This window comes from Mastacembelus armatus, chromosome 3 (genome assembly GCF_900324485.2).
Source record: "Mastacembelus armatus chromosome 3, fMasArm1.2, whole genome shotgun sequence".
NCBI classification, from domain to species: Eukaryota; Metazoa; Chordata; class Actinopteri; order Synbranchiformes; family Mastacembelidae; genus Mastacembelus; species Mastacembelus armatus.
Genome location: NC_046635.1, coordinates 15,876,885 through 16,096,547, shown reverse-complemented (window position 1 = coordinate 16,096,547; position 219,663 = coordinate 15,876,885). Strand labels below are relative to the sequence as shown.

Genomic DNA, 219,663 nt, shown 5'->3' with positions numbered 1-219,663 from the left:
TGCTTACCATTGAGGGTAGGGATAAGTCAAGTTGGCTACATTTGAATTTAGCTCCAATAATAGCATAAAGGTTCCTAATTAGATATTATCTTCAAGAAAGATACTAGAAAGAAATTTAACATTTTCTTATTTAGCAGTATGTTTGCATGGAATTCTAACATTTTAAGGAATTCCCAACAGTGTTTGTGTTAATGCTTTCGAAGCAACTACGTTGTTTGATAATAGAGTTGATAAAAGGTAGGTCATACATTAGATGTAGATTTCTTTGCAGGACAACGTTTGCCCTGAGTCGTCAAGCAGCTGATTCGTGGTTTGTTTTTCCGTAAGAATTTAGATATGATTTGGTCCAGTGACTTGAACTAAAGAGGTGAGGATTTAATAGGAATCATTCAGAACAGATAAGTGTTTCATCGCACGAAGTCATCCTCTATTGATTTAAACATCCACCCATGCATCCATTATCTATACCCGCTTTTTCCTAACCAGGGTCACGGGGATTTGCTGGAGCCTATCCCAGCTATCTTTGGGTGAAAGGCAGGCGTACACCCTGGAAAGGTCACCAGTCCATCACAGGGCTTGATTTAAACAGAGGTGTGTAATTTAGCTGTATCAAGTTTGACAACCTATTGACACCCAGATATCTAATGTTGCCTGAGAGAAGAGGAGATGTAGATAAAGATTGGAAATTGCAGTTCATTGGTAATACTGCGGATTTAGTCCAATGAATATAGTAGTCTAAGATGAGAATTTGTCTATAACTGATTGTTTTCAGAGAGTGAGCTTTGCGAGTTTGAGAGGAAAAGTAATACATCATCAGCAAAAAGGCTTATTTTATGATGTGCATGTTGAGGAGCAAGGTAAGATGTTAGTAAATTAACCAGACCAGCTGCTTACTCCAGGAAAAAGGGTTGTGAGAGGCCAACACACAAAGTCCGATTTCCAACTCCTGGTTAGTCCATTCTGTTTGGCCATTAGTCTGAGGGTGGTAGCCTGATAACAAGCTGACCTCGGCCCCCAGCAGTTTGCAGAACTCCTGCCAGAAATGGGAGACAAACTGGGGCCCATGGTCAGATACCAGATTGCGGGGGAAACCATGTAGTTTAAATACATGCTCAATCAAAAGTTCAGCAGTCTGTTTAGCTGAGGATAACTTGGACAGAGGAATGAAATGGAAAACCAGTCAATAACAATAAGTATGGTGGTGTTACCGTGGGAGTTGGGCAGTCCAGTGATGAAGTCCAGCGCTATATGTATATAAAGTATATAAAGTAGATGTGTGAGCCCAATGGATTACCACACTTCTGAGTTCAGGTGGAACATAGAGACAGTTGGACAGGAGACAGGAATCATCTTGCCACTGAGGGCTTGCTTGACTCTGGACTCTTACCGCCCAGGTGACAGCCCCGACTAGGCAGGTTGCCTGTAGGATCGGTTCAGGGTCAAATAACCAAGAAAGTGCGTCCGGTTTGGTGTTTTTGGACCCTGGTCGATAGGACAGGTGAAATTTAAACCTGGAGAAAAAGAGTGTCCATCTGGCCTGGCGGGAGTTAAGTCTCTTGACTGACTTCATGTATTCTAGATTTTTGTGATCGGTCAATATTAGGAGAGGTTGTTCTGTACCCCCCAGCCAGTGGCGCCATTCCTCCAAGGCAACCTTTAATGCTAGGAGCTCCCAATTCCCAATGTCCTAGTTATGTTTGGCAGGCATCAGCTTATGGGACAGGTAGACACAGGGATGTACAGTATCTCACAGAAGTGAGTACATCCCTCACATTTTTGTAACTAGTTTATCATATCTTTTCATGGGACAACACTGAAGATATGACACTTTGCTACAATGTAAAGTAGTGAGTGTACAGCTTGTATAACAGTGTAAATTTGCTGTCCCCTCAAAATAACACACAGCCATTAATGTCTAAGCCGCTGGCAACAACATAGAGGTGGTTCCATAGCAGAGGAGAGCAGAGAACTATCTGGATGTGCTGTCCATGGGAGGAAAGATCTGGTGAAAACACTAGAATGTCATCTATGTAAACAAAACAGCAAACATTTATTAAATCCCTTAGCACATCATTGATGAAGGCTTGGAACACTGCAGGAGCATTGGTGAGTCCAAAAGGCATAACCAAGATTTCATAGTGTCCTGTGAGTGTATTGAATGCGGTTTTCCATTCATCACTCTGTGTGATCCTAACAAGATGGTAAGCATTCCTCAGGTCTAATTTGGAGAAAATTTCAGCTACCTTGAGTAGCTCAAAAGCAGATTGTAGTAATGGCAGTGGATATGGGTTTTTCAATTATGTTATTCAGTTATTCAGTCCCCGGTAGTAAATGCATAGTTTGAAGGCTCTTATGTTTTTTCTCCACAAAGAAAAAGCCATCCCCGGGTGGAGGTGAAGAGGGATGGATGAGTCCCGCCAATAGGCAGGATTCGATATAGTCTTTCATGGCTTTAGTCTCTTTGTGTGAAAGGGAGATCTTCTACTGTGGATAAAGTAGGAGATCTATGCCGCAGTCATACTGTCTGTGTAGAGGTAAAGTGGTGGCCCTAGCCTTACTGAAAACCCAGACAACAGAAGCCCATTTAAGGCTGGTCTATATCCAGTGCACCTGATTCAAAATGAAGAGGATAAGCTGGAAGTTGAAGGTAGGAATGGAAACCAACTGAAAACAATCTGGTCCGTCTCGGAGGAAAAAAAGCTGTAAGCTGCACACATTGGTAACAGACAAACTGGCAACTAGACAAAAGAACACGAGGATTTGTACAGACAGGTGGTGTTAACAAGACACATGTGGAAACAATTAGGGAAGACACATGAAACATGTTAGGCCCCGAGATCTCGGTTTCCTGTCTGTCCCTTATTTTTGGTCAGTTTCCTGTGTTCCCGTTCTGTTTGTGTTAGTTCCAGGTAGCTTTGTGTTTTGTTGCTCATTAGCTAGATTACGTTCACCTGTGTCCTGAGTTCTGTATATATGTCCCTGGCTGTTCCTTTGTTCCCTGCCGGAGCATTATAGTGTGTAGCTGTTCTGTTTCCCTGTCTGCCTGCCTGCCTGCCGAATGGCAGCGAACTTTTGTGTTGTTTTGCCTGAGCCCTGGACGATCCAGGGGAATAAACCTGCCTGTTCTGTCCCGCATTTGGGTCCTCACTCTTTTCCTTCACCGACACCACACCAATAGCATAACAAAACAAGGACACAGGAAACCAGGAAACAGAAAACCAATTACAAAGTAAAACAGGAACTGACTAACACAGAACACTGATACAATAAAATACTCAGTACATGACATGAAGCCAATTCAGTCGTTATTCTCAGCCGTTGTTTTCGTCGCCATGCTTTTTTTGGAGCCAGAAGTACCATATTTGGACAAAAATGCAGTGTCAGAGAATGTTCTCATGGCGACCACTCAACCAATCATCAGCGAGCTTGTTGAACGTACACGCCACCTGGAGAGAATGGCTAAAGCTATTACCACTACAGTCTGATCTGGCCTTAGCCATAATTTAGCCTATTGATAAATATCAATATCTGTTATTAATTCACAATTAATTCTACATATAAAATGGTGGGCGTTGGAAATTTCTCTATTGGTAAAGCAACTGGTTGATCAAACTTGTCAATCCACAGAGAAGTGGAAAGAGGTGATTAAAGGAGGCACCTGATTGGTCAGATATTTATCTTAATAGCTTGTGTTACAGAGCAAATATTGAAAAAAAAAAAAAATTAGGTATATTAAGAGCATGTTAAAACAAAGATGACAAAGCCACAATGATTACTGTGGCAACAATAGTACTTAGTAATTGACTTCAAACCCAGAAGCAGGGTTGCTATGTTCACCCTTTCTGCAGTCAGTGATCAATGAGAAATGATCGTATCCAGTGTGGTGTGTGATGGCAGCTGCGTGCTGAGAGTGCGCGTGAGCTAGAATGTGCTTGTAAAAGCAAGGAAAGCACACTGTGAAGTAATAATAATAAATATAGCCGCAAGCGGCGATGAACGGCCCTCGCCGTTCGCAACCCGCCGTGACCCGCCGCATTCCCCTGTATCCACCTGTGACTGCCCATTACAGCCCAGCCCGTGACCAGCCCCTGGTGCCGAAGTCAAACTGTGTAGCCAGTGATTTCAGTGGGATCCATTTTTACAGCCTGAAAACATGACAGCCATTTTGTGTCCCATTAGACAGAATTCTCATTGAAAATATATGGTGGGTTTCGTCATTTCCAAGGCAACACTACTGAAAATAGGGCATGGGTGTCATTGACTTTTTTTGATCAGGATGCCCTAAAGGATTTTTGTGCCAAATATCATTCATATGTGACAAAGTAAATTTTTTGATCCAATACAATTTTTCCATAAGTGAGGCACAAAGCGGAGGCCAAATCCCTTGTTGTGGTAGAGGAAAAAACTTACAAGTTATCAAAATAATTTGGATAAGTCTTAATGCTACACAGAGGAGTTTGTTAAAGTACGATGTGCAAATACAGATACAGTACAGTTTTGTGCAAAATTATAATCAAGAGTGACAGTAAAGTAAATTTTTTCTCAATACAAATTGCCCAAACGCGAGGGAGAAAGCAGAAGACAACTCCCTGGCTGCGGTACTGGAAAACCATAACAGTTATCAAAATAATTTGGATCTCTTGATCAGACCCATCAATCAGACCCATACCCCACAAAATGGGGTACATTTTGGAAAAACTAAATTTTTGGCTCTCCATACAAATATTTGATTCAATCTGTAGGGGGCGCTATTGCACCAATCGTGATTTTGTTCAATCACATGGGTTCAGGCCCATGGGGACTACAATTCATCACTTGATCCCATTCAAATCCGACGATGCGTGTGGAAGTTATAACAATTTGAAAGTTTGAGGGCGGGGCAAAAATCGTAGGTCACATGGTCGGCGGTGTCAAGGGAAAACTGTGAAAGTTAGCCAAAAAATTTGGATAACTTTTGACCCCCCTCATCTTTTGATGATTTTGACCAAACCACAGCTCAATCGGTGAAAAGCCCTAGGACGAGTTCGAAAGAATGCAAGGTGAGCAAAAAACGGCGAACTCAATGACCTTTAGATAAACTCCAGGCTGGTGGACTTCCTGTTGGTTGTGCGGCATCGACGTCATAAGGTTTTTTGCTTGCCCTGACACGAAGAATATGCGTACCGAATTAGGTGGCTGTGCGATGAAAAAGTTCTGACAAAGTAAGTGCAAGTACATAGGGGGCGCTATTGCATCTATAGTGATTTTCTTAAGTCACATGGGTTCAGGCCAGTGGGCTGTACAATTCATCAATTGGTCCGATTGAAATCCGACCATGCGTTTGTGAGTTATCACAATATGAAGATGGCAAAACATAGGTCAACTTCTGGGGTCCGGCAAAGGAAAACCGTAAAAGTTAGCAAAAAAATTTGGATAACTTTAGCTGCCCCACATGTCTAGATGATGCTGACCAAGAATCAGCTCATTCGGTCAAAAGCCCTAGGACGAGTTCGCTCAAGTACGAGGTGTGTGAAAACTGGACATTTTGCAAAATTCTCATTGGAAATGAATGGCGAGATTTGGTCATCACCATGGCAACAGCATTGAATATAGGGCATGGGTCCGATTGGCTTTTATGATCAGGATGCCCTAAAGGATGTGTGTGCCAAATTTGGTACAATTCTGACAAAGTAAATGTTTTGGTTTGAATGGCAATTTTCAAATCGTTATACAGGGGGCGCTATTGGGCCTATTTTGATTTAGTTTAATGAAATGGGTTCAGGGTGGCAGGGACTACAATTCATCAAAAAACTTACAAGTTTTGGTGGGGTCAAAATTGAGTTTAAAGCGCAGAAAAAGTATAATAAATATAGCCGCAAGCGGCGATGATCGGCCCTCGCCTCGAGTGGACCGCCTCCCCCGGCGCTTGCGGCTATATTTATTATACCTTTGGTCCTTGCTCGGGCCTAATAAGAATATTCCTAACGATTTCCAGGCCCACGGCCACCTGTCAATCATAATATGTATATTTTCGGAAAGGTCTCGCGCAGTCCCACGTCATGGTGGGGTGTGGATAAGTCGTCCATGCTACCTGGGGGGACCCCTTGCAGTTTTGTACTCCTGGCTCACTGAGCGATTACAATAGGCCCTTGCCTGCACTTTCAGTGGGCTCGGGCCAAATAAGAATACTCCTAACGATAACAATATAGCCGTTTTCCCAGCCCCCCCAATATATATATTTTCTGAAAGGTCTCGCGCATTCCTACGTCATGGTGGGGTCCGGGTCACTGTTTAGTGGTCCGTTAGTGACTCTGACACGGTTAGTGGGTTTCTGCATATTGAGCAGTTATAATAGTCCCTTGCCTTCACCTTCGGTGTGGGCTCGGGCCTAATTAGGGGTATAAATAAGTAAAACAATTCTTTATCCTAAATCCGATATAGAAAACATTCATAAAATCCGTACGATTAGGTAGTCAAAAGAAGAGAAGGAAATGCATAACAAAGTTGAAGGTGCAAGGGAAAAGAGATCAGAGCAAGATAAAAGTAGAAAATGTGATTAAAAAAATACATACAGAGGAGAGGATCTGCAAGGAAGAATGGCAGAGGATCCCCAAATCCAGGTGTGAAAAACTTGTTGCATCATTCCCAAGAAGACTCGTGGCTGTACTAGCTCAAAAGGGTGCTTCTACTCAATACTGAGCACAGGGTCTGAATACTTATGACCATGTGATATTTCAGTTTTTCTTTTTTAATAAATTTGCAAAAATTTCTACATTTCTGTTTGTTTCTGTCAAGATGGGGTGCTGAGTGTACATTAATGAGAAATAAAATGAACTTTTTTGATTTTGGCAAATGGCTGCAATGACACAAATTTAAAGGGGTCTGAATACTTTCCGTACCCACTGTAAACTAAAACTCTAGAAAGGCTGCATGGTAGAAACCGCAACCAGCTACCTATACAATTAAAAAGCCAACCTGTGGACCAGAACACAGCAGCTGGACTGGCCCGTGGGGGTTGTGAGGCCCTAGGCGAGACCATGAAATTGGGCCTCACTGGTGAAACATGACAATGAAAAACACAAAAATGACAATTTACACATTTAAGTGTAGAAATGTTTATTAAGTGCAACATAACTGTTGCACTATACTATACATACTATAGTATTTACTAGTAAACTAGTAAATTGTAGTATGCTACAGGATATTAATATAGAATAAGTACTATAGGGTACTACAGTATTCTGTATTATTAACAATATTAAATGTTTATGTTTGGGGGGCCTCATGTTTAAGTGGGGGCGGGCAGCAGTTAGATATGTGGGGCCAGGTTATGGATAGATTTAAATGTGAGGATCAGGATCTTGAACTGTATACAAAAATGAACTGGGAGACAATTGCAGTAGTCGAGTCGTGAGGTAAGATAGAGAGGCTGTTAGGTTTGTTTAGTGTAGATTTTTTAGAATTAGTAGGATTTCAGTCTTATTGCTGCTTAGTTTTAAGATGTTAGTAGAGAACCAAGATTTAATTTCTTGAATACAGAGGATAGGGGAGGAGCGTTGAATGATGCCAGTTGGTTTGGAGTTGATATAGGAAAATGGACAATTGGAAATGTTCATATTGTTTGTTTTTAGTGAGGTGAGTATGGAGTTGGGAAGCGACAATGTTCTTGAGGATTTTGGAAATAAATGAAAGATTGGATATAAGGCAGGGGTGTCCAATCCTGGACCTCGAGGGCCACTGTCCTGCTGTCCAGTCCATTAGGATCTGGAACATACCATCTCAGATGAGGGTGGAAGTGAGGGAAGACACAGTGAAATGGTATCCCCCAGCTTCTGATTGGCTGAACACACCTGATCCAGGTAATCAGCAGTGGATAGGGCAGGGATAGTTGGAATACAAGCAGGACAGTGGCCCTCGAGGACCAGGATTGGACACCCCTGATATAGGGCATAGGTTGAAATTGTTGGGTAGGATGGTGATAGCTGCTAAGAGAATATCCGGGTCGATATCCTTGATGTCACTGAAGGATAGTGCAAGGTTGGTTGTTTTTGGATAAGGCAAACTTAAAGGATAGTAGTATGTGGTCAGTGATGGGAAGGAGAGCAGAGCAAGTCCAAAATATGTCCTTTTGAATGAGTGAGGAAATTGTTATGTTGTTGTAGACCAAAACTGCCCAAGCAAGATAAAAAATCTTTGGTTGTAGCACTGTTAAAATTGTCCATTTGTATATTAAAATCATCGATTACTAAGATGTTTGGAGAGAGGGATGAGAGATGTGTAAGGAAGGCAGTGAAGTCAGTTAAAAAGACCTTAGGTGGACGGTAAATAACTGTAATAATAGTTGGTATAGGACCAGATATTTGCACCACAGTAGTTTCAAATGTTGATACACACAGAGACCAGACTTTCCAGCTGTCACAGAAAAGTATCACAGTGCCTCCTCCGCGGCCTGATACTCTCGGCTGACAGATGTAAACAAAGCCGGGTGGACAGGATGCATTCAGCTGTGAGATGTCATTGGGCTGTTGCCATTTTTCTGTCAAACAGAAGAAATCCAATTTACGGTCATGAATGAGGTCTTGGACAAGAGGCCCCTTACTCGTAAGCGAGCGGATGTTGAGAAGACCAAGGCTGACACTGGAGCATTCCTGTCTGACAGTGGAGTTGGTATTAGCCGGGTCAGGTAACACATTTTGGTTCACACCACGGCTGGTGTTGTGTGGAGGATGTCGAGCTGCAGACCTGATGGAGTTAATCTGAGTTCATTTTCCAATATGCATGCTCTGACCGGACCTCAATGCATGTATCACTGGCAGAGATAGTAGAGGATGTCTGAATGCAGATGCTGCAAGCACTGCAGGCTCAACAGGTGGAAGTGAAGCTGCAGAAGCTCAACAGTGGAATACTGCAGAAGTCCTGTCACTGGTCGATGTGCAGGACCGTCCAAATGAACACGGCCCAGGTGTATAGTTTGATGATCCACATATTGTCTCGAGACTGGGGAGCAAGAGAATTTGTAGCTGGAGCAAGGAGCAAATGGCAAGCTGACAGCATTAGGTAGGCTAAGGTTAGCCCAAATACACTTGCCAGTTTCACTGTTTGTAAGTCCAGAATCAAGTCTGACCGTACACCTTTAGAGCAGGGGAAAATGCAAAAATTCTTAAAAGTTACAAACTTAGCAGGGGATTAGGTGAGCAGCAGCAGTGTTTACTCAGCCAATCCGCATTTCAACCCGCATTGGATGGGCCGGGCATGGTTCATGGAATTCCAAGTCAACACCAAGCTATGGGAGAACATAATTTGGACACAGGTTACTGTTAGGTAAATTCTTTTAACAAATAGACTCAAAGGACGAACTTCGGTAAGATTATATAGAAGTTTTACTTGCAAGGAGTAACAGTCACACAGCACCTTGGTACAGCATGAGGATCACTGGCTCTTAGCTGGGCAGCACATCATTTTAATACTATGATACAAACAGTCATGTGATGAAAGAAGAAAGAGGAGGCAGTTTCCCATGAAACTGCAAAACATCTGGGTTTTGATACTAAGTGTCTTATCAGAAAGTGAAGGTCAGAACAGACTGACCTTAGGAAGAGACAAGAGGTAACAGGCCCTACTCAACAGTGTTTTTGACTTACATTAAAGTAAAGCAGATTAACAAACTTGAGGGTAACATTTTAATTTCTCTAGCACATCCCTCCTGTTTATGCTTAGCATAACTACTATGTGAAAATGTTTAGCAGATCATTAATGATTATTATTCTGGTAAAACACACAAAGATCAGAATTGTTACTATTATAGGAAAAACAGTAAAACAGCCTTTCCTAATCAAGTTCAATCAGTTTAATTAAACACAGCTGGACTCCAATGAAGGACCAGAACCATCTCAAGGAGGATCAGAAGAAATGGACAGCATGTGAGTTAAATATGAGTGTCACTGCAAAGGGTCTGAATACTTATGACCATGTGATATTTCAGTTTTTCTTTTGTAACAAATTTGCAAAAATTTCTACATTTCTGGTTTTTTCTGTCAAGATGGGGTGCTGAGTGTATATTAATGAGAAATAAAATGAACTTTTTTGATTTTGGCTAATGGCTGCAATGACACAAAGAGTGAAAAATTTAAAGGGGTCTGAATACTTTCCGTACCCACTGTATTTTAGTGACATACTTGTCTGTTATACTTGTCTGCCCATGTTAGCTGTTCCTGTCACACATTATCACAATTAACCATTTTACAAAAATCAAACTGAGCAGTTTGAGTCTCATTGGCCCAAAGATAAACATGGGCACATCATTAGGTCTCTTTGTCCTAGGTTTGGTTTTGGTGTTGTTCATGGCATTACCTGGCTGTAGCAATTCCTTCTCAAGGAAGGAAAAGATACCAGGTCTTATCTCAGTGGAGTTAGTAGCGCTCTCCGGCTGTTGCAAACCCTTCTCAAAGAGAAACAAAATCAACATAACTGTGGTCAGCGATATGACAGTCAATATGCTTATTGTCAGTGTCACCCCACAAAATAGTCTAAAGGGGTGCCAGAGTCAATATATTGGACCCTCCAGGGCAAAATGTACTTCTGAGCAGTCTTCTCCCCAGGTCACTCTACTCCTTACTCACCTAATTCCCCTGGGTGTGGTTGATTTCTTCACTGGTTTGAGACGAGTGGTCCCTATTGGTCCCACCCCCCTTTGTAGCCAGACTTCACCACAGGTTAGTTGGAGTTTAGAGTGAGTCTCTGCTGGTTTGACAGAATTACTCAGACAGTACTTTTACCTCTTTACAGTGTGTTAAATGAATCCAGGAAGATCAACAATTCTCACAACCATGAGTATAGACTGCAGTACTTGGTAAGATCCTCCCTGCACAGAGAAAACCAATACTTCCTCTTGATCATTTTTACAAAGACCCAGTCTCCTGGTTTCACTCTAGAGTCAGGTTCAGGCTCAGGACCCTCCTGTTGTGCATTAATCACAGATACAACATTTTTATTATTCAACATTTTTGCCATATAATGGAGCTCTATACCACTCCTTAATGAATGGTTTTAACTCAGGAAGATGATAACACTGCAGTAAGATGTTTAGTTACCTGGTTTACAAAATGTTTACCATTATTACAATAGATTTTCTCTGGAATTCCAAATCTGGGAATAATAGTAGTTGTCAGTGTTTTAGCTACTGTTAGTGCATCAGGATGCTTTGCTGGAAACACTTCAGTCTATTTAGTTAATGATTCAATGATCACTAAACAGTATTTCTTTCCCTCACAGTTATTTAATTCCATCCATGCAAATGTGTTGAATGGATATTCAGCTAGTGGAAACTTTCCACTATTTCTTGTCACAATCTGTCCCTGTGGGTTATTTTTGCACATATTTCACATTGTTAAATTTTTTTTTAAGAGTAGTTTGTAAACCATATGTTGTAAACACTATGTTTACTAATCTACCATCCCTCCTGCTGATGTATGCACATTAGCATGCGTCAGTACAGCTGCGTATCTAAATAAACTTTTAGGCAACACTACTTTTCATCTTTACATCTTCAAACGTTCTTGTCATTTAATTTACACTCTTTTCTCTTTGTTTTTGTTGTTACCCATGAGTCTTTTCATTTCTAAGGTACACTCTTCTGCATGTCTTTAAATATCTGCTCATCAGGATGTTCAACTGTAACTGTAGCTTGTAAAGCCAGTGGTTTCTGTGCTACTGATTTAGCAACTTTGTCAGCTTTACAATTACCAAGAGAAATCATATCTAGTCCTCACATTTGTGTCGAACTTACAATTAGCAACCTCTTTAGGCAGCTACACAGCTAACAGCTGTAAAATAAGATCTTTGTATGTGATGGTCTTACCAGATGATGTGATCATTCCTCTGTTCTTCCACTGCTGAGCAAACACATGTACAGTTGAAAATCCATAATTGCTGTTAGTGTAGATATTAACTACTTTTACTTCTCATAATTTACAAGCTTCTGTTATGGTAATAAGTCCCTCAGCCTGCAATGATAAATGAGATAGTGATTCAGCTTTAAAACATCTTTAAGGGTTACAACAATATATCCTGTAGAATTAGATCAGTCTGATTTCTTTTCTTTTTTTTTACAAGATCCATCTACAAACATTGTCATTTCAGCATCTTTATAAGGTGTGCAGAAGCTCAACCCTGGTCAACACTCTATTCTCAGTTTCAGCAATACAATCGTGGCTCACCATCCTCAGCTATAGGCATTAATGTAGCAGGATTAAAGGTTGTACATCGCTCACTAGTGAGGTGTGGCTGTGAAAGCAATGTAGTCATGGAGGATAAATGTCCAGCTGGTGACATGTATGCTATCTTGTTTTGCAACAACAGAACAGAGACTGCATGTGGTACGTTTAGTGTCAGAGGATGGAACAACATGATGTTTGCTGAAGCTTGGACTGTCATGGAGGCTGCAATAACAGCTTGAATACACACAGGCATTGCTATTGGATCCAGTTGGGCAGAATAATAAGCAATAGGCCTGTTTTGTCAGCACTGAAGTCATGTGACCTTACAATCAGCAGTTTGCATAAAACAGTTTTCATAGTTAGGCAGTCCTAAAATAGAGGTGCTGGTCAGGGTCTTTTTAAGACCATCAAAGGCGTTTTTCTGCAATTTTATTTTATCATAAGCTGCCATAGGTGTGTCATAAATCAGTTTCAACAATGGACTAGACAACTCTGAATAGTTTGGTATCCATGCTCTGCAGAAGTTTGTCATACTTAAGAAAAACATCATCTGTCTTTTAGTTTGTAGTTTTGGTGCTTTAAGTATAGCTTCTTTTCTGTCTGAGTCTAGAGCTCTAGGTGTCACTGCTCTATTTACAGCTTGTAAGTCCTGCACCATCCTCCAGTCGGTGGATGGGGCAGCCTTTTTAACAGGAAACAATGGTGTGTTGCAGGGTGAATCTGGACACTCTCTGATAATGCCTGATTTTAGTAATGAGTCAAATACTGGTTTAATTCCTTCAACAGCCTAGTGGATATTGTCTTTAAAAGGGCCTGAAGGTACCTTTTGGTGTTATTTTAACTGGTTCTACTCCTTTGATCTTCCCTACATCCGCTCAAAATGTTAGCTTCAGTCAGATGTATGTCTCATTTCTCTTTATTCTGTTCAGTGTGTGTATTTGCATCTGACCTTTTTTTTTTTGCTATCTAGTCATGCAGAGTAGCCTGCTCCTCCCTCCTGGTGTTCAGGGCATGTCTTTCTCTGTGGGCAGCTCTTAGCCCAGTGTCCTGCTTTTCCACAGACGTAGCAGTAGTCATGATTAATTATCTGCCGTCTGCCAGGGCTCCGGCCACGACCTCGTCCCCGCCCCTTGCCCCGGCCCTCAATGCATAGCTTGTCCCCCTGAAAATAACACTCAGAAACCATTTCGTTATCATAGTCAGTGAAAAACACTTCAGCTGTTTTTCTAACTTTCTTTTGTGCTTTTGCTCTTTGTTGGAGAACAGTGGTCACATGCACAGCATAATTCTTCGTCTCTGTTAGGACACAAGTTCACCAGCCGATTTGATGCTTTCGAATAAATCCTGAAATTTCAGGTTTGAAGCCATTAAAGAAGGCATTCTTTAACTGCTGTGCATAAGGCCCATCCCCATTCTGTGCAGCACCTTCAGGTACTGATATTCCACTGTGAGTGTTAAACACCTCTTTCAGTCTGTTAAAATAAGCCAGCACTCCCTCACTATCTTCAGCATAAGGACGTTGAGGCCGAGGCACAGGATCAGAAGGAGCTGTGGGAGGAAATATTGCTCCACCAACAGCACCCTCTTCTCCCTGGGCGTACGGAGGAAGCTGAGCCGGTGGTGGATTATTAGGTTGAGGAGGTTTGTCTACAGCATGACATAGTTTGTTCATCTGTAAATTTAACAGTTTGCCCTAAATACAATGTTGGTGAAGAGGCTTTTAACTGTTTTTCTATTTGCGTCTGTCTCTTTTCTCCTTCCTTTCTCTCTCTCCCTCTCTGTCTCTGCCTCCTTTAACCATTCTCTGATCCTTCTGATTTCCCTTAGTCTTACTCTTTATGTCCTTTACTAAGTTTCTACAGTCCTCACAGTTTAACTTCCCCAAAAGACCATATTTATTTTTCCATTTTTCTAATTTTTCTATATTTCTTAGGATCCTTTTGATGCATCAATTTTTTTTGTCACCAGTGACTAGTAATTTAGTGTTCTTATTACCCATTTTATTTTCATTATTATTATTATTATTTTTATATTCAGTTACTATTTGTTTTTACTCACTACTACTCATTTATTTATTTATTAGTATTATAATTATTGTAGGCCTACACTTATTATTTTAACAGGCTCCTTATCCCCCCTTTTTTGTTTTTTTTTGTTTTAAATTATTTTAATTACTGTTATTGTTTAGTTACTGATCTGATTGGAGGAGATGGAGCAGCTGATTAACTCACTTTATGTCACATTAATTATTTCTATGCTTTTATATTCTTTCTATGGTACCAATATTCTGTTTTGGCCTTATGCTCAAAAGCACTATCGACGCTGCACCAGGGCTCCTTTTTGTTCCGGGTCCCCCATAGACCGCGGGGTTAGTTTACTTTGGGTCTCCCACAGACCACGGGTTCATCCCGAGTTTCTGATTTCCTGAAAGCCCGGCTCGGTTTTACCCGAATACGTTTGATCCAGTGTCCCGTAGGCCACACAAATTTCGGTTTTGTTTGAATTTCAGAACTCAAGTCAAGTCAATGATATTTTTAGTCAGTGATCCGTTTTGTAATCACCAACCCCTCAGCTTGATATGAGACCGCAATTCACTCAAGACTCTACTCAGCTTGCGTGACCCGAAGGACCCAGGACCACCCGGGGCTCCCAGAGAGCCAGAAACTCCCAGGACTCCCTTCACACGGTTTTGTTTGGGCCTTAATTCCCTGAGACTCTACTCAGGTGACGGTTTTGTTTGAATCCCACAGACTCCCTGAAACTCTACTCAGTTTTACCAAATTAAAATTCTCTTACCTTACAGGAGTCTGTCTCTGGTCTCTCTTTTCAAAATTCAATCGCGTCACTCCTCTCCCCTCACAGCAGATCGTAGCCTCTCAATGATCCAAACCGTTCCCTTATGGGACCGGGGCGGAGGGCTTTCAGTCAGGAGTCTTAAGACTCCCCCGTGCAAGGTTTTTAGGTCCAAACCTGGAAGGAAGAGGAGATATTGTGATCCTGGATGAGCCCCCAAGTTGTTAGGTATAACATTTTAATTTCTCTAACAGTTACCAAATACAGAAGACTGGAATGTGGATTAAATATTTATGGTATAATCAACAGAGGTTTATAAATTATACTTTGCAGGCGCGAGAGGGAAGTAGAGAACAGCTGCATGCTACATCAGTTATGACCCTACAAAATCGATTTGCATTAGACACCATATTGGCTAAAGAACAGGGAGTATGTCAGTTAAAAGGAATCAAATGTTGTACGGTTATTGCACTAAACAGACAAAAGAAAGCATGCCATTGGCTATAGAAGGTTTAAAGAAGCTAAGAAACAATTCGAAAGAAGGCAGTGAATCGTTTAGTTGGTGGGATTGATTATTCTTGAGCGCAAACATGACCAAAATAGGAATGGTTTTAGGTGTAGTTCTGCTGATCTTGATTATACTGTCTTGTGTAATTCATAGATTGGCCCAGTGTTGCCAACTTAGCAACTTTGTCACTATATTATAAAAAGCGACTAGTGACAAATCTGGCGACTTTTTCTGGTGTTACTGGAGACTTTTGGAGACACTGGTGTGCCTGTACTGCACCATTCTTACACTAGCCGCCTCAGCTGCAGCCACCGGCCCCTCCCCCATCACAAAGCACTCACATGGAAGCCCAGTCCTCTCGCAGCAGTTCCTCTCAACTGCAATCACAGCAAGAGATGTTCACGCCTCCGCGTCCCGACTGCAAACGAGTCGTGCGTGTGCGAAGCCACCGCTGGCTGATCCTGCCCTGGCTTGTAGGTGGGATGTAAATGTAAAATGGTCTGTACTGATGCATAATAAAAACATAAAATTAAATTAAAAAAAAAGTAAAATGTTCTTTGTCTAAAATAAATCACTGCACAAAAATAAATCACTGCAGTTGACTCAAACGGCCTCAGTCATTTACAGCAAGACAAATGTAATTACTTCTGATAACTTATTAACTGCAGGTCGTCATCCTACATTATATGGCACAATACAAATATTTTGAGTTTCCCTTATTCTGTCCCTTATTTCTTATAAAGAATCACAATTTCCATTTCTGAAGTTGTCAAAAGTGTCCATCACATGTAAATGCATATGCAAATTACGCAATGACATCATTTGGCAACTTCTAGCGACTTTTAGGATAGCCAACAGCTTACTGATGAGTTGGCAACACTGGATGGGTCAGTAGTGTTAAATACACCCGTGACTTACCCAGGTCCGTTGATGAGGAAGTACACAGAGGCGGCTGGAGTGGTTCAGCTGATTACAGGTTTTATTTAAACAATACAGAGCGCTCTGGAGATCAACCCTCATGGAACACACGGAGAGATCTGAACTATAAGTGGAAACTATACAATGTATATATTGGCCACCGCCCTACCATGCCAGTACTTTTCCACCAAAAGGAATTTAGTCTGTTACCATATATGGAGTTGTTATTCCCTTATGTCTCCCCTATAGTAAAGAGCGGTGACCCTGTCACGTGTCTAAACATATAGGATTACACTTTGCTGCAGTACTAGTCACACAAAGTACGGGATGCTGAACTTCCGGTTCGCCCCCTGTTGGTGTTGCTCTCTGGGTAAGCAAATCACTTTTGTCTTGCAAGCGTATCATGTTGTGTGTGTTGCATAGTTCGTCTAAAGACTAGCAACAGACTAGCTATAGTTTAACACACCTAAAAACTAACTAAACTCTAAACAATTCATTAACTGCTACATTCCGGTACTAGTCAAGTACCTTTCTATTTTGACCGGTATTTATTGCTATTTCCTGACTTAGCGTTCGTTAGCCTACCGGTTAGCTTAGCTAGCTAGTTAGCTTAGCTAACATGGCCTCTCCCTCTCTCTCTCTTTCTTGCTCGGTGTGCCACATGTTTAGTTATTCCTCTGCCTCCTTTAGCGATAATGATACCTGTAATAAGTGTAAGGTTCTGTTAGCCTTGGAGGCGAGGATCACTGATTTGGAAGTGCGGCTCCGCACCTTCGAACAAAAGCCAGCTAGCCTAGCCCCGTTAGCTGGTGTGGAGCCACCGAGCTCAGGGTCTGTTAGCGGTCCAAGGACAGCTCCGGAGCAGCCCGGAGAATTAGCCTGGGCGACGGTCTGACGGAAACGTACTCCTAAGCAGAAGCCCACGGCTCATCACCTGCCTGTTCACGTTTCTAATAGATTTTCCCCGCTCAGCGACACATCCGCTGAGAAACCGACTCTGATAATTGGCGATTCCATAGTCAGGAACGTGAAAATGGAGACACCAGTGACCATAGTCAAATGTATTCCTGGGGCCAGAGCGGGCGACATCGAGTCAAATCTGAAGCTGCTGGCTAAGGCTAATCGTAAATATGGGAAAATTATTATTCACGTCGGCAGCAATGACACCCGATTATGCCAATCGGAGGTCACTAAAATTAATGTTGAGTCGGTGTGTAACTTTGCTAAATTAATGTCGGACTCCGTAGTTTTCTCTGGACCCCTCCCCAATCTGACCAGCGATGACATGTTTAGCCGCATGTCGTTGTTCCGTCGCTGGCTGTCTAGGTGGTGTCCAGCAAACGATGTGGGCTTCATAGACAATTGGGCCACTTTCTGGGGAAAACCCGGTCTGGTAGCGAGAGACGGCATCCATCCCACTTTGAATGGTGCAGCTCTCATCTCTAGAAATTTGGCTGAGTTTATTAGCCGACCTAAAGCCTGACAATCCAGAGTGGGGACCGGGATGCAGAGACTCAGTTTAAAATGCCTCTCTGCAGTTTCCTTAGAGCCGCCACCCGCTTCAAACCACATAGAGACTGTGTCTGCCCCTCGAACATATAAATCAAATAAATCAGAAGTTAACAGAAGAGGAGTTATTCATAAAAACTTAATAAAAATTAAGACCACTCCTCTTATTGAACAGAAAAACAGAACTGTCAAATGTGGACGATTAAATATTAGGTCCCTTTCATCTAAATCTTTGTTAGTAAATGATTTGATAACTGATCACCAAATTGACCTACTTTATCTTACTGAAACGTGGTTACAGCAGGATGAATATGTCAGTCTGAATGAATCAACCCCCCTCAGTCATAAAAATTATCATGTTCCTCGAAGCACAGGTCGAGGTGGAAGAGTAGCTACAATCTTCCACTCAAACTTATTATTAAACTTTCATCCTAAGAACAATTTTAACTCATTTGAGAGCCTCACTCTTAGTCTCTCACATCCAAACTGGAAAACACAAAAACCAGTTCTACTTGTCAGTGTGTACCGTCCACCTGTCCCTTACTCAGAGTTTTTAACTGAATTCCCTGACTTCCTGTCTGATTTAGTGCTTAGATCAGATAAAGTTATTGTAGTGGGAGATTTTAACATTCATGTCGATGTTGAAGCTAACAGCCTCAGTATTGCATTTAATTCTTTATTAGATTCAATTGGTTTCATTCAAAATGTTAATAAACCCACCCACTGTTTCAATCACACCCTTGATCTTATTCTGACCTATGGCATCGAAATCGAACATCTAATAGTTTTTCCCCCACATCCTGTTTTGTCAGATCATTCTTTAATAACTTTTGAATTTAAAATGATGGATTATGCAGTGTTTGGAAGAAAATTCCACTACAGCAGATGTTTATCCGACAACGCTGTTAATAAATTTAAGAAAATGATTCCATCTTTATTTACGTCTATGCCAAGTATAAACATAGTGGAGGGCAGCTGCTTCAATCCCACTCCCTACCAAATTGATCATGTTGTTGACAGCGCTGTAACCTCACTGCGTGAAATGCTTGATTCTGTAGCCCCTCTGAAAAAGAAGTTAGTGAATCAGAGAAGACTAGCCCCCATGGTATAATTACATATTCGTACCTTAAAGCAGGCATCACGAAGGCTGGAAAGGAAGTGGCGTTCCACAAACTTAGAGGAAATTTTTCTAGCCTGGAAAAACAGTCTACTAACATAAAAAAGCTCTCCGTAAAGCCAGAACTGCATACTATTCATCACTAATAGAGGAAAATAAGAACAATCCCAGGTTTCTTTTCAGCACTGTAGCCAGGCTGACAAAAAGTCACAGCTCTGTTGAGCCTAGTGTTCCCTTAGCTCTCAGCAGTGATGAATTTATGAGTTTCTTTACAAATAAAATCACAATTATTAGAGATAAAATTCAGCAGATGCTTCCTATACCTCCAATAAATGAATCTTCTACTACAGTAGCTCTTGAATCATCTGTAGGACCTCAGTTATGTTTAGACTGCTTCTCTCCCATAGATCTCTCTGAATTTACATCAGTAGTTGCTTCATCGAAATCATCAACGTGTCTCTTAGACCCCATCCCGACTAGACTGCTTAAAGGCACCCTGCCATTAATGAACTCATCTTTATTGGACTTGGTAAATTTATCTCTAGTATCAGGCTACGTACCACAGGCCTTTAAGACTGCAGTAATCAAACCTTTACTCAAAAAGCCTAGTCTTGATCCAGGAGTCTTAGCTAAATATAGACCAATATCCAACCTGCCATTTATTTCTAAAATCCTAGAAAAAGCTGTTGCTAAGCAGCTATCAGACCACTTACACAGGAATGAACTATTTGAAGATTTTCAATCAGGATTTAGAGCACATCATAGTACAGAAACAGCACTGTTGAAAGTTACCAACGATCTTCTCTTAGCCTCAGATAATGGACTTGTTTCAATACTTGTCCTCCTAGACCTTAGTGCAGCATTCGACACCATTGACCACAACATCTTATTACAGAGACTGGAGCATGTGATTGGTATCAGAGGAACAGCGTTAAAGTGGTTCCAATCCTATTTATCAGACAGATTCCAGTTTGTTCATATCCATGATGAACCTTCCACACGAACAAAAGTTAGTTATGGAGTTCCACAAGGCTCCGTGCTAGGACCGATTCTGTTCACCCTGTACATGCTACCTCTAGGCTATGTCATTAGGAAGCACTCTATTAATTACCACTGCTATGCAGGTGACACTCAGTTATATCTATCTATTAAACCTGTTAACACAAACCAGTTAACCAGACTTCAAGCCTGTCTAACTGACATCAAGGCCTGGATGACCAGTAACTTTTTACTTTTAAACTCGGAGAAAACAGAAGTCATTATATTTGGGCCTAAAAATCTCAGAAATAACTTTTCTAAAATTATAGCTACTCTAGATGGCCTCTAGCACTACTGTAAAAAACCTTGGAGTTATTTTTGACCAGGACATGTCCTTTAACTCACACATAAAACAAATCTCTAGAACTGCATTCTTTCACCTGCACAACATTTCCAAAATTAGGAACATCCTGTCTCAAAATGATGCAGAAAAACTAGTCCATGCATTTGGTACCTCAAGGCTAGATTACTGTAACTCATTACTATCTGGATGTCCCAATATCTCCATAAAAAGCCTCCAATTAATCCAGAATGCCACAGCCAGAGTCCTGACAGGAACTAGCGAGAGAGATCATATTTCTCCTATATTGGCTTCTCTTCATTGGCTCCCTGTAAAATATAGAATAGAATTTAAAATCCTTCTTCTCACATACAAATCCCTTCATAATCAAGCTCCTTCATACCTTAAAGACCTCATAGTACCATATTATCCCAATAGACCACTTCACTCTCAGAGTGCAGGTCTACTTGTGGTTCCCAGAGTTTCCAAAAGCAGACTGGGAGGCAAAGCCTTTAGTTATCAAGCTCCTCTCCTGTGGAACCAGCTCCCAGCCTGGGTTCAGGAGGCAGACACTCTCTGTACTTTTAAGGCTAGACTTAAAACCTTCCTCTTTGACAAAGCATATAGTTAGGGCTGGCTTCAGGCAACCCTGAACCATCCCTTAGTTATGCTGCTATAGGCCTAGATTGCCCGAGGACCATCGGTGCACTGAGCTTCCCTACCCTAAACCCCCCCCCCTTCCCTCCCCCTCCCCTCTCTTCTCTCCTCCCACCTCATGTATATTCCACCATTGAATGTTACTAACCTTGTGCTCTCTCTCTCCCCTAGTTTGTGCTCTCTCTATTCTCTCTGTTCTCTCTGTACCTTCTGCAGGTGTCCCTGGTCCTGGAGCCATATATCGCTGATGTGCAGTTACTGGTCCCACCAACCTGCAGTGTCTATTTGTTGTTTATTGTTGCTGTTCTTTTCTCTCAAAGTGTGTCTGCATTCCCACAATTCTCCCTTTTGGGCACTCCTAAGAGCCCACCCCTAATATGTAAGTATCAAAATTTGATATCCCCCTTTTGATCTCCCCTAGGAGATCACATATCACACTTCTTCTCACATACAAATCCCTTCATAATCAAGCTCCTTCATACCTTAAAGACCTCATAGTACCATATTATCCCAATAGACCACTTCGCTCTCAGAGTGCAGGCCTACTTGTGGTTCCCAGAGTTCTCAAAAGCAGAATGGGAGGCAGAGCCTTTAGCTATCAAGCTCCTCTCCTGTGGAACCAGCTCTCAGCCTGGGTTCAGGAGGCAGACACTCTCTGTACTTTTAAGGCTAGACTTAAAACCTTCCTCTTTGACAAAGCATATAGTTAGGGCTGGCTTCAGGCAACCCTGAACCATCCCTTAGTTAGTTATGCTGCTATAGGCCTAGACTGCCCAAGGACCATTGGTGCACTGAGCTCCCCTACCCTACCCGCCCCCCCCTCCCCCTTCTCTCCGACCTCATGTATATTCCACCATTGAATGTTACTAACCTTGTGCTCTCTCTCTCCCCTAGTTTGTGCTCTCTCCCTCCCTCTCTCTCTCTCTCTCTCTCTCTCTCTGTACCTTCTGCAGGTGTCCCTGGTCCTGGAGCTGTTTATCGCTGATGTGCAGTTACTGGCCCCACCAACTTGCAGTGTCTATTTGTTGTTTATTGTTGCTGTTCTTTTCTCTCTGCTCTATCCACTCACCCCAACCGGTCGAGGCAGATGGCCGCCCAAACTGAGCCCGGTTCTGCTGGAGGTTTTTTTTTCTTCCGTTAAAGGGAGTTTTTTCCTCTCCACTGTCGTCAAGTGCTTGCTCATAAGGGAATTGTTGGGTTTTTAGTTTTAGTTTTTGTAAAGTGCCTTGAGATGATTTGTATTGTGATTTGGCGCTATACAAATAAATTGAATTTCCCACCAGCACCAATGGCGCATGAAGTCGCACCATAGCACATGTCCCTACACCGGCAGGGGGAAGACGAACGAGAAGACGTCGGCCGCCACAATAGTAGTATACACTGGGTATGGAAAGCATTCAGACCCCTTTAAATTTTTCACTCTTTGTGTCATTGCAGCCATTTGCCAAAATCAAAAAAGTTCATTTTATTTCTCATTAATGTACACTCAGCACCCCATCTTGACAGAAAAAAAACAGAAACCAGAAATGTAGAAATTTTTTTTCAAATTTATTACAAAAGAAATGGGGTGCTGAGTGTACATTAATGAGAAATAAAATGAACTTTTTTGATTTTGGCAAATGGCTGCAATGACACAAAGAGTGAAAAATTTAAAGGGGTCTGAATACTTTCCATACCCACTGTAAACCTGCTCCTGCCCATGACCCGAGGACAGATCCACTCAGGGTATGGTTACACCAATCCCATGGGATCTGTCCCAGAGCAACGGAGGGACTCGGGTGCGTGATGGTAAAACATATATAAGAGCCGTTCCCCTTGTCTGTTGTAAAGGGGCCAGTTTTAGTCTTATTGTCAATCGGCGGAAAAATACTAGCCAAGGTGGTACAGTTGGCGGGGGTAGCAGCTCGAGTTAACCCTATCATACACCCATAACCCCATTTGTCCTCTGGGAAAAGAGGAGCTGTTTCAGTTCTTAAGTGGGGGCGTACAAGTGGGGGAGGCACAGGCCGCACAGTCCCCTAAGTGTTGTTCTTTGGCATTTTGTGCTATCCAAGACAACCACAGGTTCTCCTCTGAATATCCAGTAGCCAATTCCATAATGTCTAGGGGTTTGAGAGTGGAATAATCAACTGCTATCACTTTATCTGTAATAGTCGAACTAGGCTCACTGGACGGGGCAAGCACAGGGAGGGATAAAAGACTGGTAATCTCATTGGGAGGAGGATCTAGGAAGTTCACCCTAATTAACTCTAGGGGGTCCCTTCCAGTGATGTCTACTCCCAAGAAGAAATATGCAACAGACCAATTGTATGACGAGTTGCTCAATTGGCCAAAAGAAAGGGACAGAGGGTTACTACTCGGACTAAAATCTCTTTGGAAGTTGACTTTGGACCACCACTGCCTGCGGGTCGAATCCAAATAGGAGAATGCCACCGTAGTGGGGTCCCATAGGCCTGTGTACTTAGTCATCTGTCCCCAATCACAGGGTCCCCCTGTGTATCGCATGCCTCTCTCTTCGCAATCTGGCACTAAGGCAGGAGGGGCACATAAGTATACATCATATTCACGCCAACTAGTCGGATATCCGCCACAATTTATGACAGCGCACAGGTCGAATTTAAATAGCGTCTCAGACCGTCGCGTGTAGTTGAGGGTCAACTTAGGTTCGCAGTGATACCCTGTCACAACCCCACGGCGATCCCTGTGAATGATAGTTGGGTCAGTGGAAAAAGAACATATAACCAAACACAAAACAACAATCATTACAGTCAGGGTCGTAAGGACCCCCAATACCTTCCCAAATCCAAACATCTCCGTTTTAACTCCCCAGTTGTTATCTAAACTATCTAACAATGGCTAAGCATACACAATAAACTAAATAAATCAACGGCTAAAACTACCACTCAAAATCACAACCAACAATCCCTCGACGTTGCCTCCGTCTGCGCTCTGATTCGTCGGCTGGAGGCTTGGCACACCTCTTGTTGGAGAGGGGCGCTGCTTTCACCCCCTCCCTTCAGGCCCGTGTTGGCCGCTGTTCCTCTTATCTTGGGGACTGAGGGTAGACTACCTCAGTACCTAGACCCAAACCTCGGGGATTATTCTGCCCCTTCGTGAGGAGGGTCCTTCTCTGTCTCAACTGAGTCAGAGGTATGTTCTTGCAGGTCCTTCTGTACCTGGGTCAGTGATCTGGATGGTGGGTCCCCTGGAGCACACTGTGACCAGTGATACCAGGTATCGCCTTTTCCCTGCAGCCTCACTGCGTGTGATGTTCTCTCTGTGACCTTATAGGGTCCTGTCCAACGTGGTTCGGACCACTTCCTTTTGATGACCTTCAGAAGCACCCAGTTGGCTTCTGGGACCGTCTGTTGTCCGAAAATCCCCTTGTCCGCCACCTGTTGAGAAAAAGCTGAAACGAGACCTTGCAAAAAGTTAAAATAGGCTTTAGCTGACAGACTTTCTCAGCTATCACCTTCCACTGGGCTAGTAGTGTGTGGCCCAGGGAAAGCTCTACCTGTCTGAAGTTCAAAGGGAGTAAAGCCTGTAGATTGATTAACTGAACAGCTAACTGACATTAAGGCAAGTGGTAATGCATCCACCCAATTCATTTTTGTCTGTGCACAGATTTTAGCCAATTTGGTTTTAACTGTCCTATTCACTCTTTCTACCTTTCCCTGTGACTGAGGATGGTAGACTGTACCAAACCCATGCTTCAATCCCAGCATTGCTTCTACCTTCTGTAGGTCCTGATTTCTGAAGTGAGTCCCATTATCTGATCTGATTTTCTCAGGAAACCCATGTGCAGGAATGTATTGATTAATTAGACACTTAATCACAGTATTACTATCCTCCTTTTTAGCTGGCCAGGCTTCTGGCCACCCTGTGAAATCATCCACACACATCAACACATACCTATATCCACGTACCGTGGTCCCCATATCCGTGAAATCAATCACAATCTCTTTCCCTGGTTTAATGACCTTACCCATTTCTGGTCGCGTTGTGCGTCTTGGGTTGAACTGTGAACAAATGTCACAACCCCTAACCAGTTCCTTTGCCATATCTTGTAAGTAGGGATGCCACCATTGTCCTAAATTTCTCATAATCTGACTTGCTCCCACATGTCCCAGTCCATGTGCTTCCTGGAGAGCTGTTCTCCTAATTCCTGGAGGGACAATTGGGCGACCATCCGGTCCCCTCCATAGGCCATCTACTTCTGTAGTGCCTCTCTCTCCAGAGGGTCCTCTCCTGTGGGGATGCCCCCTTTTGGAGTTTCTTAAGCTCTTCCAGGTTGAGTCGCTGTCTAACTTCTTGTTCCACGTCCAATAACAGAAGTTTGGTCTGATACCCTGCCACTGCCTTAGCTGCTTGGTCTGCGGCCTGGTTTTCCTTTGCCATGGTGCTGTTGGACGAATCATGTCCTTTACACTTAATCACTGCCACGGCCAGTGGTTCGAGCAGCGCTTCAGCCAACTCCTTCATTTCCGCCTCATGTTTGATGGGCTGATTAGAGGCAGTGACAAATCCAGCTCGAAACCATTGTCCTAATTCCACATGCACTGCCCCCGCTGCATAGGCTGAATCAGTGTAGATGTTGACTCTTTGTCCCTTCCCTAGTTTCAGGGCTGCTATTACTGCCATCACCTCGGCTCTCTGGGCCGACTGTTGTCCCTCCAGTCTCTCGGCCACTCTTATTTCCAAGCCGTCCCCTGTGTCCTCCACCACCGAGTATACTGCATTCAGTCCTTCCTTCTCGTCTCTATAACAGCAGCCATCCATATAGAGATCTCGGGCCTCCGACAGAGGGGTCGCTTGTAGGTCTGGTCGCACCCTCTCCTCCTTCAGGACCTTTTCCATACACAGATATGGTTGCCCTGTTCCAATTCTGTCTGCCATATTGATCCCCTCATGGGTGTAGGAAATGTGTGGTTCCTCCAAAACTTTGCTCAGCCTTTGTTGCCTAAGTGGCGACAGGGTAAATGTTTGAGAGTTCACATTGGCCACTACACTGTGTGTCGTGAGGACTCGAAGTGCGTGTCCCATCACGATATGAGCGGTTTTTTGGATAATCTTTGCCACAGCTGCTGCGTGTTGTGTACAGGCATGGTGTCTCTTTTCCATTGTATCCAGCATTACACTGGTATACATCAGAATTCTCCTCTCTCCCCCTTTTTTCTGGAACAGGACACCATTGGCCACGGCGTCCGTGACAGAAACATCCAAAAAGAATGGGAGTGAATAGTCCGGAATGGCCAAATCAGCTGCTGTAGCCAGTTCTTGTTTAAGGCGGATGAAGTTTTGCTCTGCCTCAGTCATCCAAACAAGGTGGGCGGAGAGGTTCCTCAGTCCTTGGTCTTTCACCATCCGTCGGAGGGGGCTCGTGAGGTTGGTGTAATCTGGGACGTAGGAGCGGCTGTACCCTGTAAGGCCAAGGAAGGAGAGCATGTCCTTTACCAGCAGGGGCTTGGGGTGGTGCAGTATGGTGGATCTGTGGGCAGGGGACAACCCTGCCCCCTTTTGGGAGATCAAACGCCCCAGGAAGGAGACTTGTCTTCTGCAAGTGTGGAGTTTCTGTTTACTAACCTTAAAACCCCTCTCTGCCAGAAGCATCAAGACTGTCTTAGTGGCCTGGATGCAGGCAGTTGCATTCAGTAGTTCAGGCAGTTCAGTACCTAATTAAATATGCCGGGTGACAGAGCGAAGCCCTGAGGTAATCTAGTATACCAAAACTGGGCTCCCTGATATGTGAAGGAAAAGATCTCTACAACTCTCTGCCAATGGCAGACAAAAGAATGCATTGGCCAGGTCAATACAGGTGAACCAATTCTGTGCTGGGTCGAGATTGGTCAGAGCAATGTAAGGGTTGGGCACAGGCACCGTAGGTGTAAGCAGAATATCATTTATTGCTCTCAAGTCGTGGGCCATGCGATATTTACCGGTACCTTTCTTCTCAACCGGGAGAATGGGAGTGTTCCAATTGGAATAGGAGGGTTCCAAGACACCTGCCTGTAAGAGGCCTTCAATGGTGTCCCGGATCCCCTCTGCTGCCTGCTTTTTATGGGGGTACTGGCGGACCCACAAAGGGGCCCCGTCCCTTATCTGAAAAGTGACTGGCACACAATCCGTCAACCCCACATCCGTGGGCGACTGCGCCCAGAGTGAGTCCGGCAGAGTGGCAAGCCAAATGGTGGTCTGTTTTTTCCCTCGGGTTTGAGGAGCGAAATCCAGGGGCACCACCTTTGATATGCTGACCAGATGCCTCCCTGGTCTGGTGGTTCAGGGAAAAGTTTAGCCCAGTAAATGTCTGCTCCCTGTTCCTCAGAAGGTCTAAGTAGGAACTGCGCACATTCCCCGGTAGAATACTGGGTGCAAGGCAAGCACGTGCCATCTGGATACTTACCCATGTCCACACTCAGTCCTTCAAGGGAGCAGAGAATAGTAGCCCCAAGTTTGATCAGTAAATCCCTGCCCAGGAGGTTGACAGGAGTGCCTGGAGAGTAGATGTAGGAGTGGCGGACGCACTGGTGGCCCACTTGTGTGAGTAGTGGCAGTGTCACCGGCAGAGTCTGTTTCTCCCCCGAGAAGCCCATAACTGTGGTAGTCTGCGTCGATAGCGTAGATTTTGAGGTGGTGTTCAACGTGGAGCACGTTGCCCCAGTGTCGACCAAAAACGACAACTTCATGTAATTGACCGTCATGGGCAGCAGTGGATCTGCCGTAGTTTTACTGCTGTCCGGGTCTCTCGGTGGGGTGTATCATTCTTGGTAGGGATCCTCCCAGGTCACAGAGGATCCGCAGTCCATCATTGGCATGTTGTAGGATGGATGGCCACCTCGTCCACAATACGGACCGGCACCCTGTCCCCCCCCGGGCTCTTCCTCGGGCGAAGTAACCTCTGTGAGGACAGTCTTTTACCCAATGTTCTGTGTCCCCACATTCAATTCAATTCAATTCAATTCAATTTTATTTGTATAGCGCCAAATCACAATACAAATCATCTCAAGGCACTTTACAAAAACTAAAACTAAAAACCCAACAATTCCCTTATGAGCAAGCACTTGGCGACAGTGGAGAGGAAAAAACTCCCTTTAACGGAAGAAAAAAAAATCTCCAGCAGAACCGGGCTCAGTTTGGGCGGCCATCTGCCTCGACCGGTTGGGGTGGAGGTTTTTTTTTCTTCCGTTAAAGGGAGTTTTTTGGTGGGGAGATAAGAACAGCAACAATAAACAACAAATAGACACTGCAGGTTGGTGGGACCAGTAACTGCACATCAGCGATATACAGCTCCAGGACCAGGGACACCTGCAGAAGGTACAGAGAGAACAGAGAGAGAGGGAGAGAGCACAAACTAGGGGAGAGAGAGAGCACAAGGTTAGTAACATTCAATGGTGGAATATACATGAGGTGGGAGGAGAGAAGAGAGAGGAGGGGAAGGGAGGGGGGGGGGGTTAGGGTAGGGGAGCTCAGTGCACCGATGGTCCTCGGGCAGTCTAGGCCTATAGCAGCATAACTAACTAAGGGATGGTTCAGGGTTGCCTGAAGCCAGCCCTAACTATATGCTTTGTCAAAGAGGAAGGTTTTAAGTCTAGCCTTAAAAGTACAGAGAGTGTCTGCCTCCTGAACCCAGGCTGAGAGCTGGTTCCACAGGAGAGGAGCTTGATAGCTAAAGGCTCTGCCTCCCATTCTGCTTTTGAGAACTCTGGGAACCACAAGTAGGCCTGCACTCTGAGAGCGAAGTGGTCTATTGGGATAATATGGTACTATGAGGTCTTTAAGGTATGAAGGAGCTTGATTATGAAGGGATTTGTATGTGAGAAGAAGGATTTTAAATTCTATTCTATATTTTACAGGGAGCCAATGAAGAGAAGCCAATATAGGAGAAATATGATCTCTCTTGCTAGTTCCTGTCAGGACTCTGGCTGCGGCATTCTGGATTAATTGGAGGCTTTTTATTAAGATATTAGGACATCCAGATAGTAATGAGTTACAGTAATCTAGCCTTGAGGAAACAAATGCATGGACTAGTTTTTCTGCATCATTTTGAGACAGGATGTTCCTAATTTTGGAAATGTTGCGCAGGTGAAAGAATGCAGTTCTAGAAATTTTTTTAATGTGTGAGTTAAAGGACATGTCCTGGTCAAAAATAACTCCAAGGTTTTTTACAGTAGTGCTGGAGGCCAGGGCTATGCCATCTAGAGTAGCTAAAATTTTAGAAAAGTTATTTCTGAGATTTTTAGGCCCAAATATAATGACTTCTGTTTTCTCCGAGTTTAAAAGTAAAAAGTTACTGGTCATCCAGGCCTTGATGTCAGTTAGACAGGCTTGAAGTCTGGTTAACTGGTTTGTGTTAACAGGTTTAATAGATAGATATAACTGAGTGTCACCTGCATAGCAGTGGTAATTAATAGAGTGCTTCCTAATGACATAGCCTAGAGGTAGCATGTACAGGGTGAACAGAATCGGTCCTAGCACGGAGCCTTGTGGAACTCCATAACTAACTTTTGTTCGTGTGGAAGGTTCATCATGGATATGAACAAACTGGAATCTGTCTGATAAATAGGATTGGAACCACTTTAACGCTGTTCCTCTGATACAAATCACATGCTCCAGTCTCTGTAATAAGATGTTGTGGTCAATGGTGTCGAATGCTGCACTAAGGTCTAGGAGGACAAGTATTGAAACAAGTCCATTATCTGAGGCTAAGAGAAGATCGTTGGTAACTTTCAACAGTGCTGTTTCTGTACTATGATGTGCTCTAAATCCTGATTGAAAATCTTCAAATAGTTCATTCCTGTGTAAGTGGTCTGATAGCTGCTTAGCAACAGCTTTTTCTAGGATTTTAGAAATAAATGGCAGGTTTGATATTGGTCTATAATTAGCCAAGACACCTGGATCAAGACTAGGCTTTTTGAGTAAACGTTTGATTACTGCAGTCTTAAAGGCCTGTGGTACGTAGCCTGATACTAGAGATAAATTTACCAAGTCCAATAAAGATGAGTTCATTAATGGCAGGGTGCCTTTAAGCAGTCTAGTCGGGATGGGGTCCAAGAGACATGTTGATGATTTCGATGGACACATAGGAAGCATACATTTGAAGTGCCTCCGGGTGGGCCCCCACGCACCCCGCGTCCTCTCCATCCATTTCCCCCCCTCGGAGCTCCCATGTACCCCCCTCTGTTCACCGATAGACGGCGATTCGGCTCCCAGGGCGGTATGGGAAACAGGTCCGGGGATTCCGGAGCATCCATTCCCCATTGCCACATCAATTTCTTTGGTTCCTCGTTTTTCTCCTTCTTTTTGTCTGAGTTAACCCTTTGCTGGGCCTCTTTAAGAGCTGATTTTAGAGGCCCTGATTTTGCTCTTCTTCCTTTTGCAATTGCTGCTGGACACGAGTCAGATGGTGCACCAGATGTCTCTCCCACACCACAGAGTCGGCACCCTGTAAATCAGGATTGTCACACATAGCAGTTTTTACCTTCTCCGGTACTCCCTCCAACACCGCCTGTCTATACCACTCCCTCTGGGGCCCTAGTTTGCCAGGATGACACCCAGTATGACGCACCCACAGTTCCTTAGTCTGATCTAAGAAGGTCCTTGGATTTTCTTTCGAGTTCCATGCCAGTTTGGGCACGGCGGACGAAGTGGGTAATGGATATTTTTCTCTAATCACCCTACTCAGGTCACCAGCCCATTGCACAAACGGCTCCTCATCATGCCGGCGCAAGGTCCCTGCTGCCCTCTCAAGGTCTCGTGCGTCTATACTGGTCAGGCACCTCTGAATAACTGCCCTAAAGTCTCCCATTGCCAATCTCTCCCCTCCCCATCCTCCATTCGGTCCTTTTCGTCCTCGCTGCTCTCAATGGATTGGGTAAACTGATTGGGGGGAGGTGGGGGACCCTTGGGGGGTCCCCATGAGCTGAGCTTTTGGCAGTAGTTCTCACTAAGACCTGGATCCTCTAGTTTACTAGTCACCTTTCCACCTAAGCCGTTCGTTTCTTCTTCATCAGCCTCCTTTATCTCTGGACACCATGCTCCTTCCGCCCAGAGGACTATCTGTCCTACCTTTGCTTGTCTTTGTAGGGTGAACTTCAGCAACACTTCCCGGCCTAATGTCTGTGGGTCCGTCCACCTGTCTGTACTAACCTTTGCCTCAGGAGGTGTTTGAATATGAACATTCCTGGGGCCCCCCTCTCTATGTGCTCGGTCTGCAAAAGGAACAGGTTCCAGCACGTGATCCGGGGAACTTCGTCCACTTCCAGAGGGAGTTAACTTCAAGGTTGAGGCAGGACCAGGCTGAGGCAGATCAGGCACTTGCAGTTCTCCTTTTTTAATCTCTATTACCGGATATAGGGTTGGAACTGAGGATGCCGATGGACTACTTCTGAAATAAGGTGGCGGCAATTTCTCGTCAGTTCCCCTTTTGGCCTTCCATGTCTTATCCTTGTGTAGATGCTGGGTACTCTGCCACAGCAGGGCTATATTAGTCCAGGTACTGGCCTCTGCCTCCTCTTCCTGTTTTTTCTGTCTGAACTTACCTTTACGAAACATGGAAGCTTTTTCTCCTTCCATTCCTGCTTCCTTGGCCCGTTTCTCGTGTCCATGTGCCTTCTCCCATATGCATGGGATCAGGGCAACTTGATCCAGTGGGTCTCTTCCTTTTTCCTTAATCAAATCCAATAGCTTCTTCCTATATTGTTCTTCCATTCCTTTTTTGTAGTCTTCTGCCCCTGCTTCAGCCGACCTGCCGCCAGGGTTGATGCCACCTGAATTTCCAGTTTCACCCATTTTTCAGGTGGGCCCCATTCCTCTTCACTTACCTGTTGGTCAAGGTGTCCTTCCATTGTCATATTCGGGTCTGCCTTCCAGATTAATGCGTGGTCTATTTTTATTTTGTATATTTTTACTATTATTACTATTATTATTATTTATTATTCTTCTTATTATTTATTTATTGTAATTTATTCTTGTATTATATATTATTTTAGTTTATTTTATTTATTGTTTATTATTCTTCTTATTATTATTATTTATTTTATTTTATCTTATTTTATTATTATTATTATTAATTTATATATATCTGAAGTTATCCCCTCCCCACCAGAGGGAGCTCTATCTATAGTTGTTATTGCAATCCCTGATTATTTCAGCAGAGGGAGCCAAATAAATTGTAATACAATTCCCTCTTCCTCCAGTAGAGGAAACCAAATAATACGCGGAGCCTTACTTACCTTACCTCCTCTCACTTCCGCCTTTCTCTCTCAGTCTTCACAAACCCTGCGCCCCAACACTTCCTGTCTCTCTCTATCTCTGGCACTTTCCACACACACACTTACTCCCCTCACACTTTGATTCACACTAGCATACTTTCACTCAAACTTCCTTCACATCTACAGAAATACACAATATTTTTAAACCTAAAAATTTTGCGCGGCCGATCCAACACTGCAGTTTTTTACTGTCGATCCAACACGACACTATAATTATTTTGCCGATCCAACACGACAATCTTTTGTTTATTTGTCAATCCAACATGACATAGTATTTCGGGGGTTCCCAAGTTCCCCGGGTCTTGCAACCAAGTTCTGCCAGTCCCCCGTCGAGGACTGGTGGGGTCCACCACGACGACCGAGAAAAAAACTTAAAGTCCACCGATCCAACGCGGTTTTTCTGTTTATCTGTCGATCCAACTCGACATTTATTTATTATTACCGATCCAACAAGGTTTTGTTTTATTTTTCGTCAAACGATCCAACACGAAATGACGACCTACCACCCCAAACCGTCCAAATTTATAACTATCCCGATTCACACATTGACAATTGTAATTTTAAAATATACCAATTATGCAGAATTCATAAAAAGGTTCCTGCTCACCTTTCTGTGGCGCCAAGTATATTGTCAATGCATTCTTCAGGCAGTCAATCCAATTTTCCTCATCCCCGTACGGGCCACCAAATTGTTAAATACACCCGTGACTTACCCAGGTCCGTTGATGAGGAAGTACACAGAGGCGGCTGGAGTGGTTCAGCTCATTACAGGTTTTATTTAAACAATACAGAGCGCTCTGGAGATCAACCCTCATGGAACACACAGAGAGACCCCAGGTCATTATGTGTGTGGTTGGTGTGTTGTTGGCTCTCCCCTCCCCATTTCGTGTGTGTGTATGTGTGTGTGTGTGACGGATGCTGGAGTGGGCATGGACCCAAGGACCGTGGATTGGACTTCCGGGATTGGTCCAACAGTTCCCGGAAGGACTATAAGAAGACCACGGACTGTTGTTCAGGAGAGCTATTCTCCCACCTTTGCCATTCCCAGCTATTTTGATAAAGACTTCGTTTTCGTAAATTAGTTAGTTACAGTGGGTACGGAAAGTATTCAGACCCCTTTAAATTTTTCACTCTTTTTGTCATTGCAGCCATTTGCCAAAATCAAAAAAGTTCATTTTATTTCTCATGAATGTACACTCAGCACCCCATCTTGACAGAAACAAACAGAAATGTAGAAATTTCTGCAAATTTATTAAAAAAGAAAAACTGAAATATCACATGATCATAAGTATTCAGACCCTGTGCTCAGTATTGAGTAGAAGCACCCTTTTGAGCTAGTACAGCCATGAGTCTTCTTGGGAATGATGCAACAAGTTTTTCACACCTGGATTTGGGGATCCTCTGCCATTCTTCCTTGCAGATCCTCTCCAGTTCTGTCAGGTTGGATGGTGAACGTTGGTGGACAGCCATTTTCAGGTCTCTCCAGAGATGCTCAATTGGGTTTAGGTCAGGACTCTGGCTGGGCCAGTCAAGAACGGTCACAGAGTTGTTCCAAAGCCACTCCTTTGCTATTTTAGCTGTGTGCTTAGGGTCATTGTCCTGTTGAAAGGTGAACCTTCGGCCCAGTCTGAGGTCCTGAGCACTCTGGAAGAGGTTTTCTTCCAGGATATCTCTGTACTTGGCCGCATTCATCTTTCCTTCAATTGTAACCAGTCGTCCTGTCCCTGCAGCTGAAAAACACCCCCACAACATGATGCTCCCACCACAATGTTTCACTTAGATCTTCTAAAAACCACTCGTTTTTTAGGGATTGTATTGGGCAGGTGATGAGCAGTGCCTGGTTTTCTCCACACATACCGCTTACAATTAACGCCAAAAGTTCAATCTTGGTCTCATCAGACCAGAGAATCTTATTTCTCATAGTCTGGGAGTCCTTCATGTGTTTTTTGGCAAACTCTATGCAGGCTTTCATGTGTCTTGCACTGAGGAGAGGCTTCCGTCGGGCCACTCTGCCATAAAGCCCCGACTGGTGGAGGGCTGCAGTGATAGTTGACTTTGTGGAACTTTCTCCCATCTCCCTACTGCATCTCTGGAGCTCAGCCACAGTGATCTTTGGGTTCTTCTTTACCTCTCACACCAAGGCTCTTCTCCCACGATTGCTCAGTTTGGCTGGACGGCCAGGTCTAGGAAGAGTTCTGGTCGTCCCAAACTTTTTCCATTTGAGGATTATGGAGGCCACTGTGCTCTTAGGAACCTTGAGTGCTGCAGAAATTCTTTTGTAACCTTGGCCAGATCTGTGCCTTGCCACAATTCTGTCTCTGAGCTCCTTGGGCGGTTCCTTCGACCTCATGATTCTCATTTGCTCTGACATGCACTGTGAGCTGTAAGGTCTTATATAGACAGGTGTGTGCCTTTCCTAATCAAGTCCAATCAGTTTAATTAAACACAGCTGGACTCCAATGAAGGAGCAGAACCATCTCAAGGAGGATCAGAAGAAATGGACAGCATGTGAGTTAAATATGAGTGTCACTGCAAAGGGTCTGAATACTTATGATCATGTGATATTTCAGTTTTTCTTTTTTAATAAATTTGCAGAAATTTCTACATTTCTGTTTGTTTCTGTCAAGATGGGGTGCTGAGTGAACATTAATGAGAAATAAAATGAACTTTTTTGATTTTGGCAAATGGCTGCAATGACACAAAGAGTGAAAAATTTAAAGGGGTCTGAATACTTTCCGTACCCACTGTAGAGATTAGATTTTTGTTTCGATTGTGCAGGTTTTGTATTGATAGTATTTTCATTGTTTAGATTAGAGATACTTAAATATTTAGGCCACGTTTGTGTTTTGTTTTCTCCTGTTTGTTTTAGGAGTTTCCAGGCTAGCGACCTGTGATTTGGTGTTGTTTCTTTTGATTGATATCGTAGGGCTATATTTAGCATTGTTGTTATTTTGATCTTTTGTTGGTGTAAAATCCTAGGACTCACGGAGCGTTTTTGTTTGAGTAGGGCTATCTTTAGCGTTTGTTTTCCATCGTTCGTATAGAATCGTAGGGCTCACGGAGCGTTTTGTTTATTTTGAATATTCTGTATTGTATTGTGTATTTTAACAGAATAAATATTTCGTTAAATATAATTAGTATTTTTCCGTGTTTGTTGAGAGTGGAATAGGTTTGGAGGAAAAACTCCAACATCGTGTTACACTCCGGTAACCCCTAGGCTGGGGCGTAACAAATGTATATACTATTGGCCACCGCCCTACCATGCCAGTACTTTTCCACCAAAAGGAATTTAATCTATTACCATATATGGAGTTGTTATTCCCTTATGTCTCCCCTATAGTAAAGAGCGGTGACCCTGTCACGTGTCTAAACATATAGGATTACACGTTGCTGCAGTACTAGTCACACAAAGTGTGTCTGCATTCCCACAGTAGTCAGTAGTACCATGGGTCAGTAGTCAGTAAGCTAATATAGCATTAGCCACATTTAAGATGGAGGACAACATGGAGGATTTAACCCTCTGGGGTCTGAGGGTGTTTTGGGACCCTGGACAAGTTTTGACATGCCCTGACATTTGTGCTTTTTTCAATTGCTTTTAATAATGAAGTCTGATAACACTGTAATCAGCACAAACTGGGCTACAATAATATGTGAGCAGCATGTTTATACATGATTGTGTGGGCTACAATTATATATGTGAGCAGTATGTTTATACATGATTGTGTTTTTGAGAAAACAGCATTTATGCGTGGTTAGTGAAAAACTACAATTTTTAAGTCACTCAAATAAGGTCATAAAACACAAACAGAAAATTGGTTCACAAGACTTTTAAGGAATGCATCTTGCAGGCTAAAGTGTTTGCTTCAAAATGATGTGAAAGTAATTTTGTTCCCTCATTCACAGAAAACAATACACTGATTTAAATTTTCTAAGACACTTTTTGTTTAGAACAGACATATGAAGGAAGGTGTGCCTGACCATGAATAGTCATGTGATTTACCTGAGAAGACAAAGACCCGCACAAAGACCCACATAATGAGCCTTTCAGTCAGGAATGTGGCTGAGAGGGAATTAGTGCAATACAATGCAGATACAAACGTTCGTCATATGAGTCCTGTTTTTACTCTGAGGACAGTAAACTATTCGTATTTAACTCACACATAAAACAAATCTCTAGAACTGCATTCTTTCACCTGCACAACATTTCCAAAATTAGGAACATCCTGTCTCAAAATGATGCAGAAAAACTAGTCCATGCATTTGTTACCTCAAGGCTAGATTACTGTAACTCATTACTATCTGGATGTCCCAATATCTCCATAAAAAGCCTCCAATTAATCCAGAATGCCGCAACCAGAGTCCTGACAGGAACTAGCAAGAGAGATCATATTTCTCCTATATTGGCTTCTCTTCATTGGCTCCCTGTAAAATACAGAATAGAATTTAAAAACCTTTTTCTCACATACAAATCCCTTCATAATCAAGCTCCTTCATACCTTAAAGACCTCATAGTACCATATTATCCCAATAGACCACTTCGCTCTCAGAGTGCAGGTCTACTTGTGGTTCCCAGAGTTTCCAAAAGAAGACTGGGAGGCAGAGCCTTTAGTTATCAAGCTCCTCTCCTGTGGAACCAGCTCCCAGCCTGGGTTCAGGAGGCAGACACTCTCTGTACTTTTAAGGCTAGACTTAAAACCTTCCTCTTTGACAAAGCATATAGTTAGGGCTGGCTTCAGGCAACCCTGAACCATCCCTTAGTTATGCTGCTATAGGCCTAGACTGCCCGAGGACCATCGGTGCACTGAGCTCCCCTACCTACCCCCCCCGCGCTTCCCTTCCCCTCCCCTCCCCTCTCTTCCTCTCCTCCCACATCACATGTATATTCCACCATTGAATGTCAGTAACCTTGTGCTCTCTCTCTCCCCTAGTTTGTGCTCTCTCCCTCTCTCTCTGTACCTTCTGCAGGTGTCCCTGGTCCTGGAGCTGTATATCGCTGATGTGCAGTTACTGGTCCCACCAACCTGCAGTGTCTATTTGTTGTTTATTGTTGCTGTTCTTTTCTCTCTGCTCTATCCACTCACCCCAACCAGTCGAGGCAGATGGCCGCCCAAACTGAGCCCGGTTCTGCTGGAGGTTTTTTCTTTTGTTAAAGGGAGTTTTTCCTCTCCACTGTCGCCAAGTGCTTGCTCATAAGGGAATTGCTGGGTTTTTAGTTTTAGTTTTTGTAAAGTGCCTTGAGATGATTTGTATTATGATTTGGCGCTATACAAATAAAATTGAACTGAATTGAATTGAATTGAAAAGAAGACATTTTTAGACAACTTTTTAGCCATACGTTTCTTATTTTTACGAGGCAAGTATTTGCTGAGATTCTGGTTGTTTTACTTATGTCTCTATGAAGAGAGATGACAGAGACAGAGAAGACAGAGAACACACCCTGGAGCTTTCTTTATTTTACAAAAGCACAGCGTTTTGTTGTTATGAGTGTATACAAACCAAACTAGACCCTTTACAGATCCGAATGATATATTGGTCTTATCTGTACGATCAAAACCAACGAAGCAATTTAAGTTTGTTTTGGAGTTATCAGGAGAAGATGCCACAAAACTCACTGGCGCATTTGTCGACCCCTGATGGTTAAGACCACATTAAAAGGACAGCATTTAACATCTGAAGATCTGGCTTAAGTAGAGCAGTCTATTATTCAGTTTGTACAACATGAGAAGTTTGCAAATGAATCTGTTTAGTCAGGGACACTAAGAACTAGGTCTGCAACGATTACTCGTGTAAATTGAGGAACTCGATTACAAAAAATCCTTGAACCCAATTCTTTGCTTCGAGTATTTGTTCAATTAGTATGACTTGCGTTATCGGACCGGCTCCGCCTAGGGATCATTGTTTCTCATGGACCATAATCAGTGTCGCACAGCGCTTTTCTCAAATCAAAAGTTGGCGCTATGGCAGAGAGCGAAACTGTCTGTAAAAGGCAGAAAATGTCCAAAGTTTGGGATCATTTCAAACTTCAAAAAGATGACAACACGTGCAATGTGTGCATTGTAAAGTGGAGCTGGCGAACCACAACTGCACTTCATCAATATTTCAACATCTGAACAGGAAGCAGCCAGTTGTGAACCAGACCGGCTCACCCAGCGGAGCCTACACAAGGTAACATCATTTCAAGGTAACCTGTCATTTCTGTCATGCATTACACAGTAGTACTATTGTTCAAAAATGCAAAAGTCTATTTTATCGGATTACTTGAGTAATCACTGAAATATTCAGTAGAATACTCGACTCCAAAAATAACCAACAGCTGCAGCCCTACTAAGAGCATCCCCAAAGAGAGTCTCAGAGTTCTCAGAGTGGGCAGTCTGAAAAAAGCAGCATTACCAAATGAAAGCAAGCATTCATCTATTAAACCTGTTAACACAAACCAGTTAACCAGACTTCAAGCCTGTCTAACTGACATAAAGGCTTGGATGACCAGTAACTTTTTACTTTTAAACTCGGAGAAAACAGAAGTCATTATATTTGGGCCTAAAAATCTCAGAAATAACTTTTCTAAAATTATAGCTACTCTAGATGGCATAGCCCTGGCCTCCAGCACTACTGTAAAAAACCTTGGAGTTATTTTTGACCAGGACATGTCCTTTAACTCACACATAAAACAAATTTCTAGAACTGCATTCTTTCACCTGCGCAACATTTCCAAAATTAGGAACATCCTGTCTCAAAATGATGCAGAAAAACTAGTCCATGCGTTTGTTTCCTCAAGGCTAGATTACTGTAACTCATTACTATCTGGATGTCCTAATATCTTAATAAAAAGCCTCCAATTAATCCAGAATGCCGCAGCCAGAGTCCTGATAGGAACTAGCAAGAGAGATCATATTTCTCCTATATTGGCTTCTCTTCATTGGCTCCCTGTAAAATATAGAATAGAATTTAAAATCCTTCTTCTCACATACAAATCCCTTCATAATCAAGCTCCTTCATACCTTAAAGACCTCATAGTACCATATTATCCCAATAGACCACTTCGCTCTCAGAGTGCAGGCCTACTTGTGGTTCCCAGAGTTCTCAAAAGCAGAATGGGAGGCAGAGCCTTTAGCTATCAAGCTCCTCTCCTGTGGAACCAGCTCTCAGCCTGGGTTCAGGAGGCAGACACTCTCTGTACTTTTAAGGCTAGACTTAAAACCTTCCTCTTTGACAAAGCATATAGTTAGGGCTGGCTTCAGGCAACCCTGAACCATCCCTTAGTTAGTTATGCTGCTATAGGCCTAGACTGCCCGAGGACCATTGGTGCACTGAGCTCCCCTACCCTACCCGCCCCCCCCCTCCCCCTTCTCTCCGACCTCATGTATATTCCACCATTGAATGTTACTAACCTTGTGCTCTCTCTCTCCCCTAGTTTGTGCTCTCTCCCTCCCTCTCTCTCTCTCTCTCTCTCTCTGTACCTTCTGCAGGTGTCCCTGGTCCTGGAGCTGTTTATCGCTGATGTGCAGTTACTGGCCCCACCAACTTGCAGTGTCTATTTGTTGTTTATTGTTGCTGTTCTTTTCTCTCTGCTCTATCCACTCACCCCAACCGGTCGAGGCAGATGGCCGCCCAAACTGAGCCCGGTTCTGCTGGAGGTTTTTTTTCTTCCGTTAAAGGGAGTTTTTTTCCTCTCCACTGTCGCCAAGTGCTTGCTCATAAGGGAATTGTTGGGTTTTTAGTTTTAGTTTTTGTAAAGTGCCTTGAGATGATTTGTATTGTGATTTGGCGCTATACAAATAAAATTGAATTGAATTGAATTGAATCCAGTTATCTTACAGACATAAGGACATGCATGTGGCAACGTTAATTCTGAACAATATTCATCACCAACTAGGGCATGCAGCAAGGAATCATATGTTGTCCAAGCTAAATGTGCTGTTTACAGAAGAAACAGCAGAAACTTGTGGAACAGAAATTGGCTGATTTCAGGAATGAGTTATGCCAGATAAAGCTCCATTCACAAATGTTGGTGAATATGATGATTCACAGTGATTATTTTCACTTGCCTGACCTGCTGTGCAGTTCATGTTGAAGAGACTTACACGTTGGATGCAGATTCTTGTATCAATGTAGTCCGAAGATTTACGTGCAGGCCTAATCCCCTATGAGCAAGCACTTGGCAACAGTGGAGAGAAAAAACTCCCTTTAACGGAAGAAAAAACCTCCAGCAGATCCGGGCTCAGTTTGGGCTGCCACCTGCCTCGGCCGGTTGGGGTGAGTGGATAGAGGAGAGAGAAAAGAACAGCAATAATAAACAACAAATAGACACTGCAGGTTGATGGGGCCAGTAACTGCACATCAGCGATATACAGCTCCAGGACCAGGGACACCTGCAGAAGGTACAGAGAGAACAGAGAGAGAGGGAGAGAGCACAAACTAGGGGAGAGAGAGAGCACAAGGTTAGTGACATTCAATGGTGGAATATACATGTGAGGTGGGAGGAGAGGAGGAGAGGGGAGGGGAAGGGAGTGTTAGGGTTAGGGTAGGGGAGCTCAGTGCACCAATGGTCCCCAGGCAGTCTAGGCCTATAGCAGCATAACTAAGGGATGGTTCAGGGTTGCCTGAGGCCAGCCCTAACTATATGCTTTGTCAAAGAGGAAGGTTTTAAGTCTAGCCTTAAAAGTACAGAGAGTGTCTGCCTCCTGAACCCAGACTCAGAGCTGGTTCCACAGGAAAGGAGCTTGATAGCTAAAGGCTCTGCCTTCCATTCTACTTTTGGAAACTCTGGGAACCACAAGTAGACCTGCACTCTGAGAGCGAAGTGGTCTATTGCAGGGGTGGGCAAAGTTTTTGGCTCAGGGGCCATATTGACTTTTAAAATTTGACAGGTGGGCCAGCTCAGCACAAGATGCATACATATCAACACAGAAAAAAAAAGCATTACAGTTTTAATTTACTTACCTTGGAACAGTGTTGTTGATCATCCATTTTTGCCCGTGCATCGATGTCTGGTGTTAGTTTTGTGGCAATTCTCAGAACGGATATGAGGTGTTCATCACTCAATTGGGACCTGTGGGGTGCTTTGTTGGTTGGCGAGAGTACTCCAAAGTAGCTTGTGCCTCTCGATGACCGCCGACACTCTGTCATACATGTCCTCTCCCTGTGTTTTTCCTTTTAGGGATTCCATGGCCAAAAACTCCTCCATCTCAAAATTGTCATTAATCCCTCTGATAAAAATTAAAAGCTGAGTGGTGTCTTTTATGTCATTACTTTCGTCCAGTGCCAAGGCCTATAACGTAAATGACTCCGCTTTTTTGTTTAGCTTGCTAGCTAAGTCTTCGTCAATTAGTTCAACACAGCAGGTCATTGTTCTGCGTGATGAGCTAATTTTTTCAAATTTGTTTTTGCTCTCAAGACATAAGATACCTGCTGTCTCTACCATGCACTCTTTAAGAAACTCCCCTTTGGAGAAAGGCTTGCTGGCTTTGGCTAATTTGAATGCCAGCAAATAACTTGCCTTTGTGCTTGATTCTTGGATGGCAGTTTTCCAGATAAAAGTGTTTTGCGGAGCCTGCAAGCTAGCTGCTAACCTCTGAGCAGTAGACATCCGTTCTTGCATTGACTGGTTGTTAGCGTAATTAGCATGCTTGGTGGAAAAGTGACGGCTGATGTTGTATTCCTTAAAGACCGCAATGGTTTCTTTCAAATAAGACATACAGCCTTTGACCGGACTTCAGTAAAAAAGTATTTAGTTGTCCATTTCTTTTTAAACACTCTGCACTCACAGTCGACTTTTCTTTTCTTTGGTCCAATCATTGTTGCAGATGGGTTCAGAGTAGTAGCAGAGTAATAACAAAGAGTGGCTTGGGCTTTGCAAAATCAAGGCATGACGCCTAATGCGCCACCTGGTGAAATGCCAGGCATTACAGGTCAAGGTCAAGTGAATGGAGTCATAATTTGAAATTCTGTACCAATCTTTGGCGGGCTGGATTAAAGAGAACAACGGGCCGGATGTGGCCTGTGGACCGTAGTTTGCCCACCCCTGGTCTACTGGGATAATATGGTGCTATGAGGTCTTTAAGGTTTGAAGGAGCTTGATCATAAAGGGATTTGTATGTGAGAAGAAGGATTTTAAATTCTACTCTGTATTTTACAGGGAGGTGACCTGTCCAGGGTGTACCCCTGCCTTTCACCCGAGAGAGAGCTGGGATAGGTTCCAGCAGATCCCCGTGACCCTGGCTTTCAGGAAAAAGCGGGTATAGAAGACGGATGGATTTTACAGGGAGCCAATGAAGAGAAGCCAATATAGTAGAAATATGATCTCTCTTGCTAGTTCCTGTCAGGACTCTGGCTGCAGCATTCTGGATTAACTGGAGGCTTTTTATGAAGATACTGGGATGTCCAGATAGTAATGAGTTACAGTAATCTAGCCTTGAGGTAACAAACGCATGGACCAGTTCTCCTGCATCATTTTGAGACAGGATGTTCCTAATTTTAGCAATGTTGTGCAAGTGAAAGAAGGCATTTCTAGAGATTTGTTCTATGTGTGAGTTAACCCTCAGGGGTCGACGACGAGTTTTGAGGCCTCTCCTCCTGATAAGGCCGAAACAAACTTAAATTACTCTGTCAATTTTGATTATACAGAGAAAAGCAATATATCATTCGAATCTGTAAAGGGTCTAGTTTTAGTTGTATACACTCGTAATAACAACAAACCGCTGTGCTTTTGTAAAATAAAGAAAGCAGACAGGGTGCGCTCTATGTCTTCTCTGTCGCTGTCATCTCTATTCACAGAGACGTAAATAAAACAACCAGAATCTCAGCAAATACTTGCCTCAAAAAATAAGAAATATATGGCTAGAAAGCTTGCAATGTCTTCTGTTAAATGAAACAATTCAAATCAGCACTTTTTATTTAATCCATATGAACGTAAGGAGAAGTACGTTTTCTCTTGTCTCACCTCATTACAGCTAATTTGATCCCGCCTCGCACTGACCGCACTGTTCACATGTAAATAATCTGAGGTGAACCAGGTAATTCTGTACACGACCCCGAGATATGACATAAAACGTCAAACTTCATCATAGAATTTACTCACTTTTTCTGTGCATTTGGATGATAGCACGTTACGCGGGTGAAAAAGCGCTTTGTATGTTCCAGGCAGAGACGAATAGTTTACTTTCTCCTCAGAGTAAAAAAACGACTCAAATGATGAACATTTGGATCCACATTGTAATGTATTGTGTTGCAGTAATCTCCTCTCCTCTGGGTTTAACCTTCTCAAAACAAATTTAAGTTTTTATCGCTGTAAGTGAATAAATTCTCATTAGTTTTGTGCAGTAGATTTGCACCACTTCAGCTGTGAGCTGATGTAACCAGATTTTAACCAGGGTTTGACAATATGACATACGGATCTGTTCAAGCTGCCAACCCATTCTGCTCATATCAATTGCTGAGACACAACTGTTTCTCCCTCCTATAACCACCCAACCTCTTTCTGTTCTTTTTTTAAATTCATTATTTGTTATGTGTTGGGGAACTGAGTGGCCCAAACGCAGATCAGAAGCTGAGAGTTTCTTTATTGGTACAAGAAAACAGTTAGTAAGGTGCAGGGAGGTGCCTTGCTGCTGGACCCGTCCTTGGGGTTCCGCGGAAACCAGCCGTCGACGGAGCAGAATCCGTGTGGCGACTCGGGAGTCCTTCCAGAAATGCGGGACCAAGACTGAGTCGAGAATCGCAGGTGCAGTAGGAGCGGTGTGGAAAGGTGACTGGGCATGCACCACCTGCGAAGAGACGCTGTTTTGTTATTCAGTTACTTTTAGTTGAGAGAGCTTAGGAAATAGACACTACCAGGTGAGTCGAATAGACGATCTAGCAACTGGCTGAGGAAAGCCAGCAGCCTTATAGGGTCGTTGATCCCTAGAACCCCCCTTACTCCTGCTGCACCTGTGAACACTTAACAGACAGACAGACACGGAAGGAGAGGGAATGAGAACACACGAGGAGGAGGAATGAGACTGGGGAAAAGGCGCAGCGCCTCTCCCGACAGGCGGTTGGTACCGCCGCCTCATGACATTATTACTGATGATGGAAACTGTACTGCATGCTACAATAATAGTGTAACCATTTATACATACTGATTTACCTTATGGCAAGAGCAATTCTGACTATGTTCTCAGTTCTAATTAGTTAAATGAATACATTCTTAGCTACACTAGATAAACATGTTCATAGCTGACTAGGAAAATCCTGGTTACAAAGAGGAGGATTAAAGGCAGGCATTGACCACATTTCTCTACATTAAACTCAATTCAATTCAATTTTATTTGTATAGCGCCCAAACTGAGCCCTGTTCTGCAGCAGGTTTAAGGAGTTAAAGGTTAAAGGGAGATTTTACTCTCCACTGCCGCCAAGTGCTTGCTCATAAGGGATTTGTTGGGTTTTTAGTTTTAGTTTTTGTAAAGTGCCTTGAGATGATTTGTATTGTGATTTGGCGCTACACAAATTAAACTGAATTGAATTGAATTGAAGAAAGTTATCACTGCTGAGAGCTAAGGGAACACTGGGCTCAACAGAGCTGTAACTTTTTGTCAGCCTGGCTACAGTGCTGAAAAGAAACCTGGGATTGTTCTTATTTCCCTCTATTAATGATGAATAGTTTTACGAGAGCTTTTTTATATGTTAATAAACTGTTTTTCCAGGCTAGAAAAAATTCCTCTAAATTTGTGGAACTTTCCAGCCTTCGTGATGCCTGCTGGAAATTCAGTTAAAAACTCTGAGTAAGGGACAGGTGGACGGTACACAATGACAAGTAGAACTGGTTTTTGTGTTTACCAGTTTGGATGTGAGAGACTAAGAGTGAGGCTCTCAAATGAGTTATAACTGTTTTGAGGATGAAAGCTTAATAATAAGTTTGAGTGGAAGATTGCAGCTACTCCTCCACCTCGACCTGTGATTCAAATCAATTCAATTCAATTTTATTTGTATAGCGCCAAATCATAATACAAATCATCTCAAGGCACTTTACAAAAACTAAAACTAAAAACCCAACAATTCCCTTATGAGCAAGCACTTGGCGACAGTGGAGAGGAAAAACTCCCTTTAAGAAAAAACCTCCAGCAGAACCGGGCTCAGTTTGGGCGGCCATCTGCCTCGACCGGTTGGGGTGAGTGGATAGAGCAGAGAGAAAAGAACAGCAACAATAAACAACAAATAGACACTGCAGGTTGGTGGGACCAGTAACTGCACATCAGCGATATACAGCTCCAGGACCAGGGACACCTGCAGAAGGTACAGAGAGAACAGAGAGAGAGGGAGAGAGCACAAACTAGGGGAGAGAGAGAGCACAAGGTTAGTGACATTCAATGGTGGAATATACATGTGAGGTGGGAGGAGAGGAGGAGAGGGGAGGGGAAGGGAGTGTTAGGGTTAGGGTAGGGGAGCTCAGTGCACCAATGGTCCCCAGGCAGTCTAGGCCTATAGCAGCATAACTAAGGGGTGGTTCAGGGTTGCCTGAAACCAGCCCTAACTATATGCTTTGTCAAAGAGGAAGGTTTTAAGTCTAGCCTTAAAAGTACAGAGAGTGTCTGCCTCCTGAACCCAGGCTGGGAGCTGGTTCCACAGGAGAGGAGCTTGATAACTAAAGGCTTTGCCTCCCAGTCTGCTTTTGGAAACTCTGGGAACCACAAGTAGACCTGCACTCTGAGAGCGAAGTGGTCTATTGGGATAATATGGTACTATGAGGTCTTTAAGGTATGAAGGAGCTTGATTATGAAGGGATTTGTATGTGAGAAGAAGGATTTTAAATTCTATTCTATATTTTACAGGGAGCCAATGAAGAGAAGCCAATATAGGAAAAATATGATCTCTCTTGCTAGTTCCTGTCAGGACTCTGGTTGCGGCATTCTGGATTAATTGGAGGCTTTTTATGGAGATATTGGGACATCCAGATAGTAATGAGTTATAGTAATCTAGCCTTGAGGTAACAAATGCATGGACTAGTTTTTCTGCATCATTTTGAGACAGGATGTTCCTAATTTTGGAAATGTTGTGCAGGTGAAAGAATGCAGTTCTAGAGATTTGTTTTATGTGTGAATTAAAGGACATGTCCTGGTCAAAAATAACTCCAAGGTTTTTTACAGTAGTGCTGGGGGCCAGGGCTATGCCATCTAGAGTAGCTATAATTTGAGAAAAGTTATTTCTTGGCCCAAATATAATGACTTCTGTTTTCTCTGAGTTTAAAAGTGGTCATCCAGGCCTTGATGTCAGTTAGACAGGCTTGAAGTCTGGTTAACTGGTTTGTGTTAACAGGTTTAGTAGATAGATATAACTGAGTGTCATCTGCATAGCAGTGGTAATTAATAGAGTGCTTCCTAATGATATATCCTAAAGGAAGCATGTACAGGGTGAACAGAATCGGTCCTAGCACGGAGCCTTGTGGAACTCCATAACTAACTTTTGTTCGTGTGGAAGGTTCATCATGGACATGAACAAACTGGAATATGTCTGATAAATAGGATTGGAACCACTTTAACGCTGTTCCTCTGATACCAATCACATGCTCCAGTCTCTGTAATAAGATGTTGTGGTCAATGGTGTCGAATGCAGCACTAAGGTCTAGGAGGTCAAGTATAGAAACAAGTCCATTATCTGAGGCTAAGAGAAGATCATTGGTAACTTTCAACCGTGCTGTTTCTGTACTATGATGTGCTCTAAATCCTGATTGAAAATCTTCAAATAGTTCATTCCTGTGTAAGTGGTCTGATAGCTGCTTAGCAACAGCTTTTTCTAGGATTTTAGAAATAAATGGCAGGTTGGATATTGGTCTATAATTAGCCAAGACTCCTGGATCAAGACTAGGCTTTTTGAGTAAAGGTTTGATTACTGCAGTCTTAAAGGCCTGTGATACGTAGCCTGATACTAGAGATAAATTTACCAAGTCTAATAAAGGTGAGTGGGTCTAAGAGACACGTTGATGATTTTGATGAAGCAACTACTGATGTAAATTCAGAGAGATCTATGGGAGAGAAGCAGTCTAAACATAACTGAGGTCCTACAGATGATTCAAGAGCTACTGTAGTAGAAGATTAATTTATTGCAGGTATAGGAAGCATCTGCTGAATTTTATCTCTAATAGTTGTAATTTTATTTGTAAAGAAACTCATAAATTCATCACTGCTGAGAGCTAAGGGAACACTGGGCTCAACAGAGCTGTGACTTTTTGTCAGCCTGGCTACAGTGCTGAAAAGAAACCTGGGATTGTTCTTATTTTCCTCTATTAGTGATGAATAGTATGCAGTTCTGGCTTTACCGAGAGCTTTTTTATATGTTAGTAGACTGTTTTTCCAGGCTAGAAAAATTTCCTCTAAATTTGTGGAACGCCACTTCCTTTCCAGCCTTCGTGATGCCTGCTTTAAGGTTCGAATATGTAAATTATACCATGGGGCTAGTCTTCTCTGATTCACTAACTTCTTTTTCAGAGGGGCTACAGAATCAAGCTTTTCACGCAGTAAGGTTACAGCGCTGTCAACAACATGATCAATTTGGTAGGGAGTTGGATTGAATCAGCTGCCCTCCACTATGTTTATACTTGGCATAGATGTAAATAAAGATGGAATCATTTTCCATTTTCCAAATTTATTAACAGCGTTGTCGGATTAAACATCTGCTGTAGTGGAATTTTCTTCCAAACGCTGCATGGTCCATCATTTTAAATTCAAAAGTTATCAAAGAATGATCTGACAAAACAGGATTTGGGGGAAAAACTATTAGATGTTCAATTTCGATGCCATAGGTCAGAACAAGATCAAGGGTGTGATTGAAACAGTGGGTGGGTTTATTAACATTTTGAATGAAACCAATTGAATCTAATATAGAATTAAATGCAATGCTGAGGCTGTTATCTTCAACATCTACATGAATGTTAAAATTTCCCACTATAATAACTTTATCTGATCTGTAAGGTACAGGTGGACGGTACACAATGACAAGTAGAACTGTTTTTTGTGTTTTCCAGTTTGGATGCGAGAGACTAAGAGTGAGGCTCTCAAATGAGTTATAACTGTTCTGAGGATGAAAGTTTAATAATAAGTTTGAGTGGAAGATTGCAGCGACTCCTCCACCTCGACCTGTGCTTCGAGGAACATGATAATTTTTATGACTGAGGGGGGTTGATTCATTCAGACTGACATATTCATCCTGCTGTAGCCAGGTTACAGGAAGATAAAGTAGGTCAATTTGGTGATCAGTTATCAAATCATTTACTAACAGAGATTTAGATGAAAGAGACCTGATATTTATTAATCCACATTTGACAGTTCTGTTTTTCTGTTCAATAAGAGGAGTGGTCTTAACTTTTATTAAGTTTTTATGAATAACTCCTCTTCTGTTAACTTCTGATTTATTTGATTTATATGTTCGAGGGGCAGACACAGTCTCTATGTGGTTTGAGAGGGGCGGCGGCTCTAAGGAAACTGCAGAGAGGCATTTTAGACTGAGTCTCTGCGTCCCAGTCCCCACTCTGGATTGTCAGGCTTTAGGTCGGCTAAGAAACTCCACCAAATTTCTAGAGATGAGAGCTGCACCATTCAAAGTGGGATGGATGCCATCTCTCGCTACCAGACCAGGTTTTCCCCAAAAAGTGGCCCAATTGTCTATGAAGCCCACATTGTTTGCTGGACACCACCTAGACAGCCAGCGACGGAACGACGACATGCGGCTAAACATGTCATCGCTGGTCAGATTGGGGAGTGGTCCAGAGTCCGACATTAATTTAGCAAAATTACACACCGACTCAACATTAATTTTAGTGACCTCCGATTGGCGTAATCGGGTGTCATTGCTGCCGACGTGAATAACAATTTTTCCATATTTATGATTAGCCTTAGCCAGCACCTTCAGATTTGACTCAATGTCGCCCACTCTGGCCCCAGGAATACATTTGACTATGGTCGCTGGTGTCTCTAGCTTCACGTTTCTGACTATGGAATCGCCAATTATCACTCGGTTTCTCAGCAAGTGTGTCGCTCCAAAGCTAGCAGAACCTTACATTTATTAAAGGTATCATTATTGCTAAAGGAGGCAGAGGAATAACTAAACATATGGCACACCGAGCAGGAAAGAGAGAGAGAGGGAGAAGCCATGTTACTAGCTAGCTAAGCTAACTGGTAGGCTAACGAACACTAAGTCTGGAAATAGCAATAAATACTGGTCAAAATAGAAAGATACTTGACTAGTACCGGAATGTAGCAGTTAATTAATTGTTTAGAGAGTTTAGTTGTTTTTTAGGTGTGTTAGACTATAGCTAGTCTGTTGCTAACCTGTAGACTAACTATACAACACACACAACACGACACGCTTGCAATAGAAAGTGATTCACTTACCCGGAAACAGTTACAGTAAGGATATACAACGTATTATGACTCAGCACTCAGCAGCTAGAAACCATTCCTAAGCACTTTATTATAGCACAGCATCACCTGATTTCAAACAGCTTAGATACATATCTCTGATGTGGGCTTTATATCTCACATAAAAGCAGAAAATAGTGTGCATTCCAACTACTATTCATCTTCATCTTTCACAAGACCTTCAACTTTCTTGGTTTAAGAGTACATTTTTTTGATCAAAAATGTAAAAAAATTTTTCATTAATGTTGATCCCTGTCCAGGTGAATTAAGACCCGCATTTTGTCCCCACCTTTTTTAGGCTCTCCTTTTTCCTTATCCCTCTCCTTTCTGTTTGCATTTCTCCACTCAATACCCCATTCTCCTTGTCACTGTGAACTGAAACCTGACTCCATTGTCTATGTATGTCATGCCGAGATCCAATTTCTTTGGATCTCTGCATGATGTCTAGTTTTTGAGGATTTTTTGGTCTACTTCACTTTGTCAGGCAGGTCCTGTTTAGGTGATTTCTTGATTGCGAACAGGTGTGGCAGTAATCAGGCCTGGGTGTGGTTAGAGGAATTGAACTCAGGTGTGATAAACCACAGTCCCATTCTTTTATTCCTCCATCACTGTTTGCTTCTAAGGCATTAGCACAGCAGCCAATTGCTGAAAAGAGGATATGGCACTCAATCCCCTCCCAAGCCAGTCACACTCTCTAACCAGTGAGCTCACGTATAGCAGGCAGGGCTCATCCTCTGGCCCCTCCCTAATTCTCTCTCTGCCTCCTACCTCCTAAACTTGCTGTCTCACTCATGCTTCCTGTCTTCTCACACACACACACGCACAAAGAAGGAAGAGCTGTAGATTCTTAGTGGCATATGAAGCAAGTCTTTCTATTTTAAAACCAGACGGATATTTTTATATCTCTTTTGGTGTGGGACAGATTGAATATACAAAGTAGAGCAAGAGTAGAGTTTCAGAATCATCTTCTTTTACCTTTTAGGATTTTTCTTTATCTGACTGTAGGTGAACGTGTCTGAGAGTGAGAGGAGTGAGTGTGTTTTTAACTGTGTTTGCATGTGTGTGAGTTAGAGAAAAGGGAAAGAGGACCAGGATGATTGCAGCCCAACTACTAGCCTATTACTTCACTGAACTCAAGGATGACCAGGTTAAAAAGGTGCGTGTTCTGTGTTTCTTTCCTTCATTTTTTTATGTTGTGTGGGAGCTACTAATGTAGAGAAGAAGAGTTTGGGTAAAGTGTAGAGTGGCTAGAGAGGAGCAGAGAGCATGTGCTCTATCATCATTGCTGTACTAGGCTGTAATTGAGTTTATTCATGTTGTCACTTTAACACTTTAAACTGAAAAGCTATGGCTTCCCAGCACAGCACATGTTAAGAAACATTTTCTGGTCTGTATTGTTAAGGAAGTTACTAAAGCATTTATCATGTTGGGCAGGACAAATTTCTTGGTCTCATTTTACGTTCAGAGAGATTTGTTTTTATAGTAAGATTTTCAAACAACGGCTCAGTGAGACGTGACAAATGGCATGGGTCTGTGCATATAGTAAAATGTGTAATGGGACATGGCACATAGGTGTGTGATTGGTGCCATGATGTAAGTTTTGAGAGCTCTGGTAAAGATAATGAAAGGGGATATCAAAGACAAGGAACAGATGAGAAGGAAGCGCTTGACACGAAAGTTATCGGTAACTACGTTTCTTTTACGTTCTTTTTAAAAAGATACTAATGCTTTCATTTCCCTCACTGGAGCTCAACGGTGTATAAAGGAAATTGAACTAAGATGTTGAGTAAGATACATTTTTCAGTTATTAAATAATACAAATTTATAGCCTTTCATCATTAGCCTTCATGATAACCCTAGGAATGTGTTCTTTCCTCCTAGTCCCCCATATAGTGCTACCAAGTGTTCATATTCTCTTTTTACAAGTCTTCTGTGGTATTAATCTGTTCAAGTAATAGAAGGGAAGCCATAAATTATATGAGTAAAAAATGAGAGAGGTTTTCCTAAAGCTGACTTGTAACTTTAAGTTAGTTTTAAAGCATTATCAATATGAAAGATTTAAGGAAAGGTTTAAGGATAAAGAGGAGAAAAGTGACATGAGGTGAACACCATCAATGTGTGTCATTCACATTTTCTCTGTTGAATAGTGTCAACAGTTAGACTTATAGTAAAACACTAAAAAGCAATCACCAGTACTTCTTGACTGCATCCATCCATCCGTTATCTGTACCTGCTTATTCCTAACCAGGGTCATGGGGATCTGCTGGAGCCTATCCCAGCTCTCTTTGGCTGAAAGGCAGGGGTACACCCTGGACAGGTCGCCAGTCTTCTTGACCGCATAGTGAAATAAAATAATGTATTAACTATATCGTTAATGTATTAACTATAACATTTTAAGCTAATATAGTTCCACAAAGTAAAATTGACAGTAAAAATATTTTCAGATACATTTTAATTGAAACTGACATATTCTGTTATGTCTGCACATCACTAGTAACTTAAAAAATGGCTATTTCACAACATGTGCTTTTTGATTCATATATGGTGCAGGGTCCCTTTAAGGTCGCTCACTGATGTCGTCACCAACTGTCATCAACATCAATTCTCTATTAAACACAAGTGGAAAAAGTTCTATAGCACTTCCTTCCTCCATTTTCTCTCCTCTCCATTGTCACTCTCTCAGTTCATTTAAGTTAAGCACAAAATGATAGACATAACACTGTCAAATCATAGCCTGTAAATGTAAAAGACTTTTATCAGTAGCCATGATCTGATGTGATGCAACACATATCCCTCCCTCTTTACTTCTGTTCTCTTCCTTGCCTTGCCTCCTTAAAATAGGCTAGCTTTGAACCATGTGACCATAGGTGGCAGGAGGCTTACACACCAATACACCAACAAGTTGTGAAGCATGGCTCAGGATTTGCAGGCATAAGTGAAAGTGTACAGATCCTGTATCTCAAGTTGTCAAAGAACCACAACCATATATATAAATCCACTGTACTCAGTCTCCTACTGTGTCCTTGACTGTACTTCCTGACGTTAGAAAACACGCAAATCAGTGTTACGTGTGTGTGTATATTTAATGGGGGAAGAAAAGAAGGTGCAGGGGAGAGTACTATAGAAGACGATAGTTTTCCAGACTGCGAGGCTGTGCACAAACTCATGCACACATACATACACAGTGGAGTCAGGTTTCAGTTCACAGTGAAAAGGAGAATGGGGTATTGAGTGGAGGAATGCAAACAGAAAGGAGAGGGATAAGGAAAAAGGAGAGCCAAAAAGGGTGGGGACAAAATGCAGACAGTGTGATCTCTTCCTGAAACTTGGACCAACCCACAGGCTTTGCCAGAGAAAGCTGTGTGTCAGAAGTGTGTTGAGGGGAATTTACAGGGTCATGCAGAGGTCTTAATTCACCTGGACAGGGATCAACATTTTTGATCAAAAAAATGTACTCTTAAACCAAGAAAGTTGAAGCTCTTATGAAAGATGAAGATGAATAGTAGTTGGAATGCACACTATTTTCTGGTTTTATGTGAGATATAAAGCCCACATCAGAGATATGTATCTAAGCTGTTTGAAATCAGGTGATGCTCTGCTCTAATAAAGTGCTTAGGCATGGTTTCTAGCTGCTGAGTGCTGAGTCATAATACGTTGTATATCCTTACTGCACCATGAATTGGATTTAGTCTGTGGTTCAGCTTCTCTCAGTTTAATGTAGAGAAATGTGGACAATGCCTGGACAATGTGTTTTATGGCTATCATATTGTCTTGGGTAAGTTGTGTTTCATTAATCTCAGGTTCAGCAAATTTCCAAAGTTTAGACCTGCAAATATTGTTCTTTCTATTCATTTCTTTAGTTGTCTTTGTTTTATTTTTGTATAGATGTTTTGTTTTTACTATCTTGTAACAAAGTCAAATGTGTTTATGTATACATTAAATCTCCTTTATTGTGACCTTTATGCCAAAAACACGTGATTTGCATTTTACCTTCAGCACACAGATTTATTGTACTATAAATGCAATTACTGTTACCAACTCATGCAAATTCTTTCCTGTACAAATAGTACATATACACCAAATGCCAGTCTCCTACATAAGTTACAAGAATTACACAGGAAACACATAATGTGTGACCCCTGAAATAGGATGTTGCAGTCCTGTCTGAAGCTTATGATGAGTAATGCTTGTAAATTATCACACATTAATATTGTGTGTTAATATTGAAAAATGTGTGTCATAAGTCATAATGAATGTGAATGAATGAATGGATTTCAAGTCATAATGAATGTGACATTTAGTCAGAGTTGCTCCTGGTTTGTCTCTCACAACATAAAGAAAGTCTTTGCTTCATCTCAAAGTTTGATGCAACAATGGATTTCACGAGGACTGTTTAACATCCTATTACTAAAAGGCCAGACAACTCAGGCTGTTATGTAGTGTATCTGCAATACTTTACACAGTGGCAGTTTTAACAAGCACTCTGACTGGCCAAGACTTATGATTTCCAAACATGCTGATAAGTGCTTTAAGGCACATCCAGCTTTGAATTTGTTACTGTCAGTGACCAGAATAATTTGTGACTTTTGTCTTCTGTGATGGATTATAGGATTGATTATCTTCTAGCTAGTCTTATCATTGTCATGCACATAAAAGGACATGAGGAGCACCTTTCTATTTAATATTGCCTTGATAACATTACTGTAAGTATGATACATTGTGTACTTCCTGGTCTTGCTGTGTGTCACACTGACAGTGCTGTGCTTTTCACTAGACATTGGCTGCACAATATGACCCCATTATAATTGTATGCACAATATACAATCAAAAGCAATATAAAAATGATGTGGCTCTGACCTATTTCTAGGCAAAGCTGGGCTGGGATCAGTTTAGTTTTATTTCAGTCAGGAAGTGGATTATCTTCATGGATGGCCAAAAACATTATGAAATGAGTCAGAGTTACTGTGTTATCACGCAGAAAAAGGGCCATTCCATTAGCAAATACAGTTAATTCAGTTATAAACTGGAAGAGTATTATTCAGTCAGAGGAAAGTGTTGTTTATCTTTATGATAATGAAGCATATTAACACTACTGTTTAATTTCAGATTGACAAGTACCTGTATTCCATGCGTTTCTCTGATGAGACATTACTGGACATCATGTACCGGTTTCGGAGGGAATTGGTCAAAGGATTGGGTCGTGACACAAACCCTACCGCTACATTGAAAATGCTGCCAACATTTGTGCGGTCAATCCCTGATGGCTCTGGTTAGTACCTCTAACCCATATTGGAACTATGGTAGGATGCTTTCTTTGATGAAATCATTATCAAAATCTGTTTCATTATTTTATTACTGTATGAGTGTCAAAGGTAATACTACTATACAGAATCAGATATCACATTGTGTTTGCCATTGTGCTGCTTTAGTGTCTGGTCCAAAATTTGAGAAGTTTATAAAAAGAAAAATAATTAACTAAAAATTATTTTTCTTTGCCTGCTTTATCCAAATAAGAACAGGGACATGTATTACTATTTTCAGATTCTGATCAGACAACTTAATAGAATTATAATATAGAAATGTAGAAAACAGTTAATATACAAATGTAAAAAAATATATCCAATATATACATATATAGAAACTTGTAAGTAGATGCACTGAGTGGGATATTAAAGTGATGGTAAAAAAAAGTAGCTAAATAAGATTCACATATCAGAAAAATTAAGTGACATAAGTCTTAGCATTTAGCAGCAGATGAAGAAGTTATATAGTTTGATGGTCACTGGGGCAAAATGACTCCTGTGATGCTCAGTGGTGCATTTCACTGATCAGTCTCTGGCTGAACGTAACATTTTAACATTTTAACACTGCACTCATAACAAAAAATCTTTCAGTATATATACTATGGCAAATATTCAGCCATGTAGTCACCAGGATAGTGTGCTGCAATGTAGAGAAACATATTGCAGGTCAATTTCCTTGTGTCTTGTGTCTTTCTATAGAAGGAAGTCACTTTCATAATTGTTTCTGGCTTGAGAACAATAAAATCCTTTATTTATCTGTACAAGACAAAATACATTCATCAAAGCTGAGCTCAAAACTAGTTTCCTCTTTATACTTTGTAGTTAAATATTGTTATCCTCTGCTTCAGTTTGGGTGAAGGCTGTACCTCCGGGGACTTGCACATAACATGATTAGGATTAACCTTGCTCTCATTGTTGGAGATGACAGTGAAAGTCCTCAGGTTACAACAATGTACAGAGATATATAACAAATTCAATTCAATTCAATTCAATTCAATTCAGTTTTATTTGTATAGTGCTAAATCACAATACAAATCATCTCAAGGCACTTTACAAAAACAAAAAAACCCAACAAATCCCTTAATGAGCAAGCGATTGGCGACAGTGGAGAGGAAAAACTCCCTTTAACGGAAGAAAAAACCTCCAACAGAACTGGGCAACAAAGTATTTATTTATATTCCATGCTTCATACATACATATACAGTGGGTACGGAAATTATTCAGACCCCTTTAAATTTTTCACTCCTTGTGTCATTGCAGCCATTTGCCAAAATCAAAAAAGTTCATTTTATTTCTCATTAATGTACACTCAGCACCCCATCTTGACAGAAAAAACCAGAAATGTAGAAATTTTTGCAAATTTATTAAAAAAGAAAAACTGAAATATCACATGGTCATAAGTATTCAGACCCTGTGCTCAGTATTGAGTAGAAGCACCCTTTTGAGCTAGTACAGCCATGAGTCTTCTTGGGAATGATGCAACACGTTTTTCACACCTGGATTTGGGGATCCTCTGCCATTCTTCCTTGCAGATCCTCTCCAGTTCTGTCAGGTTGGATGGTGAACGTTGGTGGACAGCCATTTTCAGGTCTCTCCAGAGATGCTCAATTGGGTTTAGGTCAGGGCTCTGGCTGGGCCAGTCAAGAACGGTCACAGAGTTGTTCCGAAGCCACTCCTTTGTTATTTTAGCTGTGTGCTTAGGGTCATTGTCCTGTTGAAAGGTGAACCTTCGGCCCAGTCTCAGGTCCTGAGCACTCTGGAAGAGGTTTTCTTCCAGGATATCTCTGTACTTGGCCACATTCATCTTTCCTTCAATTGCAACCAGTCGTCCTGTCCCTGCAGCTGAAAAACACCCCCACAACATGATGCTCCCACCACCATGTTTCACTGTAGGGATTGTATTGGACAGGTGACGAGCAGTGCCTGGTTTTCTCCACACATACCGCTTAGAATTAACGCCAAAAAGTTCAATCTTGGTCAGAAGAAATGGACAGCATGTGAGTTAAATATGAGTGTCACTGCAAAGGGTCTGAATACTTATGATCATGTGATATTTCAGTTTTTCTTTTTTAATAAATTTGCAGAAATTTCTACATTTCTGTTTGTTTCTGTCAAGATGGGGTGCTGAGTGAACATTAATGAGAAATAAAATGAACTTTTTTGATTTTGGCAAATGGCTGCAATGACACAAAGAGTGAAAAATTTAAAGGGGTCTGAATACTTTCCGCACCCACTGTATCTGTAGCAGAGAATAGGATTCTCTGTAAACTCCTGTCCATCCTGGACAATGCCCGTCACCCTCTGCACACACACATCATCAAGCAGAGGAGCACTTTTAGTGACAGGATATTGCGCCCGTCCTGCTCCACAGACAGACTGAGGAAGCTGTTTGTCCACCAGGCTTTACAGCTCTTCAACTTCTCTCTACAAACAGGACTTTATAAAGACGGCTGCTGATGGTCATGATGTCACTGGACAGTACTGCCCATCACTCATCTTTACTTAAATATCATGGACACTTCTTGCACACTGTGGACACTTTTCAATTGTCATATATTTGCACATTCTTCCACACGTTTATATTTATATTGCTCTGTGAGTGTAGTTAATATACAGTACATTCTTACTACATATGAGTATTTTTTAACTGCTGATATTTTTGATAATTGCTGCTACTGATTGGTATATAAATAAAGTATCTATCTATCTATCTATACAACACTGGCTGCTATAGTTGCGCCACCTCTTCTGCATCACAAGATCATCGCAAATTTTGCTATCAAGCCTTGTAAAATACAGTAGGCATTTATGGATAAATGCATGTGCAGTCAAAGTGCACTTACAGGTTTTTAGGGAGCAGCACACCCCTTCCTTGTGGGGTTGTGTCCAAAGATGTGTTCTCTGTGTTGTGTTGGTGTGTTTTGAACTTACACTGCATCTTGTTTGGACTTGGTTTCATGAATCTGGGACTGTATTTTGGAGATTGGATAATGGACTTCTCTGTTTTGAATAGTTTTGTCAGATCAGGTGTTGATTTTAGCTTCGTCTGTGAGCTCATCCTGTGTATGTCATCTAAAGCTAGCGAGCTCCTGCTGCAGGTGGATCTATTTCCAGCTCCATTCCTTCTGACATTACAATCCAATCAAACATGGATCCAGCAGAATCAGGAGACATCCATTCGGACTGGCAAACTTTAACACAGGTTACTCAGTGACATAAATGATGGCAAAATCAACTGCAGGAATCTGTGGCACAAATCCACCTTGCTCGATTATGCGAAGGACAATAACAACATTCAGAATCATCTGAATTTTAATGGAGGCTTCCACGTTGCCAGCTGCAGCTCTGGTTAAAAGCCGATCGGGTAGCGACAATGTCATACCAATTTTCAACATCGAAATGTTATTCTGATGACGCAGAATTCTGTTCTGTATTCACTCTAGCATGTCAGTTGCATTTTGTAATGAACCCCTCAGTCTTTCAGATGAAAAACGTGGAATTTATTTTGTCATTACTTTCTGGAAGGGCTGAGTGGGACAGATGTTCTGCTATTTGTAACACTGACGCCATATTCACTCGAGCTCAGGAGAGTTTTTGAACCAATGCCTGCATAAGCAGCTGGGCAAAATATTTTGAAAATTCATCAAGGATCTAGATCAGTAGCAGATTATTCCACAGATTTCAGAACCATGGCCACCAAGTGTGATTGGCCAGAAGGAACGCTACTGACTTTGTTTCATCAAGGACTATCTAATAGCGTAAAGGATGAGTTAGCTACCAGGCCTCTGCCAGATACTTTGAATGAGAATGAGAATGTGAACTTGTCAATCAAATCCACTGCCACTTGCAGTAGCAGCTTCAATTCAATTCAATTCAATTCAATTTTATTTGTATTGCACCAAATCACAATACAAATCAAGGCACTTTACAAAAACAAAAAAAACCCCAACAAATCCCTTATGAGAAAACACTTGGTGACAGTTAAGAGGAAAAACTTCCTTTAACGGAAGAAAAAACCTCCAGCAGAACTGGGCTCAGTTTGGGCGGCCATCTGCTTCGACTGGTCGGGGTCAGTGGATAGAGGAGAGAGAAAAGAACAGCAACAATAAACAACAAATAGACACTGCAGGTTGGTGGGGCCAGTAACTGCACATCAGCGATATACAGCTCTAAGACCAGGACACCTACAGAAGATACAGAGAGAGCACAAACGAGGGGAGAGAGAGAGCACAGGGTTAATTACTTCAATGGTGGAATATACATGTGAGTGGGGAGGAGAGGAAGAGAGGGGAAGGGAAGGGGGAGGTGGCACGCTTTGTCAAAGAGGAAGGTTTTAAGTCTAGCCTACAGAGAGTGTCTTCCTGCTGAACCCAGACTGGGAGCTGGTTCCACAGGAGAGGACCTTGATAACTAAAGGCTCTGCCTCCCATTCTGCTTTTGGAAACACTGGGAACCACAAGTAGACCTACACTCTGAGAGCGAAGTGCTCTATTGGGATAATATGGCACTATGAGGTCTTTAAGGTATGAAGGAGCTTGATCATGAAGGGATTTGTATGTGAGAAGAAGGATTTTAAATTCTATTCTGTATTTTACAGGGAGCCAATGAAGAGAAGCTAATATAAGAGAAATATGATCTCTCTTGCTAGTTCCTGTCAGGACTCTGGCTGCAGCATTCTGGATTAACTGGTGGCTTTTATGGAGATACTGGGACATCCAGATAGTAATGAGTTACAGTAATCTAGCTTTGAGGTAACAAATGCATGGACTAGTTTTTCTGCATCATTTTGAGACAGGATGTTCCTAATTTTGGAAATGTTGCGCAGGTGAAAGAATGCAGTTCTAGAGATTTGTTTTATGTATGAGTTAAAGGACATACCCTGGTCAAAAACAACTCCAAGGTTTTTCACAGTAGTGCTGGAGGCCAGGGCTATGCCATCTAGAGTAGCTATAATTTTAGAAAAGTTATTTCTGAGGCTTTTAGGCCCAAATATAATGACTTCTGTTTTCTCTGAATTTAAAAGTAGAAAGTTACTGGTCATCTAGGGCTTTATGTCAGTTAGACACACTTGAAGTCTGGTTAACTGGTTTGTGTTAACAGGTTTAGTAGATAGATATAACTGAGTGTCATCTGCATAGCAGTGGTAATTAATAGAGTGCTTCCTAATGACATAGCCTAAAGGAAGAATGTACAGGGTGAACAGAATCGGTCCTAGCACAGAGCCCTGTGGAACTCCATAACTAACTTTTGTGCGTGTGGAAGGTTCATCATGGACATGACCAAACTGCAATCTGTCCGATAAATAAGATTGGAACCATTTTAATGCTGTTCCTCTGATAGCAGTCATATGCTCCAGTCTGTAATAAGATGTTGTGGTCAATACTATATAATAATTATAATAATAAGTATATAATAATAATAAGGTCTAGGACGACAAGTATAGAAACAAGTCCATTATCTGAGGCTAAGAGAATATCGTTGATGACTTTTAACAGTGCTGTTTCTGTACTATGATGTGCTCTAAATCCTGACTGAAAATCTTCAAATAGTTCATTCCTGCGTAAGTGGTCTGATAGACGCTTAGCAACAGCTTCTTCTAGGATTTTAGAAATGAACGGTAGGTTGGATATTGGTCTATAATTAGCCAAGACTCCTGGATCAAGACTAGGCTTTTTGAGTAAGGGTTTGATTACTGCATTAATTACTGTGGTACGTAGCCTGATACTAAAGATAAATTTACTAAGTCTAATAAATATGAGTTAATTAATGACAGCGTGTCTTCAACCCTCTCGGGTTGACGCACGCGCCAGCGTGTTTTGATGCATCTTTTCCTGATAAGGCCGAAACAAACTTAAATTATTCCGTCAATTCTGATCGTACAGATAAAAGAAATATATCATTCAAATCTGTAAAGGGTCTAGTTTTAGTGGTATACCATCATAATAACAACAAAACGTTGTGCTTTTTTTAAATAAAGAAAGCCGACAGGGTGCGCTCTCGGACTTTTCTGTCTCTGCCATTTCTCTTCACAGACGCGTAAATAAAACAACCAGAATCTCAGCGAATACTTGGCTCATAAAAATAAGAATTATATGGCTAGAAAGCTTGAAATGTTTTCTTTTAAGTGAAACAATTCAAGTCGAAAACAAATCATCACGTTTTATTTAATCCGTATGAACGTAAGGAGAAGTCCGTTTTTTCCTGTCTCACCTCATTACAGGTAATGCGGTCCCGCCTTGTACTTTGTCCACTGTTCACATGTAAATAATCTCAGGTGAACCAGGTAAATATGTGCACACCCCCGAGAAATGACATAAAACGTCAAACTTCATCATAGAATTTACTCACTTTTTCTGCGCGTTTGGGTGATGGCGCGTCACGGACGTGAAGCGGCGCTCCTTACATTTCACACAGAGACAAATAGTTTGGCTTGTCCTCAGAGTAAAAAAACTGATTTTAACTCAAATGAGGATCGTTTAGCTCCTCATTGTTTTGTATTGTGCTGCACTAATCCCCTCCCATCTACATTGACTGAAAGGCTCATTATGCGCGTCTTTGTCTGGACGTTCAGTGCGTCTTTTGTGTTCTCAGGTAAATCACATGACTATTCATCCTCAGACACACTCTCTTGCATATGGCCTTTCTGGACAAAAAGTGTCTTAGAAAATTTAAATCAGTGTATTGTTTACTGTGAATGTGTGAACAAGATGACATTCACAACACTGTGAAGTAAACATTTTAGCCTACAACATGCAGGTCTCCAAAGTCTTGTGAACCAATGTTCTGTTTGTGTTTTATGGTCTTATTTCAGTGAGTAAAAAATTGTAGTTTTGCACTAACCATGCATAAACAGTGTTTTCTCAAAAACACAATCATATATAAACTTGCTGCTCACATATTATTGTAGCCAATTTTGTGCTGATTACAGTGTTATCAGACTTTAGACATTAATATGTTTAAAAAACACTGAAAAAAGCACAAATGTCAGGACATGTCAAAATTTGTCCAGGCCCCCAAAACCCCCTCAGACCCCAGAGGGTTAAGCAGTCTAGTCGGAATGGGGTCTAAGATACACGTTGATGAAGCAACTACTGATGTAAATTCAGAAAGATCTATGGCAGAGAAGCAATCTAAACATAACTGAGGTCTTGCAGATGATTCAAGAGATACTGTAGTAGAAGATTTATTTATTGCAGGTATAGGAAGCATCTGATGAATTTTGTCTCTAATAGTTGTGATTTTATTTGTAAAGAAACTCAAAGTCATCACTGCTTAGAGCTAAGGGAACACTGGCTAATCTCCTCTGATTCTTTTTCAGAGGGGCCACTGTATCAAGCGTTTCATGCAGTGAAGGTACAGCGCTGTCAACAATATGATCAATTTGGTAGGGAATTGGATTGAGGCAGCTACCCTCCACTGTGTTGGTATAGATGTAAATAAAGATGGAATCATTTTATTAAATTTATTAACAGCGTTGTCAGATAAACATCTGCTGTAGTGGAATTTTCTTCCAAATACTGCATTATCCATCATCTTAAATTCAAAAGTTATTAAAGAACGATCTGACAAAATAGGATTTTGGGGAAAAACTATTAAATGTTCAATTTCGATGCCATAGGTCAGAACAAGATCAAGGGTGTGATTAAAACAGTGGGTGGGTTTATTAACATTTTGAATGAAACCAATTGAATCTAATATTGAATTAAATGCAATGCTGAGGCTGTTATTTTCAACATCTACATGAATGTTAAAATCTCCCACTATACAGTAATGACTTTATCTGAACTAAGCACTAAATCAGACAGGAAGTCTGGAAATTCAGTTAACAACTATGAGTAAGGAACAGGTGGACGGTACACAGTGACAAGTAGAACTGGTTTTTGTGTTTTCCAGTTTGGATGTGAGAGACTAAGAGTGAGGCTCTCAAATGAGTTATAACTGTTTTGAGGATGAAAGTTCAATAATAAGTTTGAGTGGAAGATTGCAGCTACTCCTCCACCTTGACCTGTGCTTCGAGGAACATGATAATTTTTATGACTGAGGGGGGTTGATTCATTCAGACTGACATATTCATCCTGCTGTAGCCAGGTTTCAGTAAGATAAAGTAGGTCAATTTGGTGATCAGTTATCAAATCATTTACTAACAAAGATTTAGATGAAAGGGACCTAATATTTAATAGTCCACATTTGACAGTTCTGATTTTCTGTTCAATAAGAGGTGGTCTTAATTTTTATTAAGTTTTTATGAATAACTCCTCTTCTGTTGACTTCTGATTTATTTGACTTATATGTTCGAGGGGCAGACACAGTCTCTATGTGGTTTGAGAGGGGCGGCGGCTCTAAGGAAACTGCAGAGAGGCGTTTTAGACTGAGTCTCTGCATCCCAGTCCCCACCCTGGATTGTCAGGCTTTAGGTTGGCTAATAAACTCGACCAAATTTCTAGAGATGAGAGCTGCACCATTCAAAGTGGGATGGATGCCATCTCTCGCTACCAGACCGGGTTTTCCCCAGAAAGTGGCCCAATTGTCTATGAAGCCCACATCGTTTGCTGGACACCACCTAGACAGCCAGCGACGGAACGACGACATGTGGCTAAACATGTCATTGCTGGTCAGATTGGGGAGTGGTCCAGAGAAAACTACGGAGTCCGACATTAATTTAGCAAAATTACACACCGACTCAACATTAATTTTAGTGACCTCCGATTGGCGTAATCGGGTGTCGTTGCTGCCGACGTGAATAATAATTTTCCCATATTTACGATTAGCCTTAGCCAGCAGCTTCAGATTTGACTCGATGTTGCCCGCTCTGGCCCCAGGAATGCATTTGACTATGGTCACTGGTGTCTCTATTTTCACGTTCCTGACTATGGAATCGCCAATTATCAGAGTCGGTTTCTCAGCGGGTGTGTCGCTGAGTGGGGAAAATCTATTAGAAACGTGAACAGCCAGGTGATGAGCCGTGGGCTTCTGCTAACCAGCTAACGGGGCTAGGCTAGCTGGCTTTTGTTCGAAGGTGCGGAGCCACGCTTCCAAATCAGTGATCCTCGCCTCCAAGGCTAACAGAACCTTACACTTATTACAGGTATCATTATCGCTAAAGGAGGCAGAGGAATAACTAAACATGTGGCACACCGAGCAAGAAAGAGAGAGAGAGGGAGAGGCCATGTTAGCTAAGCTAACTAGCTAGCTAAGCTAACCGGTAGGCTAACGAACGCTAAGTCAGGAAATAGCAATAAATACCGGTCAAAATAGAAAGGTACTTGACTAGTACCGGAATGTAGCAGTTAATGAATTGTTTAGAGTTTTGTTAGTTTTTAGGTGTGTTAAACTATAGCTAGTCTGTTGCTAGTCTGTAGACGAACTATGCAACACACACAACATGATACGCTTGCAAGACAAAAGTGATTCGCTTACCCGGAGAGCAACACCAACCAGTTTCAGTTAGGGGTACGAACTACTCTATTTTCTCCATATGTGGGCACCCTCATCTCATGTGGAGCTTTTTGTCTTCAGTCCTCTGTGACAACCATAAGTCTGGAAAACACTTCAATGAATCGACAAAGACAATAGAATCTTTAAGCCATTCCTCAGGAATACTGGGATCTTAATTAAGCAAGTATTTAGTCCCACCCAAGCCACTTTATTGCCTCTGCATCATCTGTATGTTTACTACGCCCCCAGAGGGAGAATTTATTAAATTCTTGACCAGAAAGAGAAGCCATAAGCTAAGCAAATGGTAATGGTAAATGGCCTTATAGCGCTTTTCTACACTCAAGTGTACTCAAAGAGCTTTTTGTCCATTCACCCACTCGCTCACGCACCAGTGGAACAGCCACCAGGGGCAATTTGGGGTTCAATGTATGGAGAAAGTTCACAAGGACGCTTCGGCCTGTGGACCAGGGAAGATCGAACCACTAACCCTCTGGTCAACCTGCTCTACCTCCTGAGCCACAGCCGCCCCATACTGAAACTATGATACTGGAACCTGGTAGGTAATTGGCAGTCAAATTGGCATTGGAGGAATGAAGGCACTGATTGGAGGATTCTGAACAGCCTTTTCTGGTTTTTGCAGATTATCATAACCTTGAATATATTCACACAGCCAAATGACTGTTTTCATTAACAGTAAACCCTTCTACTCGCCACGGGAGTTTTCCTCATGCGTTCTGGTCAGTGCGCGCTGCATCAGCTGGCTGAGGAGATTAATAAAGCGCACTTGAGCCACGAACTGCCCAAATTCAAGCAGCAGGAGCTACAAGCCTGTTCTGAATGCACTGACTGGAGTGTTTTTGAAGCTGCTACCACAAACCTGGACGAACTCACAGACTCTGTTACATCTTATGTCAGTTCCTGTGAGGATATGTGCATTCCCACCCAGACTTTTTTAACATACAACAACGACAAACCGTGGTTCTCTGGAAAACTCAGACAGCTTCGTCAAGCCAAAGGAGATGCCTACAGAAGTGCTGATCGTGTCTTGTATAATCAGGCCAGGAACACACTGAACAAGGAGATCAGAGCAGCTAAGAGGAGCTACTCCAAAAAGCTGGAAAACCAGTTTACAGCTAACAACTCTGCTTCGTGTGGAGAGGCCTGAGGACAATACAGGACTTCATCCCCCTCCTCAATAGGCAATCAAACCCTGGTGAACGATCTGAATGAGTTCTATTGCAGATTTGAAGCTAGTGAGGATGGGGAAACTTACTTCTGGCTCCCGCGTCACCAGCACCGGCGGCCCCCAGGGGTGTGTTCTCTCCCCACTGCTCTTCTCCCTCTACACAAACGACTGCATCTCCTGTGACTCCTCTGTGAAACTCCTGAAGTTTGCAGATGACACCACTGTCATTGGTCTCATTCAGGACGGTGAAGAGTCTGCATACAGACAGGAGGTGGAGCAGCTGGCTTTCTGGTGCAGTCACAACAGCCTGCAGCTAAACACGCTCAAAACAGTAGAGATGGTTTTGGACTTCAGGAGAAATGCCCCCACTCACCCCCCTCTCACCATCATGAACAGCACTGTAGCATCAGTGGAGTCATTCAGGTTCCTGGGCACCACCATCTCTCAGGACCTGAAGTGGAGCTTGCACATCGACTCCAACATGAAAAAGGCCCAGCGGAGGTTGTACTTCCTGAGCCATCTGAAGAAGTTCAACCTTCCACAGACTCGCTGACCCAGTTCTACTCAGCGGTCATCGAGTCTGTCCTGTGCTAATCCATCACTGTCTGGTTTAGCTCCGCCTCTAAATCAGACATCCGAAGACTCCAGAGGACAGTTCAGACCGCTGAGAAGGTCATCGGTGTTCCCCTACCCACCCTCCAAGACCTGTTCACCTCCAGAGTGAGAAAAAGAGCTCAGAAAATCACTCTGGATGCCACCCACCCGAGACACCACCTCTTCCAGCTCTTACCCTCGGGCCGGCGCTTCAGAGCTCCAAAAATCAAGACAGCCTGGCACAAAGGAAGCTTCTTCTCTCAGGCCATCCAACTCTTAAACTCGTAGCTCTCCACCAGATGGCCTTCCATCATCTGCACTATGACACTGGCACCTTTTTGCTCTTTGCACACCAAAGTTCCGCTTTGACCCTTTGTAGCATTTGTATTTATGTCTGTTTGCACTGGAGTACCTCCCCTGTACCTAAACAAATTCCTTGTGTGTGTGTGTGTGTGTGCACATTCACTTGACAATAAAGCTCATTCTGATTCTGATTCTGATTCTGACTGAACGCCCAACAAGAACAATGGTTAATGTTCTTCAATAGATTCAGGTTTTCCCTTTCTTACCGACAAGGTTTAGCAGTACAAAATTGTCTCAAGAAATTCTAGATTTGTCTCTAGCTGGTAAAATTGTCTCTAGGGGTCTGCAGAGATGCTCCCTCCCTCTTTCCTGACCATGGACCGGTACAGGTCATGGATGGAGCGAAGATCGTCCCTGATGATCCTCTGGGGACCGGATTGTCTGTTGCAGTTGGTTCTTGTCTGGTTAGATGGCCGATCGAAACAAGACAGTGATCAAAGTGTATAGGGCAGACTGTATTATGGCGGTGTAGAAGGTGACCAGCAGGTTAAACTTCTTCATCTGCCCTAGAAAGTAGGGTCTAGGCCTTCTTCTGGATGTAATCTATGTGTGAGGTCCATCTCAGGTCCCAGGAAATTGTGGCTCCCAGAAACCTGAAGATTTCCACAATAGACATTGTGGTGCTGAGGATGGTGAGAAGGTGGGAGTCGAGGGGCTTTTGCCTGAACTTCACTATGATCTCCACAGTCTTGAGCTCCAGATGGTTCTGAATGCACCAGTGGACCAACTGTTCAATTTCTGACCTGTATGTGGACCCATCACTGTCCTGGATCAGACCAATGGCTGTGGTGTCGTTTGCATACTTTAAGAGCTTCACAGAAGGGTCCCCTGAGATGCAGTCATTAGTGCAGAGGGAGAAGGACAGTGGGGAGAAAACAAACCCCTTTGGGGTGTGTAGGGGTTTTACACCATGTCAAGAGGTCATTTGAATGTTTGCTTGACCCATTTCTGGTATGCGGTTCTGTCTCTTTTATTGGGTTAGTGTTTTATGGTTGTAGAGGGTTGTAAATAACTGCCAACAATTTGTTTAGTTCTGGTAGAGGCCTGAAGATAGAGGACACTTGAACAAACATGTAGGGTTTTCTCCAACATGAGCCCACCCCTTGTGACATATATAAACCTGGTGTTGTAACACAAAGCCAGAGGATTTCTGCAAAGGCTCCTCTCTGGGCCCGTGATTACACCTGAGATGATTCATCACACTTGTGGTTGTTTCTGAGAATTAGCAACTCTCAAACTTAAAGAAATTTTTACAACAGGTGCCAGTGTTGATGTCTGTGTCCTGGATGTGATGCTCCCCAGCCTCACATGCTGCCTCCTGTTAGTCAGGAAACTGGTGATCCACTGATAGGTGGAAGCGAGCCCTGTGAGATGGGAGAGCTTCTGGTTGAGGATTTCAGGGATGATGGTCTTGAACACTGAGCTGAAGTCCACAAACAGGATCCTTGTGTATGTCCTGAGGAGCCGGGGTGATGCAGGATGTAGTGCAGTCCCATGTTGGCAGCAACATCTGCCAACCTGTTTACCTGGTAGACTTACTGCAGGGGGCCCAGCAGGGGGCCTGTGTCCTTCAGGTGGCTCAACACCAGTCTTTCAAAAGATTTCATGACCTCAGAGATCAGGGTGACAGGCCTGTGTTCTGTGTTGGAAGGCTTCTTGGGGACTGGAATGATTGGTAGTGGATTCCCGTAGTTGCTAATGTGATGCCAGCCTCTCCAAACTGATGCAGAGTCTGATAAGCATTTTTTTTGTTCAACCTGCTGTTGTCTGAGTTTGACAAGCACTTCTGCGCACTTCTCTCATCGGTGTTTCTGGCATATTGATCACCTGTGGTTCTAACCAAAATGTCCATTAACAAGCTCACTGGGTGAATGGGAAAAAGTATTCAGGGAAGACTGTCTGATGCACAAAAGTTCAAAGGTGATCAGAGAGGGGCAGCAAAAAACAAAAAAAAAACACAAACAGTACTAGAGAGCAATGGACCAGACCATGGCTTCCCTCAGCGACACCATCTTGTTAAAAAAAACAAACAGCCAATATAGCCGCGAACCGCGAACCCCCAGCGAACCGCGTCCCCAAACAAACCGCATCCCTAAGCGCCTCTCCATGAACGGGCCAAACCACCGAGGAGGCCACTTCCTCCAGAGTGCCTCCCCTAGGTGCCCCCCTGAATGGGACAGCCTCCCTGAGTGGCCCCCCTGAATTGGCTGCCCCCCAATACCCCCCCCCAAGAAGACCACGTCATTTAGTGGACCCCCGCGGACGTCTGTGCCAAATTTGGTACAATTCTGACAAAGTAAGTTTAAGTACGTAGGCGGCGCTATTGCAACTATAACGTGTTGTCCAATTGGCCTTTTGATGAGGATGCCCTGAAGGATGCGTGTGCCAAATGTGGTACTGTTCTGACAAAGTAAGTGCAAGTACATAGGGGGCGCTATCCGCCCCCCCCCAAGTAGACCATGTACTTTAGTGGACCCCCGCGGAGGTCTGTGCCAAGTTTGGTACAATTCTGACAAAGTAAGTGCAAGTACATAGGGGGCGCTATCCGCACCCCCCCCCCCAAGTAGACCATGTGCCTTAGTGGACCCCTGCGGAGGTCAGTGCCAAATTTGGTACAGTTCTGACAAAGTAAGTGCAAGTACATAGGGGGCGCTATTGCATCTATAGTGATTTTCTTAAGTCACATGGGTTCAGGCCAGTGGGCTGTACAATTCATCAATTGGTCCGATTGAAATCCGACCATGCGTTTGTGAGTTATCACAATATGAAGATGGCAAAACATAGGTCAACTTCTGGGTTCCGGCAAAGGAAAACCGTAAAAGTTAGCAAAAAAATTTGGATAACTTTAGCTGCCCCACATGTCTAGATGATGCTGACCAAGAATCAGCTCATTCGGTCAAAAGCCCTAGGACGAGTTCGCTCAAGTACGAGGTGTGTGAAAACTGGACATTTTGCAAAATTCTCATTGGAAATGAATGGCGAGATTTGGTCATCACCATGGCAACAGCATTGAATATAGGGCATGGGTCCGATTGGCTTTTATGATCAGGATGCCCTAAAGGATGTGTGTGCCAAATTTGGTACAATTCTGACAAAGTAAATGTTTTGGTTTGAATGGCAATTTTCAAATCGTTATACAGGGGGCGCTATTGGGCCTATTTTGATTTAGTTTAATGAAATGGGTTCAGGGCGGCAGGGACTACAATTCATCAATTGGTCCGATTCAAGTCCGACCATGCGTGTGAGAGTTATTACAAGTTGAAGAAATGGTGGCGAGCCCAAAATCGTACGTCGGCTGGAAGGCGGCGTCAAACGAAAACCGTGAAAGTGAGCGAAAAAATTTGGATAGCTTTTGCAGCCCCATGGGTCTAGGTGATGCTGACCAAAAATGAGCTCAATCGGTGAAAAGCCCTAGGACGAGTTCGAAAGAATGCGAGGGCAGCAAAAAACGGCGAACTCAATGACCTTTAGATAAACTCCAGGCTGGTGGACTTCCTGTTGGTCATATGACCTTGACATGATAAGCTTTTTTGCTTGCCCCGAAAGGAAGAAGAGGCGTGCTGAGTTTGGTGAGTGTGTGATGAAAAAAATGTGGGTCGGCCTCCCATAGGCGCAATGTATTTCGACTTTTCTCGGGGGCGCTGTGGAGCCGTTGTTTTGAGGTCGTGTGTGAAACCTTTAAAAAACAAAATTTTTTCACGATTCTGATTTGGGTGCAAATTTTCGTGAGTTTTCGAATATGTTCAGGGGGTCAAAATTGAGTTTAAAGCGCAGAAAAAGTATAATAAGAATATTCCTAACGATTTCCAGGCCCACGGCCACCTGTCAATCATAATATATATATTTTCGGAAAGGTCTCGCGCAGTCCCACGTCATGGTGGGGTGTGGGTAAGTCGTCCATGCTACCTGGGGGGACTCCTTGCAGTTTTGTACTCCTGGCTCACTGAGCGATTACAATAGGCCCTTGCCTGCACTTTCAGAGGGCTCGGGCCTAAATATTAGGTAATCCGACCATTAAGGGGTCTAAGGGTGTTTTGGGGCCCTGAACTGGTTTTGACATGACCTGACATTTGTGCTTTTTTCAGTTTCTTTTAAACATATTAATGGCTAAAGTCTGATAACAGTGTAATCAGCAAAAACTGGGCTACAGTAATATGTGAGCAGCATGTTTATACATGATTGTATTTTTGAGAAAACAGCATTTATGCATGGTTAGTGAAAAACTAAAAAATTCAAGTCTGAAATAAGGCCATAAAACACATACAGAATATTGGTTCACAAGACTTTTGAAAAATGAATCTTGTAGCCTAGTGTTTGTAGTGTTTGCTTCAAAATGATGTGAAAATCATCTTGTTCACTCATTCACAGAAAACAATATACTGTGTATAATATAATATAATATAATGTGATTTACCTGAGAAGACAAAGACCTGCATAATCAGCTTTTCAGTCAGGAACATGACTGAGGGGGAATTACTGTAATGCAATACAATGCAGATGCAAACGTTTGTCATCTGAGTCGCATTTTTCCTCTGATGAGAAAGTAAACTCTTCATCGCTGTCCGAAACCATTCAAAATGCTTCTTCACCATGTGAGTAAATTCTATGATGAAGCTTAACGTTTTATGCCATTTCTCGGGGAGATATACAACTGATTACCTCAGATTATTTCCATATGAACAGTGTGCTCAGTGCAAGGCAGGATCACATTAGCTATAATGAGGTGAGACAGGAGAAACTGTACCGCTCATATGGATTACATCAAAAGAGATTATTTGTTTTCAACTTGAATTGTTTCATTTGAAAGAAGACATCTCACGCTTTCTATGTGTATATTTTTCATGTCTTTGAGGAAAGTATTCGCTGAAAATCAGCTTGTTTTATTTACATGTGTGAAGAGAGGTGAGAAGGAGAAGACAGAGAGCGCACCCTGTCTGCTTTCTTTACTTTACAAGAACACAGCATTTTGGTATTATGAGTGTATACAAATAAAACTAGACCCTGTACAGGTTCGAATGATATATTGCTCTTATCTGTACGATCAAAACTGACATGAGTGTAATTTAAGTTCGTTACAGCGTTATCAAGGGAAGATGATACCGGCGTGTTTGCGACCCTGAGGGTTAAAAATTAGGGAGCCTTTTTTGACATTTGGCGTGATAATGTGCCTTGACACCCTGATGTCCACATGGGTTCCTTTTGTCAGCATATATTGGGTCCCACTCTAATGCATCCAAATAGGTCCCTTGTTGACAATGGTGCCAAATGTTGCCATTTTAGACAAAATTGTGAATGCATTGGGCTCCACGGGAAGGAACCCATGTACAAAAATCTGCCTGATCAGAGCCTGAGCAGATTTATACCAGACACCCAACTCCAGAGCCACACCCAACCTAAAAAGGGACAGGTGCCAGCTGGATCTGGAACTGTACTTGGGACAATTGTGACACTTTAAGAGTGTTGAAAGGTGGAACCAACTCAGTCTACAACACAATGTCTATCTGGGAATCCTTTGAATGGGGAAGTCAGGGTTACCAAGTGGGTTTTGGTCAAATCACGTGGCTTTCATTGTCATTTCAACCATATACAGTTCAGTAAACAGTGAAATTAAACAACATTCCTCCAGGACCAAGGTGCTACATAGAACATAAATTAACACAGACTAACAAAGACAACAGACCTATACACTGGATTACATGAAGTACACAAGTGCAAATGAGTTTGAGACAACATTTAGTGGAATGATGCAACATAATAACAATAAGACTGTAACAACACAGTGCCAAGCAGTACACAGTGCTGAATGTAAGAGTGCAACTACAGTGGGTACGGAAAGTATTCAGACCCCTTTAAATTTTTCACTCTTTGTGTCATTGCAGCCATTTGTCAAAATCAAAAAAGTTCATTTTATTTCTCATTAATGTACACTCAGCACCCCATCTTGACAGAAAAAAACAGAAATGTAGAAATTTTTGCAAATTTATTAAAAAATAAAAACTGAAATATCACATGGTCATAAGTATTCAGACCCTGTGCTCAGTATTGAGTAGAAGCACCCTTTTGAGCTAGTACAGCCATGAGTCTTCTTGGGAATGATGCAACAAGTTTTTCACATCTGGATTTGGGGATCCTCTGCCATTCTTCCTTGCAGATCCTCTCCAGTTCTGTCAGGTTGGATGGTGAACGTTGGTGGACAGCCATTTTCAGGTCTCTCCAGAGGTGCTCAATTGGGTCAGGGCTCTGGCGGGGCCAGTCAAGAACTGTCACAGAGTTGTTCTGAAGTCACTCCTTTGTTATTTTAGCTGTGTGCTTAGGGTCATTGTCCTGTTGAAAGGTGAACCTTCGGCCCAGTCTGAGGTCCTGAGGACTCTGGAAGAGGTTTTCTTCCAGGATATCTCTGTACTTGGCCACATTCATCTTTCCTTCAATTGCAACCAGTCGTCCTGTCCCTGCAGCTGAAAAACACCCCCACAACATGATGCTCCCACCACCATCTTTCACTGTAGGGATTGTATTGGGCAGGTGATGAGCAGTGCCTGGTTTTCTCCACACATACCGCTTAGAATTAACGCCAAAAAGTTCAATCTTGGTCTCATCAGACCAGAGAATCTTATTTCTCATAGTCTGGGAGTCCTTCATGTGTTTTTTGGCAAACTCTATGCGGGCTTTCATGTGTCTTGCACTGAGGAGAGGCTTCCGTCGGGCCACTCTGCCATAAAGCCCCGACTGGTGGAGGGCTGCAGTGATAGTTGACTTTGTGGAACTTTCTCCCATCTCCCTACTGCATCTCTGGAGCTCAGCCACAGTGATCTTTGGGTTCTTCTTTACCTCTCTCACCAAGGCTCTTCCCCCACGATTGCTCAGTTTGGCTGGACAGTCAGGTCTAGGAAGAGTTCTGGTCGTCCCAAACTTTTTCCATTTGAGGATTATGGAGGCCACTGTGCTCTTAGGAACCATGAGTGCTGCAGAAATTCTTTTGTAACCTTGGCCAGATCTGTGCCTTGCCACAATTCTGTCTCTGAGCTCCTTGGGCAGTTCCTTCGACCTCATGATTCTCATTTGCTCTGACATGCACTGTGAGCTGTAAGGTCTTATATAGACAGGTGTGTGCCTTTCCTAATCAAGTCCAATCAGTTTAATTAAACACAGCTGGACTCCAATGAAGGAGCAGAACCATCTCAAGGAGGATCAGGAAGGAAGAAATGGACAGCATGTGAGTTAAATATGAGTGTCACTGCAAAGGGTCTGAATACTTATGACCATGTGATATTTCAGTTTTTCTTTTTTAATACATTTGCAAAAATGTCTACATTTCTGGTTTTTTCTGTCAAGATGGGGTGCTGAGTGTACATTAATGAGAAATAAAATGAACTTTTTTGATTTTGGCAAATGGCTGCAATGACACAAAGAGTGAAAAATTGAAAGGGGTCTGATTACTTTCCGTACCCACTGAAAACAGGTGTTTTAGTGTGTGTATGTGTGTTGGTCCAGTTTTCTTTTATTATTAGGAGTCAGATGGCTTGGGGAACAAACTGTTACATAATCTGGACGTGAGGGCCCGAAATCTCTGTCAAGAGAGAGACACAGAGCAGAGCTCAGTGTAGGATTCTGGAGGTGCTGTTCCCAGACTGAGGTCTCTGTCAAGAAAGTCATCCGGAATCCAGTTGCAGAGGGAGGTGTAGAGGATTAGCTTCCCAGTCATGAGCTAAAGGAAGATAGTGTTGAGTTTTGAGTGTTGAGCTGAACTCTATCAACAGCCTTTGAACACAGGTGTCCTTATTGTCCAGATGAGGGCCAGATGAACTGAGTTGGAGATGGTGTCATCTGTGGAGCAGTTATGGTGATATGCAAACTGCAGTGGGTCCAGTGAGAGGCGCAGTAGAATCTTGATGTGCATCATGACAAAGCTGCTTAAAGAACTTCATGATGATGGGTGTGACTGCAACAGGGTGGTAGTCCTTGAGGCAGGACACAGAACCCTTCTCTGGCACAGGGATGATGGGGGTGGCCTTGAGGCATATGGGAAAGTTGACATTTTTTAAGAGAGATGTTGAAGATGTTGGTAATAACCAGCTGGTCAGCACATCCTCTAAGCACCCTGCTAGGAGCATTTACTGGTCTTTCTGTGGGGTATTTTTTGACAAATGAAAAACTTTGTTTACATGTTTGTGTACATGTCTAACACAACGTCTGGCTCATGGTTTAAGCAGGATAATGCCTCCTACTGAGTCCAAATAGCCCCTATGTTGACATTATGCCAGACTGACTCAATGACTCATCACTGTTTTGGATGTAACATGATTTTAGACAAAACTCCTTAGAGCGAACATATTTGCCTCTATGTGCCTGACACTCTGTGTGAAGCACAGGCAGATTATAGCCCAGCATGTTTTAAGAGTTGTGGAGCTATATATATATATATAGCTCTGTCTGTCCTTTTTAATTGATTAAAAATAAGACTGATGCATTTTGGATCATCTGTAGATGTTTGATTGTACATGTTGGTAATCCTGTTTAGCAGTCCATTGCGGTAATTAAGTAAATAAGATGAGTGCTTGTATAAGGTTTCAAAATCGAGTGAGATTCAGACATAAGTTCTAAGGTTTAGACAGTGATTTGAAGTAGAAAAGGTTGCTTAACCCTCTGGGGTCGACGAACGCGCCGGCGCTTTTTGACGCATCTTTTTCTGATAAGGCCGAAACAAACTTAAATTACTCCGTCAATTCTGATCGTACAGATAAAAGAAGTATATCATGAAAATCTGTAAAGGGTCTAGTTTTAGTGGTATACCATCATAATAACAACAAAACGTTGTGCTTTTTTTAAATAAAGAAAGCCGACAGGGTGCGCTCTCGGACTTTTCTGTCTCTGCCATTTCTCTTCACAGACGCGTAAATAAAACAACCAGAATCTCAGCGAATACTTGCCTCATAAATATAAGAATTATATGCCTAGAAAGCTTGAAATGTTTTCTTTTGAGTGAAACAATTCAAGTCAAAAACAAATCATCACGTTTTATTTAATCCGTATGAACGTAAGGAGAAGTCCGTTTTTTCCTGTCTCACCTCATTACAGGTAATGCGGTCCCGCCTTGTACTCTGTCCACTGTTCACATGTAAATAATCTCAGGTGAACCAGGTAAATATGTGCACACCCCCGAGAAATGACACAAAATATCAAACTTCATCATAGAATTTACTCACTTTTTCGGCGCGTTTGGATGATGGCGCACGTGAAGCGACGCTCCTTACATTCCTCACAGAGACAAATATTTTAGCTTGTCCTCAGAGTAAAAACACTGATTTTAACTCAAATGAGGATCGTTTGGCTCCTCATTGTGTTGTATTGTGCTGCACTAATCCGTCCCATCTACGGAATTTCCTTGCTCTTGACAGCGGCTCTTCAGCGACAGCTGCTTGAATTTCCGTCTGTTTTTCCTGCAGACCTGGCTGGTGTCGCTTGCTGATGCTACAGTTAAAATATATTAAACAATGCTTTGCTGTGAGCATAAGCTTTAGACAAAAATAGTTAACTACAAAAACTCAAAATCTTGTGGGTTCTCGAAATGAGTTCTCTTTTTGGTCTGTCGTTTCTCTACCTCTTTGTAAGTGACCTAGTCTGGCCAGCCAGACCCACTCACTTTCTTAACAAAAGCGTCTGGGTCAGAAGTCCCTGCCTTAGGAAATCTCTTCCTGCAGCTTCAAATGAGCCGGGCTTATCACAGCTGTTTATCTGCAATGGGGTGTGCTTTATGCAATGAGTCACACTTGAGCAACATAGAAGAGAAATGCAAAACAACGTAGTGTTGCGTGTATTCTCATGTTTTTAAATGACAACAGTCATCTCTACCGCACACCATGTTGGATTAATGCTAGGTTTCTTTGTTGATAGTGGTCTCAGCTTCACTTTACTTGCATCATGTCCTTCATTTCTCTGATTGGCTTATTCTACGTCCATTGTTGATCTATTCAATTCAATTCAATTCAATTTTATTTGTATAGCGCCAAATCACAATACAAATCATCTCAAGGCACTTTACAAAAACTAAAACTAAAAACCCAACAATTCCCTTATGAGCAAGCACTTGGCGACAGTGGAGAGGAAAAAACTCCCTTTAACGGAAGAAAAAAACCTCCAGCAGAACCGGGCTCAGTTTGGGCGGCCATCTGCCTCGACCGGTTGGGGTGAGTGGATAGAGCAGAGAGAAAAGAACAGCAACAATAAACAACAAATAGACACTGCAAGTTGGTGGGGCCAGTAACTGCACATCAGCGATAAACAGCTCCAGGACCAGGGACACCTGCAGAAGGTACAGAGAGAGAGAGAGAGAGAGAGAGAGGGAGGGAAAGAGCACAAACTAGGGGAGAGAGAGCGCACAAGGTTAGTAACATTCAATGGTGGAATATACATGAGGTGGGAGAGAAGAGGGGGGAGGGGGAGCTCAGTGCACCGATGGTCCTCGGGCAGTCTAGGCCTATCGCAGCATAACTAACTAAGGGATGGTTCAGGGTTGCCTGAAGCCAGCCCTAACTATATGCTTTGTCAAAGAGGAAGGTTTTAAGTCTATCCTTAAAAGTACAGAGAGTGTCTGCCTCCTGAACCCAGGCTGAGAGCTGGTTCCACAGGAGAGGAGCTTGATAGCTAAAGGCTCTGCCTCCCATTCTGCTTTTGAGAACTCTGGGAACCACAAGTAGGCCTGCACTCTGAGAGCGAAGTGGTCTATTGGGATAATATGGTACTATGAGGTCTTTAAGGTATGAAGGAGCTTGATTATGAAGGGATTTGTATGTGAGAAGAAGGATTTTAAATTCTATTCTATATTTTACAGGGAGCCAATGAAGAGAAGCCAATATAGGAGAAATATGATCTCTCTTGCTAGTTCCTGTCAGGACTCTGGCTGCGGCATTCTGGATTAATTGGAGGCTTTTTATGGAGATACTGGGACATCCAGATAGTAATGAGTTACAGTAATCTAGCCTTGAGGAAACAAATGCATGGACTAGTTTTTCTGCATCATTTTGAGACAGGATGTTCCTAATTTTGGAAATGTTGCGCAGGTGAAAGAATGCAGTTCTAGAGATTTGTTTTATGTGTGAGTTAAAGGACATGTCCTGGTCAAAAATAACTCCAAGGTTTTTTACAGTAGTGCTGGAGGCCAGGGCTATGCCATCTAGAGTAGCTATAATTTTAGAAAAGTTATTTCTGAGATTTTTAGGCCCAAATATAATGACTTCTGTTTTCTCCGAGTTTAAAAGTAAAAAGTTACTGGTCATCCAGGCCTTTATGTCAGTTAGACAGGCTTGAAGTCTGGTTAACTGGTTTGTGTTAACAGGTTTAATAGATAGATATAACTGAGTGTCATCCGCATAGCAGTGGTAATTAATAGAGTGCTTCCTAATGATATATCCTAAAGGAAGCATGTACAGGGTGAACAGAATCGGTCCTAGCACAGAACCTTGTGGAACTCCATAACTAACTTTTGTTCGTGTGGAAGGTTCATCATGGACATGAACAAACTGGAATCTGTCCGATAAATAGGATTGGAACCACTTTAACGCTGTTCCTCTGATACCAATCACATGCTCCAGTCTCTGTAATAAGATGTTGTGGTCAATGGTGTCGAATGCTGCACTAAGGTCTAGGAGGACAAGTATGGAAACAAGTCCATTATCTGAGGCTAAGAGAAGATCGTTGGTAACTTTCAACAGTGCTGTTTCTGTACTATGATGTGCTCTAAATCCTGATTGGAAATCTTCAAATAGTTCATTCCTGTGTAAGTGGTCTGATAGCTGCTTAGCAACAGCTTTTTCTAGGATTTTAGAAATAAATGGCAGGTTGGATATTGGTCTATAATTAGCCAAGACTCCTGGATCAAGACTAGGCTTTTTGAGTAAAGGTTTGATTACTGCAGTCTTAAAGGCCTGTGGTACGTAGCCTGATACTAGAGATAAATTTACCAAGTCCAATAAAGATGAGTTCATTAATGGCAGGGTGCCTTTAAGCAGTCTAGTCGGGATGGGGTCCAAGAGACACGATGATTTCGATGAAGCAACTACTGATGTAAATTCAGAGAGATCTATAGGAGAGAAGCAGTCTAAACAACCCATAAAATTCCAGACTAATATTCCAGAATATATAAAGAATATGTATAGAATAGAAAGAGTTAGTCTGGTTTGCTGAGCTAAAATTGAGTGGAATCTTCTGAAAATGGGAGGTTGTCTGGAAAAAAAATGGCTTAAGTTCAGCTAACTAACATTAACAGTTGACTAAAATCTGATTGGTGAGACTCCCTGATTGGAGGGAGGGAGTCTGATTGGATCTTGTCCAGCTGAACATCCTGTTGGTCTGAGTTCAGTATCATGTGGAACAGAGGTTCACGCCTCTCCTCTAGAAGCGTGGGTTCGCAACCTGGCCTTTCTGTGTGGAGTTTACATGTTCTCCCCGTGCTTGCGTGGGTTTACTCTGTCAGTTTCCTCCCACTGTCCAAAAAACATGCATGTTAGGTTGATTGGTGACTCTAAATTGCCCATAGGAGTGTGTGTGATTGTGTGTCTATTTGTGGCCCTGTGATGGACTGGTGACCTGTCCAGGGTGTACCCCTGCCTTCCACCCAAAAGAGAGCTGGGATAGGCTCCAGCAGATCCCCGTGACTCTGCTTAAGGAATAAGCGGGTATAGAAAATGGATGGATTTGATAAAAATGAATTAATATTAGAAATGGTTTCTATAATAACAAATAATCATTCTTTTCACCAGGACAACATATAACAATCATCAAAATGTAGGTCATTACTAGGAATGGATATCACTGGAGTCACGAGTGCTACATCAGATTGCGTCCAACACAAGAATCAAAAACCCACCATTTAAAAAAAAACAAAAAAAAAAACAACAGTGACCTTTTGATTTCCATCTTTATACTCTTTAGCGAGACAAATGGCTAATGCTATTCGCAAAACAACATCGTGGTCCTACGAGGCATGGACATTTTAGTTTAGCACCATCATGCTATGACAGTCCCCGCCTGCATTGAGGTGGTGCTCAATTGTAATGGGAAATAACCTAAACTGAGTTGAGTCAAGCAGAGTAGAGCTGAGTTGAGTTTTGGTAAAATTGTAAAATGGAAAACGGGCTTTAGTGTGTTTAGACAGGGATCTCTGCTCTGCGCATTTAGTCATAGATTCATCTAGATTCAACATGGAAATAAGTCTCATTCTGCCTTGTATCAAAGTCAAAGTATAGGTCTATGGTTATATACTTAAATGCATGTTTTCTGTCTCAACAGAGAAAGGAGACTTTATTGCACTCGATTTAGGAGGCAGCAACTTCAGGATTCTCCATGTCAGAGTGAGCCATGAGAAGAAACAGACTGTTCAGATGGAGAGCCAGATCTATGAAACACCAGAAGACATTATTCATGACAGTGGAACCCGAGTAGGTTTATTCTGAAATGCAAGCATACACACACACACACAGTGTTTCTTCCTGTTCCCCAAATGACCCCTACTTTCCAACTCCAGCTGTTTGACCATGTGGCAGAGTGTCTTGGTGATTTCATGGAAAAACACAACATCAAAGACAAGAAACTCCCAGTTGGATTCACCTTCTCCTTCCCCTGCCAACAGAGCAAACTAGATGAGGTAAAACAAAATAAAAATGATTGACTATTTGACTAATAACGCTATGCGCTGTGCATTTAACTCATTTGTGACACAGGACCCTTTCCACTTATAGTATTTTATTTAAATGTCTGAAGATTAAAATGCTGTATTTTTGCAGCCCATACTGTAATGTGTGTGCTAAGTTCACCAAGTCTAAAAACTAAATCTCCACTAAGCATCAAATCTCTCTTTCTTTGTCTCATGTCTCTATGGCACTTAATGCATCTCTCTTCAGGGCTATCTAATAACATGGACAAAGCGTTTCAAGGCCAGTGGAGTGGAAGGCATGGATGTTGTCAAGCTGCTCAACAAAGCTATTAAAAAACGTGGAGTGAGTCTTATTTGTATAATTTTGCTTATTTTATATCAAACTTCAGGCCTGCAGTCTGAAATTAAGTTTTATTGTATTTGGTTTTCGTTCAAACTGGGATGCAGGTTGAAATAATAGGGTAAGTTAAACAATTTTTCTTTATCTGTGTGTACTAAATATTTCAGGACTACAATGCTGACATCATGGCTGTAGTAAATGATACGGTTGGAACGATGATGACCTGTGGTTTTGATGATCAGCGCTGTGAAGTTGGCATTATCATTGGTAGTAAAACTATGTGTATTTAAATAATCATGGGAACAATCTAATTTAACAGTGTGCTTTTCACTTACTGGAATTATGTACTTTCAAGACAAATCAAATAAGTCAAATAAAAGTTAGTTTAAATTGTACAGGTGTGTATTTCCATGTTTTTAGGGACAGGTACCAATGCATGCTACATGGAGGAGCTTCGTCACATTGACCTGGTGGAGGGAGACGAAGGCAGGATGTGTGTCAACATAGAGTGGGGAGCCTTTGGAGATGACGGCAGGCTGGAAGACATCAGGACAGAGTTTGACAGAGAGCTAGACCGAGGCTCTCTCAACCCGGGCAAACAGCTGTATGTCAAAGCAAAACTGCCTTAACGATGTAATTTATCAATGTTATTGCTGAAAAAATCTAAATGAGATACTGTTTAAGCTGTGAGGGAACAGCTGTTGCTTAGATAGATGAAAAATGTTTATTCATTTATATTAATACTAAAAATATGTATTTAATAAAATACAGTAATATTAAAGTTCTTCATAGAAAATAAGGCAACAGTGATGTATCTCTAATCCTATTTTATCTTTAGATTTAGATGCTTTATGTTGGCTCTCTGCCTTTGTTTTCTGCACATAGGAGGCAAAGTTTGTATTCTCTAAAAAATGTGACATGCCTTTACCCACACCAGTCGAGCAGCATCTAAATCAGCATATTAAATATTTCTTCTGAATGAATGAAAAGGTAGAAAAGGTTCAGCAATTAAAAAACTCAACAGTACCTGAGAGAACAGATATCCAGAAGTCATTAGATTTGGATGTCCCAAATCTAATGACTTCTGGATATCTGTTTTACCCACTTACCTGTTTTTGCTGTACAATAGGTTTGAGAAGATGGTCAGTGGTATGTACATGGGGGAGCTGGTTCGTCTCATTTTGGTGAAGATGGCCAGGGAAGGCCTGCTATTTGAGGGTAGAATCACCCCTGAGTTGCTCACTAGAGGGAAGTTTGAGACCAAGCATGTCTCAGCCATAGAAAAGTAAGTCAAACTACAGGGCTACGAAGATTTAATTCACTTCTTTAATGAGGCATTCAGTGATAGTGCCTCTTTTTCGCTATCTTTCTCTCCTGTTTAGGAGTAAGGACGGGTTGACAAAAGCCAGAGAGATTTTAACCAGGCTTGGTGTGGAGCCCTCAACTGACGACTGCATCGCTGTGCAGCATGTGTGTGTCGTTGGCCAAATAGTACTTAAATAATATGAATTCCTTGTGTCAGGGAATTAAGAAAACAGTATAGTATTATTATAGCTAAAACATATTGCTTATAAAGATTTTTTTCTCTCCAGTTATTCTAACAAAGATGTTAGTAAATAGAAAGAACAAAATAAAAACATATCCATTATTAATTGGAACTCTGCATTTTAGTTTAGATGCCTTTTAAAAGCAAATGTTACCACTAGCTGTTGGTTAAAGCCAGTATATGAATATATGAAAAGACTTTATGTAACATAAGTCGTGGTTGATTTATCTTATTCTGTAGTTTATGAAGTTTGAACTTTGTGTTTAATTAATTTCTCTATTTTTCCTCTTCTCCTTCAGGTTTGTGCCATTGTGTCTTTCCGTTCTGCTAACTTGATAGCCACCACACTGGCTGGCATCCTAATGAGGCTAAAGGAAAATAAAGGAGTTGCACGACTCCGAACCACCGTAGGCATTGATGGATCTCTCTACAAGATGCACCCACAGTGAGTGACAATAGAATACTACCATTACTATACTATTATATACTATATAAGTTTTCAGTCATAAATAATTCATTAAAATGCTATCTCAGGACTGCTGTATCCTCCTGAGACCCTCCCAGGCAAGGTACTTGAAGCAATTGCCACCACTTTTAAAAGATAAAACACATGCTTTGCTGGCATGTGTTCTTACTGCACTAGCCTTTTAATTTAAGTGCAGCAGGACTTTTTATTCTTTTTTATTAGGCCCGAGCCCACTGAAAGTGCAGGCAAGGGCCTATTGTAATCGCTCAGTGAGCCAGAAGTACAAAACTGCAAGGGGTCCCCCCAGGTAGCATGGACGACTTACCCACACCCCACCATGACGTGGGACTGCGCGAGACCTTTCCGAAAATATATATATTATGATTGACAGGTGGCCGTGGGCCTGGAAATCGTTAGGAATATTCTTATTATTATACTTTTTCTGCGCTTTAAACTCAATTTTGCCGCCCTGAACCCATTTCATTAAACTAAATCAAAATAGGCCCAATAGCGCCCCCTGTATAACGATTTGAAAATTGCCATTCAAACCAAAACATTTACTTTGTCAGAATTGTACCAAATTTGGCACACACATCCTTTAGGGCATCCTGATCATAAAAGCCAATCGGACCCATGCCCTATATTCAATGCTGTTGCCATGGTGATGACCAAATCTCGCCATTCATTTCCAATGAGAATTTTACAAAATGTCCAGTTTTCACACACCTCGTACTTGAGCGAACTCGTCCTAGGGCTTTTGACCGAATGAGCTGATTCTTGGTCAGCATCATCTAGACATGTGGGGCAGCTAAAGTTATCCAAATTTTTTTGCTAACTTTTACGGTTTTCCTTTGCCGGACCCCAGAAGTTGACCTATGTTTTGCCATCTTCATGTGACATAAGAAAATCACTATAGATGGGATAGCGCCCCCTATGTACTTGCACTTACTTTGTCAAAATTGTACCAAATTTGGCACAGACGTCCGCGGGGGTCCACTAAGGCACATGGTCTACTTGGGGGGGTCGGATAGCGCCCCCTATGTACTTGCACTTACTTTGTCAGAACAGTACCACATTTGGCACAAGCATCCTTCAAGGCATCCTCATCAAATGGCCAATTGGACAACACGTTATAGTTGCAATAGCGCTGCCTACGTACTTAAACTTACTTTGTCAGAATTGTACCAAATTTGGCACAGACGTCCACAAGGGTCCACTAAATGACGTGGTTTTCTTGGGGGGGGGGGGTATTGGGGGGCAGCCAATTCAGGGGGGCTACTCAGGGAGGCTGTCCCATTCAGGGGGGCACCTAGGGGAGGCACTCGGGAGGAGGTGGTCTCCTCGGTGGTTTGGTCCGTTCATGGAGAGGCGCTTAGGGATGCGGTTTGTTCGGGGACGCGGTTCGCTGGGGGATGCGGTTCGCTCGAGGCGAGGGCCGTTCATCGCCGCTTGCGGCTATATTTCCTATTAAAATTTAAAATTTCAGCACTAAGGCTCAAAATCTGTTTCAGGTATGCCCGGCGCCTTCATAAGACTGTCCGTCGTTTGGTCCCGGACTCTGATGTTCGATTTCTCCTATCAGAGAGTGGCAGTGGAAAAGGTGCTGCCATGGTGACAGCTGTTGCCTATAGACTTGCTGAGCAATCACAACAAATTGACCAAACATTGTCGGAATTTTGCCTGACAACTGAACAGTTGCTGGAGGTAGGTGTGTGTGTGTGTAGGTGTGTGCTTGCGCATGTTACTTAACTCATTTTCTTCAAATATGCATAATGTCTTTAGGTAAAGAAGCGGATGAGGATTGAGATACAAAATGGCTTGTCAAAAAGCACTCAGGACAGTGCTACTGTCAAAATGCTGCCAACCTTTGTACGAAGCACTCCCGATGGTTCAGGTAAAACAGACACACACTTACATGTACATACACACTTATTCAAGCTAGCAACTGCATGTCTGTTGGGTAGAGAAGGCAGCTAAGATGGTTACTCAGCAGCTTAGCAGCTCATTATACCTTGTTTACATAATGTCGCACCTTTCTGTGATTGACAGAGATCTCAGCCAATGATAATCTGTTATGGCTACAACATTGTACCCTCTGTACTGTTGAATATTGTCACTTTTGGTACGTTCAACCTTCAAATATTTTTGGACATTTGTTTTTTAACAATAACAATAGTAAGATTTTACATGCATACATGCAAAATAACTGGGAAAAATGACACATGACACTAAAATACAATTACAGTTTTAGAAAATTAAGTAGATGCATTGTACAAGGTATATCTTGGTGTGTATGTGTGACATGGTTGCTTTATTTTTTTTTTAATCTGTCTCTCTGCCTGCATGTTCAGAGCATGGTGATTTCCTGGCTTTGGATTTAGGTGGAACCAACTTCAGAGTTCTTTTGGTCAAGATTCGTTCTGGGAAGAGGAGAACAGTGGAGATGCATAATAAGATCTATGCTATTCCTCTAGAAGTGATGCAGGGCACAGGAGAGGAGGTGAGCTCTACCAGTTAATTTAAATTTTGTAAAACAAACTAAAGTTACACAAGGGGAGTGGGAGTGACTTGTTGGCTCAAAGGTAAGTAAGTAGAATACAAATGTGAACAAGATTTGGCTTTTTCATCCTCACTCTTGCGCATTCTTTTTTTTTCTGTATGTGGAATTATTTTATACTTAGATTTGTGTTTCCTCTTATTTTTTTCTGATTTGACCTCTGCTCAGTTTTATATGAGACAACTTGAAAATTTATTTTGTATATGTTGTTTGGTGATGTAATTAGCTAAGATCAACTTTAAAAATCCCTAAAGAGACATTTAGATATACATGTCACACATTTCCCAACATGTCCCTTCCCAAGTTCAAACTGAGCAGAGGTCCAATTAGCCAGAGTATGTGAAGACGCTTGTATGGATGTCAAGGAGGTGTAGGAGTGAGTTAATTCCAAAATTGTTCACTGTTCATTATACACTCCACTGTATGCTTTGTCCTTCAAACTGCAATGTTGTTTGATGAGGTTCAATGTACATGCCTCCTATATATTGCACCTTGTGTTTTCACCCCTCTTTGCCTTTTTCCTATTCTTCCAATCTGGAATTGAAATGGTTTGATTTACAAATATTTGATTTACACAACATGGTTAAAAAAAACAGTTCACCTGAGTGTACATAATTATTCATCCCCTCAAAGTTAATACTTTTACAGAAATTCCGGTTGCAAGTCTTTTTGGGTATGTCTCTATGAGCGTAGCACATCTAGCCACCAGGATTTTTGCCCATTCTTCCAGGCAAAATTGCTCCAACTCCTTCAAGTTGGATGGGTTCTGCTGGTGTACAGCAGTTTTTAAGTCCGGCCACAGATTGTCTATTGGATTTAGGTCTGGGTTTTTGATTGGGCCATGCCAAAAAATTTAAATGTTTCTTCCTAAACCAATTCAGTTTTGCTTTAGAAGTGTGGTTAGGGTCATTGTCATGCTGGAAGGTGAAACTCCTTCCCAGTCTGAACTCTTGGGCAGGCTGAAACAGGTTTTGAAGAATTACCCTGTATTAAGCACCATCCATCACTCCTTTAATTCTGACCAGTTTCCCCAGTACCTGCAGATGAAAAACATCCCCATAGCATAATACTGCCATCACCATACTTCACTGTGGGAATGGTGGGGGTGATGAGAGGTGTTGAGTCTGTGCTAGACGTAGCATTTTCTTAGATGGCCAAAAAAAATTCAATTTTAGTCTCATCTAACCACAGTACTTTCTTTCAGATGCTTAGGTAGTCTCCCACGTGCCTTTTGGTAAACTCTACAGGGTTCTCCTAACATCAAAAATTTAGGAACACTAAATGAAATTCAAGAAAACACAGTAACTAAAATATACAGTACTGTGCAGAAGTTTTAGCCACTTTAGATATTTTAGGTTCCTATCACACAGCACCATCAGGTGTCTGACTAATCACAGGTTCACAGGTTCTTGTCCATTGTGCAAGACAAGTCCGTAAAGAACCCACTATAATTAATGAAGAACCATTTTCAAAGGCAAAAAGAACCAGGGCTGTATTTACAAAGCTTCTTAGAATCCACTCAGAGAGCACGTATCTTAGCCTAAAACATCCTAGCTGGGAATCCCAGACTAAAAGTGATTTAGGAAGCTTCTCAGAGCAACTCTGAGTAAAGAAAGTACAAAAACCTTTATCTTAGTGAACAAAACTCTAAACCTCTTAAAAGTCCTCCAATCTACTCTTAACAATTTTAGGAGCTGTTTTCTTAACAAAATAGACAGAGGACGAACTTCAGAGTTTAGATCAATTTTACTTGCACAAGGAGTAAACTGTCACTAAGCACACTGAATGCAGAGCGAGAGATCACTGGCTAGGCACAACCAGGCTTCACATTTTATAGATTACTATGACCAAAATTGCATGCAAAGAAGGAGTACACTCTTCTTGAGGTGAGGGCACATTAGGATAAAACCCAGAATGGGTTAAAGAGCGGTCAACCATCTTCCAGATTAAGATAAGAGACCAGAACTGCGGTCATCAAGGCACTAAAATGGGGTTAAAATATGGTCAATCATCCTGTTGTTGTTCTCAGTCCACAGATGGAAAAAGTTATCTTTTAGACATCTCAGAATTAAGAAACAAATACTTATAGTAAGATAAGTGTAAGGATATATGTAAACAATTGAACAAAATAAAACATTTTCTAACACATCAAACCAAAAAGAACTGCTGGTTTAAGAACAAACAGGAGTCCGGCAAATACTGATTAGATTTAGGTTTTAGGTTAATTTATAAGTGAAAACACAATTTATATTAAAAGCATCCCCTGTGTATTTTCACTGCCTCAAACCCTTGCGAAGTACTGTATTTAATATATTTCCTTTAAAGAAAATATTGTTGAAAATATTATTTGGCAGATGGCAAAGAAATCCTCCAGCCGTGGAGGTGCACATCAGCGCCACACAGATGAGCTTTCTCTTTGCCAGCCAAAGAAATTGCACTTTCACACGTACTACCAAATATATTTTGAGGTCGCACTGACTTAATTTTGGTCACATGTGTGACTAAAATGGTTGCAGTTTCGAACCCGTTCTTTCGTTTTGTTTTTTTTTAAAGCAAGGGCTTTCTTCTGGCCACTCACCCATAAAGCCCAGCTCCGTGGAGTATTTGACTGATAGTGGTGCTGCAGACTCTGGCGCCTTCATAGCAAAGGAGGTGAATACAAATGCACACACAAATTTTCGGTTTTTTATTTTTTAGAATTTTTGAAAATACATTTTTTTGTTTCATTTTACTTCATCAATTTGGACTATTTTGTGTATATCCACTACATAAAAGCCAAATAAAAAATCCTTTTAAATTCCAGCTTGTAATGCAACAAGATAGGAAAATGGCAAAGCGGGGTGCATACTTTTCCAAGGCACTGTATATACATGGACATAAATGATCAAATACAGCAATAACAAGTACTTTTCAGCATAGAGAAAATGGAGCGAATGGGGAAAAGATAAACGTTTAGTAGGTGTCCAATTAAAAACTTGTCATGGGGATTGGTCCAGTTTTTTGATTTTCACACATACACAGATGTGTACAACAATTTTGTCTGTGTGTAGTGTAGTGTGTAGTATATAGTGCTTATAAATTTAAGTTCCCATGTCCTCTGTGTCCACAATCATTTACCAGTTCATTAGCTACAGTTAGTTAATCTGTCCTCAATAACTCATGCTAAAGTGGCAATTAGTCCAACCCAATGTGTCATCCTCTAGCACTATATTACATAACGAAATTTACATGCTGACGAAATTCTACTTGTGGCTCTATATAAGAGTAAATTATATCAGTTCTGTGCAATGAAACCTCTAAATGTGTACATTATAACTCACATAACACTTTTTCAAATCTATTCAATCATGTGTCTTTTAATTCCCTTAAGGATTGCATTTTCTACTTTCTATGATAAAGTTATGTTAATATTGCCAGACATAACACATATCCAACTAGTAATACACATTAATATTGGATGTTCCATTTAAAAAAACAGATCAATGGAGCGCATTGTGGAAAAAAAGTAGTAGTTTCACACACACACGCACATCTTTTGCCTTCCAGTTGTTCGATCACATTGTGCAGTGTATCAGTGACTTCCTGGACTACATGGGAATGAAGAGTGCTCGTCTTCCTTTGGGCTTCACCTTCTCCTTTCCCTGCCGACAGACCAGCCTGGACGCTGTAAGTGTACTCCTCTTCCTTCTTCTCTGATATACTGCACTGCCTCTTTCTTCCCTGAGTCTTAAACAGATGTGATGATTCTGCCGAATGATGCACTGATAAGTCACCTGGTGTTCTCCATTGGGACATACACCTGATTTCTCACTAAGACTTGGTCTGGGGGCAATGGCTGTTAACATGGCCTGTTTTTTGAGATGAATGTAGCTTTGTTTCTCCATCCAGGTAACTTACTGTTGCACCAGGTGCTGGACTCTTTCAAGAACAACACATACATATTTTCATGAACACACACCTTTTTTAACTGCATGAGGGACTCACTCCTGTTGAGACACTGGGAGGCCCTGCTGGGCTCAACTATGGTGACAAAAACGGGTCTGGTGTTCCACTTCAGCTGGGATTAGTACAGCTCTGGTGCCTTGGTTTTGCTTGTTATTCTGTACCTGCAGATGCATTGCCCATTGGATGTGCATGTGCAATAATACACATGTGGGCACGCACACAAGCATGCACTCGCATGCACGCACACAAGGGTAGGGGAGCTCAGTGCACCAATGGTCCTCGGGCAATCTAGGCCTATAGCAGCATAACTAAGGGATGTTTCGGGGTTGCCTGAAGCCAGCCCTAGTTATACATACGCTTTGTCAAAGAGGAAGGTTTTAAGTCTAGCCTTAAAAGTACAGAGAGTGTCTGCCTCCTGAACCCAGGCTGGGAGGTGGTTCAACAGGAGAGGAGCTTGATAGCTAAAGGCTCTGCCTCCCAGTCTGCTTTTGGAAACTCTGGGAGCCACAAGTAGACCTGCACTCTGAGAGCGAAGTGGTCTATTGGGATAATATGGTACTATGAGGTCTTTATGAAGGAGCTTGATCATGAAGGGATTTGTATGTGAGGAGAAGGATTTTAAATTCTAATCTGTATTTTACAGGGAGCCAATGAAGAGAAGCTAATATAGGAGAAGGCAAGGCAAATTTGTATAGTACCATTCATACACTACACAATTCAAAGTGCTTTACAAGGCATATAATTACATTAAAAGCATGGAAAAGAGCATTTAAAAACAAAGACATTTAAAATTAAATACATTTAAATAAAACAAAGTTAATTAAAATAAGATGTAAAAGCACATTAAGAAAACAAAGATGAACAATTATTTGAAGGCAGTTCAATGTTTTCAGTCCTGATTTGAATGAGCTGACAGTTTGAGCAGACCTCAGGTGTTCAGGAAGTTTGTTCCACAAGTGATTTGGTTGTTCTATTATTCAAATGTAAATCATTTAAAATTTTAATAAGTGCGGTCTCAGTGCTGTGGTGTGCGCGAAAGCCAGACTGAAGTGCATTAAAAAGATTGTTTTTCACCATAAAACTGTGAATTTGTTGAAAAACTACTTTTTCAATTATTTTTCCCAAAAATGGAAGATTTGATATTTGCCTGTAGTTACTTACTGCTGAAGCATCTAGATTAGGCTTTTTAAGAAGAGGTTTTATAACAGCAGTTTTTAAGGCCTGGGGAAACTGTCCTGACTGAAGAGAACTATTGACAATTTGCAATACATCTGGAGCTAAGCTGTTAAAAACATTTTTTAAAAAAATTTGTTGGTAAAATATCAAGGCAGCATGATGTAGATTTTAATTGTAGAAGCGTTTCTGCCAGTGCTCTGTGATCAAGGAGATCAAAATGTTCTAGATTCACTGGAGAACAAGGAGGCACAGGTGATATTGTCATGTTCCTTGGACTGCAGCTAGATATACAGTAGTTAGACCCGAGCCCACACCGAAGGTGAAGGCAAGGGACTATTATAACCGCTCAATATGCAGAAACCCACTAACCGGGTCAGAGTCACTAACGGACCACTAAACAGTGACCCGGACCCCACCATGACGTAGGGATGCGCGAGACCTTTCAGAAAATATATATATTGGGGGGGCTGGAAAAACGGCTATATTGTTATCGTTAGGAGTATTCTTATTCTGTTTTTTTTTCTTTTTCTTTTTATTCTGCGCTTTAAACTCAAATTTGACCCTCTCAACATATTCGAAAACTCACGAAAATTTGCCCAAAATTCAGGATCGTGAAAAAATTTTTTTTAATATTTTTATAAACAACCTCAAAACAATGGCTCTACAGCGCCCCCTACAAAAGTGAAAATACATTACGCCAATGGGGGCCCGACCGACACTTTTTTCGTCGCAGAGCCACCTAATTCGGTACGCATATTCTTCGTGTCAGGGCAAGCAAAAAAACCTTATGACGTCGATGCCGCACAACCAACAGGAAGTCCATCAGCCTGGAGTTTATCTAAAGGTCATTGAGTTCGCCGGTTTTTGCTCACCTCGCATTCTTTCGAACTCGTCCTAGGGCTTTTCACCGATTGAGCTGTGGTTTGGTCAAAATCATCAAAAGATGAGGGGGGTCAAAAGTTATCCAAATTTTTTTGCTAACTTTCACGGTTTTCCCTTGATACCGCCGACCATGTGACCTACAATTTTTGCCCCGCCCTCAAACTTTCAAATTGTTATAACTTCCACACGCATCGTCGGATTTGAATGGGATCAATTGATGAATTGTAGTCCCCATGGGCCTGAACCCATGTGATTGAACAAAATCACGATTGGTGCAATAGCGCCCCCTACAGATTGAATCAAATATTTGTATGGAGAGCCAAAAATTTTGTTTTTCCAAAATGTACCAAATTTGGCACAAAATTCCATTAGGCCATCCCGATCATAAAAGCCAATCAGATCCATGCCCTATTTTCAACAGTGTTGCCACGGCGACGACCGAAAGCCGCCATTCATTTCCAATGGGGATTTTACAAAACGTACCGTTTTTGGACACTTCGTACTTTAACGAACTTGTCCTAGGGCTTTTGGCCAAATGACCTCATTCTTTGTCAACATCACCTAGAGATGTGGAACATCAAAAGTTATCCAAATTATTTTGATAACTTTTACGGTTTTCCGGTACCGCAGCCAGAGAGTTGGCGTCCGCTCTTTCGCTCGTTTGTGACCAAATTGAATGGAGACCAAAAAATTTACTTTGTCACATTTGAATATAATTTGGCACAAAAATCCTTTAGGGGATACCAATCAAAAAAGTCAATCAGACCCATACCCCATTTTCAACGGTGTTGCCGTGGCGATGACCAAAAGCCGCCATTCATTTCCAATGGGAATTTAACAAAATGTACTGCTTGGCACACGACGTACTTTACCAAACTCATCCTAGTGCTTTTGGCTGAATTACCTCACTTATAGATGTGGAGCATCAAGAGATCCAAATTATTTTGATAACTGTTATGGTTTTCCAGTACTGCAGCCAGGGAGTTGTCTTCTGCTTTCTCCCTCGCGTATGGGCAATTTGTATTGAGAAAAAATTTACTTTGTCACACTTGATTATAATTTTGCACAAAAATCTTTTAGCATATTAGCATATACCGATGAGAAAAGTCAATCAGACCCATGCCCTATTTTCGACTGTGTTGCCGTGGCGATGATCAACACCTGCCATTCATTTCCAATGGGAATTTTACAAAATGTACTGTATCTGTATTTGCACATCGTACTTTAACAAACTCCTCCAAGGGCTTTAGCTGAATGACCTCACCTAGAGATGTGTAGCATCAAGACTTATCCAAATTATTTTGATAACTTGTAAGTTTTTTCCTCTACCACAACAAGGGATTTGGCCTCCGCTTTGTGCCTCACTTATGGAAAAATTGTATTGGATCAAAAAATTTACTTTGTCACATATGAATGATATTTGGCACAAAAATCCTTTAGGGCATCCTGATCAAAAAAGTCAATGACACCCATGCCCTATTTTCAATAGTGTTGCCTTGGAAATGACGAAACCCACCATATATTTTCAATGAGAATTCTGTCTAATGGGACACAAAATGGCTGTCATGTTTTCAGGCTGTAAAAATGGATCCCACTGAAATCACTAGCTACACAGTTTGACTTTGGCACCAGGGGCTGGTCACGGGCTGGGCTGCAATGGGCGGTCACAGGTGGATACAGGGGAACGCGGCGGGTCACGGCGGGTCGTGAACGGCGAGGGCCGTTCATTGCCGCTTGCGGCTATATTTTGTCTTATCTTTGATATTTTGTCTGTGAAAAAAGCTGCAAAATCATTGCATGACATTTTTGGACAGCAGTTCAGAAGGAACAGAGGCTGTTGGGTTTGTGAGTCTGTCTACAACAGAAAACAATGTACAGGCATTATTGCTGTTTCTATTGATAACCTCTGAGAAAAATGATTGCCTTGCATTTTTAAATTTTTGGTTATAGTTGTGAAGACTCTCTTTGTACAAGTCGAAATGAACCTGGAGTTTGGTTTTTCACCACTTGCGTTCTGCCTGTCTGCATATTCTTTTCTGAATTTTAACCATTGTGGCATTTCTCCAAGGTGAATTTTTTCTTGCTGACAATACCTTGGTCTTAATTGGGGCAATGGAATCAATAACAGTCATAACTTTGGAGCTGAAACTGCTTACAAGATCATCAACAGGGGCTGATGGCATGGTTGGCGCAAAAGCCTGAATGAATAATGCACAGCTCTTCTCGTTAATATTCTGCTTTTTAACTACCTCTGTTTCACCTTTGTTCAAAACAGCAGGGGTGGTTGTTTTAAAAAAAAACACAGCAATGATCAGAAAGAGCAACATCAGTTACCACCACCTCAGAAATATTAAGACCTTTAGAGAAATATGATCTCTCTTGCTAGTTCCTGTCAGGACTCTGGCTGCGGCATTCTGGATTAACTGGAGGCTTTTTATGGAGATACTGGGACATCCAGATAGTAATGAGTTACAGTAATCTAGCCTTGAGGTAACAAATGCATGGACTAGTTTTCTCCATCATTTTGAGACAGGATGTTCCTAATTTTGGCAATGTTGTGCAAGTGAAAGAATGCAGTTAATGTCTGCAAATTTTACTCAGTAGTTCTAAATACATTTATAGACATTTCTAGAATTGTGGTTTCGTCATTTTGTCATTATGTGGTACTAAGTGTAGATGAATGGGGAAAAAAAAATTTAAACAATTGTAGCATCAGACTGCAACATAATAAAAATGAAAGATGTGAAGGGGTCTGAATACTTCCAGAATGAACTGTATGTACTGTATATATGTGTGTGTATATAAAAATCTCTCTATATATCTATATCTATCTACCTGTATGCTTAGTATGCTTGTATGTTTAGCTGTGCCTGTCTGTGTGTGTGTGTGTGTGTGTGCGGTGTGCGTGTGTGTGTGTGTGTGTGGGTGTGTGCGTGTGCGCATGTGTGTGTTTGTGTGTGTGTGTGTGTGTGTGTGTGTGATTGCGATTGTGTTTGCACAGGGCATCCTGGTGACATGGACCAAAGGCTTCAAGGCAACAGACTGTGAAGGAGAAGATGTGGTGGGTCTGTTAAGGGAGGCCATTAAAAGGAGAGAGGTAAGGTTTTTGTAGAAAAGAGTAATTGCTGTCCACTTCTAGTCATTCAATTAAACATGGCACTGTGTGTAATATGTAAAGTAATGTTAAATCATATTATACATTTCTTCTTAAGGAATTTGACCTGGATGTAGTGGCCATTGTCAATGACACAGTGGGAACCATGATGACCTGTGCCTATGAAGAACCCACCTGTGAGATTGGACTCATTGCTGGTTAGTTTACCTCATATCGAGCGTTTCTGATAAGTATTCAGCTATCTGTGCTCTATCCATCTAATGTGTCTGTCTGTTTAAAGGCACTGGCAGTAATGCGTGCTATATGGAGGAGATGAGGAACATTGAGATGATAGAAGGAGATGAGGGACAGATGTGTGTCAACATGGAGTGGGGGGCTTTTGGAGACAATGGATGCCTTGATGACATTAGGACAGAGTATGACCGCACAGTGGATGAATTCTCGCTCAATCCAGGCAAACAAAGGTTAAAATACTCCTCATATGGACACAACACACACACACACACACACATTATTTTCAAGCTCTTCAAGCCAAAAACACCTGTTAGCATATTAACCCTTTATTTCCTGATCTCATATCCAGTGACTTCTACTATATGCGAATGCAATGCGTGTTTATGTCCATTGAAGTATATGTTTTATACTTTTATGTTTTTGTAGATATGAGAAAATGTGCAGCGGTATGTACCTTGGAGAAATTGTGAGGAACATCCTCATAGACATGACAAAGAGAGGATTCCTGTTCAGAGGACAGATTTCTGAAACACTGAAGACCAGAGGCATCTTTGAAACAAAGTTCCTCTCACAGATAGAGAGGTAAAAAACCAAAAGAGGAGCTTGTTTGTTTCTATGACCTATGGGTTTAAAAGTATTAGTGATATTTGACTCTCATCTTGCCATGCTACAAAATTCACTTTGCTGCTAGTATATTTCAGTTTAAACTCTTGATGTTTTGTATGTGCATTTTTGGTTGCAATTATTTTATTTCTGCTAATGTCTCAGCTTTTGTCTTTCTTCAGTGACAGATTGGCTTTACTGCAAGTGAGATCTATCCTGCAACACTTAGGGCTGGACAGCACTTGTGATGACAGTATCATAGTCAAACAGGTAAGATATAGTGATACACGTGCATATAGCAAAATGTTAAAATGAAATATTTTTCAAATTTGAAAGATAGTTTGTGCTGCTGTTTAACTGTATTGGATTAAACAGAGCTATGTGGTCTTTAGCAGCTTCAGTTATATGAATGGTTATATTTTTATTAAAATAAAATAAACACCTGCATGACTGAGCATCACTCTAAAACAGTTTCAACAAAACTGAGCATTGTCACCTTCATAAAGGAGGATTTATAACAGGTTTAGCTTTCTATACCCAACAGTGTCCCAAATTATATATTGTGAAAAAGGCAGGCATATGTGAATATACAAGAGAAAACAGTGTGGAGTGGTACTGTTCCTGCCACCGTTTTGTGAACCTCTGCAATAATGATAGGTTTTTCTTTATTAGGTTTGTGGAGCAGTGTCACATCGTGCAGCTCAGCTGTGTGGGGCAGGAATGGCAGCTGTGGTCGATAAGATAAGAGAGAACCGAGGACTGGACCATCTGAACATCACTGTAGGGGTGGACGGGACACTTTATAAGCTACATCCACAGTGAGTTTAATTCATCATACAAAAACTATTCAGGGTCTACTGAAATGTATAAGAAATCAAGAAGACCATTTGGAAAAGCCCATTTAGTCCTGTAGTGAACTGACACAGTGAAACACTTGTTTTATGTTTTAGTATGTTATTATAAATTATTACACATTATTTACATGTGTTTCATTAATGCCATCCCTGGGGAGGAGGTTACTATGAAGAAGAGAAACAAATACAAACAAAGGCAGACTCAGCCTGTTGTGGACAACAATGACATAGAGCCGCAGACATTATATCTGAACAAATAAGTGTCCTTTTTTGCTACTAAATTTTCCTTCATAGCCTCAGTCATTTCCCTAGAATGAAATCTAGGTCATCAAAGGAAGCCTTTGGTGATTTCCATATTAATGGAAGAAATTACCCATTGATCTAAGATCCATCCATTCATTATCTTTATACCCACTTATTCCTAGCCAGGGTCACGGGGATCTGCTGGAGCCTATCCTAGCTCTCTTTGGGTGAAAGGCAGGGGTACATCCTGGACAGTTCACCAGTCCATCACAGGGCCAGACAGAGACAAACAACCATAGACACTCACACTTAATCCTATGGGCAATTTAGAGTCACCAATCAACTTGACATGTTGATTGGTGACAGGTCTGTTTTTGGACTGTGGGGGGAAACTGGAGTAAACCCACACAAGCAGGGAGAAAACATGGAAACTCCACACAGAAAGGTACCTGACGGGTTGCGAACAGTGCTAACGACTAATCTATCATGCTGCCCTGATCTAAGATCATTAAACCAAAGAAATATGTTCAGAAGAAAACCTAAACCATTTTTATTCTTACAAGCATATGGATATGGATGTCCAAGATGTTCAAAATGAAATAAATACATAGGACATTATGAAATAATTAGTAGTAATAGAGTTTATTGCAAAGCTCCTTTTTAAAAATTTTTCAGCAGAATGACTATGCCTATCAATCAAGGCCAGGAGGCGGGGCAAAGTTATGTGAGTGGCCGTTCGTTTGTTTCAGTCATAAGCAACAGCCCATCGATAGTGTCTATTTAGGTCTGGTGGTGTAGGGTGGCGAGACTACTGCAGTTCAATAGGTGGTAGTATGGGCCTTAAATAGATATAACTCTGGAAACAAAACCAAAATGGGCCAGATGGAAAGACGGATGTCACAGTGGTGTTCTAGCTTAACTTGGGGGATGTTAACTGGTGTTATGACCCTAGGGGTCATTGTGTGTGAGGTTGTGTGTTGTTGGCTCTCCCCTCCCCATTTCGAGTGTGTGTGTATGTGTGTGTGTGTATCGGATGCTGGAGTGGGCGTGGACTCGAGGACCGTGGATTGGACTTCCGGGATTGGTCCAACACTTCCCGGAAGGACTATAAGAAGCCCACGGACTGCTGTTCGAGAGCTATTCTCCCACCTTTGCCATTCCCAGCTATTTGTTAAAGATTTCGATTTCGAGTGAATTAGTTAGTGATTAGATTTTTGTTTCGGTTTTGTAGGTTTAGTATTGATAGTATTTTTCGTTGTTTAGATTAGAAATACTTAGAGACTTAGGTTACGTTTGTGTTTTGTTTTCTCCTGTTTGTTTTAGGAGTTTCCAGGCTAGCGACCTGTGATTTTGTGTTGTTTCTTTTGATTGAGATCGTAGGGCTATTGAAGCGTTTCTGTTATTGATTTTCGTTTGTTTGATATCGTAGGGCTCACGGAGCGTTTTTGTTTGAGTAGGGCTAAATTAGCGTTTGTGTTTGTTTTGAACATTCTGTTTTGTATTCTGTGTTTTCAACAGAATAAATATTCTCGTTAATTGTAGTTCGTCTAGTTCGTGTTTGTTGAGAGTGGAAGAGGTTTGGAGGAAAACTCCGCAATCGTGTTACGCTCCGGCAACCCCTAGGCTGGGGCGTAACACTGGTGATACTTGCGTGCGTGTGGCTGTGGCTAGGGAGACCAGAGAGGTTGTAGGAGACTGTGATGATGCCTGCTCAAATCACCAGTTACCTCAATAAAAATGTTCTGGTCGGTCTAAATATTTCTTTCAAACAATAATTCAATTCAATTCTATTTGTATAGCGCCAAATCACAATACAAATCATCTCAAGGCACTTTACAAAAAAAACTAAGAAAACCCAATAAATCCCTTATGAGCAAGCACTTGGCGACAGTGGAGAGGAAAAACTCCCTTTAACGGATGAAAAAACCTCCAGCAGAATCGACCGGTTGGGGTGAGTGGATAGAGGAGAGAGAAAAGATAATTCAATTCAATTCAATTCAATTCAATTTTATTTGTATAGCGCCAAATCACAATACAAATCATCTCAAGGCACTTTACAAAAACTAAAACTAAAAACCCAACAATTCCCTTATGAGCAAGCACTTGGCGACAGTGGAGAGGAAAAAACTCCCTTTAACGGAAGAAAAAAACCTCCAGCAGAACCGGGCTCAGTTTGGGCGGCCATCTGCCTCGACCGGTTGGGGTGAGTGGATAGAGCAGAGAGAAAAGAACAGCAACAATAAACAACAAATAGACACTGCAAGTTGGTGGGGCCAGTAACTGCACATCAGCGATAAACAGCTCCAGGACCAGGGACACCTGCAGAAGGTACAGAGAGAGAGAGAGAGAGAGGGTGGGAGAGAGCACAAACTAGGGGAGAGAGAGAGCACAAGGTTAGTAACATTCAATGGTGGAATATACATGAGGTGGGAGAGAAGGGGGGGGTTAGGGTAGGGGAGCTCAGTGCACCGATGGTCCTCGGGCAGTCTAGGCCTATAGCAGCATAACTAACTAAGGGATGGTTCAGGGTTGCCTGAAGCCAGCCCTAACTATATGCTTTGTCAAAGAGGAAGGTTTTAAGTCTATCCTTAAAAGTACAGAGAGTGTCTGCCTCCTGAACCCAGGCTGAGAGCTGGTTCCACAGGAGAGGAGCTTGATAGCTAAAGGCTCTGCCTCCCATTCTACTTTTGAGAACTCTGGGAACCACAAGTAGGCCTGCACTCTGAGAGCGAAGTGGTCTATTGGGATAATATGGTACTATGAGGTCTTTAAGGTATGAAGGAGCTTGATTATGAAGGGATTTGTATGTGAGAAGAAGGATTTTAAATTCTATTCTATATTTTACAGGGAGCCAATGAAGAGAAGCCAATATAGGAGAAATATGATCTCTCTTGCTAGTTCCTGTCAGGACTCTGGCTGCGGCATTCTGGATTAATTGGAGGCTTTTTATTAAGATATTAGGACATCCAGATAGTAATGAGTTACAGTAATCTAGCCTTGAGGAAACAAATGCATGGACTAGTTTTTCTGCATCATTTTGAGACAGGATGTTCCTAATTTTGGAAATGTTGCGCAGGTGAAAGAATGCAGTTCTAGAAATTTGTTTTATGTGTGAGTTAAAGGACATGTCCTGGTCAAAAATAACTCCAAGGTTTTTTACAGTAGTGCTGGAGGCCAGGGCTATGCCATCTAGAGTAGCTATAATTTTAGAAAAGTTATTTCTGAGATTTTTAGGCCCAAATATAATGACTTCTGTTTTCTCCGAGTTTAAAAGTAAAAAGTTACTGGTCATCCAGGCCTTTATGTCAGTTAGACAGGCTTGAAGTCTGGTTAACTGGTTTGTGTTAACAGGTTTAATAGATAGATATAACTGAGTGTCATCCGCATAGCAGTGGTAATTAATAGAGTGCTTCCTAATGATATATCCTAAAGGAAGCATGTACAGGGTGAACAGAATCGGTCCTAGCACAGAACCTTGTGGAACTCCATAACTAACTTTTGTTCGTGTGGAAGGTTCATCATGGACATGAACAAACTGGAATCTGTCCGATAAATAGGATTGGAACCACTTTAACGCTGTTCCTCTGATACCAATCACATGCTCCAGTCTCTGTAATAAGATGTTGTGGTCAATGGTGTCGAATGCTGCACTAAGGTCTAGGAGGACAAGTATCGAAACAAGTCCATTATCTGAGGCTAAGAGAAGATCGTTGGTAACTTTCAACAGTGCTGTTTCTGTACTATGATGTGCTCTAAATCCTGATTGGAAATCTTCAAATAGTTCATTCCTGTGTAAGTGGTCTGATAGCTGCTTAGCAACAGCCTTTTCTAGGATTTTAGAAATAAATCGCAGGTTGGATATTGGTCTATAATTAGCCAAGACTCCTGGATCAAGACTAGGCTTTTTGAGTAAAGGTTTGATTACTGCAGTCTTAAAGGCCTGTGGTACGTAGCCTGATACTAGAGATAAATTTACCAAGTCCAATAAAGATGAGTTCATTAATGGCAGGGTGCCTTTAAGCAGTCTAGTCGGGATGGGGTCCAAGAGACACGTTGATGATTTCGATGAAGCAACTACTGATGTAAATTCAGAGAGATCTACAGTGGGTATGGAAAGTATTCAGACCCCTTTAAATTTTTCACTCTTTGTGTCATTGCTGCCATTTGCCAAAATCAAAAAAGTTCATTTTATTTCTCATTAATGTACACTCAGCACCCCATCTTGACAGAAAAAAACAGAAATGTAGAAATTTTTGCAAATTTATTAAAAAAAGAAAAACTGAAATATCACATGGTCATAAGTATTCAGACCCTTTGCAGTGACACTCATATTTAACTCACATGCTGTCCATTTCTTCTGATCCTCCTTGAGATGGTTCTGCTCCTTCATTGGAGTCCAGCTGTGTTTAATTAAACTGATTGGACTTGATTAGGAAAGGCACGCACCTGTCTATATAAGACCTTACAGCTCACAGTGCATGTCAGAGCAAATGAGAATCATGAGGTCGAAGGAACTGCCCAAGGAGCTCAGAGACAGAATTGTGGCAAGGCACAGATCTGGCCAAGGTTACAAAAGAATTTCTGCAGCACTCAAGGTTCCTAAGAGCACAGTGGCCTCCATAATCCTCAAATGGAAAAAGTTTGGGACGACCAGAACTCTTCCTAGACCTGGCCGTCCAGCCAAACTGAGCAGTCGTGGGAGAAGAGCCTTGGTGAGAGAGGTAAAGAAGAACCCAAAGATCACTGTGGCTAAGCTCCAGAGATGCAGTAGGGAGATGGGAGAAAGTTCCACAAAGTCAACTATCACTGCAGCCCTCCACCAGTCTGGGCTTTATGGCAGAGTGGCCCAACGGAAGCCTCTCCTCAGTGCAAGACACATGAAAGCCTGCATAGAGTTTGCCAAAAAACACATGAAGGACTCCCAGACTATGAGAAATAAGATTCTCTGGTCTGATGAGACCAAGATTGAACTTTTTGGCGTTAACTCTTAAGCGGTATGTGTGGAGAAAACCAGGCACTGCTCATCACCTGTCCAATACAATCCCTACAGTGAAACATGGTGGTGGGAGCATCATGTTGTGGGGGTGTTTTTCAGCTGCAGGGACAGGATGACTGGTTGCAACTGAAGGAAAGATGAATGCGGCCAAGTACAGAGATATCCTGGAAGAAAACCTCTTCCAGAGTGCTCAGGACCTCAGACTGGGCCGAAGGTTCACCTTTCAACAGGACAATGACCCTAAGCACACAGCTAAAATAACAAAGGAGTGGCTTCGGAACAACTCTGTGACCATTCTTGACTGGCCCAGCCAGAGCCCTGACCTAAACCCAATTGAGCATCTCTGGAGAGACCTGAAAATGGCTGTCCACCAACGTTCACCATCCAACCTAACAGAACTGGAGAGGATCTGCAAGGAAGAATGGCAGAGGATCCCCAAATCCAGGTGTGAAAAACTTGTTGCATCATTCCCAAGAAGACTCATGGCTGTACTAGCTCAAAAGGGTGCTTCTACTCAATACTGAGCACAGGGTCTGAATACTTATGACCATGTGATATTTCAGTTTTTCTTTTTTAATACATTTGCAAAAATTTCTACATTTCTGTTTTTTTCTGTCAAGATGGGGTGCTGAGTGTACATTAATGAGAAATAAAATGAACTTTTTTGATTTTGGCAAATGGCTGCAATGACACAAAGAGTGAAAAATTTAAAGGGGTCTGAATACTTTCCGTACCCACTGTATAGGAGAGAAGCAGTCTAAACATAACTGAGGTCCTACAGATGATTCAAGAGCTACTGTAGTAAAAGATTCATTTATTGCAGGTATAGGAAGCATCTGCTGAATTTTATCTCTAATAGTTGTGATTTTATTTGTAAAGAAACTCATAAATTCATCACTGCTGAGAGCTAAGGGAACACTGGGCTCAACAGAGCTGTGACTTTTTGTCAGCCTGGCTACAGTGCTGAAAAGAAACCTGGGATTGTTCTTATTTTCCTCTATTAGTGATGAATAGTATGCAGTTCTGGCTTTACGGAGAGCTTTTTTATATGTTAGTAGACTGTTTTTCCAGGCTAGAAAAATTGCCTCTAAGTTTGTGGAACGCCACTTCCTTTCCAGCCTTCGTGATGCCTGCTTTAAGGTACGAACATGTAAATTATACCATGGGGCTAGTCTTCTCTGAATCACTAACTTCTTTTTCAGAGGGGCTACAGAATCAAGCGTTTCACGCAGTGAGGTTACAGCGCTGTCAACAACATGATCAATTTGGTAGGGAGTAGGATTAAGGCAGCTGCCCTCCACTATGTTTATACTTGGCATAGATGCAAATAAAGATGGAATCATTTTCTTAAATTTATTAATAGCGTTGTAGGATAAACATCTGCTGTAGTGGAATTTTCTTCCAGACGCTGCATGATCCATCATTTTAAATTCGAAAGTTATTAAGGAATGATCTGACAAAACAGGATTTGGGGGAAAAATTATTAGATGTTCAATTTCGATGCCATAGGTCAGAACAAGATCAAGGGTGTGATTAAAACAGTGGGTGGGTTTATTAACGTTTTGAATGAAACCAATTGAATCTAATATAGAATTAAATGCAATGCTGAGGCTGTTATTTTCAACATCTACATGAATGTTAAAATCTCCCACTATAATGACTTTATCTGAACTAAGCACTAAATCAGACAGGAAGTCAGGGAATTCAGTTAAAAACTCTGAGTAAGGAACAGGTGGACGGTACAAAATGACAAGTAGAACTGGTTTTTGTGTTTTCCAGTTTGTATGTGAGAGACTAAGAGTGAGGCTCTCAAATGAGTTATAACTGTTCTGAGGATGAAAGTTTAATAATAAGTTTGACTGGAAGATTGCAGCTACTCCTCCACCTCGACCTGTGCTTCGAGGAACATGATAATTTTTATGACTGAGGGGGGTTGATTCATTCAGACTGACATATTCATCCTGCTGTAACCAGGTTTCAGTAAGATAAAGTAGGTCAATTTGGTGATCAGTTATCAAATCATTTACTAACAGAGATTTAGAAGAAAGGGACCTAATATTTAATAATCCACATTTGACAGTTCTGTTTTTCTGTTCAATTAGAGGAGTGGTCTTAATTTTTATTAAGTTTTTATGAATAACTCCTCTTCTGTTAACTTCTGATTTGTTTGATTTATATGTTCGAGGGGCAGACACAGTCTCTATGTGGTTTGAAGGGGGCGGCGGCTCTAAGGAAACTGCAGAGAAGCGTTTTAGACTGAGTCTCTGCATCCCGGTCCCCACCCTGGATTGTCAGGCTTTAGGTCGGCTAAGAAACTCGGCCAAATTCCTAGAGATGAGAGCTGCACCATTCAAAGTGGGATGGATGCCATCTCTCGCTATCAGACCGGGTTTTCCCCAGAAAGTGGCCCAATTGTCTATGAAGCCCACATCGTTTGCTGGACACCACCTAGACAGCCAGCGACGGAACGACGACATGCGGCTAAACATGTCATCCCTGGTCAGATTGGGGAGGGGTCCAGAGAAAACTACGGAGTCCGACATTAATTTAGCAAAGTTACACACCGACTCAACATTAATTTTAGTGACCTCCGATTGGCGTAATCGGGTGTCATTGCTGCCGACGTGAATAACAATTTTCCCATATTTACGATTAGCCTTAGCCAGCAGCTTCAGATTTGACTCGATGTCGCCCGCTCTGGCCCCAGGAATACATTTGACTATGGTCGCTGGTGTCTCTATTTTCACGTTCCTGACTATGGAATCGCCAATTATCAGTCGGTTTCTCAGCGGGTGTGTCGCTGAGCAGGGAAAATCTATTAGAAACATGAACAGGCAGGTGATGAGCCGTGGGCTTCTGCTTAGGAGTATGTTTCCTTCGGACCGTCACCCAGGCTAATTCTCCGGGCTGCTCCGGAGCTGCCCTTGGACCGCTAACAGACCCTGAGCTCGGTGGCTCCACACCAGCTAACGGGGCTAGGCTAGCTGGCTTTTGTTCGAAGGTGCGGAGCCGCGCTTCCAAATCAGTGATCCTCGCCTCCAAGGCTAACAGAACCTTACACTTAATACAGGTATCATTATCGCTAAAGGAGGCAGAGGAATAACTAAACATGTGGCACACCGAGCAGGAGAGAGAGAGAGAGGGAGAGGCCATGTTAGCAAGCTAGCTAGCTAGCTAAGCTAACCGCTAGGCCAACGAGCGCTAAGTCAGGAAATAGCAACAAACACCGGTCAAAACAGAAAGGTACCCGACCAGCACCGGAATGCAGCAGCCAGTGAACCGTTCAAAGTCTAGCCGGTTCCCAGGTGTGCCAAACCACAGCTAGTCTGCCGCCAGTCAGATAGTGATTATTATGATGTAAAGTCATTTTGTGAACATTACAGTTTGACGTTGGCATTTTGCTTGGACACGGTGTGCAGATGCTGTGTCAAAGCCTGACAGCAGATTAATTTGTGACAGATTAACCAAACGTGTTCCATCTTTAAATTAGAGAGGTACACATTATTTTTGTATCTGTGTACTCCATGTCTTCATCACAGCTGTGTTTTACGTGACTGAGAAAATCTGTGCTTCAAATAAGACATTTTTTTGAGTGAACAGTGGAGGATACACACAGGTGGGAAACCTATGGTTGTTTTGCCTGTAAAATGGTCTTAAGGTTTGTAAATGTCACTGCTTAAATTTGTCTTTAAATCAGAACTGGTGTTTTGTTTGTTCTGTTGTGTTAAACTGATTGATCTGAGCATGTTGTAAATACAATCAGTCCAGGCAGAGTCTAATTTGAAGCATAGATTTGCTTAGTAATTTAAAATACCGCTGTGATAAAGACATACACTGCATAGTTACACAGATACTGTGTACTACTCTAACACGAAACACTGTCAGTGACACGCTATCACAAATTAATCTGGAATCAGGCACAGCATCTCTAAGCAGAATGCCCATGTTAAATTAACAATAAATCCTGTTTAGCAGTTCTCAAATCAACTTTACATCAGAATAATCGCTAGCGACGTATGAAACAAACGTTTAGACATGAGAACTTTTTTTTTTATTGAGGTTACAGTTTATATTAGGAAAACTAGAGGCATGTCTAAACATTAAACTGAAATACAACCGGGTCAAAATCAGGTCTAAACCAGGACAAAACAAAGACTGGAACCAGGATTAAAGCAGGAATAAATCAAGACTGAGCCAGGACTAATACCAGTGGGACAAACCTTCTTTTTCTTGGCAGGTCGCAAACAGCGTTCAAAGGTGCATACCGCCAACTCTGTACTGGACCGTGTATCTTCAGGTGTATAAGTGGGACAAACCATATGCAAACAAAAGTATATACTTTTTAATATATACTTAATATATACTTAATACCTAATATATACTGTTAATATACAGTATACTTATACTTTTTTAATAATTAAGGTGGATGCAAATTATATTCATTATAGCTGTTTCAATTGCAATAGATGTACAGTATTCATTTAAATAACATGTTTCTATGGGATATATGTATTAGGCCTATATCAAGGTCTTCAAGCATAATTTGTACTTTTTGAGTTGGCTAAAGTAACGACCAATCGCACTTTGAAAATTAATATTAACTAAAGCCGAAGATAACTAAAATATTACTTTCACCAATATTACCTAACTGTATACTCTGCCAGACTGAAAGGTCTCTGCCAATGACCTCTGCCTCTGGATCAGGTTTCTGGGTCTGTCAGTACTTGGGGGTGGGGGATTTCTCTCCTCCTCTCTATGTTTCTGTAACTCACTGTTTTCTTTTTCATGATTTTTCATATGATTGTATAAGTTTGTCGCATTGCCACTGTGTCTTACAGCATTTTTAGAAATTGTACAGCTTGCTGTTGTTTCATTATCTGCCATAAGATATATAAAATATAGCCACAGGGAGCTCCTCTTCCTCTTATCCATTTTTCTGCTCCGTCTCTGTGCTGCTGGCCGCCTGCTTGCTTGTTTGCCTGGCGCTGCAGAGTCCTATGACAGTACAACATCAAAACACCAGGGGAAGGAGCCTTCTCCGTGCTGTGACAGGAGCAACACACGTGCACAAACATATCTGCTCTTTGAGGAAACGGGAGGAACACACTGAATGTAAAACTTTCAAGTATCGATCCCATCACTCCAGTATCAATCAATGCCGATACCAACATTGGTACCACCCACCCCTACATTCTTCTGGGATTGGGACGGGATTTTTCCCCCAGTTTTTTAGCGGGATTGGGATGGAATGGGATTTTTTTTTTTTTTTTTTTTTGAGGGAATGGGATAGGAGAGGTTTGAAAATCCACTCCAGTGTCACCCTCTATTGATGACTTGTTGACCAGTTATCATGCCTCAGGTTGAACACCAACACTGGAAGACAGCTGCTCCTGGGAAGATTCAACATGGGCACAGTGCTCTATTACTCTTAAGTGCTTATCAGTTTGTTGTTGATGCTAACATCATGAAAAGCAATTGTTATGCCGAGCATTTCTAAAGTATCATTCAACTGTGTCAGTACAGTACCTCCTGATGAATTCACAAACACCAGTCTAGTCTGCCATCCCTGACTCGTTATCTAGCTAGCATTTAGCATTGTGAGGGCCAAGAGGAGCAGCTAACAAGGAATAGCAATCAATACCGAACGAGCAGCCAATCACATAACTCATCCTGCCCTCCTAGCCTCGCGGCATTATGAAACAAAAAAGACATGGAGTAAAATTACATTGTGAAATAAAAGTTGACTTTGGAAAAATTACATTTTGAAATAAAAACTGCAATTTAAAAAATGAGTTTTGCAATAAACTGTTATGGAAAAAAGCGTAATGAACTATTTCATAATGTGCATATTCTTACTACATAATCACAATGTCATAATAATGAGCAGAATTTTAAAGATATGTTGTCGCTTAAAATTCCAGTCATAACATTGTGTATATTTTAATAATGTGTATTTTTATTCAAATAATGAGTTATTTCATTATTTTTGATATGCAGTGTGTTTTCTGTATGGGTGGACTTGCCACATGAACACATTACCTAATCCCATCATTTACCATCACTGGCTACATCATGGGAAACTAACACTCAAAGTCAATGAAATGTTTCACTTCAGATCTATGTTTAGAATAACTGTTCTTTTTTTCTAATTTGTTAAAAAAATCATTGTATAACATTATGCCGATTTTTGTCCCTGTTTAGTTTTTCTGGGATCATGCACCAGACAGTCAATGAACTGGCTCCTAAGTGTAATGTCAACTTTCTGCTGTCAGAGGACGGCAGTGGGAAAGGAGCTGCACTCATCACAGCTGTGGGCTGCCGGATGAGACAAGAGCTTAACAGCAAATAGAAAATATATCTCTTCTGACTTGCTGTTATTTCTCAGCTCTTTCCTCTACTTTTCTCCTCTACCCTTTTTTCATTTTCTCAGCATATCATGCTAAAGTAGCTGCTTTAGTCTGTCTACATGACAGAGAGAGAAGGAGGAGCTTTCTCTTGAGAGTCAGGCATTGTGTTGTATTTAGCTTATATCTGATTAACCACTGTATCAATATAATCGTTTTTTTTTTTTTCATTTCTTAAGTCAAATGTATCATAGAGATTAAACAGTCTCATTCAGGTCATGTGAAAATGTGCAGGACAGATAACGAAAAGACTTCTTCCACCCCTGTAATGTTCCTGTGTTTCCACCTGCAGGATACTTGTGATAAGGACAATGACAGGGCTAAACATTATTAAAAAATATACTTAGCAGGCTAAATGCAGGGAGATAAAAACATAATTTGATTAATGTTACCAGTGTGTCTGCTGTATACTATAAAAGGGATAAATTTATAATGGGATAAACATTTTGGATTAGAGGTTTCAAATATTTTATCCAGAAACAAAATGTTACACAAATTGTTGCTGTTTATTTTTATGGGAGATGCTGAAAAATGTTGCTGTTGCAATAATGATGGACACTGTTGAAACCACACTTAAAAGTCCTCTCCTGTAAATGAGGGCAGTGACATGATGAACAAGTGACTTCTATTATGACTTGAACTGTCAGGACAGCACTTGCTGAATGTGCAGTGAAGCTCTGATTTTTAGATTGAATTCCTATTCTCCTCTTGTACTTTACTGTAAAATATGTTCAAACATTACTTGTATTTTACAAGGTACAAATTGTTGGTAAAGTACTAATTGTAGCTACTGATGGTTGTGTTGTGTTTCTGTCAAAGATATTTGCTTAGCAACAGCTATGAAACAGAACTGTGGTGCTAATGTTGATGCCAGAGGAACAGAGGCCAAACTGTGTATAAGAAGACCATTACAGTAGCTGAACCTTTAAAGGGAATTAAAGTATTTTGGAAATAAACCACCTCCTTATACTTAGTTTCTATACTCCATATTCACCTAAAGGCCCATGAGGGTGTGTGAACTACTTGAGTCATTAAAGTAGCACAGCTACTGCAAATTCAATATTTATTTTCCCTTTAATAACAGCATTTAATGATTGCTATGTATATTTGGTTCCTTGATACATATTTTACTCCATGATGGCTAATGAACAACACAGGTGGTTTTTAAAATGACAAACATGCTCACATAGGGCAGGGACATTTAGTGGCAAAGGATACACCTTTACTGCAGTCTTTGTGTTGTGGGCACAGATAGCACTGCAAGCTAAAACTGATAAATCCTAGCAAATAACATTCAAGTTAGTTGGGTTTCTATTCTCTTAACTTTCTCAACCTGCCAGGATAAAGAAGTCTAGCCTTTACAGCAGGTCAGAGGATACACAGCTTTTTGCAAATCAGTCAAAAACCATTCACTTCAGACAAAACAGACATATTAATCTCTTTTAGTGACAAAACTCACTGTTTAATACTGTCAATGGATCAGTCACAAAATAAAAACAAATCCATGCCACACTGATGTTGTAGCTCATTGCACCACGGTGTTGCCACTTATGTATGTTAATTTGTTCAAAATCTCCACAGGATTGCTGCTGAATACAAAATAACATACATTATTACATATCCTCAAGATTTTCTAGTCAATAAACACCTACAGATACAGATGTCTCATACTATCAGTCTATGTACTGTATTTTAAAAGTCAAAAAGTTGTAGCAAGGAATCAAGGTTTTTACTACAATCCAAAACATATCCAACTGCAACACAATGTCTATATTTGCATTTTCAATTTGTCAGCATATTTTATATTAATACAGTCAGTAGATACTGATGCAATATTTCACATCAGGTTTTTCTAAGCAGCATTTTCATTTTTTAAAGTGGACTCTACACTGACCATAAAAATATTACACTTGCATGAACCAGTAAATTGATAGTGTATGAGATACATATACTATGTGAATAATATTTTGCACAGTAACAAATACATGCTAATGATATTATTAATGTTGGCATAAATTTATAATGATCCAAAGTCCAAGGTATTGTTTTCTTTATTTTTTTCATATGGATGCACTAGTTTCATCAGCTCTAACTGGCAGTTGACAAACTCTTCCCTGTTTTGGCTGCTGTCTTTATTTTAATTAGCTCTGTTTTACCTAAAGAAAAGCCTTGTTGCCTTCCAAGTGATGTCATTTGTTTCAGTTATCAGTGGCTGTGTTTCATAAATATTTGGCTTCACATAAGTGTCATGCTTTGTGTTCAGGTCACTGGTGACAAGTTTGCATTGAAGGTATTGTTTGTTTTGATGGAGATGTTTGCATAAGAGCTGTCACTGCAGTGGCGGCGTGTCATGGTGACTCTGAACGACGGTGTATGCTGCAGTTCCATCTTGTCGTCCTCTGATAGTTTGATGAAGGGGCACCAAGCAAATGCATGACGGAAACCAGCACGAAACCTACAGAAGAGAGAAGAATTTGTTTTCTGCCTCACATTTTTGTAACGAATATGATGAATTTCTGGGTGTAAATATAAATTTTACCTTTGATTTAGACAACAGTAAATTATAGGATTGTACACGGTTGAACTCATTGCCAACCAGAATATGGTTAGATACACCTGACAAGGAAAGGAAATATAATTCTCAATAAATAAACTGAATTAAAAAAATAAGACACGCCAAGACAACTAACCTGCTGGATGTAATGTTGTTTATAAATATCTATATTAAATGACCCTAATATGAAATAGATATGGTAAGGCAGCCAGCAGAGCGTGAAGGTCACCACCACAATAACCATCATCTTCACTACCTGTGGGCAATAAAACAAAGAGGAAATGTTAACTTAATACAACTGCATTTTGAATTCCAACAGAAAGACATTTAGGTCAGCTCAACTCAGCTAAATTTAGCCCAGTATATACTGGCACATTTTGACAATAGTTAGGGCTTCATATTAAAATCTAAGACTTTCTGACAGTAGAAAACTAGTAGCGTGACCTTTCTCTTGGCTTTTATCTGGTTATGATAATGATATGCCTCTCCTGGGATGTGTCCACCCCACAGCGAGCGAGCGACCAAACTGTAGGTCAACGCCATCACCAGCAGTGGGAGTAAGTATACCAGCAATATCACTGCAAATTGGTAACTACAGAGGAAGAAAGAGAGAGAATGCCAGTAACCCAATAAGGTATTATAAATTATAAAATGAAATCATGACATTCAGACTAAGGACTAGTTCTATGTCATTTCCATTAGTAGCATGTTAGTATGTTCATGTGCTTATATGTCAACCGTTTTATCTTTTTAGATTTATGTGATTTTCGGTTTGTTGATGTCTGTTTATCTCTCATTCCTGCAGTAACTGTGTTGCTCTCCTATAACCATTTGATTTTCTAATAATATGTAATAGGGGTTCATAGATTGCTATTATTAACTTAAACTACTAACATGAATGATCCATCAGTAATTGTTAATGATTTCAGACATTGTGAGGTTGACTCTCCTTTTGTGAGGGATCCCTCTGTGCCAAAGGGTATCTGCAAAAAAATGGCTTATTCTACTTTGAAAGCAGGTCCATATACTGGCATGATGTGAAGACATGATTGTATACAAAGTGGAACAACTGTTACTCTGACAAGTGAAGCTATTAAGTCTACCATTACAAATATTAATCAGTCATAATATGATTTTAACAGGCCATGTCATACAACAAACTCGTAGATAGGGACCATCCAAATATCACAGAATTCTTAGAAATGTTTTAATAACTTGCTATGTTTATCTTCAAGTCACTGGTGTAAATAATTTTACATTAAGCATGCTAAAAATGTATCAGACAGTAGGTTTTTACTTAGAAAATGTACATGTGCACATGTATATGTGTGAGTTGTGTGTGCAAAAAAAAAACAAAACTAACTACTTCATATATTTTATTATATGGATCTGTCTTGTGTATGTTATTGTCTTTCTGAGGTTTTTTTTTTTTTAATGAACCCTTTACATTTACCTTAGTTGATGTTTTCCCCCATAATCATCAGGCCAATCGACCATGCACACAGTTCTGGGGTCATAAACTCTAGTCACGCTGTAGTAGCACTGAGGGAAAGCCAATGAAATCGCTACAATCCAAATCAGAGCAATCACAACCTTTGTACTGGTGGATGAGAGGCGGGGCTTTAGAGGGTAGATAATGGCCATGTACCTGAAAAGGAAAACAAGGTTTATTCATTTATCTGTACCCTGTTCAGGCTCCTGTTCCTTATAGGCCAACCTTTCATGTGTTTCTCACATACAGCTTGTAACACAGCATCTGGTGCAGTTGCCTTTTTAAGTGTTTCCTCACTCACGGCGTCTGTGGCCTCCAAGGCATAAAAACCTCTCTCGTCGCAGGGGTTCTCACTAACATTTTGACCTTCTCCACTGGCACGTGAGAGTGTGTCAGCGATGTGCATGTCTTTGCCTGGTGTGTATGTGACATTTAGATCGTACCTCTGCAGTTGTCGCAGTTGTCAATGGTTGCAGTTGTTTCTGTATCCGTAAGGGCTCTTGATGCATAGCACACTGGATGACCTTCCTGTAGTAAACAGGCTCCTAGCCCATCTTTTGAAGAGTCTGCTTGTAGCATTAGTGGCTTCTCGTGATTATACCTCAGCACTGGAGCTTGTGTGAGTGTAGACTTCAGTGTCTGTAGCGCCTGCTGTATTGGTGTGGGCACCATTGCCATGCTGCATCCTTCTTAAGTAGCTGTCTCAGGGGCGCTGTGAGTGAAGCTTCGTTTGGTATGTACTGTGCCAAGAATTTTGTCATTTCCAAGAGACGTTGAAGACCTTGCTTGTCTTCTGGTGTTGGCATGTCAATGATTGCTTTGATCTTTGAATCGTCAGCTTTCTGTCCTGCTGCTGTGATAACATGTTCCATGTACTTCACAGTGTTCACTATGAATTGGATTTTTTATTTGTTGAACTTTACTTTTGCTATCTTTGTTCTCTCCATGACTTTCTGTAGGATTTCATCATGTTCCTGCTCTGATGATGCTGCAATTATCATGTCATCTGCTATGATGTACACACCTGGGATATCACAGAAGGTCTCACAGTTCTTTTGTTGAAATACTTCACTAGCAGACTTGATCCCAAATGGAAGTCTTAGGAAGCGAAACCTACCCCATGGGGTGTTGAATGTACTTAGCTTTGACGATGGGTCATCCAGTTTAATTTGCCAGTACCCATCCTTTTCACCTAGAATGGTGAAGATGGATTTCCCAGCCAGTCTGCTGCGCACATCTTCAGGAGTAGGGATGGAGTAATGTTGACATTTGACAGCCTGATTCAAGTCACAAGGATCCATACATACCCTTAGCCGTTTTTCTTTTTTGTAGCCACAAGACTGTTTACCCATTCAGTTGGCTTGTTGACTGGAGTTATCACCTTCCTTTTTTGTAGGTCTTTCATTGTCTCCTTTAGTGAGTCCACGATAGAGAGGTGTACATTTCTGCAGGCATGAATCACAGGCGTGATGACTGGGTTGATGTGTATGTGGTGAACTCCAGGAAACTCAGCCGGTCCTGTGAAGACCTCTGCGTACCTCTCTAGCTCCTCTTTGTGGGTGGTGGTTTTCCTGGCTGTGCTGATTTTGCCATGAATGCCTCAACTCTTTTCACCAGCTCTAGCTGCTCACATGCATCTCCACCCAGGATAGCTTTATCTGCCTGGCTGGTCACGTGGAAGTCCAGTACAGCTTTATGTTTGTCCGTTCTGCATTCCAGAGACACAACACCATCTACAGGTATGCGGGTTCCACCAAAAGCAATTAGCACACTATCTGTGGGCCGCAACTGAGTTTGACCTTGTAGCTGCCGAAACGTGTGCATGGGAAGCACATTTGCATCGGCACCTGTGTCGAGCTTGAAATTAATTGTTACACCTTTGATTGTAGCCTGTTTGTGCCACACTGTGCCCTTCATTTGACATGCTGATTTATTTCCTCCTTCACACACACCATGCCAATGTATTCATTTCACTATCTATTTTGTTTACAAATTTTGATTTAAAGTGGCTGCATTTTTCTGCACTGGCTCTACAGACCTTTGAAAATTTTTGTTTTTCCACATTTGTGACACACTGCTCCGTATGCTGGACACTGATGGGGCTCATGTTTATTTCCACACTTTTGGCAGGTTGTTGCTTGTCTTGATTTTATTCCACCTAGCCGTTCGTGCTTGCCTTGTTGTTTTTCTTAACGCATCTACTGATGTGTCATGGGCGACCGATGTAGTTTGCATGGCCTGTATTTGTGATTTGGCTAACTCTGCTGACCTGCATATCTCTATGGCCTTGTGTAGAGTCAGCCTGTTGTCACGTAACAGTCTCTCTTTCAGGCGAATGTCATTTATGCTGAACACTAATTTATCTCTGATCATGTCATCTTCATTTCGGCCAAACTCAGTCTTTGCTCTTCTGACGTAACTCTGTGATGAACCTGTCCATGGATATTCCTGTTGACAACGTGTGTGACCAGAACTGATGGCGCTCGAAAACAACATTTTTTCGTGGGCTCCAGTAGTCTGTGAATGCCTTTAGAACGTCTTCCATTGTTACACTGTCTCTGGCTGGGGTAATGGTGAGTGTGTTATACACTTCCAACGCCTCCTCACCTACAGTGTGAAGTAGAATGGCTATTTTGACATCCTCGGTTTTGTCTACTGCACTTGAAGTAGTTAAATACACCTGCTCCCATCTGTGCCAGTTTTCAGCTATATTGCCGGTGAGCATCAACGGTGATGGAGGTTTGAATTGCTCCATGCTAAAGATGTAGCTCCCGTTCACTGTTGGCTAATCTTCAATTAGCTTGCTTGCATTTGCTACCGTCCTCGGCTCACTCCGCGACTCCTTCTTCTGACACCATTTTGTGTTCTTTATATTGTAGTATCTCTTGTAGTACCACGCTCGTGGGTTACTTAATACATTGATACAAAACACACGGAGGCAAGGTCACGGTCTTAGCTCAGGGGGAGCCAACTCCATGCTTTTTATTCTACGTCACACCCAATCAATACACAGAACCAGTGCTTGTGACATTGACAGTCCTGAATAGTTGAGCACTGAGTGCTCGATCCGATATACCACAACATGCGTCTTGACACGTCAAGAGGCACAGGTGAAAGTTACGTCAAAATTAAACACCTTTCAGACTCTAAAAATCAATACAATGGAAACAATATAAATTATTTATTCTTTCTGTGCGGCCCAGTAACAAATGCCTCACGACTATTACCAGACGCCTGAAGGATCGCTTGGGCACAGTCCATCAACTGGCCAGGGAATCTCTAGAGGACGCTGGAGCCCGCCAAAAGCGGGCATATGATACCCGGGCCCACGGACCCACCCTGAGGCCCAGGGACAAGATATGGGTGTTCTGCCCCCAGAGGAAGCGAGGTTTGTCACCCAAATTAAAGGACATGTCCTGGTCAAAAATAACTCCAAGGTTTTTCACAATAGTTGTTAAAAAGGCCATAAACTAACTCTGCTCCTTTGTGTTTCATCCGTCCTCTGAGTTAATTCACGTACACATACAGAGATTCTGTGGGGGCCAATCAAGGTGCAGCTGCTGCGCAGGCACATCCCTTCCCCCTCCCTGCACAGAGACAGGAGAGAATCTCATCAGGAGCTTAAAAGATGGACTGAACTTTACACTGGCTTAAAAGTTTATCATTGTTGATTGTTCAACTGTTGTGCGTTCATGACACGTAAGTAGTGGATGTTTACCTGTGCCACCGATCAATGGTGCTTTCAGGCATTACTATAAGGGTCCGTGCATGAAGTGCAATTCATTATTCATATGTAAAATAGACTTTGGGTAATGCCTTTTTTACGCTGTTGTTTCTTGGAGTAACTAGGTATCACGCAAACGGTTGTCACGTGTTCTCAATATCCAAATCCTACCTTAGACAATGAAATAAGGATAAAGGAAGTCAGGGGGCGGGGCCAGTCACTGGGACTTTCACAGTAGAAGCCCTGATAATTTTATGACAACAGTCTTGCTAACTCCTGGACACTCCCACCAGCTGCTGGTGGAAGTGTCACTTGCACCAGCAGCTGGTGGAAGTGTCTCGGGACACACACGGTGACTTTTAATGAACCAGAACCCAAACATTTTAAATCCGCGGACGGACACGAACAGTGTGAGTGATGGCTGCAAGATATAGCTGCGAAAATAGCAGAACAGTTTTAGATTAACACAGGCCTCATTGCAGCTGAAGTTTGGGCTAACTGAAACATACTGTGTGTGTTATAAACTAAAAACTCAAGTATTTACAAAAGTCCTGATGATAATGAGCCTCAGTGGTGTAAAGTAACAAAGTACATTTACTCAAGTTCTGCACTTAAGTACAAAAAGTAACAGCTTCAAAACATAAGCGTTTGTACTTTTCCTGAAGTAACATTTTAACTCACACATAAAACAAATATCTAGAACTGCATTCTTTCACCTGCACAACATTGCCAAAATTAGGAACATCCTATTTCAAAATGATGCAGAAAAACTAGTCCATGCATTTGTTACCTCAAGGCTAGATTACTGTAACTCATTACTACCTGGATGTCCCAGTATCTCCATAAAAAATCCAGAATATCCAGTTAATCCAGAATGCTGCAGCCAGAGTCTTGACAGGAACTAGCAAGAGAGATCATATTTCTCATATATTAGCTTCTCTTCATTGGCTCCCTGTAAAATACAGAATAGAATTTAAAATCCTTCTTCTTACATCCAAATCCCATCGTGATCAAGCTCCTTCATACCTTAAAGACCTCATAGTACCATATTATCGATATTATAATAGACCACTTCGCTCTCAGAGTGCAGGTCTACTTGTGGTTCCCAGAGTTTCCAAAAGCAGAATGGGAGGCAGAGCCTTTAGCTATCAAGCTCCTTTCCTGTGGAACCAGCTCCCAGTCTGGGTTCAGGAGGCAGACACTCTCTGTACCTTTAAGGCTAGCCTTAAAACCTTCCTCTTTGACAAAGCATATAGTTAGGGCTGGCTTCAGGCAACCCTGAACCATCCCTTACTTATGCTGCAATAGGCCTAGACTGCCCGAGGACCATGGGTGCATTGAGCTCCCCTACCCTAACCCTCCCCTCCTCCCTTCCCCTCTCTTCCTCTCCTCCCACCTCACATGTATATTCCACCACTGAATGTCACTAACTTTGTGCTCTCTCTCCCCTAGTTTGTGCTCTCTCCCTCTTTCTCTGTTCTCTCTGTACCTTCTACAGGTGTCCCCGGTCCTGGAGCTGTATATCGCTGATGTGCAGTTACTGGTCCCACCAACCTGCAGTGTCTATTTGTTGTTTATTGTTGCTGTTCTTTTCTCTCTCATCTATCCACTCACCCCAACCGGTCGAGGCAGATGGCCGCCCAAACTGAGCCCGGTTCTGCTGGAGGTTTTTTCTTCTGTTAAAGGGAGTTTTTCCTCTCCACTGTCGCCAAGTGCTTGCTCATAAGAGATTTCTTGGGTTTTTTTAGATTTTTTTGTAAAGTGCCTTGAGATGATTTGTATTGTGATTTGGCGCTATACCAATAAAATTGAATTGAATTGAATTGAATTCTTCAGATTTCCAAATTGATAATTGCATTCATATCATTTCAATGGCTAGTCCCTGAAAACGACTTGGTGCTCCCAGGTAATTCATTGATGATTTATAAGAAAATTAATAAATTCAAAATCGCTACAGGTCTCTGGTGCCTGTCTTGGCTGCAATCCCCGAACCCAGTGGTGGACACCGGAGCTAAGAGATGCCGTGAAGCTGAAGAAGGAGTCCTATCGAATTTGGCTGGCTTGTGGGACTCCTGAGGCAGCTGGTGGGTACTGGCAGGCCATACGTGCTGGGGCCAGGCGGTGGAGGAGCCAAAAACTAGGGTATGGGAGGAGTTCGGTGAGGCCACGGAGAAGGACTATCGGTCGCCTCAAAGAAATTCTGGCAAACCGTCCGGCGCCTCAGGAGGGGAAAGCAGTACTCTGCCAGCACTGTTTACAGTGAAGGTGGGGAGCTGCTGACCTCGACTGGGGATATTGTCGGACGATGGAAGGAATACATCAAGGATCTCCTCAACCCCACCCACGTGCCTTCCATAGAGGAAGCAGAGGCTGGGAGGTTGTAGTAGTTCGGCAGATCGCCATGGCAAGGCACCGGGAGTGGATGATCCACCCTGAGTATCTCAGGTCTCTGGATGTTGTTGGGCTGTCATGGTTGACACGCCTGTGCGATATCGTGTGGCAACTGGGGACAGTATTCCTGGATTGGCAAAAGGGTGTGTTCCAACTGTAGAGGGATCACACTCCTCAGCCTCCCTGAGAAGGTCTATGCCAGGGTGCTGGAGAGGAGGACCCGATCATGGGTAGAAACTCAGATCCAGGAGGAACAATGTGGTTTTCGTCCTAGTTGTGGAACACTGGACCAGCTCTATACCCTCTTCAGGGTGCTCGAGGGTTCGTGGGAGTTTGCCCAACTAGTTCACATGTGTTTTGTGGACTTGGAGAAGACATTCGACCGCGCCCCTCACGACATTCTCTGGGAGGTGCTCTGGGAGTATGTGGTCCGGGGCTCTTTTTAAGGGCTATTCGGTCTCTGTACAACTGGAGCAGGAGCTTGGTTCACATTGCCGGCAGTAAGTCAGACCTATTCCCGGTGCATGTCAGACTCTGGCAGGGCTGCCCTTTGTCACCAGTTCTGTTCACTATGTTTATGGATAGAATTTCTAGGCGCAGCCAGGGGCCGGAGGGAGTCCAGTTCAGGGACCACAGAGGAGAATCTCTGAGGAGATTTCAGTAAATGTGCTTTAGCAATTTAAAAAAAATTGTAAAATATCCCAGGTATTGTAGTAATGTAGTAGTTAAGTAAGTTAATTGTTAATACGCTAGGGTTTGTTCTGCTGCAATGACTGTTTCAATAAGTGGCAATGCAGTTCCCAAACTGGGTGTTGCAGGAGATAAGGATCAGTCATCCCATTAGTGTCTAATTGCTAGTGCAAAACAGGTGCTGATTTTCTCATGCTCACTTTTACCAGCAATGTTATTTTCCTTTGACAGACATTAAATGGTTAAAATGACACTCTATTCTAGCACAGTTTGTAAGATAACTTTCTCACCTGTCCACTGCGATTGCAGCCATTGAGTATATTGATGAAAACATGGCAGTGATAGGAAAGAAGTTCTGAAATCGGCAATATCCCAGGCCAAAGTACCAGTCATTGTGAAGTGCATAGACAAAGTTAAAAGGAGTGTTGATGGTTGCCGTGGTAACATCTGAGAAGGCGAGATTGACAATGAAGTAGTTAGTGACAGTCCGCATATGTCTGTGAGCGATGATAATCCAGATCACAGTGACGTTCCCAGTGATGGACACCAGTATGATGAGGGAGTAGGCTATAGCCCACAAAGCCACCTGAGAGGAGAGGAGAGCAGAGGAGATCAGATCAGATCAGATCAGAAGAGAATGAGAGCAGAGTAGAGGAGATCACAAAAGAATATGAGGAGAGGAGAGGTGACAAGCTCATAGGAGAATGAGAGGAGACGGGGAGAAGAGAATAGAGGGTTTGAGAGGAAAGGTGAGGTCAGGAGAGGATTAAAAAATATACTATTGTATTGTATTGTATTGTATATTGTAGCTTCCAACAAAAGATATCTGATTAAAAATTTGCAGATAATATTTTCTATAAAAAGACATAATTTGTGGATGTTATATACATATATATATTCAAGTGAAAGTTTACTTTAATCCTTTATGATCAACCATAGAACAAGTCTGCCAGAGCTATGACGTTGACTATGGAGCTTTGCTCTATCTTATTTGGTCACTCCTACGGACATTTAAAAATAGATATGCAATTGAGATTGCAGATCTAAAATTAGGTTTAAAAGGGTTTATTTTATTTGTTTGACCACAAACTTGAACTTACTTGTCTTTATTTATTTGGTTGGTTCTAATGTTTTTAAAGAACATTAATCCTTAGCTACATTCATTTTTTTTATCTCCCTTGTTTTAGTCTTTTATCAAAACTTCCCTCAAATTCTCCCGGGGTCTGCTGGACATAACTGACCCAGTAAGTAAGAGCTACCTCAGATTATGAACAATTTAATATCTGCTTTCACTGCATGTCTCCTACCTGCCAGCTGGGCTGTAGGAACTGATTGCCAGTTGTCTCGTTTCTGTCTTCCAGCCAGTCACTTGTCACTGATAAAGGCAATGAAGTGGTCTCCATGCCCTGTTGAATGTGTTGAGTAAGACTTTCAGCATCCATATTCTTTCCCTGCTCAAACCTACTGACAGAAATGTATGTATTACTGTATATTGCAAATGATGAGAGATGAGATGAGATACATTTCATTAATCCCAGACGGGAAATTCAGTATTTTAACTCAGCACTAATCTTTATTGTTTAGAATTTTTATTGGTATAAAAAGAAACAGCCATGACTTAATTTAAAATGTATTAAATACACACTAGTTTGTATTATTAATAGGGCCTTCAAACTATAAAAAGAAGAATTCTTTGCCTTTTATTTTCATTCATTGCTCTTGAGCAGTTGCTTCTGTAATTCTGTACTTCATGTATATACTTTATGAGGATTCAAAAATAGGGTAGCACAGTGCCTTAGTGGCACTGTTGCCTCACAGCAAGAAAGGTCCAGGTTCGCAACCCATCAGGGACCTTTCAGTGTGGAGTTTGCATGTTCTCCCCATGCTTGCATGGGTTTACTCCAGGTAGCTACTCTGGTTTCCTCCCACAAAAAACAACCAAAAACATGTATGTCAGGTTGATTGGTGACTCTAAATTGCCCATAGGAGTGTGAGTGTGTGTGGTTGTCTATCTCTATGTGGCCCTGTGATGAACTGGTAACCTGTCCAGGGTGTACACCTGTCTTTCACCCAAAATGAGCTGGGATAGGCTCCAGCAGCTCCCCATAACTCTAGTTACGAATAAGCGGGTATAGATAATGGATGGATGGATGGATTGATTTATGCTCTATATGTATAATAACGACATACAGTATCTCACAGAAGTGAGTACACCTCTCACATTTTTGTAAATGGTTTATATCTTTTCATGTGACAACACTGAAGAAATGACATTTTGCTACAATGTAAAGTAGTGAGTGTACAGCTTGTATAACATTTGCTGTCCCCTCAAAATAACTCCACACACGGCCATTAATGTCTAAACCGCTGGCAACAAAAGTGAGTACACCCCTAAGTGAAAATGTCCAAATTGGGCCCAATTAACCATTTTCCCTCCCCGGTGTCATGTGACTCATTAGTGTTACAAGGTCTCAGGTATGAATGGGGACCGGTATTTATTGCTATTTCCTGACTTAGCGCTCATTAGCCTACCAGTTAGCTTAGCTAGCTAGTAACATGGCTTCTCCCTCTCTCTCTCTTTCCTGCTCGGTGTGCCGTATGTTTAGTTATTCCTCTGCCTTCTTTAGCGATAATGATACCTGTAATAAGTGTAAGGTTCTGCTAGCTTTGGAGGTGAAGATCACTGATTTGAAAGCGGGGCTCCGCACCTTTGAACAAAAGCCAGCTAGCCTAGCCCCCTTACCTGTTATGGAGCCACCGAGCTCAGGGTCTGTTAGCGGTCCAAGGGCTGCTCCGGAGCAGCCTGGAGAATTGACAGGGTAAACAGTTCAGTTCAAAGGGTCCGTTCGAAAGCGTCCAAGAAAAAAAAAACAACAAATTAATAATCTCAGAAGTCTCGGAACGAAAACACCGGAGAACGTTCAAAACAATTCTTCTCCACTCTCTGACGATGGGGCCAACGACTAACACCAACCCCGTCTCAGCAACACGCGATGAGCGGCGGCCTTCTCTCGTCGCACCGGCACACAACTCGATTCCCCAGCGATCTTACAGACGCACCAGCTCGACCCAGCTCTTCGTTAGGCCTCTTCGGTACCAGTCGAAAAAATGCTGTCCACACAAAAAAACAAAACAAAAAGAATCCGAGAAGTGTCTCTATCTCTCTTTTTCTTCCTGACTCCCTGGTCCTTTACGTCTCTTTTCTTTTTCGCGCTCTCCTCGCGCCGCGCCGTCTCACTTCCTTCTACGTCACACTCCTCCCTCTCGATCCCCATTCCTCCAAAGAAAAACCCTTCAAAATAAAAGTCCTTGACTACCTCCACACATAGACTGTGTATCTTTTAAGAAATCACCTAAAATAATTAAACAAAAAAAATTAAAATATAATAAAACCGCCACCTTATCGGGGTCGAGGGGTTTAAGTGCCCGAATGATCCTAGGAGCTATGTTGTCTGGGGCTATATGCCCCTGGCAGGGTCTCCCAAGGCAAACAGGTCCTAGGTGATAGACCAGACTAAGGGCAGTTATGAAGCGAACATCAAGGACCGTGACGTCGCCCGGCATGGCGAAGCCGGGGCCCCACCCCTGAGAGCTAGACCTGGGCCTGTTGGCGAGCACCTGGTGGCTGGGTCTCCTACCATGGGGCCCAGCCAGGCAAAGCCTGAAATAGTGACGTGGGGCCACCCTTCTGTGGACCCACCACCCGCAGGAGGATCCATAAGGGGCTGGTGCTTAGTGGATCTGGCAGTGGTCGAGGACGGGGACCTCGGCAACCCGATCCCTGGATGCTGAAACTGGCTCTAGGGACATGGAATGTTACCTCACTGGGGGGAAGGAGCCTGAGCTTGTGCGGGAGGTCGAGTGGTACTGACTAGAGATAGTCGGGCTCGCCTCCACGCACAGCCTGGGCTCTGGAACTCAGCTCCTTGAGAGGGGCTGGACTCTCTTCTACTCTGGAGTTGCTCACGGTGAGAGGCGGCGAGCTGGTGTGGGCTTGCTCATAGCTCCCCAGCTCAGCCGCCATGTGTTGGAGTTTCCCCCCGGAATGAAAGGGTTGTTTCCCTGCGCCTTTGGGTCGGGGACAGGTCTCTCACTGTTGTTTCGGCCTATGGGCCTATGTTAGACTTCTGTGCTAGCCACAGTTTGTCCATAACGAACACCATGTTCAATTGGCTTGTTTACTGTGACACTTTTTGTCCCGAAAGGCCATATGCAAGAGGGTGTGTCTGAGGATGAATAGTCATGTGATTTACCTGAGAACACAAAAGACTCACTGAACGACGATGGTGAAGAAAGCCATGCCAGAAGATGTAAGAAAGAAACTAGACAATGTGGTTGGATTAATGAAAAAGGACTGGCCAATGTTCTCTGAACACATTGTGCATTATGTGGAATCACACAGAGCAGAAAAACAAAGTCAAGAAGACACAACTAAAATGTTAGCCGTTAAGCTAACACAACTCCAGATAGGAGAACTGACAAAACAGAAAAAAGAAGAAAAAGTGAAGACACAGGCATCAGTGACTGTTGCAGTACCAGCACTTAAACAAGAACTGAAACCTGAATCCAAGCCTGAATCAGTGGTAACACAGGCCCCAGTAATATCTGCTACCACTGCAATGCCACAAGGACCACCTGCCACACAGCATCCATCATATGGGCCTCCAATGTCCGCACCTGTGCAACAGGCTCCTCCCATACATGTGCATCTTAACCAAGGAGGAAACGCAAGTTATCCCTTCCAGGGTAGAGGAAGATTTAATCAAAGTGGAGGACCACCTCAGAGAGGAAGATGGAGACAGGGTCTTCCCCAAATGCAGTACCAACAGCAACAACAACAGCTTCCAGCAGGACTGCCTGTACAGCCAGAAGCATTGAGAGGAGAGATACAATGTTGGGGATGTGGACAACTAGGCCACTTACAAAGAAACTGCCCAGGGAACCCATAGATGAGAACTATGGATCCCAACAACCCATGGATGGGCCCTGCAGCACAGTGGCAATAGGGATGCCTAGAGAAGCCTAAAGGGGAAGTAATTGCACCTGTCATCACGATGCAACCACAAAGTGAACCCACCATAGGAATCACAATTCAATATCGACAATATCAATTTATGGTGGACACAGGAGCAACATATTCATGTATTGGAAAAGAAGGAGCTGATCTTCCCCTATCTACTTCAAAGATTCGAACTGTTGGCTTCTCTGGGAAAACCCAAGTAATACCTATGACAGAACCGGTGCTAATGAAGGTTGCAGGAAAAACTGTCTATGCTCCACTCCTCTATTTAGAAAACACACCAATAAAGGAAGAGATATCCTATACTCACTGAAAGCAAAAATACTGTGTACACCAGAGGGAGTTTCTTTTGAAATTCCAGAAGAAGGTCAGAGCATTATGATGTCACTGATTGAGCCCATAATGGATCAAGACACGGCATACAAGACAGAAGAAGCACAAGTATACTGGATGAGAATAACATCGCAATACTCATTCCTAAAGCAAGAATGGGAAACTTGGAAATTGTTCATAACTCATTACTATGAAAAGGCACGAGAGCCAACTCTCCCACTCCACTGCACCATGTTGTATGACAAAAATCAAACTCAGGAGGATTATGAAAAATGAATTGATGAATCACACAACCTCAGCCATTCACTATGATGACATCATATAGGGACCTCAAGGAGCTGCAGCAATAGTTACACTCCCGAATGAGCTAAAAGCATGGTTCCAAGTTCCAGAATCAGCACCTCATGTCACATTGCTCATAGCAGAAGGCTATGAATCCCAAAACCTGGGGCCGATGATAAAAGAGGCCTTACAGGTCAGTGAATGGACTCACACAGATTGTGAATTCATCCAAGTTTCACCAGATAAACATTTCATTAGAATCACTAGTAAGCAGGCAGATGAGGTAATAGCAGAAAAAGTAAGATTGTTATGCAACATTAATATAATAATGCCACTAACAGAAGAAAATGAAGAATTGCTAAAACAGGTCCCACCACAGTTATGGTCAGCACACACAACGGATGTAGGATTAGTGAAATCAGCAACTCCTCTCCAATTCCAAATAAAAATAGGAGCAAGATTACCACATAAAGAGCAATATCCCCTAAAGCAGGAGGCGATAGAAGGAATAAAACCAATTATTGACGAGTTATTAGAAGCAGGAGTGTTAATCAGAACTAAAAGTGCATGCAACACTCCAATCTTTCCAATAAGAAAACCAAATTCAAATGATTATAGGTTAGTGCATGATTTAAGAGCAATTAATGCAAGAGTTGCTGAAGAAAATCCTGTAGTACCTGATCCACATACATTGTTGTCCAACATTCCTCCAGGGGAAAAGTGGTATACGGTGGTTGACCTGTGCTTTGCATTTTTTAGTGTGCCTGTTCATCCAAATTCACAGTATTTGTTTGCATTTACATATCAAGGACAACAGTATACCTATCAAAGGTTACCAAGGGTTTGTGCACTCCCCCTCAATATTTAATCAAGTGCTAGCAGAAGACCTCCAGCATTTGGACATTCAATCCACTACACTCATGTATGTTGATGACATCTTGATTTGCTCAGATAGTAAAGAGCAGTGTGAAAAATACTCCATCGCAGTCTTAAAGGCACTGGCAGCTGGAGGACACAAGGTCAGTAAAAGTAAACTGCAATTCTGCCAACAAACAATTGAATATTTAGGACGCCAACTAAGCGGTGGAAAAAGATGTATTGCACCCACTCAAGTGGAAGCAATAACCAAGGCCCCAAAGCCGCAAACGGTGGGCCAAATGTTGTCCTTTTTGGAGATGGCTGACTACAGTAGACCCTGGATCTGTGATTATGCAATTAAAGCAGCCCCAATGAGAAACATGATGCTGGACAAACAAATCATTCAGCTCCACTTGAATGGACTGAAGAGGCTGAAGGAGCATTCCAAGTCCTGAAAAGGGACATGCAGACTGCCCCAGCTTTAGCTAACCCTGATTACAGCAAACCATTTCATTTGTATGTGGCTGACTGACAAGCCTATGCCTGTGCTGTATTCCCCTACAGAGAAGCAACCTATAGCTTATTATAGTACAAAATTGGATAACGTAGAAGAAGGACTGCCACCCTGCTATCAGGGTTTAACAGCTGCAGCATTTGCTTACAAAAAAGCATCAGTTTTGACAATGGGACATCCAGTGACATTGTACACGTGCATTACTCACGAGTCCACGGTTTGTAGTCACTCAAGCCAGATGAACAGGCTATGAAGTAATGCTGTCTGGAAAAGAACTAACAGTACAAAGATGCACTACCACAAATCCGGCAACGAGAATGGTACTGCCAAATGAGGAAAGTCCTCATGACTGTATTCAGGAAACAGATAAATTTATGCAGGTACCTGAAAATCTGCGTAATCAACCCATCCCTTCAGAGCTGACTTTGTTTGTGGATGGATCATGCATAAGGGATGAAGCAGGTACACGTGCAGGTTATGGTGTTGTTTAGCTCAATTGGCTGAAATAAAAGCTCTCACTGCAGCCTGTCAGACGGCAGCAGGAAAAACAGCCACTATCTATACAGATAGTGCATATGGGTATGGAGTGTGTCACATCCATGCCAGTATATGGAAACAACGAGGCTTCTTCTGTGCAGATGGCACACCTGTTGTGCATGGTGAAGCAGTGGCGCAATTGATTCAAGCTATACAGTTACCTAAAAAGTTAGCCATAGTAAAATGTCCAGCACATCAAATAAACAGCTCTTTAGTAACAAAAGGAAATAACCTAGATGATGAAGCAGCAAAAGAAGCAACCAAAAGTGTAATACAAGCTCCAATTTTGTATGAAGAAGACGTAGCACCCATAACTAGTTTGGCCTCAGTAATAGAATAGAATAGTAATAGAAGCTCAAAACTCAGTACCTGAGGCAGAAAAGAGACTATGGGTCCAAAGGGGGGCTATCAGAACAGTCACACCCCACAAAGGATTGTGGAGAAGTAGCCATGGTCACTTTGTATTACCTTTAGCTTTGTTGCCATTTGCTATTAGAAAAATGCATGAACCAGATCATTTAGGCATTTGATGATGGACTATGTTGATATGATAGATCGAGTCAGGAATAAAAGGTATCTTTTTGTGGTTGTGTGCAGATTTAGCAGATGGATAGAAGCGTGTCCAACTACTAGGCCTGATCATAAGGCAGCAGCCAGGTTTTTGTGTATGGAAGTCTTTCCTAGGTTTGGGATGCCAGATATCATCTCATCGGATAATGGTCCTCACTTTGTGTCAGGAGTAATGAAAGAAATATTTAAAATCCTAGGTGTCAAACAGAGGTTTGGATGTGTGTATCACCCACAGTCACAGGGATCAGTGGAGCATGCTAATGGCGCACTTAAAGCTAAAATATGTAAAATCATAGTTCATAGTGGAAGGAGATTAACATGGGTGGATGCAGTGCCTTTAGCACTAATGTACATGCGCTCTCAAACTAACATACTAACTCACCTAACCCCGCATGAAATGCTTACGGGACATCCCATGCCACTCCCACAATATCGTGGTCACATAGACAGCTTCCCCCCCTGAGGTGCCGGATAGTTTGCCAGAATTTCCTCGGGGCAGACCGATAGTCCTTCTGCATGGCCTCACTAAACTCCTCCCAGACCTGAGTTTTTTCCTCCGAAACTACCCAGGCCGCAGCACGCTTGGCCTGCCAATATCCGTCAGCTGCCTCAGGAGTCCCACAAGCCAGCCAGGTTCAGTAGGACTCCTTCTTTAGCTTCACAGCATCCCTTACCTCCGGTGTCCACCACCGGGTTCGGGGATTTCCGCCACATCAGGCACCAGAGACCTTGCGACCACAGCTCCGGACAGCTGTGTCGATGATGGAGGTGGAGAACAAGGTCCATTCGGACTCAGTGACCCCAACCTCCCTCGGGGTCTGGTTAAAGCTCTCCCTGGAGGTGGGAGTTGAAGACCTCTCTGACAGAGGGTTCAGCCAAACATTCCCCACACACCCTTACAATATGTTTAGGTCTGCCGAGTCTGTCCCGCTTCCTTCTCTGCCAGCGGATTCAACTCAACACGATGTGGTGATCAGTTGACTGTTGGCACGACCACAAAGTCGATCATCAACATCTGGCCTAGTGTGTCCTGGTGCCACGTGCACTGGTGTACACCCTTTTGCACAAACATGGTGTTTGTGATGGACAAACTGTGACTAGTCCAGAAGTCCAGCAACTGAACACCACTCGGGTTCAGATCGGGGAGGCCGTTCCTCCCAGTCACACCCCTCCAGGTTTCACTGTCACTGCCCACGTGAGCATTGAAGTTCCCCAGCAGAATGATGGAGTCCCCAGTTGGAGCACCTTTCAGCACCTTTCCCAGGGGCTCCAAAAAGGGCGGGTACTGCTGCTCGGCCAATAGGCCAAAACAACAGTAAAGAGACCTGTCCCCGACTCGAAGGCGCAGGGAAGTGAACCTCTCATTCCACTGGGAAAACTCCAACACCTGGTGGCTGAGCTGGGGAGCTATGAGCAAGCCCACAGCAGCCTACCGTCTCCCTCCCCATGCAACTCCGGAATAGAAGAGAGTTCAATCTCGCAAGGAGTTGGGTTCCAGAGCCCAGGCTGTGCGTGGAGGTGAGCCCGACTGTCTCTAGTTGGTATTGCTTAAATTTCTGCCCAAGCTCAGGTTCTGTCACTCCCAGCGAGGTGACATTTCTTGTCCATAGAGCCAGTTTCGGAGTCCAGGGATCGGATTGTCGAGGACTCTGCCTTCGACTACTGCCCGATCCACATTGCACCGGCCCGTTATAGAGCCTCCTGTGGGCCCACCACCCGCAGGAGGATTTTGCCCCCCAGCTTTGTCCCCCAGAAGAGCTGGAGGGCTGTCCAGTGAAAAGGAAGTCTGGGCATCCCTGCTTTGGCTGCTGCCTCCGTGACCATGCCCCGGATAAGCGGAAGAAGATGGATGGATGGATGGATGGATGGAGTATAGTGACTATTTAAACTGAAGACTCAGCATTTAATTGACAGTCATGTGAATGCTGCACAGCATGTTGCACTTTAAAATTAAAAGCCTTTATTTTGCATTCTTTCAAAATAAAAGCCAAGAAACAGTGACATGAGCTTAAGATGGACTTTGGCTATGGGCATACAGCTTTAGGCACCAACCCCGGCTGTTTTAAATGTCAGCCATGGTTTCTTCTCTGAGCAGGCCATGTTTGGACTTTCATAATAAAATAATTATTTATAGGAAGACATTACCGGCCGGTCGAGGCAGATGGCCGCCCAAACTGAGCCCGGTTCTGCTGGAGGTTTTTTTCTTCCGTTAAAGGGAGTTTTTTCCTCTCCACTGTCGCCAAGTGCTTGCTCATAAGGGAATTGTTGGGTTTTTAGTTTTAGTTTTTGTAAAGTGCCTTGAGATGATTTGTATTGTGATTTGGCGCTATACAAATAAAATTGAATTGAATTAAAATTGAATTGAATTGAATTGAATTACATTTTTGTAAAGTATAAGGAACATTCAAAATAAAGGCCAGATTCTAGTATAAGTTCCCATGAGTCTCTGTAGTTCCTGTAGCACTTTTAAAATAAAATCCTTTTTATAGCATTTTCTCAAAATAAAAGCAATTAAACAGCAACATGATCTTAAAATGTATGTTGGCTATTGGCACACAGCTTCAGCCACCAACTGAGGCCATTTTTAATGTCAGCCATGGTGTCTTCTTCCAGGACATACTCAGACTTTTTAATTTAATTCCTTTCAATTCAATTCAGTTTTATTTGTATAATGCCAAATCACAATTTAATCATCTCAAGGCACTTTACAAAAAAGAAAAAAGAACAACAAATCCCTTATGAGCAAGCACTTCGCGACAGTGGAGGGGAAAAACTCCCTTCAACGGAAGAAACCATGCTCAGTTTGGGCGGCCACTGCCTCGACCGGTTGGAGTGAGTGGATAGAGGAGAGAGAAAAGAATACAACAAAGAGACAGTGCAGGTTTATGGGGCCAGTAACTGCACATCAGCAATATATAGCTCCAGGACCAGGGACACCTGCAGAAGGTACAGGGAGAAAGAGAACAGAGAGAGAGGGAGAGAGCAGAATCTAGGGGAGAGAGAGAGCACAGGGTTAACAACATTCAATGGTGCATGTGCATGTGCATGCATGTGCTCAGTGCACCAATGGAGCTGGTTCCACAGGAGAGAAGCTTAATAGCTAAAGGCTCTGCCTCCCATTCTACTTTTAGACCTGCACTCTGAGAGCAAAGTGCTCTATTGGGATAGTATGGTACAATGAGGTTTTTAAAGTATGAAGGAGCTTGATCATGAAGGGATTGGTATATGAGGAGAAGGATTTAATAGACTTTTATTTTTACATGCTGCATAAATTTTATTTTTTTCTGAAAAACGTCTTACACCTATTCATATATTTTACATGCAATCTACAGTTTGCACTCTTCATCCACTTTTCTCTTTTTCCTATCTCAATGCTACCATGCTTCTTCATACAAAAATACATCACTACAGTTCTCAACTATGTCAGGCAATTCAAAACATGCTTCAGCTGTTTATCAGCCAGCAATGCAGTTTACCTCAAGCTTTTTTCAGCAGTCAGCAGTCCCAAATTTTCTAGTTGGCATTATACATTGCATGATAAGTGTGACTGGGTGCAGCATAGCCTAGGGACTGGGAGTCCTGGATTAAAATAAAAATGCTTCTTCATGAGGCAGAGGTTGGGGCTGTTTATAGTCAGCAGTCACACGGCTTCACCTTTGTGTAGTGCTGTTCCATATCTACCACTCATCTCTGGAATCTATCCCATATACCACCTCTGTAGTTTGTTATGTATTATGTATTTGTAGTATATAATTGGACACTATAATAACACTCCTGTGTATTCATAAACTAAGGTTGAAAAATTGTGTTTAATAATGAAATATGAGGATTTTTTCTGTGTGAAAGGTAAAGATTAGAGATAAATATTTTACACAGAAAAACCACGGTGTATGTAGTCCAGCAGGTGAGGTGAAGGCCAGAAGGTATCTCTCACTCTCAGGGCCTCTGTTGATGCCCTGTTGCCCCGCAGGTTCCTGATCGGAGCTAGAACGCTCTCCGCCCAGTCGGCATCGCCTGGTTCCCCACTGTCAAAATGGCGATTCTCCTCTGCACCCTATGGCGATTCTCCTCTGCACCCTGAAGGAAGTTAGACAGTATGCCGGTGGTCAACAACTTCAGGGCAGACCTGCAATCTTCTGTTATAGACATACCAGCGTTGGGTGAGGATCCCAAAAGCGTTTTCAACAACTCAATAGGCTCTGGAGAGGCGATAGTTGAAGACTCATAGGTCGTCTTGAAGGCAATGGCCTGGATAGCGGCAGGTAAGGTGCAGAAGAGAGCCCTGGAGCCTCAAAACAAGAAAACTATATGCTCTGTCAAAGAGGAAGGTTTTAAGTCTAGCCTTAAAAGTACAGAGAATGTCTGTACTTTTAAATACTTTTCATCTATATTGTGTACCCCCTTTCAGCCAAAGAGAAACATAGGAAAATGGCTTCTCCAGGGGAAACCTGCTTCCAAGTGAACTGCGATACATCGTTGAAAACCGCAAAAAAATATGATTAACCTACCGTTAATGTTTCACTCAAGTTGTAACATTGTCAAATGCGCACTTATGCACTTGTAGGCTAAACCTACTGATTTATTTTTTATCAAAGCGGTATTCAGAAAATATTTTACCTCACACACACAACTAGGCGTTGCCCTGCGTCGATTGGCTCCCTAAAATTGTTCCCCTGTTTCTTCAAGTGTGGAGTCAGCAGCACCAACAACTCCTCAAACTGTCCCATGGACAAGTAGGTCCGAAGGCACCCATGGTATAGCTTCAGCTGTTGCACCCAGTGATTAGTGATAAAATTCTCCATGTTCTCTTCTTTTTAGTATAGGGTGCACCCATAATTTTCTTTTCTTCATGCTTTTTATTTAATAAAATCAGCACAAAGTCATCTTCGCTTCATGAGGAATCCATTTTTTTGTGGCGTGATGTATTTGAACCTGTAGTTGCATATTCGCGTTGCGTTTAATGTGAATATCTGTGGGGCATTGAGTTTGCCTTTAAATTTTTTGCTTTTTTGTAATGTTTATTCACGTCTCTCCGGGTGTGCAAGGGCCTTTAGACAGACAGGTGGACTTAATTTAATTATCTGATTTCTTATTTAGCAGCGTGGTGGATGAGTGGTTAGCACTGTTGCCTCACAGCAAGAAGGTTGTGACTGTTGTCTCACAGCAAGAAGGTCGTGGGTTCGCAACCCAGCCTTTCTGTGTGGAGTTTGCATCCCCGTGCATGTGTGGGTTTACTCTGGGTAATCCAGTTTCCTCCCACAGTCCAAAAACATGCATGTTAGGTTGATTGGTGACTCTAAAGTGTGAATGTGCGTGGTGGTTTGTCTATTTGTGGCCCTGTGATGGACTCACATGAGAGAATTAGAAATACACTCTGTTAGTGTTCAGTGTACCCCTGCCTTCCACCCGAAAGAGAGCTAGGCTCCAGCAGATCCCTGCGACCCTGGTTAAGGAATAAGCGGGTATAGAAAATGGAATGGATGGATGGATTTCTTACTTATTTAGGAGCTTAATAGCAAAGCGGGTGAATACAAATGTACACAAACTTTCTGCTTTTTATTTTTTTTTAGAATTTTTTAAAAATAAATCTTTTGTTTCATTTTACTTCATCAACTTGGATGAATGGATGTAGATCCACTACATAAAAGCCAAGTAAAAATCCATTTAAATTCCAGGTTGTAATGCAACAAAATAGGAAAAAGGGGAGTGAATACTTTAAACTCTGAGTATATATATATATAGAAGAAGAAGAAGAAGAAGTAGTACTTTATTATCCCCAAGGGGAAATTCAGTTGTTACAGCAGTTATTAAATTTGCGATTATTTAAATTATATTGATTAATAGTAATTCATAAAGTAATTAATAAAGTAATAAAGTCCATCCATCCATCCATCTTCTACCGCTTATCCGGGGCAGGGTCGCGGGGGCAGTAGCCGAATCAGGGATACCCAGACTTCCTTCTCCCTGGACACTTCCTCCAGCTCTTCCGGGGGGACACCGAGGTGTTCCCAGGCCAGCTGGGAGACATAGTCCCTCCAGCGTGTCCTGGGTCTTCCCCGGGGCCTCCTCCCGGTGGGACATGCCCGGAACACCTCCCCAGGAAGGCGCCCAGGAGGCATCCGAAACAGATGCCCGAGCCACCTCAACTGACTCCTCTCGATGTGGAGGAGCAGCGGCTCTACTCCGAGCTCCTCCCGGGTGACCGAGCTCCTCACCCTATCTCTAAGGGAGCGCCCAGCCACCCTGCGGAGGAAGCTCATTTCAGCCGCTTGTATCCGCGATCTCGTTCTTTCGGTCATGACCCAAAGCTCATGACCATAGGTGAGAGTAGGAACGTAGATTGACCGGTAAATCGAGAGCTTCGCCTTCCGGCTCAGCTCCTTCTTCACCACAACAGACCGGTACACCGACCGCATTACTGCTGCCGATGCCCCGATCCATCTGTCAATCTCACGTTCCGTCCTTCCCTCACTCGTGAACAAGACCCCGAGATACTTAAACTCCTCCACTTGAGGCAGGATCTCTCCCCTGGCCTGGAGATGGCAAACCACCTTTTTCCGGTTGAGTACCATGGCCTCGGACTTGGAGGTGCTGATTCTCATCCCAGCCACTTCACACTCGGTTGCAAACCGCCCCAGCGAACGCTGGAGATCCTGGCTCGATGGAGCCAACAGGACAACATCATCTGCAAAAAGCAGAGATGAAATCCTGTGGTCCCCGAACTGGACTCCCTCCGGCCCCTGGCTGCGCCTAGAAATTCTGTCCATAAAAGTAATGAACAGAACCGGTGACAAAGGGCAGCCCTGCCGGAGTCCAACGTGTACTGGGAACAGGTCTGACTTACAACCGGCAATGCGAACCAAGCTCCTGCTCCGTTTGTACAGAGACCGGATAGCCCCCAGCAAAGAGCCCCGGACCCCATACTCCTGGAGCACCTCCCACAGGATGTCACGAGGGACCCGGTCGAATGCCTTCTCCAAGTCCACAAAACACATGTGGACTGGTTGGGCAAACTCCCATGAACCCTCGTGCACCCTCGAGAGTGTGTAGAGCTGGTCCAGTGTTCCATGCCCAGGACGGAAACCACATTGTTCCTCCTGGATCCGAGGTTCGACCACCGGCCGGATCCTCCTCTCCAGCACCCTGGCATAGACCTTCCCCGGGAGGCTGAGGAGTGTGATCCCTCTGTAGTTGGAACACACCCTCCGGTCCCCCTTCTTAAAAAGAGGAACCACCACCTCAGTCTGCCAATCCAGGGGTACTGTCCCCGAACGCCACGTGATGTTGCACAGGCGTGTCAGCCATGACAGCCCAACAACATCCAGACACTTGAGGTACTCGGGACGGATCTCATCCACCCACGGTGCTTTGCCACAGAGGAGCTGCCGAACTACCTCAGGACTTCGGCTTGGGTGATGGATGGATCAGCCTCCGAATCCCCAGCCCCTGCTTCCCTTATGGAAGACGTGTTGACGGGATTGAGGAGATCCTCGAAGTATTCCTTCCACCGTCCGACAATATCCCCAGTCGAGGTCAGCAGCTCACCACTTCCACTGTAAACAGCATTGGTAGAGCACTGCTTCCCCCTCCTGAGGCGCCGGACGGTTTGCCAGAATTTCTTCGGGGTCGACAGGTAGTCCTTCTTTCTTCCTGTCCTCCTTTGACATGTCCTGACATTTGTGCTTTTTTCAGTGTTTTTTAAACATATTAATGTCTAAAGTCTAATAACACTGTAATCAGCACAAAATTGGCTACAATAATATGTGAGCAGCAAGTTTATACATTATTGTGTTTTTGAGAAAAAAGTGGCTATGCATGGTTAGTGAAAAACTACAATTTTTTACTCACTGAAATAAGACCATAAAACACAAACAGAACATTGGTTCACAAGACTTTGGAGACCAGCATGTTGTAGGCTAAAGTGTTAACTTCAGAGTTCTGTGAATGTCATCTTGTTCACTCATTCACAGTAAACAATACACTGATTTAAATTTTCTAAGACTTTCTATGTCCAGAAAGGCCATATGCAAGAGGGTGTGTCTGAGGATGAATAGTCATGTGATTTACCTGAGAACACAAAAGACGCACTGAACGACCAGACAAAGGCGCGCATAATGAGCCTTTCAGTCAATGTAGATGGGACGGATTAGTGCAGCACAATACAACACAATGAGGAGCCAAACGATCCTCATTCGAGTTAAAATCAGTGTTTTTACTCTGAGGACAAGCTAACCTATTTGTCTCTGCGTGGAATGTAAGGAGCGCCACTTCACGTGCGTAACGCGCCATCATCCAAACACGCCGAAAAAGTGAGTAAATTCTATGATGAAGTTTGATATTTTGTGTCATTTCTCGGGGGTGTGCACATATTTACCTGGTTCACCTGAGATTATTTACATGTGAACAGTGGACAGTGTACAAGGCGGGACCGCATTACCTGTAATGAGGTGAGACAGGAAAAAACTGACTTCTCCTTACGTTCATACGGATTAAATAAAAAGTGATGATTTGTTTTTGACTTGAATTGTTTCACTCAAAAGAAAACATTTCAAGCTTTCTAGCCATATAATTCTTATATTTATGAGGCAAGTATTCGCTGAGATTCTGGTTGTTTTATTTACGCGTCTGTGAAGAGAAATGACAGAGACAGAAAAGTCCGAGAGCGCACCCTGTCGGCTTTCTTTATTTAAAAAAAGCACAACGTTTTGTTGTTATTATGATGGTATACCACTAAAACTAGACCCTTTACAGATTTGAATGATATACTTCTTTTATCCGTACGATCAGAATTGACAGAGTAATTTAAGTTTGTTTCGGCCCTATCAGAAAAGAGGGTTAAAGACCCCTCTGACAGTGGGTTCGACCAAACATTCCCAACAGCTCCTCACAGTGCATTTGGGCCTGCCAAGTCTGTCCCGCTTCCTCCTCCGCCAGCGGATCCAACTCACCACGAGGTGGTGATCAATTGACAGCTCTGCCCCTCTCTTCACCTGAGTGTCCAAGACATACGGCCGAAGGTCAGATGACACGACTACAAAGTCGATCATTGACCTCCGGCCTAGGGTGTCCTGGTGCCATATGCACTGATGGACACCCTTATGCTTGAACATGATGTTCGTTATGGACAAACTGTGACTAGCACAGAAGTCCAACAACAGAACTCCACTCGGGTTCGCATCGGGGAGGCCGTTCCTCCCAATCACGCCCCTCCAGGTTTCACTGTCGCTGCCCACGTGAGCGTTGAAGTCCCCGAACAGAATTATGGAGTCCCCGGTAAGAGCACCTTTCAGCACCCCCCCGAGAGACTCCAAAAAGGCCGGGTACTCAGCACTGTTGTTTGGCCCATAAGCTGAAACAACAGTGAGAGACCTATCCCCGACCCGAAGGCGCAGGGAAACGACCCTTTCACTCTGGGGGGAAAACTCCAACACGTTGCGGCTGAGCTGGGGAGCTATGAGCAAGCCCACACCAGCTCGCCGCCACTCACCGCGAGCAACTCCAGAGTAGAAGAGAGTCCAGCCCCTCTCATGGAGCTGGGTTCCAGAGCCCAGGCTGTGCGTGGAGGTGAGCCCAACTATCTCTAGTCGGTACCGCTCAACCTCCCGCACAAGCTCAGGCTCCTCCCCCCCCAGTGAGGTGACATTCCATGTCCCTAGAGCCAGTTTCAGCATCCAGGGATCGGGTCGCCGAGTTCCCCGTCCTCGACCACTGCCCAATCCACTATGCACCAGCCCCTTATGGATCTTCCTGCGGGTTGTGGGTCCACAGAAGGATGGCCCCACGTCACTCTTTCGGGCTTTGCCCGGCTGGGCCCCATGGGGGGAGACCCAGCCACCACGCGCTCGCCTACGAGCCCGAACCCCAGGCCTGGCTCCAGGGTGGGGCTGCAGCTTCGCCATGCCGGGCGACGTCACGGTCCTCAATTGTCGCTCCATAAGGGGTCACTGAACCGCTCTTAGTCTGGTCCGTCACCTAGGACCTGTTTGCCTTGGGAGACCCTGCCAGGGGCATATAGCCCCGGACAACATAGCTCCTAGGAGGGTTAAAAAGGTACAGATTATTTAGTCTGTTGGCACTCAAACCCCTCCACCACGATAAGGTGGTGGTTCAAGGAGGGGAAGTAATAAAGTAATTAACTATTTATTTAGGGGGGGTTTGTGTGTGTGTGTGTGTGTGTGTATGTGTATGTGCGTTATTGTTTATATTGAGGAATTATAGAGTCTTATGGCCGTGGACACAAATGACTTCCTGAATCTTTCAGTCTTGGCTTTAGGGGGAATTAGTCTGTGGCTGAATGAACTTCCCATTCGCCACAGTTCCTCATGAAGTGGGTGGGCAGGATTGTCCAATATGGAGTTTATTTTGTCCACCATCCTCCTCTCTGCCACAGCCTCCAGACTGTCCAGTTCCAGTCCAACAACAGATTTTGCCTTCCTGATTAACTTATTTAGTCTGTTGGCCTCACCAGCCTTGATGCCACCTCCCCAGCACACAACTGCAAAGAACAGTGCACTCGCTACTACAGACTGATAGAACATCTTCAGTAGCTTGTTGCACACACCAAAAGAACAGTGTCTCCTGAAGAAGAACAGTCTGCTCTGTCCTTTCTTGAAGAGTGCATCTGTATTGTTTGACCAGTCCAGTTTGTTGTTAATGTGGACTCCAAGGTATTTGTAGGAGTCCACAATCTCTACTTCGTCTCCAAGGATGGAGACAGGGACTGGGGTCTTCCTGTTCCTCCTAAAGTCCACCACCAGTTCTCTGGTTTTCTTGATGTTGAGCTTTAGACAGTTGTTGTAACACCAATCAACAAAGCTCTGTATTCCTCCTCGTTTTTATTGTTGATGCATCCAATGATTGAAGAGTCATCAGAGAACTTTTGGAGGTGACAGGTTCCTGAGTTGTAGCGGAAGTCTGAGGTGTAGAGTGTAAACAGGAATGGTGCTAGTACAGTTCCTTGAGGTGCACCGGTGCTGCTCATCACCACATCAGATATGCAGCCATCTAAGCGAACAAACTGTGGCCGCCCAGTGAGGTAGTCTTTGATCCACTCCACCATACCTGCGGGAACCTCCATATCCTGCATCTTTGCACTTAGCAGGTGGGGCTGAATAGTGTTGAAAGCACTTGAAAAGTCAAAAAACATGACTCTCACAGTGTTGCCCTGCCTCTCCAGATGGGAGTATGCTCTGTGCATTAAGAAGATGATGGCATCTTCCACTCCGATGTGTTCTTGATATGCAAACTGCAGGGGGTCCAGAAATTCAGACACTTGGGACCTCAGGTGTTGCAGGACCAGTCTCTCAAACACTTTCATGACATGTGATGTTAGCGCTACTGGTCTGAAGTCACTAAGGGTACTGGGACGGGTTCTTTTTGGTAATGGGACAATACAGGAAGTTTTCCATAACTTAGGCACCTTTTTGAGCCTCAGAGAGAGGTTGAAGAGTTTCTGAAAAACCTCTGCAAGCTGTCCAGCACACACCTTAAGTACTCTGGGACTGATCTCATCTGGTCCTTTTGCTTTGTTGACCTTTAGTTTAGCTAGTTCCTTCCTCACCTGTTCTGTGGCAAAGGCTGGGCCTGTGTATTGTGTTGATGAGGAGTCAGGTGATGAGGGCAGGGGAAGGAGTTATTGGAGGTGAGGTATACTTCAATGTTGTATGGCTGCTGATAGAGGAGATGGTATCAGTGGGCAATGGGGAGGCAGCATTGGCAGAGATGTTGGGTGGGGTGATGTGAAGAGACCCCAAGGCATCAGCTAAGGTGGTATAGGGAGGAGGGATGGTGTGTGAGGACAATGGATCAGAGTAAGAAGCAGAGGTGGTGTCAAATCTATTAAAGAACAGGTTAAGTTCATTAGCAAACTTTGAGTCTCCTTCCACAGCAGTGTGCGACTTCTTATAACCAGTCATTATTTTCATCCCATTCCACACCTCTTTGATATTGTTCTGTCTCAACTTGTGCTCTACTCTGTCTCTATAGAGCTGCTTTGCCTCCCTCAACTTCCTCTTGAGTTCCTTCTGTGCAGCTCGGAGTTCCTCCTTGTCTCTTGCCATGAATGCCCTCTTCTTATTGAGGAGGCCTTTAATGTCCTTATTTATCCATGGCTTATTATTGGGGAAACAATGAACTTTTTTGGATGGAACAATATTGTCCTCACAGAAGTGGATGTAATCTGTGATGCAGTGAGAGATGCCTTCGATGTCCTCACCATGAGCGTCCATGAAAAGGTCCCAGTTTGTAACCCTGAAGCACTCCTGCAGGGCCTCCTCAGCATCCTTTGACCAAACTTTCACATATCTCTTGGTAGCAGACTGCTGTCTTACTACAGGCTTGTATGTTGGTACTAAATATATTAAGTTGGTCTGATCCACCAAGTGGGGGTAGGGCTGAAGAGCTGTATGCCTCCTTCACATTGGCATAAAGGAGATCAAGAATCTTATTTTCTCGTGTTGCACAATCCACATACTGTTTGAAGTTGGTCAGAGTTCCCAAAATACTGACATGGTTAAAATCCCCATTATTTAGTATAAGGGCACTGGGGTGTTTTGTTTGGAGACCAGTGACAACTGTGTGGATGATGTCACATGCACTCTGTGCTGCAGCTGATGGAGAAATGTAAACAGTCACAACAATGGCGTGTGAAAACTCACGGGGCAGGTAGTATGGCCTCAATCCAACTACCAACAGCTCAATGTCTGGAGTACAGATACAGTCTTTCACTGTTACATGTCCAGGGTTGCACCATTTAGAGTTAACAAAAACTGCGAGACCACCACCTACACTCTCTGTACTCTCGCTGGCTGCTAGCTAAAGCTGTAAGTTCATCCACTTTGTTGCAGAGTGACCTCACATTCCCCATAATAATTTTTGGGAGAAATGGTTTAAATCTCCTACGTCTCGATGCTTCACTCCTGCTCTGCAGCCCCTCCTGCGCCTCCTCAGGTCTTGGGGGATTTCAGGTTTTATACCAAGAAGCAGACTTGTTCCCTTGAGAGCTAACAGTTGCTCCCTTGTATAGATGCCGTTGCCACAGAAACGTGTATTTTCTGATGCAGTTTCCATAATCTCCATATGTCTTTCCACAGGAATTCGAAAAACCCAACTCATCCACTTTCATCCGTTATCAGAGAGAAAGCATAGATCTTGATTTGACTTGGATTAACAGATGATAATTCAGTAAAAAAAACTTGCAAAAAACAAAAAACAAACAGAGGAGCTGCTGTAACAGGCTGCCACCTAACAGGCGCCATTCTAGAATTTATATTTATATTTTATACTAGTTTTTATTAGTGTTTTTTCCAATAAGGAAATAATCACCTTCACTATGTCTGGAGTACTAAGGCCTCTGCTCTTCTTCTTCCACTTGCAAGATAGTCCATAGGCCAGACCGGATTTTGGTACCATTCAGAAACAGCCCTTATACAGATTACAAATGATCTCCTTCTAGCAGCAATGATTCCATTCATACCGGTCTGACCGTTCTTGACTACATATTGTCAATTTGGTATCTGCTTTCATTGTTACGCAGACAACACTCAAATTTACATTACCACTAAACCAGACATTACATCATCCCCCATTGCTCTTACAGACTGTCTCCAGGCTATCACAAAATGGATGTCAAACAACATCCTTAAACTGAATGGCAATAAAAGTGAAGTTCTTCTTATTGGATCCAAGACAACACTCTCTAAATCCCACCCCCTTGGTATGGCCCTCACTGAATCACAAGTTAAAAGTCTTGGTGTTATCTTGGACAGTACACTCTCATTCACATCACACATTAACAGTATCTCAAGTACGGCCTTTTTCCATCTCCGCATTATTTCCAGACTCCACCCACTCTACAGAAGTTCTCATAAGCACTCTGGTTACATCACACCTGGATTATTATAATTCTCTACTTTATCGGTTTACCTCAGAAACTCATTCACCGTTTACTCATTCATTCCTCATTCAGCTCCATTGGCTTCCAGTTCAGCAACAAATACAATTCAAATTCCTCTTGTTAACATGCAAAGCTCTCCATAACCCCCAACATGATCCAGCCATATACCCCGCCCCTTTCAAACCACTCTTCTTCTGCTGCTCTGCCTTCCATACCTTTATTTAAACTCAATACAATGGGTGCCCAGGCTTTCAACAGCTCAGGACCCAGACTCTGGAACTCACTCCAACTACATATTTGTAATCTTGACTCAATAGGCAGGTTGCACAACCACTTCTGCATTCTACACAAATACTGCTGCAAGCCCTGACAAGCAAACTGGACAAAAGTTTTAAGTTACATAGAAACATAGAAAACATAGAAACATACACAACTACAAAGGTAAGAAAACAACTATTAACTTATTAACTGAATGACAAACTTAGTCTAACTTAGCTAAGTGCTACCTTTCAGTATCAAAATTTTCTAATATTAACTACCTTATATGTCTAGTTTTAAGCAACGTTATGTGCTTTATCTGGCATTAATTCTCTACAACATTATAACAGTAGTGATTTGTATTTGTTATGTCATTCAGTGTCCAATAAAGGCAGGGTTTTAGGGCAGGTCAGCGTGAGAGCCTTTTGCTACAGGTCCATGGTTACAAGACTTAGACTCAAGACTCCAGTTTTTCTTTTTTGATAAATTTGCAAAAATTTCTACATTTCTGTTTTTTTCTGTCAAGATGGGGTGCTGAGTGTACATTAATGAGAAATAAAATGAACTTTTTTGATTTTGGCAAATGGCTGCAATGACACAAAGAGTGAAAAATTTAAAGGGGTCTGAATACTTTCCGTACCCACTGTAGAAAAAGAAATGGTCCACCTTCTCTCTCACTGAGCTTTGGACTTCTGGATCAATGTAGATACGTTGCACAAAGTAGTCCTCCTGCGCCCACACCACAAAGTCACACCACTACATTCTGGTGATGAGCAGCTGTCTTTGCACTTGCTAATAGTACGCATGGCTCTTCCTTAGTTTAGCAGAACCACATTCCATTTGCATGTATTTGCAGTCCATAAAGTTTTGCACACTGGGACATTTGAATTCTACCAGGCCAAACTAAGGGTATTCAGTGGGGTCTGAATACTTTTCCGTACCCACTGTACATATACATGCCAAAATACCTGTCTTTGAAAAGTTAACTATGAAAAAACTCAATAATTCACAACCATTGGATTAAATACTTGACTAACAAAAATGATAACTGTATTTAAGTTATGCTGTACAGTAGTTACATGTTACAACAGTTCATTGTACAATTAATTTCAAATAACCAGAAACATAATAATTATTATTATAACCACAATAAAGAATTCTTTATTGTGATTATTAAGTCAATAAAGTCTTTACACACTCCAACGAAATGTGGTTGTCCTGCCGTTACCTGCCAAAGTCCAAGCAAAGAAGGTGTCCTGGGTAGGTTGAACGCTCGCCAGCTACAATACCAGAGCAAAACAGCACTTCACCTACTCCAGTATGTCTCTAGGAGCGAACTGACATTGTTTACAGCAATACACTGAGACCATTATTCCCAAGAACACAACAAATTTATTTTTTTATTTTTTTAGCTAGGCCAGTAAATTGTCAAATTTTTAATTGCCTCGTAGATGTTACACTTCGCCTCGAAAATCCATGTAGGCCACACAGTCGTTATTCCTGTGGCAAGTTATTAGCCATATACAGCATAAATGTCTTTGAAAATGGAATGATAAGCAACTAAACTAAACCCCGTATGTTCTGGGATCATCTCTTGTGTCCTTCTTTTTAAATTAAAATGGCAAAATTGTTGAATACAGTTCCTAGAAGAAACTGCTCAAGCGCAATGAATATAAATAAACGGCAAAGTCATGTTAAATGTAAACGTATTGAATACGTTGCTAACAAACGTAATCATAGACAAATTACCTTTGTTAGCAATTAATTAGCAAAACGTAAATTAGAATGCAAGTAACGTAATTTTTAGGAGACGGTTGAGTCTCCTGATGTCTTACTATTACAGTAGCGCATGCTGGTTTTAATATACAATTTCCTTGTGCGTCTAACGCAGACATTTGCACTTTCTTTTTTCCTGGCTTGCTCAAAAATAGGTTTTAATATCCTAGCTGTTATGAAGTCAAAGTAATTCACAAGCCCAAAAGCAAACAGTTAAGGCATTAAGGCATATTCGCAATAATAGTCCGATTTGACAACACGTAAGTACGAAATGGATTTATTAACGAACACTAATAACATTGATGATTTCTTTTATAGAGCTTACCTTTCTATTTACGCTGCTGACTTCTCAGTTTTAATTTTATTTGTTCAAGCCACAGCTGATAATATCGGAGATTTTGACTTTTGACATCCAATAATCCATCAACTCATTCCAATACATCTCTACTCTCTTTCCCACATTGACGAGCATAAAAACTGTCTCGTTCTCCTGATTGTGGCATTTGCTGGTGAGAGTGACTGGGATGCACAGCCAGCACTGCACGCGACTGTGCGCGTAGAGCTGTGCCGACTCCAAATGAAACATTTCACAAGAACATAACAGACATAGCAAAAATAGCTCTTGATGATTTTACAGAAATTTTAGATTGAAATTCTGAGGTAGCCTGTGTGTTTGCTGTGAACTATATCCATCTGAGTGAAACAGACCAGATTAGTAAAATAAGAAAAGCTAATGGGAAATAGAAAGGTGCACAAAGAATTTTTTGAAGTTCTCATGAAGATTCTCAACCTGTGGTGAACTGCAGGGCTGGAAACAGAGGTTAATCCTGAAGGCTGGAATACTTATAAAGTACACCTCTGTGCTTGCAGTTACTGCAGTCATACAGTAAACATAAATGAATATATGAAAGTCCACATGTGCCTGTGGTTGTGCACATTATGTGCATATGTGTGTTTAGGAGTTATACAATGTAAATATGTAACCTACTACATGTTTACTATAAAAGACACTCATATCTTGCTGCATTGTTCATGTGCACATTTGGGATATTTGATAACTTAATTTGTGTCTATTCTTGCCAGTCCTTGCTGTTATATTTTCCTTTTTGTTTTTTCTCACCTAACTAAAACTTTGCGCACTCCCTCCTGCTTTGTGTGATTTTTTTCCCCCATTAGAAATCTGCTGCATGTTTGCGCCAAAAAGAACAGAGCAGCTGGGTTAAACTCATTCTGTCTTTGTGTGTGTACAGTATGCACTGTATGTGTGTATTTTTACAGGCCAGTAGGGCCTGATGAAGGGCCTGTTGAAGGATATAAGCAGGGGAATAAAACCATTTACCAAGATGGTGTAACTGTGCCTCCTCAGTAAATTTGGGGCATTGTGGAAGGACGATGAACAGTGGTGACTATCCAGGATGAAGAGATGATATAATTTGCTTACCACTGACTATCATGCAGGCCGCATCTTCTCACATTGCTTTATCACCTGACTATCATGGTGTAATGGATAAGGAGTTGGACTTGTAACCTGAAAATTGCAAGTTTGAGTCTCAGGTCTGCCAGGAATTGTCGGTGGAACAGAGCAAATAGCCAGCACCCTGTCCACCCTCCATACCACGACTAAGCAAGGCACTGGCAGCCCGGGTGTGTGCCCACCTTGGGTGCCAGTGGTTCCCATTTGTGGGACTAGTAAGGGTAACTTAAACTTGATGAACATTTTAGACATAGTAACTAGTCAGTAGTGTGTTTGTAGTCAGTAAAACATCACTGACAGAAAAAAAAAATCAGTAAATTCAGTTTTAGGAATCTCAGACTATAAATTAATTGTTATTAAAACATGAAGGTGATGGCTTGCTAGAGACATATGAAGGAGGTGTACTTTATAAGTATTTCAGCCTTCAGGCTGGAAACCTCTGTTTCTAGCCCTGCAGTTCACCACGGGTTGAGAATCTTCATGAGAACTTCAAAAACAACTTAAAAAAAATCTTTATTGACACCATCAGCTGGTTTAGTTGCTGTTTGAGTCACACCCACTCTAGTGTAGAGTGTGAGTGTAGCTGATTTGTTTTATTTATTATCTTTATTTTGGTGAACATTCTAAAAACCTCACTGTGTAATTTTATTTTGGGAAATATTTGCTTTGTGTGTTGCTAATCTTATTTTGAGATAAGTGTAAACCCTTTGTGTGCAATAGTTACTTTTTACTTGTTGTAGCGGGGGCTTTAATTAATGAAACACACAACAGACGCACATGTAGCGTCATAACAGGTTCCCGGCAAAAGCTGGATAATGCTGGTGTTGGTAAGATGTGTTTTGATGCTCTTTTTACTTCAACTAAGCTTCATATGTCTTTAAAAAAGAAAAAGCTGAATAATGCTGGTGCTGGAGACTGGGAGAGAGTCTACCTGTGTGTGTGTGTGTGTGTCTGTGTGTGTGTGTGTGTACTGACTGAGCCCCCTGCTACTGTGTGTTTAGAATAAAGCTGCAGGTCCTGGATTTTGGTGTGCCTGGTGTTAATGCACATTAACGACCACCCTACAGCTGCTACATGAGCTTCATATATTTTCCTGCCAAAATTACCACGCAACGTTTTAGATTTATGAGCTTTCATACTGCATTAAATCCAGGACAAAATGTTTTAATGATCATGTGTATGCTGCAGAATATGTTTGCGTATAGGCCTATTTAATTTATGCAATGTGTATATTGGATAATTTTGGAGTCTCAGTTGACCTATAGCATTTATAGAAGATTGCCGTCACTTACACATCTGCAGTAAGTTGAGTGAGGTGATGAGTGTGTGTGGCTCTAACAAAGGCACTCCATGAACATCTCCATCAAATGATTGGAACGGTCACATTTTTCCATTTGCCATTATCTATAGGATTCATTGGGACAGACAGTAACAGTCTATATGCCTCTCTACAATTTTTCATCATAAAGGGACGAAATTACGTTTTAAAAATAAATTGTTTGTTACTCTTCAGTCCATAAAACCTAAGCTACTACTCAAAGACAAGACATAAAATATATGTAAAAACAAAAATAATTAGTCATTCGAAAATAAAATCTCACTGAAGATGTTATAACGTAAAACCAGTTCATATCAATCCACAATCCACCTTTTGGCTACATCTATGCATCATTCCTGCGAGCGCTCCCAGGTGTGGTGATCACAACACGGAAGTGTGTTAACAGCACCACAGAGAATCGCTGAAATCAGCTGTCCTTAGCTAGACACAATGTCCAACAGTGAAGATATACGATACTGTCAGAGATGCTCCTATATTTTTCTCAAATTCACCCTGTTTGCCTATGCCATCGGCTGGTGGGTAAGTACCGCTATGGTTGTCGTTTGTTAAAGAGAAGGGCACGCTTGAGTTGCACAGATATTCTGGACGCATAGGGAAAACAGGATGTGCGTGTCTCTACTGTATCTGTGTAACCTACACTGTTGAATGCCATCGAAAAATATGAATATAATTTGTTTTGCCATAAAGGCTTCAAGACTTTATCTCTTTGAAATAACCGCGTTCAGTTTTGTGACTACAGTTTTGCAGTGACAGGTGTTGTACCTGTTAGAAGAATGTTAGTTTACCTACTAGAATACAGTACATAACCTGTATACTATAAGAGGACCACACCCTCCTCTGCACCTTTGCCCTACTCCTTACGCGCGATGTACGGCACAGAGCTGCTGAAGAGAAAAAGAAAGGAATGGCAAATTCTGTTTTTCTGGGTGATTTAATGAACTATGTGTATGTTATGGTTGAGTCCTCCTATGTTCAGCAGTTCGGTAACGTTAGCTCGAGATTCACAGATTCGAACTTCCGGCTTCAATAAATCTTAAAAGAAACACAAAAAATACTGTAACGTGATTCCTCTCACACAGACTATGTACTACAACCAATAATCATTTATATTTCGGGCGCCACACACAACATAGCTCTACAGGCGCTGAGGTGCTTAGGGACCGTGAATAAATGGCAATACGACAGCGGAAATATTCAATTCAGGAATATGCACTGTAGTGAACTCAAATTCATGTCACACATCAAGGGACTGCTATTTAACACACTACAACCATAACTATTGTCAGTTTTGGCTTTGACTAACATTTATTTATTATTTTAAGGATTTTATTGTTTCTTATGCAACATTATATTTCATATCTCCCATATTGTTTACTGTAGTAACTCTTGTCACACAGGAGGGTGAACTCCTCTTTGGACTACAACTCTTAGGTTGGCCATTTTCACTGCAATATTTTTTATGATTTTCTATTGCTATTTTATGCAACATTATATTCCATATGTCAAATATTGTTTGTTGTAACTTCACCCTTGACGTGTGACAAGAGTTTGGTGTTACTACAGCAAACAACATGGGAGATATGGAGTATAATATTGCATAAAAAGGGGGAAAAAATCATATAAATATGGCAGAGTGAAAATGGCGAAAATAAGAGTGTAGCCTGTAGAGGAAAGTGACATTGTCAACAAAGTTTGTTCTCGCCACCTTGAGAAAACGAACAAATCTCTTGCTTCTCGTGGAGTATGTATCAGGCTTTAGTTGCACTTCTTTTGCTCCTCTGGCTTCTCCTGTGACTTATACAGCGAAGTGACTTGCATGTGTAGCTATATTAACAGTAATTGTGCTGAGTAGTTAGTAGCGTTAGATGGCACTCTTGACTCAACTGAAGGTAACACTGTACTGCTAACCATTGACGGTATGGTACCGGTAACACCGGTACGGTGGTGGACCGATACAGTGTGACGTCACCCATAGCGTTACACACACTGAGAATGAAGCCAATTCAGTCACCATTTTCAGCCGTTATGAACGTTGCCATGTTGCTTTTCTTTAGCCAGAAGTACCATGTACAATTACATGTTACAATTAATTATGTAAAATTAATTCTATGTATAAAATGACCAGAGCCATAATATGTATGGGTGAAGCAACAGTCAGCCACCCTGTCAATCATTTCCACGTAGGGGTGGAATGAGGCGACATGGATGGAAGGAGGCACCTGATTGGTCAGTCAGTTACCTTAATATCTTGTGTTACAGAGCAATTATCGACATAATATTTGAGCGTGTTCAACAAGGGTGTTTTTGCTAAAGCGACTTATAGTCCAGTACGACTTATATCCAGAAAACATGGTATGTATGATAATAATTGCATCTAGAGGACCAAAATTGCCAAAGTGAAATAAATAAACCATTAAATAATTAATTGTCATTAAGTAATTTTAAAATGTACAAATTTTAAAAGTACATAAATAATTTCATGAATAGATAAATCCAGTTAGACCCAGAAATATTTGGACAGTGACACAATCTCCATGATTTGGCTACGCATGCCACCACATTGGATTTGAAATGAAACAACTGGGACGCAATTGAAGGGCAGACTTTCAGGTTTAATTGGAGGGGTTAAACAAAAATATCCTATGAAACATTTAGGAATTGCAACCCTTTTAATAGAGTTACCTCATTCAGGGGCTCAAAAGTAATTGGACTACTGACCCAGTGCCATTGGAAGCCATACATGCCCATGCCATCACACCTCCTCCACCATATTTTATGGAGGATGTGGTGTGCTTTGGATCATGAGCTGTTCCAAGCCTTCTCCATACTTTATTTTTCTCATCATTCTGGTACAGGTAGATCTGTCCAAAGAATGCTGTTCCAGTACTGAGCCGGCTTCTTTACATGTTTTTTGGCCTTTCTATTTTTTAGGCTGATTAATGGTTTGCACCTTGTGGTGAACTCTCTGTATTTGGTCTCATGAAGTCTTCTCTTTATGGTAGACTTAGATACTGATACACCTACCTCCTGCAGAATATTCTTCACTTCAGTGGATGTTGTGAAGGTGTTTTTCTTCACCATGGAAAGGATCTTGTGATTATCCACCACTGTTGCCTTCCGTGGACGTCCAGGTCTTTTTAAGTTCCCGAGCTCACCAGTGCACTCTTTTTTTTCTCAGAATGTACCAAACTGTTGATTTGGCCACTCCTAACATTTCTGTTATCTCTCTGATGGATTTCTTCAGTTTTTTATCCTAATAATGGTCTGTTTCACTTCCATTGAGAGTTCTTTTGACCGCATGTTGGGATTCAATTCAATTCAATTCAGTTTTATTTGTATAGCGCCAAATCACAATACAAATCATCTCAAGGCACTTTACAAAAACTAAAACTAAAAACCCAACAATTCCCTTATGAGCAAGCACTTGCGACAGTGGAGAGGAAAAACTCCCTTTAACGGAAGAAAAAAACCTCCAGCAGAACTGGGCTCGACCGGTTGGGGTGAGTGGATAGAGCAGAGATTCACAGCAACAGCTTCTAAACAGAAATACCACACCTGGAATCAATTCCTGACCTTGCGTGGCTACATATGAAGGAGCTGTAATTCCTAAACCCTTGTTCAGATTTTGATGTGAATACCCTCAAATTACAGCAGAGAGTCTGCACTTTAAGCCCATATTAATTATATAACTATTTTGAATATGTTTTGGTAAACAGTTAAAATAACAAAATTTGTGTCACTGTCCCAAATATATATGGACCTAAGTGTAATTATCTAATAATTATTAAGTAACAATTAAATGTGTCAATAATTAATTAAAATACCATTTCATTGTATGTAAGATTCGTACTTTGCTTAACAAGGGTCATGTCCTTGGAGCTATATTCATAGACTTTCAAAAAGCCTTTGATACACTGAATCGTCAGATTTTGTTAAATAAACTTCTCTTTTTCCATCTTGCACCTTCTGCAAGTGACAGTTTTCAGGTTGTTAAAATTGGCTCTATAACATCATAGCCACTAACCTGTGGAATGAGAGTTCAACAGGCTAGTATCTTTAGGTCCTCTACTCTTTCACTACTCTTTGTATATCAATGACCTTCCCCATGTCCTTTAACATGCAAAATATCTACTATATGCAGATGATACTGTTTTTTTTTTTTTGTCTCACTCTAATTCTGACATCATTAACTATAAACTTACCTTATATCTACAGTATGTACATCATTGGCTGCAAGATAACCATTTAAGAATTAATGTCAGGAAAACTTAATGCATGTACTTTTACACATCTAGGAGACAGTTACAATGCCCTCCACAATTATTGGCACCCCTGATTAAGATGTGGTAAAATTGGTCGTTATTGGGTCTTTCAGCAGGATAATGACCCAAAACATGTGGCAAAATCTACTAAAAAATGGTTCAGCAGACATAAAATCAAGCTCCTCCAATGGCCATCTCAGTCCCCAGACCTCAACCCGATTGAAAACCTATAGGGTGAACTGAAAAGGAGAGTGCATAAGAGAGGACCCCGGACCTTGGATGATCTGGTAAAAAATGTGCAAAGAGGAATGGTTAAAGATCCCTCTCTCTGTATTCTCCAACCTTGTGAGATGTTAGAGGAGATTAAGTGCTGTCTTGTTGGCAAAAGGGGGTTGTACGAAGTATTAAGATCATGGGTGCCAATAATTGTGGCACACATGATTTCATATAAAGTCAATTATTTGTTAATGTTATTTTTGTTTTTTGCTGAATAATTGTACTTCAATTAAAGGTTGGATTTTTCTCTTTTTTTCAGAATTTTGGTTCTATTTTTAAAAAGAAAATGAATTTATTAGAAGCTTAAAATCCAATCTTAATCAGGGGTGCCAATAATTGTGGCGGGCACTGTATCTATCATAGATCCAGTCACATTCTCAAGTCAAACTCTCTCTATTCAAACTACTTACAAGTACCTTGGAGTGTTCCTTGACTCTCATCTCCCTTACAGTGAGCATGTACAATACCTAATCAGAAAATTAACTCAAAAACTAAATGTCTACAGTAAGATCAAACAATATTTGTCCGCTTCTGTTTCCAAAACTTACCTACATGCAATAATTTTGTCTAAAATCTTCTACTGTTTACCTGTCTGGTCTCTTACTACAATCGAAATCATTGAGCCAGAAGCGAGACTCTACAATAGAGCTCATAAGATCCACAGCAAACTTCATGGATGGACTCACCACTGCTCAGCATTAGCTTTATCTCAAGCCTTGGCATTTCAGAGCTATGCAACAACTCTTGCCATTTAATTACTTGAAGTACTTACAAGAACCGCTATGGACAGAGGTCTTTCTTTTTTGCCTATACTAAAGTATGGAATGATGTCCTGCAAGACATTAGGATCATAACATCACTTAAAGATTTTTGCTCATTTTTTGATGAACAGTTATACCTTTAATCACCAAACCATTCTCCCTCTCTTGTTCCTGCTTGTTTTGTGTGTTTTGAATGATAATTATTTTGTGTTCTTGTATATGTTGTCTTCATGCTTGTGATGTTTGTCTTTATGTTCTGCAGAGCAGGAACCTGCTGCAAAACAGTTTAAACTGAGTCGGGCCTGATTAACAGGAACTTACGTTGCTTTTAATCCTTTCATTTAAAAAAAATATGAATAAAAAAAAAAAAAACAAATTACTGAATATGTTTTCCATCAGCACTGTCTTTCATTTGCCTGAACTTCCAAACGGTTCACATACTTTTTCTTGTCACTTGCCTTTGTGAGTGATGCACCTGTTGTAATGAAAGGGAATTATTACATGTACAGTCCTCCACATTCCAGAAAACTATATGGTCATTATACACTTATCAAATAAACACAAATACACAATTCTGAAAATGTAAATTTCAACAGCACAGAGCTGGAATGTGTCTGTACTACCTCTTACTTCATAGACCGTGTGATATTTGATGAACAAATGTTGGATTTAAAACTGGACGAAGCCTGTCTAACAGTTTGACTACCATTGTTAGTCCACATGGACTAGACAAATATCTTTAAAACAAAATTAATTTCTCTTTAATTCACTGTACATTAAATTATAAATCAGTTGACAACAGAACCGAAAGATATGACAGGGTATTTTATAACAAATGAAATTGAATTGAAATTTTCTTTATAAAAACAAGTAATTACTGGTAATTTAAAGAAGAAAGCATGAGTATAGTTTACAATTATTTTGTTATTTTTATTAATGAATCAGTTTTCCTAGTTTAGCATTCAAAACCCTTAGAACAAATGTGCTTTTGCATTTTAAGTCTTTTAAGGTAGGAAGTCTTGTAGTTAAGTAGTAAGTCAGTAGTGAGAATAGTCAGTTGTCACTTGGAGTCTGCTGTTGGCAAAGGTGTTGTAGAGCCTAATGGCAGTGGGGATGAAGGGTCTCCTGTATCGCTCAGTCCTACAGCACAGTGAGGTGAGTCATCCACTGCAGCTGCTTCTCTGGTCTGGGATCAGTGTATTCTAGGATGGCCTCTACCTTTTTCTGTGTGCATCTCTCCATCACAACCTCCAGTGACTGAGCTTTTTGCATCAGTTTGTCCAGCTGCCTTGCATCTTTGCACTTTATACTGCCTCCCCAGCAGACTGCAGCATAAAGCAGCACACTTGCTGCCATAGTTTGGTAAAACATGTGCACCATCTTGCTACAGAAGGACCTAAGCCGCTTTAGGAGGACAAGTCGTCTCTGCCCTCTTTTATATAGATCATCTATGTTCAGTGACATTTTGGAGTCCATGTGCATGCCTAGATATTTGTAGGCTGGCACTACTGCAATGTCCCAACCACTTATGTTATTTGCATAAGGAGGGGGGTTAGACCTTCGAAGATCCACTACCATTTCATTGGTTTTAGAGGTGTTCAGTAGGAGGCAGTTTGTGTGAGTCAAGTCACTGAAGGATTTTATCAGGCCCCTGTACTCCTCTTCCTATCCATTCCTGATACATGCAACAATAGTAGGGATGGGTACCAAGACCTGTTAGTAAATGAATCCCGGGGCCTGCATTATCATTAAGCTCCAGCCTTAACGGGGCTGTTACCAGTATTGACATAGTCACGTTAAATGTGCATGTTTAGCCCATGTGTTCAAATATCCGTCTATGTGTAATATATTTTCGTTACTTGCACAGAAAATGAGACACCTATCTCAGCACTTCACTCTGACTACCTGCCTGCTATGTCTGTAAGCAAAGGGCAGAGAGGCAGGGCTGTTGTTCACACACGATGTAGCCCACACTCGCGGCAGCGGCAGACACATCAACAATTTGGATGGAAGAGAGAGCTAAGCAAAGTGTGACACTGCTTCTCAAAAGTTGATGCCAACACTGCACACTGTCACAAGTGTAACAAATGCAATTCATGTTCCAAATTTCTTTCTTCCTCTAAAAGTATCGATAAGTGCACCATTAAAATAATTGATCAATAAGCAGTATTGATAAGAGTAGTAGTATTGTTAAAATCTTAACGATACCCATCCATAAACAATAGTAGTCTCATTAGAGTACTTCTGAATGTGGCAGCACTTAGTCTGCTATGTATAGTGGGTACAGGAATAAAGCCAAAGCAGTCCTCTGTGGAGCCCCTGTGCTGCTCAAAACTCTACCAGAGATGCAGTTTACCAGCCTGACTAACTGTGGCAGTTCTGTCAGGTAATCTGTGATCCAGTAAACAAAGGAGGGGTCCATGCCCATCCCTTTGAGCTTGTCTCTGAGGATGATTGGTTGGATGGTATTGAATGCACTCGAAGGCAAAAACTTGGGTCTGGGAGGAGTTTGGTGAGGCCATGGAGGAAGACTGTAGGTGAGTCCAGTTCAGGGACCCCAGGATTTGATCCCTGCTTTTTGCAGATGATATCGTCCTGTTGGCTCCCTTGAGCCAGGACCTTCAGTGTGTACTGGGGAGGTTTGCAACCAAGTCTGAAGCGGCTGGGATGAGAATCAGCACCTCCAAATCTGAGGCCATGGTTCTCAACCAGAAAAAGGTGGTTTGCCATCTCCAGGTCAGGGTGAGAGACCCTGCCTCAGGTGGAGGAGTTGAAGTATCTCAGTGTTTAGTTCACAAGTGAGGGAAGAATGGAGTGTGAGATTGACAGACGGATTGGTGCAGCAATGTGGTCAATGTATCGTGTCTGTTGTGGTGAAGAAGGAGCTCAGCCGAAAGATGAAGCTCTCAATTTACCGGTCAATCTATGTTCTGACTGTCACCTATGGTCATGAGCTTTGGGTCGTGATGGAATGGACAAGATCTCGGATACAAGCGACCAAAATGAGCTTCCTTCTGAGGGTGGCTGGGCACTTCCTTAGTGATAGGGTGAAGATCTCAGTCATCTGGGAGGAGCTTGGAGTAGAGCTGCTGCTCCTCCACATCGAGAGAAGCCAGCTGAGGTGGCTCGGCCATTTCAATTCAATTCAATTCAATTCAATTTTATTTGTATAGCGCCAAATCACAATACAAATCATCTCAAGGCACTTTACAAAAACTAAAACTAAAAACCCAACAATTCCCTTATGAGCAAGCACTTGGCGACAGTGGAGAGGAAAAACTCCCTTTAACGGAAGAAAAAAAACCTCCAGCAGAACTGGGCTCAATTTGGGCAGCCATCTGCCTCGACCGGTTGGGGTGAGTGGATAGAGCAGAGAGAAAAGAACAACAACAATAAACAACAAATAGACACTGCAGGTTGGTAGGACCAGTAACTGCACATCAGTGATATACAGCTCCAGGACCAGGGACACCTGCAGAAGGTACAGAGAGAACAGAGAGAGAGGGAGAGAGCACATACTAGGGGAGAGAGAGAGCACAAGGTTAGTGACATTCAATGGTGGAATATACATGAGGTGGGAGGAGAGGAAGAGAGGGTAGGGGAGCTCAGTGCACCGATGGTCCTCGGGCAGTCTAGGCCTATAGCAGCATAACTAAGGGATGGTTCAGGGTTGCCTGAAGCCAGCCCTAACTATATGCTTTGTCAAAGAGGAAGGTTTTAAGTCTAGCCTTAAAAGTACAGAGAGTGTCTGCCTCCTGAACCCAGGCTGGGAGCTGGTTCCACAGGAGAGGAGCTTGATAACTAAAGGCTCTGCCTCCCAGTCTGCTTTTGGAAACTCTGGGAACCACAAGTAGACCTGCACTCTGAGAGCGAAGTGGTCTATTGGGATAATATGGTACTATGAGGTCTTTAAGGTATGAAGGAGCTTGATCATGAAGGGATTTGTATGTGAGAAGAAGGATTTTAAATTCTATTCTATATTTTACAGGGAGCCAATGAAGAGAAGCCAATATAGGAGAAATATGATCTCTCTTGCTAGTTCCTGTCAGGACTCTGGCTGTGGCATTCTGGATTAATTGGAGGCTTTTTATTGAGATATTGGGACATTTAGATAGTAATGAGTTACAGTAATCTAGCCTTGAGGTAACAAATTCATGGACTAGTTTTTCTGCATCATTTTGAGATATGTAAATTATACCATGGGGCTAGTCTTCTCTGATTCACTAACTTCTGTTTCAGAGGGGCTACAGAATCAAGCGTTTCATGCAGTGAGGTTACAGCGCTGTCAACAACATGATCAATTTGGTAGGGAGTGGGATTGAAGCAGCTGCCCTCCACTATGTTTATACTTGGCATAGATGTAAATAAAGATGGAATCATTTTCTTAAATTTATTAACAGCGTTGTCGGATAAACATCTGCTGTAGTGGAATTTTCTTCCAAATGCTGCATGATCCATCATTTTAAATTCAAAAGTTATTAAAGAATGATCTGACAAAACAGGATTTGGGGGAAAAACTATTAGATGTTCAATTTCGATGCCATAGGTCAGAACAAGATCAAGGGTGTGATTGAAACAGTGGGTGGGTTTATTAACATTTTGAATGAAACCAATTGAATCTAATATAGAATTAAATGCAATGCTGAGGCTGTTATTTTCAACATCTACATGAATGTTATAATCTCCCACTATAATGACTTTATCTGATCTAAGCACTAAATCAGACAGGAAGTCAGGGAATTCAGTTAAAAACTCTGAGTAAGGGACAGGTGGACGGTACACAATGACAAGTAGAACTGGTTTTTGTGTTTTCCAGTTTGGATGCGAGAGACTAAGAGTGAGGCTCTCAAATGAGTTATAACTGTTCTGAGGATGAAAGTTTAATAATAAGTTTGAGTGGAAGATTGCAGCTACTCCTCCACCTCGACCTGTCAACCATTTGTTCCGGATGCCTCCCTGGGGAGATGTTCGGGGCATGTCCCAATGGGAGGAGGCCCCGGGAAGACCCAGGACATGTCAGGACTGTCTCTTGGCTGGCCTGGGAACACATCGGGGTCCCCCCAGAAGAGCTGGAGGAAGTGTCCAGGGAGCAGGAAGTCTGGGCATCCCTGCTTAGGGTGCTGCCCCCACGACCCCTCCCCGGATAAGTGGAAGATGGATGGGTGGATGGCTTGTACTATTAAAACAAGACACAGACTGTAGGTATAACAGCGTCTCTACAGAAGTTGTAATCTGTGAAACAGTGAACCTGTTTGTCAATGTCCATGCTGTTCCCTTATGCTTCCAGCAGTACATTCCAATCTGTGCATTCAAAGCAGTGCCTTAGAGACTCAACTGTCTAAAGTGTGCATTTCCTGACTGTGATGGTGGTTGCAGGCTGCTTTACTACACTGGGTTTATAAGACATCTGCAGTAAGACCAGGTTGTGGTCTGACCTGACAAGTGGTGGTAAGGCAGTAGAGGTGTAGGCCTCCTTGATATTTACATACGGCAGAAGTGTTTTATCTTCACTGTTAGAAGCCTCTACAGAGAATCTTCAACCTGGTCCTGTCAATCTCACATTTGCCCTTCTGTGGACCCACAACCCGCAGGAGGATCCATAAGGGGCCGGTGCATAGTGGATCGGGCAGTGGTCGAGGACGGGGACCTCGGCGACCCGATCCCTGGATGCTGAAACTAGCTCTAGGGACATGGAATGTCACCTCACTGGGGGGGAAGGAGCCTGAGCTTGCGTGGGAGGTCGAGCAGTACCGACTAGAGACAGTCGGGCTCACCTCCACGCACAGCTTGGGCTCTGGAACCCAGCTCCTTGAGAGGGGCTGGACTCTCTTCTACTCTGGAGTTGCTCGCGGTGAGAGGCGACGAGCTGGTGTGGGCTTGCTCATAGCTCCCCAGCTCAGCTGCCACGTGTTGGAGTTTTCCCCCCAGAGTGAAAGGCTCGCTTCCCTGCACCTTCGGGTCGGGGATAGGTAGGTTATCCTGGTACACCCAGAGTTGTGAGATCTTGTAAGATCTTGTAAGTTTTTAGTTAAATCAATTGTGATCATGCAGCTGTGGTTTATTAATATACAGTGGGTACGGAAAGTATTCAGACCCCTTTAAATTTTTCACTCTTTGTGTCATTGCAGCCATTTGTCAAAATCAAAAAAGTTCATTTTATTTCTCATTAATGTACACTCAGCACCCCATCTTGACAGAAAAAAACAGAAATGTAGAAATTTTTGCAAATTTATTAAAAACTGAAATATCACATGGTCATAAGTATTCAGACCCTGTGCTCAGTATTGAGTAGAAGCACCCTTTTGAGCTAGTACAGCCATGAGTCTTCTTGGGAATGATGCAACAAGTTTTTCACACCTGGATTTGGGGATCCTCTGCCATTCTTCCTTGCAGATCCTCTCCAGTTCTGTCAGGTTGGATGGTGAACGTTGGTGGACAGCCATTTTCAGGTCTCTCCAGAGGTGCTCAATTGGGTCAGGGCTCTGGCGGGGCCAGTCAAGAACTGTCACAGAGTTGTTCTGAAGTCACTCCTTTGTTATTTTAGCTGTGTGCTTAGGGTCATTGTCCTGTTGAAAGGTGAACCTTCGGCCCAGTCTGAGGTCCTGAGCACTCTGGAAGAGGTTTTCTTCCAGGATATCTCTGTACTTGGCCACATTCATCTTTCCTTCAATTGCAACCAGTCGTCCTGTCCCTGCAGCTGAAAAACACCCCCACAACATGATGCTCCCACCACCATCTTTCACTGTAGGGATTGTATTGGGCAGGTGATGAGCAGTGCCTGGTTTTCTCCACACATACCGCTTAGAATTAACGCCAAAAGTTCAATCTTGGTCTCATCAGACCAGAGAATCTTATTTCTCATAGTCTGGGAGTCCTTCATGTGTTTTTTGGCAAACTCTATGCGGGCTTTCATGTGTCTTGCACTGAGGAGAGGCTTCCGTCGGGCCACTCTGCCATAAAGCCCCGACTGGTGGAGGGCTGCAGTGATAGTTAACTTTGTGGAACTTTCTCCCATCTCCCTACAGCATCTCTGGAGCTCAGCCACAGTGATCTTTGGGTTCTTCTTTACCTCTCTCACCAAGGCTCTTCCCCCACGATTGCTCAGTTTGGCTGGACGGCCAGGTCTAGGAAGAGTTCTGGTCGTCCCAAACTCTTTCCATTTGAGGATTATGGAGGCCACTGTGCTCTTAGGAACCATGAGTGCTGCAGAAATTCTTTTGTAACCTTGGCCAGATCTGTGCCTTGCCACAATTCTGTCTCTGAGCTCCTTGGGCAGTTCCTTCGACCTCATGATTCTCATTTGCTCTGACATGCACTGTGAGCTGTAAGGTCTTATATAGACAGGTGTGTGCCTTTCCTAATCAAGTCCAATCAGTTTAATTAAACACAGCTGGACTCCAATGAAGGAGCAGAACCATCTCAAGGAGTATCAGGAAGGAAGAAATGGACAGCATGTGAGTTAAATATGAGTGTCACTGCAAAGGGTCTGAATACTTATGACCATGTGATATTTCAGTTTTTCTTTTTTAATACATTTGCAAAAATTTCTACATTTTTGGTTTTTTCTGTCAAGATGGGGTGCTGAGTGTACATTAATGAGAAATAAAATGAACTTTTTTGATTTTGGCAAATGGCTGCAATGACACAAAGAGTGAAAAATTGAAAGGGGTCTGATTACTTTCCGTACCCACTGTATATTAGTTCTCTGATCAAAAGGAAGAATTGCAGCTACCTGTTTACGTATTACAGTTCTTTGCTCATCTGTCGCTGTGTGGTTTGGTTCAGCATCCAAACACGACAAACAGATTCCAAAGCATAGTTTGGGCTGCAGAAAAAAATCTTTGGTGTCAACCTGCCCTCCATCCAGGGCAAAGACGATTTCTGCAGATCCCTCATATCCTGGTCACAAACTATTTGAACTCCTCCACTTTGGACAGCTCTAGAGAATAGTGTACGCCAGAACACCCAGACACAAACACAGTTTCTCTCCCTGTGCCATCACTCTGATGAACATTTAATCCATGCTGTCTGGACAACATGGATTGACATCCCCCAGTGCAATATTTGTCCCCAATAAGTGTAAAATCACAAACTGTAAATATTTGTAACTATATAACAAGCTCTTCTCTGCTCTCTTATTTCTATTTCTTTGTATTTACATTTACTTTTGTGTACTATGTGTATATATATTTTTTTATTTACATCAAGCACATTGAGAGCCAAATGGAGTCAAATTCCTTGCAATTGTGTTCAACATACTTAGTAATAAAATTGATTTTGATTCTAATAATCTGCTGTCCGTGCCAGTCTGGCAAGTATCAGTGCAATGTTTACAGAAATCCATTTTTGATAGATGTGATTAAACAAGTCTTAAGAGTGTGATACCAACAGGTTTTCATTCCTGTATCTTTCCATGCAGTTTTAGAGATACAACTCAAAATGAACCTTAGCATTGTTGTTGATTTGCCTAGTTGTTCTACAGCCCCCAGCACAGGCCTGCAGCTGCTCCTCCTAAAAAAGCACACTCATCATATACTCAAGCAGCATCATCTGCACCACAGACACCTGAGACTGCCCACTTCACTCACCCTAAAGATGGGTGTCCGGGTATGGGTTCATACCTAGCCTGTTAATCACCTTTAACTTAAATTGAAGCTCCTATGGTGGGAATCTCAGGCTCAAATGTTGCCTGAAACCCTGTGCCCACACTTAAAACTACACTTTTTGTCTCAAAAATCAAAAGGTTGGAGTTCCTCTTGTGCAGAGGGTTATTCAGGTCTTCAAAGAAAAAATAACTATAGACCTGAGTCAAGCCAGGCGGAGACTAAATACTACTGCTTCATGTGGCTCTTTTTGTACCTCTAACTTTGATGCCTCAGCTCATTTTAGGCATATTATTATTCTGTGAGGTTTGCTCTTTGTTTTAATACAAAATCTTCTGCCACCATTTGTTACCTGTTCACTGAAATGTGATACCTGCTGCTCTGCCAGAATACACTGCTTCTCAGCTGCTGCAGTCAGGAGCAGAAACTCTGTTAATTAATGAATAATTAATGAATATAACTCAGATTTTGACTAAACATCATGAGCTGAAGATTTACTCTTTTCCCCCAGCTAAAGGTTCAGCATGAGTGTGCTTTTCCACAGATAGAAACTACGGCAAATTACATGGGCATAACTTCATTAATAACTTATTGATATAATTATGTATTATCAGAAAACTGAGCAATAAAGACTTAATGACAAATCTTTCATTCTTAGGTGAGCTTTGATATAAAGTTTATCAGCTGCAAAGTTAATGTGTCATCGGGCTTAAATTAAGAGAGACACCCTGACGGCAGGTCTGATGAGGGCCACAGTTTCTAAATCAGAATGGGGGTAAACTATTTCACAACACTGTAAATAACAACACGGCTAACACTGCTAACATGCTCACTATGAGAATGGTAAAATGCTTAAGTAAATTAAATTTTTACCATGTTCACCAGCATACCATAGTATGTTGGTAAGCACATGTGCATTAGTACAAAACACAATTTAAGATCATTGGAATGCCATTAGTGTAGCATGTAGGCCTATTTTGTCATAAACAAGTGTGTGGGACAAATTGAAATTTAGATCTGAGGATCGTGCTAGTTATAAATTTCATGGCAATTTATCTAATCATTGATGACGCATTTTGCTAAAAGTCAGGGGATCAGTACAGGCATGAGAAATCATTCCTTGAAGCAAATTTCATGGCAGTCCATCTAAGTGGTGTACCAACAAACAATGGATGGCATCCGTGGGGCCATGCCATGCAACGATGATTGAATCATAGTTTCAATCAAAGTTTATAAGCAGAAAGTTTTATTATTATACTATAATAAAACTATCTGTTTGGTAAATTCTTTTAACAAATAGAACTAGACGATGCAATTTCTGAAGAAATTGCGTTGGGATTGCCGATCGCCGCGAAAAGCTCGAGGCAGACCACGTCGCTGAAGCACGTTTTGAATCGACCGATTGCGATAATCGAGAAATACCGACTGTAGTGAGGGTGCTTTTATTTTGAGAAAATGCTATAAAGAGGCTTTTATTTTGAAAGGACAAAGAGCTACAGAATACTCATGGGAACTCTCAACAGAATCTGGACTTTATTTTGAATATTCCTTACAATTCACAAAATTGTAATGTCTTACTATAAATAACTGTAGAGTTTTATTTTGAAAATATCACCATGTCAGAAACCATGGCTGACATGGGAAATGGCCTCACTTGGTACCTGAAGCTGTATGCCAATAGGTAACGTCCATTTTAATATTGAGTTGCTCTTTCAGGGCTTTTTTATTGAGAAAATGCTATTTCGGGGCTTTTATTTTGAAAGGACAAGGTGCTGCAGGAGACTCTTGGGACCTTATACAAGAATCTGGACTTAATTTTGAATATTCCTTACTATTTACAAAAATGTAAGAACTTACTATAAATAACTGTAGACTTTTATTGTGAAAGTCTCACCATGTCAGAAACCATGGCTGACATGGAAAATGGCCCCACTTGGTACCTGAAGCTGTATGCCAATAGGTAACGTCCATTTTAATATTGAGTTGCTGTTTCAGGGCTTTTTTATTGAGAAAATGCTATTTCGGGGCTTTTATTTTGAAAGGACATAGTGCTGCAGGAGACTCTCGGGACCTTGTACAAGAATCTGGATTTTATTTTGAATATTCCTTACTATTTACAAAAATGTAATAACTTACTATAAATAACTGTAGACTTTTATTGTGAAAGTCTCACCATGCCAGAAGCCATGGCTGACATGGAAAATGGCCTCACTTGGTACCTGAAGCTGTATGCCAATAGGTAACGTCCATTTTAATATTGAGTTGCTGTTTCAGGGCTATTCTATTGAGAAAATGTTATTTCAGGGCTTTTATTTTGAAAGGACAAGGTGCTGCAGGAGACTCTTGGGACCTTATACAAGAATCTGGACTTTATTTTGAATATTCCTTAAAATTTACAAAAATGTAATATCTTCCTATATATGACTAGACTTTTCTTCTGAAAGTCCAAACATGGCCTGCTGGGAGATGACACCATGGCTGACATGTAAAACAGCCACAGAGTAAAATGCTCTAAATCACTGAGAATGGTGCCTTTGTGTAACAGCATTAGGCAGCCAGTCATTCTTAATTACCAACCACAGACAGCTGCTATTGTTTTGTGGTGACCTATGCCCAGAGTGGGGGTGATGGTGGGAGGGTGGTACAGAGTGGTCACCATGTGAAACAGCAGTGGACATTTGGCAGCCAGTCATTCTTAATTACCAACCACAGACAGATGCTATGTTGCTATTGCTTTGTCAGCTGTTGCTATGGTGACCTATGCCTAGAGTGGGGGTGAGGGTGGGGAGTGGGGGTGAGGGTGGGGAGTGGGGGGGGGGGGGGGGGGTGGTACTCAGTGGTCACCAAGTGTTACAGCATGTGACATTTGGCAGCCTGTCATTCTTAATTACCAAACATAGACAGCTGATATGCTGCTATTGCGCAATGAGCTTTTTTGTGTTGAGTAGTTGCTATGGTGATCAAAGGCCAGAGTGAGAGGGGGAGTGACAGCACTTTACACACGCTGAGTGGAGAAACTGAGAAAACTTCACCTTACAAAATGGAGGATTACAGAAAAACTATAAGTGCTATCAATATAATTCTTTCACTAACAGTGCCAGGAGGCTTCAACAAAGAGACCGATCCACTTTTTGTGAAGATATTCCAAAAAATGAAGGATTGGTGGCGAGTTAGAAACAGCCTTCATTTGTGTTTCTCTCCAAAAATTGTAGAGATCTTTAGAATGGGAGTGAATGAGAGATTGAGCAGTCACTCTCTGTCTGTTAGGCCACCTTGTGGAAAAACCATAGGTCCTATGAAAATGAGAACAGCATTGCCTGAAAGAAGACAAAAATCTCTACTACTTTTGAGAAAATGGTGTATGAAGAGTCAAAATTGTGGCCGTGACGGCGAGTTAGAGAGAAAAATTTTCCCTAAACTTAACAGCTTCTCCCACTCTAGCGATGACATCACGCACTCTAGCCCTCTCCCGTACACACCAATGTAAAATTCAGAAATTTCCTAAAAAAACCATAAAACTTAAACTGCGATTGAAGAAAAACCGTAATAGATATCAAAAAGCTGTATACAAGACTTATAGATTAATGCCTTCTGACCCGTTTAAAGGTCGAATGGTGTTTCTAGCTGAAAGTATGCTGACACAGTTGAGGCTCAAAGGGGACAAAGTTGAAAGGGGATTTTAACGTTCTCTCCATTCATTCCTATGGGAAAAAATTCCGACAAAACCTGGAATATTTCGGAAATTATGAAAGATATCGCTGAGAAAAGTAGAAGCACCCATCTCCTCATCGAGCTGCACGCGACGGTGTTTGAATGACGTTTCTACGTCGAACGGTGTAGGACTAGATAGCGACCGAAAAACGGCGGAATAAAAATAATAAAGAGAAAAAACGAAGAACATATCTTGGGATTGCTGCTTTGCACAGCAATCCCAACAATAAAGAGAAAAAACGAAGAACATATCTTGGGATTGCTGCTTTGCACAGCAATCCCAACAACTAGACGATGCAATTTCTGAAGAAATTGCGTTGGGATTGCTGATCGCCGCGAAAAGCTCGAGGCAGACCGCGTCGCCGAAGCACGTTTTGAATCGACCGATTGCGATAATCGAGAAATACCGACTGTAGTGAGGGTGCTTTTATTTTGAGAAAATGCTATAAACAGGCTTTATTTTGAAAGGACAAAGTGCTGCAGGAGACTCTTGGGACCTTGTACAAGAATCTGGACTTTATTTTCAATATTCCTTACTATTTACAAAAATGTAATAACTTACTATAAATAACTGTAGACTTTTATTGTGAAAGTCTCACCATGTCAGAAACCATGGCTGACAAAGAAAATGGCCTAATTTGGTACCTGAATCTGTATGCCAATAGGTAACGTCCGTTTTAATGTTGAGTTGCTGTTTCAGGGCTTTTTTATTGAGAAAATGCTATTTCGGGGCTTTTATTTTGAAAGGACAAAGTGCTGCAGGAGACTCTTGGGACCTTGTACAAGAATCTGAACTTTATTTTGAATATTCCTTACAATTTACAAAATTGTAATATCTTACTATAAATAAATGTAGACTTTTATTGTGAAAGTCTCACCATGTCAGAAACCATGGCTGACATGGAAAATGGCCTCACTTGGTACCTGAAGCTGTATGCCAATAGGTAACGTCCATTTTAATATTGAGTTGCTGTTTCAGGGCTTTTCTATTGAGAAAATGCTTTTTCTGGGCTTTTATTTTGAAAGGACAAGGTGCTGCAGGAGACTCTTGGGACCTTGTACAAGAATCTGGACTTTATTTTGAATATTCCTTACTATTTACAAAAATGTAATAACTTATTATAAATAACTGTAGACTTTTATTGTGAAAGTCTCACCATGTCAGAAACCATGGCTGACATGGAAAATGGCCTCACTTGGTACCTGAAGCTGTATGCCAATAGGTAACTTCCATTTTAATATTGAGTTGCTGTTTCAGGGCTTTTCTATTGAGAAAATGCTTTTTCGGGGCTTTTATTTTGAAAGGACAAAGTGCTGCAGGAGACTCTTGGCGACCTTGTTCAAGAATCTAGGCTTTAATTTGAATATTCCTTACTATTTACAAAAATGTAATAACTTACTATAAATAACTGTAGACTTTTATTGTGAAAGTCTCACCATGTCAGAAACCATGGCTGACATGGAAAATGGCCTTACTTGGTACCTGAAGCTGTATGCCAATAGGTAACGTCCATTTTAATATTGAGTTGCTGTTTCAGGGATATTCTGTTGAGAAAATGCTATTTCGGGGCTTTTATTTTGAAAGGACAAGGTGCTGGAGGAGACTCTTGGGACCTTGTACAAGAACCTAAACTTTATTTTGAATATTCCTTATAATTTACAAAAATGTAATATCTACGTATTAATGACTAGACTTGTATTGTATACTTGAGCTGTTGCTATGGTGACCTAAACGCAGAGGGGGGGGGGGGGGGTGGTACTCATTGGTCACCAAGTGTAACAGCAGTGGACATTTGGCAGCCTGTCATTCTTAATTACCAACCACAGACAGCTGATATGCTGCTATTGCCTTGTATGCTGTTGCTATGGTGACCTATGCCCAGAGTGGGGGTGAGGGTGGGGGGTGGTACTGAGTGGTCACCAAGTGTAACAGCAGTGGACATTTGGCAGCCAGTCATTCTTAATTACCAACCACAGACAGCTGATATGCTGCTATTGCCTTGTATGCTGTTGCTATGGTGACCTATGCCCAGAGTGGGGGTGAGGGTGAGGGTGGGGAGGGTGGGGAGGGTGGTACAGAGTGGTCACCATGTGAAACAGCAGTGGACATTTGGCAGCCAGTCATTCTTAATTACCAAACATAGACAGCTGCTATGCTGCTATTGCGCAATGAGCTGCTTTGTGTTGAGTAGTTGCTATGGTGATCAAAGGCCAGAGTGAGAGGGGGAGTGACAGCACTTTACACACGCTGAGTGGAGAAACTGAGAAAACTTCACCTTACAAAATGGAGGATTACAGAAAAACTATAAGTGCTATCAATATAAGTCTTTCACTAACAGTGCCAGGAGGCTTCAACAAAGAGACCGATCCACTTTTTGTGAAGATATTCCAAAAAATGAAGGATTGGTGGCGAGTTAGAAACAGCCTTCATTTGTGTTTCTCTCCAAAAATTGTAGAGATCTTTAGAATGGGAGTGAATGAGAGATTGAGCAGTCACTCTCTGTCTGTTAGGCCACCTTGTGGAAAAACCGTAGGTCCTATAAAAATATGAACAGCATTGCCTGAAAGAAGACAAAAATCTCTACTACTTTTGAGAAAATGGTGTATGAAGAGTCAAAATTGTGGCCGTGACGGCGAGTTAGAGAGAAAAATTTTCCCTAAACTTAACAGCTTCTCCCACTCTAGCGATGACATCACGCACTCTAGCTCTCTCCCATACACACCAATGTAAAATTCAGAAATTTCCTAAAAAAACCATAAAACTTAAACTGCGATTGAAGAAAAACCGTAATAGATATCAAAAAGCTGTATACAAGACTTAGAGATTAATGCCTTCTGACCCGTTTAAAGGTCGAATGGTGTTTCTAGCTGAAAGTATGCTGACACAGTTAAAGCTGAAAGAGGACAAAGTTGAAAGGGGATTTTAACGTACTCTCCATTCATTCCTATGAGAAAAAATTCCGACAAAACCTGGAATATTTCGGAAATTATGAAAGATATCGCTGAGAAAAGTAGAAGCACCCATCTCCTCATCGAGCTGCACGCGACGGTGTTTGAATGACGTTTCTACGTCGAACGGTGTAGGACTAGATAGCGACCGAAAAACGGCGGAATAAAAATAATAATAAAGAGAAAAAACGAAGAACATATCTTGGGATTGCTGCTTTGCACAGCAATCCCAACAATAAAGAGAAAAAACGAAGAACATATCTTGGGATTGCTGCTTTGCACAGCAATCCCAACAATCAGAGGACGAACTTCAGTAAGATTATACAGAAGTTTTACTTGCAAGGAGTAACAGTCATACAGCACCTTGGTACAGCATGAGAGTCACTGGCAGTTAGCCAGGCAGCACATCCTTTTAATACTATGATACAAACAAAGTCGTGATAAAAGAAGAAAGAGGAGGCAGTTTCCCACAAGACTGCAAGACATCTGGGTTTCGATATTAAGTGTCTTATCAGTGAATGAAGGTTAGAACAGACAGACCTTAGAGAGAGAAAAATAACAGGCCCTATTCAACAGTGGATTAGGTCACTTGAGGGTAAACATTTTTAATTTCTCTAACACTATCATAGTTACGAGTGAGTTATGTCATGTAGTCTCCTATACACGAGTTGTCATGTGACATTTAAATAACTGCATCTCAGTAAGGAAACAACACCATTGTCTGGGTCTGGCATACCAAGGTCTGGTATGCCTCATCTTGTCTTCAAAATAAGTTCTGCTTTTGTACAGTGTTTGGTTTATTATAATGCTCAAGCTTATAATTATCCCATGCTGATTAATGACTATTTCTCTTTTGTGGATCTAGCTAATAGGGGGAAGTATCCTTTTCATTGGTATCTATGCTGAGGTGGAGAGACAACACTACAAGACACTGGAAGGAGTCTTTTTGGCACCTGCTATAATCCTGATCCTTTTGGGAATTATCATTTTTATTGTTTCATTCATTGGTGTCTTGGCTTCCCTGAGGGATAATCTAACTCTTCTGAAAGTGGTGAGTGCTGTTGCTGTCTCCCATAGCTTAGAGCCAAGCCATTTATATTTTTTTAACCAGCAAAGTAGCTGCTAGTCTGCTGCATTTACTACTTAAGTTATTTATTATTGTTTTTTATTATTTGACATTTTCCCTTAGGTTTATGTTCTTTTTTTTTTTTTTTAACAAAGCAGCATTGTTTATAAACTAGCATGCTAATATTTCATTTATACAAATAAATCACTGTAAAACTGTCTAATAAGGGGTTAGTTTGCATTAGTCTGGTTTGTTAGATGTTGCCTCACAATAAAGCAGTGGCGGCTGGTGAAAAATGTTTTAGGTGGGGCTGTGCCAAATGTAGAACTACAGGGCAATAACATAACTCATGGTCTTGGAAATGTTCAGCAGTTATTTAATGTCAACATTAAAATGTTTGGCCATTACACAAAGGCAAAATATACATATCAATAATATAAATACTTTTGTTTTTTTTGTTTTTTTTTTACCACAAATACTGATTCATATTTAATATATTCCACATTTTTTCCACAAATTTTTCTCATACTTATATTTGAATTAATAATATTCACTCTTTTTAATTATTTTTATTTAACAAATAAAAGCATTTTTAAAAAGGTTTCACGGCGTGCAGGGAGTGGGGTGGCGCCCTAGCACCCTCTATTGGCCAGCCGCAACTGCTATAAAGCAATATATCTTAATGTTGTTAGATGGTAAAATTAATAATGTTATGTTATAATGTTAGAAATAATACTACTGTTGTTTGTTTGTGTAATGGTATTCTCTCTATTGTCTGTTTGGTCCCAGTTTATGTACACCTTGTCAGTGTGTCTGATCCTGGAGCTGCTGGGAGGAATCTTGGCACTAGCATTCCACAACCAGGTGAGCTGTCCTATGTGTCAATAAATAACTCGTTTGAAGCTCTCCCACATCAGGAAGTGATAGTGTTAACAGGAAGTTAAACCTAGTCATCAGGGTTACTGATGTCACTGGTCATTGGAAACATCAAGACATTTTTGCCATGCTCTGTGATAGAGGATCTGTTTTAAATATTGTACAGTAAAGCAGTTCACAGTATGTGGAGCTGTCAACAGGCACTTGTTTTATATTGGTGAACCTTTAGCAGATTTCCAAGTTTAAAATAAAAAACACCTGTAAATATTACAAGAAACAAATCCATGATGTCTGCCCCACAGGCCCAGAGCATGGATGGTTTTGGCATGTAGAGGCAGAAATCCTATCAGATTCTGTCTGTCAAAATGGGAGTTCCTCATTAGAATAACTCCAAATCTACACATCCCTTTATAGTTTAAACATGGTCTCGTTTCTCCTGTAGATTCACTGTAAAGACCCAAAATAGAGAAAAGAGGAAGAAAAAAAAATGAAATAAAATCTTGGTTCCCTCAATCTCTGTTTAGATTTAATTGTGATTGAGCATCAACTGGCCTAAATGAATAAAAAAGCCGAAACCTTTGTTGTCCCCTGATATAAATAAAAGTAATGCACAAGAGTGGAGTGGAGTAAAATAAATGGACTAAATGAAAACATTAAAAGAAAAGGTCTTTGCAAGTATACTTTGAATGTCAAATATTTATACTCATGCTGTATGTAGGCAGAAACATTAACATAATGTGACCCTGCTGCACCAGATTGTGACTGACAGATGTGAGCTGTCACATTTTAATATTCCAGGTCATTGGATCAGTCACCTAGACCAATTAGAGCATTTCCTTTCCAGAGCTGCCTGCCTGGCACATTAATGGCAGTGCAGTTGTCCAAAAAAAAAAAAAAAAAAAAAAACATGACACTCCCCACTCACATTAACACGCCCAAACTGTTTTCCTTTTTTCCCCCCCTTATAGACAGTGGAATTACTGAACAAGAACATCCGAAAAGGCATAGTGAACTATTATGATGATCTGGACTTCAAAAATATCATGGACTATGTTCAGAAGAAGGTAAGGTTGTAAGCCTGGTCCATTACAAGAAGTTATGTCCAAAAATAATTTTGTAGAGTGACAGACTTTACAGGCACAATCCCATGATGTGTAGTTTGCCACAACCATCTAACTCTACTAGACTGTTTCTTAATATAGGCAATGGGATCCTACAAGAATACAATATTTTCTCTAAAAGTTGAAACAATTGTGATTATTTTATGAAAAGAGATTTCTGTATTTGTGTTTTTGTCTCAAGTCAGTGGTTTGTGAGAGAACTGGGATCAGTTGGAAAGAGGGAATGACAAATCTTTCAACCAACCAACATAATTTAAAATGTGATGGTTGTGGGCTTGTTGTCAGTTTTAGTCAGATTTAATGAAAGCATGTTGACCCAGTCCTTGAGTTTTTCGTATTAAACTACTATTTTTAATGATTACAGTGTATCAGATGACAATATAAAGTATATGTTACCCGCAGTTACAGTTGCAAAAAAAAGTAATGACACTGTTTGTAGTTTCCTGGTTTTCTGCATAACATGGTCATCAAATGCAATCACCATTGCAATGTGTCACCAAAGACACAAATCAACAAATGCATATTTCTAAGCTCATATTTCTACAGTCATGATCTTTCATGTCTATAATTCAACAAACTCAAACATACGGAGGGATAGGGGTACATATAATAACAACACCTGTGGGAGGAAACCAGAGTACCCGGAGTAAACCCACGCAAGCATGGGGAGAACATGCAATCTCCACACAGAAAGGCCGGGTTGCGAACCCAGGACCTTCTTGCTGTGAGACAACCGTGCTGCCCTGTTACAAAGTCAGTGTTTTGAATTGTGTGTGTTAAGTGATTATCTGCTTACCTGTGTGTGTTAATGGTGCTGGTCAAATGTCCATATGCACACCTCTCTTTGTCCAGTGTCCTCAATTTTGTGTCAGATGTGTCAGTAGTGGGACTCCTTTTGTTCATTTAGAGCAGAGGTCACTAACAGGCGGACCGCGGTCCGGGTGCGGACCCAGATGCCGCCCCATACGGACCCGGACGTACAGCCAAAACAGAAGATTGTGATTTAAAACCTAACGGGGTGCTTCTATTTCCACCGGCGCAGCTTTTTTAGACTTTACAGTAGTGGAAACGCACAGACCAATTGCATGCGAGTTGAGCCATCCCACGTGACACCACTCAGCCAATCAAGTCTGTGCATCCCAGGCGGTAAACATTACGACTCTACAGTGTAAACAGCGCTAGAGGCAAGTTACACATGAAAACAGTGTTGCCAACTTAGCGACTTTGTCGAGTATTCAGACCCCTCTAGCGACACTTTTTTTTTAAAGCGACTAGCGACATATCAGGCGACTTTTTCTGGTGTTACTGGAGACTTTTGGAGACTCTGATGTGTCTGTACTGCACCATTCTTACACTTCTCAATTTGCCCAGTAAGACGGCAAATCAGCTGCAGCCGCGAGCCCCTCCCCCGTCCCAAAGCCTTCACAGGCGGCCCAGTCCTCTCGCAGCAGTCCCTCCCTCCCAGCTGCAGTCACAGCAGGAAGTGTTCACGCCTCCGCGTCCCGACTGCAAATGAATCACGTGTGCGATCATGTATGTGTGTGATCTGTACTGATGCATGGCATAATAAAAAAATAAAATAAAAAGGGTAAAATGTTCTTTGTCTAAAATAAATCACTGCATTTGACTCAAACAGCCTCAGTCATTTACAGCAAGGCAAATGTATTTAGTTCTGAGAACTTATTAACTGCAGGCCGTCATGCTACATTATATGGCACAGTACAAATATTTTATTTGAGTGTCCCTTATTCTGTCCCTTATTTCTTATAAAGAATCACAATTGTCTCTTACTTTCCATTTCTGAAGTTGGCAAAAGCGTCCATCACGATTACAGCATGTGCCATGGACATTATGCAAATTACGCGTTGACGTCATTCAGCGACTTCTAGCGACTTTTAGGACAGTCAATAGCTACTTTCCTTACTGACGAGTTGGCAACACTGCATGAAAAGACAGTACAAAGAAAAAGAAAGAGAGCGATACATGTAGAAAACAAAGGGAGAGAAACTGTAAAGTGAGACGGAGAAAGAGCGAGAACTTAGTTAATGAGAGAACATTATACATATCTACAGCCATACATATATGTTCAGTTGTATGTTACATGACAATAAATATTGTCAGAAAGTTTTTGAATTGTACTGAATTCATTTGATTTGACAGTCAGGTATTGATTACATGCAGATGTTGATAAAACTACTAGGCTACTTAAATATATATCACACTAACCAGTTAGACATTATGATCTTCCGGACCTTTGCTTCAAGAAATTTTCTCTAACTGGACCTCTTTAAATTTTAGTTGAATATCCCTGATTTAGAGTATTGTCCTCTGGTGGTAGAGGCCTAGCAGATTTCGTTGGAGAGTTCTGCATTGATTAGAATTTTCACAATCTTTTCACAATTTTTACAATCTTTTCTTCATTTTCTATTGAGTCACATTTTGCAGGGTTACGTTCCTTTACACAGGATTTATTTTTGTATATAGACTTAATAGAATTCTTTTGTAGTGTATCCTGACCTCTGCCTCTGAGTTTTTGGCCAAGTCCACTCACGGAAAAAGTAATTTTTCCCTCTGTACCATTACAACTGGTGGCAGTGGTGGGATGGCCACTACAGGGCAATGTTGAGTTTTTGCAAATTTTTGGTCTGTTTTTGGATTTTTTTATGTATTATCTTCAGCTGTCTCCTTGGACTTTCTTTTGTTTTGATGTCATGGGGTCAAAGAAAGCCCAGCCTCTGTAGCAGCAAGAAGGAGGTGTGGGAGGAGAAGATGAGGACAATGTTGAGCCAGAATTGGCCACTTTGGCTGAAGATGTCTCTCTTCAGGAGCTTTGAGACATGTTTCGCATTCACCTGGCATGGCAGCAAGCACGAGATGCTCATGTGGAGCAAGAGACAGCATGCCGAATCGGTGGAAAGTCTCCCAATACCAATTCAGCCTCCTGCAGCGTGAGATGGATGTAAGGACCACACCAGAACCTGCTGCGTGGGTTGAGCCTGCTCTAATCAGTGTTCTGGATGTTCCTGTCAGGTGACCTTCAGCCATGAGCAGCCATCTTGTGTCACCAACAGAACTGCCCCAGCCTAGTAGTCAAAGCAATGTCTGAACGAAACTGATGACATTGAACATTATCTTGTAACATTAGAGAGGATAGCTGTGGCGTGTCAGTGGCCTACAACTGACTGGGTAGTTTGGTTAGTGCCCCTCCTGATGGGTAAGGCTAGAGCTGCATATGTCAGTATGGGCCAAGAAGATGCAGTTAATTATGAGAACAGTTCCACCGCATGGTTTCTCCCAATCACCAAGTGTGGATAAAGGAGTGTAAATCCTGTTCAGCGGCAAAGGCTGCTTCCTTGGCAGATGTCTTTGTGGCAGCTTGATGCAAAACCCAGCCCTGGACCTATACTCAATGGAGAGGGGGCAAAAACACAAACAGACCATGCTGCCAACCCCTGCCACCAAAGAAGAGCAGCATGGAGGGTAAGTCTGTGGGTAATAGGGGTGGTCTGTCCAAACAGAGCCCCGCTTTGAAGTCTAGTGTCTCTAGGGTCCCTGTTTGTTTCCAGTGTGGACAGGAAGGACACATAAAGCCAAAATGCCGCAACAATCCTGTCAACCAAACTGAAATCTGGGCAGTACCTACGACTAGGTCTGCTAATAGGTTTGTAGCTCTCTGCTATTGCACTGTAGGCCTGAATGAGCGAGAGGTGAAAGCACTTGTTGACACAGTGAGCATGCAGTCTTTGGTTTCCACTAAGTTAGTCCCAATGCATCTTAGAAATCACTCAGTGATGACTAACCTAAGGTGTGTACATCGGGAGGAAAGGCAATATCACACATCTAGGGTGGATTTACTGGTTATGGGGCAGATGTACCTATTGGAGGATGGATGCATTGTTTGTCATTGCCAGTCATATTGGGTCAGGATTTTACCATTTTAGTTGATCTAGTAGCTGCCAACAGTGAGTGTAACATGGTTGTGACACAAGCTATGGCAGTGAGAAGTGTGGAAGTGGTGCCACTCTCTGCCTTGCCTTTTTATAATGCAGACATTGGGACTCAGCCAGGAAGGATCAGGAAATCTAATAGGCAGAGGAGGCAAGATAAATTCCAGTTCGGGGTGGCTTGTAGCCCAGATGAGTGTTGCACAGAGCAGTTGGAGGCATCACTAACGGTCCCTCAAAATATTGGAGTCATACAGCAGCAGGATCTTGATCATCAGGCTCAGGGGAAGACCAGCTTAGCTGCGTGGGTAGCGGGGAACCAGGCTGTGGGTTCACTCAGAGAAATGGGGTGGTGTAAAAAGGGGGGTGTTTAGACACAAGGATGGCAGTCCCTTAGAAGGTTAGAGGAGTCATTCTTGAGTTAAGCCATTTTATTCCCTGGGCAGGCCATTTAGGCCGGAAAAGAACCATTGCCTGTTCAGCTGCCAATTCTGTTTTCGAACATGGCCAAAAATGTGGCAGAGTTCTGTCCAGTGTCTCAGAGAACCGCTACTAGAAATCGCCCTAAAGTTCCCTGAGAGCCACTTCCAGTAGTGGAAACACCCTTTGAGCAGTTGGGGATGGATGTGGTAGGCCCCCTTGAGCATAGTAAAGCAGGGGATTGTTTTATGTTGGTCATCACAGACTACGCCATGAGGTACCCTGAGGTTTTTGCATTAAAGGCAGTAAAAGCCAGGACCATCCCTACCAGTCTTATCCAGCTATTCTCAAGAGTAGGCTTCCCTGAAGTCATAATAACAGACCAAGGGTCCAACTTTATGTCTAAACTCCTCAAGCAGGCCTACTGCTTGCTAGGGATTAAGGGCATATGGACTACACCTTATCACCCACAGACAGAGGGCCTGGCTGTGAGGTTTAACCAGACCCTCAAACAGATGTTGAACAAGTTTTTGAGTGAGTCTGGTACTGACTGGGATTGCTGGCTCCCCTATCTGTTGTTTGCATACTGTGATGTCCCATAAGCTTCGACTGGCTTCTCTCCATTTGAGCTACCGTATGGCCGCGAAGTGCGGGGACACTTGGCACTGCTGAAAGACACCTGGATGGAAGGTGAGGAAGTTCCACAGTCCCAGAACATTCTCTCATATGTCCTGGAGTAAAGGAAGAGGTCTAAGAGCATGACACAACTTGCCCAACAGAACCTTGAACACGCACAGCAGCGCCAGAAGGCCCATTATAGCCTGAAAGCCAGAACCAAACTTTTAAGGTTGCAGACAAGGTACTGGTCTTGGTGCCTAGTGACACCAGCAAACTACAAGCAAAGTGGCAGGGCCCTTTTGAACTTACTCAGAAGCTTGGGTCTACCACTTATAAGGTTGTCAAGCCAGGGAAGAAGAATTCCAGACAGGTACTGCACATAAATCTTTTTGAAGGAGTGGCAGGGCTGACTGCTGAGGTGTCCATGATCCGGCATGTGCAGGATAAAGCAGAGTTGGATGAGCAGTACCTACTGTCGCCATCAGAGGGTGCCCTTGACCTCAGCCATCTTCTCTTTGCCTTGTTTCAAGAGAAGCCAGGTTGTACCAGGCTGGCACAGCACCATATCAATCTGTGTGAAGGAACAGTTCGCCATTGCATGAGTTACCACATCCCTCAGCGCCTGCTTCCAGCGCTGTAGGAGGAATAACCAGATGTTGACCATGGGCATCAGTGAGCCATCTCAGTGTAGCCCGGTTGTATTGGTGCCAAAGAAAGATCGCAGTCTACAATTCTGTGCCGGTATTTGAATTCTGTCTCAAATTGTGATTCATATACTACACTGAGAGTCAATGACATTATTGACTGTCTGGGTTCTGCAAAGATAACTACTTCGGATCTTGCCAAAGGATACTGGCAGGTTCCCCTCAGTGATGCTGCCAGGGAGCTAACAGCTTTCCGGACCCCCCTAGGTTCTCTTCCACTGTGATGCCGTTTGGGTTGCATGGAACCCCAGCAAATTTTCAGAGACTGATGGACCAGGTACTTGTTGGTACCAGTGGCTAGGCTGCATCATATACAGTGCCATCATGGGAGGAGCATCTCTAGCATTTGGAGGATGTGTTGCACTGGATTCAGGCTGCTGGTTTCACCATCAATCCAGCAAAGTGTGTTGTTGGTAAGAGAGAGACAGTATCTGGGGTATGTGACAGGTGGAGGGGTTATCAAGCCACAAGTAGAGAAGTTGAAAGCTATCCAGAATTGGCCCTTGTCCCGGACTAAGACTCAGGTGCCATCCTTTTTGGGCATGGCTGGGTGGTATAAGAGGTTTGTGCCACATTTCTCCCTTAGAGAAGGAGGCAGAGAAGGCCTTCATGGACATAAAAAATTCATTATGCAAGGAGCCACTCTTGTATTGCCCCAACTTTGAAGAACAGTTTGTGCTACAGACTGATGCCTCTAATACCGGGATAGGGCTGGTGCTTCTCCAGGGTGTCAACGGCACTCGGTGGCATACATCAGTCAGAAACTGTATCCTAGGGAGGTCTGATATTCCACTTTGAGAATGAGTGCCTGAAATGGGCCCTCGATGCATTCAGGTACTATCTCTTGATAGTTGTTCATGGAAACTGACCAGTGGCCACTGTAATGGATGGATTGCATGCGGGACAAAAATGCATGGATTATCTGCTGGTACCTGTCTATTCAGCCCTACCACTTTTCCAGCCACCGTGCTCCTGGGCAGAGTAATGCCACTGCCGACTTTCTCTCCCACGTTCCAATGTGAGACTAGAGGTGGGTGTGTGTGTGACGGTCGAGGTGCAACCGCACATATTTGATGCCCTGTTAGTACAAATGTGCTGTTTGTTTGAACTTTTATGCTCACATCCACACAAACATATCATAAATAACGATTCTAGATATGCTTATGTTGTGCTTTAAACATTGAGAAAATTTTGCATGGAGATTTGTTTCAATCACACCCTTGATCTTGTTCTGACCTATGGCATCGAAATTGAACATCTAATAGTTTTTTCCCCAAATCCTGTTTTGTCAGATCATTCTTTAATAACTTTTGAATTTAAAATGATGGATCATGCAGCGTTTGGAAGAAAATTCCACTACAGCAGATGTTTATCCGACAACGCTGTTAATAAATTTAAGAAAATGATTCCATCTTTATTTACGTCTATGCCAAGTATAAACATAGTGGAGGGCAGCTGCTTCAATCCCACTCCCTACCAAATTGGTCATGTTGACAGCGCTGTAACCTCACTGCGTGAAATGCTTGATTCTGTAGCCCCTCTGAAAAAGAAGTTAGTGAATCAGAGAAGACTAGCCCCATGGTATAATTTACATATTCGTACCTTAAAGCAGGCATCACGAAGGCTGGAAAGGAAGTGGCGTTCCACAAACTTAGAGGAAATTTTTCTAGCCTGGAAAAGTCTACTAAAGTCTACTTATATGTCTACTAACATATAAAAAAGCTCTCCGTAAAGCCAGAACTGCATACTATTCATCAATAATAGAGGAAAATAAGAACAATCCCAGGTTTCTTTTCAGCACTGTAGCCAGGCTGACAAAAAGTCACAGCTCTGTTGAGCCCAGTGTTCCCTTAGCTCTCAGCAGTGATGAATTTATGAGTTTCTTTACAAATAAAATCACAACTATTAGAGATAAAATTCAGCAGATGCTTCCTATACCTGCAATAAATGAATCTTCTACTACAGTAGCTCTTGAATCATCTGTAGGACCTCAGTTATGTTTAGACTGCTTCTCTCCCATAGATCTCTCTGAATTTACATCAGTAGTTGCTTCATCGAAATCATCAACATGTCTCTTAGACCCCATCCCGACTAGACTGCTTAAAGACACCCTGCCATTAATCAACTCATCTTTATTGGACTTGGTAAATTTATCTCTAGTATCAGGCTACGTACCACAGGCCTTTAAGACTGCAGTAATCAAACCTTTACTCAAAAAGCCTAGTTTTGATCCAGGAGTCTTGGCTAATTATAGACCAATATCCAACCTGCCATTTATTTCTAAAATCCTAGAAAAAGCTGTTGCTAAGCAGCTATCAGACCACTTACACAGGAATGAACTATTTGAAGATTTTCAATCAGGATTTAGAGCACATCATAGTACAGAAACAGCACTGTTAAAATTCACCAACCATCTTCTCTTAGCCTCAGATAATGGACTTGTTTCTATACTTGTCCTCCTAGACCTTAGTGCTGCATTCGACACCATTGACCACAACATCTTATTACACAGACTGGAGCATGTGATTGGTATCAGAGGAACAGCGTTAAAATGGTTCCAATCCTATTTATTGGACAGATTCCAGTTTGTTCATGTCCATGATGAACCTTCCACACGAACAAAAGTTAGTTATGGAGTTCCACAAGGCTCCGTGCTAGGACCGATTCTGTTCACCCTGTACATGCTTCCTTTAGGATATGTCATTAGGAAGCACTCTATTAATTACCACTGCTATGCAGATGACACTCAGTTATATCTATCTATTAAACCTGTTAACACAAACCAGTTAACCAGACTTCAAGCTTGTCTAACTGACATCAAGGCCTGGATGACCAGTAACTTTTTACTTTTAAACTCGGAGAAAACAGAAGTCATTATATTTGGGCCAAAAAATCTCAGAAATAACTTTTCTCAAATTATAGCTACTCTAGATGGCATAACCCTGGCCTCTAGCACTACTGTGAAAAACCTTGGAGTTATTTTTGACCAGGACATGTCCTTTAACTCACACATAAAACAAATCTCTAGAACTGCATTCTTTCACCTGCGCAACATTTCCAAAATTAGGAACATCCTGTCTCAAAATGATGCAGAAAAACTAGTCCATGCATTTGTTACCTCAAGGCTAGATTACTGTAACTCATTACTATCTGGATGTCCCAGTATCTCCATAAAAAGCCTCCAATTAATCCAGAATGCCGCAGCCAGAGTCCTGACAGGAACTAGCAAGAGAGATCATATTTCTCCTATATTGGCTTCTCTTCATTGGCTCCCTGTAAAATATAGAATAGAATTTAAAATCCTTCTTCTCACATACAAATCCCTTCATAATCAAGCTCCTTCAATTCAATTCAATTCAATTTTATTTGTATAGCGCCAAATCACAATACAAATCATCTCAAGGCACTTTACAAAAACTAAAACTAAAAACCCAACAATTCCCTTATGAGCAAGCACTTGGCGACAGTGGAGAGGAAAAAACTCCCTTTAACGGAAGAAAAAAAACCTCCAGCAGAACCGGGCTCAGTTTGGGCGGCCATCTGCCTCGACCGGTTGGGGTGAGTGGATAGAGCAGAGAGAAAAGAACAGCAACAATAAACAACAAATAGACACTGCAAGTTGGTGGGGCCAGTAACTGCACATCAGCGATAAACAGCTCCAGGACCAGGGACACCTGCAGAAGGTACAGAGAGAGAGAACAGAGAGAGAGAGGGAGGGAGAGGGAGGGAGAGAGCACAAACTAGGGGAGAGAGAGAGCACAAGGTTAGTAACATTCAATGGTGGAATATACATGAGGTGGGAGAGAAGGGGGGGGGGGGGGGGCTCAGTGCACCGATGGTCCTCGGGCAGTCTAGGCCTATAGCAGCATAACTAACTAAGGGATGGTTCAGGGTTGCCTGAAGCCAGCCCTAACTATAAGCTTTGTCAAAGAGGAAGGTTTTAAGTCTAGCCTTAAAAGTACAGAGAGTGTCTGCCTCCTGAACCCAGGCTGAGAGCTGGTTCCACAGGAGAGGAGCTTGATAACGTTAGTAACATTCAATGGTGGAATATACATGAGGTGGGAGGAGAGAAGAGAGGGGAGGAGCTTGATAACTAAAGGCTCTGCCTCCCATTCTGCTTTTGAGAACTCTGGGAACCACAAGTAGGCCTGCACTCTGAGAGCGAAGTGGTCTATTGGGATAATATGGTACTATGGCTCTCAGAGTGCAGGTCTACTTGTGGTTCCCAGAGTAAAAGATAAATTCTTTTGTAGTGTATCCTGATCTCTGCCTCTGAATTTCTGGCCAAGCCCACTCAAAGAGAGAGTAATTTTTCCCTCTGTTCCATTACAAGGACCTCAAGTGGACTGTCAACTGTGCTGCTGTGGTTTAAAAAAATTGCCCAGCCGAAACTATACTTCCTCAAAATGCAGAGGAAGGCCCACCTTTCAGCTAAGCTGTTAGAATCTTTTTTACCACTGATAAATAGAAAGCATTCTAACATACTGTTTAACAGATTGGTATAGAAACTCCTCAGCAGCTGACAGAGAGGCACTTAAAAGGATGATATACACTGCAAAATCATCAGACTCCCCCTGTCTCCTCTGGTCAGTAGCAGTATCACGAGAGACGTTATCCAAACCCCGCAATTTTGCGGAAACCGCAAACCAGATGGTTTTTTTTCGTGGCAATATATAATTTTTCATTCGTTCTAATGGTAATTATTAAGAACATGTTATGTGGTGGGTGGGGTGAGGTGAAGGCTCGAGCAGGACCCAAATGCAGGACACAGTCACCAACACCAGCAGTATAGCAGCAGTCAAGGCAACTCCGCCACTTGGCATACAAATAAAACGTTCACTTTCTCTAACTCAGGTACGACATGAACAAACATTAATCCTCCAGCGAGGAACAAAGGAAAGACTAATAGAACACAGGTGACACTAATTCAAATAATGAACATAAAGTGACCAGGAAACTCGGAAACCAAAATAAAAGTCCAAAACTGGAAACATAATTCCCCAACATAGCAGAACAATATAATTTACTAATTTAGACCACTAATTTATTTACTAATAATGTATTAAGTTGAGTTTGAAATGCAATTAAAGGAAGGAGATCTGTTTTGGGAACATATTTGGGTTGGCATATTTAGGGTTTAAACTATAAAAATAGGCATTTCTTTGACCACATCCAAAATTCCCCATTTTTCTCAATTCACAGGTGCTCTAGGAATCCAAACCTCTGCGAATTTCAGGGGTTTACTGTATATATATCGCAGTAGCGCCTGAAGCGATACACCAGAGAAATAGAAGCAAAGGGAATAAACAGGGTGTTCTCCACCTGTTTTACACCAGTTTGTTCAGCTGCCTTGCATCCATCTGCTTTATGCTGCCTCCCAAGCAGACTGCAGCATAAAATTCAATTCATTTCAGTTCAGTGTATTTGTATATCGTCAAATCACAATTCAGTCATCTCAAGGCACTTTACAAAAAAGAAAAACCCAACAAATCCCTTATGAGCACGCAGTTGGTGACAGTGGAGAGGAAAAACTCCCTTTAATGGAAGAAAGCTCAGAGCAGAATCAGGCTGCCTCGACTGGTTGGGGTGAGTGGATAGAGGAGAGAGAAAAGAATAGCAATAATGAACAAAAAAGTCACTGCAGGTTGGTGTGGCCAGTAACGGCACCTCAACAATATACAGCTCCAGGACCAGGGACACCTGCTAATTTTAGAAACTCAGGAACCACAGGTAGACCTGCACTCTGAGAGCAAAGTGCTCTATTGGGATAATATGGCACTATGAGGTCTATGAGGATAAAGGAGCTTGATTATGAAGGGATTTGTATGTGAGGAGAAGGATTTTAAATTCTATTCTGGATTTTACAGGGAGCCAATGAAGAGAAGTATAGGAGAAATATGATCTCTCTTGCTAGTTCTGTTCAGGATTCTGGCTGCATTTTAGATTAACTGGAGGCTTTCTATGGAGTTACTGGGACATCCTGATAGTGATGAGTTACAGTAATTTAGCTGTGAAGTAACAAATTCATGAACTAGTTTTTCTGCATCATTTTGAGGCAGGACGCTCTGAATTTTGGCAATGTTGCGTAAGTGAAAGAAGGTGGTTCAAGAGATTTGTTTTATGTGTGAATTAAAGGAAATATCTTGGTCAAACATAACTCCAAAGTTTTTCACAGTAGTGCTGGAGGCCAGGGCTATGCCATCTAAAGTAGCTATATTTTTAGAAAAGATGTTTCTGACGTTTTTAGGCCCAAATAGAATAACTTCTGTTTTATTTGAGTAGAAACTTACTGGTCATCCAGGCCTTTATGTCCTTTAGATACACCTGAAGTCCTGCTAATTGTTTTGTGTTATCAGGTTTAATAGATGGATAATGCTGAGTGCATTGACTCGTTGGTGACTTTTAACAGTGCTGTTTCTGTACTATCATGTGCTCTGAATCCTGATTGAAAATCTTCAAATAGTTAATTTCTGTGTAAGTAAAGTAGAATTTATAATCCTTCTCCTCACATACAAATCCCTTCATAATCAAGCTCCTTTATCCTCAAAGACCTCATAGTACCATATTTATTATATATTATATTACTTTCTACATCTACATGAATGTTAAAATCTCCCACTATAATGACTATCTGAACTAAGCAGTAAATCAGATAGGAAGTCTGAAAATTCAGTTAAATAATCTGAGTAAGGAACAGGTGGATGGTACACAGTGACAAGTAGAACTGTTTTTTGTGTTTTCCAGTTTGGATGTGAGAGGCTAAGAGTGAGGCTCTCAAATGAGTTATAACTGTTCTGAGGATGAAAGTTTAATAATTAATAGATTGCAGCTACTCCTTCACCCACCTTGACCTGTGCTTCGAGGAACATGACCATTTTGTGGTTGAGGGGGGTTGATTCATTCAGACTGAAACCAGATTGCAGCCATCCAGTCATCCTGCTTTAGCCAGGTTTCAGTAAGACAGAGTAAGTCAATTTGGTGATCAGTTATCAAATCATTTACTAACAGAGATTGAGAAGAAAGAGACCTGATATTTAATAATCCACATCTGACTGTCCTCTTTTTCTGTGCAGTAAGAGGAGTAGTCTTAATTTTTATTGGGTTTTTATGAATAACTCCTCTTATGTTAACATCTGATTTATATGATTTTGATGTTCGAGGGGCAGACATAGGCTCTAAGGAAACTTAGACTGAGTCTCTGTATCCTGGTCCCCACTCTAGATTGTCAAACTTTAGGTGGGCTAATAAACTCAGATTTCTAGAGAAGAGAGCCGCACCATCCAAAGTGTGATGGATGCCACCCCTCGATCCCTCGCTACCAGACCAGGTTTTCCCCAGAAAGTGGCCTAATTGTCTATGAAGCTCACATCATTTGCTGGACACCACCTAGACAGCCAGCGACGGAACAATGACATGCGGCTAAACATGTCATCACTGGTCAGATTGGGGAGGCGTCCAGAGAAAAATCTGACATTGTTTTGGCAAAGTTACACAGCGACTTAACATTATTCTTAGTGACCTCCGATTGGCACAATCGGGTGTCATTGCTGCAGACGTCAATAACAATTGTACCATATTTACAATTAGCCTTAGGCAGTAGTTTCAAATTTGAGTTGATTGCCCGCTGTGGCCCCAGGAATGCATTAGACTATGATTGCTGGAGTCTCTAGCTTCACGTTTCTGACTATGGAATTGCCAATTATCAGAGTCGGTTTCTCAGTGGGTTTGTCGTGGGTTTGTCAGAACCTTACTCTTATTACAATTATCATCAGCAAAGGAGGCAGAGGTATAACTAAATGTGGAACACTGAGCAGGAGAGAGAGGGAGAGGGAGAAGCCATGCTACTAGCTAGCTAAGCTAACTGATAGGCTAAAGAGCGCTAAGTCTGGAAATAGCAAGAAGTACTGGGTAAAAGAGAAAGGTACTTGGCTAATACAGGAGTGGTTATTGATTTGTTCAGAGAGTTTATTTAGTTTTTATGTGTGTTAGACTAAAGCTAGTCTGTTGCTAATCCGTCAACGAGGTACACAGTGTAATGATATGAGCAATGTTATTGAATTTCTCAGTTAAGCTACTTCACTATGAGATACAGTATATAGATGGCGCACGTAAAGTTGACTGAGAACACACGGTTCATCTTATATGTGTAATATACATGCAAGTCTTGGATAAAGATTATTCTCTTCAAGTAACCCAAGGTGTATTTATTCAAGAACCTACAACACAAACAAAACATGGTGTCAGAAGATGGACTTGAAGAGAAAGTACGACCTTAAGAGTGGAATAGAAAGGACAAGCAAAAAAACTTCAGATGCTAACACGGTGAGGAGCCTAGCGAGCTAATGTCAACCCTGAGGAGTTGTTAGTCTGTTTTCCAAGGGAGAAAAAGAGCATAACGAAACAAAGATGCAAGCGTCACAACCACCACCTAATCTACAGCTAACAGGTAATGTGACTGAGAATTGGAGGAAATTTAAGCAACGTTTCCAGTTGTACTTATCAGCTACTGGTGCTGAAGACAAGAGTGCGAAAATGAAAGCATCAGTGTTCTTGCACATAGTGGGTGACAAAGCATTAGAAGTTTATAACAACTTTCAGTTCCAAGCCCAAGATGAGAAAGGCAAAGGCAAATTTATTTGTATAGCACCATTTATACACTAGGTAATTCAAGTGCTTTAACAAAGACATTTAAAATAAAATCAATTAAAATAAAATAAAGTTAATTAAAATAAGACGTAAAAGCACATTAAGAAAACAAGGATGAACAATTATTTGAAGGCAGCAGTAAACAACAGTGTTTTCAGTCCTGATTTAAACGAGCTGACAGTTTGAGCAGACCTCAGGTGTTCAGGAAGTTTGTTCCACAAATGAGGAGCATAGTAACTGAATGCTGCTTCACTTTGTTTGGTTCTGGTTCTGGGAACACACAGTAGACCTGTCCCAGATGACTTGAGGGGTCTGGAAACCTCATAGGGAACTAACATATCTTTAATATATTTTGGTCCACAACCATTTAGTGCTTTATAAACTAGCAATAAGATTTTAAAATCTATCCTTAGGCTAATGTGAAGCCAGTGTAGTGATCTGAGAACTAGTGTGATATGGTCCAGTTGCCTTGTGTTTGTAAGGACTCTGGCAGCAGCATTTTGGATTATCTGCAGCTGCCTGATTGACTTTTTGCTATGACCTGTAAACAAGCCATTGCAATAATCTAACCTACTGAAGATAAATGCATGAACAAGTTTTTCTGCATCTTGTTTAGACAGAAAACCTTTTATTCTAGCAATGTTTTTGAGGTGGTAATAGGAAGATTTAGTGATGGATTTTATGTGGTTGTTAAAATTCAGGTCTGAGTCAATGATTACACCAAGGTTTCTGGCTTGATTTGTATCTTTCAATGACATGGAGTCAAGGTGAGCAATGACCCTTGACCTTTCATTTTTGTGGCCAAAAACAATCACTTCTGTCTTGTCTGTATTGAGCTGGTGAAAATTCTGGCACATCCATTCTTTGATTTGATTAATACATACACATATCAAGCAGCACATCATGATCAACTGTGTCAAATGCAGCACTGAGATCCAGTAGTACTAAAACAGAGGTTATGGATTCATCATTATTATCATTATTATATAGTAAATCATTTAAAATTTTAACAAGTGCAGTCTCAGTGTGCGCGAAATCCAGGCTGAAGTGCATTAAAAAGATTGTTTTGCACCATAACACTGTGAATTTGTTGAAAAACTACTACTTCAATTATTTTTCCCAAAAATGGAAGATTTGATATTGGCCTGTAGTTACTTACTGCTGAAGCATCGGCATTTTAAGGCCTGGGGAAACTGCCCTGACTGAAGAGAACTATTGACAATTTGCAATACATCTGGGGCTTAAGCTGTTAAAAAATTTTTTTTTTTTAAATTTGTTGGTAAAATATCAAGGCAGCATGATGTAGATTTTAATTGTAGAAGCGTTTCTGCCAGAGCTCTGTGATCAAGGAGATCAAAATGTTCTAGATTCACTGGAGAACAAGGAGGCACAGGTGATATTGTCATGTTCCTTGAAATGCAGCTAGATATAGTTTGTCTTATCTTTGATATTTTATCTGTGAAAAAAGCTTCAAAATCATTGCATGACATTTTTGGACAGCAGTTCAGAAGGAACAGAGGCTGCTGGGTTTGTGAGTCTGTCTACAACAGAAAACAATGTGCGGGCATTATTACTGTTTCTATTGATAACCTCTGAGAAAAATGATTGCCTTGCATTTTTTAATATTTGGTTATAGTTGTGAAGACTCTCTTTGTACAAGTCGAAATGAACCTGAAGTTTGGTTTTTCGTCACTTGCGTTCTGACTGTCTGCATATTCTTTTCTGAATTTTAACCACTGTGGCATTTCTCCAAGGTGACTTTTTTCTTGCTGACAATACCTTGGGGCAATGGAATCAATAACAGTCAAAACTTTGGAACTGAAACTGCTTACAAGATCATCAACAGGGGCTGATGGCATGGTTGGTGATGGTGCAAAAGCCTGAATGAATAATGCACATTAATATTAATAATCATATCTCATTAATATTCCGCTTTTTGACTACTACTACTACTACTTGACTTTATGTGAATATAGTAACAGAACAAAATACAGATAAGAAAGACTAGATACTGATGTTGAAAGTGAATGAGACAGACATTACAATGAAATTAGACACTGGAGCTCAGGCAAATGTGATTTCAGAGACAGTGTTTAACAAAATTAGATCCAGACCCAAATTACATGCAACAAAAGTGAAAGTAAGTGGATACTCAGGAGCAGCAATACCTGAAAATGCATGGTGAAAGTGAAGCACAAGGACAGAGAGCATACACCCCACCCAGTACTGTTATCTCTTCCTTGATCCTCAATTCTAAACCTTCTACTTGTAAACTCGACTCCCTACCAATCAATCTTTGTGGCCCGAGGGAGTGCTCTCTCTCTACTACAGCTAGCTCGTCGTTCTGCTGAGAGCGAGCTGAGTGATGACAACGAACCTTCCTCTCTTGTAATTTATCTTATTAAACGGGATCATTTAATCAGCATGCACGTCCTCACCAGTGGGACCTGTTACAGATTCATGGGGGCTCGTCCGGGATCAGGGCTGCCGTAGAGGGATAGACAGCTACTGGATCCAGTGATTTCTGACCTTTGGGACCAGCACAGCGGCCATTTGGTGGAGTGAGGGGCTTTCCAGTTTGTGACTACAGAGGCCAAGTGACCAGCGTGAGGGGGGCACAAGCCTAACGCGTACAGAACTGCAAACCCAGGTGCTTCAAATACTCAAGATGTCTGTCAGTGAGAGAAAAAAGCTTGTCTGGGCAATAAAGAAAAAATGTTATCATTTATTTATCCGATCTCACATGCAGACTTCATACACACAAGTACCAACCCGCCACCCATAACTCACTCATCCCACACAGTAAGGGAGACATGGCCTAGCCACACTGGGGAGGGCATGGTTGTTATTAGGGACCTTCCCCTACTGTCACGAAAGGAGTTTAGGATTCATGGGGGCCAAATAGGTGACATTACATCTGAGCTACAATACTGCTACAATGCTACAATAGCATATGTAAACAAATAGATGAAGGCCTCAGAGAAAGACATACAGAGGGTGAGGTCATTAGAGGTGTACTCCGTATAATCAAGCCTGGCAACTTCAGGGATATGTTGACAAACAAGAATGATTTGACCATCACAGAACTTAAGAGCTTCCTACAGTCTCACCGTGGTGAAAAAAGTGCCACAGAACTCTTCCAGGACTTGATGTGTGCCAAACAGCATGACCAGGAGACACCACAGTAATTCTTGTATAGGATGGTTGGATTCAAGCAAAAAATAATATTCACTACCAAAAAGTCAGTGGTTAAATACAACACCTCCACGATACAGTGCATATTCCTAACACAATATGTCAGGGAATCGGGGAGAGGTATGAAGATATTAGAAGAGACCTTAAACCCCTCCTTGCTAACCCTGCCGTGACTGATGAGGCTTTATTGCAGCAAGTGATAAAAACAACAGCGGAGGAAAGTGAAAGGAAGCGTAGGCTTGGCCGCAGCTCCACCCGCAAGGTAACTCAAGTTCACAGTGCTTACGCTGAACCTGAATAAAAAGTAACAGGTGAGGCCAAGATTAACACAGTCAGTAAAGATGACACCATACATAAACTGAGTAACCAGGTGGTGGCACTGACACAGGCGATGGAGACGTTGAAACACCTAGTGATACAGACTAAAGCACCTGAACAACACGGCCCACCCGTTCACCACTATAATCCTGACAAATCCAGAACAGAAAGGAGGACACGAAAGGCACCAGGCTGCCAACAATGCATTGCACAGGCCAATCCAAATTGCAACCACTGTTTGCACTGGATGGATGGATGGATGGATGGATGTTTCATTTGTGGAGATGAAGGACATCGTGCCATGGGCTGCTTAAAGAAGAATAACCAGATGGGAAACGGGACCCGGTCAAGGCAGAGGGACAACCCCTGACCGGTCCTGAGCAAAGGTCCCACCCCCAGGATAACCCCAGGGCACAGTCTAGTAAGGATCATTACAATAACTCCATACAGACGGACAAAATAACACAGCCATGTAAAGCAGCTCCCCTCATTGGTTGTAAGTCACTACTCAGATGCAGCATGGCCAGTTATGCTATCACTGTTATGCTTGATACAAGAGCCAATGTAAGCCTAATAGACCACACCTGGAAGAACAAGTACTTACCCGATCAAGTCATCCGACCCCTCAGTGAATTCATCGATGATGACCTGAATGTGTCTGCAGTCCCCGGGGACAGAGTACCATATGAAGGGTGGGTTGAGGTTGTGATTAACCTGCAAGGCAACAATGATCCGGACTTATCTCTTCGTGTACCCTTCCTGGTGAGTCGACTGAAATTAGAAAGACCATTAGTTGGTTTTAATGTAATTCAGGAACTTATTAAGGGCAACGATAGCCAACCTAAACTCATGTCCATTCTGTCCCATCTACTTGCGGGTGCAATGGAGATAGATAACGGTACCGCAGAGACAATAGTAAGTTTCATCCAGACACAGAAATGCCCAGGGGAAGAACATGCTGTAATAAAGCTGTAATAAAGGGGCCACAATACCTCCTGGCCATGTAGCCCACATCAAATGCAAAGTGCCAGCAAACATAAACCCCTCCGAAACACTTTTGCTGTTTGACCCCAAGCTAGACAGTGTAAAGCTGGAGTCACTAAGCATTGGAGCGGGACTCACTGAAACAGGACGAGAGACGCTTCATCCGAGTGCCAGTGTCAAACCACTCCAAGCAGAGCATAACTCTGCCCAGTTTAACAGTCCTAGGCAATATTGAACCAATTGACAATATTATTGACACTGACAATGAGAGAATCTGTGTAGACACTGTTGACCTATCGTCACCATCAGGCAGCAGCCAGGAGCCATCCACTGCAGACTTGTGGCACCCACCTGTGGATGTTTATCACCTGACAGACGAACAACAGAAAGAGGTAAAACAAATGTTGTTTGAGGAGTCAGGCGCCTTTGCCCGTGATGATAGTGACATTGGCAATATCCCAACCCTCAAAATGACCATCAACCTTAAAGATGATGTCCCTGTTCAACATACATATGCCACCATTTCAAAGCCACTCTACAGTGAAGTTAAACAGTACATTCAGGACCTGCTTGCTAAAGGTTGGATTGTCAAATCAAAGTCACCCTTTGCCACACCTGTAGTCTGTGTCAGGAAACGGGATGGAACTCTCAGGCTCTGTATCGATTACAGGCGGTTGAACGAGAAAACGGTACCAGACCGCAACCCACTGTCCCGTATCCAGGATCTCTTGGACACCCTGGGTGGCCACAGCTGGTTCAGTATCCTCGTTCAGGGTAGGGGAGCTCAGTGCACCGATGGTCCTCAGGCAGTCTAGGCCTATAGCAGCATAACTAAGGGATGGTTCAGGGTTGCCTGAAGCCAGCCCTAACTATATGCTTTGTCAAAGAGGAAGGTTTTAAGTCTAGCCTTAAAAGTACAGAGAGTGTCTGCCTCCTGAACCCAGGCTTGGAGCTGGTTCTACAGGAGAGGAGCTTGATAACTAAAGGCTCTGCCTCCCATTCTGCTTTTGGAAACTCTGGGAACCACAAGTAGACCTGCACTCTGAGAGCGAAGTGGTCTATTGGGATAATATGGTACTATGAGGCCTTTAAGGTATGAAGGAGCTTGATTATGAAGGGATCTGTATGTGAGAAGAAGGATTTTAAATTCTATTCTGTATTTTACAGGGAGCCAATGAAGAGAAGCTAATATAGAAGAAATATGATCTCTCTTCCTATTGCACAATCAGCTATTTCCTGTCAGGACTCTGACTGCGGCATTCTGGATTAACTGGAGGATTTTATGGAGATACTGGGACATCCAGATAGTAATGAGTTACAGTAATCTAGCCTTGAGGTAACAAATGCATGGACTAGTTTTCTGCATCATTTTGAGACAAGAGGTTCCTAATTTTGGCAATGTTGCGCAGGTGAAAGAATGCAGTTCTAGAGATTTGTTTTATGTGTGAGTTAAAGGACATGTCCAGGTCAAAAATAACTCCAAAGTTTTTCACAGTAGTGCTGGAGGCCAGGGCTATGCCATCTAAAGTAGCTATAATTTTAGAAATGTTATTTCTGAGATTTTTTGGCCCAAATACAATGACTTCTGTTTTCTCTGAGTTTAAAAGTAAAAAGTTACTGGTCATCCAGGCCATCCAGTTAGACAAGCTTGAAGTCTGGTTAACTGGTTTGTGTTAACAGGTTAAATAGATAGATACAACTGAGTGTCATCTGCATAGCAGTGGTAATTAATACAGTGCTTCCTAATGACATAGCTTAAAGGAAGCATGTACAGGGTGAACAGAATCGGTCCTAGCACAGAGCCTTGTGGAACTCCATAACTACATTATCTGAGACTAAGAGAAGATCGTTGGTAACTTTTAACAGTGCTGTTTCTGTACTATGATGTGCTCTAAATCCTGATTGAAAATCTTCAAATAGTTCATTCCTGTGTAAGTGGTCTGATAGCTGCTTAGCAACAGCTTTTTCTAGGATTTTAGAAATAAATGGCAGGTTGGATATTGGACTCTTTGAATGAGTAAGGATACCATTTGGTCTGTGCAATGTCCCTGCTGCCTTTCAACGCAGCATGGAGGAGATGCTCGACACCCTGCGTGACGACTGCTCTATCCCTTACCTCGACAACATTCTCTGTTACTCCACATCCGTTACCGATCATGTCAGTGTACTCCGTCGGGTCCCAAGAGCCCTTCAGTGCCATGGTGTTAAGCTCCGGCCTACAAAATGCGAGCTGTTCAAACAGGAAGTTCAGTACGTGGGGAGTCTGTTATCAGCTAGTGGTGTGAGGGTAGATCCAAAAGACATTGAGGCTGTAGTGTCACTGAGGGAGAAGAAACCCACTACAGTGGGAGAAGTCCGTAAGTTACTTGGGTTCCTGAGTTATTACCGGATGTACATACAAGAATTTTCCCGCATTGCAAAACCCATATATGCACTATTGCAAGTGAAGGGGGCCCCTGGAGGGACATAGGGAAAGCTTAAAAATGGCGAAGGAGCTCAGCTGCTCTCAAAAACCCCTTTTCAGTGGACAGAAGCCCACCAAAACATCCTAGAGCAGCTTATTGGTATCCTTTCACCATTCTGTCAGTTACCATTCTGTTACCATTCTGGCAAACTGGAGTTTGTAGCCTTAAAGTGGGCCTTGTGTGAAAAATTTAGGGATTATTTGTTTTATGCCCCACATTTCATGGTGCATACAGACAATAATCCTCTGACATATGTGATGAGCACTGCCAAACTCAATGCAGCAGGCCACAGGTGGGTGGGAGAGCTTGCTGTCTTCAGATTTAACAATCAAGTACAGACCAGGAAAAATCAATGTGGATGCTGATGCCTTCCACTGGACATTGACAGTTATGTTGAGGAGTGTACTGAGGAGCTCACGAAGGATGTTGTTAACACCACCTGGGAGGGAAGAAAGGCCGCCAAGAGGCGTGACATCGCTTATGTTGCAGTCCTCAACCTGTCCTCAACCTGGCACAAAGCTCAGATCCCCCAGTAATTACACCATTACCACCTATCAGCCATAGTGAGTTAATCAAAGCTCAGCGGTCGGATCCAAACATAGGTGAGATAATCAAACTGAAAGAAACACAAAGCAAGCTGACAAGTGATGACAGGCAGAGAGCAAGTGGGCCTGTTAAAAGACTTATGTATGAATGTGGAAAACTGCATCTGGAGTGTGTGAGGGTGACCGGTGAGCGAAAACAACTTGTCTTACCTGTTGAATATCGACCTCTGGTACTGAAGCATCTCCACGACGACATAGGTCATTTGGGGTCAGAAAAAGTTACTGGGCTGGCGAGGGACCGTTTCTGTTGGCCCTATATGAAAAAGGAAATTGAGGTCTATATTACTCAGCAGTGTCCCTGCATCAAGCAAAAATGACCAGTGACCCATGACAGAGCGCCAATGGGGAGCATCACCACCAGTGCACCTCTAGAGTTGGTTTCCATAGACTACATTCATTTGGAACAGAGTAAGGGTGGATATGAGTATATTTTGGTAGTCATAGACCATTTCACTAGATTTGCCCAAGTGTACCCAACACGAAATAAGTCAGGAAGAACAGCTGCAGAGAAAATATTTAGTGCCTTTATTTCTAGGTTTGGATTCCCAGCCAGGTTGCACCACGACCAAGGACGAAAGTTTGAGAATGCCCTGTTCAAAAATCTGCAACAGCTGACTGGAATTTCCCACTCCAGAACCACTCCATACCATCCACAGGGAAACCCAGCAGAGAGATTCAACCAGACACTACTCCAAATGTTAAGGACATTGGAAGAGAAGAAAAAGACTAACTGGAACTACCACTGGAACTACCACAGGTAGTGCACGCATACAACTGCACTAGGCATGAAGCTACAGGCTTCTCACCTCACTCTCATGTTTGGGCGTCATCCCTGCCTCCCAATAGATTTAGTGTTTTGTTCTCCCAAAAACAAGAACAATGAAACACCACAAGGTTATGCTGAAAAATGGGCTGCGAGAATGAAGGAAGCCTACTGAATTGCAGCTGAGAATAGTCAGCAATCCAGCAGGCGAGGCAAGAGATACTACGACCGTCATGTAAAAGGGGCTGTTCTGCATCCAGGTGACAGAGTCCTGGTTCGAAATATGAGAGAAAGGGGAGGACCAGGGAAACTTATTGGGAACAATGTTGTAAAAGAACAAGTAAAGGACAGTCCCATTTACAAACTGTGTCCAGAAAAGATCTCTCTGAATTTACATCAGTAGTTGCTTCATCGAAATCATCAACGTGTCTCTTAGACCCCATCCCGACTAGACTGCTTAAAGGCACCCTGCCATTAATGAACTCATCTTTATTGGACTTGGTAAATTTATCTCTAGTATCAGGCTACGTACCACAGGCCTTTAAAACTGCAGTAATCAAACCTTTACTCAAAAAGCCTAGTCTTGATCCAGGAGTCTTGGCTAATTATAGACCAATATCCAACCTGCCATTTATTTCTAAAATCCTAGAAAAAGCTGTTGCTAAGCAGCTATCAGACCACTTACACAGGAATGAACTATTTGAAGATTTTCAATCAGGATTTAGAGCACATCATAGAACAGAAACAGCACTGTTGAAAGTTACCAACGATCTTCTCTTAGCCTCAGATAATGGACTTGTTTCTATACTTGTCCTCCTAGACCTTAGTGCTGCATTCGACACCATTGACCACAACATCTTATTACACAGACTGGAGCATGTGATTGGTATCAGAGGAACAGCGTTAAAATGGTTCCAATCCTATTTATTGGACAGATTCCAGTTTGTTCATGTCCATGATGAACCTTCCACACGAACAAAAGTTAGTTATGGAGTTCCACAAGGCTCCGTGCTAGGACCGATTCTGTTCACCCTGTACATGCTTCCTTTAGGCTATGTCATTAGGAAGCACTCTATTAATTACCACTGCTATGCAGATGACACTCAGTTATATCTATCTATTAAACCTGTTAACACAAACCAGTTAACCAGACTTCAAGCTTGTCTAACTGACATCAAGGCCTGGATGACCAGTAACTTTTTACTTTTAAACTCGGAGAAAACAGAAGTCATTATATTTGGGCCAAAAAATCTCAGAAATAACTTTTCTCAAATTATAGCTACTCTAGATGGCATAACCCTGGCCTCTAGCACTACTTTGAAAAACCTTGGAGTTATTTTTGACCAGGACATGTCCTTTAACTCACACATAAAACAAATCTCTAGAACTGCATTCTTTCACCTGCGCAACATTTCCAAAATTAGGAACATCCTGTCTCAAAATGATGCAGAAAAACTAGTCCATGCATTTGTTACCTCAAGGCTAGATTACTGTAACTCATTACTATCTGGATGTCCCAATATCTCCATAAAAAGCCTCCAATTAATCCAGAATGCCGCAACCAGAGTCCTGACAGGAACTAGCAAGAGAGATCATATTTCTCCTATATTGGCTTCTCTTCATTGGCTCCCTGTAAAATATAGAATAGAATTTAAAATCCTTCTTCTCACATTCAAATCCCTTCATAATCAAGCTCCTTCATACCTCAAAGACCTCATAGTACCATATTATCCCAATAGACCACTTCGCTCTCAGAGTGCAGGTCTACTTGTGGTTCCCAGAGTTTCCAAAAGCAGAATGGGAGGCAGAGCCTTTAGTTATCAAGCTCCTCCCCTCTCTTCTCTCCTCCCACCTCATGTATATTCCACCATTGAATGTTACTAACCTTGTGCTCTCTCTCTCCCCTAGTTTGTCCTCTCTCCCTCTCTCTCTGTTCTCTCTGTACCTTCTGCAGGTGTCCCTGGTCCTGGAGCTGTATATCGCTGATGTGCAGTTACTGGTCCCACCAACCTGCAGTGTCTGTTTATTGTTGCTGTTTTTTTCTCTCTGCTCTATCCACTCACCCCAACCGGTCGAGGCCCAAACTGAGCCCGGTTCTGCTGGAGGTTTTTTCTTCCGTTAAAGGGAGTTTTTCCTCTCCACTGTCGCCAAGTGCTTGCTCATAAGGGAATTGTTGGGTTTTTAGTTTTAGTTTTTGTAAAGTGCCTTGAGATGATTTGTATTGTGATTTGGCACTATACAAATAAAATTGAATTGAATTGAATTAATTAGTCAGTTCAGAAATGTTTTTTATCACTTTTATGCAGATGACACCCTGAACAGTGGCTCAGTTCAGACTATTTGAAATTGAATTCTGATAAGACAGAAGTACTAATAATTGTCCCAGAAATGAAGATTCCTCATGTCAAACAAATATTGGTACCTTGGGCCTGTCCATCTGGCCGCACCTTCGGAATCTGCTTTTTAAACAGGCTTTTAGTTAGACTAGGGTTTTATGGCTGTCTATTTTTATGTCTTATCATTCTATGTGTTTATCTGCATGTGTGTTGTCCTTTATTTAAGCACTTATGTGATTTTATTTAGCATTTTACTGTGATTTTATCTGTGAAAGGTGCTGTATAAAAAAAAATTACATGCACAAATAATATTAATAACAGCTGTATCCAGTTAACGTTATTGCTATGCAAAGTCAAAATGCCCTTAAAGAGAAAATTGTTCTACTTCGCAAAACCTGGAGACTATATATAAGCTCAAAATTGTTTCTAGAGATCAAAACTCTATTATATCCTCAGCTATATACAGTAAATATATCAGGATGTAGCTCATGCCACAGTCCAACAACGGCTGTAATATGTGTACTAAATGATATTGTTAATGCCTTGGACAATCGTCATTGATCACCTCTTTTTATATCTCAGTTTATATAAAGGACTATTGTTAACCTAATATTTGATGTGGAGAAAATGTCCTTGTTAGGACTATGTAATTAGTGTGAATGCTGTTTCAACAATGAAATGAATGGAGAGAATGTTCAACTCTAGAGCAAAAACTGTATCATCATCTCTGCCCTCTGGCCTCATAAGTGTCTTTTTTTATTTTTGAAAAAAGATTGGAATTGTATAAAAATAGCTCCTAGCCAAAACCAACTGTAGCTGTCTTTCTTTAGATAGCTCAACAAGAGCTCATTTATTTGTCCCTGTATTAGTAATGGTAAGTAAGTAATTGTATTTTGTTTGCTAGCAGGTTACTAAATACTCTACATATAATTTGTATATTAAGGAACAAACAGCACACCTCCTGCTTCATTCACTCTAGCTACTATGCTGTAAATATTGTCAAGTACAGTTTCTAGTAAGAATGTTATGAATGTCTTTAATTATTCAATTTTCAATAATGAAAATATAAATTTGATCTTCTTTAATGTGAGCAAGAGGACACATAGAGCTTAGTGTTAATTGAATTGAGAACATCCTGTTCTGCATGCATATACTTTCACTCCTGATAAGGGAGACAAAATAGTTTGTATGACAAATTTACCACTGACTTAAAACAGAATATACGAGTGTTATATAATATATATAAGTTTTGATGTATTGTGGGCAGTTGGATTTACATTTTAGGAAGCTTATGAAGCACTGTGTAGATCCTTTGGCAGGGATATTCAGGTACCAAAGAATAAAAGCAAAATAAAGTGTTGAGAAACAAAACATAACAATACTAATAAAATAATTATACTAGAAAAAATTCATACAGCATTTACAAGTAAGTGAGAAATAAAACAGGCAGGTCGGTCAGAGATCAGTGTAACATGGTGTCCGTCTATAGATTTGCAGATTTCCAAATTGTGATTAAAAAAAAGTTTTTAATTAATTTGCCATGTTGGCGTATTCATTGAAGTTGATTAAATATTATATACTATAATGTATACTTTTTATATAATTTCATATCATACTTCATAATAATGCTTTCAAGCATATCACCTAGTGCTACGCCTACCTGTACATTGATTTTGTCAAACATAAGGCCTTTACACATCAGCAACGACACGAAATAAACATGAAAAAGCGAAAGATTCGAAGGCGAAGTAAATGCACCACAGATGTTCACATCAGACAAGATATACAACTACAGCTTCTAAAAAGTTGTGCTACAAAAAAAGGATTCCTCGGCTTTAGCTAAAACAAAGTTAATAAGATGGTCCACCAGGTTGAATGTTTATAAGTGATGTTCCAACAAGCATTGTGACTGGTCAGAGGTGCTCCTGTTGCTAGTGAAAAGTAGGTAAAATCGACCTAGGGGCGAAAACACCAAATGCTGTTATTCACTCAGCAAAATTCTGTCATTGATGTGAAATGGATCGAAAAATATTATTGACACTCAAAATAATTGCTGGTGTGTAAAGACCTTAAGATATAATAATAATTATGAATTAGTTAATTAATTCTCATTGTCATTAATAATGGCTCGTTTTTATCATAAAATGTTACTGGCATTGTTCTAGCACTGCAGAAATAATGCTGATTACAATATTGTTTAATCTATTTCATTCCTGCCACACGTCTGTTGCTTTCTTCCTTCTCATTCTTAATATTATCTTCTCTTTGCTGCTTTTTTAAATTCCCGCACTCCTTTGCCATATTTCTCTATCAGTTTAAGTGTTGTGGAGGTCAGGAGTATAAAGACTGGACAGTCAACATGTACCACAATTGTTCTGCACCTGGTCCGCTGGCCTGTGGTGTCCCGTATACCTGCTGCATTACTACCAAAGTAAGCATCCCTTTTATTTTATTATTATTACTGCTATAATGTTAATAAAGTGCTATAACCTGCTACTGTTTTTGCTCCTACTTTTATACCATATACTCAATGTGGCTTGCGTTTCCTTTGATAGTGTTACCCCAATTTCTAGTCCTTCTGATAGAATTACTGCTGCTACTAATCTATCTCTGTATTACATTGCATCATCAATGACTTTTTTCTTCTTCGGTTCAATTATAATAAAAGAAGCAATTTTATTACCACTGATAATATCATAGTGCCCCTAAAATCAATTATTAACGTACAATTTGGTTCCAAGATAGTGCCACGGATGGCAACCTTGGTTGTGTACTCTATTGCTATGTTTTTCTCAGGCAAATGTCTCTAAACAATCTTCCATCATCATTGATGCTGAAAGTTGTTGGGCGATCTTAGATGAAGGTGCAGCAACTCTGTGCCAGCTGGAGGAAACAACATAGTGGAAAATGTGCCGGAGCCCTTGTCAAACTACGACAATGAAGGACCTGAACACCGCTCCCGTCTACCTGTCTGGTGAATTTCCACTTACTAGCCAACAAACAAAAGGAACTGCTTCTCTTCAAATGGACTAACTCTTCACTTCTCACATTCTGCTGCTCTGTGTTTTACTGAGACCTGGCTCAGCGACTCCATCCTGGACAGTAGTCTACTGCTACCAGTCTACAGTAGTCTACTGTTTCCAGTTCTAGACAGCACATCACGAAACAACACCGGAAGATTCACTGGAAGCACTAGAGCCAACCAGCATTACTTCCGTCTTTGCATCATTAAAGTGAAGAAAATTTAACGCCATCCAGGCTTTAATGTCATCAAGACATGCAAGCAAATGTGCAATTAAAAAACCCTCCTTTTGTTTCAACGGAAAATAAACCTGGGTATCATCTGCATAACAATGGAAATGATATGCCTTGTTGTCTGAAGATGAAACCCAGAGGAAGCAAGTAGAGGGAAAAAAGCAAAAGCCCCAAAACTGAACCCTGGGGAACCCTGGAGGAAAAAGGAGCAGAGGAGGGTTCAAAGCCGGCAAGACCCACAGAGAAAGTTCTAGCTGTCAAGTAAGATCTAAACCACTCCAATGCAAGACCACGGATACCCACAACATCATGCAGGCAAGAAATCAAAATGTGGTGGTCAACTGTGTCAAAGGCAGCAGATAAATCGAGAAGAATAAGAACCACAAAATCGCCAGTATCAGAACAAGTGAAAATATCAATAAAAACCTTAATTAAAGCTGACTCCGTGCTGTGGCGTGGTTTAAAACTGGATTGTGTTGAATACTCACGTTTTACACAGGTCCGTTGATGAGGAAGTACACAGAGGCAGCTGGTGTGGTTCAGCTGATTATAGGTTTTATTCAAACTATACAGAGCGCTCTGGAGATCAACCCTCATGGGACACACGGAGAGATCTGAGCTTTAGGGGGAAACTATAGAATAGATATAGCTGATGGCCACCCCCCACATACCAGTATTTTTCCACAAAAGGAATTCGGACCATTACCTTATATGGTGTTGTTATTCCCTTTTGTCTCCCCTCATAGTGAAGACATAGTGAAGAGCGGTGACCCTGTCACGTGTCCAAAACATACAGGAGTACACTTTACACACTATGCTGCATACTAGTCACACAAAGTGTGTCTGCATTCCCACAATTCCCCCTTTTGGGCTCTCCTAAGAGCCCACCCCCACTATGTAAATGTTAAAATTTGATATCCCCCTTTTGATCACATATCAATAGGCCTTAGTATGGCAACACCACTATTTACATCATCAGGATCAGTAGCCAATAAAGGCATGAGGACCTTCGGGTCCTGCCTCTCTATTGCGGATGAAATTACCCGAAGTGCCAGGGATCTCATACAGGGAATGCAGCAACACCCACATGTGACCAGTATGCCTACAAATACAGACCAAACTCAAAACAGCAATCATTACAGTCAGGGTCGTAAGGACCCCCAATACCTTCCTAAATCCAAACATCTTCGCTTTAACTCCCCAATTGTTAACTAAACTATCTAATAATGGCTAAACATACACAATAAACTAAATAAATCAACAACTAAAACTACCACACATAAACACCGGAGAGGGGCGCTCTTTCTCACCCCCTCCCTTTTCAGACGGCTTCTTCTTTCTTCGGACTGAGGGTGGACTATCTCAGTACCTGACTCGCTCCCCGGGGATTATTCTGCCCCTTTCTGAGGAGGGTCCTTCTCTGCCTCAACCGAGTTGTTGGAGATCTTCCTGGACCTTGGTCAGAGATCTAGATGGCGGTTCTCCTGGTGCACACTGCGACCAGTGGTACCAGGTGTCCCCTTTCCCCGTTAACCTCACTGCGTGGGATGTTCTCTCTGTCACCTGGTAGGGTCCTGTCCACCGTGGCTCTGCCCACTTCCTTTTGATGACCTTCAGCAGCACCCAGTCAGCATCGGGTGGAGTTTGTGTTCCGTCGCCCTGCTGGTCCGCCACCCAATGTGAGAAAGCTGAAACGAGAGCTTGCAGAAAGTTAAAATATGCTTTGGCTGACAGACCCTCATTCTCTACAATGGTTACTGGGGTAGTGGTGTGGGGCCCTGGAAAAGGTCTCCCTGTTTGGAGTTCGAAAGGGGTAAACCCAGTGGATTGGTTAACAGAACAGCATATGGACATGAGTGCCAATGGCAATGCATCAACCCAGTTCAATTTGGTCTGTGCACAGATTTTTGCCAATTTGATTTTTACAGTTTGATTCATCCTTTCCACCTTTCCTTGAGACTGTGGATGATACACCATTCCAAACCCATGTTTCAACCCCATCATGGCCTCCACTTTCTGCAAATCCTGATTCTTAAAATGCGTCCCATTATCTGACCTAATTTTCTCTGGGAAGCCATGGTTTGGGGATATAATAATTTATCAGACATTTAATTACCGTGTTACTGTCTTCCCTCTTGGCGGGCCACGCTTCTGGCCACCCTGAATACACATCCACACACATCAGTACGTACCTGTACCCTCTGGTGTTGTACTTAGTGCAGATGTCACATTCCCTGACCAACTCTCTGGCCATATCTTTGAGATATGGATGCCACCATTGCTCTAGGTTCTTCAACATTTGGGCTGTCCCAACATGATGTGAGCGGTTTTTTTGGATAATCTGTGCCACGGCTGCTACGTGTTGTATACAGGCATGGTGTCTTTTCTCCAATGTATCCAGCATTACACTGGTATACATCTGAATTCTCCTCTCTCCCCCTTTTTTCTGGAACAGGACGCCATTGGCCACTGCGTCTGTGACAGAGACATCCAAAAAGAATGGGAATGAATAATCCGGAATGGCCAACTCAGCTGCTGTAGCCAGTTCTTGTTTAAGGCGGATAAAGTTTTGCTCTGCCTCCGTCGTCCAAACAAGGTGGGCGGAGAGGTTCCTCAGACCTTGGTCTTTCACCATCCGTCGGAGGGGGCTCGTGAGGTTGGTGTAATCCGGGACATAGGAGCGGCTGTACCCTGTAAGGCCAAGGAAGGAGAGCATGTCCTTTACCAGCAGGGGCTTGGGGTGGTGCAGTATGGTGGATCTATGGGCAGGGGACAATCCTGCCCCCTTTTGAGAGATCAAACGCCCCAGAAAAGAGACTTGTCTTCTGCAAGTTTGAAGTTTCTGTTTACTAACCTTGAAACCCCTCTCTACCAGAAGCATCAAGACTGTCTTAGTGGCCTGTATGCAGGCAGTCACAGATGGCGCCGCCAGCAAGAGATTGTCTACATAAAAGTCTGTATAGTGGGAGCGTATGAGACCTGCGGTATTGAGGTGGGCTTCCAGTCTGAGTGAGCCAATGCCCTCTTAACGATACCTCCCAATTCTTTGGCCTCACGACTTGGGTGTAGTGCGAGAGACACATGGGGTGCAGAGTCCTCCTCCATTTAATACCACTGTTGTTGTTCCGGGAGCAGCTTCACCGCTGCCGCCACACCTTCTGGTGCCACATAAATATTTTCCGTATCGATGCTCCAAGAATCTCCTACGACCTGATCGAACTCTTCCCTGTACCAATCGGTTTGGAGCCTTTCATAGAAGAGGGTAACATGGAGAGGGTCCGGGGGAGGGACGTAGGGGTCAAGGAGCGAGATCCAGGGGCGCCACCTTTGAAATGCTGACCAGATGCCTCCCTGGTCTGGTGGTTCAGGGCAAAGTTTAGCCCAGTAAATATCTGCTCCCTCTTCTTCAGAGGGTCTAAGTAGGAACTGCGCACATTCCCCGGTAGAATACCGGGCACAAGGCAAGCATGTGCCATCAGGTAGAGTCACACTCAGTCCTTCAAGGGAGCAGAGAATAGTCGCCCCCAGTTTGATCAGTAAGTCCCTGCCCAGGAGGTTGACAGGAGTGCCCGGAGAGTAGATGTAAGTGTGGCAGACACACTGGTGGCCCACTTGTGTGAGTAGTGGCAGTGTCACCGGCAGAGTCTGTTTCTTCCCCGAGAAGCCCATAACTGTGGTAGTCTGCCTCAACAGCATAGATTCTGAAGTGGTGTTCAAAGTGGAGCATGTTGCCCCAATGTCGACTAAAAACGACAACTTCATGTAATTGACCATCACGGGCAGCAGCGGATCTGCCGTAGTTTTACTGCTGTCCGGGCCTCTCGATGGGGTGTATCATTCTTGGTAGGGATCATCCCAGGTCACGGGAGATCCCCAGTCCATCACTGGCATGTTGTAGGATGGAGGGCCACCTTGTCCACGATACGAATCGGCACCCTGTCCCCCCCGGGCTCTTCCTCGGGCGAAGTAACCTCTGTGAGGATAGTCTTTTACCCAATGTTCTGTGTCCCCACATAGGAAGCATACATTTGAAGTGCCTCGAGGTGGGCCCCCACGCTCCCCGCGTCCTCTCCATCCATTCCCCCCTCGGAGCTCCCCTGTAGCCCCCCTCTGTTCACCGATAGATGGCGATTCGGCTCCCAGGGCGGTATGGGAAACAGGTCCGGGGATTCCAGAGCATCCATTCCCCATTGCCACATCAATTTCTTTGGTTCCTCATTTTTCTCCTTCTTTTTGTCTGAGTTAGCCCTTTTAACGGGCCTCTGACAGCTGTATTTTTAAAAGCTGAGTTTGGAGGCCCTGATTCTGCTCGTCTTCCTTTTGCAATGTTGCTGAACACGAGTCAGATGGTGCACCAGATGTCTCTCCCACACTACAGAGTCAGCCCCCTGTAAATCAGGATTGTCACACATAGCAGTTTTTACCTTCTCCGGTACTCCCTCCAACACCGCCTGTCTATACCACTCCCTCTGGGGCCCTGGTTTGCCAGGATGACACCCAGTATGACGCACCCACAGTTCCTTGGTCTGATCCAAGAAGGTCCTTGGATTTTCTTTCGAGTTCCATGCCAATTTGGGCACGGCGGATGAAGTGGGTAATGGATATTTTTCTCTAATCACCCTGCTCAGGTCACCAGCCCATTGCGCAAATGGCTCCTCATCCTGCCGGCGCAAAGTCCCTGCTGCCCTCTCAAGGTCTCGTGCATCTATACTGGTCAGGCACCTCTGAATAACCGCCCGAAAGTCTCCCATTGCCAATCTCTGCCCTGCGGTCAGCTTGTTCAATTTGCCAAGCCACAAACCTCCTCCCTCTGCCACTGGGGGAAGTTGATCCACCAACGCCTGCACATCCCCGAGCCCGTACGGCCGATACTTCACTCTTCCTCCCAAAGCCAACAAGGGTGCTTGAAAAGAATGATGTTGGTTTACCTCCCCGTCCTCCAATCGGTCCTTTTCGTCCTCACTGCCCTCAATGGATTGAGTGGACTGATTGGGGGGAGGTGGGTCCCCATGATCTGAGCTTTTGACAGTAGTTCTCACTAGGACCTGGACCCTCTAGCTTACCCGTCACCTTTCCAGCTGAGCTGTTCATTTCTTCTTCATCAGCCTCCTTTATCTCTGGACGCCATGTTCCTTCCGCCCAGAAGACTATCTGTCCTGTCTTTGGTTGTCTTTGTGGGGTGAACTTCAGCAAAACTTCCTGGTCTAATGTCTGTGGGTCCGTCCACCTATCAGTACTTACCTTTGTCTCAGGTGGTGGTTGAATATGAACGTTCCTGGGGCCTCCCTCTGTATGTGCTCTGTCTGCAAAAGGAACAGGTTCTACCGCGTGATCCGGGGAACTTCGTCCACTTCCAGAGGGAGTTAACTTCAAAGTTTCCCAATCGATATACTCCTTATAGCCTGATTTCTGTGGGTGGGCCTGTGGACTAGGCTGAGGCAGATCAGGCACTTGCAGTTCTCCTTTTTTGATCTCTATTACTGGATATAGAGTAGGACCCGAGGGTGCCGATGGACTACTTACGAAATAAGGTGGCGGCAATTTCTCATCAGTTCCCTCTTTGGCCTTCCATGTCGTATCCTTGTGTAGATGCTGGGTACTCTGCCACAGCAGGGCTATATTAATCCAGGTACTGGCCTCTGCCTCCTCTTCCTGTTTTTTCTGTCTGAACTTACCTTTACGAAACATGGAAGCTTTTTCTTTTTCCATTCCTGCTTCCTTGGCCCGCTTCTCGTGTCCATGTGCCTTCTCCCATATCCATGGGATCAGGGCAGCTTGATCCTGTGTGTTTCTTCCTTTTTCCTTAATCAAATCCAATAGCTCCTTCCTATATTGTTCTTCCATCTCTTCTTTTGTATTCTTCTGCCCCTGCTTCAGCCGACCTGCCGCCAGGGTTGATGCCACTTGAATTTCCAGTTTCACCCATTTTTCAGGCAGGCCCCATTCCTCATCACTTACCTGTTGGTCAAGGTGTCTTTCCATTGTTGTATTCGAGTCTGTGTTCCAATTTAATGCGTGGTCTATCTTTATTTTATGTTTTTACTATTATTATTATTTATTTTTCTTCTTATATTTATTTATTATCATTTATTCTTGTATTATATATATTTTTATTTTCATTTATTTGTTTATTATTATTGTTATTATTATTATTTATTTATTTATTTTATTCTATCTTATTTTATTTATTTTATTTTATTTTATCTATAGTTATCCCCTCCTCACCAGAGGGAGCTCTATCTATAGTTGTTATTGCAATCCCTAGTTGTTTCAGCAGAGGGAGCCAAATAAATTATAATACAATTCCCTCTTCCTCCAGTAGAGGGAACCAAATATAGGCGGAGCCTTACTTACCTTACCTTCTCTCACTTCCGCCTTTCTCTCTCAGTCTTCACAAACCTCGCGCCCCTGCACTTCCTGTCTCTCTCTATCTCTGGCGCTTTCCACACACACACACTTACTGTCCTCACCCCCCACACTTTGATTCACAGTAACACAGATTCACTCAAACTTCCTCGACATCCACACAAATGCACAATATTTAAAACCTAAAATTCTACACAACCTATCTAACACAGCGTCCTTTGTTTATCCGTCAATCCGACATGACGTATTATTTCGGGGTTTTCCAGTTCCCCGGGTCTTGCAACCCAGCTCTGCCAGTCCCCCGTCGGGAACTAGTGGGTCCGCCACAGCCGGAAAATAAAAAACTTAAAGTTAACCGATCCTACACGGTTTTATTTTATTTTTTCGTCAAACGATCCAACACGAAATGACGACCTACCACCCCAAACCGTCCAAATTTATAACTATCCCGATTCACACATTGACAATTATAATTTTAGAATATGCCAATTATGCAGAATTCATGAAAAGGTTCCTGCTCACCGTTGTGTGGCGCCAAGTATATTGTCAATGCGTTCCTCAGGCAGTCAGTCCAATTTTCCTCATCCCCGTACGGGCCACCAAATTGTTGAATACTCACGTTTTACACAGGTCCGTTGATGAGGAAGTACACAGAGGCAGCTAGGGTGGTTCAGCTGATTATAGGTTTTATTCAAACTATACAGAGCGCTCTGGAGATCAACCCTCATGGGACACACGGAGAGATCTGAGCTTTAGGGGGAAACTATAGAATAGATATAGCTGATGGCCACCCCCCACATACCAGTACTTTTCCACAAAAGGAATTCGGACCATTACCTTATATGGTGTTGTTATTCCCTTTTGTCTCCCCTCATAGTGAAGACATAGTGAAGAGCGGTGACCCTGTCATGTGTCCAAAACATACAGGAGTACACTTTACACACTATGCTGCATACTAGTCACACAAAGTGTGTCTGCATTCCCAATTGAGGATACCCAACTTTTTTTAAAACCTTTGAAAAAGAACGGTAGTCTAGAAATAGGTCTAAAGTTAGCCAGCACAGATGGATCAAGACTAGGTTTCTTTATAAGCGGATGCACTACCGCATGTATGAAATTGGAAGGAACCACACCAGACGATAGACTACTGTTAATGTTAAGAACCTATCTGCCAATATAGCGAAAAACTTCTTTAAAAAACCAGGGGGGAGCTGGATTGCGAGGGGAGCCTGAGGGATTAAGAGAGCCAACCACATCCTCTAGCTGTGACATAGATATTGGTTGGAATTGAACAAAAAAAAAACAGCACAGCAAGGAACAGAATGGTGGCAACCTTATCCACAGAAAACTGAAGGAAGTCATTACATAACTCAACAGACAATTCTAAGCATGTAGACTGTGGAACATGAAAAACAGAATCAATAGTATTAAAAAGCATGCATAAGTTTTGACAGTTTGAGGAAATAATATTTGGAAAATGTAGCCTTCTGGCCTCTTTAACAGTTTTCTGATAGTTATGCCAGCAGTCCTTCCATATTTGGAGAGACACTTGCAGTTTGTCCTTTCTCCACGTACGTTCAGCTTTGCGACACTTCCGCCTGAGAACCCGGGGTCCATTGAGCCAGGGGTCAGATTTTATTTTAGGCCGCTTGGTCATAAACGGGGCCCCAGAATCCAGGACAGACAGGCAGGAGGAATAAAACCAGGTAGTTAAGTCGTCAGAGTGAGTGGAGATGGAGGCAGGTGGGGGACCAAGGCAGTCGAAAGCCGTAGAAAAGCAACCAACAGAAGAGGAGTTTAATGCCCGGCAGCATCGAGCAGGAGCAGGGATCTTGATGGTGGGGCTGGAAAACCCCATCTCAAACAAAACTGGCATATGATCAGAAAATACTGGGTCGCCAATCTCCAAGTTGAGCACGGGCAGGCCAAAAGAAAAAACAAGGTCCAACGTGTGGCCTTGTTTGTGTGTAGGGCCAATAACAGTCTGCACCAAATTAAAAGAATCAACAATATTTAAGAAGTCTTTCACCAAGGGTTTATCGGGGCAACACACATGAATATTAAAATCTCCAAGAATGAGGACACGGTCGTAATTCGGCATAATCTCAGACAAGAAGTCAGAAAAGTCATTAATAAAATCCTTATATCTAGGAGGCCGATAGGTGACAGCACACAACACAGGACCGATTTCAATAACGGCCAGTTCAAAACTGTGAAATGTAGATATAAAGGAAGGCTGCTTGCATTTCAAATCCTTCTTAAAAACAATCGACATACCTCCTCCTCTGCCTGAAGTCCTTGGAAAATTAAAATAGCCACAGCCAGGTGGCATAAATTCAAAAAGAGCCACAGTCTTTGACTATAAGCCATGTTTCACTCATACAGAAGAAATCCATGTTATGAGAAGTGACAAAATGTCTGAGTATGAAAGATTTATTAGTCAACGATCTGACATTTAGCAAGCCAAACCTGGTGGGAAATTCTGAGCCTGAGATCCAACAGCTGGCGGGGCACGGGGCAGTAGCTTCAGGTGTCGAAGATTTATTCCACGAGGGCGGAGTCGGGGAGCCGCCAGATACCGAAACCGAGGCTCCTTGTCCTCCAAAAATCCCGCAACTGGAACCAGACAGCTGTAGGTCGGGCCCAGAAAGCTCCATGACACTGAAAACTGAGGGGAAAGTCCAAAACACTTCATGGGCAGCCGATCGAAGATTTAGTAGTGTTTGACGGTCGTAAACCAGGACTGACGTGATCATTTGGTGGTAATACACTAAAAATAGCAACACAACAGACATAAGGAGAAGCGAGAGACGGCCAGCCATACACAGCGGTGCCATCTTGGCCATAGCAAGTTAACGCACACCATCTAGCTTGTCCACTGTGATATGGTGGCTGTTTGTGACTTTCTTACTAGCCTTACTAACCTTATTTGCATTTGACTATGGTCACTGGAGTCTCTACACCAACCGGATATTACTACATGGACATGATAGAAGATAGAAGAGGAGGTATTGCATCCACCGTGATGACCTCACTCTCCGCCCCCTCTCCATCCCTGTAATCAGTCACAGTTACCATCATCTACCATCCCCCCAAAACCAGCTCATCCTTCCTCTGTGACTTCACTGACTTTTTCACTCGGCTGTCTTTCATCTCACCATCTATTCTCCTCCTTAACGATTTCAACATCTGTATTCAATGTCACCCACTCTGGCCAAAGGAATTCATTTGACAATGGTCACTGGAGTCTATAACTTCACATATTTGACTATGGAGCTGCCAATTCCCAGAGTCAGTTTCTCAGTCGGTGTGTCGCAGCGTGGGGAAAAGAAGAAACATGAACATGCAGGTAATGAGCCATAGGCTTCTGCTTAGCAGTATATTTAAATTGGACCATTACCCAGGGTAGTGCTCCAGGTTGCTCAGGAGCTACCTTCGGACTGCTAAGAGGATGATCTTTATAATTGTAAGTCTGGGTAAAGCAACAATAAGCTCCACTTGATCCAAACTCAAATTTTTTGTTCATACAGAAGTTCAAGAAGTGTCCCCATCTGTTTTCCACTGGAATAAGTGGAACACAGTCAACATTACCTGCTATGTGTCAAGCTCATAAATATTTATAAGATTAATAAGATTCCTACTTTTTGCTCTTTTGTAGTTTTTCTCTGGTTATTTCATGATCTATCATAGAAGGCTGTATGTCAGTTACTTGTTTTGCAGTATTATGGGTACTGCACATCACATAGTACTACATTAAAAGTTGCAAAAAAAATTAATAAAACTTGTATAAAGACTTAAAACATGTGATCCCTAATCCCATCATCTTCTTCCTGTGCCAAACAACCACAGGAGGTTGGCAGCCTATCGTTAATATGTTAATATGAATATATATTCTAATATTAGAATGGTAATCTGATGACTCACCTTAATACTGAAAGCTGTTCACAGGTTTATGTTTTTCTCCCATATTTAACTTTATCTCTCTCCCTCTCTTTGTCTCTCCCTATAGTCTAATGAAGTGGCCAATACTATGTGTGGGTACAAGGTGCTGGAAAAAGAGGTAAGATTATGAAGCCTTACTGGCATGACTGAATTAAGAACCACACTGAGCTAAGTAGTAAGTTAAGTAAAAAACCAATCTCCACAAATAACTTGATACCTCACTCTCTATATCTGAGGCACTGCTGATGTTTGTTAACGCACACCTAAAATGATTGAGTCTTGTGTTTTTTAAGGTCTTCATTGTAAGTCTTGAATAGCAGTAACAATTATTTTGTGTCTCAGCGTTTGGACTTGATTGAAGTCATCTATACCAGAGGCTGCACTGACGCTTTCTTCATCTGGCTGATGGATAACTATAAGATTATGGCTGGACTGCTGTTAGGGATCCTGCTGCCTCAGGTACGAATATGAACAAACACAGACATAACTTCTATCAGTTAAAGCAGTGTAAAATTCATGATGCTCAGTACATTTACAGTAGTTCCTTGTGTATTAGGAAAAGTGGTCAGTTGATGTTTGTTTCAAACCAAAGTAAAGATATACAAATGTAATGAACAAATACAGTACTATAAAGCACAAAGACACAAAGAGTGAAAAATTTAAAGAGGTCTGAATACTTTCCGTACCCACTGTATAAAGCTTTCATTTTTTGACAAATTATACCAGCCAATTATTTAAAAGCCAGTGGGCCACTTTGGGCACATTCTTGACCCAGGGCACAGGACAGCTGACCCAGTGTTCCCCTCATGTTGGGGGCCTTGTGCGAGAGTTGTTAGACTGGACAGCGGTGTGGAGCCAGATGTCCTCTCTTTACTGTGTTGCTGACTAGCAAAATCTTAAATTTATGTTTCAAAATTTTCTCAAACATTCCTTCGTTCCTTATAATGCAAAAAATTTGGTTTGGTCTGTCATACCACTGTAAGGTCAAAATTTGACATCTAGCTTGTGCCTCCACACCTCCACATACTCGAGTGGAAGATGAAGCTTTTAGTACTACTTCAACACCATTTTTATTAATCAAGGGAAAGATAAGTAGCCATTTAGATAACATTAACATAAATATCGAACTAACAGTTGCTGTTAGCCAAATGTTGCAACACAGTTGCTTGCCAACTATCTTGTTATAACAAGATGTTCTCATTTTATGAGATACTGTACATTCACATTAAAACATGATTTTTCTCATTATTTTGTTCAAACACAATTTTTCTCATTATTATGACATTTTCTCATAATAATATGAGCGCTGCACAGCTGGTACTGAGTACAGCATATATGCTCACTTTGAGTAGTGTGCTCAATGAGTTTGAGTGTGCTCAGCCTCCCATATGTTTGCGCTAAGGTGGTGTGCTCCAGTCAGTCCTGGAGAATCACTGATTTGACATTGACACACAAAATCACTTCACTGATAACTTGGCAGCAAGATAGGATGTTGGTTGGCTTGACACACAGAAACTATTTGTCAGCGGTTTTCTGAATAAATTTGTCATGAAATGTGATCTGATCCTCAAAAAATCTATCTAGTCTGCCATCATAAAAGACAGGTCAGTTCCCATATTTCTGTTCGGGGGACTGAAGATACAATTCTTCGCACAAATCTTTTACTAGACCAGCACTCACCTTTAAAAATGAAACAAGTTTTATCATTCACCAGAAATATTTTCCTTTTCATTGGCATTTTAATGAGATGGATGAACCCTGTGTCTCAGAGAAAGTATAATTTGACATGAAAAATATTGACATAATTCTGACTTTCTTTAAAACAAATATAGTATTTTTATTATATGATTTTTACAAATTCTTACCCAACCCATGGTTATTATATAATTTCCAAAGAAATGCAAATAAATACAAAATAAATTATTGCTGCCATATGTGCTTTTGATGAAAATCAGCTACAAACTTGATCTTTTCACAAAACACAGTTAATATTAAATACAAATATTAAATACATGTTTTTAATGAATGAGCAGGCACATGCAGCGATATTTCACATTCACTTATGTTGGAAAACACAAAAATTCTGCAGTGGAAGCAGTGACTCTGACCTGCTGGCACCTGCAGCCTGACAGTTCTTTTAGCTGTACAATTTCAATTAGAAACTCTTGTTTCAGAGAAATAGAGGAAATTAAAAAATAAAATTCTCTAAACACGTCATTCCTTTTTTCCTCTTATTGTTTTCCTTGTATCACTTCTTTACGGTGGCCGACAAGGGCAACTTCCTTCCTGCACTTAGCTTCCCTGTCTCTTATTATCTAGTTCTTTGGTGTGCTGATCAGCTGGCTGTATATTACTCGTGTTGAAGATGCCATCAGCGAGTACGGTAACTACATGGATGGCCTGCTCAACTCAAAAGCAGAAGAAAGAGAAACCAAGAGGCATGGCCGTGTGACCAAATGTTTTAAGTGTTTGCCAGAGATCGACTGATGAACACAAAAAACATAAGGCAGCAAATGGACCAGCCAACACCCACAGCTCGTTAAATCATTCCAGTCGACCCAGAAACAGCTGAACCCACTTTGGGACTCTCCTTATTTTATCTGCAAGGTTACTACAATTATGAATTTTTATTTTTTAGGGGAAAAGGGGGGGGGGGGGTCTGCATACATTATGTAGACCTATAGAATTGTAGAATTGTTTAAGGGACCACTGTATTTTTGATTATTGATTACTGAGTTCACATACAGTGTACAAATGCATGAGATCATAGCTACATTATACTGCAGAAAGTCTCAGCGATAAATACAGAAACCAATAAAACTGCTTTTAGTTCTGGTGATCTACAGCACATACTTATTTTTATACCTGTTTGTATTCTGCTGCCAATTAAATCTACCCTACAACCAGTGATGAAGTAGGTCCTATCATACAATCATAACTGTTTTCAAAAAAACTGCATTATAATGTATTTTTCTAATTTGTAACACATGGTGCCATATGGGCTATTTTTTTAATCAACATGAAATGTCAGGTGTTTCAAGGAACAAATCTATTTACTCAACAAATGTTCAATGTGTTCATTTTCACAGAAGATTCTTCAAGTTACATTTTGTGACTTAAAGCACAAGATATGACATTTTTATTTTACATTTAACTGAAACCTATAATTTCTATCTTGTTTTTTAACATAATCAAGGTAGCAGTTGCATTGCCTCATGTGGTAAAAAATTAAGCTGTTTAATTTCTAGCACTAAGGGTTTCATAATGACATTAAAATAAGCTAGCCAGATTTGCAGTGGAAAAAATTTGCTTTGAAACATCTTACAGTATAATCCAATCTAAATTTTACAGGTTGCAACTGCCATGATACAGATAAATAATATGAATTATTACTGTGCTACTGAACTTTGTTTGGTTTGATGTTATGGAATAAAACCAAAGACAATCTTTTTCTACTTGCCTTTATCTCTTCATTTACAGTAACTTCACACTACAAGCTTAATAAGAACATTATATTACAGTACTTACATTAGTGCAGAATCATTTTTGCAGTTTCTGCCTCAAAAGGACAATGGGCGAACAGGACTTTCCAGGGTTTTTAGTAGCTCAGTGTAAAGTGAGGGTCAAAAACATCAGGAGTATACTAGAAAATTGCATTTCCTGCGGAAGATACGTGTGAATGCTGAAAGCTGAATGAAGCTGCCCAACAATGCTGAAAATGGCTGAAATGCATTGCTGAATAAGCTGAGGGCTGAAATACAATGCTGAAGAATCCTGGAAGCTGAAATGTAAACCTGGGAGTTGGAAGCTTAACTTGTTTAGCTAAAAAACTATCCAACATTCCTGAAAAGAGTGAAAAGAGAATGATATGATGTAGAAATTGCTAGAGAAAGAAGTGTTAAACTAATATAAAAGAAGTGCAGGAATTTCGTAGTAGGATTGAAGAGAAGGAAGGACGAACTCAAAAAATCAAATATGAGTTCAAGACAAAAAAAGGGAAGAATGAAACAGCAAAAAAGTTCAATTGTAGAAGACTATATAGTGTAGTTTTAAAACCAATAAATATTGCTGAAAATTACTGAAGGTAAATGATGTGTAACGAAAGCAGAAATATTTGAAGGAGGTTTTTCCTATGGAGAAAGAAGAGAAGATGGAAGGACTGAAAAAAGGGAAGAATTGAAGGAATGAAAGTAGTTTGAGTAAAGAATAAACTGATGTGCATTGGTCAAAATGCTGAAAGGAAAATATCTGCTGGAAAAGAGCAAATATTAGCATTTCTTAACTTTCATTTTGAAACCATATAATAAAAAGGCTTTTATTTTGAAAAGGCAAAATGCCGCAGGAGACTCGTGACCTTGAGTAAAGACCTGAACTTTAATTCTGAATTGTACTTTGTAACACTAGAGTAACTTCATACAAATAACTGTAGGCTTTTATTGTGAAAATGCAAACATGTCTGGCTGCGAGAAGACCACAGTGCTTTATGACCAATGGTGCATGTAGCCCTATTCCTGTCAGCACCCCAAAGCACAATCAACATATAGTTATTAGTTAGAAAGTCTGACCATATCCTGGTAGGCGACACCATGGCTGATATAATGGCCTCACTTGGTACCTGAAGCCATATGCCAATAGCCAACGTCCGTTTTGATATTGAGTTGCTGTTTCAAGGCTTTTCTATTGAGAAAATGCTATTTCAGGGCTTTTATTTTGAAAGGACAAGGTGGGACCTTTTGCTAGAATCTAGACTTTATTTTGAATATTCCCTTTACAGAAAATGTAATATCTTCCTATAAATGACTAGACTTTTATTGTGAAAGTCCGAACATGGCCTGCTGGGAGACGACATGATGGCTGACATGTTAAACAGCCACAGAGTAAATTGCTCTAAATAACTAATGGTCCCCATGTGTAACAGCATTAGGCAGCCAGTCATTCTTAATTACCAACCGCAGACAGCTGTTGTCCTGCTATTGCTTTGTGAGCTGTTGCTATGGTGATCTAAGCCCAGAGTGGGAGGGGGCGTGACAGTGACACAACATTTTACACACGCAGAATGGAGAAGCTGAGAAAACTTCACCTCACAAAATGGAGGACTACAGAAAAACTATAAGACCTATCAAAATAATTCTTTCGCTAACAGTGCCAGGAGGCTTCAACAAAGAGACTGATCCACTTTACCACTTTATTCCAAAAAATGAATGATTGGTGGTGAGTTACAAACAGCCTTCATTTGTGTTTTTCACCAGAATTACTTGTAGCTCTTGTGGAAATGCAGACGCACCTATGGGGACTTCATATAAGATAAAGGAAGCAACTGGCCTTAGCTTGAAGAACCGTCCGAAAGACCACATTGACAGTCTCTGAGGCGCCAAATAAAAGGTAGGGCAGAAACCTATTATATTAAATTCTGCTGAATTGAATGCCACTAAAATTGATACTGTCGATGTGTATTTCGGATTGGTTACAAATTGTGACGGATTGAAAGTTATAAATCGGAAGTAAAGTATATACAAAGAAAATACAATTAAAGAGAAAGACACTATCCATGCCGTGTGCGATCGGCGGATTGATTAATAAAAAGACCTGAGCCGTGTGCGATCGGCAGGCCACAGTTGAATAATACCTGAGCCGTGTGCGATCAGCAGGTAAACTGTGAATGTGTGTCTGAGCCGTGTTCGATCGGCAGACACGGTGTGAGTGTGTGTCTGAGCCGTGTTCGATCGGCAGACACAGTGTGAGTGTGTGTCTGAGCCGTGTTCGATCGGCAGACACAGTGTGAGTGTACAGTGGGTACGGAAAGTATTCAGACCCCTTTAAATTTTTCACTCTTTGTGTCATTGCAGCCATTTGCCAAAATCAAAAAAGTTCATTTTATTTCTCATTAATGTACACTCAGCACCCCATCTTGACAGAAAAAAACAGAAATGTAGAAATTTTTGCAAATCTATTAAAAAAGAAAAACTGAAATATCACATGGTCATAAGTATTCAGACCCTGTGCTCAGTATTGAGTAGAAGCACCCTTTTGAACTAGTACAGCCATGAGTCTTCTTGGGAATGATGCAACAAGTGTCTCACACCTGGATTTGGGGATCCTCTGCCATTCTTTCTTGCAGATCCTCTCCAGTTCTGTCAGGTTGGATGGTGAACGTTGGTGGACAGCCATTTTCAGGTCTCTCCAGAGATGCTCAATTGGGTTTAGGTCAGGGCTCTGGCTGGGCCAGTCAAGAACGGTCACAGAGTTGTTCCGAAGCCACTCCTTTGTTATTTTAGCTGTGTGCTTAGGGTCATTGTCCTGTTGAAAGGTGAATCTTCAGCCCAGTCTGAGATCCTGAGCACTCTGGAAGAGGTTTTCTTCCAAGATATCTCTGTACTTGGCCACATTCATCTTTCCTTGAAGTGCAACCAGTCGTCCTGTCCCTGCAGCTGAAAAACACCCCCACAACATGATGCTCCCACCACCATCTTTCACTGTAGGGATTGTATTGGGCAGGTGATGAGCAGTGCCTGGTTTTCTCCACACATACCGCTTAGAATTAACGCCAAAAAGTTCAATCTTGGTCTCATCAGACCAGAGAATCTTATTTCTCATAGTCTCAGAGTCCTTCATGTGTTTTTTTGGCCACCTCTATGCTGGCTTTCATGTGTCTTGCACTGAAGAGAGGCTTCCGTTGGGCCACTCTGCCATAAAGCCCCGACTTTCTGCTCCCCGACTGGAACTTTCTCCCATCTCCCTACTGCATCTCTGGAGCTCAGCCACAGTGATGTTTGGGTTCTTCTTTACCTCTCTCACCAAGGCTCTTCTCCCACAATTGCTGTTTGGCTGGACGGCCAGGTCTAGGAAGAGTTCTGGTCATCCCAAACTTTTTCCATTTGAGGATTATGGAGGCCACTGTGCTCTTTGGAACCTTGAGTGCTGCAGAAATGCAGAAATACTTGGTTCATAAAAATAAGAATTATATGGCTAGAAAGCTTGAAATGTTTTCTTTTAAGTGAAACAATTCAAGTCGAAAACAAATCATCACTTTTTATTTAATCCGTATGAACGTAAGGAGAAGTCCGTTTTTTCCTGTCTCACCTCATTACAGGTAATGCGGTCCCGCCTTGTACTCTGTTCACTGTTCACATGTAAATAATCTCAGGTGAACCAGGTAAATATGTGCACACCCCCGAGAAATGACACAAAATATCAAACTTCATCATAGAATTTACTCACTTTTTCGGCGCGTTTGGATGATGGCGCGTTACGCACGTGATGAAGCGCTTCTTGTATTCCACACAGAGACAAATAGTTTAGCTTCAGAGTAAAAACACTGATTTTAACTCAAATGAGGATCGTTGGGCTCCTCATTGTGTTGTATTGTGCTGCACTAATCCGTCCCATCTACATTGACTGAAAGGCTCATTATGCGCGTCTTTGTCTGGTCGTTCAGTGCGTCTTTTGTGTTCTCAGGTAAATCACATGACTAGTCATCCTCAGACACACCCTCTTGCATATGGCCTTTCTGGACAAAAAGTGTCTTAGAAAATTTAAATCAGTGTATTGTTTACTGTGAATGAGTGAACAAGATGGCATTCACAGCACTCTGAAGTAAACACTTTAGCCTACAACATGCTGGTCTCCAAAGTCTTGTGAACCAATGTTCTGTTTGTGTTTTATGGTCTTATTTCAGTGAGTAAAAAATTGTAGTTTTTCACTAGCCATGCATAAACACTTTTTTCTCAAAAACACAATACTGTATAAACTTGCTGCTCACATATTATTGTAGCCAATTTTGTGCTGATTACAGTGTTATTAGACTTTAGACATTAATATGTTTAAAAAACACTGAAAAAAGCACAAATGTCAGGACATGTAAAAATTTGTCCAGGCCCTAAAAACCCCCTCAGACTCCAAAGGGTTAATCACGGGCCCCGGACGTCCTTGCAGAAATCCTCTGACGTCTGTGTTACAACACCAGGTTTATATACAGTACTGTGGACTAATCCTGAACAGACCCCCACATTGTTTATTCAAGGGAAGCAACAGTCAAATAGTGAGCTCCTGAGTGAGGTCATAAACAGGGAAGGTGTAGTCTCGCTTGTGTCTCCGCAACTGTTTAGATTAAATAGATAGAAGCACATTCCCATATATAAGTTTGTATAATGCTAAGTTAGGCACTTCTCTCTTTGTGAAGTTGGTTGCAGGTAACTGCTTGCAGGCTACAATTTTCTGAACAAAGAGAAGTCCATGTACATGCTGATGATTCTTCAATGCAAATAAATCTTCTGAATTGATTTATTGAGACGAGTCCTCACTGCAGAAAACGAACGAGCTTACAAAATTGGTGACCCCGACGTGATCTGCAAAGGACAATTGGACACAGTCTGAGGCTGTGGATTTCTAGCGAGGACTGGATCTGAACTCCGAACCTCCTGCCACTCACGGGGCGCCCCAAAGTAAAAGGTAAGCAGAACCTGTTGTTCTAATGAACCAAATTCTGTGCATTGGCAATTGCTAAATTATAAATGAGTGTGTTGGAGATAAGGAGCAAACGATCAAAATTGGTGTAGGATTAATTTTATAATGTGAGAGTATTTGTCACGGGGTGTTGGTGGAGTGGTGTGAAGGAGGAGAGGTGAGGACCCAAATGCAGGACAAACCAAGGTTTATTTCCCCCCCTGGGACATCCAGGGCTCAAGACAATACCAAACTAGAGAACCCGATTACACGGTAAGACTCGAAAGGACCGAGTGAGACGGTCACAACGCAAAGCACACTTCAGCATACGAACACCAACTATAACTATAACAATAACTATAGCTAATGCTTCGGCAGAGGACAAAGGAAGAGGGGAGGTATAAATAGAGGAAACACAAAAGGTAATCAAACCCAGGTGAAACTAATAAATACATAACTAACAAAGCTGCCAGGGACCAGAACACAGCGAAGAGGAAGTCTTAACAAAATAAGAGTCCTCTGGCAGGAAGTCCCCAGAGGGACTCATGACAGTATTGCATTGAAGAATTATATGTGGGAATTTTAAATGAAGAAAGAATAAAGAAAAGTAGTGATAAGAGTAACGTTAAACTGCCCGACAACAATAGGTTACCGAACATAGAAAATTGATTTGAGGCAGGATTATAGATCGCTGTATTAAAACGTTGTTGCAACTCAATACCGGCCTGGTCTTGTCTTCCTTGAGAATTTAAGGCTTGCCAGTAACTTGATTGAAAGGAAACACAAGGCTTGAGTATTTAAGTGTACACTGTGAATTTCCATGCCGGTTAACTGAAGGTTTACTTTAAGTATATTAAGTCTGTCGTTATAGTGTAAAAGTTGCAAAGCGTACATGAAACAGCCGAACTCAGCGGCCGTGTGGGCACAAATTTGGTTATGATTGCAAACTGAATAAATTTTAAAATTGCATGGGCGAACGCCAGTAAGTAGCCTGGGGAAAGGAACTTTGTTTGAAGCAAAAAGTAATGCTAAAACCACGGAGTGTGTGTGCGTGAAAGGATTGTGCGTATTCAAGTGATTTCTAATCTTGCAAGGTTGGTGTTGACATGCACGTTGGCAGAATTTATTGTTAGAAAAGAGTACTCAGTGTTTTTCTTTGTGTGGAGAGAGAAATAGGAAGTGACTTTACAGGCAGCAGAGCAGAGTGTGGGTGAATAAGGAAGAAGAGTAGAGTAGTTTAGAGAGGAGGAGCTGTAGGAGATAGGAGGGGTCAGTGACAAAAGAGCAAAGGGAATTGAAAGACTGACCTATGGTGACAGGCTGAGGTAATTACAAGAAAAGTGGCTGAAATTAGAAGAGATCTTCTTGTCACACATTTGAGTCTAAGGGTCTAGCTTCTAATCTTCAACTTGTCTTTTCAATAGCTATAGCAGTTATTCTAACTTAGAGTTATATGTTTTTGAGTTTAAGGTTTATCTCTGATTTTGATTTTGATTTTAACTTTAATTCGAATCTTGGGTTGAAAGTGTTACAGAGGGGTGTAGTTAAGCAAAGACAACTAAGCTACAATGGAGGATATAAAACACTGGGAGAGCTGAAGCAGTGGTTGATTCAGAAAATGGTAATAGGAGCCCCTGAAAAGGACAAGGCTCCAATCAAGAAAGGAGTAGAGGAATTATGGGGTAAATGGGAAAAAAGAGGTCCCCTCACCAGCGATCCTAAGGCCCCGACACCTAGTGGTTCAACCATTTTGTGTATAGCCACAACTGCAGCAGCTGATTACAGGGAGGCTACAGCCAATTGGGAAGCAGCTGGAAAACATGGATGGGGATTCACATACAACAAAAATCCAATTTCAATCCAATTTTATTTGTATAGCCAAATCACAATACAAATCATCTCACGGCACTTTACAAAAACTAAAACTAAAAACCCAACAAATCCCTAATGAGCAAGCACTTGGCGACAGTGGAGAGGAAAAGCTCCCTCCCTGCACAAAGCCAAGAATAAAAATGAAACCATTGCAGCTATATGTGAAATAATGATCAGCGTATTGAAGGTGCAGAGCAAGAAGAAACAGGCACCGAAGCAGCCAAGGTCCCCACAGCAACAACAGGAAACACCTACCGCCCCTCTATCCGACTCTTGGGGGAGTGCCTCCACCCTACAGTTCTTCAGGAACAGGACTCCAAGCCCCCATAATGGAGATAAAAGGAGGGAGGATGGAAGTGGAAATGGAGGATCCTATAAGGGATGCTACAGCAGTAGTGGCTGTCAAAGCTGCGAAAGTGGCAGATCGGGTGTTGTACCAAGCAACTACAGGAATTGTCAAGGCGGATAGAATAGCTCTCAAGGGGAAATGCCTCCAGCAATGGGGAGATTGAACAAGCAGCATTCTTTCAACCAGAATCCCAGAGGCAGAGCTCACAGTTTGTCTCCAACCCCTTCTTAGACCCTTCTCCTACTCCACCAGCCGCAGAGCCAGGCCCGTTTGGTGCACCCGATGTAAGAAGCTCAGTTGAAAGTACCGATGCGGGCAAGGAGGCTGATGATAAATTCTTAGGACCAGGGAGAGGAGAACTGTGGACTGGGGATGAAGATTGGGATGATCCGGAGGGCTGGGACCCACTCCAGACAGCTCAGGTAAAAGGCCAAGTCATTGGGACATTTGAGGGACATCTAGTCCCGGAATAGGCCACCTCAACCCCCATGAGAGCTGAGCAAAGCACACGGAGGAAGAAACCTGAAACATCAAAAGGAGAACGCTCTCACCCCATGGTCCTGAGGGGGCTCCCACCAGAAGGCAGTATTTTTCCCCTCAGAGTTATGGGACGAGGACCAGGGCAAACTGCCTATGTCCCAATCGCCCACCGTGACATGAGGGCCTAGTGGGGAAGCTACCCCCACTAGCAGGAGGTGCCATTGAGTGGATATCGACTCTGGAGAGTCACACCATGGGAGAAGCTCTGTGTGCTGGAGATATGCGAGCCCTATTAGGAAGGATTGAAGGAAAAACTACAGCCAAAAATCTGCTCAGGATGGCTGGAGTGGACTCAGACACCTCAGATTCTACTCCCTTGAACCAGTTTCGGAATCGCTTGTGGGAAGAAATGAGGAAGGTTTATCCCACTGAGCGAAATGTGGACAGTGTGGGACATAAAGATCAAGCCTGATGAGGGTGTGTTGGAATACCTCAAGAGGGCAGCGGAGCTCTGGGAGCGTCACACCGGAGACCGACATGACTCTAGTGAGGCCATCCAAGCTTTATGGAGAATGCAATGCGTCAAGGGACTGCCAGAGGGAGTCCAAAGGGCGCTTACTGAAGTAGTGGGCCTGCAGAAGATGACATCACAAATGTGGACTCAGCACCTAGAGCACCATTATCGCAGGCACCAAACTAAGAGAGTCCAAGAAGAAGAGGAGGTACAGATCGGCTGCTAAAGCAACAGGTGGCTAAGGCTGATGATGAAACCAATAAAGCCAAGAAAGAAAAAGCTAAATTGATGGTGGCTACTCCTAATGTTGCTATGCCAGGACCACCCCAAATGATGGCATCTTTATCTGCCCCTATACCTCCATTAACTCCTGTTCCAGCTCCCACACCTCAACCGCCCTTTTACTCACCTCCTGTGCCTGCTCAGTATCCTCCACCAATGATGCATCCTATGCCAGTGTATGGCTACGCACAAAGAGGACAGAGAGGACCAGGACCTTGAGGACGAGGCAGGAGACAGCCAGCATGGACAGATGTTTGCTATTGTTGTTGACAAC

At 42.1% G+C, this 219,663-nt stretch overlaps 3 protein-coding genes across 4 annotated transcripts; 2 read left to right on the top strand and 1 right to left on the bottom strand.

Annotated features, from left to right (window-relative positions):
* Positions 1 to 50,471: 50,471 nt before the first annotated feature.
* LOC113122783 (hexokinase-1) lies at positions 50,472 to 108,348 on the top strand. The gene is made up of 21 exons (XM_026294342.1): positions 50,472 to 50,824; positions 54,775 to 54,937; positions 79,834 to 79,982; positions 80,069 to 80,188; positions 80,445 to 80,540; positions 80,705 to 80,804; positions 80,958 to 81,141; positions 81,667 to 81,822; positions 81,920 to 82,007; positions 82,383 to 82,528; positions 84,061 to 84,253; positions 84,332 to 84,443; positions 84,901 to 85,049; positions 88,653 to 88,772; positions 94,111 to 94,206; positions 94,322 to 94,421; positions 94,505 to 94,688; positions 94,885 to 95,040; positions 95,244 to 95,331; positions 95,734 to 95,879; positions 107,356 to 108,348. The coding sequence occupies exons 1-21, from the start codon at positions 50,762 to 50,764 to the stop codon at positions 107,501 to 107,503; spliced, it is 2,757 nt and encodes a 918-aa protein (XP_026150127.1). The 5' UTR covers positions 50,472 to 50,761; the 3' UTR covers positions 107,504 to 108,348.
* Positions 108,349 to 109,710: 1,362 nt separating this feature from the next.
* Positions 109,711 to 142,958, bottom strand: tacr2 (tachykinin receptor 2). The gene is given in 9 exon segments (XM_026294136.1): positions 109,711 to 109,832; positions 109,835 to 110,013; positions 110,098 to 110,174; positions 110,249 to 110,368; positions 110,557 to 110,704; positions 111,566 to 111,760; positions 118,700 to 118,995; positions 119,717 to 119,870; positions 142,777 to 142,958. Coding segments are annotated over 8 exon segments (1,272 nt in total). The 5' UTR covers positions 119,852 to 119,870; positions 142,777 to 142,958.
* Positions 142,959 to 145,638: 2,680 nt separating this feature from the next.
* tspan15 (tetraspanin 15) lies at positions 145,639 to 210,087 on the top strand. Of its 2 annotated transcripts, none has more exons than XM_026294042.1 (8): positions 145,639 to 145,783; positions 166,692 to 166,877; positions 167,682 to 167,756; positions 168,737 to 168,832; positions 196,202 to 196,318; positions 207,518 to 207,568; positions 207,793 to 207,909; positions 209,770 to 210,087. In XM_026294042.1, exons 1-8 carry the CDS (start codon positions 145,694 to 145,696, stop codon positions 209,935 to 209,937), a joined length of 900 nt encoding a protein of 299 aa, XP_026149827.1. In that variant the 5' UTR covers positions 145,639 to 145,693; the 3' UTR covers positions 209,938 to 210,087. The 2 variants fall into 2 exon arrangements, with proteins under 2 accessions (XP_026149827.1, XP_026149828.1); XM_026294043.1 differs by having other exon boundaries at positions 209,724 to 210,087.
* The last annotated feature ends 9,576 nt before the right edge of the window (positions 210,088 to 219,663 follow it).

Bases quoted from the DNA above. Each gene is read 5' to 3' on its own strand.
- tspan15 (XM_026294042.1), top strand. From the start codon at position 145,694: ATGTCCAACAGTGAAGATATACGATACTGTCAGAGATGCTCCTATATT. The intron at 145,784-166,691 runs GTAAGTACCGCT...TTGTGGATCTAG, and splicing joins CCTATGCCATCGGCTGGTGG to CTAATAGGGGGAAGTATCCT. The intron at 168,833-196,201 runs GTAAGGTTGTAA...TTTCTCTATCAG, and splicing joins TGGACTATGTTCAGAAGAAG to TTTAAGTGTTGTGGAGGTCA.
- LOC113122783 (XM_026294342.1), top strand. From the start codon at position 50,762: ATGATTGCAGCCCAACTACTAGCCTATTACTTCACTGAACTCAAGGAT. The intron at 82,529-84,060 runs GTGAGTGACAAT...AATCTGTTTCAG, and splicing joins CTCTACAAGATGCACCCACA to GTATGCCCGGCGCCTTCATA. The intron at 95,880-107,355 runs GTGAGTTTAATT...GTCCCTGTTTAG, and splicing joins CTTTATAAGCTACATCCACA to TTTTTCTGGGATCATGCACC.